Below are 244,578 nucleotides of genomic sequence, written 5' to 3'. Positions count from 1 at the left end.
CCTTCCCCCTCCTCTCCCCCCCATCCCGATCTCACTCCCCCCCTAATCTCCCTTCCCACCAGTCCTCCCTTCACCCATCCTCCCTCTTCCTCTCTTCTAAACCTCCTCTCCTCTTACTCTCTTCTACCCCCCTCCTCTCCTCCCCAACTCCTGTTCTCCCCCGTCCCCAATCCTCTCCTTCTTTCCTCCCCTCCCTATCCCCCAGATTGGACGCTCCACGAGGAATCTGATCGCATTTTGGTGACGGCACGGCCCCCAGCTCAGCAGGGGGGCCGGTGGCGAGGTGGCGGCGTTGGCGGCGGAGTAGGTGCGGCTGTCGTTGACGGGGGCTGCGCGGGTGTGGGCTGGGGGGGAGGGGGAGTGGGGCGGGGGAGGGGGGCGGTGGCGGCGGGTCTCCCGGCTACAGAGCACCATCGTACCGCTTCGTCCTGCCGCATCAGGGATACTCAGATTCAATTAAAATTGAATCTGAGTATCCCATCCCTGCCTTCCCTCCATACCCCTGATCCCTTTAGCCGCAAGGGCCACATCTAACTCCCTCTTAAATATAGCCGATGAACTGTGTGGCCTCAACTACCTTCTGTAGCAGAGAATTCCACAGATTCACCACTCTGTGTGTGAAAAAAAAACTTCTCATCTCGGTCCTAAAAGACTTCTCCCTTATCCTTAAACTGTGTGTGTGGCCCCTTGTTCTGGACTTCCCCAACATCGGGAACAATCTTTCTGCATCTAGCCTGTCCAACCCCTTAAGAATTTTTGTAAGTTTCTATAAAATCCCCCCTCAATCTTCTAAACTCCAGCGAATACAAGCCGAGTCTATCCAGTCTTTCTTCATATGAAAGTCCTGACATCCCAGGAATCAGTCTGGTGAACCTTCTCTGTACTCCCTCTATGGCAAGAATCCCAGGATGGCGGGACTGTCATATGCTGAGAGAATGGAGCGGCTGGGCTTGTACTATGCAACACTCTGGAGTTTATAAGGATGAGAGGGATTCTTATTGAAACATATAAGATTGTTAAGGGTTTGGACACACTAGAGGCAGGAAACATGTTCCCGATGTTGGGGGAATCCAGAACCAGGGGCCACACACACAGTTTAAGAATAAGTGGTCGGCCATTTAGAACGGAGACAACAAAACACTTTTTCTCACAGAGAGTTGTGAGTCTGTGGAATTCTCTGCCTCAGAGGGCGGTGGAGGCCGGTTCTCTGGATGCTTTCAAGAGAGAGCTGGATAGGGCTCTTAAAGATAGTGGAGTCAGGGGAGAAGGCAGGAACGGGGTACTGATTGGGGATGATCAGCCATGATCACATTGAATGGCGGTGCTGACTCGAAGGGCCGAATGGCCTCTACTCCTGCACCTGTTGTCTATAAGGGGAGGTGGGGAGGGGAGAGAAGAGGGATGGGAGAGAGATGGAGGAGGGGAGGGAGAGAGGGGAGGGTTGGGTTGGGTTGGGGGGGTTGTGAGCGTGTGGGACTGGTCGCTGCTCTAACCCGTCCCCGTCTGCGTGCAGGAACGTGCGGCCAAATGGCGGACCGCAGATGGGCTGATGGACGGTTTGACCACCAACGGGGTGCTGGTCATGCACCCGGCTCACGGCTTCACCCACGACTCGACCCCCGGACCCTGGCGCGAGATCTCCGTGTGCGGGAAGGTGTACGCTCTACGGGAAACTCGGTCCGCACAGCAGCGGGGAAAGCTGGTATGTCACACCGCACTCTGTGTGTGTGTAATCCTGACTGTGTGTGTGTCTGACTATGTGTGTGTCTATGTGTGTGACTGTGTGTGTGTGTCTGAATATGTGTGTGTGTGTCCGACTGTGTGTCTATGTGTGTGACTGTGTGTGTGTGTGTCTGAATATGAATATGTGTGTGTGTGTGTGTGTGTGTGTGTGTCTGAATGTGTGTGTCTGACTGTGTGTGTGAATGTGTAATCCTGACTGTGTGTGTGTGTGTCTGACTGTGTGTGTGTGTCTGTGTGTGTGTGACTGTGTGTGTGTGACTGTATGTGTAATCCTGACTGTGTGACTGTGTGTGTGACTGTGTGTGTGTGACTGTGTGTATGTGTAATCCTGACTGTGTGTGTGTGTGTGTAATCCTGACTGTGTGTGTGTGTCTGAATGTGTGTGTGTGTCTGAATGTGTGTGTGTGTGACTGTGTGACTGTGTATGTGTTTGTGAGTATGTGTCTGAATGTGTGTGTAATCCTGACTCTGACTGTGTGTGTGACTGTGTGTGTGACTGTGTGTGTGTCTGAATATGTGTGTGTGTGTGACTGTGTTTGTGTCTGACTGTGTGTGTGACTGTGTGAGTCTGCATCTGTGTGTACATCTCTCACTGTGCGTGTCGGCACAACAGAGGGGTAAACTGTTACGTGACCCCGTCTCTCTGTCCTGGCTCTCCCTGTCTCTCCGCCTCTCACACCTTCATTCTCTCTCTCCAGGTTCAGGAATAGCTACTTCCCCACAGCCATCAGGCTATTAAACCTGGCTCGGACAAAACTCTATGATTATTAATAACCCATTATCTGTTATTTGCACTATATCAGTTTATTTATTCATGTGTGTATATATTTATATTATGGTATATGGACACACTGATCTGTTCTGTAGTCAATACCTACTATGTTCTGAAGCAAAGCAAGAATTTAATTGTCCTATACAGGGACACGTTGAATTGAATTGAATTGCCTTCTGAACGAAATTTTGTGCCTGCAGTCATACATACAATAATAAACAACAATAAACACAAAATTAACATCCACCACAGTGAGTCCTCCAAGCACCTCCTCACTGTGGTGGAGGCAAAAATCTTAGGGCTGCAGTCTCGTCCCTTCTCTTCTCCCTCTGCGCTGAGGCGATTCCCCACCGGGCGATGGCACAAACAGTCCCGCGGCTCACCGAGCCCCGCGAACGGGCCGGCTCAAACACCGTGGCCCGGGGGTGGTCGAAGCTGCCGCCCTCCAGTCCAGCGGACACGGCCGATGGGCCCGCGGCTCAACCCCGGACTCGGGTCACCGCCGCCAGAACTCCGTCCCAGCCACCGGAGCACCGTTCCAGCCCCGAGCAGGATCGCCCTCACGTGATTGCCGTTCCTCCCTCGAGCTTGGCCGCTCCGACGGGAGTGCCGTACCTCCCTCGAGCTGGGCCGCCCCAACGGGAGCGCCACAGCCCCTCACGGGAGCGCCGTTCCAGCCCCGAGCCGGGTCGCCCTCACGGGAGCGAGCCCAGGGCGAGTCCTGACTGGCTCTGCCTCCGGGAGTCTCGAGGTCGCCAGCTCCGCCATTAAGCCTCAGCGCAGACGGAGGCAGAGAAGGGGGATACGACAAAAAAAGTCGCATCCCCCCGAAGGGAGAGAAAGCAAGCCCTGTTTCAACCCACCCACCCCACATAAACACAACCCAAAAACCAAAAACTTAACTAGACAAAACGAAAAAAAACAGCACAAGAAAGTAAAACCAAACGGACTGCAGGCGAGCCGCTGCTGCCAGGGCAGCGCCGCCAATTCTGGACATGACAATAAACTCACTTGAACTCCAAATCTGAGGAAGGACATTATTGCCATAGAGGGAGTGCAGAGACGGTTCACCAGACTGATTCCTGGGATGTCAGGACTGTCTTATGAAGAAAGACTGGATAGACTTGGTTTATACTCTCTAGAATTTAGAAGATTGAGAGGGGATCTTATAGAAACTTACAAAATTCTTAAGGGGTTGGACAGGCTAGACGCAGGAAGATTGTTCCCGATGTTAGGGAAGTCCAGGACAAGGGGTCACAGCTTAAGGATAAAGGGGAAATCCTTTAAAACCGAGATGAGAAGAACTTTTTTCACGCAGAGAGTGGTGAATCTCTGGAACTCTCTGCCACAGAGGGTAGTTGAGGCCACTTCATTGGCTACATTTAAGAGGGAGTTAGGTGCCTGTCCCGAGAGTGGGTGAGTGCGTGAGAGAGTGTGTGTGTGTGTACTCCCTCTTCCGGGTTTCGAGGGAGTTAGATGTGGCCCTTGTGGCTAAGGGGATCAGGGGGTATGGAGAGAAGGCAGGTACGGGATACTGAGTTGGTTGATCAGCCATGATCATATTGAATGGCGGTGCAGGCTCGAAGGGCCGATGGCCTACTCCTGCACCTAATTTCTATGTTTCTATGTTTCTATGAACACTCTCTCTCTCTGTCCCCCTCACCCTCCCTCCCTCCCTCTCTCCAGGTGGAGAATGAGTCTAACGTTCTGCAGGACGGTTCTCTGATCGACCTGTGCGGGGCGACGCTGCTTTGGAGGAGTCCGCAGGGCCTGGACCAGGCCCCTACGCTGAAGCAGCTGGAGTCGCTGCGGAGGGAGGTGAACGCAGCACGCCCGCAGTGCCCGGTGGGCCTGAGCACCCTGGCCTTCCCCAGCCTGGCCCGGCGCGAGGGAGTGGACAAGCAGCAGCCCTGGGTGTACATGAGCTGCGGCCACGTGCACGGCTACCACGACTGGGGCTGCCGCAGGGAGTGCGGAGAGAGGGGCGGCGGTGGCCCGGAGGAGAGGGAGTGCCCCCTCTGCCGGCGAGTGGGGCCGTACGTCCCGCTGTGGATGGGCAGCGAGGCGGCCTCCTATCTCGACGCGGGCCCCCCCACCCACGCCTTCTGCCCGTGCGGGCACGTCTGCTCCGCCAAGACTGTGAAGTATTGGTCGCGGGTCCCCCTGCCACACGGGACTCACGCCTTCCACGCGGCCTGCCCCTTCTGCGCCACCTGGCTGACTGGCGACAAGGGCCACGTCCGTCTCATCTACCAGGGCCCGCTCGACTGAACTCTGACCTCCAACCTCCCAGCTTGACCCCCCCCCCCCCCTCTCTCCTCCACCCCCTAGAGGACTGTAGTTATGCAAAAATCCCCTGTCGTTTTTTTTTTAAAGAAATAAAATGAAAAGAAGTAAATACATTCCAAATACAATGGGTTTTCTCTGCAGAGGGATTCACCTCTGAGAGAGCGTGAGAGAGAGTGTGTGTGTGTGTGTGTAAGAAAGACTGCAGATGCTGGTTTAAATCGAAGGTAGACAGAAATGCTGGAGTAACTCAGCGGGTGAGGCAGCATCTCGGGAGAGAAGGAATGGGCGACGTTTCGGGTCGAGACCCGAAACGTCACCCATTCCTTCTCTCCCGAGATGCTGCCTCACCCGCTGAGTTACTCCAGCATTTTCTGTACATAAACGTATGTGTACGTACACAATGAACTATTTTTTCTCGCTTAATATATCGTTTACAGTGGACTCTGCATACATATTCTGTTATGCTGCCTCACCCGCTGAGTTACTCCAGCATTTTCTGTACATAAACGTATGTGTACGTACACAATGAACTATTTTTTCTCGCTTAATATATCGTTTACAGTGGACTCTGCATACATATTCTGTTATGCTGCCTCACCCGCTGAGCTACTCGAGCATTTTCTGTACATAAACGTATGTCTACATACACAATGAACTATTTTTTCTCGCTTAATATATCGTTTACAGTGGACTCTGCATACATATTCTGTTATGATGCTACAAGTAAGAATTTCACTGTTCTATCTGGGACATATGACAATAAAACACTCTTGACTGCCCTACACACGCACATACGGGACAATTTCCACAACCGACTGATGTGCTTGTGGCCACTCACCTGCCTCCACTTCGGGGTCTCTGGGGCGTAGAACTCCAGGCCCAAGACTCCTGCCCGCACCATGGTCCCATCATTCACCAGAATGACACAAAATGCTGGAGTAACTCAGCGGGGCAGGCAGCATCTATGGAGAGAAGGAATGGGTGACGTTTTTGGGTCGAGGCCAGCTCTGACTCGGAGGGCGGTGGAGGCTGGTTCTCTGGATGCTTTCAAGAGAGAGCAAGATAAGAGCTCTTAAAGATTAGCGGAGTCAAGGGATATGGGGAGAAGGCAGGAACGGGGTGGGGGAACTGATTGGGGATGATCACATTGAATGGCGGTGCTGGCTAGAAGGGCCGAATGGCCTACTCCTGCACCTATTGTCTCAGGCTGTGGTAGGATGATTCAGTTGCCTGATAACAGCCGGGAAGAAACTGTCCTTGAATCTGGAGGTGTGCATGCGTTCGTTTTCACACTTCTGTACCTCTTGCCCGATGGGAGAAGAGAGAGTGGCCGGGGGGGGGGGGGGATAGAGGGCGAGATTGGTCCTTGACATTCCTTCCCTCCATAGATGCTGCCTGGCCCGCTGAGTTTCTTCAGCATTTTGTGTCTACCGTCGATTTTATCCAGCGTCTGCAGCTCTTTTTCAGTTTTTTTGCACCAGATTCGAGGCGAGGCGGCTACAAAAGGTTGGACAGATGCGGGACCTGGTTTCTCTTCGACGTCACATTTGGAGAGCTTGCGGACTCTGCACAGACAAGCACCCGTAGGCGGGATCAAACCCGGGCGTCTGGTGCCGTAGAGGCAGCAACTCTACCGCTGTGCCATCGTGTAGTTCGGGGTGGGCAGGTTTAAGCTGTGACTCATAAACCACTCGATAATAATCTGCCACGTGCTAATGTGCATTGAAGTAGAGATGCAGATTAGACATCCCAGTCCCTCCTCCTCCCCATACACACGCACACGCAGACACAGCACGCACAGAGACAGCGCACACACACACGCACATAGAGACAGCGCACACACACTCGCTGATCAAGAGGACACCATTTCCCATACACACCAGCAAAAACATAACCACCAGATCCACCTTAGTTTTTATTAGAGATACAGCCCGGAAAACAGGCCCTTTGGCCCACCGAGTCCGCGCCGGCCAGCGATCCCCGCACACCAACACCATCCTACACAATTACACCGATCCAATTTGCCTACAAACCCCCGCGCGGCTTTGAAGTGGGGGGGGGGGGGGGGGGGGAAACCCGGAGAATGCCCACGCGGGGAGAACGCACAAAATCCGTACTGACAGCACCCGGGGCCTCTGGCGCTGCGAGGCAGCAGTCCAACCCGCTGCGCCACCGTGAGATCTCGTTGGAGAGAGATGGCGGGCACTGGGGTCAGAGGCAGAGGGACATCCGCGGAATATCTGAAACCGGCACGTCCAGCCGGCAGCTCAGTACGAGGTCGTGTGGCACGGTGCCATTTGCCCGCCCGGAGGTTTACCAGAACGATCCCATGAATGAACGGGTTAACGTACGATGAGCGTTTGACAGCGCTGGGCCTGCACTCGCTGGAGTTTAGAAGGATGAGGGGAGGGGGGGGGGGGGACCTCATTGAAACCTAGCGAATGGTGAAAGGCCCAGATCGAGTGGATGTGGAGAGGATGTTTCCACTAGTGGGGGAGTCTACGACCAGAGGTCACGGCCTCAGAATTGAAGGATGTAGTACCTTTAGCATGGAGATGAGGAAGAATTTCTTTAGTCAGAGGGTGGTGAATCTGTAGATTTCATCAGCACAGACGGTGGTGGAGGCCAAGTCAGTGGATATTTTTTAAGGCAGAGATTGATCGATCCTTGATTGGTTTGGTTCTCAGGGGTTATGAGGAGAATGGGGTTGAGAGGGGAAGATAGAACAGCCATGATTGAATGGCAGAGGGGTATTCTGTTCGACTCGATGGGGCGAATGGCCTAATTCTGCTCCTATGACTTGTGAATGCAGTTTGAATACACACACACACACAGTTATTTTATGAAGAGATCTCTGTACCTCGTGGCCTGGGACTGGCGGTGAAAGGGTTAAGGGAGGGGTTAGCTCTGCGAATCTTGGCCACCCCGCTAATATACCTCCTGCGGCGCTGGTTTAGTTTAGAGATACAGCGTAGAAACAGGCCCTTCGGCCCACCGAGTCCGTGACGACCAGCGATCCCTGCACACACTAACATTATCCTACGAGGGACAATTTACAATTTTAACCAAAGTCAAATTTTACGTCTTTGTGGAGTGTGGGAGGAAACCGGAGCACCCGGAGAAAACCCACGCAGGTCACGGGGAGAAAACGTGCAAACTCCGTACAGACAAGCGCCCGTGGTCAGGATCGAACCCGGGCCTCTGGTGACGCGAGGCAGCAGCTCTACCCGCTGCGCCAGCGTGCCGCACTTAAACCAGACGTGGACACAACGCAAGGTCCTTCGGCCAATTGTGATCTTTGGAATTCAAAACTCTAACAGAGGGGGGGGGGGGGGAAAGAGAAATCAAACTTGCCCGAAGCGGAAAAAGGCCGAGACTGAAAGTAGAAAAAACCCCACAAGTTCTTGCAAATATAATGGAGACGGGACGGACTAGCGTGGAAGTCGGAATCATATTCCCCAGTGTTTGGAGTCGCGGCAAGACAGCTCCTGAAGACAAGTCTCCAGCTCATCGCCATCCTCGGAGAATCGCTCGACAAAGGAGCTGATCAGGCCGGCAGCCGATGCCTCGTAGCTCTGGAACTGGATGTCTCCACCTGAGTTCAGGGAGTAAAGAAAGAAAAAGAGGGGTGGGTATCCGTTTAAAAGTGCCGGGCGGGGAGTTCAACGAGGTCACCGGCGACTTCATCCTGGACCAGCCCCGGGCCGAGACCAGCGCACCCACCTTGGAAAAAGCTTCGGAAGTTCAGCAAAAAAACTCTCACCAACTTCTACAGATGCGCCGTGGAAAGCATTTATATATATATTTTTTTTTTAAACTCGGTTTGCAGCACAGCACACGGTTTGGGAACGACTCCGTCCCTTCGACTTCTCGACTACACCTTGCGCTGCCTCGGCAAGGCCAGCAGCATCAATCGAGGACCAGTCTCACACCCGCCCCCGGTTACTCCCTCTTCTCCCCTCTCCCATCGGGCAAGAGGCACAGAAGTGTGAATACGAACACACCCATCCTCCCCTCCCCCCTCCTCCTCCCCATACCCCTGCCCCCCTCCTCCCCTCACAACTCTCCTCCTTACACCCCTCCCCCCATAACCCTCCTCCCCTCCCCCCCACCTCCTCCCCTCCCACTCCCCCTGCCCCCTCACACCTCTCCTCCTCCTTCCACTCCTCCTCCCCACCCTCCCACACCCCCCCCCTCCCCCCTCCCACTGAGTTACTCCAGCATTTTGTGCCTACCCCCACCCCTAAATCGAAGGTAGACAGAAAATGCTGGAGTAACTCAGCATCTCTGGAGAGAAGGAATGGGCGACATTTAGGGCGCGTTGGCACGTGGGGGGGGGGGGGGGGGGGGGGGAGGGAGGGGGGAAACGGGTAGGGTCGGGACCCACCTTCGATGCGAGTGTTGGCCTGCACAAAACATCTTGCGGGACTCCTTGCGCAGCAGCACGGTGTGGCGCAGCGTGAGGTAGCGCTCTGGCTCGGCGTCCGTCACCCGCGAGTAGCTGGAGTACAGCGCCCGGCCCCGCCTCCACGTCTGCCGTGCTCTTGTACACCTGAGGGGGGGGGGGGGGGGGGGGGGTGAGAGAGAGGGCGGGACCAGAGGTGGTCAGTGGGAGACGGTTGGGAGAGGTGGTAGAGGTAGTCAACAGAGGGGGGCAGTAGAGAGGGGGGGAGGGTAGAATAGTCAACGGAGGGAGACAGTGGAGGGGGTACGGGTAGCCAATGGGGAATGCAGGGGGGGGGGGGGGAGGGACAGAAGTTGTCAATGGGGGGGGACGGGGGACACAGGGGGCGGGAAAGGTTTAGAGGTGGTCAATGCGGGGAGAGAACAGGGAGTGGTCCTAGAAACATAGAAATTAGGTGCAGGAGTAGAGGCCATTCGGCCCTTCGAGCCTGCACCGCCATTCAATATGATCATGGCTGATCATCCAACTCAGTATCCCGTACCTGCCTTCTCTCCATACCCCCTGATCCCCTTAGCCACAAGGGGCACATCTAACTCCCTCTTAAATATAGCCAATGAACTGTGGCCTCAACTACCCTCTGTGGCAGAGAGTTCCAGAGATTCACCACTCTCTGCGTGAAAAAAGTTCTTCTCATCTCGGTTTTAAAGGATTTCCCCCTTATCCTTAAGCTGTGACCCCTTGTCCTGGACTTCCCCAACATCGGGAACAATCTTCCTGCATCTAGCCTGTCCAACCCCCTTAAGAATTTTGTAAGTTTCTATAAGATCCCCTCTCAATCTTCTAAATTCTAGAGAGTATAAACCAAGTCTATCCAGTCTTTCTTCATAAGACAGTCCTGACATCCCAGGAATCAGTCTGGTCAATGGGGAAAGGGGGGTGGGGGGGGGGGGGGGAGGGGTGGAAGGGCAGGACAGAGGAGCTCAATGGGGTACTGTAGAGAGGTTGGCTTCCACTGATTGCCGCCGGAAGCTTCCGGGACAGACGATGACAGCGATGTCAACATATTTGAAACATGGAAGATGGGGGGGGGGGGGGGCGGGTTAGGGGGGACGGGGGGGATGTGGAACACACAGATGGAGGGACAAGGGGTCACAGCTTAAGGATAAGGGGGAAATCCTTTAAAACCACCGAGATGAGAAGAACTTTTTTCACACAGAGAGTGGTGAATCTCTGGAACTCTCTGCCACAGAAGGTAGTTGAGGCCACACAGTTCATTGGCTATATTTAAGAGGGAGTTGGATGTGGCCCTTGTGGCTAAAGGGATCAGGGGGTATGGAGAGAAGGCAGGGATGGGATACTGAGTTGGATGATCAGCCATGATCATATTGAATGGCGGTGCAGGCACGAAGGGCCGAATGGCCTCTACTCCTGCACCTAATTTCTATGTTTCTATGGAAGGGTGGGGGCGGGTTGGAGAGAGAGATGAAGGGGGACTGACGTGTAACCATCGAAAAACAGGTGCAGGAGCAGGCCATTCGGCCCTTCGAGCCAGCACCGCCATTCAATGTGATCATGGCTGATCACCCACAATCAGTACCCCGTTCCTGCCTTCTCCCCCCCCCATATCCCTCGATTCCTTTAACCCCACAGAGCTAAATGTAAGGAGTCACGCAGTTTAAGGATAAGGGGGAAATCTTTTAGGGCCGAGATGAGAAAAAGATTTTTCACACACAGAGAGTGGCGAATCTGTGGAATTCTCTGTCACAGAAGGTAGTTGAGGCCACACAGTTCATTGGCTATATTTAAGAGGGAGTTGGATGTGGCCCTTGTGGCTAAAAGGGATCAGGGGGTATGGAGAGAAGGCAGGGATGGGATACTGAGTTGGAGTCCAGTTCATTGGCTATATTTAAGAGGGAGTTAGATGTGGCCCTTGTGGCTAAGGGGATCAGGGGGTATGGAGAGAAGGCAGGTACAGGATACCGAGTTGGATGATCAGCCACGATCATATTGAATGGCGGTCGGTGCAGGCTCGAAGGGCCGAATGGCCTCTACTCCTGCACCTATTGTCCATGTTTCTATGCTGATGTTTGGCCTCTCTCCGCCCTGCAGGCTGGAGGAGCTGATGTTTCTATGTAACTCTCTCTTGAAAACGTCCAGTGAATCGGCCTCCACTGCCTTCTGTGGCGGAGAGTATGTGGGGGGCGAGTATGGGAGGGATAGTCACCGCTATTGGACATGGACACGTCGGGGGGGGAGGGGAGGGGAGAGCTGTGCAACGCCCCCTGTTGGTCCACCCCCGCACCTGCAGCTTCCTGAGGAAGGCCTCGATGGCGGCCTTGCCCACCGTGGCGATCTTCTCCCGGTCCAGGGTGATGATGGCGTCGGGTTTACCGTCGCCGCCGGTGGTCTGCCGCACGGTGACCAGACCCTCGCCCGCTTCCAGCAGCACCCGCAGGATGACGAAGCGGGCCTGCATGTGGGCCTGGGGGAGAGAGGGGGGAAGAGTCATCAAGAGTTCATTTCCATAAATTCATACATTCTAGAATTCGTCCCATCGAGCCGCCCCTTCATAAGGTCATAAGTGATGGAGTCCAGAGACGGTTCACCAGACTGATTCCTGGGATTCTACTGCAGTTGTACAGGGTCTTGGTGAGACCACACCTGTAGTATTGCGTACAGTTTCGGTCTCCAAATCTGAGGAAGGACATTATTGCCATAGAGGGAGTGCAGAGAAGGTTCACCAGACTGATTCCTGGGATGTCAGGACTGTCTTATGAAGAAAGACTGGATAGACTTGGTTTATACTCTCTAGAATTTAGGAGATTGAGGGAGGGAGTTAGATGTGACCCTTGTGGCTAAAGGAATCAGGGGGTATGGAGAGAAGGCAGGTACAGGATACAGGAGCAGAGAGGTTCTACTGCAGTTGTACAGGGTCTTGGTGAGACCACACCTGTAGTATTGCGTACAGTTTCGATCTCCAAATCTGAGGAAGGACATTATTGCCATAGAGGGAGTGCAGAGAAGGTTCACCAGACTGATTCCTGGGATGTCAGGACTGTCTTATGAAGAAAGACTGGATAGACTTGGTTTATACTCTCTAGAATTTAGGAGATTGAGAGGGGATCTTATAGAAACTTACAAAATTCTTAAGGGGGTTGGACAGGCTAGATGCAGGAAGATTGTTCCCGATGTTGGGGAAGTCCAGGACAAGGGGTCACAGCTTAAGGATAAGGGGGAAATCCTTTAAAACCGAGATGAGAAGAACTTTTTTTCACACAGAGAGTGGTGAATCTCTGGAATTCTCTGCCACAGAGGATAGTTGAGGCCACAGTTCATTGGCTATATTTAAGAGGGAGTTAGATGTGGCCCTTGTGGCTAAGGGGATCAGGGGGTATGGAGAGAAGGCAGGTACGGGATACGGAGTTGGATGATCAGCCATGATCATATTGAATGGCGGTGCAGGCTCGAAGGGCCAAATGGCCTCTACTCCTGCACCTAATTTCTATGTAAGTGATAGGAGCCATTCGGCCCATCAAGGGCTACTCCGCCATTCAATCACGGCTGATCTATCTCTCACTCCCAACCCCATTCTCCTGCCTTCGTCCTATAATACCCGCACTAATCAAGAATCTGTCTATCTCTGCCTTAAATATATCCACTGACTTGTGGCCTCCACAGCCGTCTGTGTGGCAAAGAATCCCACAGGTTCACCAAAGACACAAAGTGAGAGTGTGCGTGTGTGTGAGTGAGTGAGAGGAGAGAGTGAGAGAGAGAGAGTGAGTGTGAGAGTGAGTGTGTAAGAAAGAACTGCAGATGCTGGTTTAAATCGAATGCAGGCAGAAATGCTGGAGTAACTCAGCGGGTGAGGCAGCATCTCGGGAGAGAAGGAATGGGTGACGTTTCGGGTCGAGACCCGAAACGTCACCCATTCCTTCTCTCCCGAGATGCTGCCTCACCCGCTGAGTTACTCCAGCATTTTCTGTACATAAACGTATGTGTACATACACAATGAACTATTTTTTCTTGCTGAATATATCGTTTACAGTGGACTCTGCATACATATTCTATTCTGCTGCTACAAGGAAGAATTACACTGTTCTATCTGGGACATATGACAATAAAACACTCTCGACAGCCCTACACACGCACACATACGGGACAATTTCCACAACCGACTGTTGTGCTTGTGGCCACTCACCTGCCTCCACTTCTGGGTCTCTGGGGTGTAGAACTCCAGGCCCAAGACTCCTGCCCGCACCATGGTCAGCCAGTTCACGTAGATTACATCATCCGCGTCCGCGCCCTCGTGGCCGAAGATCCTGCAGGGGGGGGGGGGGGGGGGGGGGTAAGAGACGTGACCACTTAAGAGGCCAAATACACCCACCCCAGAAAACAGGAGGAATCCGACAAGAGAGAGCGTCTGAGGAAGGGGCTCGGACCTGATACGTCACGCATTCCAAGAAGGAGTATTGCGTACAGTTTTGGTTTCCAAATCTGAGGAAGGACATTCTTGGTGGCAAAACAGGAAAGCAGACTATTATCTAAATGGTGGCCGACTACGAAAAGGGGAGATGCAGCGAGGCCTGGGTGTCATGGTACACCAGTCATTGAAAGTAGGTATGCAGGTGCAGCAAGGCAGTGAAGAAAGCAAATGGTATGTTAGCTTTCATAGCAAAAGGATTTGAGTATAGGAGCAGGGAGGTTCTACTGCAGTTGTACAGGGTCTTGGTGAGACCACACCTGGAGTATTGCGTACAGTTTCGGTCTCCAAATCTGAGGAAGGACATTATTGCCATAGAGGGAGTGCAGAGAAGGTTCACCAGACTGATTCCTGGGATGTCAGGACTGTCTTATGAAGAAAGACTGGATAGACTTGGTTTATACTCTCTAGAATTTAGGAGATTGAGGGGGGGGGGATCTTATAGAAACTTACAAAATTCTTAAGGGGTTGGACAGGCTAGATGCAGGAAGATTGCTCCCGATGTTGGGGAAGTCCAGGACAAGGGGTCACAGCTTAAGGATAAGGGGGAAATCCTTTAAAACCGAGATGAGAAGAACTTTTTTCACACACAGAGAGTGGTGAATCTCTGGAACTCTCTGCCACAGAGGGTAGTTGAGGCCACAGTTCATTGGCTATATTTAAGAGGGAGTTAGATGTGGCCCTTGTGGCTAAGGGGATCAGAGGGTATGGAGAGAAGGCAGGTACGGGATACTGAGTTGGATGATCAGCCATGATCATATTGAATGGCGGTGCAGGCTCGAAGGGCCGAATGGCCTACTCCTGCACCTATTTTCTATGTTTCTATGTTTCTAACATCTGACACCCGTACTAATCAAGAATCTATCTCAGATTCAGATTCAATTTTAATTGTCATTGTCTGTGTACAGTACAGAGACAACGAAATGCATTTCGCATCTCCCTGGAAGAGCGACATAGCAAATGATTTGAATAAATAATACAGCCGCCTGTGGCAAAGAATTGAACAACATTGAAAAAGTCTGGTCTGCCCCAACAGCTGCTGACAACCTTCTACCGCTGCACCACAGAGAGCATCCTAACACACGGCATCTCTGTGTGTGTGGTATCTCAGCTGCACGGAGGCGGAGGGGAGAGCTCTTCAGCGCGTCGTCTACAGAGCGCAGAGGATTATTGGGACACAAGAGGGCATCTACCACACACACACACGGTGCCTCAGGAAGGCCGTCAGCATCCACAAAGAGTCCTCACGCCCTTGTAATAGTCTGTTCGAACAGACGTTGCAAGGCCTGCACCTCCAGACTCAGGACCAGCTTCATCCCCAGAGCTATCGGTGTATTCACGCACATCGACCCAGCACATACATATTTGCACTTTAGACTGTTTTACTGTTCTTTTCTTTTTCTCAGGGGTATCTAAATGTTATTAGTTGTTTTAAGTTATGACTATCGGATGGAAGCTGCATACCAAATCTCGTTGCACCTATGTGCAATGACAATAAAATATATTATTATTATTGTTTCCAGAGACGCGGCCTGCCCTGCTGAGTTACTCCAGCATTTTGTGCCGTACACCCACCACCCTTTGTGTGAGAGAGTTACCCCTCAGGATCCTATGAAATCTTTCCCTCTTAAACCAGTGGAATCCTCGATTCACCTAATCCATAACCTGCCCGCGTCCCTCCAAACCTGTTTAAGAAGGAACTGTGCTGGAAAATCGAAGGTAGACAAAAGTGCTGGAGAAACTCAGCGGGTGCAGCAGCATCTATGGAGCGAAGGAAATAGGCAACGTTTCGGGCCAAAACCCTTCTTCAGACTGATCGGGGCCTGAAACGTTGCCAGACTGAAGGGTTTCGGGCCGAAACGTTGCCTATTTCCTTCGCTCCATAGAGGAGAAACTCAGCGGGTGCAGCAGCATCTATGGAGCGAAGGAAATAGGCAACGTTTCGGGCCGAAACCCTGAAGGAAATAGACAACGTTTCGGGCCGAAACGTTGCCTATTTCCTTCGCTCTATAGATGCTGCTGCACCCGCTGAGTTTCTCCAGCACTTTTGTCTCCCTCCAAACCTGTCCTATCCACGTACCTGTCTTAACTGTTTCTTAAACATTGGGATTGTCCCAGCCTCAACTACCTCCCAAGGCAGCTCGTTCCAAACACCCAGCACCCCTCTGTGTGGAAAAGTTACCCCTCAGATTGCTATTCAATAACCATATAATAACAATTACAGCACGGAAACAGGCCATCTCGACCCTTCTAGTCCGTGCCAAACACATAATCTCCCCTAGTCCCATATACCTGCGCTCAGACCATAACCCTCCATTCCCTTCCCATCCATATAACTATCCAATTTATTTTTAAATGATAAAAACCAACCTGCCTCCACCACCTTCACTAGAAGCTCATTCCACACAGCTACCACTCTCTGGGTAAAGAAGTTCCCCCTCATGTTACCCCTAAACTTCAGTCCCTTAATTCTCAAGTCATGTCCCCTTGTTTGAATCTTCCCTACTCTCAGTGGGAAAAGCTTTTCCACGTCAACTCTGTCTATCAATCTTTCCATCTTTGCCTTAAACCCGTGTCCTCTGGCCCTCGGCTGCCCTCCTCTGGGCGAGAGGCTCTGTGCGTCTACCCGATCTATTCCCACACTCACTTCAGTATCTCGCGGCTGAGGCAGAGGTACAGGCCGACACACTCCGCGCGGCACTCCTCGTAGGTGGAGGCGATGGTGGAGAACTTGCTGTCCCAGGTCTCGCCCTGCTTGTACCAGCTCTTGACCTGAAGGGGGAAGGGAAAAGAGAGCAAGAAAGAGAATGGCAGATGAAGGTTTCAGCGCTTCGAGGACCCTCTCCCTCCAGCTGCCTCCGCCTCCGCCACCATCCCCTAACACCCCCGTCCCACTTAGGAAACCCGAACGGAAACCTCTGCCGATTTTGGCGCCCCGCCCAAGGTTTCCGTGCGGTTCCCGGAGGTTGCAGGTGGTTGCCGGAGGTTGCAGGTAGTGGAAGCAGGTAGGGAGACTGTAAAAACCTCTGGGAACCGCACGGAAACCTTGGGTGGGGCGCAAAGTCTCCAGAGGTTTCCGTTCAGGTTTCCTAAGTGGGACAGGGGCATAAACTCACAACACTCTTCACCCTTCACCCCCCCCCCCTCTCTCTCTCCCCCCCCCCCCCCCCCCCCCTCTCTCCCCCCCCCCCCCCCCCCCCCCCCCCCCCCCCCCCCCCATCTCTCTCCTCCCCCCCCCCCCCCCCCCCCCTCTGGGGTGCCCCGAAACCCGCTCCCCAGAGGAGACAGGCAAAGCAGTGGCAAATGGAATTTAAATTTCACATTGAAACTTAACCCAATAGTGGGCGGCCCGGATAGAGTGGATGTGGAGAGGATGTTTCCACTAGTGGGAGAGTCTAGGACCAGAGGGCACAGCCTCAGAATTAAAGGACGTTCCTTCAGGAAGGAGATGAGGAGGAATCCCTTTAGTCATGGGGTGGAATTCTTTGCCACAGGCGGCTGTGGAGGCCGTCATTCAAACATGGCTGATCTATCTTTCCCTCTCAACCCCATTCTCCTGCCTTCTCCCCATAACCCAACACCCGTACTAATCAAGAATCTGTCGATCGCTGCACACAATAACGTCCCCTATCAATAACCCGTGCCTGCTTTCTCCCCATATCCCTTGATTCCACTAGCCCCTAGAGCTCTATCTAACTCTCTCTTAAATCCATCCAGTGACTTGGCCTCCACTGCCCTCTGTGGCAGGGAACTCCACAAATTCACAACTCTCTGGGTGAAAAAGTTTTTTCTCACCTCAGTCTTAAATGGCCTCCCCTTTATTCAAAGACTGTGTGGCCCCTGGTTCTGGACTCGCCCAACATTGGGAACATTTTTCCTGCATCTAGCTTGTCCAGTCCTTTCATAATTTTATATGTTTCCATAAGATCCCCCCCTCATCCTTCTAAACTCCAGTGAATACGAGCCTAGTCTTTTCAATCTTTCCTCATGTGACAGTCCCGCCATCCCAGGGATCAATCTCGTGAACCTACGCTGCACTGCCTCAATCACAAGGATGTCCTTCCTCAAATTAGGAGACCAAAACTGTACACAATACTCCAGATGTGGTCTTACCAGAGCCCTGTACAACTGCAGAAGAACCTATACTGAAATCCTCTTGTTATGAAGGATGAAGCCTTCTTTAGATATGGGGCCCAAAACGGCTCACAATACTTCAAATGCTTGACCGGTACCTCATAGAGCTTTGGCAGGTTAGACAGCATCTCTGGAGGGCATGGATAGGTGACATTTCGTCAGACTCTGAAGGCCCCAGCCAGAAACGTCACCTATCCATGTTCCCCAGAGATGCTGCCTGACCCACTGAGTGTTTTCAGCTAGATTGGACAAACTGGACGTAACTGTATCTCGTACATGGGACAAGAATAAAGCGAAACTTATACAAGTACTTGAATCTTTGATGAAGGCCATGGGCCAAGTGTTGGACAAAGGGATATTGCTACAGATGTTTTTGCTCAAGATTCCAGCATACACAGTCTCTCGTGTCAACAACTAAGTCCCCTGGTTCGAGATTCCCTCATCTCAGTATTGTGACATTCATTGCCACAGACGGCTGTGGAGGCCAAGTCAGTGGATAGTTTTAAGGCAGAGATAGATAGATTCTTGATTAGTGCGGGTGTCGGGGGAGAAGGCAGGAGAATGGGGTTAGGAGGGAGAGATGGATCAGCCGTGATTGAACGGCAGAGTAGACTTGATGGGCCGAATGGCCTAATTCTACTCCTATCACTGGTGATCTATCCCAATTGGGATTCTGTGCGCCTCAATAAGGTCTTTCATGGCAAGCGTCGCAATGGAGGAGCTGGCTTCTGCATGGGCTAGCAGGGGGGCACGATGGGCCAAAGGGCCTGCTGCTGTTCCGCGTGCCGGTGACGAGCGGCGACTACTCACCTCCTCGCCCGTCTCTGGATTCACCAGGCCGGTGTCAAAGTTGAACTTGCCCTTGTCGTCCTGGAAGGAGAGAGAGAGATGAGGTGGTTATATCTGAGGTGGGGGGGGGGGGGGGGGGGGGGGGGGGGGGGGGGGGGGGGGGGGGGGGGGGGGGGGGGGGGGGGGGGGGGGGGGGGGGGGGGGTGGGGGGGGGAGCCTAGTAGATCTTGAAGACCACCTCGATCGGAAACCCAAGGTGGACCTTCCCACCTCACCTTGATGGGGATAGACTTTCTTCTCTCATAGAAACATAGAAATTAGGTGCAGGAGTAGAGGCCATTCGGCCCTTCGAGCCTGCACCGCCATTCAATATGATCATGGCTGATCATCCAACTCAGTATCCCGTACCTGCCTTCTCTCCATACCCCCTGATCCCCTTAGCCACAAGGGCCACATCTAACTCCCTCTTAAATATAGCCAATGAACTGGCCTCAACTACCCTCTGTGGCAGAGAGTTTCCAGAGATTCTCCACTCTCTGTGTGAAAAAAGTTCTTCTCATCTCGTTTTTAAAAGATTTCCCCCTTATCCATAAGCTGTGACCCCTTGTCCTGGACTTCCCTAACATCGGGAACAATCTTCCTGCATCTAGCCTGTCCAACCCCTTAAGAATTTTGTAAGTTTCTATAAGATCCCCTCTCAATCTCCTAAATTCTAGAGAGTATAAAACCAAGTCTATCCAGTCTTTCTTCATAAGACAGTCCTGACATCCCAGGAATCAGTCTGGTGAACCGTCTCTGCACTCCCTCTATGGCAATAATGTCCTTCCTCAGATTTGGAGACCAAAAAACTGTACGCAATACTCCAGGTGTGGTCTCACCAAGACCCTGTACAACTGCAGTAGAACCTCCCTGCTCCTATACTCAAATCCTTTTGCAATGAAAGCTAACATACCATTCGCTTTCTTTACTGCCTGCTGCACCTGCATGCCTACCTTCAATGACTGGTGTACCATGACACCCAGGTCTCGCTGCATCTCCCCCTTTCCCAATCGGCCACCACTCGAATGGGACACCCAGGACCCAGAGTCATCGAAGGCTGACCTTCCCTCCCACATTGCTGTGGCCACCCAAGGTGGGCATCTTCTCTCCCTCCTTGGCGGGGACAACCAGGGCGGGCTGCCTCTTGCTCACCTCGAAGGCCCACCTTGTGTGCCCCAGTCAGGAACGTGCCGTGAGCAATTAGCCTGGGTAGGCAGTCGGCTTCTTTAACAAGCCGTGCTGACTGCCCACCCCGACCAAAACCGCGCATGCGCAGATCGCTCTCTCCCGGTGAGCCGTCGGGTCGGCCTTTGAACGAAACTTGCGCAGTGCGCTGCACGGTACATGCGCGCAGCAGTCCATGGTGTAAAGGAAGAAATTCAGCTGCCTTTATGGACCGTTGCCACTGATGGCTTGAAGCAGCGTCGATGGCACGTGATTAGCACATACCTCCGCGTTTAAAACATAGAAACATAGAAATTAGGTGCAGCAGTAGGCCATTCGGCCCTTCGAGTCTGCACCGCCATTCAATATGATCATGGCTGATCATCCAACTCAGTATCCCGTACTTGCCTTCTCTCCATACCCCCTGATCCCCTTAGCCACAAGGGCCATATCTAACTCCCTCTTAAATATAGCCAATGAACTGGCCTCAACTACCCTCTGTGGCAGAGAGTTCCAGAGATTCACCACTCTCTGCGTGAAAAAAGTTCTTCTCATCTCGGTTTTAAAGGATTTCCCCTTTATCCTTAAGCTGTGACCCCTTGTCCTGGACTTCCCCAACATCGGGAACAATCTTCCTGCATCTAGCCTGTCCAACCCCTTAAGAATTTTGTAAGTTTCTATAAGATCCCCTCTCAATCTCCTAAATTCTAGAGAGTATAAACCAAGTCTATCCAGTCTTTCTTCATAAGACAGTCCTGACATCCCAGGAATCAGTCTGGTGAACCGCCTCTATGGCAATAATGTCCTTCCTCAGATTTGGAGACCAAAACTGTACGCAATACTCCAGGTGTGGTCTCACCAAGACGTACTGCGGATGAAAGGCACGGGAGAATTACGCTTCCCCGAGACATCGATCTCTTAGGGAAGCAAAATTCGCCCGTGCCGTTACTATTTATAGTTATATTATATTTAATAGTTACCATTTTATCTGGCCCCAGTCTATCTCACTTTGATGGGGTTGGACCTGCTCTCTCTCCCATCTTGAGGTAGACCTCCTCTTCCACCATTATTGGGTCAACTAGGGTGGAGATGGTCCCTCTCACACGGATGGCGGATGACGGACGGATATGAAGAAAGACTGGATAGACTTGGTTTATACTCTCTAGAATTTAGGAGATTGAGAGGGGATCTTATAGAAACTTACAGAATTCTTAAGGGTTTGGACAGGCTAGATGCAGGAAGATTGCTCCCGATGTTGGGGAAGTCCAGGACAAGGGGTCACAGCTTAAGGATAAGGGGGAAATCCTTTAAAACCGAGATGAGGAGAACTTTTTTCACACAGAGAGTGGTGAATCTCTGGAACTCTCTGCCACAGAGGGTAGTCGAGGCCACAGTTCATTGGCTATATTTAAGAGGGAGTTAGATGTGGCCCTTGTGGCTAAGGGGATCAGAGGGTATGGAGAGAAGGCAGGTACGGGATACTGAGTTGGATGATCAGCCGTGATCATATTGAATGGCGGTGCAGGCTCGAAGGGCCGAATGGCCTACTCCTGCACCTAATTTCTATGTTTCTATGTTTCTATGGCGACTGCCAGAGTTGGCTTCTCTGCAACATACCTGGGTGGATCTTCTCTCCCACCTTGAAGAGGACATCTAGAGTTGGCTTCCTTCCTTGTTCCTGGAAAGGGAGCACACTCCCCCTCCCCCCCCCCCCCCCCCCCCCCCCCTCCCATCCCGGAAGCAACTCCGCAAGGCTGCAGGGAGGACTTTCCTTGTGTTTCTGATGCCCCACTCTCCCCTCTGGTGGGATATCTGGCGCCTGAGCTGAAGGAGGGGTCGGGTGGGGAGGTAGGGAAGACTAAGACCTACCTGCACGAACAGCTTCCCGCTGCCGTGGCCCAGCAGCTCGTGAAGGCCGACCTGGACTTCGAAGGAGGGGCCTTTCCACTTGATGTACAGGTCCTGCAGGAACAAGGAGGCAGAGTCAGGCCTTGCGTCCACTCTCCATACCCGCATCGCCGGGGCAGCACGGTGACACCCTCGAGCTCTGGAGCACGTGTGTGGGGAGCAGCATTGCACACACGCGCACACACACACACTGTCAGACAGACTGACATAGACACATATATACACACGCAGACACACACACACCGTCAGACAGACTGACAGACACAGATACACACACACACACACACACACACATGCAGAGAAACAGACAAGTACAGGCAGATATACAAATAGAGGAACATAGCTCACGGGACTACACGCACACACATGCGTACAACAGGCAGACACACCGATACAAACACACAGAGGGATACAACCACAAGGTCAGAGGCAGAGGCATGCCTATGTATACACGCACACACACACACAGGCAAGATACACACACACAGACAGACACACACACACACAGACACAGGCAGAGAGACACACACACACAGGCAGAGAGACACACACACACAGGCAGAGAGACACACACACACAGGCAGAGAGACACACACACACAGGCAGAAAGACACACACACAGGCAGAGACACACACACACAGACAGACACAGGCAGGCACACGCAGGCAGGCACACTCACACACAGGCAGAGACACACACACACACACAGGCAGAGACACACACAGGCAGAGACACACACACACACACAGGCAGACACACACACACACAGGCAGAGACACAGAGAGAGATAGATAGACACACACACAGGCAGAGACACACACACACACACACACAGGCAGAGAGACACAGATGCCGACAGACACACATGCAGATACAGGCAGACAGAGGCACGTGCACACAGACGCTGACACACACACACACACACACACACACAGACACAGACACAGATGGTGCCACACATGCACAGACAGAGACACACACAGACCTTGTCGTTATCCTCCAGGAAGGTGAGTTTCTCCTTCTGCGTGTGGTAGGCCACCGCCAGTACGTTACCGAGCGAGACGTTTTTAAACCCCACCGTCTGACGGATGTCGTCGTCTGCGGGGGGGGAGGGGTGGAGAGGATGGCACGGATTAAACCTGGCTGGGACAGAGCCCCCTGTCCCCACACTGGGCGGGTTTGGAAAAGCCGCAGTTAGATGCACAACCTCCTCCTCTCCTCGCAGTCTGAAGGGTCTCGACCCGAAACGTCACCCGTTCCTTCTCCCCAGAGATGCTGCCTGTCCCCGCTGAGTTACTCCAGCTTTTATGCGTCTGTCTGCGATTTTAAACCAGCGTTTGCAGTTCTTTCCCGTACATCGGTACCCCTGTTCCGGCCTTCTCCCCCAAATCCCTCGATTCCATTAGCCCCAAGAGCTGTAAGTATCCGTCTCTCTCTGTCTCTCTCGCTAAAATATCCGCGGAGAAGAAGGAAGGTGGAGAAGCAGCGGTCACGGGGGTGAAGGTAAAAACGCGGCAACGTGCAAACTCCACACAGACAGCAGCCGGGATCGAACATGGGTCTCGGATCGGAAGGAGCAAGCAGCAGCGGGGGGGGAGAGGAGTAGAGCATAGGGAGGGAGGAACGAGGAGCCGAGCAGAAGGGATGAGGGGATGATCGGAGGGGAGGGATGCGGGCTCACAGTTGGGAATGTTGATGCCGGCCGGGATGCCGCTGCCGGCGAAGGTGAGCACGTCCAGGGAGGTGAAGTCGGGCTTGAGGAACCGGTCCTTCTCGAAGGGCTGGGGCCAGGGCAGCTGGGGCAGCAGCCGCTCGGCGGAGGCCACCAGCTGGGTGAACTTGGCACTCATGTCCTTGTTCACCACCGCCACAAACCCTGGAGAGGAGAGGAGGGAGAAAGGTCAGCGGGGTGAACTTGTATCACCGCCATCCAATAACCAGCTGCAGCCAAGAGCGTAGACCAGACTCACACACAGCCCCTCCCCTCTCCACGCCCCCCCCCCCCCCACCATCCACCCCTTCCTCACACCACCCTTCCCCCTCCCAAACGACACCACATCGCCCATCCCACACCCCCCTTCCCCCTCCCATATAACATATAACAATTACAGCACGGAAACAGGCCATCTCGGCCCTACAAGTCCGCGCCGAACAACTTTTTTTCCCCTTAGTCCCACCTGCCTGCACTCATACCATAACCCTCCATTCCCTAATCATCCATATGCCTATCCAATTTATTTTTAAATGATACCAATGATATCCCATCCCCTCCCCACGCCCCCCCATCCACCCCTTCCTCACACCCCCCTTCCCCCCTTCCTCAACAACACCACATCCCCCCCATCCATCCACCCATCCCCCCCCCAATCCCACAGTCATCCCCCCCCTCCCCCTCCCCCTCCCCACCCACTGCAGTGTGGAGCACTCATACCACCCCACCCCCCTCCCACATCATTGTGGGCTCCACCTTGCCTGGATCATCGGTGACAATAGACAATAGGCACAGGAGTAGGGCCATTCGGCCCTTCCAGCCAGCACCGCCATTCAATGTGATCATGGCTGATCATCCCCAATCAGTACCCCGTTCCTGCCTTCTCCCCACATCCCCTGACTCCGCTATCTTTAAGGGCTCTATCTAACTCTCTCTTGAAAGCATCTAGAGAATCGGCCTCCACCTCCACCTCCGGCCTCTGAGGCAGAGAATTCCACAGATTCACAACTTAACTCTCTGGGTGAAAACGTTTTTCCTCATCTCCGATCTAAATATCCGACCCCTCATGGATAGGCGACCTTTCGGGTCGGGCCCCATCTTCAACCCGCGGTCTCTCAGTCTGAAGAAGGGTCTCCACCCGAAACGTCACCCATTCCTTCTCTCCAGGGATGCTGCCTGACCCGCTGAGTGGCTCCAGCATGTTTGTGCCTTTCTCAGGTTGCAGACACACACACACACTCTGCCTGTGGTAGAAATAGCAACATGAAATCTTTGGCTGTACCTTCAAACTCCCCCCTGGAGCCGTAGGGGTCGCGGTAGCTTTCAATGAAGCCGATGTAACTATAGAATCAGAAAGATAACAAAATGTGTCAACATCTTTGTACGGAGTTAGACAGAGTCACTTGTACCTCTGTCTCAGCCGCCAGACACTGAAGTGAGTGTAGCAATAGATCGGGTAGAGTCTCGTGTGTGTGTGTGTGTGTGTGTGTGTGTGTGTGCGTGTGTGTGTGTGTGTGTGTGTGTGTGTGTGTGCGTCTGTGTGAGTGTGTGTGCGTCTGTGTGAGTGTGTGTGCGTCTGTGTGAGTGTGAGAGTGAGAGTGAGTGAGCTAGCGCGTGTGTGTCTGCGTGTGAGTGTGAGTGTATGAGTGTGCGTGTGTGTGTAGCGCGCGTGTGTGTGTGTGTGTGTGTGTGTGTGTGTATTTGTATGTGTGCGTCTGTGTGAGTGTGTGTGCGTCTGTAAGTGAGAGTCAGTGAGCGAGCGAGTGTGTGTATGTGTGTGTGCTTCTGTGTGAGTGTGTGTGCGTGTGTGTGAGTGTATGAGCGTGAGTGTGTGCGTGCGCGTGAGAGTGTGTGTGTGTGTGAGAGTGTATGTGTGCGTGCGTGTGTGTGTGTGTATACATCTGTGTGAGTGTGAGAGTGAGTGAGTGTGAGAGTGAGCGAGCGAGTGTGTGCGTGATGTGTGCGTGCGTGCGTGTGTGTGAGTGTGTGCGTGTGTGTGCGCGCGTGTATGTGTATGAGTGTGAGTGTATGAGTGTGTGTGAATGCTGCGGGTCTGTGGGCTACTTGGCGATGGGATGAGTGAGGGGCGAGTGGATACAAGCGTGTGGAGGGGAGGTCTCCCTGCCTCACCTCTCCACGATGGGCCCCTCGTCCCGGATCCAGTGCTTGGAGCCCTCCTTGTGAGCGTCGATGGAGCCGGTGGTGAAGCTACGGTTGTAGTGCAGCAGCATCTTCTCCACGTTGGGGGTGGAGGCGTGATCCTGGGGGGGAGACGACAAGAGGGAGGTTAGGTGGGGGGGGGGGGGAGGAAGACTGAGCAACAGCTGGTGACAGTGGGCCTGGCTGGTGTCAGGCAGGCAGCTCCAGCAATGCAGCTTCAACCGGAACAGTACGGGTGCATGCATGCGCGTGTGCGGCACAGCCATGAGGCACACTAGCGTGCATGTGTATGTGTGCGTATGTGTGCGTGCGCAAAGGGAGTGAGCGAGCAAGGGGATGTGCACTAGTGTGTTTGCATGTGCGAGAGGGAGTGCAAGTGTGCATATGGGTGTGCGAGGGTGCTTGCATGAGTGTGTTTGCATGCGCAAGGGGTTGTGTAAGTGTGCCTGCGCGCTGCTAGGGGGTGTGAGCTCGTGTATGGGCGGGCTTGTGTGCAAGGATGTGTGCCACGTGTATATGTGAGCTTGTGCAAGGGTGTGTGCCGCGTGTATATATGTGCGTGTGCAGGGGAGAAGCGCGCACACACACGTGGGGAAGGCGCGTGCAAGCATGTGAACGCGAGCATGAAGGGGCATGCACATGTGGGGGCACGTGCACAGCGACGCATGAGCGACGGGGCACAGGCATGCATAGTTCCCCCATCAGACACTTCCACTTCTCTCCCACATCCCCACACGCTGCTCGCTGGGTCAGTCGACCGCCGTAATTGTCCCAGTGCGTCGGCCCGTGGGAGAATCACAAACGCCGATAGGAATGTCGATGGAAACAGCCGATATTAACTCCATCCCCACACGCCGACACCATCCTACACACACGCTGGGGACAATTTACAGCACAGCACGCCAACTCACCTACAAAGCTGCACGTCTTTGGAGTGTGGGAGGAAGCCGAAGAACTCGGGAGAAAAACCCCACGCAGGTCACGGGGAGAACGTGCACACTCCGTACAGACAGCGCGGGGTGGAACCAGGGTCTGCGGCGCTGTGAGGCAGCAACTCCACTGCTGCTGATGTTTCAGTATTCCCGCCCCCTCCCCACGCCCGCTCACCTTGGCCTTCTCCAGATTCTCCACCACCTTCTTCATCAGCGGCGAGTAATCTCCCCGACACACCTTGAACGTCACGCCCTCAAACTCGTAAACGCCGCACTGGTTTCCCAATCTCCCTTCAAGGGGGCATCTGTGTGTGTGTGTGGGGGGGGGGGGGGGGGGGGGGGGAGAGAGAGGGGAGACGGTGAGGGACGGGGGGGGGGGGGGCAGGTTGAAGCAAACACGACAATGTTGAGAGGGAACTTCACCCCTATCAGAAACTTGCTTCACAACAGATATACCTCCCACTGTAACCCAGTGTAATACACACAGACCCGTCCCCACCAATACTGTACCCCAGTGTTACACACGTCGTCAAGTCAAGTCACTTTTATTTATATTGCACACTTAAAAAAACAACTCTCGTTGGCCAAAGTGCTTTAAATTGGTGGAAGTACCAACGTTATACAACAGTGGTTCATGGATTAAACACAAACATCACTACATACATATAGCCCTCGCTCAGAGGACGTCAAGAAAGGCTTGGGAGTAGAGATGAGTTTTAAGTCTCGACCTAAAGGAGTCGATGGAGGGGGCAGTTCTGATGGGAAACATAGAAACATAGAAACTAGGTGCAGTAGAGGCCATTCGGCCCGTCGAGCCCCCATTCAATATGATCATGGCTGATCATCCAACTCAGCATCCCGTACCTGCCTTCTCTCCATACCCCCTGATCCCCTTAGCCACAAGGGCCACATCTAACTCCCTCTTAAATATAGCCAATGAACTGGCCTCAACTACCCTCTGTGGCAGAGAGTTCCAGAGATTCACCACTCTCTGTGTGAAAAAATTTCTTCTCATCTCGGTTTTAAAGGATTTCCCCCTTATCCTTAAGCTGTGACCCCTTGTCCTGGACTTCCCTAACATCGGGAACAATCTTCCTGCATCTAGCCTGTCCAACCCCTTAAGAATTTTGTAAGTTTCTATAAGATCCCCTCTCAATCTCCTAAATTCTAGAGAGTATAAACCAAGTCTATCCAGTCTTTCTTCATAAGACAGTCCTGACATCCCAGGAATCAGTCTGGTGAACCGTCTTTGCACTCCCTCTATGGCAATAATGTCCTTCCTCAGATTTGGAGACCAAAACTGTACGCAATACTCCAGGTGTGGTCTCACCAAGACTCCGTTATTAAGGAAGAGGGATGCTGTTCCACACAGACCCATCCCCACCGATACTGTACCCCAGTGTTATACACACAGACCCGCTCCCTCCGACACACCTGTATAACACTGGGAGACAGCACCAGTGGGGATGGGTCTGTGTGTATAACACTAACACTAAGATGCGAGGCGTACCTATTATAAAGCACAATTTCTATTACATTGTAATCCTGGTTTGGCTATTCAACACACAGAGGGAAACACAGTACAAGGTGTAAAAACCTACCTTCCTTAATAACAGAGGCAAGCCTGACCTCGTAAATAGTTTTTCCATTGTCACCAACAGTCTTAAACAAGCGGGTGTTGTAAGCACTTATGCCCTGAAGAGAGGGGAAAGGAACATGACTATTTACTGGTGATTTAGCGTTACCTCGAATAATCTTTGATCGGACTTTACCTTGCACTAAACAATATTCCTTTATCATGTACCTGTTTAGTGTGGATGGCTCAACTGTAATCATCTATTGTCTTTCTGCTGACTAGTTAGCGTTGATCTTATAGAGGTGTGTAAAATCACGAGAGGAATAGAGTGTTTAAGAAGGAACTGCAGATGCTGGAAAATCGAAGGTACACAAAAATGCTGGAGAAACTCAGCGGGTGCAGCAGCATCTATGGAGCGAAGGAAATAGGCAACGTTTCGGGCCGAAACCCTGAAGGAAATAGACAACGTTTCGGGCCGAAACCCGGAAGGGTTTCGGGCCGAAACGTTGCCTATTTCCTTCGCTCCATAGAGGAGACACTCAGCGGGTGCAGCAGCATCTATGGAGCGAAGGAAATAGGCAATGTTTCGGGCTGAAACCCTTCTTCAGACTGATGGGGGGGGGGGGGGGGTGGGGGTGGCGGGGGGGAGCAGAAAGGAAAAGATCGGGTAGAGTCTCTTGCCCAGAGTAGGTGAATCGAGGACCAGAGGACATATGTTTAAGGGGAAAAAATTTAATAGGAATCTTGAGGGGTAACTTTGTCCACACAGAGGGTGGTGGGTGTATGGAACGAGTGCAATGGGTGGCATTTCAGACCCGAATCGTCACCCATTCCTTCTCTCCGGAGATGCGGCCACTCCGGCTGAGTTACTCCACCATTTTGTGTATGTACTGTGCCACGTTCTAAAAGGGCCCCATTTCTACGCTGTTTTAGTTCCACGAGTTGACACGCATGGCTTTTCCACGAAACTTTCCTCCCAATATTCCCCGTGCCAGGTCAGTTCCCAAGGAGAATGAGACGCTTCGGTGGGGGGGGGAAACGGCCAGGCGATGTTTTGGGTCGGGATTCTGCTTCCAACTTGCTCCTACCTTAAAATCCAGGAACTTCTGTGCCAACTCAGCATCTTTCAGATCGCAGTTCCCCGAGAAGTACGCCGTGGTTCCCTGAGGGAGAGAAGATAGTTGAACGATGACAGTCATACAGGGTGGAAACAGGCCCAACTTGCCCACACCGACCAACATGCCCCATCTACACCAGTCCCACCTGCCTGCGTCTGGCCCATATCCATCTACACCAGCCCTATCCATGTGCCTGTCTAAATGTTTCTTCAACGTTGCGATTGCCCCTGCCTCAACCACCTCCTCAGGCGGCTCGTCCCAGATGGTAAAAGGACAAGGTACAAGTCCAGACACAGACACAGACACACAGCACCCGAGGTCAGGATTGAATAACATCCCCAATCAATAACCCGTGCCTGCCTTCCCCCCCATATCCCTTGACTCCACTAGCCCCTGGAGCTCTATCTAACTCTCTCTTAAATCCATCCAGTGACTTCGCCTCCACTGCCCTCTGTGGCAGGGAATTCCACAAATTCACACAACTCTCTGGGTGAAAAAGTTTTTTCTCACCTCAGTCTTAAATGACCTCCCCTTTATTCTAAGACTGTGTGTGTGGCCCCTGGTTCTGGACTCGCCCAACATTGGGAACATTTTTCCTGCATCTAGCTTGTCCAGTCCTTTTATAAATGTATATGTTTCTATAAGATGCCCCCTCATCCTTCTAAATTCCAGTGAATACAAGCCTAGTCTTTGAGAAGAGAAGGGGAAAGAAAAGGGGCGGAGGAAGTGGGGGGGGGGTAAAAAAAGGTGTGCGCAGTTGTGGGGGGGGGGGGGGTGGGGTGGGAGGGGGGGGGGGAAAACTTTTAAATCTCTCCCTGCACGGGAGACCCGACCTTTTCTCGTCGGGTCTCCGTTATCGTTGGGGCTGCAATGAGGAGCGGCCTCCAACAGGAAGAGACCGGGGACTCTGGTGCCGACGACTCACCGTCGCCGTCGCGGGGCTGGCCGAGTCCGGAGCGGGTGGAGCGGTGGCTGGAGCGCTGCTGCTGCTGCTGCTGCGGCCCGACCGGAGAGTCGGAGGCTTCAACTGCGGGTCTGGCGGACGGCGGCACCGGGAGCCCGCGGGTCACTGGAGGGAGACCGCTTTTCAGGGCTCTCGCAACGGCGACTTCTCCCGCCCGAGTTGCGGGGTCGAAGAGCTCCTGGAGCGGGGCCTGACATCACCGCCCCGCGCGGCTTGGAATGGCCGCGGGACTCTGCGAGCGCACGCCGGGGGCTCTAACACCAAGACCCGGTGTGCGACCTTGCATCACCCGGCGTGGCTTTAATGGCCGCGGGACAATCGCCATCGCCAGCCGGGGGCTTTGACTTTGACTCTGCCATCGGGGGGGGGGAGAAGAGTGCAGTGGAGAGATAAGTTTTTTTTGGCCTTCCATCACAGCAATGTGATGGATGTTTATGTAAATTATGTTGTGTCTGGGGTCTATTTGTTGTAATGTATGGCTGCAGAAACGGCATTTCGTTTGGACCTCAAGGGGTCCAAATGACAATTAAATGTATCTTGTATCTTGTGTTTCTACCTTGGCTCCCAGGCCCAGCTGCTTTTGTCGATCCTCCAGTGAGAACATCCGGTCCCCACAGACCTGCCAGAGCCGCTCCATCTCGTCGGGGTTCTTCTCGAAGGCTTTGCTCTGCCACACCAACTCCTTCAGCTTCTCCTGTGTGACAGAGTGGGAGGAAAGTGAGGAGCAGAACACTGGAGTGAGGTCAGAAGCCCCAAAACAACAGCGGCCCAGCGGGTGGAGCCCCGGCCTCACAGCGCCAGAGACCCCATCTTTACAGAGACGCAGCGCGGAGGCTGGCCCTTCGGCCCACACCGACCAGCGACTGCCCCATAGCACGAGCACTATGCTGCACACTAGGGACAATTTACAACCTTTACCCAAGCCAATTAACCTACAACTAACCTGCTCAGTGCTGGGACCCCAGCTATTTACAATATATATTAATGATCTGGATGAGGGAATCGAAGGCAATATCTCCAAGTTTGCGGATGACACTAAGCTGGGGGGCAGTGTTAGCTGTGAGGAGGATGCTAGGAGACTGCAAAGTGACTTGGATAGGCTGGGTGAGGGGGCAAATGTTTGGCAGATGCAGTATAATGTGGATAAATGTGAGGTTATCCATTTTGGTGGCAAAAACGGGAAAGCAGACTATTATCTAAATGGTGGCCGATTGGGAAAGGGGGAGATGCAGCGAGACCTGGGTGTCATGGTACACCAGTCATTGAAGGTAGGCATGCAGGTGCAGCAGGTAGTGAAGAAAGCGAATGGTATGTTAGCTTTCATAGCAAAAGGATTTGAGTATAGGAGCAGGGAGGTTCTACTGCAGTTGTACAGGGTCTTGGTGAGACCACACCTGGAGTATTGCGTAGTTTTGGTCTCCAAATCGGAGGAAGGACATTATTGCCACAGAGGGAGTGCAGAGACTGATCACCACACTGATTCCTGGGATGTCAGGACTGTCTTATGAAGACAGCCTGGATAGACTTGGTTTATACTCTCTCTAGAATTTAGGAGATTGAGAGGGGATCTTATAGAAACTTACAAAATTCTTAAGGGGTTGGACAGGCTAGATGCAGGAAGATTGTTCCCGATGTTGGGGAAGTCCAGGACAAGGGGTCACAGCTTAAGGATAAGGGGGAAATCCTTTAAAGCTGAGATGAGAAGAACCTCTTTTCACACAGAGAGTGGTGAATCTCTGGAACTCTCTGCCACAGAGGGTAGTTGAGGCCAGTTCATTGGCTATATTTAAGAGGGAGTTAGATGTGGCCCTTGTGGCTAAGGGGATCAGGGGGTATGGAGAGAAGGCAGGTACGGGATACTGAGTTGGATGATCAGCCCATGATCATATTGAATGGCGGTGCAGGCTCGAAGGGCCGAATGGCCTACTCCTGCACCTAATTTCTATGTTTCTATCTATGTCTCTACAAACCTGTTTGTCTGTGGAGTGTGGGAGGAAACCGGAGCTCCTGGAGAAAACCCACGCTGTCATGGGGAGAAGGTACAAACCCGGGTCTCTGGCATTGCAAGGCAGCAACTCTACCGCTGCGCTACTGTGGGTATACACCAAACATGGGCAGAGGGGACTAGCTCAGATGGAGCATCCTGGTCGGTATGGACGCATTGGGCAGAAGGGCCCTTGTCCGTGCTTGTACGACTCCATCTGAGGTAAAAAACAAAGTGCTGGTGGAACTCTGCGGGTCAGGCAGCATCTGCGGAAGCAAAGGGGAGGTCAATGTTTCCAGTCGGGACCCTGCATCAAAAACAATGAACGCTGAGGGAGGGGGGGACCTCATTGAAACTTACAGAATAATGAAAGGCATAGATAGAGTGGATGTAGAGAGGATGTTTCCACTGGTGGGAGATTCCAGGACCAGAGGTCACAGCCTCAGAATTAAACCCCTGTCCCACGGTGCGAGTTCATTCCAAGAGTTCTCCCGAGTTCTCTCTTTTTTAATTTTATTTATTTTTTATTAGAAGTACGGTAAATTACAATACTACACAACACATACATCTTAATACATTTTTTGTACCGCTTCATTTTTTTGAGCTTTAAGAAAAAGATAGAAGTAAGGAAAGTAAAGAAAGTGCGCAAGAGTCGTGAAGTGCAAGAGTGTTGGGAAAAGAAAGCCCCTTGGAAAAGAAGTTAAAGGAAGTAAAGTAAGAAAGTAGACCCTAGAAAAGAAAGAAAAAGAAAGTAGGAACAATCGCTCTATTATAACATTAAACTCCGCAGAAAGGGGACTACCAACCAAGTCTGTTTTTGTTGTTATACCTCCCGTTACCAGGCCCTGATACCATTTATTTATTTATTTATTTATTTATTTAAATTACTATTGCACCTCATACTTGTAATAGGTCCAGAAACATAGACCATGTCTTTTGGAATTGGTCTGCTTTACCTGCTAAGAGGAATCTCATCTCTTCCAGAATTATTCAATTACGGGCTAATAATGGAAAAAATGCTTATACTTAAATTCTGGAAAAATGCACCCACACCAACTATTTTGAACTCATACCGTGGGACAGGGCTATTAAAGAGCGCTCTTTTAGTAAGGAGGCGAAGAGAAACCTCTTCAGTCAGAGGGTGGTGAATCTGTGGAACTCATTGCCACAGAGGGCTGTGGAGGCCAAGTCATAGAAACATAGAAATTAGGTGCAGGAGTAGGCCATTCGGCCCTTCGAGCCTGCACCGCCATTCAATATGATCATGGCTGATCATCCAATTCAGTATCCCGTACCTGCCTTCTCTCCATACCCTCTGACCCCCTTGGCCACATCTAACTCCCTCTTAAATATAGCCAATGAACTGGCCTCAACTACCCTCTGTGGCAGCGAGTTCCAGAGATTCACCACTCTCTGTGTGAAAAAAGTTCTCCTCATCTCGGTTTTAAAGGATTTCCCCCTTATCCTTAAGTCAGTGGATATTTTGAAGGCAGAGATAAACAAATTCTTGATTAGAACGGGCGTCAAGGGTTATAAGGAGAAGGCGGGAAAATGGGTTTAGCAACCAGAGATCAGTCGTGATTAAATGGCGGAGTGGAGTCGATGGGCCGAATGGCCCAATTCTTCTCCTGTAACCTGTGAACAATGAGGTGTTTTACCTGTGGCAAATTAGGCACAAACTTGGTGTCTCCGAACGACTTGTAGTTGCCCATGTTGGAATAAACCCCGGCAGCATAAACAAGGAACGCCTGCAAGAGACCAGAAAGATCACCCAGTAATTACCAGAGGCACAAATAGGGTAGACAGTCACAACCTTTTTCCCAGCTCGGAAAATTCAAATACTAGAGAGCATATAGATCAGTTTAGTTTAGAGATACAGCGCAGAAACACGCTCTTCGGCCCAGCGAGTCCACGCCGACCAGCGATCCCCGCACACTTACACCATCCGACACACGCCAGGGACAATTTACAATTTTACCAAAGCCTTTAATTAATCTACAAACCTGTACATTTTTGAAGCGTGGGAGGAAATCGGAGCACCCTTATAGACACATGTCAAATTATAAAAGGACTGGACAAGCTAGATGCAGGAAAAATGTTCCCAATGTTGGGCGAGTCCAGAACCAGGGGCCACACACAGTCTTAGAATAAAGGGGAGGCCATTTAAGACTGAGGTGAGAAAAAAAGTTTTCACCCAGAGAGTTGTGAATTGATGGAATTCCCTGCCACAGAGGGCAGTGGAGGCCAAGTCACTGGATGGATGGACACAGAGAGTGGCGAATCTCTGGAATTCTCTGCCACAGAAGGTAGTTGAGGCCAGTTCATTGGCTATATTTAAGAGGGAGTTCGATGTGGCCCTTGTGGCTAAAGGGATCAGGGGGTATGGAGAGAAGGCAGGTACAGGATACTGAGTTGGATGATCAGCCATGATCATATTGAATGGCAGTGCAGGCTCGAAGGGCCGAATGGCCTCTACTCCTGCACCTAATTTATATGTTTCTATTCAAGAGAGAGTTAGATAGAGCTCTAGGGGCTAGTGGAGTCAAGGGATATGGGGAGAAGGCAGACACGGGTTATTGATAGGGGACGATCAGACAATGAATGGCGGTGCTGGTTCGAAGGGCCGAATGGCCTCCTCCTGCACCCATTTTCTATGTTTCTAAGGGATATCGGGCTGCCTTGTTTTCCTTGGAAGAGTGTGGGTTTAGAAACAAAAGTGGAAGCAAGCACCAGAAAGCAGGGTGGGGAGAAAAACAACAGGGTAAGGAACGCAACTGGTATGAAACCAGACCGTGCACAGTTCACCCTGTTCACCTGCTGCTGGCGTCAATCTTTGTGAGCTTTGAGGCATTATTGTTTGCAATGACAGGACAAACCTGTGTGTTTTGATTGTGGCTCGATTGTAATCATGTATTGTCTTTCTGCTGACTGGATAGCACGCAGCACGCAACAAAAGCTTCCAGAACCACCAAGAGGCGCAGCGACAGATTCGCTGCCGCACAGCGCCAGGGAGCCGGGGTCCATCCCGACTACAGGTGCTGTCTGTATGGAGTTTGCACGTGCTCTCCGTAACCTGCGTGGGTTTTCTCCGCTTTCCTCACACACTCCATAAACGTACGGGTTTGTAGGTAAATTGGCTTGTATTAATGTAAAATTGTCCCTTCATTCCCCCTTCAACTTCACTTCACTTGAACTTGCACTTCAACTCCCCCTCTCACTCCGTCTCCGACCTCTCTGTCCTGGGTCTCCTCCATGGCCACAGCGAGCAGCACCGGAAATTGGAGGAACAGCACCTCATATTCCGTTTGGAGAGTCTGCATCCTGGGGGCATGAACATCGAATTCTCCCAATTTTGTTAGTCCTTGCTGTCTCCTCCCCTTCCTCAGTCCCCCTGCTGTCTCCTCCCATCCCCCAGCCTTCGGGCTCCTCCTCCTTTTCCCTTTCTTGTCCCCGCCCACCCCCCGCCCCCGATCAGTCTGAAGAAGGGTTTCGGCCCGTAACGTTGCCTATTTCCTTCGCTCCATAGATGCTGCTGCACCCGCTGAGTTTCTCCAGCTTTTTTGTGTACCTAAAATTGTCGCTAGTGTGTGTAGGATACGGCTCGTGTGCGGGGATCACTGGTCGGCACGGAATCAGTGGGCCGAAGGGCCTGTTTCCGCCCGCGCCATACCTCTATACTAAACAAGGTTTGTAGGTTAATTGGCTTCGGTAAAATCATAAATTGTCCTGTGTGCGTGTGCGTGTGCGTGTGTGTGTGCGCGCGAGATAGTCCCAGTGTACGGGGTGAGCGCTGGTCAGCACGGAATTGATGGGCCGAATGGCTTGTTTCTGCACTGTATCTCTAAACTACAAACTAAAACGAAAAGAAAAAGACTGTAAAAGTCAGCGGGTAAATGGGATACCGGGGAATGAATGAATAAGTTTATTGGCCAAGTATTCACATACAAGGAATTTGCCTTGGTGCTCCGCCCGCAAGTGACGATGACATACAGTGACAGTTAGGAACGACACGTAAAGCATTAAACATTAATAATAAAACATTATTGATGAAACATGTGAATTAAATAAAATACCAGAGCAAAAGGAGGCTACACATTTGTGGTTATTGAGTGGACTCATTAACCTTCTTAGTCTCAACCCCGTCATCCATTTTAAAGATGGCCCCCGAGCTACTTCCCCTGGCAGACAATAGCACCTCAGTGCAGCCGGTGAGAGAGTGGAATGTCCGGATTGACTCCAAACCCGATGCTGGCAGGAGGTGACGTGCTCGGCACAAGCCGCCCCCTCCCACAGTTCCAGGGCACGAAGGTTCAGCCTCTGGGGAGGGGCAGTGCCGGTGGGGGTGAAGGAGCTGGGAGACTGCCAGACAAATCTCGGCTCCAGACACGAACCAAAACCAAAACTAACCAGCCGAGGAGCAGTTTCACTTTGGAGAACAAGGCAGGGCGGAGTGGAGCAGAACTCAGCGGGGTCGTTGCAAAGGCCAGCAACGTGAAACATAAGGATTATATTTAAGATTCAAAGATTGGTAAACATTTCAGAGAGCTCTGGTTTCACCATGTGTGCCAGGATTGTACATTCTCTCTCTCAGGTGACTGGGCCCTTCCAGTATCTCCCGCACCTATAAGACCATAAGTAAAAGATGAAGTCTGAAGAAGGGTCTCGACCCTAAACGTCACCCATTCCTTCTCTCCAGAGATGCTGCCTGTCCCGTTGAGTTACTCCAGTATTTTGTGACTGCCTTCGATGTAAACCAGCATTTTCAGTTCTTTTCTACACCATCTAATACATAGTAGTAGAATTAGGCCATTCAGCCCATCGAGTCAACACTGCCATTCAATCATGGCTGATCTATCTCTCCCTCTCAACCCCATTCTCCTGCCTTCTCCCCATAACCTTGGACACCCTTCCCAATTAGCAACTGGGCGGCGTAGCAGTAGAGTCGCTGCCTCACAGTGCCCGAGACCCGGGTTCGATCCTGACTATGGGTGCTGTCTGTAGAGAGTTTGTCCGTTCTCCACGTGGCCTGCGTGGGTTTTCTCCAGGATCTCTGGTTTTCTCCCACACTTCAAAAGACATAGAGGTTCGGAGGTTGTGGCTTGGTAGCATCTCTGGAGCACATGGATAGGAGATGTTTCAGATCTGGGCCCTACTTCAGACTGTGTGTGTGTGTGTGTGTGTGTGTGTGTGTGTGTGTGTGTGTGTGTGTGTGTGTGTGTGTGTGTGTGTGTGTGTGTGTGGTGGTGGGGGGGGGGGGGGGGGGGAAAAGCTGGAAGAGAGGAGAGCCACGACAAAGTCTGGCAAGTGATAGATGGAGAAAGAAGGAACTGCAGATGCTAGCCTTTAAAAAAAAAAAAAAGACAAAGTGCTGGAGTATCGGAGCAGGTTGGACGACATCTCTGGAGGACATGGATAGACGTTTCAGGTCGGGACCCTTGCCCAAGGAAAGGTCTCCTATCCATGTTCCCAGACAGGCTGCCTGACCCACTGAGTTGCTCCAGCATTTTGTGTCCACCTCCAGCATATGCGGTTCCTTGTGTCTGCTGTAAAGCTGTTGATCTCGCAGCTGCTGCTGGGTCCCTTGGGTGTGAAACCAGTGGGGACATCCCTGGTCTCTGTCGTGGATGTGTGCAAGGTTTACACACAGACCTTCACGTCAATGAATAGTCAGATGATGTCTGCGGCAATCGTCTTTTCTTTAAGCCCCCTATTTTGGGCACGAGCATCGCACGCAAACCTGCCCGACAAAAAACACACACACACACACACGCACACACGCACACCATGCAGGGACTGGTGAATGCATCGGGAGGGAGACGGGAGAATTAATGAGCTCAAGGGATATCGGGCTGCTTTGTTTTCCTTGGAAGAGCGTGGGGTTAGAAACAAAAGTGGAAGCAAGCACCTGAAAGCAGGGTGGGGAGAAAAACAACAGGGTAAAGAACGCAACTGGCATGAAACCAGAACGGTGCACAGTTCACCCTGTTCACCTGCTGCTCACGTCAACCTTTGTGAGCTTTGAGGCTTATTGTTTGCAATGACAGGACAAACCTGTGTGTTTTGATTGTGGCTCGATTGTAATCATGTATTGTCTTTCTGGTGACTGGACAGCATGCAGCCGCAACAAACGCTTTTCACTGTGCAAGTGACAAGAAACTAAACTGTAAACTCAGTCGCACAAAGTTTTGTTTATTAGATACGGCGCGGAACCAGGCCCTTCGGCCCACCGAGTCCGTGCCGACCAGCGATCCCCACACATTAGCACTATCCTACACACACTAGGGACAATTTACAATTTTACCAAGCCAATTAGCCTACAAACCGTTGTAGAGCAGGAGTATTTGTACAGCAGGAGGAAACCAAAGCACTCGGAGAAAACCCAAGGAGCTCATGCACAAACGCCACACGGACAGTACCTGTAGTCAGGATTGCACCCGGGTCTCTGGCGCTGTAAGGCAGCAACTCTACTGCTGCGCCACTCTGCTGTCTCATAGACATAGAGTGATACAGTGTGGTCACAGACCCTTTGGCCCAACTTGCCCACACTAGCCAACGTCCCATCTACACTTGAACAACCTGCCTACTTTTGGCCCGTATCCCTGTAAACCTGTCCTATCCGCATACCTATCTAATTGCTTCTGAAGCGTCGCAATAGCACCTGCCTCAACTACCTCCGCCAGCAGCTCATTCGATACACCCACCACCCTTTGCTTGAAAAAAGTTACCCCTCAGATTCCTATGTTTAAGATGGAACTGCAGATGCTGGAAAAATCAAAAGGTGGATAAAAATGCTGGAGATACTCAGCGGGTGAGGCAGCATCTATGGAGCGAAGGAATAGGTGACGTTTCTGGTCGAGACCCTTCTTCAGACTAATCAAGATGGGTTCTTGATTAGTACGGGTGTCAGGGGTTACGGGGAGGAAGCAGGAGAATGGGGTTGAGAGGGAGATAGATCAGCCGTGATTGAATGGTGGAGTAGGCTCGATGGGCCGAATGGCCTAATTCTGCTCCAATCACATATAAATGTGGACTTGTGAACTGGAGAGCGGTCCTCCAGCATTTTTATCTACTTCAGGTTCCTATAATATCTTTCCCCCTTCACCTTAAACCCATGCCCTCTGGTTCTCGATTTAACCCTCTTTCTAAACAAAAGTAAGGGCGAGACGAAGAGAGATAGCAGACACAAAACCTGGAGTAACTCAGGACAGGCAGCATCTCTGGAGAGAAGGAATGGGTGACGTTTCGGGTCAAGGTCCTTCTCCAGACTGATGTCAGGGGAAGAAGGGTCTCAACCCGAAACATCACCTAATCCTTCACTCCGGAGATGCCGCTCGTCCCCCTGAGTTACTCCAGCTTTCTTGCGTCTATTCCCAGGACTGAGAGGTCAGTGCGGGAGTGGGCAGGGGAGTTAAAGTGTCAAGTCAAGTCAACTTTATTTGTTACATACACGTACAAGATGTGCAGTGAAATGAAAGTGGCGATGCCTGCGGATTGTGCAAAAACTACAGAACACAGAACAGAACCAGTATTCACATTGTAGATAGGAAAAAAAGACACAACACAACAGTAAATTAGTCCCTGGTGAGATAAGAGTTTACAGTCCTGACGGCCTGTGGGAAGAAACTCCATCTCATCTCCTCTGTTTTCACCGAGTGACAGCGGAGGCGCTTGCCTGACCGTAGCAGCTGGAACAGTCCGTTGCTGGGGTGGTAGGGGTCCCCCATAATGTTGCTGGCTCTGGATCTACACCTCCTGGTGTATAGTACCTGCCCAATGTGTAGTGAGTGTCCAATGGGGTTGAACGCACTACTCTCTGCAGAGCCTTCCTGTGCTGGGCAGAGCTGTTCCCAAACCATAGAAAGATAGAAAATAGGTGCAGGAGTAGGCCATTCAGCCCTTCGAGCCTGCACTGCCATTCAATATGATCATGGCTGATCACCCAACTCAGTATCCTGTACCTGCCTTCTCTCCATACCCACTGATCCCTTTAGCCACAAGGGCCACATATGATCATGGCTGATCATCCAACTCAGTATCCTGTACCTGCCTTCTCTCCATACCCCCTGATCCCTTTAGCCACAAGGGCCACATATGATCATGGCTGATCATCCAACTCAGTATCCTGTGCCTGCCTTCTCCCCATACCCCCTGATCCCTTTAGCCACAAGGGCCACATCCAACTCCCTCTTAAATATAGCCAATGAACTGGCCTCAACTGCTTTCTGTGGCAGAGAATTCCACAGATTCACCACTCTCTGTGTGAAAAATGTTTTTCTCATCTTGGTACTAAAAGATTTCCCCCTTATCCTTAAACTGTGACCCCGTGTTCTGGACTTCCCCAACATCGGGAACGATCTTCCTGCATCTCGCCTGTCCAACCCCTTAAGAATTTTGTACGTTTCTATAAGATCCCCCCTCAACCTTCTAAATTCTAGCGAGTACAAGCCGAGTTGGGATGTTGGCTGGCAAGATGCTTTCTACAGCCCCAGAGTAGAACCACTGAAGGATGACCGACAGTGGGGGATTGCGTGGTGTGCACGGACTGAGTGAAGGCGCGTTGCAGATGGGGGAGGAGGGAGAGAGCAGGAGCGGGTTACCTGGTATTCTTCGCAGGTCATGCCCACCGCTGTGGCCTTTTCCTGCAGCTGAGGGAGGGGCTGGGCCCGGAACAGCTTCTGTAACAGGACGTAGATGGCGGGGGACTCCGGGGAGGTCTGCAGCAGCACAACCAGCCCTCCGTACCACGAGGCGCGCGAGATATAATGGGCGTACAGCTTCTCCTCCTTCGACAGCAGCTGGAAGGCATCTTTGCAGTCCAGCAGCGAGATGCCAATGTCATTGGGCAAAAGGTACTGGGAGTCCACCATCTTGTCTCGTCCTACGAAGTCAAACCTGCAAGAGCAAGAGGAAACAAAATAGATACATAGAAAATAGGTGCAGGAGTTGGCCATTCGGCCCTTCGAGCCTGCACCGCCATTCAATATGATAATGGCTGATCATCCAACTCAGTATCCCGTACCTGCCTTCTCTCCATACCCCCTGATCCCTTTAGCTACAAGGGCCACATGGACTGCAGATGCTGCTTTGAACCAAGGATAGTCACAAAACGCTGGAGTAACAGGCAGCACCTCTGGAGAGAAGGAATGGGTGACGTTTCTGGTCGAGACCCTTCTTCACTCCTGCTTTTTGTGTTTACCTTTGGTTTAAACCAGCATCTGCAGTTCCTTCCTACACAGCTGGTAAAGAGGTGCCAGTAATCCCTCCAACATTATAGGAGCTAGTAAAAACTTTAATGGGACCACCATTTTAGCAGTCCCGATACCTTCCTCCAGCAATGAAGGAACTTGCATCTGCAGTTTAATGCAATTATCCACTGTTGTTAACAAGGGCCCAGATGCTAGTCTGCATCCTCACCAACATTAGAGGTGCAGGTAATCCCTCTAACAGATAGAGGGCCCTGATACCTCCCTCACACAGCACAGGGACTTCCATTAGCACTTGAATGTACTCAGCCCAACAACAACCCAGATACCAGTCTGCACCCTGCCCAACATTAAAGAGGTGACAATAGGTGCAGGAGTAGGCCATTCGGCCCTTCGAGCCAGCACCGCCATTCAAAGTGATCATGGCTGATCATCCCCAAACAGTACCCTGTTCCTGCCTTTACCCCATATTCCCTGACTCTGCTATATTTAAGAGCCCTATCTAGCTCTCTCTTGAAGGTATCCAGAGAGCCGGCCTCCACCGCCCTCTGAAGCAGACAATTCCAGACTCACAAGTGTTTCCTCATCTCCGCTCTAAATGGCTTACCCCTTATTCTTAAACTGTGGCCCCAGGTTCTGGACTCCCCCCACATCGGGAACATGTTTCCTGCCTCTAGTGTGTCCAAACCCTTAATAATCTTATATGTTTCAATAAGATACCCCATCATCCTTCTAAACTCCAGAGTATACAAGCCCAGCCACTCCATTCTCTCAGCATATGACAGTCCCGCCTACCCGGGAATTAACCTTGTAAACCTACGCTGCACTCCCTCAATAGCAAGAAGGTCCTTCCTCAAATTAGGGGACCAAAACTGCATACAATACTCCAGGTGTGGTCTCACTGGGGCCCTGCACAACTGCAGAAGGACCTATACTCAACTCCTCTTGTTATGAAGCAATGGGATATGGCCAACCCTCAACGGGACCACCATTACAGGGTTCTGATACCAATAGCACAGACTTGCTTTTGCAGCTTAATGCACTTTTCTATTGCTGTTAACAAGAGCCAAGACTCAGTCCAGTATTAACAAGATGCCCAGCCTAGCATTGACGAGATGCCAGTCTGTAACATCAAAGAGGTGCAACGAGAGACCCTCGAATACAATGGGATCTTGCCATTTCTTAAAGGGACCACCATTAACAACCTCCCTCCAAAATCACAGGCGCTTGCATTTGTAGTTGAATGCACATGTCCATGGCTGTTAACAAGAGCCCAGACTCTGCCCTACATTAACCCAGGTGCCCGGGGCCAGCATGAACCCAGAGGAGAAAGATATAGAGAGAGAGAAAGAGGGATAGAAAGAAGAAAAGAGAGAGAGAGAGATAGAAGAAGTAAAAGAGAGAGAGAGGAGATAGATAGAAAAGAGAGAGAGGAGAGATAGATTGATAGAAGAGGAGAGAGATAGAAGAAAAGAGAGAGATAGATAGAAGAAGAGGAAGAGAGGGATAGATAGAAGAAGAAAAGGAGATAGATAGAAGGAAATAAAAGAGAGGAGAGAGATAGAAGAAAAAGAGATAGAAAGAGGAGAGATAGATAGAAGGGAAAAGAGAGGAGATAGAGAAGAAAGAGAGAGAGTAGGAGAGAGGAGATAGATAGATAGAAGGACCAAGAAACCAGCATTAAACCAGAGGCCGGGGCCAGCATTAACCCGGGGCCAGCATGAATCCAGAGGCCAGCATGAATCCAGAGGCCGGGGCCAGCATGAACCCAGAGGCCGGGGCCAGCATTAACCCGGGGCCAGCATGTATCCAGAGGCCGGGGCCACCTTGAATCCAGAGGCCGGGGCCAGCATTAACCCGGGTAGCATGAATCCAGAGGCCGGGGCCACCTTGAATCCAGAGGCCGGGGCCAGCATTAACCCGGGGCCAGCATAAATCCAGAGGCCGGGGCCACCTTGAATCCAGAGGCCGGGGGGCCAGCATTAACCCGGGGCCAGCATGAATCCAGAGGCCGGGGCCAGCATAAATCCAGAGGCCGGGGCCACCTTGAACCCATAGGCCGGGGCCAGCATTAACCCAGAGGCCGGGGCCAGCATTAACCCAGAGGCCGGGGGCCACCTTGAATCCAGAGGCCGGGGCCAGCATTAACCCGGGGCCAGCATGAATCCAGAGGCCGGGGCCAGCATGAACCCAGAGGTCGGGGCCAGCATTAACCCGGGGCCAGCATTAACCCAGAGGCCGGGGCCAGCATGAATCCAGAGGCCGGGGCCAGCATTAACCCAGAGGCCGGGGCCAGCATGAATCCAGAGGCCGGGGCCAGCATTAACCCGGGGCCAGCATAAATCCAGAGGCCGGGGCCAGCATTAACCCGGGGCCCGCATGCATCCAGAGGCCAGCGGGAATGCACAGGCCGGGGCCAGCATGAATCCAGAGGCCGGGGCCAGCATTAACCCGGGTATTGCATTAACCCAGAGGCCGGGGCCAGCATTAACCCGGGGCCAGCATTAACCCAGAGGCCGGGGCCAGCATTAACCCGGGGCCAGCATTAACCCAGAGGCCGGGGCCACCTTGAATCCAGAGGCCGGGGCCAGCATTAACCCAGAGGCCGGGGCCAGCATTAACCCAGAGGCCGGGGCCAGCATTAACCCGGGTATTGCATTAACCCAGAGACCGGGGAGAAGGGGCCCGGGGCCGCGGGCTGCAGCCTGGCGAGGGAGGGGAAGGACCGGACCGGACCGCCACGCTTACCCTCCTCACCAAAGATGCTCCACTATAGGATCTTTGCTCCTCACCGTCGACTCGCCGCTTCATTCATCCGTTGGTCCCCGGGGGCGGGGGCAGCGGGGACGAAGGAAAGTCCCGCCCTCTACTGCGGGCTCAGCCAATCGGCTCCTCGCCCGTCACGCTGACAGCGGCCTCGGCCAATGGCGCGATGAGATCCCGCCTTATGTCCCGCCCTCTCCCGCGGTTTCAGCCAATCAGCTCTTCCTCCGTCTCGCTGACAGCGGCCTCGCCCAATGGGTGGTTAGATCGGGGGGGGTGATTGGTCCCGCCTACCAATCGCTATCTAAGCCAATCGGCTCCTCGCCCGTCACGCTGACAGCAGGCTTAACCAATGGGGTAACGAGGCCCCGCTTGTCCCGCCCCTTCTGGCGGACTTGGCCAATCCCGTTTACAGCTGGGATGGGGTGAGGTCCCGCCCACCGGCCAATCAGCTCCTATCAACGTCACGTTGATAGCAGCTGCAGCCAATGGGGCGGGATCCCGACACCCGACCTGACCCGCCCACCCGCCCGCTCTCAGCCAACCAGCGGCGGAATTCTGACCAGACGTCCCGCCTCCTCCCGTCTCCCATCAATCAGGCGCCGATCCCGCTGACGGACACCCGCCCTGACCAATCACAGATCGTCACCTCCAATCAGCGCGAGGAGGGCGGGACCGCCGTTCAAAAAACGTCATCAGTTAACGGCCCCACCCTCCCCCTCCCCCCCCCCCTCCCCCCCCCCCCCCCCCCCCCCAACTCCAGTGCCCTCCATAATGTTTGGGACAAAGATCCATCATTTGCCTCTGTACTACACAATTTGAGATTTGTAATAGAAAAAAAATCACATGTGGTTAAATGCACATTGTCAGATTTTAATAAAGGCCATTTTTACACATTTTGGTTTCACCGTGTAGAAATTACAGCAGTGTTTATACATAGTCCCCCCATTTCAGGGCACCATCATGTTTGGGACACAGCAATGTCATGTAAATGAAAGTAGTCACGTTTAGTATTTTGTTGCATATCCTTTGCATGCAATCACTGCTTGTTTAGTATTTTGTTGCATATCCTTCGCAAACTCAAAGTCAATGTTATTCGTCACATACACTCAAAGGTGCAGTGATATGAATTTGCCAGCAGCGGTACACTTAAAAAGAACACGCAATGCACAATAAGATTTAACACAAACATCCACCACAGATTTTGCCTCCACCACAGTGAGGAGGTGCTTGGAGGACCCACTGTGGTGGTGTTAATTTGTGTTTATTGTTGTTTATTATTGTATGATTGTATGTATGACTGCAGGCACGAAATTTCGTTCAGACCGTAAGGTCTGAATGACAATAAAGGTATTCAATTCAATTCAATTCAATTGAACACAGTATTCTTCACTGTGGTGGGAGGCACAAAGTTCAGCCAGCTCCTTTGACTGCTTGAAGTCTGCGATTCATGGACTTCACCAGTTACTGGGTGTCTTCTCTGTGATGCTCTGCCAGCCCTGTATTGCAGCCATCTTTAGCTTATGCTTGTTTTGGGGGCTAGTCCCCTTTAGTTTTCCCTTCAGCATATAAAATACATGCTCAATTGGGTTCAGACCGGGTGATTGACTTGGCCACTCAAGAACTGTACCTCGGTGACTGCCAATCACCACCCCCCCCCCCCGGACACTTATTATTATTTATTCAAATCGTTTGCTATGTCGCTCTTCAAGGGAGATGCTAAATGCATTTCGTTGTCTCTGTACTGTACACTGACAATGACAATTAAAATTGAATCTGAATCTGAATCTGAATCTGAACTGACCATTTTTTAGCTTTGAAAAACTCCTTTGTTGCTTTTATTCATTGTCTTGCTGTAGAAAGAATTGCCGGCCAATCAGTTTTGAGGCATTTGTTTGTTTTATAATATTTGTTTTACTATTTTTACTACTAATATATAAGATAATATATAAATAATTGTATTCAAGGTTTAAGATTTCATATTTTCAATATATTATATTAACAATAGATTAATAAACACATTTATATTAAAACAGTATTAATATGTTTATTAATATATTGTTAATATAATATAACACTATAATATTAATATTATATGATATATTATATATTAACAATAGATTAATAAATATTAGTATGTTTTAACATATTTTAATATATTGTTAATATAATATAACATACTATAATATTAATATTATGTGATATATTATATGTTAACAATAGATTAATAAATATTAGTATGTTTTAACATATTTTAATATATTGTTAATATAATATAACAAACTATAATATTAATATTATGTGATATATTATATGTTAATAATAGATTAATAAATATTAGTATGTTTTAACAATATATTAATAATCATATTAATACCAATGTTTTTACTATCAATGTGTTATTAATCTATTGTTAATATCATATAATATTATAAGATCTATAATATGATATAAGAAATATAATATTAAATTATGATAATGATAGATATAATATATATATAATATAAATTAGATATAAATTATAGATATAATATATGATATAAATATTATATCTTAAGATATATATTATTAATATATTATATTAACAATAATAATAATAATAATAATAAATTTTCTCAAGGATCAAGGACACCTTACAAAAATTTAGCAGGTAGAGGAAAAACATGTAAGGGGAATGAAATAAATAGTAGAGACATGACTAGTACACAAAGTAAAGACAGAATTCAATACAAAACACAATATGAGGCAATTAATGCACAGATGAAAAGGGAGGGGGGACGTGGGGCTAAGGATAGGCAGAGGTGAAGAGATGGGTCTTGAGGTGGGACTGGAAGATGGTGAGGGACAGAATTGTGGATCAGTTGCTTAAACAATAGATTAATACACATTAAGTCAAGTCAAGTCAAGTCAAGTCAAGTTTATTTGTCACATACACATACGAGATGTGCAGTGAAATGAAAGTGGCAATGCTCGCGGACTTTTGTGCAAAAAGACAAACAACAAAACAACCAAACAAATTATAAACACAATCATAACACACATGTTCTTATTCATAATAAATAATGGAAGGAAAAACGTTCTGTAGAGTTAGTCCCTGGTGAGATAGGCGTTTACAGACCGAATTGCCTCTGGGAAGAAACTCCTTCTCAACCTCTCCGTTCTCACCGCATGGCAACGGAGGCGTTTGCCTGACCGTAGCAGCTGGAACAGTCCGTTGCAGGGGTGGAAGGGGTCTCCCATGATTTTGTTTGCTCTGGAGTTGCACCTCCTGTTGTATAGTTCCTGCAGGGGGGTGAGTGAAGTCCCCATAGTGCGTTCGGTTGAACGCACTACTCTCTGCAGAGCCTTCTTGTCCTTGGCAGAGCAATTCCCAAACCAGTTGGTAATGTTCCCGGACAAGATGAACAATCCAATACAATACAGTTTATTTGTCACATTGCACATAAGTGCAAGTGAAATGAATATGTCAGCAGTGGTACAATTATAAGAACACACACAAAAACACAATAAAAATTTAATATATGTATGTATATATATTTATATTTTAGTATATTATGTTATATTATATTACATATTATAATAAAAATATCAATGTTAAAAATATGTTATTATTATTAATAATATTAAAATAAAATATAAAATGATATTTCAAATAGAATGAAATGAAGTTTGAAGTCAGGGTCGGTGATTGATGGTTCAGTTCCATGTGGTGCGGCCGGGGGAACGATGGCGCGGCGGCCGGGGGTCCAGGGGAAGGTTTAGGACGGGGCACACTCTGGGTGGCGGCGGTCCGTCGCGTCGCGTCCGCAGGGTCCGGGTCGAGGCCGAGGCCGAGGGAGGGTTGATGGCGGCTCCTGCTCCCCCTCCTCTCCCCGCCCCACGGCCGGGCGGGCGGCGGCGGCAGATGCTGCGGGAATGCTGGGGCTGCCGGGTGGTGTGCGGGGGCGGCCTGATGGCGGCGGCGGCCTGGATCTACGCCTCGGCCCGCGGGGCAACGCAGCGCCATTCCCCGCCCGGGATGGGAACCGTGGGGCAGATGGTGTTCGCCCTGGGTCAGTGGGTGTGGGTGTCTATGTGTGGGTGTGGGTTAGTGTGTGAGGGTGTGTTAGTGTGTGAGGGTGTGTTAGTGTGTGTTAATGTGTATGTGGGTGTGTGTGGGTGGGTGTGTTAGTGTGTGTGGGTGTAGGTGTGTGTGTGTGTGTGTGTGTGGGTGTGTGTGTTAGTGTGGGTGTAGTGTGTGTGTGGGTGGGTGGGTGTAGAGGGTGTGTGTGTGTGGTGTGTGTGTGTGTGGGTGTGTGTGTGTGAGTGTGGTGTGTGTTGTGTGTGTGTGTTAGTGTGTGTGTGTGTGTGCGTGGGTGTGTGTGTGTGTGTGTGTGTGTGTGTGTGTGTGTGTGTTAGTGTGTGTGGGTGTGTGTGTGTGTGGGTGTGTGTGTGTATATGTGTGTGTGTTAGTTAGTGTGTGTGTGTGTGTGTGTGTGTGTGTGTGTGTGTGTGTGTTAGTGTGTGTGTTAGTGTGTGTGTGTGTGTGTGTGTGTGTGTGTGTGTGTGTGTGTGTGTGTGTGTGTGTGTGTATATGTGTGTGTGTGTGTGTGTGTTAGTGTGTGTGTGTGTGTGTGTGTGTGTGTGGGTGTGTGTGTGTGTGTGTGTGTGTATGTGTGTGTGTGGGTGTGTGTGTGTTTGTGTGTGTGTGTGTGTGTGTGGGTGTGTGTTAGTGTGTGGGTGTGGGTGTGGGTGTGTGTGTGTGTGTGGGTGTGTGTGTGTGTGTGGGTGTGTGTATGTGTGTGTGTTAGTGTGTGTGTGGGTGTGTTAGTGTGTGTGTGTGAGGGTGTGTGTGTGTGGGTGTGTTAGTGTGTGTGAGTGTGTGTTAGTGTGTGGGTGTGTGGGGGTGTGTTTGTGTGTGTTAATGTGTGGGTGGGTGTGTGTGTGTGTAGTGTGGGTATGTGTGTTGGTGTGAGTGTGTGGGTGTATGTGTGTTGGTGTGGGTGTGAGTGTGGGTTAGTGTTAGTGTGGGTGAGTGTGGGTCATACTCATACGAGATGTGCAGTGAAATGAAAAGTGGCGATGCTCGCGAATTGTGCAAAAAGACAAATAAACAAACAACCAAACAAACTACAAACACAATCACATATTATTTTACATATTACATATTTACGTGAGTGTGAGTGTGGGTGAGTGTGAGTGTGTGGGTGTGAGTGTTAGTGTTAGTGAGGGTGTGTGTTAGTGTGAGTGAGAGTGAGTGAGTGAACTTATAGAGGTGTACAAAACCATGAGAGGAATAGATCGGGTAGACACACACACTCTTGCCCAGAGTAGGGGAATCGAGCACCAGACGACATAGGGAAAAGATTTAATAGGAATCTTAGGGGTAACCTTTTCACACAAAGGGTGGTGGGTGTATGGAACGAGCTGTCGGAGGAGGTAGTTGAGGCTGGGACTATCCAACTGTTTAAGAAACAGTTAGACAGGTACATGCATAGGACAGGTTTGGAGGGATATGGACCCAACGCAGGCAGGTGGGACTAATGTAGATGGGGACATTTTGGCCGGTGTGGGCCACTGGACAAGTTTCCACCCTGTATCAATCTAATGACATGATAATACTCTAAATATCGATGCAGTCATTTTTCCTCTCACAAATTCTCTTCCCTCTCTTGTGGCAGGGCTGCTGTCGTTTGGCCTGGTGGTATTGGTAGATCCTGTCAATAAATCACGGCCGAAGGAATGAGAACACAGCCGGAAGAGCGGTGAACCTTGATCGACCTTGCCACAGTGCAGACGGCAAACGGTGAAGACTTTGGTGAAATCCCGCTCTCTCCTGGGGCAAAACGATGAGGAAAGGACTGCTTATTTTTTCCGCCGGATTCTCGAGCTGTTCGGACAGGGCGCCCACCGTGTCAACAATAAGACTCATTGTGTGTGTTTGTGCTAATCGGGGCTCCCGATTAATATGTTCAGCGTGGCAAGCCACACCTGTAATTTGATCCAAGTAAACAATAAGTCGCAGTGACTTTCTGAAAATGAGTTGGTACGAACACCTATCGCAGAAATAACAACCTGAGCTGAGTTGTAAACCCAGCATCCTTGAGTTTAGAGGTACAGCGCAGAAACAGGGCCCTTGGGCCCATCGAGTCCGTGCCGACCAGCGATCCCCCGCACACTAACACCATCCAACACACACCAGGGACAATTTTACATTTAATCCAAGCCTATCAAACTACAATCCTGTACTTCTTTGTAGTGTGGGAGGAAACTGGAGATTTTGGGAAAAACCCTCGCAGGTCACGGGCAGAACGTACAAACTCCGTCTGAAGAAGGGTTTCGGCCCGAAACGTTGCCTATTTCCTTTGCTCCATAGATGCTGCCGCACCCGCTGAGTTTCTCCAGCATTTTTTTGTACCTTCGATTTTCCAGCATCTGAAGTCCCTTCTGAAACACGTACAAAACTCCGTAGCTGGGATGGGCCCCGGATCTCTGGCACTGTGAACGCTGCAAGGCAACAACTCTACCGCTGTGCCACCGTGCCGCCCGCTATTTCTCACAGACACGGCTTCAAGTTCTCTGCCACCTTAGGGTTGGAACACATATAGAACAGTATAGCACGAGAACAGGCCCTTCTGCCCAAAATGTCTGTGCCGGGCACGATGCCAAGGCTAACTCTTATGTTCCTGCACGTGATCCATATCCACGTGCCTATGCAAATGTCTCTAAAATGAAACCATCGTATTTGCCTCCACCCCTGGCAGCGAGTTGATTTACGCACTCGCTGACCTCTGTGCAGAACAAAACCTGCCCCGCACATCTCCTTTAAATTTTGCCTCTCATCTTAACACTATGCCCTCCAGCACGCCCTTTAAGGCAGAGAGAGATAAGATTCTTGATTTAGTACGGGCATGAGTTATGCGGAGAATGGGGTAGGAGTGAGAGATAGATCAGCCATGGCGGAGATCTCGACCTCATCGGGACTTCCGCGGCTGATCGAATTGGCCCCCCCCCGCACTGCAGCCAGTGCTCGAGAACTCCGGCCTCGCCCGGAGCCAGCAGATCCGTTCACAGAGCCGACTTTGCCATCCGGTATCTCGGCACCCTCAGCCCACTCCTGGTGGTCCGGCAAAACGGATAATCCAATACAGACTCTGGGACTGCGTTTAGTTTAGAGATACGGCGCGGGAACAGCCCCTCCACCCCCACCGACCATAGATCCCCGCACACTAACGCGATCCTAAACGCACCCGGGGACAATTTACAACTTTACTTGGCCAACGAGCCGACAAACCTGTACGTCATTGGAGTGTGGGGGGAAACCGGAGCACCCGGAGAAAACCCACGCAGTCACAGTGAAGATGGTACAAACTCCACACAGACAGCGCCTGGACTCGGGATCAAACCCAGGTCTCTGGAGCTGAGGCAGCAACTCCACCAGACGGCCACTACTTTTCAATTGGTCTCAGCACGAATCTTTATTAAACTCAGAAACTGTGCATTTCCAACCCGTTACACTTCCCCAATTGTCCAGTGTTTAAGAAAGAACTGCAGATGCTGGAAAAATCGAAGGTAGACAAAAATGCTGGAGAAACTCAGCGGGTGAGGCAGCATCAATGGAGCGAAGGAATAGGTGACGTTTCGGGTCGAGACCCTTCCTCTAAGGGGTAGCGCATTTAGGACTGAGAGGAGGAAAAACGTTTTCAGTTATGAATCTGTTGAATTCCCTGCCACAGAAGGCAGTGGAGGCCGATTCACTGGATGTTTTCAAGAGAGTTGGATAGAGCTCTTAGGGCTAGTGGAATCAAGGAATATGGGGAGAAGGCAGGAACGGGGTACTGATTGAGGATGATCAGCCATGATCACATTGAATGGCGGTGCTGGCTCGAAGGGCCGAATGGCCTACTCCTGCACCTATTGTCGATGTATCTCCAGGGAAGGGCAGAAAGGGAGGATAGTTGATGCAGTCAGTGTGTCCAAACATGAGAATGAAGAAGGGTCTCGACCCGGAACGTCACCTATTCCTTCGCTCGATAGATGGTGCCTCACCCGCTGAGTTTCTCCAGTATTTTTGTCTGCCCCCCCATTCTCCAACGGTGCCTGGATCTGAGATAAAGGGCTCACCGCCACACAGTGCCACTCACCCCCTAGCAGTAATCTCTCCCAAGGGGCGTACCACATGGAACGGGAGTTAATTCTGCTCCTATCACTGATGAACTCGGTACAGGTCCAACAACAATTTTCCAGCAACTGCTTGTCCAGCACCTCCTTCAATCCGGACAAAACTCCGAGAGTGAGCTTGAAATCCCCCCCCCCCCCGAAAAAGTAGCCCCAGGCCGGGCGAGGCAATAGACAATAGGTGCAGGAGTAGGCCATTTGGCCCTTTGAGCCAACACCGCCATTCAATGTGATCATGGCTGATCATCCAACTCAGTATCCCATCCCTGCCTTCTCTCCATACCCCCTGATCCCTTTAGCCACAAGGGCCACATCTAACTCCCTATTAAATATAGCCAATGAACTGTGGCCTCAACTACCTTCTGTGGCAGAGAATTCCACAGATTCACCACTCTCTGTGTAAAAAATGATTTTCTCATCTCGGTCCTAAAAGACTTCCCTCTTATCCTTAAACTGTGTGACCCCTTGTTCTGGACTTCCCCAACATCGGGAATAATCTTCCTGCATCTAGCCTGTCCAGCCCCTTAAGAATTTTGTAAGTTTTTATAAGATCCCCCCTCAATCTTCTAAATTCTAGCGTGTACAAGCCGAGTCTATCCAGTCTTTCTTCATATGAAAGTCCTGCCATCCCAGGAATCAGTCTGGTGAACCTTCTCTGTACTCCCTCTATGGCAAGAATGTATTTCCTCAGATTAGGAGACCAAAACTGTACACAATACTCCAGGTGTGGTCTCACCAAGACCCTGTACAACTGCAGTAGAACCTCCCTGCTCCTATACTCAAATCCTTTTGCTATGAATGCTAACATACCATTTGCTTTCTTCACTGCCTGCTGCACCTGCATGCCTACCTTCAATGACTGGTGTACCATGACACCCAGGTCTCGCTGCATCTCCCCCTTTCCCAATCGGCCACCGTTTAGATAATAATCTGCTTTCCCGTTTTTGCCACCAAAATGGATAACCTCACATTTATCCACATTATACTGCATCTGCCAAACATTTGCCCACTCACCCAGCCTATCCAAGTCACCTTGCAGTCTCCTAGCATCCTCCTCACACCTAACACTGCCCCCCAGCTTAGTGTCATCCGCAAACTTGGAGATATTGCCTTCAATTCCCTCATCCAGATCATTAATATATATTGTAAATAGCTGGGGTCCCAGTACTGAGCCTTGCGGTACCCCACTAGTCACTGCCTGCCATTGTGAAAAGGACCCGTTTACTCCTACTCTTTGCTAATGCTAACATACCATTTGCTTTCTTCACTGCCTGCTGCACCTGCATGCCTACTTTCAATGACTGGTGTACCATGACACCCAAGTCTCGTTGCATCTCCCCTTTTCCTAATCGGCCACCAGTCAGGTCTACTTTCCTGTTTTTGCCACCAAAGTGGATAACCTCATCGGGACGTCCGTGGCTGATCGGCGGGTCAAATTAGCCTCCTCCCCCCCTCCGCAGCCGGGGCTAGTCACGCATTGAATGAGACGGCTAGATTATTTAAAAAATGTTTACACTTTTTATTTCGCTTTTTATCTTGAGACAAACAAGTCTTTAGTTAAAGGCGGGCAGGCCGTGCACGGATAAAGCCCTGGAGATGGCAGGTGTGCACACACACACACACTTGTAGGCACTGTGTACGTTCAGGCAAGTGACTCTGGCTATGCTCTCCCCGTCGCTCCAAGGCATTTTTTTTTTTTTAACGGCGCCAAGTTAGTGCGGTGGTGAAGGAGGTTCCCCGCCCGCTGTGTTCACTTCTTGCAGACAATCAGGACCGCAGAAGGTACCAGACCTGGAAAAAGTCGAGCGCAGTTTAGTTTATTGTCGCGCGAGCTACCGAGGCACAGTGAAAAGCTTTTTTGTTGCGTGCTAACCAGTCAGCGGAAAGACAATGCATGCTTACTATCGAGCCGTAGACACAGAGCGTACAGATACAATCTTGGGCCCCGTATCAAAGTCAATTTTACTCATCACATGCACCCAAAGGTGCAGTGAAATGAATTTGCCAGCAGCGATACACTTAAAAATCTGAGGAAGGATGTGCTGGCTCTGGAGAGGGTCCAGAGTTGGTGAAACCAGGAATGAGTGGGTTAGCATGTGATCAGTGTTTGATGGCACTGGGCCTGTTCTCGCTGGAGTTTAGAAGGTTGGGGGGGGGGGTAAGACCTTATTGACACTTGCAGAGATAGAGTGGATGTGCCCCAACTCGAAACGTCACCCATTCCTTCTCTCCAGTGATGCTGCCGGTCCCGCTGAGTTACTCCAGCTTTTTGGGTCTATCTTTGGATGTGGAGAGGATGCTTCCACTGGTGGGCGAGTCTTGCACCAGAGGTCGCAGACGCAGAATTACGGGCACTCTTTTAAAAAGGTGAGGAGGAACCTCTTTAGTCAGAGGGCGGTGAATCTGCGGAACTCATTGCCACAGAGGGCTGTGGAGGCCAAGTTGGTGGATATTTTTAAAGCAGAGATAGACAAATTCTTGATTAGAACGGTTGTCATGTGGAGAAGGCAGGAAAATGGGATGAAGTGTCAGAGACCCTAGAACTTATGAACTTTAACGAATTGTATGCAAAAAAAAAGTAAAAAATCATTGTACATCTGTAGCTGTGTTAATAAAGGAGCAGGTAGTCAAAAGTGCTGGAGAAACTCAGCGGGTGCTCACCATCTATGGAGTGAAGGAAATAGGCAACCTTTCGGGCCGAAACCCTTCTTCAGACCTGATGGATCCATCATAGAAACATAGACAATAGGTGCCGGAATAGGCCATTCGGCCCTTCGAGCCTGCACCGCCATTCAATATGATCATGGCTGATCATCCAACTCAGTATCCCATCCCTGCCTTCTCTCCATACCCCCTGATCCCTTTAGCCACAAGGGCCACATCTAACTCCCTCTTAAATATAGCCAGTGAACTGTGTGGCCTCAACTACCTTCTGTGGCAGAGAATTCCACAGATTCACCACTCTCTGTATAAAAAATGTTTTTCTCATCTCGGTCCTAAAAGATTCCCCCCTTATCCTTAAACTCTGACCCCTTGTTCTGGACTTCCCCAACATCGGGAACAATCTTCCTGCATCTAGCCTGTCCAACCCCCTAAGAATTTTGTAAGTTTCTATAAGATCCCCCCTCAATCTTGTAAATTCTAGCGAGTACAAGCCGAGTCTATCCAGCCTTTCTTCATATGAAAGTCCTGCCATCCCAGGAATCAGTCTGGTGAACCTTCTCTGTACTCCCTCGATGGCAAGAATGTCCTTCCTCAGATTAGGAGACCAAAATTGTAAGCAATACTCCAGGTGTGGTCTCACCAAGACCCTGTACAACTGCAGTAGAACCTCCCTGCTCTGATACTCAAATCCTTTTGCTTCAGTCCATCAGTCTGAAGAAGGGTTTCGGCCCGAGTTTCTCCAGCATTTTTGTCTACCTTCGATTTTCCAGCATCTGCAGTTCCTTCTTAAACTAAACTGAAACTGACTATGCAGCCGAGGTTGTGTTTCGCCAGATTTGTACATGTGGTTCATCGCATTCTTATGCAAGGTCCCTTGGTTACAAACTGTGTGTTTGTTGAGTACATATCGCAACATAACATTCCTTACAAAACAGATTACGTCTGTAGACAATCTACAATGAATTCTCTCATTGGCAGCTAATCAACCAAGTAGGTAAATCGGGAATGTGTAGGACGGAACTGCAGATGCCGGTTTACACCGAAGAAAGACACAAAGTGCTGGAGTGACTCAACGGGACAGGCAGCATCTCTGGATAGAAGGAATGGGTGACGTTTCGGGTCGAGACACTGCTTCAGGCCTGGAAGATCTGGATTATAACATAATAAAGGGGCATGGCTGTTACCTAACTCCTGAAGGGGCTTCTCCATGTCCTCTTCAGAGAAGACTTTGCGGGGGAAGGACGTCATGAGGTTGAAGTTGTCGGTGTCTTCCTGCTGTTGGAGCTGCACGTACAGCCTGACGGAAGCCAGCTGCTCCCTGCTCTTGAAGGACTGTGTGAGTTGCGTCCCGTCTAGCAAGCGGATCTGTAGCAGGGGGAGGGGGAAGGAGAGAGGGAGGCAGGGAGAGAGGGAGGGAAAGATGGAGAGAGGGAGGGAGGGCGGTAGGATGAGAAGAAGGGAGAGAAGATCAGTCAAAAGCAGGCAGCTCGCAGCTCACACCCCACACTCCTCCCCTCCTCCCATGTGCAACCTCCCACCACCACCACCCCTAGGAACCCAAGTTGATATCTGCCCCTTGATTCGTTTGGGTGTCAGGGGTTATGGGGAGAAGGCAGGAAATGGGGTTGAGAGGGACATACACACACACACACACACGTATTTGCTTAAGGGCCTGTCCCACTGTACAAGGTAATTCAAGAGTTCTCCCGAGTTTCCCCTGATTCGAACTCGGAGAATTACGGTAATAGCCGCACGTAATTACTCGGGGCTCTCGTGGACATTTTTCGCAGTGCTGAAAAAAACGTCACGAGTTACCGCGTTTCCCCGAGTACCTGCCGTTAGCGTTACGAGCCGCTACGGGACATCCACGAACTCCGACGTACCCGCTACGTACATTCTACGTGCTTACCACGAGCTTGATTTTTCGGGAGAGCTCTTGAATTACCTCGTACAGTGGGACAGGCCCTTTAGTTTAGAGATAAAACGTGGACAGGCCCTAGGGCCCACGGAGTCTGCACCGACCAGTGATCCCCGCACATTAACACTATCCTACACACAAACGAGGGAAAATTTATATTTATACCAAGCCAATTCGCTGATGAAACTACATCTTTGGGATTGAGAGGGAAAGATAGATCAGCCATGATTGAATGGCGGAGTAGACTTAATGGGCTGAACAGCCGTATTCTGCTCTTAGATCTTATGATACTGACCTCCGGTGCTGTCTGTGTGGAGTTTGCAGGCCCTCACTGTGACCTTGTGGGAGTCCTCCCATGTTTCCAAGGATGTGCTGGTGGGTTATCTGGCCCCGAGTGCGTCAGAGACTTGGGGAGGAGCCAGCGGGCGGCACGGTGGTACAGCGGGTAGCGCTGCCTGCCTCACGGCGCCGGAGACCCGGGTTTGAACCCGACTACGGGTGCTGTGTCTACGGAGTTTGTACGTCCCCCTCCCCCCGTGACCTGCGTGGGTTTTCTCAGGGAAGCTTCGGTTTCCTCCCACGCTCCAAAGACGTGGAGGTTTGTCGGTTAATAGGCTTGTCATAAATGTAAATTGTCCCTAGTGTGTGAGTAGGCAGGTTGTTCAAGTGTAGATGGGACGTTGGCTAGTGTGGGCAAGTTGGGCCAAAGGGTCTGTTACCACACTGTATCAATCTATGTCTATGAGACAGCAGAGTGGCACAGCAGTAGAGTTGCTGCCTTACAGCGCCAGAGACCCGGGTGCGATCCCGACCACAGGTACTGTCCGTGTGGCGTTTGTACATGAACCCCGTGGGTTTTCTCCGAGTGCTTTGGTTTCCTCCTGCTGTACAAATACTCCTGCTCTACAACGGTTTGTAGGCTAAATTAGCTTGGTAAAATTGTAAATTGTCCCTAGTCTGTGTAGGATAGTGCTAATGTGCGGGGATCGCTGGTCGGCACGGACTCGGTGGGCCGAATGGCCTGTTTCCGCGCCGTATCTCTAAACTAAACTTTGTGCGACTGAGTTTACAGTTTAGTTTCTTGTCACTTGCACAGTGAAAAGCGTTTGTTGCGGCTGCGTGCTGTCCAGTCACCAGAAAGACAATACATGATTACAATCGAGCCACAATCAAAACACACAGGTTTGTCCTGTAATTGCAAACAATAAGCCTCAAAGCTCACAAAGGTTGACGTGAGCAGCAGGTGAACAGGGTGAACTGTGCACCGTTCTGGTTTCATGCCAGTTGCGTTCTTTACCCTGTTGTTTTTCTCCCCACCCTGCTTTCTGGTGCTTGCTTCCACTTTTGTTTCTAACCCCACGCTCTTCCAAGGAAAACAAAGCAGCCCAATATCCCTTGAGCTCATTAATTCTCCCGTCTCCCTCCCGATGCATTCACCAGTCCCTGCATGGTGTGTGTATGCGTGCGTGAGATGTCTCCGTGTGTGTGTGTGTGGGTGTGTGTCTGTGTGCGTCCGTGTGTGTGTCTGTGGGTGTGTGTGCGTGCGTGTGTGTGTGTAGGTACGTACGTGTGTGTGTGTAGGTGCGTGCGTGTGTGTAGGTACGTGCGTGCAGGTTCGTGCGTTTGTGTGTGTAGGTGCGTGCGTTTGTGTGTGTAGGTGCGTGCGTTTGTGTATGTAGGTGCGTGTGTGTGTGTAGGTGCGTGTGCGGGTGTGTATGGGTGTGTCTGTGTGTGTGCGTCTGTGCGTGTGCAGGTGCGTGCGTGTGTAGGTGCGTGCGTGTGTGTGTGGCTGTGTGTTTTTTGTCGGGCAGGTTTGCGTGCGATGCTCGTGCCCAAAATAGGGGGCGAAAAGAAAAGACAATTGCCGCAGCCATCTGACTATTCATTGACGTGAAGGTCTGTGTGTAAACCTTGCACACATCCACGACAGAGACCAGGGATGTCCCCACTGGTTTCACACCCAAGGGACCCAGCCGCAGCTGCGAGATCAACAGCTTTACAGCAGACACAAGGAACCGCATATGCTGGAGGTGGACACAAAATGCTGGAGCAACTCAGTGGGTCAGGCAGCCTCTCTGGAGAAGGAATGGGTGACGTTTTGAGTCGAGACCCTTCTTCAGACTGATCTACACAGATGCTGCAGTCTGGAGCAGAACACAAAGTGATGGAGTAACTCATCAGGTCAGGCAGCATCTCTGGGGAAACAGGATACGTGACAATTCTTTGAAAGTTCCCTACTTGAAACATCGCCTATCCATGTTCTCCTGACTGGCTGAGTTACTCCAGCACTTTGTCTCTTTTTGTCATCTGCGGTTCCTTTGTTTCTCCACCTATCACTTCCCAGGCTTTGTCCTGCCCCTCCTCTCTTCCAGCTTTCTTCACCCCCCCCCCCCCCCCCCCCCCCCCACTTACATTTAGTCTGAAGAAGGGCCCCCAATCTGAAACGTCACCAATGCATGTTCGTCAGAGATTCTGAGTCACTCCAGCACTTTAGAAAGGAGACGAGGAGGAATTTCTTCAGCCAGAGGGTGGTGAATTTGCAGAATTAATTACCACAAATGGTGTTGGAGGCCAAGACATTGAGTATTTTTAAGGCAGAGATCGATAGGATCTTGATTGGGAAGTGTGTGTAAGGTTACGGGGAGAAGGCTGGAGAATGGGGTTGAGAGGGGAAAATAGATCGGCGGTGATCAAATGAATAGAGTAGTCTCGATGGGCTGAATGGCCCAATTCTGCTCCTCTGCCTCATGGTCTTATGGGTGTTGGAGATACTGGAAGGGGCCAGTCACCCGAGAGGGAGAATGTACAAACAAAAATAGACAATAGGTGCAGTGGTAGGCCATTCGGCCCTTCACTGTGATCATGGCTGATCATCTACAATCAGTACCCCGTTCCTGCCTTCTCCCCATATCCATTCACTCCGCTATCTTTAAGAGCTCTAGGTCTCTTTTGAAAGCATCCAAAGAATCGGCCTCCACCGTCCTCTGAGGCAGAGATTTCCGCAGATTCACAACTCTCCGAGTGAAAAAGTGTTTCCTCGTCTCCGTTCTAGATGGCTTGCCCCTTATTCTTATACAGGTGCACAACCTTTTATCCGAAAGCCTTGGGACCAGACACTTGTCGGATTTCGGACATTTTCGGATTTCCGAATGGAAGATTTTTAGCGTAGATTAGGTAGGTAGCGCGGGCGGCTTGAAAAGTCTGGAGCAACTGCCTCCTCCCCGGAGACCGGGGAATCATTGTAAATCATTGCATAAATGTTAGTCAGTTAGTTTGGAGAGATTTTATGTGGTGGTGGTGGGGTGGGTGGGTGAAGGGGGAAAACTTTAATTCTTAGTCCCCTACCTGCACTCCCAACATCGCGGAGCTGGGGGCTCCGTCCGGCCGCGGGCGGCGCCGGTTGTAGCTCCGACCCCGGCAACTCTACCCCTGGCTGCGAGGCGCTCCAAATCCAGCGCCGCCCGCGGCCCCAGCTCCACGAATGTTGGGAGAAGGCGGCCTCCGCGCCCTGGAGCTTACCGCACAGCAACCCGGTAAGGCATTGCCCGCTCCCCACTGGTATCCCAGCACTGCGGAGCTTACTGCACGGCGAGCCGGTAAGGCATTGTTCGCTCCCTGCTGGTATCCCAGCGCTGCGACGTCGCCGACTCCCAACATTTGCGGAGCTGGGGTGGGGGGCGGGCGGCGGTGGATTTGGAGCGTCTCGCAGCCAGGGGTAGAGTTGCCGGGGTCGGAGCTACAACCGGCGCCGCCCGCAGCCCCAGCTGGGAGTTGGCGGCCACAGCTCTGCGGAGCTTACTGCACGGCGACCCGGTAAGGCATTGACCGCTCCCCGTCTCTCCGACCAGGTAGGGGACTAAGAATTAAAGTTTACCCCTTCAACCCCCCCTTCACATAAAAGCCCTCCAAACTAACTGACTAACATTTAAGCAATGATTTACAGATGTTTAAGTGTCTCCCCGGTCTCCGGGGAGGAGGCAGCCGCTACAGTAGTACAGACCTGGGTTGACCGTGGGTCGTTTCGGGTCAAGTTTGGCGCCAAACGCGAACTTTGGTGTGCCGATGACATCCTGGAAAAAATGGCCGGTTTTCGGAGGTTTTCGGTTTCCGGAACACCGGATAAAAGGTTGTGCACCTATACTGTGGCCCCTGGTTTTGGACTCTCCCAACATCGGGAACATGTTTCCTGCCTCTAGCGTGTCCAAACCCTTAATAATCTTATATGTTTCAATAAGATCCCCTCTCATCCATCTAAATTCCAGTGTGTATAAGCCCATTGTACATGAACCCCGTGGGTTTTCTCCGAGTGCTTTGGTTTCCTCCTGCTGTACAAAAACTCCTGCTCTACAACGGTTTGTAGGCTAAATTACCTTGGTAAAATTGTAAATTGTCCCTAGTGTGTGTAGGATAGTGCTAATGTGTGGGGATCGCTGGTCGGCGCGGACTCGGTGGGCCGAAGGGCCTGCTTCCGCGCCGTATCTCTAAACTAAACTTTGTGCAACTGAGTTTACAGTTTACTTTCTTGTCACTTGCACAGTGAAAAGCTTTTGTTGCGGCTGCGTGCTGTCCAGTCACCAGAAAGACAATACATGATTACAATCGAGCCACAATCAAAACACACAGGTTTGTCCTGTCATTGCAAACAATAAGCCTCAAAGCTCACGAAGGTTGACGTGAGCAACAGGTGAACAGGGTGAACTGTGCACCATTCTGGTTTCATGCCAGTTGCGTTCTTTACCCTGTTGTTTTTCTCCCCACCCTGCTTTCTGGTGCTTGCTTCCACTTTTGTTTCTAACCCCACGCTCTTCCAAGGAAAACAAAGCAGCCCGATATCTCTCGAGCTCATTAATTCTCCCGTCTCCCTCCCGATGCATTCATCAGTCCCTGCATGGCGTGTGTGTGCGTGTAGGTGCGTGCGTGTGTGTAGGTGCGTGTGCGTGTCTGTGCGTGCGTGCGTATAGGTACGTGCGTGTGTGTGTGTAGGTGCTTACCCCTTATTCTTATACTGTGGCCCCTGGTTTTGGACTCTCCCAACATCAGGAACACGTTTCCTGCCTCTAGCGTGTCCAAACCCTTAATAATCTTAAATGTTTCAATAAGATTCCCTCTCATCCATCTAAATTTCAGTGTGTATAAGCCCAGCCTCTCCATTCTATTAATAGTGGAGTCAGGGGATATGGGGAGAAGGCAGGAACGGGGTACTGATTGTGGATGATCAGCTATGATCACATTGATGGCGGTGCTGGCTCGAAGGGCCGAATGGCCTACTCCTGCACCTATTATCTATAATATATGACAGTCCCGCCATCCCGGGTATTAACCTGGTGAACCTACGCTGCACTCCCTCAATAGCAAGAATGTCCTTCCTCAAATTTGGAGACCAAAACTGCAGACAATACTCTAGGTGTGGTCTGCAGTGAAACCAGAGCTCTCCGAAATGCCTAGCAATCTTTGAATCTTAAATATAATCCTTATGTTTCACGTTGCTGGCCTTTGCAACGACCCCGCTGAGTTTTGCTCCACTCCGCCCTGCCTTGTTCTCCAAAGTGAAACTGCTCCTCGGCTGGTTAGTTTTGGTTTTGGTTCGTGTCTGGAGCCGAGATTTGTCTGGCAGTGTCCCAGCTCCTTCACCCCCACCGGCACTGCCCCTCCCCAGAGGCTGAACCTTCGTGCCCTGGAGGGTACGGCTTGTGCCGAGCACGTCACCTCCTGCCAGCATCGGGTTTGGAGTCAATTCGGACATTCCACTCTCTCCGGCTGCACTGAGGTGCTATTGTCTGCCAGGGGAAGTAGCTCGGGGGCCATCTTTAAAATGGATGACGGGGTTGAGACCAAGAGGGTTAATGAGTCCACTCAATAACCACAAATGTGTAGCCTCCTTTTGCTCTGGTATTTTATTTAATTCACATGTTTCATCAATAATGTTTTATTATTAATGTTTAATGCTTTACGTGTCGTTCCTAACTGTCACTGTATGTCATCGTCACTTGCGGGCGGAGCACCAGGGCAAATTCCTTGTATGTGAATACTTGGCCAATAAACTTATTCATTCATTCTTTGGTATCCCATTTACCTGCTGACTTTTACAGTCTATAGTTTAAGAGATACAGTGCAGATACAAGCCATTTGGCCCATCAATTCCACGCTAACCAGCGATCACCACTGACACTATCTCCCCCCCACACACACACACACACACACGCACACACTCACGAGGGACAATTTATGATTTTGTCGAAGCCAATTAACCTACAAATCTGCTTGTTTAGTGTCGAGGTACAGCGTGGAAACAGGCCCTTCACCCACACCAACCAACAAGTCCCATCTACACTGGTCCCACCTGCCATATCCCTCCAAACCTGTCCTATCCATGTACCTGTCTTAATTGTTTCTTAAATGTTACAATAGTCCCAGCCTCAACTACCTCCTCTGGCAACTCGTTCCATACACCTCTATCAGAACACCCCCTCATCCTCTTGCGCTCCAGCCTGCTCAACCTCTCCCTGTAGCTCAGACCCTCGAGCAGCAGTGGGTAAAATTGTGTGGTGGCTACAAGGAGGCACAGAAGTAAAGGGCGAAGCACGAGTGAGGTTAGCAGGCAGTTTTATCTCACATGGGGGAGTGGGGAGGAGGAGTCGTTGTATTGTTTAAAGATCTAAATGCTTTGCTATCTCTAAACTTCCTTGCAATAGAAGGCAATGTGCCATCTGCCTTAGGAACTATTGGTTCTGGTTTGTACACAAAGTACAGCCTAGTTTAGAGATACAGCATGGAAAAATGCCCTTCAGCCCATCGATCACCCGTTCACACTAGTTCTGTGATATCCCTCTTTCTCAGCCACTCCCTGCACATGAGGGGCGATTTTACAGAGCCCCAATTAACCTACAAACTTTGGGATGAGGGAGGAAACCAGAGCACTGGGAAGAAACCCATGCAGTCACAGTGAGATTGTGCGAACACCACATAGACAGCACCCGAGGTCAGGATGAAACCGGGTCTCTGGCGCTGTGAGGTAGAGCCTCTACCCGCTGTGCTCCTACTCACAGAATGGTCTTTGAGTTCATACAGCGTGGAAACAGGCCCTTCTGCCCAACTCCCACACACGGCTAACATGTACCAGCTACACTAGTCCCACCTGCCTGCATTTGGCCCACATCCCTCTAAACCTGTCCCATCCACGTACCTGTCTAACTGTTTCTTAAACGTTGCGATTGTAAATATAGCAAGATAGTCTTGCTCCTTATCCTGAGCTGGCAAGGATAGAAACATAGAAATTAGGTGCAGGAGTAGGCCATTCGGCCCTTCGAGCCTGCACCGCCATTCAATATGATCATGGCTGATCATCCAACTCAGTATCCCGTACCTGCCTTCTCTCCATACCCCCTGATCCCCTTAGCTACAAGGGCCACATCTAACTCCTTAAATATAGCCAATGAACTGGCCTCAACTACCCTCTGTGGCAGAGAGTTCCTGAGATTCACCACTCTGTGTGAAAAAAGTTCTTCTCATCTCGGTTTTAAAGGATTTCCCCCTTATCCTTAAGCTGTGACCCCTTGTCCTGGACTTGCCTAACATCGGGAACAATCTTCCTGCATCTAGCCTGTCCAACCCCTTAAGAATTTTGTAAGTTTCTATAAGATCCCCTCTCAATCTTGTAAACTCTAGAGAGTATAAACCAAGTCTATCCAGTCTTTCTTCATAAGACAGTCCTGACATCCCAGGAATCAGTCTGGTGAACCGTCTCTGCACTCCCTCAATGGCAATAATGTCCTTCCTCAGATTTGGAGACCAAAACTGTACGCAATACTCCAGGTGTGGTCTCACCAAGACCCTGTACAACTGCCGTAGAACCTCCCTGCTCCTATACTCAAATCAGGATTATCCCATGGGAGGGATGATCAAGTTTTGGACTTGAGATACAGCACAGATAGAGGCCCTTCGGTCCACCGAGTCCGTGCCGACCACGGACACCAACACTATCCTACACACTAGGGACAATTTACAATTTTATCTGAAGCCAATTAACTAACAAACCCGCACGCCTTTGGAGCGTGGGAAGAAACAGGAGAAAACCCACAATGTCACGGGGAGCACGTACAAGCGGACGCCGTACAGACAGCACCCAGGTCTCTGGCGCTGTGAGGTAACGCCTCTACCCGCTGTGCCGACTGAGCCCACGGGACAGCCGGAGGGTTAAAGGGCTCCCGGTGGTAAAGCACTCACCTGTAGCCTGCATTCATCGTACTCCCTCTTGGCCGATGTTGCTTGGCTAGACTGAGGGAGCGCTGGCGTTGGCTGCGGTGGAGAGACTGTGGCCACGGGACCTCCGCCAAACTGGGGTGGGAGGTGGGAAGAAAAGAGGACACGGTTTAGCGATACAGCACGGAAACAGGCCCTTCGGCCCATCAAATCCACAACTTAGTTTAGTTCAATTTACCGTCACCTGTACTGAGGTACAGTGAAAATATTTTTGTTGCCTGCTATCCACTCTGCAGAAAGATTATACATGATTACAATCGAACCATCGTGTGCAGGTATAGGATAATGGAAATAACATATAATGCAAGATAAACGTCAGTAAAATCTGATTAAAGATAGTCTGAGGGTCTCTAATGGGATGTCAGGAACGCTCTCTGGTTATAAGATGGTTCTGTTAAACCATATAACCATATAACAATTACAGCACGGAAACAGGCCATCTCGACCCTTCTAGTCCGTGCCGAACACATAATCTCCCCTAGTCCCATATACCTGCGCTCAGACCATAACCCTCCATTCCCTTCCCATCCATATAACTATCCAATTTATTTTTAAATTATAAAAACGAACCTGCCTCCACCACCTTCACTGGAAGCCCTGCCTTGGCTTCAAAGCCTTGCCTGGAATAACATGTGGGAAGAAACTGTCCCCGAATCTGGAGGTGTGTTTGGAACTTGACGTGTAGATCCAGTAACCAAGGAGGCAATGCCTCTCCAACCCCCCCCCCACCACACACACACCCCTGCCAAGGAAAGTACATGCATTGAAGGACCTCTACTCACCTTCAGTGCTCTCTCAGCCTTGTCTCTCTCGATCTTTTCTCGAACTCTCTGCCTGAAATAGCGGTGGAAAGATGGAGTCAATGGCGGCGGGTTCAAAAGGGGAGGCAGAGGTTTCACATCAGAGTGCATCTTCAGCCCCCCACTCAACCGAGCCCACTCAACCACAGGACAGATCGGGAGAACTCACGGAGTCTTTTAACCCAGAGGTGGGGAATCGGGAGAGACAGGCCTAAGGCGGGCTTCATAGAATCACACAGCGTGGAAACAGGCCCCACGGCCCAACTTGCCCACCCAAACCAACATGCCCCATCTATACTAGTTCCGCCTGTTCCCAATGTTCAGAACCAGGGGGCCACACAGTTTAAGAATAAGGGGTAAGCCATTTCGAGCGGAAACGAGGAAACACCTTTTTCTCACAGAGAGTGGCGAGTCTGTGGAATTTTCTGCCTCAGTGGGCGGTGGAGGCCGGTTCTCTGGATACTTTCAAGCGAGAGCTAGATAGGGCTCTTAAAGGTAACGGAGTCAGGAGATATGGGGAGAAGGCAGGAACGGGGTACTGATTGGGGATGATCTGCCATGATCACATTGAATGGCGGTGCTGGCTGCAAGGGGCGAATGGTGAGTCTGTGGAATTCTCTGCCTCAGAAGGCAGTGGAGGCTGATTCTCTGGAAGCTTTCAAGAGAGAGTTAGATGGAGCTCTTAAAAGATAGCGGAGTGAAGGGATATGGGGAGAAGGCAGGAACTGGTTACTGATTGGGGGTGATCAGACTTCTTCGAAGGGTCTCGACCAGTAACGTCACCTATTCCTTCGCTCCATAGATGCTGCCTCACCCGCTGAGTTTCTCCAGCATTTTTGTCGACTTTGATTAGTGCGGGTGTCGGGGGTTATGGGGAGAAGGCAGGGGAATGGGGTTAGGAGGGAGAGATAGATCAGCCGTGATTGAGTGGCGGAGTAGACTTGATGGGCCGAATGGGCTAATTCTGCTCCTATCGCTTATGACCCCCCCCCCCCCTCCCACTCCCACCCCCACGGGGTCTGGTTACTTGGCCCGGATGTCCTCCTGCTTCTCCTTGCGCCTGTCCTCGGCGATCTTCTTCATCTCCTCCTCCTGCAGCTTCTGGCGGATGAGCGAGAGCTCCTGGCCTTGTTTCCGCCGCTGTTTCTCCCGGTTCACCTCGTCCTGTTTCTCCCGCTCCTCCCGCTCCAGTTGCCGCTGCTTCATCAGCTCCTCCAGCCTGCGGGGCGGAGAGAGGCCACAAGAGGCCAAACATCAGCATAGAAACATAGACAATAGGTGCAGGAGTAGGCCATTCGGCCCTTCGAGCCTGCACCGCCATTCAATATGGTCATGACTGATCATCCAACTCAGTATCCTGTACCTGCCTTCTCTCCATACCCCCTGATCCCTTTAGCCACAAGGGCCACATCTAACTCCCTCTTAAATATAGCTAATGAACTGTGACCTCAACGGTGACCTGGACTGGTTGAGTGAGTGGGCAGATTGAGGGGGATCTTATAGAAACTTCAAAATTCTTAAGGGGTTGGACAGGCAAGATGCAGGAAGATTGTTCCCGATGTTGGGGAAGTCCAGAACAAGGGGTCACACAGTTTAAGGATAAGGGGGAAATCTTTTAGGACCGAGATGAGAAAAACATTTTTCACACAGAGAGTGGTGAATCTGTGGAATTCTCTGCCACAGAGGGTAGTTGAGGCCACAGTTCATTGGCTATATTTAAGAGGGAGTTAGATGTGACCCTTGTGGCTAAAGGGATCAGGGGGTATGGAGAGAAGGCAGGGACAGGATACTGAGTTGGATGATCAGCCATGATCATATTGAATGGCGTTGCAGGCTCAAAGGACCGAATGGCCTACTCCTGCACCTATTGTCTATGTCTATGTTTCTATGTTACTAAAAAGCCCCTACCTCCGTAGCTGTTCCTTCTTCTCCTCCTCCGATAGCGATGCGTTCTGTTGGATCTGGTTGGAATTCTCTGTGGGAAAGAATCAGATTAGGTGAGCAGAACACTTCACGATGCAGGTGAAGAAGCTGAAGGAAGGGGGGGGGGGGGCTGAAAAAACTGATGGTAGTTTGAAAGCATTGGGCCTGTACTCGCTGGAGTTTAGAAGGACGAGGGGAAGGGCGGCCTCATTGAAACGTACCGAATCGTGAAAGGCCCGGATAGAGTGGATGTACTGAGCTGCTGCCTTTCAGCACTTGCAGCACCAGAGACCCGGGTTCGATCCCGACTACGCGTGCTCTCTGAATGGAGTTTGCACGTTCACCCCGTGTGTCCTCTCCGGGATCTCCGGTTTCCTCCCACACTCCAAAGACGTACAATTTTGAGGGCGAATTGGCTTGGTATCAATTGTCAATTGTCCCTTGTGTGCATAGGATAGTGTGAGTGTGCGGGGACCACTGGTCAGCGCAGACTTGGTGGGCCGAAAGGCCTGTTTCCCGGAACTAAACTAAGTTCCCGAGCCCGTCTGGATTGTCCGTTTTTGCCGGACTAACGAAGGTCACGGCCTCCGAGAGTTGAACGGTGTGTGCCTGGGCAGCTGAAGAGATGGCGATGGGAATGAGCCTGTATCTCTGAAATGAACCACGGGAACGATGGGCGGAGTGTCCTCTTGCTAACTGTGGTGCTCGGGTAACCAAAACCTCGCCGACACTTTCACACTCGCCTTGGAAGGTTAACTCTGCCTCCTCGGCTTCCGATCTCTCCACGGTGCCCAGGACGTCGCCCTGTGGTGGGACGTAGGGTTCGTCCAGATTGGGGTCATCTTCGTGCTCCATTAACCTGGGAACGGGGGAGAGGAGAAGACGGGTATTAGGGTGGAAGCCAGCGGCCCATCGCCACGCCCAACTAAAGGCTCGCGTTCGGTGGGACCAGAAACCCACTCGGCGATCGGTGTAAACCGTGAGAGAGCTGGAGACGTCGGGCACGAGGGGGCAAGGGCGGGTTGAACGGTGAACGGGGGTAGTGCCTCGGTCGGCCACAGGAGGCACCCCCGGGTCACAAAGATGGCCGGGCGAGGAAAGGAGAGACGTCGTTTCACGGACTCAGGCCTTTGGCAACGGCGCCTATAATGGCGGTGCCCGCATCTGTAATACATGGTAGCGGTATTTCACTGCGTAGTTGCACATGTGACAGATAAAACAACACTGACTACAGACTCGTGAAATTCAGAAATCATCCCTCAGCCTCCTGCACTCCAAGGAATAAATTCCAAATCATTCCCTACACAAGTCAGAAATCGGAGGTGCGAAGGGACTTGGGAGCGCTGGTGCAAGATTCCCAAAAGGTTCATTTTTGACGGTCAAGTCCATAGCGAGGAAGGCAAATACAATGGCAGGCATTTATTTCGAGAGGATGAGAATTCAAAAACAGGGATGTATTGCTGAGGCTTTGGGCGGATTGCATTTGTGAGCAGTTTTGGGCCCCATATTTGGGGAAGGATGTGCTGGCGTTGGAGAGGATCCGGAGGAGGTTTACGAGAATGATCCCAGGAATGAGTGGGTTAACGTATGACGTTTATGTTTGAGAAAGAACTGCAGATGCAGGAAAAAAATCAAAGTTGGACAAAAATGCTGGAGAAACTCAGCGGGTGAGGCAGCATCTATGGAGCGAAGGAATAGGTGACGTTTCGGGTCGAGACCCTTTTTCAGACGTGAGAGATGAGTAGCTGAGAGAGAACAAACACTTCCGTACCAGTCCATGGCTTTCTCAATTCCTTGATTCCCTGACAATGCCAACGCCCTTTCCCTGGGAAAAAAACACAAAAATAACATAATTAAAACAAAGCTGAGGCTTTATAAGGCACTGGTCATAGAGTCATACAGCAAGATACAGCGTGGAAACAGGCCGCAGCCCAACTTGCCCACACTGGCCAACATGTCCCAGCTACACTAGTCCCACCTGCCTACATTTGGTCCCTATCTCTCCAAACCTGTCCTAGCCATATAACCATCTAACAATTACAGCACGGAAACAGGCCATCTCGGCCCTACAAGTCCATGCCGAACAACTTTTTTTCTCTTAGTCCCACCTGCCTGCACTCATACCATAACCCTCCATTCCCTTCTCATCCATATGCCTATCCAATTTATTTTTAAATGATACCAACGAACCTGCCTCCACCACTTCCACTGGAAGCTCATTCCACACCGCTACCACTCTGAGTTAGACCATGTATCGGTCTAACTCAGGGGTGGGGAACTTTTCCATGTCAGAATGCCGCATTAAGTTAGCTGTAATTTAATGAGGCCACATCCAAAAAACTTCAATTAGATATAGGATTATTATTTTTTTTAAATCTTCTTTTACTCTTTGGGTATTTTAAATACGTTAATTTGCAGATTAAACTAAAAATAATAAAAGACAAACAAAAACATATTAATAAAAATAAAAGGATTTGTACTACAAAATTTGGATTCATTCAAAAGGCCGCACACAATGGCCTAGAAGGCCGCATGCAGCCTTAAAGCCACAGGTTCCCCACCCCTGGTCTGTTTCTTAAACGTTAGGATGGTCCCTGCCTCAACTACCTCCTCTGGCAGCTTATTCCATATGCCCAGCACCCTTTGTGTGAAAAAGTTACCCCTCAGATTCCTATTAAATCTATTCCCCTTTATCTTAAAACTTGGTCCTCGATTCACCTCTGGGCAAAAGACCGTGCGGGTCCACCAGATCTATTCCTCTCGTGACTTTGTACACCTCTATAAGATCACCTCACCCCCCTGCGCTCCAGGGAATAGAGACCCAGCCTGCTCAACCTCTCCCTGTAGCTCACTAGTGCCCGGGGGGAGGGGGTGGTACGGGAGGGAAGGGAAGAATTGACAAGGGAGTTACGGAGGGAGCGGTCTTTGCGGGGCTATTCTTCAGATTCATTGTTATTGGGGGGAGGAGGGGGGAGGGGGAAGAAAGCTGGGAAAGAGGAGGGGTGGTGGGACAAAACCTGGCAAGTGAAGAAGGGTCCTGACCCGAAACGTCACCTGTCCACGTTCTCCAGAGATACTGCCTGACCCGCTGAGTTACCCCAGCACTTTGTGCCCTTTCACCCAGTAGGAACCGCTAGGAGGGAGGGAGGGGACTATGGGAAGAGCCAACTAACGCAACAGAACGGACAGAAACGTGGCCTCCCGTATGAAACGTGGCCTCCTGTCCGGGGTACGGCAAGATTGGGAGCGCTTACGCTCTGTTCTGGGAGAATCCCATCTCCATCATCGATTCCAACGCATTCATCTCGGTCATCTCCTGCAGTCCGGATCAAGAAGATAATCTGTGAGGGAAGTACAGAGCAAATTAAGCATCAGATCCTAAGAATTGGCCAGATGTACAGAGAGCATACTCAACATATGTGTAGGAAGGAACTGCAGATGCTGTTTACACCTGCAGAGAGTAGTGCGTTCGGCCAAACGCACTATGGGAACTTCACTCACCCCCCTGCAGGAACTAAACAGGAGGTGCAACTCCAGAGCAAATAAAATCATGGGAGACCCCTTCCATCCCCTGCAACGGACTGTTCCAGCTGCTACGGTCAGGCAAACGCCTCCGTTGCCATGCGGTGAGAACGGAGAGGTTGAGAAGGAGTTTCTTCCCAGAGGCAATTCGGACTGTAAACGCCTATCTCACCAGGGACTAACTCTACAGAACGTTTTTCCTTCCATTATTTATTATGTAAAAGAATATGTGTGTTATGATTGTGTTTATAATTTGTTTGGTTGTTTTGTTGTTTGTCTTTTGCACAAAAGTCCGCGAGCATTGCCACTTTCATTTCACTGCACATCTCGTATGTGTATGTGACAAATAAACTTGACTTGACTTTACACCGTAGACACAAAATGCTGGAGTAACTCAGCGGGACGGATCCTAGATTGTTATGGGCTTGGACACGCTAGAGGCAGGAAACACGTTCCTGATGTTGGGGGAGTCCAGAGCCAGGGGCCACAGTTTAAGAATAAGGAGTAAGCCATTTAGAACGGAGACGAGGAAACACTTTTTCTCACAGAGCGTTTGTGAGTCTGTGGAATTCTCTGCCTCAGAGGGCGGTGGAGGCAGGTTCTCTGGATGCTTTCAAGAGCGAGCTAGATAGGGCTCTTAAAAATAGCGGGTCAGGGGATATGGGTAGAAGGCAGGAACGGGGTACTGATTGGGGATGATCAGCCATGATCACATTGAATGTGATCGAAGGGCCAAACGGCCTACTCCTGCACCTATTGTCTATTGACAGGCAGCATCTCTGGAGAGCAGGAATGGGTGACGTTTCTGGTCGAGACCCTTCTTCAGACTGAGAGGCGGGGGAGAGGGAAACTAGTGATACGGAAGAACATGTAAGGTGTGAAAAGGACAGATCAAAGCAGACGACGTTCAAAGAACTGTACAAATGTTCATTGTTGACAATGGGGAAGTTGACAACGAGGCATGCAAACAGTAAAATTAATCAAGAGGACAGTGAAACCAGTCGGAGAACTCGGGTGGGGGAGGGATGGAAAGAGGGAAAGCAAGGGTTACTTGGAGTTAGAGACATCAAACTCCTACCGCTGGGTTGTAGGTACACAAAATTGCTGGAGAAACTCAGCGGGTGCAGCAGCATCTATGGAGCTGTCTACTCCGCTGGGTTGCAAGCTGCCCAAGCGAAATATGAGGTGCTGTTCCTCCAATTTGCGTTTGGCCTCATCCTGACATTGGAGGCGGCCCAGGACAGAAAGATTAGTGTGGGAATGGGAGGGGGAATTACAGCATTTGGCAACCAGGAGATCAGGTAGGTTTACGCAGACTGAGCGGAGGTTGGTTGGCGAACCGATCGCCCAGTCTCGCCGATGTACGCGAGTCCACACCTGGAATAACGGACATGGCTGATAAGGTTGGAGGAGGTGCAAGTGAATGAAGTCACTCTAGTCGTTCACTGTTATCCTGGCGAGTTCCATTGTCTGTATAACTTGTTTTCACTTAGCACACAGCTAACAATGGCCAGTTTCCATTATCATTGTTACTTTTTTTGCTTATCTTTCGTTCATTTGTTCTATATCTCGCTGCATCCCCGACTCTCAGTCTGAAAAAGGGTCTCAACACTGCCCAGTCCATCATCGGCTCTGACCTCCCTACCTTCGAGGGGATCTATCGCAGTCACTGCCTCTAAAAGGCTGCCAGCATCATCAAGGACCCACACCATCCTGGCCACACACTCATCTCCCCGCTACCATCAGGTAGTTACAGGAGCCTGAAATCTGCAACATCCAGGTTCAGGAACAGCTTCTTCCCCACAGCCATCAGATTATTAAACACAACTTCAAACAAACACTGAACTATAACAGCCTATTGCACTTTATCTGTTTATTTATGTGTGTATATATATATATATATTCCATGGTATATGGACACACTGATCTCATCTGTATTTATGCCTACAATATTCTGTTGTGCTGCAGCAAGCACAAATATCATTGTCCTATCTGGGACGCATTACAATAAACTTGCTTGACTTGACCAGAAACCTCACCGATTCCTTTTCTCCAGAGATGCTGTCTGACCGGCTGAGGCAATCCAGCTTTTTGCGTCTTATCATCAGCCTAATTTGATGATAGAAACATAGAAAATAGGTGCAGGAGGAGGCCATTCGGCCCTTCGTGCCAGCACCGCCATTCATTGTGATCATGGCTGATCGTCCCCTATCAATAACCCGTGCCTGCCTTCTCCCCATATCCCTTGACTCCACTAGCCCCTAGAGCTATTCAGATTCAGATTCAGATTCAATTTTAATTGTCTCAGTACAGTACAGAGACAACGAAATGCATTTAGCCTCCCCTTGAAGAGCGACATAGCAAACGAGGGAATAAAAAAATCTAACTCTCTAACTCTCTCTTAAATCCATCCAGTGATTTGGTCTCCACTGCCCTCTGTGGCAGGGAATTCCATAAATTCACAACTCTCTGGGTGAAAACGTTTTTTCTCACCTCAGTCTTAAATGACCTCCCCTTTATTCGAAGGCTGTGTGGCCCCTGGTTCTGGACTCGCCCAACATTGGGAACATTTTTCCTGCATCTAGCTTGTCCAGTCCTTTTATAATTTTATATGTTTCTATAAGATTTGCCCCTCATCCTTCTAAACTCCAGTGAATACGAGCCTAGTCTTTTCAATCTTTCCTCATATGACAGTCCCGCCATCCCAGGGGTCAATCTCGTGAACCTATTCAATTACAAGGATGTCCTTCCTCAAATTAGGAGACCAAAACTGTACACAATACTCCAGATGTGGTCTCACATCACAAGAGACATCTCTTGTGTCCTATGATCTCAGTCCTCAACTCCAACGTGGAAACAGGCAACTAACTAGAGGGGACTCGAGAGACTGCAGATGATGGAATCTCATGCACAAAGCAATCTGATGGAGGAACTCGGCACGTCAGGCAGCATCTGCGGAGAGGTGGTGAATCTGTGGAATTGATTGTCACAAATAAAAAAACACAACACGAGCAAAATGAGTGAAAATCTCAGTTTTTAAGATAAATTGGTCAAATATTGGTCACACATATGAAGTGCTAAACTATTATCTACCTCTTTAGTGACCCTTGGACTTTGATCAGACTGTGCTTGCCTTACCTTGCACTAAACATTATTCATTTATCATGTATCTGTACTGTAATGGCCCAATTGTAATCATGTGTTGTCTTTCTGCTGACTGGATGGCACGCAACAAAAGCTTTTCAATGCAGCTCGGTACATGTGACAATAAACTAAACTGAAACTGAATCTCTTGCCCAGAGTTGGGGAATCGAGAGCTAGAGCACATGGGTTTAAGGCGAGTGGGAAAAGATTTAATAGGAACCCGAGGGGTAACTTTTTCACACACAGAGTGGTGAATCTCTGGAATTCTCTGCCACAGAAGGTAGTTGAGGCCACAGTTCATTGGCTATATTTAAGAGGGAGTTAGATGTGGCCCTTGTGGCTAAAGGGATCAGGGGGTATGGAGAGAAGGCAGGGATGGGATACTGAGTTGGATGATCAGCCATGATCATATTGAATGGCGGTGCAGGCTCAAAGGGCCGAATGGCCTCCTCCTGCACCTATTTTCTATGTTTCTATGTTAAAGGGTGGTGGGTGTTTGGAACGAGCTGCCGGAGGAGATAGTTGAGGCTGGGGCTATCACGTTAGACAGGTACATGGATAGGACAGGTTTTGGAGGGATATGGACCAAACACGGGCAGGTGGGACTAGTGAAGATGGGACATGTGGCTATTGTGGGCCGAAGGGCCTGTTTCCACGCTATGTGACTGCATATTCTGGCTATTTAAATCACAGAATGTATTGCTTAGGGGAACTGTACAGCAACTTTTCCCCCAAAAAACTAAAAATATTTTGATCAGAAACACACAATTGTTTGCTTTCCCAATTTTAAACCATGGGATGTGGAGAAAAAAAATATATAGTTGTTGCTTCCTGGTTTCATCACCAACTTTGGCCCAGGTTTCGAGTGCTCCCTCTCCCCAACCATCACGACAAGCCTAGCGGCTCGGGCCTACTTACACCGCTGGATCCGCGGTCTTTCCTACGCGCTGCGGCCGGCTGAAGGCGCACTCTGGCCGGGGGCGAGCGTTCAAATTGCAGTCGCTGTGTCCCGAGCGAGAGGGATGGAGGAGGGGGGGGGAGCTGGCGGTCGGACGATGTCTGTGTGCCGGCTCGATCCGAGGATGGTGCTCGTTGTTTTTCGCCGCTGCCGGCTTGTTCTTCGCTTCTTCCTCCTCTAGCATCAGCGGCGGGCGCCGCAGACAACGAGGAGGCGGAGCCGTCAATCACCCGGGCCGGTGGGCGGGGGCCTCGACTGCCAGTCACGGGATGGGGGCGGGGCGGATGACGTCGGACGCGTTGGGAATGGGCGGGGCGTGTGACGTCGATAGTCGGGGCGGGGCGAATGACGTCAGACACGGTGGGGAATAGGCAATAGAGGAGAGGCCATTCGGCCCTTCGAGCCAACAATACAATATTGTAATTGTAATTGTAATTGTAAATCTTTATTGTCATTTCCTGAGTATTCGCATACTCAGAGGAAACAAAAAAACGTTTCTCAACCAGTGTCCATTCAGTTTTCGTTAAAAAATAAATAGCAATTAAAGTTAAAATACATGTCATGAACAATTTAACCCTCTAATAACATTCAATAACATTCAACAGCCGTTCCGACCGGCAGCGGGGTGTTTGTGCGCGATACTTGGCAGGGGGGAAAGTTCATTTAACAGTCTTATAGCCTGTGGGAAGAAGCTGAGGAGCATCCTGCTGGTTTTGCAGCTGATGCTCCTGTATCTCTTCCCAGATGGGAGGATGGTGAAAAAGTCATGCGATGGGTGGTAAGGGTCTTTGATGATGGAGATGGCTCTGTTGATGCATCTCTTCTTGTATATGTCCAGCAGGAAGGGGAGTGGAGCACCAATAATCCTGCTTGCGGTCTTCACTATCCTGTCCAGTTGGTGCCGTTCGTACGCCTTGCAGCTCCCGAACCAGGAAGTGATGCCGTATGTCAGTGTGCTCTCAACAGTCCCCCTGTAAATGTGATCATTCAATATACAATACAACGGTTTATTTGTCACATTGCACAAAAAGTGCAAGTGAAATGATATGTCAGCAGCGATACAATGATAAAGGGCACACACAAAAACACAATAAAATTTTAACATAAACATCCACCACAGCATTCATCACTGTGGTGGAAGGCACACAATTTGGCCAGTCCCAATGTGATCATTCAATTCAATTCAACTTTAATATCATCGCACAAATACAAGTATGAGTACAACGAAATGCAGTTTTGCGTCAGTCCGTAGTAGTTGTGCATAAAGAAATTTTAAAAAAGAATAGAAAGAGAGAAGATACAGAATTACCCCTTGGACCCACAATACCTCTACTCTGATCAAGAAGGCTCACCAGCGTCTCTTCTTCCTGAGGAGACTGAAGAAGGTCCATCTGTCTCCTCAGATCCTGGTGAACTTCTACCGCTGCACCATCGAGAGCATCCTTACCAACTGCATCACAGTATGGTATGGCAACTGCTCTGTCTCTGGCCGGAAGGCATTGCAGAGGGTGGTGAAAATTGCCCAACGCATCACCGGTTCCTCGCTCCCCTCCATTCAGTCTGTCCAAAGCAAGCGCTGTCTGCGGAGGGCGCTCAGCATCGCCAAGGACTGCTCTCACCCCAACCATGGACTGTTTACCCTCCTACCATCCGGGAGGCGCTACAGGTCTCTCCGTTGCCGAATCAGCAGGTCGAGGAACAGCTTCTTCCCGGCGGCTGTCACTCTACTCAACAACGTACCTCGGCGACTGCCAATCACCACCCCCCCCGGACACTTATTATTATTTATTCAAATCGTTTGCTATGTTGCTCTTCCAGGGAGATGCGAAATGCATTTCGTTGTCTCTGTACTGTACACTGACAATGACAATTAAAATTGAATCTGAATCTGAATCTGAGAATAATTTAAAAAAAAAAAAAAATGGCTGATCGTCCCCAATCAGTACCCCGTTCCTGCCTGGCAATCAGTCACCTGATTCTGCGGCTTTGCATTGACATTTCAATAACTCTGGCACTGGCCACTCAAATCAGCTGCCCTGGACATTTTAACATAGAAATAGGTGCAGGAGTAGGCCATTCGGCCCTTCGAGCCTGCACCGCCATTCGATATGATCATGGCTCATCATCCAACTCGGTATCCCATCCCTGCCTTCTCTCCATACCCCCTGATCCCTTTAGCCACAAGGGCCACATCTAGCTCCCTCTTAAATATAGCCAATAAACTGTGGCCTCAACTACCTTCTGTGGCAGAGAATTCCACAGATTCACCACTCTCTGTGTAAAAAATGATTTTCTCATCTCGGTCCTAAAAAGACTCTTATCCTTAAACTGTGACCCCTGTTCTGGACTTCCCCAACATCGGGAATAATCTTCCTGCATCTAGCCTGTCCAACCCCTTAAGAATTTTGTAAGTTTCTATAAGATCCCCCTCAATCTTCTGAATTCCAGCATGTACAAGCCGATTGTTTTTTACTGTATTTTAATGTTGCTGTTTTACCTGCTTTTAACTATTTATACTGTTTCATCAGGGACTGGATTGTTTATATTGTTATTATGTGTGGAATGTTTTAAGTTTCATGTGCGATGCTCCGGTATTCCCTGGGAAACATCTTCTCATTTTGCACTGTACAACTGTTGCTTTGCAAGATGACAATAAAGGTTGATTTGATTTGATTTGATTTGATTATTCCCTGACTCCGCTACCTTTAAGAGCCCTATCTAGCTCTCTCTTGAAAGTATTCAGAGAACCTGCCTCCGCCGCCCTCTTGAGGCAGAGAATTCCACAGACTCACAACTCTCTGGGTGGAAAAGTGTTTCCTCGTCTCCGTTCTAAATGGCTTACCCCTTATTCTTAAACTGTGGCCCCTGGTTCTGGACTCCCCCAACATCGGGAACATGTTTCCTGCCTCTAGCGTGTCCAAACCCTTAATAATCTGATATGTATCATAAAGATCCCCTCTCATCCTTCTAAACTCCACGTGTACAAGCCCAGCCGCTCTATTCTCTCAGCATATGACAGTCCCGCCATCCCGGGAATTAATCTGGTGAACCTACGCTGCACTCCCTCAATAGCAAGAATGTCCTTCCTCAAATTAGGGGACCAAAACTGCACACAATACTCCAGGTGTGGGCTCACCAGGGCCCTGTACAACTGCAGGACCTTTTTCCTCCTATACTTGACTCCTCTTGTTATAAAGGCCAACATGCCATTAACTTTCTTCACTGCCTGTTGGACCTGCATGCTTAATATAATGGTCAAGGCGTGTGACGTCGATCATCGGGTGTGGGCGGGGTGGATGACGTTGCTGCTGGGAATGGGCGGGTCCTGTCCGTCAATCATTGGTAGTAGGCGGGGCGTATGATGTCGGTCGTTGGGCGTGGGTGGGTCTTGGCCGTCAATCACTGGGAGTGGGCGGGGCGCATGGCGCCGTTCGCTGGGATGTCGTTCGCCGGGAGTGGGCGGGTCTTGGCCGTCAATCACTGGGAGTGGGCGGTGCCAAAGACCAGTTGAGGTGGGCGGGGCTCCTCCATCTGTCACCGCCCCCGTCCACCTCCAGGGCAACAGATGTGTCAATCAGCCAGTAAAGGAGGGGTGGGGGGGGGTCAGTGGGTACAAGGTCACAAGTGATAGGAGTAGAATTAGGCCATTCGGCCCCTCAAGTCTATTCCGCCATTCAATCACGGCTGATCTATCTATCTATCTCTCCTTCCTAACCCCATTCCAGGTGTCACCATAAGACTAAGGAGCAGAATTAGGCCATTCGGCCCCTCGAGTCCACTCCGCCATTCGATCCTGGCTGATCTAGTACATTTTCGCGAAGAGTACAACAAGGAAACATGCCCTTCAGCTCACCGAGTTCACGCCCACCAGCGATCACTAGCGTACACCTTGGGAAAGCTTGGGAAACCTTGGGAAAGGTTTAATTGGAGCCTGAGGGGTAACATTTTTCACACAGAGAGTGGTGAATCTCTGGAACTCTCTGCCAAGAGGGTAGTTGAGGCCAATTGGCTATATTTAAGAGGGAGTTAGATGTGGCCCTTGTGGCCAAGGGGATCAGAGGGTATGGAGAGAAGGCAGGTACGGGATACTGAGTTGGATGATCAGCCATGATCATATTAAATGGCGGTGCAGGCTCGAAGGGCCGAATGGCCTACTCCTGCACCTAATTTCTATGTTTCTATGTTTACACTAACAATTAAATTAAGATTGAAATTGAATAAATGTTATTAGCCAAGTATGTATACATACAAGGAATTTGCCTTGGTGCTTTGCTCGCAAGTAATAACACGATATACAATAGACAATTAAAAATAAAACATTATAATTTAACCATGTGAAGAATGAAATAAAATGCCAGAGCAAAAGGAGGCTACAGACTTTTGGCTGTTGAGTAGAGCTCATGGGGGTAAGCTTTTTTTTCTGGGTGTGGCGGCTTTGACAGTCTGGAGTCCCCTTCAAGATAACCTACATCAGTCACAGTATTGAGGTATAGAAGTTGGGAGGTCATGTTGCAGTTGTATAAGACGTTGGTGAGGCCACATTTAGAGTACTGCATTCAGTTCTGGGTACCGTGTTATTAGGAAAGATGTTATCAAGCTGGAAAGAGTACAATTTATGAAGATGTTGCCAGGACGTGAAGGTCTGAGCTATAGGGAGAGGTTGAGTGGGATGTGACTCTATTCCTTGGAGTGCAGGAGGATGTGGGGTGATCTTTTAGAGGTGTATGAAATTAAGAGATCAAGAGTCTCTTGCCTAGGTGAATAGAGGACCAGAGGACATAGGTTTAGGGTGAAGTGGGAAAGGTTTAATTGGAGTCTGATGGGTAACATTTTCACACAAAGGGTGATTGGTGTATGGAACAAGCTGCCAGAGGAGGTAGTTGAAGCTGGGCCTACCCCAACATTTAAGAAACAGTTAGACAGGTATATGGATAGGACAGGTTTGGAGGGATATGGAACTAATATGGGCAGGTGGGCCATCAAGTCTACTCCGCCATTCTTAGTCCGAAAAAGGATCCCGACCCGAAATGTCACCCATCCTTTTTCCCCAGAGATGCTGCCTGACCCGCTGAGTTACTCCAGCACTTTGTGTCTATCTTCACCACTCTGGTTCTTGTCAAGGCGAGCTGGAATATTAGTGGGTGATGTCACACAATGGTTTCCATCGACGCTCAAGGTACCCGAGAATGTTTGAATATACACAGGGCAACAAAAGCACATGCTGTTTGTAAAAAACAACACAAAATAGGGGGGGTGGGGAAGCCGCGAGCAAAGCAGACCCTCCTTGACATAAGGAGGGAGGAAGCTTTGTACCCATCGCTCTTAACAACAGACAATGGTAAAAAAAAGGCTTTCATTCCTATCCTTGTTTGCGCTGAAGGGGAAAGTAAGGGAGTGGTGGAGATTTAGTCGATGCTGCGATGTTAGGGTTAATTCACAATATTTGAAGTTCTGGTGGCAGTGAGAGAGTTATTCTTGTTTTTTTTTCTTGAATTAGTGTCTGTAACCTGAGTTAGCTGTTGCTTTGGCCAGGAGGTAAACAGTAATAAAATTAATTGGATTTGAAAAGGAGAGGTTGGAATATGCACTGCCCAACTGATGGAGTTCCGAGCCAATTCATCAGTTGTCCACACGTCAGTTTGTTTCACGTTTGTTTAATGGTAGAAATGAGTGGCTGTTTGTGAATATAATTGGCCTCGGTTTCCGAGGTTAAAGTTTAGTTTAGAGATATAGCGTGGAAACCACGTCTGCGATTTTCCGCACATTAACACTTGGGGCAATTTACATTTATACCAAGCCAATTAGCTTACAAACCTGTACGTCTTTGGAGTGTGGGAGGAAACTGATGATCTTGGAGAAAACCCACGCAGGTCACGGGAAGAACGTACAAATTCCGTACAAACAGCCTCCGTAGTCAGGATTGAGCCCGGGTCTCTGGCGCTGTAAGGCAATAGCTATACCATTATGCCACCGTGCCACTATGTGTGTGAGCTGGGGTGTTGCGATTGTTAAAAAGGCAGCGTGGAAACAGGACCTTTAGCCCACTTAGTCCATGCTGGACACCGATCACCCCTAGTGTTATCGTTATCGCGCTTTCTAATCCACACCCTACACACCAGAGAGCAATTTACAGAGGGCCAAATGTCCTGCAAACACGCACAGAAACGTGTGGGAGGGAACCGGAATGAACCTCAGGGAGAACGGAGAAACTCCACACAGACGGCACCTGAGGTCAGGGTTGAACCTGGGACCCTGGCACCGCGAAATAGGAACTCTACCAGCTGTGCCACTGCGCCACCCAAAGTTTGGTCCTTTTGTCCAGTGTGGGAGAGGACAGTATACAAACCCTTCCCTGGCTGAATTGCTCCCAAAGAGAGAGGTACCAGGCAGCTCTCTACGAGGAGACAACCCCAGCCGACAGGAGTTGGAAAACCATGCAAATAAATTGGGAAGAGGAGGGAGAGTGCGTTGATTGGCGTAAGATTACGAGTGGGTAACGTTATACGGTAAAGAGTATTTTGACTGGTTGCATCACTGGCTCGGCAACTCGAACACCCAGGAATGGGGAAGCGTATAAGAAGTGGTGAACAGTGCCCGGTCCATCATAGGTACTAACCTCCCCACCATCGAAGGGATCTATAGGAGGCACTGCCTCAAAAAAGCAGCCAGCATCATCAAGGACCCACACCACCCTGGCCACCCTCTCATTTCATTCATAACATCTATTGGGAAGAATGTTTAGGATGTGATGTCCAGGTTCAAGAACAGCTACATAAGTTCATAAGTTATAGGAGCAGAATTAGGCCATTCGGCCGATCAAGTCAACTCCGCCATTCAATCCTGGCTGATCTATCTGTCCCGCACAACCCCATTCTCCTGCCTTCGCCTCGAATTTGTCAATCTCCACCATAAAAATACCTATTGACTTGGCCTCCACACCCATCTGCGGCAATGAATTCCAGCTTCTTCCAAACAGCCATCAGGCTCTTGAATACTACATAACACTAACCTCAACTATGAACTGTTTTGGTTGCACTGAAGAGTTTCAGTTTTTAACACCAAATATTGGAGTTTTTAATCTATGGAATTAGGTCATAAAGTCATGTGATAGGAGTAGTATTAGGCCACTCGGCCCATCAAGTCTACTCAGCCTTTCAATCATGACTGATCTATCTCTCCCTCCTAACCCCATTCTCCTGCTTTCTCATAACCCCCGACACCCGTACTGATCAAGAATCTATCCATCTCTGCCTTAAAAATGTTTTTTATTGATTATGTTATCTGTGAGCATTGTGCTTACAGGTGTGTTAAGCTGCCTGAAGAAGGGTTTCGGCCCGAAACATTGCCTATTTCCTTCGCTCCATAGATGCTGCTGCACCCGCTGAGTTTCTCCAGCATTTTTGTGTACCTGCCTCAAGTAGGAATTTCATTGTTCGGTAGTTGGTGCATCCGACAATTAAATACTCAGACAATTACGATCAGTCTGAAGAAGGGTCTCGACCCAAAACGTCACCTATTCCTTCTCTCCAGAGATGCTGCCTGTCCCTCTGAGTTACTACAGCAATTTGTGTCTACCTTCGACAATTAAACAGTCCAGAAAATGCACTATACCAGTTACAAGTCAGGCACTGGGTATTCTGTGACAGACACAAACTGCTGGAGTAACTCAGCAGGTTAAGCAACATCTCTGGAGGAAAAGGATGGGTGACATTTCAGGTCGGAACCCTTCTTCAGACTGTCTGAAATTTGAAGAAAGCTTCCGACCCGTAACGCACCCATCCTTTTTCTCCAGAGACGCTGCCTAACCCGCTGAGTTACTCCAGCATTTTGTGTCTATCTTCGGTATAAACCAGCAACTGCAGTTCCTTCCTAAACACTGGGTTTAGGCTGATTACACCCAATTTGTGGCTGATTACACACTTCTCTATACCCTAAAATCTCTCCACCATCTACAAGACACAACTCGGGAATATGGAAACGAAGAACTGCAGATGCTGGTTTACATAAAATGACACAGAGTGCTGGAGTAACGCAGCAGGTTAGGGAGCATCTTGGCAGAACGTGGATGGGTAATAAACAAGGACCAGTCTCACCTCGGTCACTCTTCCCCTCTCCCACTGCAGAGGTGGTGAAAATTGCCCAACGCATCACCGGTTCCTCGCTCCCCTCCATTGAGTCTGTCCAAAGCAAGCGTTGTCTGCGAAGGGCGCTCAGCATCGTCAAGGAATGCTCTCACCCCAACCATGGACTGTTTACCCTCCTACCATCCGAGAGGCGCTACAGGTCTCTCCGTTGCCGGAACAGCAGGTCCAGGAACAGCTTCTTCCCTGCGGCTGTTACACTACTTAACACTGTACCTCAGTGACTGCCAATCACCCCCCCCCCCCCCCACCTGGACACTCCTCCCACAGGAAAAAACACTATGACTGTCTGCATGTAGATAGATTTATTTATTCATATTCTATGTTGCTCTTCCATGGAGATGCTAACTGCATTTCGTTGTCTCTGTACTGTACACTGACAATGACAATTAAAGTTGAATCTGAATCTGAATCTGAATCTGAATCAGGCAAGACGTACAGAAGTTTGAGAATGCACACCTCCAGATTCAGGGACAGTTTCTTCCCAGCTGTCATCAGGCCACTGAACAGTCCTCTCATCGACTAGAGAGCAGCCCTGACCTACCATCTACCTCATTGGAGACTCTCAGGCTCTTTAATCGGACTTTACCCTGCACTAAACGTTATTCCCTTTATCCTGTATCTGCAAACTCGATGGATTGATTGTAATCATGTATAGTCTTTTCGTTGACTGGATAGGATGCAATAACAAAGCGTATCACCGTACCTCGGTACACATGACAATGATGAACAAAATGAAACTAGGTGACGTTTCAGGTCGGGATCTTTCTTCAGAGTCTGAAGAAGGGTCCCGACTCGAAACGTCACCTGCCCACATTCTCCAGACATGCTGCCTGACCCGCTGAGTTACTCCAGCACTTTTTTATTTATAATGCTCTCCTATCTCTCGGGATCGTCGACCTCTTCTAGTAGTTAATAGCAGTCAATACGCCATCTATTTTTGGAACTGTTTGCCTGTGAGCCCTGGTCACCACAGAGTTTGATTTAGAGATTTAGAGCATGGAAACAGGCCCTTCAGCCCAAAGAGTCCACGCTGACCATCGGTCACCCGTTCACACTAGTTAGAAACATAGAAAATAGGTGCAGGAGTAGGCCATTTGGCCCTTCGAGCCAGCACCACCATTCAACATGATCATGGCTGATCATCCACAATCAGTAGCCTGTTCCTGATTTCTCCCCATATCCCTTGATTCCTTTAGCCCTAAGAGCTATATCCAACTCTCTCTTGAAAACATCCAGTGAATTGGCCTCTACTGCCTTCTGTGGCAGAGAATTGCACAGATTAACAAATCTCTGGCTGAAAAAGTTTTTCCTCATATCAGTCCTAAATGGCCTACCTACCCCTTATTCTTAAACTGTGACCCCTGGTTCTGGACTCCCCCACCATGCAGAACATTTTTCCTGCATCCAGCCTGTCCAATCCCTTAAGAATTTTTATATGTTTCCGTATTTTCCCACTTTCTCATCAGCTTCCCACACACAAGGGGTGATTTTACAGAGGGCCAATTGACCTACAAACCCGCACGTCTTTGGGACGTGGGAGGAAACCGGAGCATCCGGAGGAAACCCACGCAGTCACAGGCAGTCACGCAGTCACAGGGAAAACGTGCAAACACACAGCCAGAAAGACAGACAGAGATACACACACACGGTCAGGACATACTCAACAACGTACCTCAGTGACTGCCAATCACCGGACACTTATTATTTTTTATTCAAATCGTTTGCTATGTCGCTCTTCAAGGGAGATGCTAAATGCATTTTGTTGTCTCTGTACTGTACACTGACAATGACAATTAAAATTGAATCTGAATCTGAATTGAACCAGGGTCTCTAGCACTGAGAGGTGTTTGGACTTACGCAGGTGCGATTTTTCTTCCAGGTATTTGGGACCAAGATGATTTCCGAATCCATCGGCTCCCTAGGTGTCCATGAGGGTTTCCAGCACGCGGCGAGTGAGCCGCCAGCCAGCCTACTGTGCCCGAGCCCCGGCCTCTTCCACCACGGCCAGATGCAGGCCGGGCACGCCACCTGCCTGCTGACGGGTCAGCCCTGCGACCACCCTCTGCCCGTGACCCGGCCCCAGATGGCGGGCGACTACCCGGCGCCCGACATCATCACCATCGAGCACAACTACTGCAGCCGCCGGGCGACCAAGCGGGCGGGAGGTGGGGGGGTGAGAGGGACCGGCTCTGCCCGACGCCTGCTCAGCACCCACCGCTGGAGCTGTGGGGCGGCCGCCCTGCGCTCCACCCGCCAGAGGACCCGCGCCCGGGCCCAGGCCAGGATCGAGGTGGACGAGGCGGTGGACCTGGTGGTGGGCATCCAACAGGTCGCAGGGCAGGCGGTGGGCAAGAGAGAGACAGAGGCCGAGGGGCCCGAGCACCTTCAGTCGTCACGGCAACGCAAGGTCAGTACATCGCCCCCTCCTCACCCCGTCCCGCGGAGCCGCGTTCCCCCCTTACCCCCCCCCTCCCCCTTCTGCAGGGTGACTTGGACAGGTTGGGGGAGTGGGCAGAAGCATGGCAGATGGAGTTTAATGCGGATATATGTGAGGCTATCCACTTTGGTAGCAAAAACAGGACGGCAGATTACTATCTAAATGGCGCCAAGTTGGGAAAAGGGGAAGTACAACGGGATCTTGTACACCAGTCTATGAAAGTAAGCATACAGCTACAGCAGGCAGTGAAGAATGCGAATGGCATGTTGGCCTTTATAACAAGAGGAATCGAATATAGGAGCAAAGAGGTCCTTCTGCAGTCGTACAGAGCCCTAATGAGAACAGACCTGGAGTATTGTGTGCAGTTTTGGTCCCCTAATTTGAGGAAGGACATTCTCGCTATTGAGGGGAGAGCAGCGTAGGTTTACAAGGTTAATTCTCGGGATGGCGGGACTGTCATATGCGGAGAGAATGGAGCGGCTGGGCTTGTACACTCTGGAGTTTAGAAGGAGGAGAGGGAATCTTATTGAAACATATAAGATTATTAAGGGTTTGGACATGCTAGAGGCAGGAAACATGTTCCCGATGTTGGGGGAGTCTAGAACCAGGGGCCACAGTTTAAGAATAAGGGGTAAGCCATTTAGAATGGAGACGAGGAAACAGTTTTTCTCACAGAGAGTTGTGAGTGTGTGGAATTCTCTGCCTCAGCGGGCGGTGGAGGCAGGTTCTCTGGATGCTTGCAAGAGAGAGCTGGATAGGGATCTTAAAGAGTCAGGGGATATTGGGAAAAGGCAGGAACGGGGTACTGATTGGGGATGATCAGCCATGATCACATTGAATGACGGTGCTGGCTTGAAGGGCCGAATGGCCTCTACTCCTGCACCTATTGTCTATTTAGCATTGGAAAGAAACAATTAAAACCTCCTAGATAGACACAAAGTGCCTGACTAACTCAGCAGGACAGGCAGCATCTCTGGAGAGAAGGAGAACGGTGCCAGTTGGGGCCGAGACCCTTCCTCAGTCTGAGAGTCAGGGGAGATGGAAGATAAAGCTACACAATATGATAGAACTTTATTTATTTATCCCAGGAGAGAAATTGATCAATTGAAGGGTAAGGTGTGAACACGACTGATCAAAGCAGGAAGGGTCTCGAGCCAAAAGGTTATTCATTCTTTCTGTCTGGTGATGCTGTCTGTCCCAGTGTGTTACTCCAGAATTTGTGTCTTATCTACAAGATACAAGATACATTTATTTGTCATATGTGCCAGATGGCACAGTGAAATGTGATTACCTGCAGTGTAAACCAGCACCTGCAGTTCCTTCCTCCATATTAAAACCTCCCATTGTTTCCTACGTGAAGGAGAAGGAAATCCTGGCCTGGAATAGCTCGGGTCCTAGTAGCGAGCAGGCTGATGGACTGAGCAGGAGTAGCTCAGACACCAGGATCCCGCGGAAGTGCGAGGGCTTCGGGGAGCAGCCCCTGAAGATCCACAGGCTCACCCCGGAGGAGTACAAGATGGTGTTCAGCGCGGTGGTGGGCAAGGCCCTGACCAACACCGCCTCCCGGCCCACCCGCAAGTGCAGCCTGGAGCTGGCCAGGAAGATCAAGGAGCAGCTGTACAACGCGGTCAACCGGCCCACCTTCAAGGAGATCGTGCACACGGACGGCAGGGTCGAGTTCATCGAACGCTACAACACGTCCAGTCGCAAGAGGGTCCCGCCACACTTTGAGCTGGACACCACCGGAGAGCCCGACTCCGAGGAGAAGGCCTCGGAGTGGTCGGAGTTTCCCGGGAAGAACTTATGAGGCGGAAACTGCTGCCCTCAGTCTACCCCCTCTCACTCCAACCCCAAAATCCTCCCTTCCAAACTGGAAGCTATCTCCCACAATCTCTCCCCCTCTCCATCCCTAACCCCCTTCTCCCCCCACCCAAACTGGAAGCTGTACCCCTCAGATTTCCCCCCCCCCCTCACTTTCTGCCCCCCCCTCCACCCAAATTCAAAGGTGCCTCCCTCCATTCCCCCCCTAACCTGGAGCCACCCCCCTCAGACTCTTCCCCCCTCCATCCTCACCTCTATCTGCCCCTTCTGTACCAACCCTCCCCCTAAAATGTAGCTACATCTCTCAAACCCCATCCAACGCCACCTCCCCCCCCCCAAATTGGAAACTGCCTTCCTCAGTCTCCCCCCCCCCCCCCCCGTTCCCTCTCCCAAACCAGATTCCCACCCCCACTCCTTTCCCCCAAAACGGGAAGCTGCTGCTTCTCTCCCACACCTCCCCACAGCCTCCCCGCCCCCCCCCCCTCCCCACCAACCCCTACCCACCACCTCACCATTCCCCCCCCCCCTTCCCCACCCCCCAAACTAAGCACCAAATGCAATCATTTTTTTAAATTGTATTTGATGGTCCAGAGTTTATTAATTGATTAAAGCTAAAATTTAAAAAAGGTTTTCTGTTTTTCTTCCACGGCGCCACTTTTGATTCTGTCATGGGGAGGGGAGAAGATTGAAATGAGCCGTCGTACAGCACAGGAAGAGGCCCTTCGGCCCAGAATGTTCGTGCCAAACCCGAGGGTGGGTGAATGTGGAATTCATTACCACAGACGGCAGTGGAGGCCAAGTCATTAGGTATTTTTAAAGCGGAGACTGACGGGTTCTTGATTAGTATGGGTGTCGGGGTTTTGAGGAGAAGGGGGTTGAAAGGGAATCTGAAGAGAGATAGATCAGCCATGATCGAATGGCAGAGTTGACTTAATAGGCTGAATGGCTTAATTCTGCTCCTATGTCTTATGAACATGTGATGCCAAGTTAAACTGTTCTCATTTCGTTTTTTGGGGTCTATAGAAGGGACCCGACCCAAAACGTCACCCTTTTTCTCCAGAGATGCTGCTGACCCTCTGAGTTACTCGAGCACTCTGTGTCTATATTCGCATCTAGGTTTCGTTTTGTTTTCAATTTGGAGATACAGCACAGAAACAGGCCCCTCGGCCCACGCACGCCGACCGACCATCCCATACACTAGCACTGTGCTACATATTAGGGGCAATGCACAATTTTTACCGAAGCCATTTAACCTACCAACCTGTACGTCTTTGGAGTGTGGGAGGAAACCGGAGCACCTGGAGAAAACCCACGCCTGTCACGGGGAGAACGTACAAACTCCGTACATACAGCAGCCGTAGTCAGGATCGAACCCGGGTCTCTGGCGCAGTAAGGCTGCAACTAAGGCCGACTCGGTTTGTACACGCTAGAATTTAGAAGATTGAGGGGGGATCTTATAGAAACCTACAAAATTCTTAAGGGGTTGGACAGGCTAGATGCAGGAAGATTATTCCCAATGTTGGGGAAGTCCAGAACAAGTGGTCACACAGTTTAAGGATAAGAGGGAAGTCTTTTAGGACCGAGATGAGAAAATCGTTTTTTACACAGAGAGTGGCGAATCTGTGGAATTCTCTGCCACAGAAGGTAGTTGAGGCCAGTTCATTGGCTATATTTAAGAGGGAGTTAGATGTGGCCCTTGTGGCTAAAGGGATCAGGGGGTATGGAGAGAAGGCAGGGGTGGGATACTGAGTTGGACGATCAGCCATGATCATATTGAATGGTGGTGCAGGCTCAAAGGGCCGAATGGCCTACTCCTGCACCTATTTTCTATGTTTCTATGTTTACCCATGCGCCAAAGTGCCGCCTGTACATGATCCATCTGTCTGTACATTAACTATATCCCTTCCACGTTGCCCCATCTAATGCGTTTCAGGTCCCCATCAATCTCAGCGTTAAAAAAAACTCGCCCCGTACATCTCCATTAAACTTTCCCCCAATCACTTTATAGCTGTGCCCTAAACTAAACTCTGGCAGTCCGGTCATTAAGATCGAATCTCGACTCTGCTGGAGAATTTAAATATACAGGTACCATTAAATAAATCTCCGTGAAGATGTTAGCAACCATGGTAACAGTGACCAAGTAACTCTGGACTATCGTAGAATAACCGTCCGGTTCACTATTGTGCCCCAAAAAAAATAATGAGGCATTCACTGCCTTGGAGGTTTTACGATCCATTGGACCGAGGGCAATTGTGGATGGGCAATAAACGTTGGTGCAGCCATCTCTGTCCGGGGAACACCATAAGGGGAAAGACAAAGTGTTTAAGAAGGAACTGCAGTTGCTGGAAAATCGAAGGTAGACAAAAGTGCTGGAGAAACTCAGCGGGTGCAACAGCATCTATGGAGCAAAGGAAATTGGCAACGTTTCGGGCCGAAACGTTGCCTATTTCCTTCGCTCCATAGATGCTGCTGCACCCGCTGAGTCTCTCCAGCACTTTTGTCTACAGTAAGGGGAAATCAGTTTTCAACAGCTTCAGCAGTTTGCATTTGGATGCCAAGTTACCGAATTATCAAAGACTGCTTGGCCCCGACTCAAGAGGTTGCTCTAGGAGTGTTTTAAAAAGAAGAAAAAAGGATAGAGATGTGTAGAAAGGAAATAAATGTGCCTTGCCTGTTTGTGTGTATGAGAGTGTGGGCGGTTCAGTGTGATGTTGATCAGAACTGGTTCACCTACAAACCATAGAACACACACACACACACACCCTCACTAACACACACCCTTACACACATACATGCACACCCTCACTCACACACCCTCACTTACACACACACACACACACCCCTTACTTGCACACATGCATGCACTCTCACACTTATATCAACACACTTATACACACACACATACCCTCAACTCTCACACATACTCTCACACACACCCACACCCTCAATTGCGCTCACAAACACCCTTTAACTCACTGGCACGCACAGATACAGACACGCACAAACTCATTCGCACACACTCACTCACATAGTATGTCAACTGCTATCATTCACATTTGGTAATGCCGCAAGTGTCAAACTTCACACAGGTAGGTATAGGAGAGAGAGTGGGAGAGAAAGAAAAAGAGTGAGAGAGATTCTGGGAGGTGCAAGGATAGTGCAGGAGAAAGAGAAAGGGGGGGGGGGAGAGTGAGGTAGGGGGAGGGGGAGGGAAGGAGAGAGGGGGAAAGAGATGAAGGGAAGGAGAAAGAGGAGGGAAGGGAGAGAGGGAGGGGGGAGGAGGTAGGGGGAGAAGGGAGGTGGGAGAGACTGAGAGAGGTAGGGGGAGGCAGGGAGAGAGGATGAGAGAGATGGAGAGAGGGAGGTAGCAAGAGAGAGATAAAAGAGAGAGAAGCGGGAGCAGTACCCTACATTCTGGAACGTTCCGTGCAGCATTAATGAGGAAACACATTGCTACCATTGTGCTCTCTGTTCCACTGACAGAGCACACAATATCGCACTGTGAATTAGCTGACCCATTCAGGCAGACCTCCCAGCTGCTGCTGACGCCACTACAGGCCTCGTACTTAACCCCTTCACGCAGTTTCTGGACCGCATCCCTTCTTTTGTTGGCTTCATGCTAACTCAGCAGAGGCAGAGCACGTACATGAGCCCTGGGACAGTGAAGAGAGAGCTGCATTCTGTGTGTCCAAGCCCAGGAGCGTGTGACGTTCAGGGAAGAGAGAGCTGGAGTAATGCGTGTGTCTGACCTGTGTCCTGGGAGGCTGTGGCAGGGAGAGGATGTTTCCACTAGTGGGAGAGTCTAGGATCAGAGGCCATAGCCTTAGAATAAAAGGACATACAGTGCCCGCCATAATGTTTGGGACAAAGACCCATCATTTATTTATTTGCCTCTGTACTCCACAATTTGAGATTTGTAATACTTTAAAAAAAATCACATGTGGTTAAAATGTACATTGTCAGATTTTAATAAAGGCCATTTTTATACATTTTGGTTTCACCATGTAGAAATTACAGCAGTGTTTATACATAGTCCCCCCATTTCAGGGCACCATAATGTTTGGGACACAGCAATGTCATGTAAATGAAAGTAGTCACGTTTAGTATTTTATTGTATATCCTTTGCATGCAATGACTGCTTGAAGTCTGCGATTCATGGACATCACCAGTTGCTGGGTGTCTTCTCTGGGTGATGCTCTGCCAGGCCTGTATTGCAGTCATCTTTAGCTTATGCTTGTTTTGAAGGCCAGTTCCCTTCAGTTTTCTCTTCAGCATAAAAATGTGATTTCAGGTAAAAATTTTGAATTATCCCTAATATATAGGATAGTGCTAGTGTGCGGGAATCGCTGGTCGGTATGGACTCGGTGGGCCGAAGGGCCTGTTTCTGTGCTGTATCTCCAAAATTAAAACTAAACTAAAACTAGATGAGAAGATAGACACAAAGTGCTGGAGCAACTCAGCGGGTCAGGCAGCATCTTTGGAGAAAAAGGCCAGGTGACTTTTCTGAGCAGGACCCTTCTTTAGTGTTTAAGAAGGAACTGCAGGTGCTGGAAAATCAAAGATAGACAAAAGTGCTGGAGAAACTCATCTCTTCGTTCTATCCAGAGATGCTGCCTATATCCCGCTGTGTTACTCCAGCATTTTGTGTCCATCTTCGATTTAAATCAGCATCTACAGTTCCATTATATAAAAGATGGAGGGATATATATATAGATGACGTGGAAGCTGGATCAGTGTAACTTGGCATCTTGTTCGGGACAAATATTGTGGGCCGAAGATCCTACTCCTGTGATGTGTTCAAGAAGGAACTGCAGATGCTGGAAGATCGAAGGTACACAAAAATGCTGCAGAAACTCAGCGGGTGCAGCAGCATCTATGGAGCGAAGGAAATAGGTGACGTTTCGGGCCGAAACCCTTCTTCAGACTGACGCATCAGACTTCAGCATCAGTCTGAAGAAGGGTTTCGCCTTCGCTCCATAGATGCTGCTGCACCCGCTGAGTTTCTCCAGCATTTTTGTCTAACTACTCCTGTGATGTCCAGTTTTATATTTAAAAACACACGAAGTGGTGATAGACAAAAATGCTGGGGAAACTCAGCGGGTGAGGCAGCATCTATGGTGCGAAGGAATAGGTGACGTTTCGGGTGTCGACTTATTCAGACTGAATAAGTTTATTGGCCAACAAAAACAGTGCAGTCTGAAGAAGGGTCTCGACCCGAAACGTCACCTATTCCTTCGCTCCATAGATGCTGCCTCACCCGCTGAGTTTCTCCAGCATTTCTGTCTACCTTCGATTGTTCCAGCATCTGCAGTTCTTTCTTAAACACGAAGTGCTGGAGTAATCTCAACTGGTCAGGCAGCATTTCTGCAGAGCATGGGCAGGTCGGCACCATTCTTCAGACTGCACTGTTTTTGTTTCGAGGTTACACACAGCGTAAAGTTCCCGCGAGTTGGAGATGGGTTAAAATATTTTAATTATCTGGGCTCGTGAGTAGGAGTTGCAAGCTAGCAGAGGCGGAAAATCACAACCTTGGAGGCAAAGGATGAAGTTTTCAATGCACGAAGGAATTCCGTGATTTGGTTTTGAAAGTGTTGTTATTTATTCCGTCCTGAGCCCTGGTTTCGTGCGGAGAGGGCTTGCTTTGGACCCGTGTGCATCCGACACCGGGTGCATAAACTTCGAAGGAGAGAGTGGAGAATGCAAAAGAGGCACCGCTCGTGTTGGGGCGCCGTGGCTCTGCATCTGATGCTTGCATTTACCCTGGCGGTCTGGCTGTTGCAACTGAGTGCGAGCAAAGTGTGCTGCTCCCTCGCCCTGCTCTCTCAGTCCTTTCACACCTTCTCCACGCTGCTGGGTCTGTGCACGCTGCAGGTGTCTCGGAGGCTCAACTGGGCCGGCCGGGTCCACAATCGGGCCAAGAACACCTTCGGCTGGCTGAGGGTGGAGCCGCTGGGCGCCCTGGTGCAAGGCGTGTTCCTCACTGGCCTCTGCTTCGCCGCCCTGGGGAAAACGGTGGAGAGCTTGTTGCAACCTCGCCCAGTCCGACGCCCCGAGGTCCTAGTGGGGGTCGGGTTAACCAGTCTCCTGATCGACCTGGGCAGTTTCTACATCTTCAGAGGAGCAAACAACGCACAAGACTGGCCCTCCGCAGACACGGGTTGCAAGCGCGAAAACAAAGGTCAGATTTTACCGGGGGAAATGGTTAATCGCTGTTACTTTTAACACAATAGACAACAGGAGTAGGCCATTTGGCCCTTCGAGCCAGCACCGCCATTCAATGTGATCATGGCTGATCATCCACAATCAGTACCCCGTTCCTGCCTTCTCCCCATATCCCCAGACTCCGCTATCTTTAAGATCCCTATCTAGCTCTCTCTTGAAATCATCCAGAGAACCGGCCTCCACCTGAGGCAGAGAATTCCACAGACTCACCACTCTCTGTGTTGAGTTTGGTTGAGTTACAAGTCACACCACACGCCGCCTCGGCAAGGCTAGCAGCACAATCAAGGGCCAGTCCCACCCCGGTCACTCCCTCTTCTCCCCTCTCCCGTCAGACATGATATACAGAAGTGTGAAAACGCACACCTCCAGATTAAAAACATAGAAAACAGGTGCAGGAGGAGGCCATTCGGCCCTTCAACCCCTGATATACTAATCAAGAATTTGTCAATCTCCGCCTTTAAAAAAACCCCTTGGCCTCCACAGCCGTCTGTGGCAATGAATTCCATAGATTCCACCCTCTGACTAAAGAAATCCCCCCTCATCTCCTTCTTAAAAGTACATCCTATTATTCTGAGGCTTCTGGCCTGGATTCTCCCATTAGTGAAAACATCTGAAGAAGGGTCTCGACGCGAATCATCACCCATTCCCTCTCTCCAGAAATGCTGCCTATCCTGCTGGGTTACTCCAGAATGTTGTGTCTACCCTCTCTCCTCTCCACATCTAACCTATCTTTCACTCCAGCATTTTGTGTCTATTTTCCATGTTCATTCTGTTGGGTTGTAATCTACCCAAGTGGAATACCAGACGCAGTCCTTCCAGTTTGCTTCACTCTGGCAATGGAAGCGACCCAGGACAGAAAGGTCAGTGTGGGTAGACAAAACGCTGGAGAAACTCAGCGGGTGCAGCAGCATCTATGGAGCGAAGGAAATAGGCAACGTTTCGGGCCGAAACCCTTCTTCAGACTGATGGAGGGTGGGGGGCGGGGAGAAGAAAGGAAAAAGGAAGATGAGGAGCCCGAGGGCTGAGGGAGAGCTGAGAAGGGGAGGAGACAGCAAGGGCTACCGGAAATTGGAGAATTCACTGTTTATGCCACTAGGATGCAGACTGCCCAAGCGGAATATGAGGTGCTGTTCCAATTTCCGGCAGTGCTCACTCTGGCCATGGAGGAGGCCCAGAACAGAGAGGTTGGATTCGGAGGTCGGAGGGGGAGTTGAATTGCTGAGCCACCGGGAGGTCAGGTTGGTTAATGCGGACCGAGCGAAGGTGTTCGGTGAAACGATCGCCAAGCCTACGTTTGGTCTCACCGATGTAGATCAGCTGACATCTAGAGTAGCAGATGCAATAGATAAGGTTGGAGGAGGTGCAGGTGAACCTCTGTCGCACCTGTAACGACTGCTTGGGTCCTTGAATGGAGTCAAGGGGGGATGTATACAGCAATTCGTTCTTACAATTAAAGCATGGAATAATCTCCACCCAACTATAGTTACCCAACCAGATGCAACTAAATTTAAAGTAGCTCTTTCTTCCCAATAACCCTTTCTGGCTTAAGCCCTCCCTCCACCACCTCCAGTTTAAATTCCATTTGGAATATTTTGGAGGTGCAAGAAACCAAGAACCAAGAGGTAAAGCGACAAGTGTAGCATCTCTTGCGGTTGCAAGAGAAAGTGCCCGGGGAGGAGGTGGTGCGGGAGGGAAGGGAAGAATGGGAATGAAAATGGTTCGCAACCGGGAGACACGGTAGGCCTGACGTCCCCGCTCTGCTGTTGTTGCAGAACTTCTCAGTGAGACGCTGACCGATGTCCCGGGACGAAGCAAGAGCTGGTGGGGAGAGGATTTGGAGGAGCCCGGGGCCGTGGGCGAAGAGCTGCGCCTGGATTGTCAGAGGGCTTCACCGCGGGTGCTGGCGGATGCCCCGATCTCGGTTCTGTTGCTGTTGAACGCGTTGGCTCATTACACAGCCTGGTCCTCCTGTTCCGTGGGACAGTGCAAGGGGGAGGAGGAGAGTGCCTGGCCCTGCTGGCTGTTGCTGTACCTGGACCCGGCCCTGGGTCTCGGTGTGGTCTCCAGGGCCATGTGGGTGTCCTGGCCCCGGCTGAAGGAGTCGGCGCTGCTGCTGCTGCAAGCAGTGCCCGGGGGGCTGGATGTGCGGCGGCTGCGGGAGCTGCTGCTGAGACAGGACGGGGTGGAGGCCGTGCATGAGTTGCATGTGTGGCGGCTGGCTGGCAGGCGGCTGGTGGCCATGGCCCATGCCCGGTGCCGGGATGCGGGCACGGCCGGGAGGCTGGCCGCCTTCCTCCGGCGGGAGGGGATGGCGGCAGTCACGGTGCAGCCGGAGGTGGGCGAGGACCGGGGGCTGGGGTGTGAGCTGGCGTGCGGGCAGCGCTGCGCCCACAGGCTGTGCTGTGCGGGGGACCAGCAGCCCCACCATGACTGGGGCAGCCCGGCATCGAGGCACAACTCCCTGCTCGCAGAGTCTCCTCTCTCAGCCTACAACAGCACTGAGTGTGAGACAACCGTCTAATGCAGCACCAGGGCACTCGTGGGGATATGGAGCAAGTACACATGCAGAATTGTAGCACATACTGTCCCACTGTTTAGTTTCCTTATGATTCAACCCTCCCCCTCAAACAGTGGCAGCTTCTAGATGAACTACCGTAATATTTTTCACACAGAGTGGTGAATCTGTGGAATTCTCTGCCGCAGATAGTAGTTGAGGCCAGTTCATTGGCTATATTTAAGAAGGAGTTAGATGTGGCCCTTGTGGCTAAAGGGATCAGGGGGTATGGAGCGAAGGCAGGTGATCAGCCATGATCATATTGAATGGCGGTGCAGGTTCGAAGGGCCGAATGGTCACCTCCTGCACCTATTTTCTATGTAACCTAAAATGTTGCCGACAAATTTTTCTGAAATCAGATGCTGCCCTAATCAGCCGAGTTCCATCAGCTGTCCTCATAATCATACATGGAAACAGGCCTTTCAGCCCAACTTGTCCATGCTGACCAACATGCCTCATATTAGCCCCTTCCATTTGCTCCCATTTGGCCCACATCCCTCTAAACCTTTTCTATCCATGTACCCGTCCAAGGGTTTGCGGTTTCTTGTGCCACCAGTTTTCTCATTATTCTGATTAAAGTGGATAACCTCACATTATACTCCATCTGCTAATTTATTTTTACCAATTCATTTAAACTCTGAATGCACTTGCGCACTTTTGTAGCCTGCTTCACCAGCCACCTTTATACCACTCGATTTCAGTCGCTTCCTCTCCATCATTAACATTGATTGTACATAGTTGAAGGTACCATCACATCCATCACTGTGGCACCTCACTTGCTACAGCCCATCAACTTGGAAAATAACCAATTCATCCCAACTTTCACTTTTCTGTCGGTTATCCAGTCATCCATTCATGCTGATATATTACCCACAGCACACTCGAGTTCCTTACCTTGAATAGTCACCTAAGGTCACAGCCATACAGTATGGAAACAGACCCATCGGGTCAACTAGCCCATGCCGTCCAACATGCCCCATCGACGCTCGTCCCAACTGCCCCGCGCTTGACCCATAACCCTCTAAACCTGCCCTATCTATGTACCAGTCCAAATGTCTCTTAAGCGTACGATAATATCTGCCTCAACTACCTCTTCTGGCAGCTCAACCCATATACCCGCCACCCTTTGTGTAAAAAAAGTTACCCCACAGGTTCCTATTAAATCTCCCCCCCCAGGTTCCTATTAAATCTCACCTTCCCCCACCCCACCCCCAATTTAAGCCTATGTCCTCTTGTTCCCGATTCCCCCAACCTGGTTAAAAGACTGCATTTGCCCCATCTATTCCTGTCATGATCTTGTACATCTCTATAAGATCACCCCTCATCCTCCTGCACTCTGGTTATATAGCACCTAATGAAATTGTTTTTAGAATCCAATATACTTATTAGTCTACTGACTCCCTTTTCATATACCTTGCAACGTGTTCTAATAATGCTAATAAACTTGTCAAATATGATTTCCCTTTTCTAAAAACACATCGACTGATTGTTATTTTAATAATGGGTTGCACATTTTTGCCTTTGGCAGATATCAAGCTAACTGGCTGTGGTTTCCCAAGAGCAGGTTGGAGACCCTCACCACATTTAACACCATGTGGCTTTGTACCCAAAGAGTGTCCATCTACTGACTCCCGCAGACCAAGGAGGATTAGGCTGGACAGCAAATGTTCTCAATTACGATGGATAGCCTGCACCTATTTTCTATGGGCACAGGTTATTGATTGGGGCTGATCAGCCATGATCACAATGAATGGCGGTGCTGGCTCGAAGGGCCGAATAGCCTCCTCCTGCACCCATTTTCTATGTGGTGCACACAATAGTCTTTCAGAAAGTTTCACCCCCCCCCACACTCTGAAGGGTCCCAGCTCGAAACGTTATCTATCCATGTTCTCTAGAGATGCTGAGTCACTCTAGCATTTTTGTAATTCTTAAGTGATAGGATTTGTGTAAACCAGCATCTGCAGTTCCTCGTTGCTATAGAAACCGGCAGCCCACCGGGTCCATGCCAACCGTCTGTCAGTTCTATGTTATCCCACTTTCACATCCACTCCCCACACGCAGAGCAATTTAGAGGGCCAATTAACCTACAACCTGCACGTCTTTGGGATGTGGGAGGAAACCAGAGCACCCTGAAGAGATCCACACAGTCACAGGGAGAATGGAGAAACTCTGCAAAGGCAGCAATAGAGGCAGTAAATTGAACCTAGGTCTCTGGTGCCATGAAGCAGGCAGCTGTGTTGGTGCTGGAAATCTGAAAGACTCTATAAGAGTCCCTACTAAAAACGTGTGTTCTCCAGGGATGCTGCCTGACCTGCTGAGTTACTCCAGCATTGTGTGTCTTTTAGAGAAACCTGAATATACGCAATATAGTCCCTTAATGCATTTTGTTGTCTCTGTACTGTACACTGACAATGACAATGAAAATTGAATCTGAATCTGATAGCAGGCAGCATTTGGGGGAAAACTAATCTTGAGTTAATGTTTCAGGTCTTAATATAGACTTATTTTTATTGTTTATCAGGTAGGGCGAGCCCCAGACAGATTCTGATCTAGTTTGATGGCAGGAACAGGTCAAGTTTTGATGGGATGGGAGAGGGAACGACAAGCTCGAGCAGTGGTTGCAATCTCAGTGTCGAAGAGCTTGGGGAAAAGTGATTGAACGGGTGAAAAATAACGGACCACAACTCAGCCTTCAGATTTCACGCTTTTAATAGTAATGTGTACAAGATAGTCAGAGGAAGAAGACAGCAGTCAAAGAAGAGAGAGCAGACAGGTCATGAATACGAATGAAGAAATCTCTTCAGAAAGACATACAAACAGGTTTAGATTTTTCTTCTTTTAAAACACAAATAAAACCCTTTCTACAAACATTTTTCTTTTTCTACAGTGTAGTTGATATGAAAGATTTAAAGACTGGATTATAAAATACCCTGGACTGTGCTGTGAACTAGAGAAACTCGTGCTGCAAGTGTGGGAGGCGTTTTAATCTTTTTTTTCACTGTAGAGGGAAGGGAGCGCGGGCAGGAGGGGAGCAGCCTAAAGGCGAGATGGCAGACAGTATTCTTTAAAACAATGGTTATGCTTGCTCAGCAATCATGATGATGATGGGGGGGAGAAAGAGATTTGCAAAGCAGAGACAAAACTACACCTCTCTCTCTACTCAGTCCCTGAATGCATTCCCAAGGCAGAGATAGAGGTTAGAACACAGGTTAGAGTAATGGTTCTTGTACATTATCCTAGGGCAGAGATAGACTAAATACTATCCCCCGCACCATGATTCAGCTCTAATCTCTTGTTTCCACATTGCCTAACACCATCACTAATAAACACTGGGTTTATGCTGATAAACCCATGCCCAACTTGAACCATGATCACACAGTTTCCTCATCAGTGCAGCCCGAACAGTCAGCAGACCAAGGAGACCTCCATATTATGTGCAAGGGGCTCACATCCATTCAGGACCCTAAATGGTGGGATTATGGCTGATCTTGCCCATATCTTGCTGAGCGACCCCCCGAGAGACACTCACACACTGTGCATCTGGTGGGCGAGAGATTTTCTTTTAAAGCCAATCAACCACACAGTCAAAAGTTTACAGACAAGCTTGGATAATCCAGATTCTGAAATAATCTCATTCAACAATGAAGAACCAGGTTCTTTGCTCCCCAACCACCACAGAATTCAGACACTGGTTTCACATAGGAAACAGTAATTTTGAATGAATCGCTCCCCCACCCCCACCAGAGATTTAGTTCACAGAGAGAAAAGGGGGGGGGGGGGGGGGGGGGAGTTTAAAAATATATTGGGACGAGCCGCCCTCCAAAAAGAACTCTTCCAAACAAAAACAGAAGAGAGAGAGAGGCCAAAATGTTTTTTTTTTAAAAAGTCCATGCAATAGGTTTCATTAAAAAAAAAACCCGGCACGAATAGAAACTCAAATATTATCCCAATCCACCAGACCTATCATGGCGGTGGAACGAGCAGATGGCCATGAGATGCAGTTTAAAAAAAAAGCTTTGTCATCCCACGGCTTGGAGGTAAAATGTAAGCACCATTTGTCATTGCTTTTTTTTTTTGTCCCTTTAAATTACCGCAGTTAATATCAGCAATGGAAAAAATAGTTTTTGCTTTGCCATAGTATAAAATTTATTATAAAACTCAAGGTGGTACTTTGGGCCCACTTCACCATGGCGAGAGAGTGACAAATCTGGGCAAAATAATTTGGTGCTGGGGGTGGGGGAAGCGTTTCTGATTTTTGGGGTGTTGAGGGGAGTGAGGGAGGGAAAATGCAAGGATAGACATCCTGTTGACATCTACTTTCCCTTCCCGACTATCATCCCACTAAGGTATGATGATTGAATGCAATGTGCAGCTCTGGGGGGGGGGGGGGGGGGGGGGTCGCAGATGCTTGTTTTACACAAAAGGTAGATATAAAGTGCTCGAGTAACTCAGCGGGGCAGGCAGCATATCTCTGGAGAACGTGGAGTGGGTGACGTTTCAAGTCTGAAGTAGGGTCTTGACCCAAAACGCCACCCATTCCTGCTCTCCAGAAACGTTGCCTGTCGTGAGATCCTCCAGCATTGCTTGTCTACCTGAGGAGGAATGGCATGAGATAAGATATTCAATGCCCCCAGCTCAGAGTTGTTGATGGCCCTCCAATGCATAGGGTATGGGATGGGAAGGGGGTGAGAGGAAGGAAGGGGATGCATATACATCGAGGGCAATAGCAAGGGGGGTGGGTGAGCGGAAGGAAGGGGATGCATATACATCATGCGGAAGGAAGGGGATGCATATACATCATGGGCAATAGCAAAGGGGGGGGGGGGGTGAGGAAGGGATATTGAACCATCCAGATTGGCCCCCTGCAGTACTGACCCCGGCCAGTGGATGTCTACAGCGAGCATCCACACACGCGCCCTCACATGGCGGGACCGGGGTACTGCGCCCTGGGGGGTCACGTGAGGGCCGCTCGTCCCCGTCCCTCCCCCCCCCCCCCCCTCAACTCGCCCCACCGGCATTGACGAGCTGCACCCCGACTCACCCGCCCGGCGAGAGAGAACGACGAGGGTTACAAGCAGGAGGGGAGGAAGGCCTTAAACCCCCCAACCCTCCTCCGTCTTAACAATCCCCAGGAGGAAGTCTCCATCCGACAGACGACGACGACGGGAGCGCGTCGTCTCCTCTACCTCGGGGCCAAAATGGCGGCCGGGGCCGGCGCACGCGCGGGGAGTTGGCAGTTGGTGATGGCGGGAACGGGGCGCGCAGAAGGCCGGCCCGCGAGTGCATGGCGCATGCGCAGAAGGCGAAACCGGAGAGCCGGACGCGCGCGCGGGGAAGCTGGCAGTTGGCGATGGCGGGAACTGGGGCGCGCAGGCGCAGAAGGCCGGCCCGCGAGCGCAGGGCGCGTGCGCAGACGGCGAGATCCCCGGCGGACGTGCTGAGCGCATGCGCGGAAGGCCGGGGGGAAATGGCGGGAACTGGGTTTGGGGTGCGCGCAGGCGCAGTGGGCGGCCCAGCACGACGACCCCCCCCCCCCCTCCCTCACACTTGGGCCGAAGCACCGAGCCCTAATTCACCAGCGTGGACAGACAGAAAAAGAGAGAGAGAGAGATAAAAATAAAAATCATACAATTCCGCCCCAAACCCCAACCCCCCCATCCCCCAAGGAAGGAGTTTCCTCAGAGAGAGGGGGGAAAATATTCTAGAACAGTCGACAGAACTACTGGACGAGGGCGGGAGGAGGAAAGGCCACCCCGGCCTCCTCCCCTCCTGGGAGCCGCCTCAGGCCCGCTCGCCCCGGATGCGACGCGCCAGCTGGATGTCCTTGGGCATGATGGTGACTCGCTTGGCGTGGATGGCGCACAGGTTGGTGTCCTCAAAGAGGCCGACAAGGTAGGCCTCGCTCGCCTCCTGCAATTTGTGGGGGGGGGGGAAGAGAGAATAACACACCATGAATGAAACTCAAAACATAAACATCGCAGTGTGGCACAGTGGGTAGAGTTGAGGCCCCTAAGTGCCAGAGGCTCGGGTTTGATCCTGACTACAGGTGCTGTCTATAGGGTGATTTCACTAAAGGTCACTGGAGCGTGGTGATCCGCGACCTAAATGTTCAGTGACCAAAAAAATGATAGAAAGTCTTACAAGAGGGAACTGAAGGTAGACATGCTATACATGACAATTAGTGGATGGGAAAAATATCGCATTTTCCCACGCTGAATAAAAACATAGAAATTCAGCGCGGCAAGGTTTCCCGAGAGCTGCAATTTCACTGTGCCAGTCGGCCGCTGACCTTCAGTGAGGCACAGCTACCTAAATTTACAGGGTCAAAAAGAAAAATTTAGCAAAAAATCGGTAAATGTCAAGAGGGAACTGAAGGTGTACCAAACTGATCCACCGGAAGTCAGGAGCCGACAATTGCCGAGGTGATATTTAAGTTCTAGGTCCAAAAAGGATATCGGGGAATATATAAAACGCGTTTTCCCGCTGAATTTCATCAAAAGTAAGGCATTATATGGCTTTTTTAAATCTTTGTGTAGGATAGCATTTGTTAGATCAGAATTTTTAAAGACTAAACTGCAAGGAAAAGGCCATTCTCCTTTCGAGTAAAACACCAAAATCGGCCATGGTTTCTCAACTCAAAAATGGTTTTCTAACACTTTGCAAAATCAAGGAAGAGAGTAGTCGCCTCTGAAGCAGCATTTACCATTTAACAGCTACATGGATAGGAAAGGTTTAGAGTGATACGGGTCAAAAGCAGGCAGGCAGGTGCGACTAATTTAGATGTGGCATCTTGATGGGCACGGATAAGTTGGGCTCAACGTCCTATTTCCGGACTGTACGACACTTAATAAAGCCCCCTCCCCCCTCTCGTTCTTTGAACCACAGCTCTGCAAGGCGCACACAAATTAGACACATTTTTTTATTTGCATGGAAAAAGGTACGTGGATTTCTCAATGAATGTACATCTTGTTTAAAGCCTAATGGCAGTTAAATTCACATCCAATTAATACATAACGTTGTTTGGGTGAGTGTGCCAAAGGACATGTTTGGGTTAATTAGCCTCTGTAAATTGGATGCTTTCAAAAGAGAGCTAGGTAGCAGTCAGGGGATAAGGGGAGAAGGCAGGAACGGGGTACTAATTGTGGATGATCAGCCATGATCACATTGAATGGTAGTGCTGGCTCGAAGGGTCGAATGGCATACTCCTGCACCTATTGTCTATTGCTCTAATTGTGTCGGGAGTAGATGCGAAGGTTCAAAACGGAACTAGTGCAAACAGATGATCGATGGTCAGTGTGGGCTGACCGGCCAGTTTCCATGCTGTATCTCTAAAGTAAACATTCGTGAACAAGATTGTATTTTACAAACATCTGGTAGTTGCCGAAACTTTTCAACAGTTCCAGGCGTATATTCAAATACTTAAATTTAGAAGTTGCAGCTGCTCTGGTGGGATTTGAACTAATATTACTGGTCAGGAATGCTGGCTGTCAGCCACCACCTAGACTGCTACGCCACCCTATCCCCAACGGTGCTGCGTTTGGAGACGTTTAATTCCCAGTCAGACATCTCAGCCAAAAATTGCTTCCTCGGCTCACGCCAGAGAACCTTCATGGCTTGGCAGATCTGACATTCCACATTCCAGCTACGTTCTTTGGCAGGAAGTAGTTTCCATCCAACCCAAACAATGAGAGGACAACAGAGAAAGCCCCAGAACTTGAATAAAAAGATGCAACAGATCGGAGAGTTATTCAACAGTCTCCGAATTCATTCATTTTTCTAATTTTTAAAATCAGCGCTGGAGAAACTCAGTGGGTCAGGCAGCGTCCCCAAAGAACATGGAGAGGTGACATTTCAGGTGGGGACATTTCTGCTGCCTGTCCTGCTGGGTTATGTCATTTATCTGTGTTCTCCTGGGATGCTGCCTGTCCATGCTGGGTTATTTTGCAATTTATTTTATAAGCCAACATCTGCAGTTTCTTATTTCTTTATTTCTAGTCAACTTTGATTAAGATAAGTTCTCAGTTCTTCTACCACACATAATCCACCCCAGCCTAGACCCCATGAGAATCAAACTCTTCATTGTTTTAGTGCTGTGATGGAAACAGGCCCTTCGGCCCACCGAGTCATTCACCCATTAATACTAGTTCTGTTATCCCACATTCGCATCCACCTCTTCACACCAGGGGCATATTTTTAGTTTACAGAGACCAATCAACCTACAAGCCCAAAAGGACACAAACCACTGGAGTAATTCAGCAGGTCGGGCGGCATCTCTGGAGATAAGACTCAAAAAAGATGGTGCAACTAAGCGAGTCAGGCAGCATCTCTGGAGAAAAGGAATAGGTGATGTTTCGGATCGAGACTCTGGAGAACTTGGATAGGTGCATGTCTTTTGTATGTGTGAGAGAACCTGGAGCATTCCGAGAAGCAGGGAAAATGAGCAAACTCCACACAGACAGCACCCGATGTCAGAATCCAATGTTTCCCGGCGCCGTGAAGCAGCAGCTCTATCCCCCTCCTAGGCACTAGGGGCATGTTTTTAGTTTAGAGGCCAATTAACCTACAAACCCAAAAGGACACAAACTGCTGGAGTAACTCAGCAGGTTAGGCAGCATCTCTGGAGAACTTGTATAGGGGAGGTTTCAGGTCAAGACCCTTCTTCAGACCGACAACAACATTCCTTGTTTCTACAATCTACAAACCTGCATGTTTTTTGTATTTGGGAGAGAACCTGGAGCACTCTGAGGAGCAGGGAAAATGAGCACACTCCACACAGACAGCAACAGAGGTCAGAATCCAATCCGGTTCTCTGGTGCTGTGAAACCGGCTGCATCACTCCGCCTCCCTCCATGACCACCTCTAGACCGACAGTGGAAGGAGTGTACAGCCCACCCAGGAATGGGTCAGTCAGTCCCCACCCCAACCCCAGGGCTGAGCAATGTACCTGGAGGGCACCGATCGCTGCACTTTGGAAGCGCAGGTCCGTCTTGAAGTCCTGGGCGATTTCACGCACCAGGCGCTGGAAGGGCAACTTGCGGATCAGCAGCTCCGTCGATTTCTGGTAACGGCGGATCTCGCGCAAGGCCACAGTCCCTGGCCTGGGAAAGACAAAAGGAACGGTAGACAAGAAGATTAAAAGCAACAGGCCACCAGAGGTCCACCACTCCACCTGTGCGATAGCCCATCCACACCATCCCGTAGTCATTAGATTCCAACAGCCGCTTGGCTGAAGCATGGCATTCATCTCATTCATTCACCATCATTGAAAACATTAGCGACGCAGTGGTGCTGGTTTCCGACGGGAACGGTGACGGGCGCACCACACATCTCTGTCCTTCTGTTCCTGCGGATTTCCGTCGCTGGAAGTATCGGATTTTGGTGTATGTGCGCTTTATCATCATTCCTTACAATGCTATGTACGACAGTGATCGCAACTTCTACTGAAGTGTGGATGGCTGTTGGCTTGCTAGAAGCTCATCCGCCCTTTGACAGGTCGTGTTTTTGGTCCTGCTGGGGATCCAGTCCCCTCCTCACCTGGCAAACCAGGTGCGGGAGACTGTTTAGTGAATAGACAATAGGTGCAGGAATAGGCCATTGGGCCCTTCGAGCCAGCACGGCCATTCAATGTGATCATGGCTGATCATCCCCGTTCCTGCCTTCTCCCCATATCCCTGGACTCCGCTATCTTTAAGAGCCCTATCTAGCTCTCTTGAAAGTCGCCGTCTATCCAACCATGGAGCAGGTACCATGTAATCCCGTGCAACCTGAAGCATGGCGAGCAACAGTAAATTATCAAAACCTTTAGTAATTGTGCAGGCCAAAAATGCTAGTCTCAACTTTTAAGCAGTGAATTCCAAATTCCCGTTAGTCTCTGGATTAAATTTATTTGCTCGTCTTCCCCTCTAATCTGTCCACCCTATTGACATCCCCTAGTTAAGACTGATGAACGATAGGACCCTCTTCACCCCATCTAGCCCTCTCAATCTTATACTCCTCAATCAAATTATTTCTCAGTCTCCTGTGTCTTCCCCTCTTAAAATAAGGAAGCAGAGTTAATCTTCTTTCGTGACTGCAATTCTCCAACTTGCAACACATTAATCTCCTCTGTAGTGCTAACACCCCCTTCCTGTGGCGAAGTGACCAGACTAATACACAGTGCTACAGTCATAACTACTGTTATTTTATACTGGTCCTTCATGACCTCCTTGCATTCTGTGCCTCAACCATTAAAGACAAACACCCCTGTTTGTCCTTCCAACCACCTTGCCCACCAAACCCATTACATTGTGACCTCTCAGCAATTACTCCAAGATTCAACTATCCCTTGCACATGCTCTCCTCATTTGTCATCAGAAAACATGAAATACCAATGTTATCCTGCATTCTTGAAATATCATCCTCCAGCTAAAATTCTATTAATCATTTTTGTCACAAAAATAAATTCCTGTTGCTCCGACCATGTTAATCATGCCACGGGCCCTCTAGATTGGTCATCAGAGTGATCAAGAGTTTGCTAAGAGGTCACGAACAATAAAAAGGATTGCAATAGCTCAGTAATTACAGGGAGGAGCTATCCCTTTCTATCGCCCAGCGATGAGGGCAATGGAGGGGAATAAAATAGGAGAATTTACAGATTATTTTGCCCGGCTTGCCAGGGTACCCAGGGTAAGTAAATCAAGAACCAGATGTCATAAGTTTATGAGGGGAATGATTTAATAGGAGCCTGAGGGGCAACATTTTCAGAGGGTGGTGGGTCCGTGCAGCAAGCTGGAGGAGGCAGATGTATAACAAACAGCATTTAAAATGCATTTGGACAGGTACTTGGGTAGGAAAGGTTTTCAGGGATATGGGCTAAAGGCAGGGACTAGCGTAGACGGGGGGCCATTTTGGTCAGCATAGGCAAGTTGAGCCGAAGGGCCTGTTGCCTGGTATGACTCTATGTTGGTACAAAGTGGGCTCGATGTTTTTTTTTTGCTCTTGTAACAGATCACTGTCCGGCCCCCTAGCCCCACAAACCAAGCCAGCACCGTGCCTTACCTGTAGCGATGGGGCTTCTTGACACCCCCAGTTGACGGCGCACTTTTGCGCGCTGCTTTGGTGGCCAGTTGCTTGCGAGGGGCCTTGCCGCCGGTAGATTTACGAGCTGTCTGCTTGGTACGTGCCATGTTCCACCTTCAGTATTCCACACACCTTCCTATGTAAGCGCAAGGAGAGGGAATTAAAGAAAGAAAGCACCACTGGCACCCCTCCCCCCCCCTCATCCAAGCACCGATCCAAAAAGCAGCAAACAGCATCATGTCAGGGGAAAACAAAATCATGGATTTTTGTGCTCCTTCCAAAAATAGTTATGCTGAATTGATACAAATGCATTAATTTGCACATATTGGTATTTCAAGTCATTTGATGTCTAAACGGGTATTAGATTTCAGAGGTTTTTTTTTAATAAAGTCATTCACATGATGTTGATGTCACTACTCAAGCCTACATTTATTGTCCACCACTAATTAATTTAATCAATCTCTGTAAAGCACTTTGGTTCAAATACTGGTTTTGTTGAAAAGTGCTATATAAATATTATTATTATTATTATTATTATTATTGTCCTTGAACTCGGTGGCAAGGAACCAACCAGGGTCCGTATTCACCTTAGAGCGCTTTGAGCGGCTAGAAACCACAGATTTCCATCTTTAAAGGATCGTGCGGCAGATGACTTTTTCACAACGTAAGGTTTCATCGTTACATGTACTTAGTCAGAGAATCTTTCAGCGTGGAACTTGCCCACACTGGACAACATGTCCCATCTACACTCGTCCCACCTACCTTCGTTTGGCCCATACCCCTCCAAACCTGTCCACATGTTATTTAAAAGTTGCCTCAACCTCCTCCTCTGACAGTTTGTTACATACACCTACAACCCTTTGCATGAAAAAGTTACCCCTCAGATTATTACCCCCCCCTCCCCCTCACCTTAAACCTGCTTCTCGATTTCCCTACTCTGGGCAAGAGACTGTATGCGTCTACCAAATCTATTCCTCTCAAGATTCTAACTAGTAAATTAGCTGAATTTAAATTCCCCGAGTGCTGAATTTGTTGTTGCTGCAATATCATTGTGGCAAACTGACGAAAATACGAGATAGCCCACGGTACCAACTTTGATCCTGGTGTAGGACATTCTTCTCCAAGAAATCTAGTTTAGAGAGATGGTGTGGAAACAGACCCGCGGCCCACCGAGGCCGCATTGACCAACAATCACCCCGAACGCCAGTTCTATGCTGGACACTAGGGACAATATGCAGAAGCCAATTAACCTACAAACCTGGTAAGACACAAAATGTTGGAGTAACTCAGCGGGACAGGCAGCATCTCTGGAGAGAGGGAATGGGTGATGTTTCAGGTGGAGGGAAACTAGTGACATGGACAGGTAAGGTGTGAAAAGAACAGATCAAAGCAGACGAAGTTCAAGGAGACGTAGAATGGTTCATTGTTGCCCGAGGGGAAGGACAGGAGGACAGTGAAACTAGTCGGACAATTAGGGTGGAGGAGGGAAAGCAGGGTTACTTGTAGAGAAATCAATATTCATACCACTGGGTTGTAAGCTGTCCATGAGGTGCTGTTTCTCCAATTTACATGGGGCCTCAATCTGATGGTGGAGGAGCACCAGGACCGATAGGTCAGTGTGCGAATGGGAGGAGGAGTTAAAATGGTTAGCAACCAGGCGAGATCGCGTAGGACTGTTCAGCGTAACGATTGTCAAGTCTGCGTTGAGTCTCGCTGATATGCAGGAGCCCACACCTGGAACAGTAGATGAGGTTGGAGGAAGTGCAAGTGAACCTCTGCCTCACCTGTAAGGACTGTCGGGGTCATGGATGGAGTAGGTGCTGCATCTCCAGCGGTTGCAGGGGAAGGTTTTGTGTGGGAAGGGAAGGGATGAGTTAACCAGGGAGTTGCAGAACGAACGATCTCTGCAGAGTGGGATGGAGATGGGAAGATGTGGCTCGTGGTGGGATCCGTTGGAGGAAATGCAACCGATTGATTTTGTTTACAAATTTAAAATAAAGACAAGCATCAAGGGTTGTGCCTCACCCTAACCTGACATCCAACGTTGGTCTAGTTTTAGTTTAGAGATACAGTGCGGAAACAGGCCCTTTGGCCCATCAAGTCCACGCCGATCAGCAATCCCTGCACACTAACACCATCCTACACACACCAGGGACAATTTACAATTATACCAAGCCAATTAATCTACAAACCTGTACATCTTCAGAATGTGGAAGGGAACCAGAGCACCCAGTTAAAACCCACACAGGTCACTGGGAGAATGTTCAAACTCCATACAGCATAGCTGCAGATGGCACCATTGGCAGCGATTGGACTTCCCAAGACTGCGACAAGAGATCCAGGATAATCGCAGAGCAACACGAGCCAGTGACAGGCACTGCCAACATCTGGCAGTGATAACAGTTTAACTCCACCCCACCCCCCCCCCCATCAGCGTTAGTCAGCCAAGATCAGCACTGGTCACAACGCAGAAAAAAATACAGGCCATGCAGTTGGTTTCAGTTCCACCATTATGCAGAGGGGTGGACCTCCTGCTGTTAGATAAAGAGGGCATTTCTAGAATGCGCTATTAAAATATCACGAGTAGTGCCAAAAAAGATTGAGGAAGCAAGGCACTGTTGATGTAGTGGCGAGGAACCGACTGTGGGGCGAGGGCAGGAGATGGGGGCCAATCAACTGATACTCCAAAGGCCCCAGCTACTCTGAACTATGTTTATTACACAAGCATTAATCAGGCTGCCTTGCGAAATCGGCCCCACCCAGCCTGCAGCTAAACCTTCTGCGTAGACACCAAGGAGACTTGTGCAATTGAAACGACTGGCAGCAAACACCTCCCTCAACACCAAGAGGCAGCCCGTCTTAATGACAAGAAAAACTGTATTGCCTAGCTCCACCCTTGTGTCGTATATTCAACCCAATCACACTTGCAACAACTGCCAGTTTATTCTTTACTCGTGGGCCCCAGACTGCTTTAGTTTATTGTCACGCGTACCGAGGTACAGTGAAAAGCTTTTGTTGCGTGCTAACCAATTAACAATGACCCAAGGCACTGCAGATGTTGGTTTACAAAAGAAGTGCTGGGTGTCACGATGGCACAGCGGTAGAGTTGCTGCCTCACAGCGCTAGAGACCCAGGTTCGATCCGGACTACCGGCGCAGTCTGTACGGAGTTTGAACATTCTCTCCGTGACCTGCGTGGGTTTTCTCCAGGTGCTCCAGTTTCCTCCCGCACTCCAATGATAGTAACATAGAAAAATAGGTGCAGGAGTAGGCCATTTGGCTCTTTGAGCCAGCACCGCCATTCAATACGATTATGGCTGATCATTTAAAATCAGTACCCCGTTCCTGCTTTTCCCCATATCCCTTCATTCCTTTAGCCCCAAGAGCTGAATGTACTGGTTTGTAGGTTAATTGGTTTGGTATCATTGTAAATTGTCCCTAGTGCATGTAGGATAGTGTAAGTGTGCGGGGATCGCTTGTCGGCGTGGACTCGGTGAGCCAAAGGATCTGTTTCCACGCTGCATCTGTAAAGTAAACTTAGCAGGTCAGGCAGCATCTTTGGAAAAGCAACATTTCTGGTTGGGACCCTTCCAGAATCGTGACCCAGCTTTTATTCCCTGGAGATAATATTAATGGACATGTGTCCCATGAGCATTGCATGTTTCCCCTGGGTGCTCCAGTTTCTTCCCTTACTCCAAAGATGTACAAGTTTGTAGGTTAATTATGCTTCAGTAAAAATGATACATTGTCCATAATGTGTAGGATATTGTCAGTGTACGGGGATTACAGGTCGAAGCGGACTCAGTGGGCCGAAGGGCCTGCTTCCGTGCTGTATCATTAAACTAATCTCGGGAGTGCTGCTCAATGAATGGACAAACATTTTTGCCTATTTGAAACCCGCTACGTCTCTCAGGTGGATAGATGACCGGTTTCATGGAATTGATCTTTATCCCTCAACGAGGCCACAACCCAAGATCTCAACTTGTGGGAGTCATGTGCAAGGCAGTTGCCGTATTCCCCGACCACATTCTAACAACCATTTCACCTCGTTTCTCTGTCTCTAAAATCAGTTCCGTTAACTTTCCACGCCAGTGCTGCCGAGAAATATTTTTCCTTAACCATAGTCGACAGGGCTTTCAGCTGCGTCGCCTCTATTTCCCAGTCTTCTGCTTTCAACTGTGGCAAGGACGGGAGTCTCCATTGTGTTCACCTGCCGCCCTCCACATTCTGCAGCTTTTCCTCCGTTACCTTCAATGTTATTCCACCAGCAGACACGTTTTCCCTGCCCTTCTAGAGTCCCATAGGAACCATCGCCTCCATAACTCTCCGATATACACTTCCACATCCACCCATTGCTGCCTGTCCCATGTCACTGCAGGAGATGCAACACCTGCCTTGTTACCTCGCGTCCTTGCATCATCCAGCGAATCAAACAACCCTTTTGGGTTGAGCAACAAGTCGCTTGCCCCAATAATTTAACGTGCAGCATGCAATGCACACAATGTGCTCTCCTGCACCTTGGAGAAACCAACGGCCTAGCTCATCACATTTCCAAGTGCCGGTCACTTCACATCTCCGTCTTATTCCTAAGGCAAATCTTCTTTGGCCACCAACACTGCCCCTTATGAAGCCCAATGCAAGCTGGGCACACTTGAATCCCGAGGTTTGACACAAAATGTTGGAGTTACTCAGAGGGTCAGGCAGCATCTCTGGAGAGAAGGTACGGGCGACGTTTTGAGTCAAGACCCTTGTTACAGAATCCGATACAAGATAAATTATCCCTTACATTTTTAAATGGGTTTTTAAGAGAGTAATGGTAACTAATAATATTTTGGGAGCAGGGAAATAGGCCTTCAGCCCAACATGCCCATGCCAAGCAAGATGCCACATCTACACTAATCCTACCTGGCCACATTTGGCCTATTACCCTCCAAGTCTTCCCTGAGACGAGGATCCATGTCTTCTTAGAGTGGCAAAGCTGAGCAATTCACTACCTCAGAAGGCCATGCAGATCAAGACACCAATTGGACTTTAGGAGGTTGTTACATTTCAACAGAAGCCTTCAAGGGAGAGCAGACTGTAGTATTGAGATAAACCAATCGTTGTAGTGAATGGCAGAACAGGCTTGAAGGGCCAAATGGCCTACTCCTGACCCTCTTATGTATCTTGTTTAAGAAGGAACTGCAGATGCTGGAAAATCGAAGGTAGACAAAAGTGCTGGAGAAACTCAGCGGGTGCAGCAGCATCGATGGAGCGAAGGAAATAGGCATCGTTTCGGGCCGAAACGTTGCCCATTTCCTTCGCTCCATAGACGCTGTTGCACCCGCTGAGTTTCTCCAGCACTTTTGTCTACCTCTTATGTACCTGTTCAACGGGACAGTTTGGAGGGAGGTCTACTTTTTATCCAACTCGTGCAAACCCCGGGTGTGAATCTGGACAACTCTACTCCAATTTACAAGACCGTGCACTCGGGGAATTTAACTGCCTCATACATATCTCTACACCTGGTTTGTGTGCCTTGCGGTTTCATCCGCCACAGAGGGGTTAATCCAAAAGCGACGTTAGTTCTCACTTGACATTAGACCGGACCTAAAATTAATCCGACCACAGAGACTCTGTTCCTGCTCTCACGCAAGGAACCCGCAACATGTGTCCCGACAGACTCAACACGATAAAAAACATCTATTTTCCATCTCAGAACATTTGTACCGCGATGGAATTTCCTGAATATTTGCAAATGTCTCCCATACTTGATATTGGGAAGAATCTCCAGAACTGACCCGTATTCCTGAAAATCCCATACAACATTTTCTGGAGTATTAAAAAAATAAAATCACGAGTAAACGACAAACGCGTAAAAAGAGGTTTAAAAATCAATAATTGACTTTGTTGAGCGAAAGTTTTTAGTGGAACCGCGAATTGAAAACATCTCAGGGTTATTTTTTGCTTCCAAAACGCAAGCGCGGAAAACTCAGTCCTTGATTGTGATATTGCAGGCCTGAATTATCCCAAAATGTTGCCATATGCCTTACCTCCTTGGTCTATCCCGCCAATATTAGTACATTTTGATCGCCTTCCGTTCAATTGAAATTTACAAATCCCCGCCGTTTGCGCGCACCACGTGAGGAGGAAACGCGATCAGCCATAACAACAAACACACACACACACACAGCAAGAACTATAAAACAGGAATTTAAAAATAACCCCGAAAAGAAAATACTCCCGATAGAAAATTCACTCTGGTATCAACAGCCACGATAGCTCAAGATTCAAACTTAAAGGCTGCGCGGTAAACTCGACTTGCATTAAAGCACTCAATAATCGTTTTTCTTAAAAAAATGCTTATAAACAAAATAAAATGTAGATTCAGTGGTAAAATTAATCCAACAAGAGTCGATATAAACAGGTGATGAGCCTCTTGTCCTCCCCTTTTCTTTTCAAAAAACAGAGCGAAAATAAGGAACACAAACATGGAGACTCGATCTCTCCTCTAGAAGTCGTTTGTTTCTACTATTTCAAAACGGTTCTAAATTCTGGCGTTAAAACCGACAAGGAGAGAGCGAGAGGGGGGATAAAACTTATTTTTTTCAAGTGCATGAGACCAAATGCGTGAGGGGAAAAACATAAACACACGCACACCTCGTCTTCCAGGGCAAATTCTTTACTATTCTCTCACGTTTTATGGGCGATTGTGTGTGACAGAGACACTCTCTCTCACACATACACACAAAAGGACAAAATGGTGATCGAATCCAAACCCCTCCAGAGCTCAGGCACCAAAGCACCAAGATAGTATCACGGTTTAAACAGCCAGTCTGCCAGTCAGCTCAGGACGGAGCCACGTTTAATAAACAGGAAAGAACGGGGATAAAATGTATCAGTACAACCGGACACTAATTAGACACAGCAACATGTAACGATTTAAAAAAAATACAATTTGGCTCCACGCAGAAACAACAAGAGCATTCAATGTAACAAGTCCGTCCATACACGCAATAATAATACAAAAAAAGCCGCAGACTCAGAGTTAAAGCTGAAGAAATAACCCCTCAAACATCCACGCTGAAAGGTGGGGATGGGGGGGTATTGAATAGATTTGTTTTGGGAAGGGGAGAGTAAATAAGCTGCTCACCTCCCTCGCCGCTGGATCTCCCTCGTCAGTTTCCCCCTCAATTGCTGCATACACAATGGCAACGTTCTGCCGTCTCCCAGCGACCCACTCGCTACTCACTCGGCCCAATCAACCCGGGGGAGGAGGGGGAAGCTCGCCAGCCAATGTCGAGCGGCGGAAACCCAGCTCCATTCATAAAGCTGGCGACAAGGCGCGGGCAATTCAAATTCTCATCACTCGAAAGAGTTTTTTTGTCGTGTGTCCTGAGCGAAAGACGCTCTTCGGCCCGCCCAAAACTTGTTGTCCTCCCAGCAGAGCGAGATGCCAAGTCATATGTCCCACCTAGAACAATGACATTCTTACTTGCAGCAGCACAACAGAATATAATAATAATAATATATTTTATTGTCATTGCACATAAGCGCAACGAGATTCGGTATGCAGCTTCCATCCGATGTCATAACATAAATAGCTAATAACATTTAGATTTAGATACCCCGAGAACATGGATTGTAAAAAGGACAGTAAAATAGTAAAAACAATGTAAACAATATAATAAACGATAAAAAAGTTCAATGTGTGTATATATGCACTATTATTGTTTGATTGTTTTTTATGTGTACATATGTGTGTGTGTGTGTGCATATACATATTCACACATATGGCAGTTTACAACCCAGCGGTATGAATATTCTCTAACTTCAAGTAACCCTTGCTTCCCCTCTCTACACCCCTCCCCCATCCTAGTTCTCCAACTAGTTTGACTGTCCTCCTGATTAAATTTTAAATTAAAACTAAATGTGATCTTTCTATGCCTCGTTCTCAGCTTCCCCTAGTAAACAATGACTTATTCCACATTTCCCTTGATCCTCATCCTCTTTTATCTCTCGTCACACCTTACCCTTCCATATCTCTGTGTCACCCTCTCTCCTGACTCTCAGGTTGAAGAAGGGTCTATCTATCTATCTATCTATCTATCTATCTATCTATCTATCTATCTATCTATCTATCTATCTATCTAGTCTGAAGAAGGGTCTCGACCTGAAACATCACCCATGCCTTCTCTCCAGAAATGCTGCCTGACCCACTGAGTTACTCCAGCTTTTTGTGTCTACCTATACATTTATTCATATACACACACACACATACATACATCCAAAAACAAACCATCAATGATATTTTGAAAGCTCATTTTTCAAATGCTATCAAAGATCACACTGAGTCTCCTCAGCTGGGTAACATACAGTCGGAAGAAATGAAACACAAGGCTGTTCGTCCAGCAGTGTGGTTTCTTTTTGCTGCAAATCTACCAGACTGTCAAAAACGTATTCCAAATTCACTCAGAAGGGTCTCGACCCGAAACGTTGCCTATTTCCTTCGCTCCATAGTTGCTGCCTCACCCGCTGAGTTTCTCCAGCATTTTTGTCTACCTCCAAATTCACTCATGCAGTTTAGGGGATGGGATATCTTAGACTCTTAGAATAAAGGGGAGGTCATTTAAGACTGAGGTGAGAATTTTTTTTTCACCCAGAGAGTTGTGAATTTATGGAATTCCCTGCCACAGAGGGCAGTGGAGGCCAAGTAATTGGATGGAATTAAGCAAGAGTTAGATAGAACTCTAGGGGCTAGTGGAGTCAAGGGATATGGGGAGAAGGCAGGCACGGGTTATGGATTGGGGACGATCAGCCATGATCATAATGAATGGCGGTGCTGGCTCGAAGGGCCGAATGGCCTCCTCCTGCACCTATTTTCTATGTTTCTATGGATCAGTCTGCCCTACCTGCTCTGTTATCTGTCACTCTAGACCCACCAGTACAATTAACTCTTAACTGTCTCCTCAGTTCAGGGGCCATGAACAATAAAAGTTGGCATAGGCATTAATGTCCATGTCTTTCTCTGCCTTTGGAACATATAACAGCATGTCCAACCTCTCTTTGTAGCTAATGCCTTCTAATTCATCAGGCAGCATTCTGATGCACCTCTTATGCACATTCTTTAAAGCCCCCGCCCCCACATCCTTCCTGCAGCGGGGCGATCAGAACTGCACACACAGTGCTCCAAATGCACGCTTTCCAAAGTCCTATAAAGTTGCAACATGACTTCCTGACTCAATGGTCCCGACCACTGTGGTGACACGGTGGCGCAGCGGTAGAGCTGCTGCCTCACAGCGTCAGAGACCCGGCTTCGATCCTGACTACGAGTGCTGTCTGTACGGAGTTTGTACATCCTCCCCGTGACCTGCGCGAGTTTCCCCCGATCCTTTTGGTTTCCTCCCACAAATTCCAAAGGCGTACATGTTTGTGGGTTATTTGGCTTTGGTAAAATTAAAAATGTTCTTAGTGCGTAGGATAGTGTTAATGTGTGGGGGTTGCTGGTCGACATTTCTAAACTAAAAAAACTAAACACTGAAGGCAAACATACCATATGCTTTCTTTAATATTCTTATCAACATGTGCTGCCACTTTCAGGCAGCTGTGGCCTTAAAGCAGGGAGAATTTAAAGGCCTCGCAACAGGAATCTCAGGGATGTCACATTCCTCACTGTCTTTCTTTCCCAAAGCTTCATGCAAACCAGGGATCCCCGCACATTAAAGGGCCTGTCTAATCCGCGAGTTCTGGCGAGTTTGCCCTCGACTCATACTCGCAGCATGGTCGACACGAGGTCGTAGGAGGTCTTTGTAACTCTCCTTCATGCTCGAGAGTGGTCTCCGCATACTTGAGGCCTCAGCTAGGTCGCGGCATTTTTTCAATATGTTAAAAAATGGCCGCGAGTAAAAAAAGGTCGCCATGGAAAAAATCGCTACTTTTTATACTCGTAGGTTTAGTCGTAGTAGGTCGTAGAAGGTCGGCATGTTAGTCGTAGATAATCGAGGGTAGTCGTAGATAGTCTTCATCATAGTCGAAGGGAGGTCAAAGGGAGGTCGAAGGAGGTCGTCTTCACTCTCCACTATTTGGTGTCCAATTTTCCCATAGCTATTCGAAGCTGGTCTTCAACATAGTCGAAGAAGGTCTTCTACATAGTCGAAGAAGGTCTTCAACATGTCATTTTTTCAAACTCTTCTAAACTCGCCAATTAGGTCACCCAAGTGGGACAGCCCCTTTACAGGAGGTGAGTTCCAACCATTCTCAGGAGTAACTCAGCAGATCAGACAGTATCTCTGGAGTAAAGGAATAGGTGACATATCGGGTCGAGTCCCTTCTTCAGACTTCTCCAGACATTTGAGTCTGAAGAAGGGTCTCGCCCCAAAATATCGCCTATTCCTTTTCTCCAGAGATGCTGCCAGACCCGTTGAGTTACTCCAGCATTTTGTGTCTATCTTTGCTGTAGACCAGCATCTGCAATTCCTTCCTACACACGCTATCTGAATAGAGTTTGTACGTTCTCCCTGTGACCGCATGGGTTTCCTCCTGGTGCTCTGGTTACCTCCCACGTGCCAAAGACGTACAGGTTTTTAGGTTAATTGCCTTCGGTAACATTGTAAATTGTCCCGTGTGTGTGTAGGCCAGCGCTAGTGTACATGGTGATCGCTGGTCGGCGCGGATTCGGTGGGCCGAAGGGCCTGTTTCCGCTCTGTCTCTAACTTCTAAGTGTACATGTATTTCCTACAAATAAACAGTTCTTTGATTGAAGCAGCTTGATCTGCTGAGGTAGGGAACAGTGCTTAACCGCGGGACTAGGTTGGTAATCTCTTTCTCAATCAGTGTGGACATGGTGGGCCGAATGGCCTCCTGCTGTGTTGTAATGATTCAAAGCACTTGTGATGATATATAACTGCTACTTGAGCTTGGCCCTATTGAGGCCAAACCTTAGAAAACTCTTCAGAGGAGGCCAGGGAATATGGTTGGATGTGACTCATAGGAGTTAATCAAGAAAGTTCATGTGGGATGGCTGTTAGCAAGATTTAAAGTTACTGGCTTGAAGGCAAGTTAACGACTAAGCTGTTAGATTGGCTGACAAAATGGAGGGATAAATTGCCAGATCAGTAGCATTTGGCTCAATGTTTAGTTTAGTTTAGAGATACAGCACAGAAACAGGCCATTTGGCCCACCGAGTCTGCGCCGACCAGCGATCTCCCAACATTAACACTATCCTACACACACACACACGTGGGACAATTTACAATTTTACCCATCCAATCAGCCTACAAATCTGTATCTGTAGGGTGGGAGGAACCTGGAGCACCCGGGGAAAACCCACGCAGGTCACGGGGAGAGGGTATAAACTCCGTACGGACAAGCACACGTAGTCAGGATCAAACCGGGGTCTCTGGCGCTGTAAGGCAGCAACTCTACCGCTGCGCCATCCAGTGCAAAGCATCCAGTGAAAGCTGTAGCTCTTGACTCTTTGTGAACAAGTCCAACACAAGGAGTGGAAACGTCTCCAAGTTTCCATCGATAGAAACTCTTGCTATTGTTTTTTCACTGTTGCAGAGGGATTGGATAAGTGGCTCTAAAGTTAACTTTGTGCAGAGCCAAAGGCAAGGGGTGGGGAACCTGCGGCCTTCTGGGTCAATAAGTGTGGCCTTTTGAATTAATCCAAATTTTATAGAACAAATCATTTTATTTTTATTAATATGTTCTTGTTCGTCTTTTATTATTTTTATTTTAATCTTAAAATGAACCTATTTAAATTACCAAAGAGTAAAGGAAGATTCAACGAAATAATCCTCCCAAATTGACGGTCACAATTAAAACATTAGTATGTCATGAGAGTTATTTTACCAAAATAATGTACATTTTGAAGTATATCTACTTGAAGTTTCTTGGATGCGGCTTTATTAAATTACAGCTAACTTAATGCGTCGTTCCTCCATGCAAAAGTTTCCCGCCCCTGGCCAAAGGGAAAGGTGAGGGATTAGGAGAGTTTCTAAGGCCTCCTTCTAAGTGCTAATTAATGTAGGCTGTTTGACAAAGCGTATTGCGGGCTTGAATGATAGTTGACGTTGTAATTACTGCAGGTAGGAACATTAACTTACCGAAAGATATTAGTGTTTAGTTTAGATTTACTGGGTGAAAAAAGTCCCTTTGGCCCACCGAGTCCACGCTGACCATCGATCACCCACTCACGTCTAGTTCTACGTTATCCCACTTTCTCATCCACTTTCTCATCCACACGCCAGGGGGAATTTACAGAGCGCAATTTAACCCACAAAACCTGCACTTTGGTCTTTGAGATGTGGGAGGAAATCGGAGCACCTGGAGGAAACCCACACGGTCACAGGGAGTGTTGAAGAAGGAACTGCAGATCGAAGGTAGACAAAAATGCTGGAGAAACTCAGTGGGTGAGGCCGCATCTATGGAGCGAAGGAAATAGGCGACGTTTCGGGTCGAGACCCTTCTTCAGACTGGTAGGTCACAGGGAGAACGTACAAACTCCACATAGTTAAGGGCAGAGTTTGCAACTCTATAAGAACAGTTTCTACCAGGCAACTGAACCATCCTACCACAACCAGAGAGCAGTCATGAACTACTATTTACCTCATTGGTGGTCCTCGAACTAGCCTTGATCGGACTTTGCTAGCATTACCTTGCACTAAACGTTATTCCCTTATCATGTATCTATCTACACACTGTAAATGGCTGGATTGCAATCATGTGATGTCTTTCCGCTGACTGGTTAGGACGCAACAAAAGCTTTTCCCTGTACCTCGGTACACGTGACAATAAACTGAACTGAACAGAACCGTACAATGTCAGTGTGGACTGAAGGGCATGCTTCCAAGCTGTGTCTCTGCACTAAACTACATAGGGAAAACTAGTAGTGACAGTGGAATGCGCAGTGAGTTAGAATGAGAGTCACTGGCTGAAGTGGCCTCCTTCTACGTAGAGGTATAGATAGTCTGAACTGTGCTCTCTGAAGGGTGAATTGCTGGGGCCAAATATGTATGGATCATTGGAAAAGTCATGGAAAGAAGAAGAAATAATTATAAAGGCGAATGGAATTATAAATACATTCCTCCAGTCATATTTTCTGAGAAAACTATACTTGATTCATAAACTTTGCAAATAAATAATAAGGGATATTCATATCCTGCCGTTCCCTTCACCAGAGCATTCCATTTGCTCCAAGGTTTACATTATATCAGCATGACATCAACGTTGCTTGCTCATCTGCTCCATGAGCAATAGGAAGTGTTCCAGCTCCTCATTCACAGTGGCGTCTGATGCTGAGACTCGATCCCCAGTGAAGGGCTGGCACAGTGGCGCAGCGGTAGAGTTGCTGCCTCACAGAGCCAGAGACGCGGGTTCGATCCTGTCTATGGGTGCTGTCTGTACGGAGTCTGTACGTTCTCTAAAACCGCGTGGGTTTTCTCCAGCCTCTCCGGCCTCCTCCCACATTCCAAAGACGTGTGGGTTTGTAGGTTAATTGGCTTCGGTAAGTTGGTAAAATGGTCCCTAATGTATGTAGGTTAATGTACGGGGTGATCGCTAGTCAGCACAGACTTTGTGGGCCGAAGGGCCTGCTTCCGCACTGTCTCTCTAAAGTCTAAAAATCATACATGCTCCCTGCTCCAAGTTTCTGTGCATCCCTCAGCATGTACTCCAGCAACCTGGAATGGCATGGAAACAGGCACTTCGGCCCATCGAGTCTGCGCCGACCAGCGATCGCCCATATACTAGCTCTATCCTACACACTAGGGCCAATTTACAGAAGCCAATTAACAAATCTGCACGTCCTTGGAATGTGGGACGAAATAGTACCCAGAGAAAACCCATGCAGCTACAAACGTACAAACTCCATATAGACAGCAGCAACCATAGTCAGGATCGAACCTGGGTCTCTGGCGCTGTATGGCAGCAACTCTACTGCTTTTCCACTGTGCCGCAGTAGTTGCCAGCAATGCCTGTCGTCAGTAGTTGCCAGTCAGTCTGAAGAAGGGTCTCGACCTGAAACATCACCCATTCCTTCTCTCCAGAGATGCTGCCTGTCCCGCTGAATTACTCCAGCATTTTGTGCCTCTTCGGGTTAAACCAGCATCTGCAGTTCCTTCCTACACATTAGCCTAATTAATTCCCGTTGCTCTCTGGAGTGTCTTTTGGAGTTCTGCAACAAACCACAGGGAGGTGCCAGCAACCAACTACAGCATCACCCCAGAGAGGATGTTCTCTCACTGTGGTCCTGCTGGAGTCCTGCAAACAATCGTACGTGTAGCGTGTCTTGAACAGGTCAATGACCGCACATGTTTATCCAACATCTCCCCATAATAGCTGCATCTCACATCCCTAAAGGACAGATTATCTGGTTATTATCATTGCTGTTTATGGCAGCTTGCTTGGAATAAATTGGCTGCTGCATCTCATTTATTACACCATGGGCTATATTTCATTGGCATTAGAGGCATTTGTTGTCCTCTAATCTAATGTTCCCTCTTTTGTGTGTGTGTGTGCGTGTGTGTCCATGTATCAGTGTGTTTGTGTGTGTCTATTGTACATGTGCGTGTGTGTGAGCATGTGTCAATGTGTGTGTTTTGTGTGTGTATGTATCTGTGTTTTGTGTCTGTGCATGTGTGTGTCTTGTATGTGTGTGTATATGTGTGCGCATGTATCAATGTGTGTGCAAATGTATCTGCGTGTATATTTGTGCGTATATATGCATGTGCGCATGTATCAATGTGTGTGTATATTGTGTGTATACATATGTGTGTGCGCATGTATCAATGTGTGAGTATTGTGTGTGCATGTATCAGTGTGTTTGTGTGTGTGCATGTGTGTGTCTTGTATGTGTGTGTGTGTGCGTGTTTCAATGTGTGTGTATTGTGTGTGCGCATTTATCAATATGTGTACATGTATCAGTGTGTTTGTGTGGGTGTCTATTGTGTGTGTGTATAAGTGTGTATGCATGTATCAGTGTGTTTGTGTGTGTGTGTCTCTGTCTATTGTGTGTGGGTGTGTGTGCGCATGTATCACAGTGTGTGTTTGAGTGCAGTGTCCATGTTTGAATGCGTTCCATGTTTGTCTATGTGAGTGTGCGTGCACGTGTGCTTATCTGGATGTGTGAGCCAAGCACGGCCAAAACACACAATGAGTCAAAGTCACACGGAGAAACATCTGGCTGGAAAACTGTTTGCACTTCTCCCAACGGGGCATGAAACATCCACCAGAGAAGCTGGACAAGTGATTTGCTCTGAAGATAGACACAAAATGCTGGAGTAACTCAGCGGGACAGGCAGCAGCTCTGGAGAGAAGGAATGGGTGATGTTTTGGGTTGAGACCCTTCTTGAGACTAGTCAGTGCATTGCTTTAACTGATCTCATTTGCCTGCACATCATCCATATGCCTCAATTGTTTACACACAAGCCTATCTAAGGGCGGCACGCTAGAGTTGCTGCCTTATACCGGCAGAGATCCGGGTTCGATCCTGGCTACGGGTGCTGTCTGTACGGAATTTGTACGTTCTCCCCGTGACACATAAACTTGACTTGACTTGACTTGACTTGACCGCATGTGTTTTCTCCAAGATCTCCGGTTTCCTCCCACACTCCCACGATGTACAGGTCTTCAGGTTAATTGGCTTGGTATAAGTGGTAATACTTGGTATAAGTGATGGTGTTAATGCACGGGGATCGCTGGTCAGTGCGGACTCGGTGGGCCGAAGGGCCTGTTTCTGTGCCGCATCTCTAAACCAAACTAAACCAAAAGCCTCTGAAATGCCACTATCTGCCGATCTGCCTCCACCATCTCCCCTGGCAGTGTGTTCCAGGCCCTCAACACTCTGTGTAAAATAAACTTTCCCCCTCTCACCTTACAGCTGCGCCCTCCAGTGTTGGACAAGTCCACCCTGGGAAAAAATGTTCTGACTGGCTACCCTATCTATGCCTCTCATAATTTGATATACTTCTATCACATCTCCCCTCAACCTCCAACGTTCCAGGGAACACAATCCAAGTTTGTCCAAAGATAGATGCAACATGTTGCAGTGACGCAGTGGGCCAGGCAGCATCTCTAGGGAAAGGGAATAGGTGACGTTTTGGGTCATGACCCTTCATCTGACTGGTCTGATAGCAGTTTGATGAAGGGTCTCGATGCGAAACGTCACCGATTCATTTTCTCCAGAGATGCTGCCTGGCCCGCTGAGTGACTCCAGCTTTTTGCGTCTATCTTTGGTGTAAGCCGGCATCTGCTGTTCCTTCTGACACACCACGTTTGTCCAACCTCTCCTTGTAGCTGAAACTTTCTAAATCAGGCCACAAGGGCAGCCACGGTGGTGCAGCGGCAGAGTATGCAGTGCCGGAGATTCATCCCGTTTACCGACGCTGTCTGCACGGAGTTTGTACGTTCTCCCTGTGACCTTGTGGGTTTTCTCCGAGATCTTTGGTTTCCTCCCACATTCCAAAGACGTACAGGTTTGTAGGTTAATTGGTTTGGTAAATTTGTCCCTAGTGGGTGTAGGATGGTGTTAATGTGCGGGGATCGCTGGTCGGCGCAGACCCGGTGGGCTGAAAGGCCTGTTTCCGTGCTGTATCTCTAAATTACCTCTCCCGACCATATAGGTGACCCCTGGCGACATGTCGTGGGTGACCTCTCACGACTATAGGAGACTTCTCATGACCATACAGCCTGTACGGTCGTTAGAGGTCTCCCAAGAGTCTTAGCGTCTTTCTGGTCGCCACTGAATTTTCAACATGTTGAAAATTTCGGCGACCTATCACGGGTGCCGGCAGTCGCCTGTAAAGGTCGCGTAAGTGGGACAGGCTCTTTATTAAGCTGCGGGAGGGAGTCCCACATGTTGGATGTATCTTTCAGGCAAGAATTAAACTTGGGCCCCCTCTGTTCATCTAAACTTCATATGAACTCCCTCTGAACTACCTTGGCCATTATATCAAACAACGCCTAGAAATAATTATCATCTTGCCAGTGATATTTATCCCCGAACTAACAATAATGAAACACATTAGCTATAATAAGGTTGGTATTTATGGGATTTGGCCATTGCTTATCTCACTTCAAAACTGTTTCTCGCTTCCTGTGCCAGGTACAAAGTCAAAATGAAAAGAATTCACTGGAGAGAGATATACACAAAAATATGTTTTATTTCATTGAAACGGTACAAAAAGATCAATTAGGAATCAATATCATTTCCAGATCATACAATAATTACAAACAATAATATATATGTACTGAGAGATCATTGTAATTTAAATTAGAGGCCAATTTGGCCCATTGCATCCATTCTTGCTAACAGTGCATTGCAGATTAAACTAACTGCCTCCGCCGAGATCCGACAGGTTCCAGTTCTGTCCCTATAGAGTGATAACATGATTCTTGACACGACTGTTCTGAGAATTACATGGAGGGACTCAATAGATCTCTTTATTCCACCCCTATCACCACCTCAACTGAAGAAAGCTAATGGCAAGTTGGCCTTCATTGCGAGAGGATTTGAGTTTAGGAGCATGGAGGTCCTACTGCAGTTGGACAGGGCCCTGGTGAGACAGCACCTGCAGTATTGTGTGCAGTTTTGGTCTCCTAATTTGAGGAAGGACATTATTGCTATTGAAGGAGTGCAGCGTGATTTCACCAGGTTAATTCCCGGGTTGGCGGGACTAACATATGATGAAAGAATGGGTCGACTGGGCTTGTATTCACTGGAATTTAGAAGGATGAGAGGCAATCTTCGAGAAACATATAAAATTATAAAGGTATTGGACAGGCTAGATGCAGGAAAAATGTTCCTGATGTTGGGGGAGTCCAGAACCAGGTGTCACAGTTTAAGAATAAGGGGGAGGCCAATTTATGACTGAGATGAGGACAAACCATTTCACCCAGAGAGTTGTGAATCTGGAATTCTCTGCCACAGAAGGCAGTGGATGCCAATTCACTGAATGTTTTCAAGAGAGAGTTAGATTTAGTTCTTAGGGCTAACGGAATCAAGGGATATGGGGAAAAAGCAGGAACAGGGTACTGATTTTGGATGATCAGCCAATGGCGGTGCTGGTTCGAAGGGCCGAATGGCAAACTCCTGCACCTATTTTCTATGTTTCTATAAACTGTCCCAGTATATGTAGGACAGTGTTAATGTGCGGGGGTTGCTGGTCAGCATGGACTTGGTGGCCTGAACGGCCTGTTTCCGCGCTGTATCCCTGATCTAAACAAAACAAAGCAAAGACGGCACAGCATGGAGCGGCTGCTAGAGCTGCTGTTCACAGCGCCAGGGTCCTGGGTTCAATCTTGACCTCTGTTTCTGTCTGGTGTGGAATTTCTAAACTGTAAAAAAAGTACTGATGCAGCTCAATCCATCTTCCCTGTATATACTTGCTGACTGTTGCAAATGATCACAATTCATGTCGGCCAATGTCAATTTTCCACAACTTTGGCCGATTTTGAAATTTGGCCAACATTTTCAGCAGCAGCCTATGAGTCAGGGTGAATATGGAACACATCACACATAAACACACACGCCAGACATGCCGTCAGATGCCAGCTTCCACACTTCTAAGCCACGCTCTTGCTCACCGAGTTGTACTTTGTTTCCCTCTGCTTTGTTGATTGTCTCAGGTGCAGACAGACTGACTGATCAAATAAGAATGTGTGCAATAACCGGGCCCTAGGAGAGCAGGCATGCAGGAAGGATTCATAAGTTCATAGGTGATAGGAGCAGAATTGGCCATTCGGCCCATCAAGTCTACTCTGCCATTCAATCATGGCTGATCTACCTTTCACTCTCAACCCCATTTTCCTGCCTCCTCCCCATAACCCCTGACCCCCATACTAATCAAAAATCTATCTCTGCCTTAAAATTATCCATTGACTTGGCCTCCACAACCTTCATTACCCATCACCCATTCACTGATGAAATTCCTCTGTTTCAGGCCAGTGTCAGTCTGAAGAAGGGTCCCGACCCGAAAGTCCGAAAGTCACCCATCCATGTTCTCCAGAGATGCTGCCTGACCCACTGAGTTACTCCAGCACTTTGTGTCCTTTTTTTGAAAACCAGCACCCGCTGAGTTTCTCCAGCATTTTTGTCTACCTTCGATTTTCCAGCATCTGCAGTTCCTTCTTAAACTTTTTGTCATCTCCAATTCTTTCTTTCTACCGCAAAGGCATTGAAATTCTTATAGGACTTGACCGACTGGTTGCAGGGAAGATAGACATAAAATGCTGGAGTAACTCGGCGGGACAGGCAGCATCTCTGGAGAGAAGGAATGGGTGACGTTACGGGTCGAGTCCCTTCTTCAGACTGAAGAACGTTTCCTACAGCTAAGGGGTCACAGACTCAGAACAAGGAGTCAGAGGTTCAGGGGAAATACCTTCAGATAGAAAGTGGTGAACCTCTGGAACACTCCACGCCAGAAGACTTTTGTGCTGCTGCCAGTAAGAATTTCATTGTTTTGTTTCGGGACATGGGACAAGTAAATGTTCTTGACTCTCTTGACTTGTCGAGGCTTGGTCACTGAGAAGAGTTAAAAAAACAGTAGGTTGTTGATTATTTGAGGAGTTAAGATGGAGAGAAGGCAGGTACAGGATATTGAGTTGGTTGATCAGCCATGATCATATTGAATGGCGGTGCAGGCTCGAAGGGCCGAATGGCCGATTCCTGCACCTATTTTCTATGTTTCTATGTAAGGGCAATGAGGTAGAAGTTCTGACGTGATCTTAGTTGAGTTTAGTACCGAGTGAAAAGCTTTTGTTGCATGCTAACCAGTCAGCCGAAAGGCTAGGCATGATCACAATTGACCCAATAATGGCCTCTCCAGCATTTGATGTCTATCTTCGGTGTAAGCCGGCATCTGGAGTTCCTTCCTACATAATAACAGAAGAGGCTCGAAGGGCCTGCTCTCAGGGTCCCATCTGATCTGCAGTCTTCTAGGAGGCTTCTCCTGGCATTTGATATGAGGTTGTCCAGGATATTGTTCCATGATATGAGTTGCAGACCCCCCCCCCCCCCATCCTTCTTCTCTGTCCCAAGGAGCAATGGTGGCATTCAGCAGGGGAGGCTCACTCGGTAGGGGGGGAATGGTGGGGGGGGGTTCAAAGTCCAACTACCACCCTAGGACGGCGGCGAGCTGCTCTTGTCTTGCTCGTAGGTGGGGTTGCGAAGACCAAGAGGCATCGAGGAGGGGGAAGGAGGGGTGGGCGAGGAGGAGTCGAGACTGCGGCGCCTGGCACAGTAACACTTCAGCGAGACACAGGCGACGCTGAGAAGGACAAGCGTGCAGACACTGATGCCGAGGTAGAGGATCAGGCGGCGTACGGAGGTGGTGCTGAAGGTGACACAGTTGCCGTTGCCTTGCAGGGTGCTCGCCCCGGATGGGTTGATCGCCTGGACGCAGACCACGTAACCGGTGCCCGCAAGCAGCCCGTCCAAAGTGTGTACGCGGTAGGGGCTGGGGAGGCGGGGGCTGATGGTGGTGTTGCCTGGAGAGCCCTCCGCCCAGTACACCAGCTGGTAGCTCTTCACCATGGACAGAGGCTCACACCAGTGCACAGTCGCCTCGTGGTCCGTTATCCCAGTCACCGGCTCCACCCTCGGCTGCTCCGGCGCGATGGACTGACTAGCCATCCCGGGGCACAGGCACGGCTTTTCCTTCTGCAACTCCGCACAGGGCACCTGCATAGATTCATAGAGAGAGGCAGAGAGTGATACAGTGTGGAAACAGGCCCTTCTGCCCAACTTGCCCACAACGGCCAACATGCCCCATCTACTACACTAGTCCCACCTGCCTGCGCTTGGTCCATATCTCTCCAAACCCATCCTATCCATGTACCTGTCTAACTGTTTCCTCAAAGTTGGGATAGTCCCAGCCTCAACTACCTCCTCTGGCAGTTTGTTCCATACACCCACCACCCTTTGTGTGAAAAAGTTACCCCTCAGATTCCTATTAAATCTTTCCCCCTTCACCTTGAACCTACAGTCTGTCCTCTGGTCCTCGATTCCCCTACTCTGGGCAAGAGACTCTGTGCATCTACCCGATCTATTCCTCTCATGATTTTGTACACCTCTATAAGATCACCCCTCATTCTCCTGGGCTCCAGGGAATAGAGACCCAGCCCGCTCAACCTCTCCCTATAGAAACATAGAAACATAGAAAATAGGTGCAGGAGGAGGCCATTTGGCCCTTTGAGCCAGCACCGCCATTCATCGTGATCATGGCTGATCGTCCCCCATCAATAACCCATTCCTGTCTTCTCCCCATATCCCTTGACTCCACTAGCCCCTAGAGCTCTATCTAACTCTCTCTTAAATCCATCCAGCGACTTGGCCTCTGTGGCAAGGAATTCCACAAATTCACAACTCTCTGGGTGAAAAAGTTTTTTCTCACCTCAGTCTTAAATGACCCTTTATTCTAAGAGCTCACACAAGAGGTCAGTGGTGGGAACATCCTCATACCTGCATGTGGGTGCAGCGGTCGTAGTTGCACTGCTTCAAGGGGTGCAGAGGGTGGGGGGGCATTGTAGGCTCCTCCTCCTCCTCCTCGGAACCATCGTAGTCCGGCTCTCGCACTGCGACGCGGACTAACCATCTCCGTGGCGTCCTGGAGTTTACGGTCACCAGACCCGGCCACCCCCGGCTCTGGTTAACGCCGGGCTGCTCCGGAGAGGCTGCCGGCTGCTCGCTGGGACCCTGCCTCAGGGGAACAGATGCCGCTTCCTTCCACATGAGCAGCAGGACAAACACGGCCGTGCATCGCATCAGGTCGACACCTGGTGAGAGAGACAGCAGTCAGTCAAGTGTGGAAACATAGAAAACATAGAAATTAGGTGCAGGAGTAGGCCATTCGGCCCTTCGAGCCTGCACCGCCATTCAATATGATCATGGCTGATCATCCAACTCAGTATCCCGTACCTGCCTTCTCTCCATACCCCCTGATCCCCTTAGCCACAAGGGCCACATCTAACTCCCTCTTAAATATAGCCAATGAACTGGCCTCAACTACCCTCTGTGGCAGAGAGTTCCAGAGATTTACCACTCTCTGTGTGAAAAAAGTTCTTCTCATCTCGGTTTTAAAGGATTTCCCCTTTATCCTTAAGCTGTGACCCCTTGTCCTGGACTTCCCTAACATCGGGAACAATCTTCCTGCATCTAGCCTGTCCAACCCCTTAAGAATTTTGTAAGTTTCTATAAGATCCCCTCTCAATCTTCTAAATTCTAGAGAGTATAAACCAAGTCTATCCAGTCTTTCTTCATAAGACAGTCCTGACATCCCAGGAATCAGTCTGGTGAACCGTCTCTGCACTCCCTCTATGGCAATAATGTCCTTCCTCAGATTTGGAGACCAAAACTGTACGCAATACTCCAGGTGTGGTCTCACCAAGACCCTGTACAACTGCAGTAGAACCTCTCTGCTCCTATACTCAAATCCTTTTGCAATGAAAGCTAATGCAGTGGAGTAACTCAGCGGGACAGGCAGCATCACTGGAGAGAAGGAATTGGTGACGTTTCGGGTCGAAGAAAAAATACCCATTGACTTGGCTTCCACAACTGTCTGTGGCAATGAATTCCACAGATTCACCACCCTTTATTCCTACTGCCAAAATGCATGACTCCACAATTTGCTGCGCTGTATTCCATCTGTTACTTACCAGCCCACTCTTGTTTTTGTATGTTTAGGAAGGAACTATAGACGATGGTTAATACACAAAAGGACACAAAGTGCTGGTGTAACCCAGCAAGTCAGGCAGCATCACTGGAGAACGTGGACAGGTGATGTTTTGTGTGGAGACCCTTTTTCAGACTGGAGAAGGGTTCCGACCGGAAACGCCACCAATCCCTTATCTCCAGAGATGCTGCCTGACTTACTCCAGCATTGGGTGTAAACCAGCATCTGCAATTTCTCCCAACACAAACAGAAACGAGAAATGACAGATAGAACTCAGCGTAGCAAAGTGTGGAGTCGTGCATTTTGGCAGTAGGAATAAACTGTGGTGAATTTATGGGATTCATTAAGCTGAGGCGGACATTGACAGATTCTTGATTAGTATGGGTGTCAGGGGTTATGAGGTGAAGGCAGGAGAATGGAGTTAGGAGGGAGTGATAGATCAGCCATGATTGAATGGCAGAGAAGTCTAAATGAGCCAAATAGCCTAAAGGGCCTGTCCCACCGTACGAGGTAATTCAAGAGTTCTCCCGAGTTCCCCCCTGATTCGAGCTTGTGTAATGTACGTAGCGGGTACGTAGGCGCTCGTTGATGTCCCGTAGCGGCTCGTACAAGTAACGGTAGGTACTCGGGAAATCCGGTAAACTCGTGACATTTTTTCAACACTGTGAAAAATGTCCACGAGTAAAATAATACTTGTGATGAAATAAATTGTTACTTTTTACTCGTACGAGCCGCTACGAGACATCCACGAGCTCCTACGTACCCACTACGTACATTACACAAGCTCGATTCAGGGGAGAACTCGGGAGAACTCTTCAATTACCTCGTACAGTGGGACAGGCCCTTAATTCTACTCATAGAACTTATGAACAAGGAACTGCAGATGCTGGTTAACACAGAAAATAAGGCAAAATGCTGGAGTAACTCAACGAGTTTTTGAGGCAGCGATCTGGTAAATCCCTTCGATGGTGGGGAGGTCACCAAGAGATGCATTTATTTAATCAAAATAAAAAAATTTGAAAGACCAAAAAAAAAAGCAGTAACAACACCACTAATAATGTAAGCACTGTTCAGTACTTTGAAAGTGAGTGCCGATCTTTCTTTCCTCAGTGTTATATCACTGCTGTTTTCAGCACAGGATTGAAAGAGTTAAAAACAAATGGGCTTACCGATAGATAATCTGCTTCTCTGCAACTTTGTTAGTATCCCTTCCATTGCTTGTCTGAGCGCAGTCAAATAACACTCCTGGAGGCAAATATCAGTCGGGATGTATCGCCGTCTATTCCTCTCTCTTCTTCTCCGTCTCACACTCTCCCTGCTCCCTGCAATTCAGCTCGGTTTATATAGAACACAGGCTGCTGACGTAACCCAGAGCTCCCCCCGCCAAGGCTCAAAGAATTGCTTAATCAAGGATTGGGTGGAGGTGGGGGGTGAAGGGGGGAGGAAGGGGGTGGAATGTGAATCAGGTCAGTTAACTGGTGGGAAGAAAACACTAGATGGATTCAGCTTTGCCAATTCTTTGCTGTGTTTCTCTGCGGACACGCATTTAATAGCACAACAAAGGGGCCTGTAACCAATTTCAAAACAGGACTGATGCCGAGAAACTGTGTCTATTGGCATCAACAGCCCTCCCACAACTGCAAGGGCTGTAGATTTTAACGGGCCCATCACCGGCCTCTGACCTTCCCCACCATCGAAGGGATTTACCGGAGTTGCTGCCTCAAAAAGACAGCCAGCGTCATCAGAGACCCACACCACCCTGGCCACACACTCATTTCACCCCTGCCATCGGGAGGGAACCGGTGAGACTGAAGTCACATTCCCCCATCCCACTGACCCCAGCAACCGATCCCGTTCACCGTCCCCTCCACCATTCAGCCATGCCACTAAGACGCTCTCACCATCTTCAAAATGGATGCCAAAGGGCCACCTGGGTGTTGGCGTCCATTTTGAATGCAGGGTTTACAGGGAGCTTTGGACTTACAATCTTACAGCACACCAACGCCTCCACTTCCTGAGAAGGCTTAGGAAGTTCGGCACGTCCCCAACAACTCTCACCAACTTCTACGGATGCGCTGTGGGAAGCATTTTATATCGGGATGCATCACAACTAGGTTTGGGAACAGCTCCATCCAAGAGCGCAAGAAATTGCAGAGCATTGTGGACGCAGCCCAGATCACCACACAAACCTACCTCCCTTCCATTGACTCCATTTATACCTCACGTTGCCTCGGCCAGGCCAGCAGCATAATCAAGGACGAGCCCGCATCCGCGGTCACTCCCTCTTCCCCCCTCTCCCATCATACAAAAGATAGAGAAGTGTGAAAATGCATGCCTCCGGATTCAGGGACAGTTTCTTCCCAGCTGTTATCAGGCAACTGAACCATCCTACCACAACTAGAGAGCTGAATTACTATCTACCTCATTGGTGACCCTCAGACTATCTTTGATCGGACTTTACTGGCTTTATCGTGAACTAAATGTTATTCACATTTATCATGTATCTGTGCACTGTAAATGGCTCGATTGTAATCACGTATTGTCTTTCCACTGAATGGTTAGCACCCAACAAAAGCTTTTCCCTGTATCTCGAAACACGTGACAATAAACATAGAAACATAGAAACATAGAAAAAAGCCCCCAGAGCTCTATCTAACTCTCTCTTAAATCCCATGGTAGGTTAATTGGCTTCTGTAAATTGTCCCGAGCACGTAAGATAGAACTCGTGTACTGGGCGAATGTTGGTCGGTGCGGACTCGGTGGAATGTTGGAGGAAACCGGAGTATCCGGATAAAACCCGCGCGGTCACGGGGAGCACGGTCAAACTCTGACCAGACGGCGCAGGATTGAACCAGGGTCTCTGGCGCTATATGGCAGCAACTCTACCGCTGCGCCACTGTGCTGCTAAGGACACACCATGTACTGTGGCTTGCTCTACTGTCACCTGAGTTACTAGAATACCGACGACTTATCATATATTTATTTGTTGCGCTGAGACGTTCAATGTGCAAATAAGAATCTGTGGGGTGAATTTGTGGAACGGTCTGGAACAGGAGATAAAACTTAGCATAAACATAATTCAGTTTAACAAGATGTACAAAAACACTTTTTTTAAAGGATATTGGGATGAGGATAGAAGATTGTGAGTGGGATATTTATTATACTGATTGTATTGGGAACGGCAATTATAGGGTGATGGATTGTATATATATGACTAAGAGATACTGTAAAGAAACATAGACATAGAAAATAGGTGCAGCAGTAGGCCATTCGGCCCTTTGAGCCAGCAACGCCATTCAATATGATCATGGCTGATCATCCAGCTCAGTATCCTGTACCTGCCTTCTCTCCATACCCCCTGATCCCTTTAGCCACAAGGGCCACATCTAACTCCCTCTTATAGCCAATGAACTGGCCTCAACTACTTTCTGTGGCAGAGAATTCCACAGATTCACCACTCTGTGTGAATTTTTTTTTCTCATCTCTGTCCTAAAAGACTTCCCCCTTATCCTTAAACTGTGAACCCTTGTTCTGGACTTCCCCAACATCGGGAACAACCTTCCTGTCCAACCCCTTAAGAATTTTGTAGGTTTCTATAAGATCCCCCCTCAATCTTCTAAATTCTAGCGAGTACAAGCCGAGTCTATCCAGTCTTTCTTCATACGAAAGTCCTGCCATTCCAGGGAATCAGTCTGAATCAGAAACTAAGCTGAAACTTCTGAAGGGAAAGATGACTTGATTATTTATAAAACCCAGTGGTGTGGGAGCTAATACTTGGCAAGGATAGGAGGATTTGTTCCTTTACACATGTCCCTTGCCATGGTTACATGGTGACAAACAGCCAAAGCCAAAATGGCTCAAAAGAGAATGAAGGGGGTTGGGTGCAATAGTTTACCCGCTGGGTCCAATCATGTATTGACACATCTGTTTTCATTCCACATTTCCTCTCGCTTGGATTTTCAATGCATATTTCTGGAAAGACAAGCCGATCTTACTGAGATCTCTCTTTGCATATCACAGCTTCAGGCAGCAAAATTTATATATTCAGTCCTGCCGTGCCCTTCATTTACCCTGGAGCTTTGGCCAAAGACATGTTTGAAGTATTTTGACATGAGGTTTAGATTAGTTTAGAGATGCAGCATGGAAACAGGCCCTTCGGCCCACCGAGTCCACACAATATTACAATATTACAATATTTTATTACATGTCATTTGAACCTCAGTGAGGCTCAAACAAAACTCCGTTTCCACAGCCATATAAACAAAGACAATTCCTACAAGACATGCAAACAATTCAACTTACACAAACATCCTTCACAGTGAATCTCCTCCTCGCTGTGATGGAAGGCAAAGTCTTTTCTCTCCCCTGCACCATTTCTCTCCCGATGTCGATGGTAAGTCCCACGGCCATTTAAGGCTGCGCGGGGCGATGTATGGCCCCACTCCAGGTCCAAAAGTCACAAAGTTGGAGCCCCCGGTGGGCGCTGGAATGTCCCGCGGCCATTAAAGCCGACCAGCGATCCCCGCAGACTTACTGTCCTACACGCTAGGGACAATTTACACTTATACCAAGCCAATTAAACTACAGCCCTGTACGTCTTTGGAGTGTGGGAGGGAACCGTAGATCTCGGAGAAAACCCATGCAGGTCACGGGGAGAACGTACAAAACTCCATACAGACAGCGCCTGTGGTCAGGATCGAACCCCGGTATCTGACGCTGTAAGAATGTAGATCTAGGCCGCCGTGCATCCCCATGAGGTTAAGTTTAGTTTAGTTTAGTTCAGAGATGCAGCATGGAAACAGGCAGTATCTCTGGAGAACATTGATAGGTGACATTTCGGATCGGGATCATTCTTATGTAAACCAGCGTCTGCAGTTCCTTGTTTCTATGTTATTCATCTACTGGCGATGTACAGAGGCCAGTTAACCTGAACACCCGCACGTCTTTGGGATGTGGGAGGAAACCAGAGTGCCCAGAGGAAACCCACCCAGTCACAAGTAGAACATGCAAACTCCACACAGACAGCACCTGAGGTCAGGATAGAACCTGGGTCTCTGCCGTGTGAGGCAGTGGCTCTACCAGCTGCCCCCAAAGCACACAAATATAAAGATAGCCGTGAGGCAAATGAACCTGCTCAGACAAAATGGTGGATTGGGCTACCTCTAGTCAGCCTGCTTGTTAAAATGGCCGCCTGCTGGCAACCATGTTGTGAAGGTCATGCAACTCCATTTGTCTTTGGAAGATTATAAATCTCTCTGGTTCCCCATAGTTGCTGGGGAATTGACACCCCATCCAGATGAAACACTTAGTAAGATTGCTTTTTGAATATTGAAAAGCAAAAAATGCTGCGTTTGCTAGAAATCCAAAATGGAAACAGAAAATGTTGGAGACACTCAATGGTGTCAATTGTGCAACAATTGTGAAGAGGAAAACAGAGTTGAAGACACTTGATCGCAGCTGGAGTGAGTTTCATGTTGTAGAATGCGGGCAGACCGTAGGCAAGGGAATATTTGTAGACCACGGTTGTTAGGCGTCCCGAAGATAGACACAAAATGCTGGAGTGACTCAACACGACAGGCAAGAGGAATGGGTGACGTTTTGGGTCAAGAACCTTCTTCAGACTTATGGGGAGAAGGCAGGAGAATGGGGTCAGGAGGGAGAGATAGATCAGCCATGAGTGAATGGCGGAGTAGACTTAGATGGCCTAAATGTCCTAATTCTGCTCCTATTACTTATGACCTTATGACTTAGGTATCCCATTTGCTGTCAGTCCACTCAGGTTAACCATAGCTGGTCTTTCAGGAGACGTCAATAGATTCGTCAATAGATCATTTGAGCATGCCTGGGACGTATACTCTTAAACCAGCACTTGTTGGCATTAAACAGAATGGACTGCAGGATTTGCTATGTTTCTATGACCTGGGTGGGGCAAGTCTGATTATGTTGGCTGCTTTTCCGAGGCAGCGTGAAAACGGAACAGGAGGGAGGAGGGCGAAAATTGGGACCTCCCGTACAGATCGGCCCAGATGGTAGAAAAACCTCGAGGGGCCGAACGGCTTCCGTTAGGAGGCAGGGCGAAGAGTTAATTCATAATCCGCCTGTTGGAAGCAGTTGAGTCAGATGTATGGGAAAGGTTACACCCCACCACTTCTTGCCTCGGACGCATACTGAAGGTGTGATGGAAGCTTTATCCAGCTCGCCTTTTTTGGGCTGTGTTGTAGCAGCAGAGGCTGAGTGGGAGTGAACGAGTGCACCCTTTACAACTAGTTGCAGAGGTATGCAGCATCTGGCAGAACCAAACACAGTGGAACAACTTTTTCATTTTGATTCACCCAGTCCCAAAAAAGAGTAAACAAGAAGCTTACTTAAGCACGCGGGCGTGTTAAATAGAGCTTTAGATGCCAGTGTCAAAGTAGATCTGTGTAAGAGGGAGACAAAAATGCTGGAGAAACTCAGCGGGTGAGGCAGAGAGAAGGAATTGGCGACGTTGCCTATTTCCTTCGCTCCATAGATGCTGCCTCACCCGCTGAGTTTTTCCAGCATTTTTGTCTACCTGTCTGAATCATGTGTCATCGTTCCGCTGACTGGTTAGCAGGCAACAAAAGCTTTTCACTGTAAACATGACAATAAACTTCCAGGTCTGAAGCAGGGTATCGACCCGAAACGTCACCCATTCCTTCTATCCAGAGACGCTGCCTGTCCCGCTGAGTCACTCCAGCACGTTGTGTCTATCTTCGGTGTAAACCGGCATCTGAAGTTCCGTCCTACACATTCCCGATTTACCTACTTGGTTGCTTAGCTGCCAATGAGAGAATTCATTGTAGATTGTCTACAGACATAATCTGTTTTGTAAGGAATGTTATGTTGCGATATGTACTCAACAAACACACAGTTTGTAACCAAGGGACCTTGCATAAGAATGCGATGAACCACATGTACAAATCTGGCGAAAAACAACCTCGGCTGCATAGTCAGTTTCAGTTTAGTTTAAGAAGGAACTGCAGATGCTGGAAAATCGAAGGTAGACAAAAGTGCTGGAGAAACTCAGCGGGTGCAACAGCATCTATGGAGCGAAGGAAATAGGCAACGTTTCGGGCCGAAACCCTTCTTCAGACTGAAATAGGCAACGTTTCAGGCCGAAACCCTTCGTCAGTCTGAAGAAGGGTTTCAGCCCGAAACGTTGCCTATATCCTTCGCTCCATAGATGCTGCTGCACCCGCTGAGTTTCTCCAGCACTTTTGTCTACCTTCAGTTTCGTTTAGTTTGAGTTTAGATTATTGTCACGTGTACCGAGGTACAGTGAAAAGCTTTTGTTGTGTGCTAGCCAGTCAGTGGAAAGACAATACAAGATTACAATGGAGCCATTTACAGTGTACAGATACATGATAAAGAAATAACATTTCGTGCAAGGTAAAGCCAGTAAAGTCCGATCAAAGATGTTATGTTGCGATATGTACTCAACAAACACACAGTTTGTAACCAAGGGACCTTGCATAAGGGCCACCAATGAGATCAATAGTAGTTTAGGACCGCTCTCTGGTTGTGGTAGGATGATTCAGATGCCTGATAACACCTGGGAAGAAACTGTCCCTTGAATCTGGAGGTGTGTGCGTTCGTTTTCACACTTCTGTACCTTTTGGCCCGATGGGAGAGGGGAGAAGAGGGAGTGGCCGGGGTGAGACTGGTCCTTGATTTATGCTGCTGGCCTTGCCGAGGCAGCGTGAGGTATAAAGGGGGTCAGTGGAAGGGAGGTTGGTTTGTGCGATGGGAAAGAGATTGTGTGCAATGGGAGTACATGGAAGGGGTTTGAGTTTGGTGGAACTGGTGGACAGTGAAGGTGAATAATGTGGACATTTAGATCCATCGGGACCATGAACAGTGGGAGTGAAAGGGAAGAAGTTGGATCCATTAGGATTGGGTGAATTGGAAGGGATTTGAGTTTATTGGGATTGTGGGCAGTGGTCGTATTAAGGAAGAGATTGTATCCATTGGGAATAGACCCAAAATGCTAGAGTAACTCAGCGGGACAGGCAGCACCTCTGGAGAGAAGGAATGGGTGACGTTTCGGGTCGAGACCCTTCTTCAGACTGAGAGTCAGGGGAGAGGGAAACTAGAGGTATGAAAAGGTTTAGAACAAATCAGAGCCAGCATCGATGACCAAGGGAAGGTGGAGCCCACAATGGTCCATTGTTGGCTGTGGTAGAGGTGATAACAAAGGGAGATATGGATGCGAACAGTGAAGCTGGCAGGTTGACTAGGGTGGGGAGAGGGACGGAGAGGGAGGGAATGCAAGGGTGACTTGAAATGAGACATGGATAGAGTAGATGTAGGGGCAGAGGATGGTTCCCTGAGTGGGAGAGTCTAGCATACAGCAAGCGCGACCAAACCAGAAGCGGGAGCCGTGCGGAGATTGAGTGAGTGACACGGCGTCGAGGCGGCTGCGGGCCGGCAGGCCGTTGCTGCGCGGAATTTTTACAGATGGTCAGTTTTTCGAAGCCCCGAGCGATGTCGGGACCAGCTCCGCACAACTCCATACAACTCTGGCGATCGAAGTGGGACCGGCCCTGCGAGGCCGTACAGCTCGCGTGACAAGGCTAGGTCGCGCTTGCCGCATGCAGGTGCATGCTGGTGGGACCACCCCTTTAGGTCGTGCTTGGAGTCGGATGCTCGTGGGACAGGCCCTTAATTCTCCACCTATCACTTATGACCCTTATGGCCTCACACTGTTGGGTTGTAAGCTGCCATTGGGATTCTTCTCTCAGGTGAGAGTTGCCTGGGATTATCAAAAGCTCATGGCTCCCCAAGTAGATCTCATCCCTGTGATACGGGCAAGAAACCCCAAGAGACCTCTGCTCATCCTCCCCAGGGGTCGCTGAGGATGTAATGGAAAACCCCCTAATTATTTCCTTTGTCCTTCCGCTGATCGCTGTACGTGATAAAGTTCAGCCGAGAGAGCCTGGTGCAGTTTAATTGCCATCTGTACCGGGAGCAGAATGTTCATCTTTTATTTATGTAGTTATTTAATTCTTTATTTCAAACAGAATAAAAGAATAAAAAGCAAGTGTGAAACAGCATACAAAAAACAAAAAAAAACAAAACAAGAATATTTATAAAGTGTCATAAGCGATATTGATATAAACCGGCAGCTATATGTACACCAAATTATTTACATTTATACACTAATCAAATATTTACAAAGCCATACAAAAAAAAAGAAAAAAAAGAAAAAAGAGAAAAAGAAAAAACCCTCATATACTATATTTTTCACACAGAGAGTGGTGAATCTGTGGAATTCTCTGCCACAGGAGGTAGTTGAGGCCACAGTTCATTGGCTATATTTAAGAGGGAGTTAGATGTGGCCCTTGTGGCTAAAGAGATCAGGGGGTATGGAGAGAAGGCAGGGATGGGATACTGAGTTGGATGATCAGCCATGATCATATTGAATGGCGTTGCTGGCTCAAAGGGCCGAATGGCCTACTCCTGCACCTATTTTCTATGTCTATGTTTCTTTACAGTATCTCTTAGTCATATATATACAATCCATCACCCTATAATTGCCCTTCCCAATACAATCAGTATAACAAATATCCCACTCACAATCTTCTATCCTCATCCCAATATCCTTTTAAAAAAGTGTTTTTGTACATCTTGTTAAACTGAATTATGTTTATGCTAAGTTTTATCTCCTGTTTCAGACCGTTCCACAAATTCACCCCACAGATTCTTACTTGCACATTGAACGTCTCAGCGCGACAAATAAATATATGATAAGTCGTCGGTATTCTAGTAACTCAGGTGACAGTAGAGCAAGCCACAGTACATGGTGTGTCCTTAGCAGCACAGTGGCGCAGCGGTAGAGTTGCTGCCATACAGCGCCAGAGAACCTGGTTCAATCCTGCGCCGTCTGGTCAGAGTTTGACCGTGCTCCCCGTGACCGCGCGGGTTTTATCCGGTTGCTCCGGTTCCCTCCACCATTCCACCGAGTCCGCACCGACCAACATTCACCCAGTACACGAGTTCTACCTTACGTGCTCGGGACAATTTACAGAAGCCAATTAACCTACCATGGGATTTAAGAGAGAGTTAGATAGAGCTCTGGGGGCTAGTGGAGCCAAGGGATATGTGGAGAAGGCAGGCACGGGTTATTGATAGGGGACGATCAGCCATGATCACAATGAATGGTGGTGCTGGCTCGAAGGGCCGAATGGCCTCCTCCTGCACCTATTTTCTATGTTACCAACCCGCAACCCGAACCTGAGAGGAACCAGGAGCACCAGCAGAAACCATCTCAAAATCAAATCTAAATCTATTGTGACAAGGACCCTAGCACCGTCCTCCAGACCTTTTAATTTGCTTCATAGGTTCGTAAGTTAAGGGCCTGTCTGAGGTAATTCAAGAGTTCTCCCGAGTTCCCCCCTGATTCGAGCTTGTGTAATGTACGTAGCGGGTACGTAGGGGCTCGTATGAGTCAAAAGTAAACATTTTTTTTTTATCACAAGTATTTTTTTTACTCATGGACATTTTTCACAGTGTTGAAAAATGTCACGAGTTTACCGGATTTCCCCGAGTACCTACCGTTACTCGTACGAGCCGCTACGGGACATCCACGAGCTCTTGCGTACCTGCTACGTACATTACACGAGCTCGAATCAGGGGAGAACTCGGGAGAACTCTTGAATTACCTCGTACAGTGGGACAGGCCCTTTAGAGGAGAATTAGGCCACACGCACGTCAAGTCTACTCCGCCTTTCAGACATGGCTGATCTATCATGAGGAAAGCTGGCATAGCCTTCCTCAGATATGAGGCCCTAATAAAAAACTACGTAAAGGTTCATGCAGAGCACAGCGTAACAGACATTCTTTCACCCGCATCGAGGAGACAACTGTGCAGGAAGTAACTGCAGAAGCCGGTGACCGGAATTCGATCCCGGTCACCGTACGGTCTGTACGGAGTTTGTACGTTCTCCCCGTGACCTGCATGAATTTTCTCAGAGATCTTCGGTTTCCTCCCACACTCCAAAGGCGTACGGGTTTGCAGATTAATTGGCTTGGTGTAAGTTTAAATTGTCCCCCAGTGCGTGTAGGATATGTCTACAAAGCCCTCAATGGGCTTGCCCTGCCCCCTCCTACATTAAAAGTCTTCTCACCCACCACTCCACCTCCAGGTCCCTCAGATCGGCCGACTTGGGGCTGCTGAATATCCCGCGGTCTAGGCATAAGCTCAGGGGCGACCGCGTCTTTGCGGTTGCAGCTCCTAGACTGTGGAACAGCATCCCCCTTTCCCATCAGAACTGCCCCCTCCATCGACTCCTTTAAGTCGAGACTAAAATCTTATCTATACTCCCATGCCTTTCCTGACGTCCACTGAGCGAGGGCTATATGTATATATGTATGTAGTTTGTTTGTCTATACTATTCTTATAACAAATGTAAAGCACTTTGGCCAACGAGAGTTGTTTTTTAAATGTGCTTTATAAATAAATGTGACTTGACTTGACTTGACTTAATGTGCGGGGATCGCTGGTCGGCACGGACTGGGCGGGTCGAAGGGCCTGTTTCCGCGTTGTATCTCTAAACTAAACTAAAGTAGATGAAGTTGGCGGAGGAGCAAAAAGAGACTGTTCCTTATAAAGAAAACAATAAATTGGACTTGCGGCCCAGCAGCTGTGCCGAACCGCTCCTACAACCACATTCCTGCCCTGTGACATACAGCGGGAGGAGCTGGCAAAAATCTCAGATGTTTTCGCGAGGAGTAAACTCATCTTTCAGCAGGAGGAATGCTGCTGGTGGCTGTGATGTACTCGGCGATTTCTCCTGAAGCCCCACTGCCATAAATCTCCCCAAACCTCCCTGCACTTATGCTTCCACGTGTGGGAGAGTTCCAGGACCGGAGGCCATAGCCTCAGAATGAAAAGGACTTTCCTTCAGAAATGAGATGAGGAGGAATTTCTTTAGTCAGAGGGTGGGTGAATCTGTGCAATTCATTGCCACAGACGGCGGTGGAGGCCAAGTCAATGCATATTTTTAAGGTGGAGATTGATAGATTTTTGATTAGTACGGGAAGGCAGGAGAATGGGGTTGAGAGGGAGAGATAGATCAGCCAAGATTGAATGGAGGAGTAGACCTGATGGGAAGAATGGCCTAATTCTGCCCCTAGAACTTATGAACTTGCAGATATCAGATCGCCCCTCCCTGCCATTTTCCAGCAGTCTCAAAGAGACCCTGGAGAAACTTAGACTTTAGAAGGGTCTCGACCCGAAACGTCACCTATTTCCTTCGCTCCAAAGATGCTGCCTCACCCGCTGAGTTTCTCCAGTATTTTTGTCTACCTCCAATTTTCCAGCATCTGCAGTTCCTTCTTAAATATCTGTCAGCACTGAGCTCTTATGCAGGTTCAGCTTTCGTGGGAGTAGCGTTTACCATCAGTTTAGTTTAGTTCAGAAATACAGCATGGAAACAGGTCCTTCGGCCCACGCCACCCTTCAATCACTAGTTCTATGTTATCCCACTTTCTCATCCTCTCCCTACAAACTAGGGGCGGCACAGTGGCGCAGCAGAAGAGTTGTCGCCCTACAGCGCCAGGGATCCCGGTTCGATCCTGACCACGGGTGCTGTTCTTATGGAGTTTGTACCATCTGCCTGTGACCTGGGTGGGTCACACACCACACACCAAAGACATACAAGTTTGTAGGTGAATTGACTTCGGTAAAAATAGTAGAAATTGTCCCTGTTGTGTACGATAATGCGAGGATACGGGGAGATCGCTGGTTGGCGCAGACCCAGTGGGCCAAAGGGCCTGTTTCCATGCTGTATCTCCAAATTAAATAAACCAGAGGCGATTTACAGAGTGCCAATCAACCGTCATGTCTTTGGAATATGGGAGTAAAGTAAAGGATCAGGTAAAAACCCACGTGGTCACAGGAATAACGTGCAAACTCAGCACTGACAGCATCCGAGACCTGAGCTGGAAGAGCTGCTAACTTGCAACGCCAGAGACCCAAGTTCAAGTTCAAGATTCAAGATTCAAGAGAGTTTATTGTCATGTGTCCCAGATAGGACAATGAAATTCTTGCTTTGCTTCAGCACAACAGAATATTGCAGGCATAAATACAGAACAGAACAGTGTGTCCATATACCATTGAATATATATACACACATAAATATGCATATAAAGTGCAATAGGCTATTAAAGTTCAGAGTTTATTTCAGTTGAGTTTAATAGTCTGATGGCTGTGGGGAAGTAGCTATTCCTGAACCAGGACGTTGCAGTCTTCAGTCTCCTGTACCTTCTACCTGAAGGTAGCAGGGAGATGAGTGTGTGGCCAGGATGGTGTGGGTCCTTGATGATGCTGCCAGCCCTTTTGAGGCAGATCCCCTCGATGGTAGGGAGGTCAGAGCTGATGATGGACTGGGCAGTGTTTACAACTTTTCACACCTGACCTCGGGTGCTGCCTGTGCAGAGATTGCACGTTCTCCTTGTGACCGCGCGGTTTCCTCCCGCTTCCCAAAGACTTGCTGGTTTGTGGGTTAATTGGCCTTCTCTTCTGTAAATGGTCCCTCGTGTGCAGGGAGTGGGTGAGAAGGTGGAATAGCATCGAAGCAGTGCGAACGAGTGATCGATGGATGGATTAGCATGGATTTGATGGGCTGAAGGGCCCAGATGAAGGGTGGGGGGAGAAAAGGGAGGGAAGATTCTTTGGAGGTTGTATCAAATTGTAGAATATAACATCAATGCCTTTGGGGTGGAATATGAGGTGTTCTTCCTCTAGTTTGTGTGTGGTCTCACTCTGGCAATGGAGGAGGCCCAGGACAGAAAGGTCAGTGTGGGAATGGGAAGCGGAGTTAAAATGGGTAGCAACCGGGGGGCCTTGGCATAGCCAGCATGAACTTGGCGGGCTGAAAGGCCATTTCCTGTGTTGCACCATTTTGTGACTCTCGATGGCCAAACTGCTTGGCCTCAGAGAAGGGAACAGTGAAATTTCCATGTAACAGACTTGCTAAAGTGCGGAGCAATTTCCATTAAATCCCCCGGCTGGATTTCTTATCCTGTAAGTACCCAGGCAGCTGTGGACTCAGCTACTAATGATGTGAAAGGTCTTAGGCAAAAGTCCAAACCCGTCCTCTCCACGGTCGGAAGGAACTCAACAGGGTTGTCAGTGATTAGTTCCATTGGTGCTGTGGCAGGGCCAGGGCGAGGCTGTGAACAGCCTACGCATTAACATAGAAACATAGAAACATAGAAAATAGGTGCAGGAGTAGGCCATTCGGCCCTTCGAGCCTGCACCGCCATTCAATATGATCATGGCTGATCATCCAACTCAATATCCTGTACCTGCCTTCTCTCCATATACTCCCTGATCCCTTTAACCACAAGGGCCGCATCTAACTCCCTCTTAAATATAGCCAATTAACTGGCCTCAACTACCTTCTGTGGCAGAGAACAGCGGTGCAGGCTTGAAGGGCCGAATGGCCTACTCCTGCACCTATTTTCTATGTTTCTATAGACACAAAATGCTGGAGTAACTCAGCAGGACGGGCAGCATCTCTGGAGAAAAGCTTCGGGTCGAGACTCTTCTTCAGAATGAAGAATTTCGCTATCAGTACAACAACTCATTATCACCTAGCCCACGGCCAACAATGGACCATTGTGGGCTCTACCGTATCTTGATTATTGTTACTTTTTGCACATCTTTCATTTATTTGTTCTAAATCGGCGTCTATATCTTTTGGCGGGAGACAAAAATGCTCAGCGGGTGAGGCAGCATCTATGGAGCGAAGGAAATAGGCGACGTTTCGGGTCGAGACCCTTCTTCAGACTGATGTGTGGGGGGGGGGGCGGCGGGAACAAGAAAGGAAGAGGCGGAGACAGTGGGCTGAGGGAGAGCTGGGAAGGGGAGGAGAAAGCAGGGACTACCTGAAATTAGGGAGCGGTCTCTGCGGAAAGCAGACGGGGGAGGAGATGGGAAGATGTGGCTGGTGGTGGGATCCCGTTGGAGGTGGCGAAAATGTCGGAGGATTATTTGTTGTATGTGACGGCTGGTAGGGTGGAAGGTGAGGACTAGGGGGACTCTGCCCTTGTTACGAGTGGGTCGGGGGGGGGGGGGGGGGGTGGATGGATGAGAGTGAGAGCAGAGTTACCGGAGAGAAGAGGGGAGTTTCCCTCTCCCCTGACTCACTTCCCTCACTGACTCACAAAAACTCCCAGAGATTTCAGACCCATTCCTTCTCTCCAGAGATGCTGCCTGTCCCACTAAGTTACTCCAGCATTCTGTGTCTATCTTGAGTTTACAACCCAGCAGTATGAATAATGACTTCTCTAACTTAAAGTCGCCCTTTCATCTTTCCCCCTCCCCCCTCCCCCGGCAACGGTGGCCAAGGGGAGGTGGAGCCCACAATGCTCCATTGTTGGCGGTGGAAGAGGTGATAAACAAGGGGAGCAGTGGAACTGGCGGGATAATTAGGGTGGGGAGAGGGAGAGGGAGAGGGTATGCAAGTGTTACAGTGGTTTTGGCCCGAAAACGTCGCCTATTTCCTTCGCTCCATAGATGCTGCTGCACCCGCTGAGTTTCTCCAGCTTTTTTGTGTAACCTTCAATATTCATACTGTTGGGTTGGAAGTTGTCCAAGTAAAATAGACAACTAGAGGACAACTAGAGGGGGGGGGGGTGGGGAGAGGAAGGGGGAGAGAGGGGAGGAGGAAGGGAGGGGAAAAGATCAAGTCCCACGCGTCCTACCCCTCCTCTCCTAGCTGGAGTGGGTGGGGTGTCAATGCCGTATATTCAATGAGGTAGGTGGGACTATAGGACCTAGGATGGTTCCGTTGCCTGATAACAGCTGGGAAGAAACTGTGCCTGAATCTGGAGTAACTCACCGGGTGAGGCAGCATCCATGGAGTGAAGGAATAGGTGACGCTTTAGGTCGAGACCCTTCTTCAGACTCGTAGGTGACGTTTCGGGAACATCGGGAACAATCTTCCTGCATCTAGCCTGTCCAACCCCTTAAGAATGTTGTAAGTTTCTATAAGATCCCCCCTCAATCTTCTGAATTCCAGCATGTACAAGCCGAGTCTATCCAGTCTTTCTTCATATGAAAGTCCTGCCATCCCAGGAATCAGTCTGGTGAACCTTCTCTTAGGTATCGTTCTCTGGAATTAGATACGCAACCGCAGGCTATAGATCCCTGTCTTGAGCTCTAGAGAGAGGTTGAGTCGGCTGGGTCTCTATTCCTTGGAGCGCAGGAGGATGAGGGCTGATCGTACAGAGGTGTACAAAATCATGAGAGGAATAGATCGGGTAGATGCACAGAGTCTCTTTCCCAGAGTAGGGGAATCGTGGACCAGAGGACATAGGTTCAAGGTGAAGGGGGAAAAGATTGAATATGTGACTTTTTCACACAAAAGGTGGTGGGTGTAAAGGGCCTGTCCCACTTGGGCGTTATTCGCGCACGAAGATATTGTGAATCATAAAATCCTGGGGCGCCGTACGCGACCGCTCGTCACTGCCTACGTCACCACGCACCACGCGCGCGTAATGCACGCCATGCGCACATCATGCACATCACGACACAAATTATGTCGCGTAAATGACGCCCGAGTGGGACAGGCCCTTAAGGAACGAGCTGCCAGAGGAGGTAGTTGAGGCAGGGACTATCACAATATTTAAGAAACAGTTAAAGAGGTACATGGATAGGACAGGTTTGGGGGGATATGGGCCAAACGCAGGCAGGTGGGATTAGTGTAGATGGGACATGTTGGCCGGTGTGGGCAAGTTGGGCTGAAGGATATATTTCCATGCTTATGACTCTATGCAACACATTGCATCTTTTATTACCCTCCACGGATGCTGCCTGACTCACCGAGTTCCTCCAGCACTGTGTTTGGTTTAGTTTAGAGGTGCAGGACGGAAACAGGCCCTTCAGCCCACCGAGTCCACGCTGACCCGTACACTAGCACTATCCTACACTCCAGGGACAATTTATAATTTTACCAAATCCAATTAAACCTGCACGTCTTTGGAGTGTGGGAGGAAACCAGAGCTCCCGGTGAAAAAACCCACGCAGGTCACGGGGAGAACGTGCAAACTCCGTACTGACAGCACCTGTAGACAGGATCGAACCCCGGTCTCTGGCGCTGTGAGGCAGCAGCTCGACCGCTGCATCCCCGTGCTGCCCTAATACTTTGTGTTTTGCTCTTAAATTCTCTTAACATTTCACAGACGTACAACCCTAAAATTCAGAGAGAAAAGAATTTTATTGTTTAAATATAATCTAATTACAGGTAACCCTCTCAGGTTAGGGCTGGTGAACTCATTGCAATTCACCCTTGCAAAATTCATAAATCATAACCTAACAATTTGAGATCGTTACGGAATATATGTGTGTAAAAAAAAAAGTAACCAAACGGACATAAAATTACATTTTTAACTCACGTTGCTTAATACATGCGTTGAGACGCGGACTTGTGTTACGGTGTATATAACGTTAGCGGAGAGGGTAGATGGCCGAGGGTGTACTGGTTGGGTTTGCTCCTGGGCCTTTCTTCTTCCTTTCTTCTTCCCGCCCCCCCCCCCACCCCACCCTCACATCAGTCTGAAGAAGGGCCTCAACCCGAAACGTCACCTATTTCCTTCGCTCCATAGATGCTGCCTCACCCGCTGAGTTTCTCCAGCATTTTTGTCTACCTTCGATTTTCCAGCATCTGCAGTTCCTTCTTAAACATAATGTGGTTTAATATCTGGCTGGCTTGATAGTGAGAGGGGAAAGAGGGATGGAATTAAATCACCATTCAGTCGGTGAAATCATTCAGAGGGACTATTCCCACATTCCACTGTAGATGTTCCCGCTCGTGGACGAATTCCAGGAGTAGAGGGCACAGCCTCAGAATTAAAGGACGTTCTTTTAGGAAAGAGATGGGGAGAAATTTCTTTACAGTCCGAGGGCAGTGAATCTGTGGAATTCTTTGTCACAGAGGGCGTCAGTGGATATTTATAAGGCCGAGATGGACAGATTCTCGATTAGCACGGGTGTCAGAGGTTATGGGGAGAAGGCAGGAGAATGGGGTTTGGAGGGTGAGATAGATCGGCCACGATCGAATGGCGGAGTGGACCTGATGGGCCGAATGGCCTAATTCTACTCCTGGTCTGAACCAGGGCACCTCCCCTTACAGTGGTAACATCAGAAACACCCCCTGGTGTCCAGAAACATCAGAGCACGGCCACCTCTCTCTCTCTCTCTTTTGCCTTCAAAGCTGTGTGCTGTGCAGTTTGCTGGATTAGTGGGATTAATTTAGTTAGCATTCAAAGTTGAAAGGCAACTATTGTCCGCATTTTGTTTGTTCTGCTCAATGCTCGGTGTGACTGGCCGACTGTGTTCTTCGAGCGGGAGCACGTCAGAGAGCCTCGTGTCCCCCGGTGAGTTTGTGGAAGAGTTCCTCGTTCAGGGTCTCACTCTGGTCTTTGCCGCGGGTGGACAGGAAGATGTAGCCTCCGATGTACTCGTGGACGATCTTGCAGTCCGCCGTCAGGCAGCTGAAGGCGATGTTGATGTTCTCATCAAACTCGATGGCCACCTGAGGACACAATGACCAAGACTTAGACAGACGCAAAACGTTGGAGCAACTCAGCGGGACGGGCAATCCGCGTCACTGGAGAGAAGGAATGGGTGACGTTTCTGGGTGAAAGGAGACTGTTCCTTCCATAAACCCCTGTCCCACGGTACGAGTTCATTCCAAGACTTCTCCCAAGTTTGCCCTGATTCGAACTCGGAGATTTACGGTAATGGCCACTCGTCGGTACTCGGGGCTCTCGTGGACATTTTTCATCATGTTGAAAAATCTTCACGAGTCTTCCCGTGCTTACTTGCCATTAGCGAGTCTTCCTGAGCACCTGCCGTTAGCGTAACGAGTCGCTAAGAAACGTCCCCGAGCTCCGACGTACCCGCTACGTTCATTCCCCGTGCTTACCACGAGTTTGATTTTTTTTAAACTGGGGAGAGCTCTTGGAAGGAACTCGTACCGTGGGACAGGGCTTATACTACGAGTTAGGCTTAGACGGCTAGCACCCAACAAAAAAGCTTCTCACTGCACCTCGGTACACGCAACAATAAACTAAACTGAGTTGAGTCAAAGAGCATGGGAAATAGGTTGATGTGGTGCTGCAAGGGAGCAAGAGAAAATCTAACCGCGTTTCCAGGATAGAGTCAGAAAGTGACACAGTGTGGAAACAGGCCCTTCGGTCCAACCTGCTCACACCGACCCACATGCCCCATCTGCACTAGTCCCACCTGCCCACGTTTGGTCCATATCCCGCCAAACTGGTCCTATCCACGTACTGGCTCGATTGTAATCATGCATTGTCTTTCCGCTGACTGGTTAGCACGCAACAAAAGCTGAGAGAGTGGAGCAGCTGGGCGTGTACACTCTGGAGTTTAGAAGGATGAGAGGCAGTATCATTGAAACATAAGATTGTTAATGGTTTGGACAGGCTAGAGGCAGGAAACATGTTCCCGATGTTGGGGGAGTCCAGAACCAGGGGCCACACACAGTTTAAGAATAAGGAGTAAGCCAGTTAGAACAGAGACAAGGAAACACTTTTTCTCACAGAGAGTGGTGAGTCTGTGGAATTCTCTGCCTCAGAGGGCGGTGGAGGCCGGTTCTCTGGATGCTTTCAAGGGAGAGCTGGATAGGGCTCTTAAAGATAGCGGAGTCAGGGGATATGGGGAGAAGGCAGGAAAGGGGTACTGATTGGGGATGATCAGCCATGATCACATTGAATGACGGTGCTGGCTCGAAGGGCCAAATGGCCTACACCTGCACCTATTGTCTATTGTCTATAAAAGCTTTTGCTTTTCACTGTACCCTGTCTAAATGTTTCTTAAACGCTGTGATAGTATCTGCCTCAACAACCTCCTCCGGCCGCTCATTCCATAAGCCTACCTCCCCTTTGTTTAGAAATTTACCGTTATAAAAAAGTAAAGTCCTTCACTGGATTTTATCTTGCACTAAACATTATTCCCTTTAATGTGTTTCTGAGCACTGCAGATGGCCGATTGTAATCATGTATTGTCTTTCCCGCTGACTGGTTGGCACTGAACAAAAGCTTTTCACTGTACCTCGGTACACGCGACAGTAAACTAAACTAAAGTTTAGTTTAGTTTACAGATACAACGCGGAAACGGGCCCTTCGGCCCACCGAGCCTGCACTGACCAGCAGTCCTCGCGCACTAACACTATTCTACACACACTGGGGACAATTTTACATTTCTACCAGGCAAATTAACCTACAAACCCGCACGTCTTTGGAGCGCGGGAGGAAACCGAAGATCCCGGGGGAAATCCACGCAGGTCACGGGGAGAACATGCAAACTCCACACAGACAGCGCCCGTAGTCGGGATCGCTGTAAGGCAGCAACTCTATTGCAGCGCCACCTTGTGGCCCAGCACCGAATCGCGCTTCATTCACCGTCTATGGGTTTCAATGCTGGATCTCTGTTCCCCAGCCCCCCCCCCCCCCCCACACACACACACACACACACACACCCCCTCGCCAGTCCCCCATACCTGCCGGATGTCCCAGTTGACGTTCCACTGCCTCATGTTGTTGAACCTCCAGGTCTTCACCACGTCCCCCACACTGAGATCAATGCGGATCAGCCGGTTGGGCGCGATGCCCAGCACCTCCTCCTTCTTGCAGCCTTTGAACCTGGCCAGGCACAGAGAGAGAGAGAGAGTCAGAACCGCCGCCGAGTGCCAGAGTAACTCAGCGGCCCAGGCAACCACTCCGGAGAGAAAGAATCGGCGACGTTTCTACAATTCCTTGAGCATCGTCTGCTTTGATGTCCTTTTCACACCCTACCGTTCCACGTGTCTGTCTCCAGTCACCCTCTCCCCCTGACTCTCAGTCTGAAGAAGGGTCTCGACCCGAAACGTCACCCATTACTTCTCTCCAGAGATGCTGCCTGTCCCACTGAGTGACTCCAGCATTTTGTGCCTATCTTCGGTATTAGCCAGCATCTGCAGTTCCTTCCTAAACCATTCCACCAAATGCAGCCCCCTCAGCACGGAATTCCCCTTCGTCCCAACTCTACAATGTTCACCAGAGGAGAGGAGAGGAATTGAGTATAGGAGCAAAGAGGTCCTTCTGCAGATGTACAGGGCCCTAGTGAGACCACACCTGGAGTATTAGTTCCTCCCTAATTTGAGGAAGGACATTCTTGCTATTGAGTGAGTGCAGAGTAGGTTTACAAGGTTAATTCCCGGGATGGCGGGACTGTCATATGCTGAGAGAATGGAGCGGCTGGGCATGTACACTCTGTAGTTTAGAAGGATGAGAGGCAATCTTATTGAAACATATAAAATTATTAAGGGTTTGGACACGCTAGAGGCAGGAAACATGTTCCTGATGTTGGGGGAGTCCAGAACCAGGGGCCACACACAGTTTAAGAATAAGGAGTAAGCCATTTAGAACGGGGACGAGGAAACACTTTTCCACACAGAGAGTTGTGAGACTGTGGAATTCTCTGCCTCAGAGGGCGGTGGAGGCCGGTTCTCTGCATACATTCAAGAGAGAGCTAGATAGGGCTCTTAAAGATAGCGGAGTCAAGGGATATGGGGAGAAGGCAGGAACGGGGTACTGATTGGAGATGATCAGCCATGATCACATTGAATGGCGGTGCTGGCTCGAAGGGCCTACACCTGCACCTATTGTGTATTGTCCAAGATGGCCCATCTATGCTGGTCTAGTTTGCCCATGTTTGGCCCATACGCTTCTAAGTCTTTCCTATCCATGTACGCATTTTCTAATCCAGGCAACATTCAGTCTGAAGAAGGGTCCAGCCCTGAAACATCACCAACCTGTTTTCTCCAGAGATGCTGCCTGACCCGCTAAGTCGCTCCAGCACTTTGTGTCTATCTTGGGTGTAAACCAGCATCTATAGTTCATTGTTTCTATCATTTTTAGTTTAGAGGTCACTGAGATAGGGCGCTGAAACAGTCCCTTTGGCCCAACGAGTCCACACTGACCAGATGATCACTCTTACACTTATAGAAGGTAGTCAAAAATACTGGAGAAACTCAGCGGCGACATTTCTGGTCGAGACCCTTCTTCAGACTCAATCCGAAACGTCACCTATTCCTTCCCTCCATGGATGCTGCCCCACCCGCTGAGTTTCTCCAGCATTTTTGTCTGCCTGCGATTTTTCCAGCATCTGCTGTTCTTTCTTAAACTTTCCCCGTACACTAGTTCTATTCCACACTCCAGGGATAATTAACAGAGGCCAATTGACCTACAAACCCGAAGGTAGACAAAAGTGCTGGAGAAACTCAGCGGGTGCAGCAGCATCTATGGAGCAAAGGAAATAGGCAGACAGAGAGAGACAGAGAGACGGCAACCAACATGGCCGGCACTCACCTCACTACAAAGTAAGCCAAGCCGAACTCGGGCAGAGATTGCCAAGCCTGGATGAACTTCATCTTGGTCTCCATGAGTGACAGCTGGTCAACGTTCTGGTAGGCCTCCAGGATGCGAGGGGTTAACTGCAAGAGGTCACAGGCCAGAGGTTATCACAGAAGGACGACCCCCTCACCCACCGCTCCCCTTGTTCAATCGAGGGTCTCCCCTTAAAATCAGACCACTGGAGGGTACAGAGGCTCAAATGGCTCCGGGCCTCAGAACCTCCTGGCAAACGCGTGCCTTTATCAGAAGGACAGGGAGACCCAGGGGTGAGGGATGGTACACACACCCTCCCACCAAGAAAGTGAGAGGGGAAGCGAGAGAAAGAGAGAGGAGGGAGAGAGAGAGAGAGGGAGCGAGAGAGGGAGAAAGGGAGAGAGGGAGGGAGAGGGAGGGGGGGAGGGAGAGAGGGAGAGAGAGGGAGAGGGAGAGGAGAGGGGGAGGGAGAGAGAGAGAGGGAGAGACGGAGAGAGAGGGAAGGAGAGGGGGGGAGAGAGAGAGGGAGGGAGGGGGAGAGGGAGAGAGGGGAGGGAGAGAGAAGGGATAGAGAGGGAGAGGGAAGAGGGAGAGAGAGGGAGAGGGAGGGAGAGAGAGGGGAGGGAGGGAGGGAGGGAGAGAGAGGGAGGAGGGAGAGAGAGAGAGAGAGAGGAGGGAGGGGGGAGAGAGGGAGAGAGGGAGGGGGGAAGGGAACGAGGGAGAGGAACATCCAAAGGTATCCAAACCTGGCCCTGAATCTCATTCACATTCTCCATCCCACCACCCCCCCTCCGATCCTAGTGCAGGGCATGAGACCCTGAGAGACCCCACCCCAGAGAGGGGGATCAGTTACAGATATCCCATGGAGGGTTACCAGAGACAGACCCCACCCCAGGGAGACACAGTCAATGACCACCCCAGGGAGGGGTTTCAGCCACAGACATTAGTCCAGGGAGGGGTATCAAAGACAGAGAGACAGAGACAGTCCCCACCCCCAGAGAGCGGCACCTGTTTGATCTTGTACTTCTTCTGGTATCTGTGGGAGACGAGCGACTTGGTGTTGATGTCCTCGGCCCCCGCCTCGTTCGCAGCCTGGGGATTGGAGTTGCTCTTCTGCATGGTGAGGAAGGAGCGGATGTTCTGCACCTCACTGTGGTACGAGCTGTCCGCCATGGTCTTGCTCTTGGCCGCCAGCCTGCAGGCTGCCATCCACTTGGCGTACTGCTCCTCCTGCACCCACACAAACACCCCGTTCACACACAACATCACAAGAAACATAGAAAATAGGTGCAGGAGTAGTCCATTCGGCCCTTCAAGCCTGCACCGCCATTCAATATGATCATGGCTGATCATCCAACTCAGTATCCAAGGGGGAAATCCTTTAAAACCGAGATGAGAAGAACTTTTTTCACACAGAGAGTGGTGAATCTCTGGAACTCTCTGCCACAGAGGGTAGTTGAGGCCACAGTTCATTGGCTATATTTAAGAGGGAGTTAGATGTGGCCCTTGTGGCTAAGGGGATCAGGGGGTATGGAGAGAAGGCAGGTACGGGATACTGAGTTGGATGATCAGCCATGATCATATTGAATGGCGGTGCAGGCTCGAAGGGCCGAATGGCCTACTCCTGCACCTAATTTCTATGTTTCTATGTTTCTAGTATCCAGTATATCTCTCCATACCCCCTGATCCCTTTAGCCACAAGGGCCACATCTAACTCCCTCTTAAGTATAGCCAATGAACTGTGGCCTCAACTACTTTCTGTGGTAGAGAATTCCACAGATTCACCACTCTCTGCGTGAAAATAAAAATTCTCATCTCAGTCCTAAAAGACTTCACCCTTATCCTTAAACTGTGACCCCCTTGTTCTGGACTTCCCCAACATCGGGAACAATCTTCCTGCATCTAGCCTGTCCAACCCCTTAAGAATTTTGTAAGTTTCTTAAAGATCCCCCCTCAATCTTCTAAATTCCAGCGTGTACAAGCCGAGTACAAGAGCAATTATAAAAACCATGAGGGGGGACAGATTGCGCAGACGCACAGAATCTCTTGCCCAGAGCAGGGGAATCGAGGGCCAGAGGACATAGGTTTAAGGTGATGGGGGGGAAAGATTTAATAGGAATAAGGTCATAACTGATAGGAGCAGAATTAGACCATCAAGTCTACTTTGCCAACCAATCATGGCTGATCTATCTCTCCCTCTCAATCCCATTCTCCTGCCTTCTCCCCATAACCCCTGACTCCCGTATTAAACGTTGCCTATTTCCTTAGATGCTCCATAGATGCTGCTGCACCCGCTGAGTTTCTCCAGCATTTTTTGTCTACCTTCAATTTTCCAGCATCTGCAGTTCCTTCTTAAACATTAAATCAAGAATCTATCTATCTCTGCCAGAGAGAATGCTGCTTGCCTACTCGACTAGCTCAGTTTAAGAGACTTTTGGACAGACACATGGATGTGGATGGAGGGGATTCGACCTGAAACATTGCCCAAGTTGGGACAGTCCCAGCCTCAACTATCTACTTTGGCGGCTCGTTCCATACACCGCCACCCTTTGTGTGAATAAGTTACCCCTCAGATTCATATTCAATCTTTTCCCCTTCACCTTAAACCTATGTCCTCTGGTCCTCGATTCCCCTACTCCGGGCAAGAGACTGTACATCTATCCGATCTATTCCTCTCATGATCTTATACACCTCGAAAAGATCACCCCTCATGCTCCTATGCTACAAGGAATAGAGTCCCAGCCTACTCAACCTCTCCCTATATCTCAGACACTCTAGTCCTGGCAACATCCTCGTAAATCTCCTCCACACCCTTTCCAGCTTGACAACATCTTTCCTACAACAATGGTGCCCAGAACTGAACAAATGTGGCCTCACCGATGTCTTGTATAACTGCAATATGATCTGACAACTTCTCTACTCATATTTCTGTTTGGGACAAATAGCAATAATCCCGGTTTGCCAAACACTTTAACTCCCCCCGACCCCCCCCCCCCCCCCCCCCCCCCCCCCCCCCCCCCCCCCCCCCCCCCCACCCCACTGACCTTTCTGTCCTGAGGCCTCCTCCATTGTCAGAGTGAGGCCCAGCGCAAATTGGAGGAACAGCACCTCATATTTTGCTTGGGTAGTTTACACCCCAGCGGTATGAATATTGACTTCTCTAACTTCAAGTAACCCTTGCATCCCCCCCTCCCTCCCCCACCCAAGTCTTCAAACCTGTCTTGTTGAGACTCATTGTCTGTAATTCATTTTCACCTCCGCCACAGCTAACAATGGCCTGTTTCCTTTATCATTGTTACATGTTTTTGCATACCTTTCATCTATTTGTTACACCTCTCTCTATATCGCCGTCTACATCTCTCAATTCCCTTTCCCCTGACTCCCAGTCTGAAGAAGGGTCTCAGCCCTTATCGTCACCTATTCCTTTTCTCCAGAGATGCTGTCTGTCCTGCTGAGTTACTCCAGCTTTTTGTGTCTATCGAGGTTTGTAGATTAAAAGCTGGAGTTACTCAGCGGGACAGGCTGAAGAAGTCTCGACCCGTATCGCCACCTATTCCTTTTCTCCAGAGATGCTGTCTGTCCCGCTGAGTTACTCCAGCATCTTTGTGATAATAGCACTCTTGACTCCCACCACTCACATTCTCACAGCGGAGGATAACTTCGTTCATTCCTTCTGGAGCCGGGATCAGCAGCTTGATGCAGAACTTCTGGGCACCAATGTTCACGTCGGGAGCAACCTCACAGCCTGCGGAGAGGAAACAACGGTCGCGGTTAAAGGTGGGAGGAAAATGGCAGAGATCCCCACATCCACTCTATCCAGGCCTTTCACTCTTCAGTATCACCAAATCCACAACACCTGCCCTAGAGTCACAGTCACATAGAACAGAAACAGGCCCTTCGGCCCAACTCCTCCATGCCGACCAAGACGCCCCATCGAAGCTGGTCCCATTTGCCTCTGTTTGACCCATATCCCTTGAAACCTTTCCCATCCAAATGTACCCGTCCAAATGTCTTTTTACAGTTTTTATTGTACCCATCTCTACCACTTCCTCTGGCAGCTCGTTGCATATACTAATTGGCCCCACTTGCCCCTCAGGTTCCTATTAAATCTCGCTCCTCAAACCCCAGCCACTCCCTCTTCTCCTCTCTCCCATCAGGCAAAAGATATAGAAGTGTGAAAACGCACACCTCCAGATTCAGGCACAGTTGCTGTTATTAGGCAACTGAACCAGTTGTTAGGCAACTGAACCAGACTGCAAAGACAATACGTGATTGCAATCCAGCCATTTACAGTGTACAGATACATGGTAAGGGAATAACGTTTAATGCAAGGTAAAGTCCGATTAAGGATAGTCCCAGGGTCACCAATGAGGTAGATAGTGGTTCAGGACTGCTCCCTGGTTGTGGTAGGATGGTTCAGTTGCCTGATAACAGCTGGGAAGAAACTGTCCCTGAATCTGGAGGTGTGCTTTTTCACACTTCCACACCTTTTGCCCGAATGAAGAGGCAGTGGCCCGGGGTGCGACTCATCCTTGATTATGCTGCTGGCCTTGCCGAGGCATCGCGAGGTATAAATGCAGTCAATGGAAGGGGGGTTCGGTTTGTGTGATGGTCTGGGCTGTGTCCACAATTCGCTACAATTTCTTGCTGTGCTGTGATGCGTCCCGATAAAAATGCTTCCCGTGGTGCACCTGTAGATGTTGGTGAGAGTTGGAAGGGGACTTCCTAAGCCCCTTGGTCGTTGCTTCAAGTCAAGGACCCAAGTCAAACTCTCAAAGATCCACTGGAGGTGCTTTACCTTTGAGGTTCATCTGGTGAATTGGCTCCCCAAAGGATTCCTGATTTTTATAGCAGGATACGGACATCTCTTTAAATACACACCAATACTGCTTGTAGGCTTTCAGTGTTAGCTTCTTGGGCCTGTGGAAAGAAGGTCAGAAGGTCAAAAACGATAGGAGCAGAATTAATCCATTCAGCCCATCAAGTCTACTCCACCATTCAATCATGGCTGTTCGCTCTCTCCCTCCTAACCCCATTCTCCTGCCTTCTCCCCACAAACTCTGACACCTGTACTAATCAAGAATCTATCCGTCTCAGCCTTAAACATATCCACTGACTTGTGGCCTCCACAGCCTTGTGTGGCAAATAATTGACATTGTCAATTTGGTCAGCTTGGTCAAGATGGGCTGAAGGGCCTGTTTCTGTGTTGGACAGCTGTGATTCTCAGACCAGAAGCAGCTTCATACCAGCTTCACACCCGTTCCTCCAATCAAGAATCTATCTCTCTCTGCCTTAGAAGTATCTACTGACTTGGCCTCCACAGCCGTCTGTGGCAAAGAATTCCACAGATTCACCACCCTCTGACTAAAGAAATTCCTCCTCACCTTCCGAAAGGAATGTCCTTTAATTCTATGGTAGACAAAAATGCTGGAGAAACTCAGCGGGTGAGGCAGCATCTAGGGAGCAAAGGAAATAGGCGACGTTTCGGGCCGAAACCCTTCTTCAGACCTTCAGCTCCCATTAATGGAAACAGCCTCTCCACATCCACTCTAACCAAGCCACTCTATCCAAAGAAAGAGCATGACATCTGGCTGCTCGCTTCCTCCCTTGGGTTGACCATGCGCCCAGATACTTGGCTGATGCAGCCTCCTGGATCTCACGAGGCTATTGTGGATCATCATTCACCGTGGCCAAGCGGGCAGAGCCGACGCCTCGCAGCACCAGAGACCCCGGGTTTGATCCTGACCTCGGGTGCGTGGAGCCTGCACTCTCTCCCTGTGGCCGCGCGGGTTTCATAGAAACATAGAAACATATAAAATAGGTGCAGGAGGAGGCCATTCGGCCCTTCGAGCCAGCACCGCCATTAATTGAGATCATGGCTGATCGTCCCCTATCAATAACCCGTGCCTGCCTTCTCCCCATATCCCTCGATTCCACTAGCCCCTAGAGCTCTATCTAACTCTATCTTAAATCCTTCCAGTGACTTGGCCTCCACTGCCCTCTGTGGCAGGGAATTCCACAAATTCACAACTGAAAAAGATTTTTCTCACCTCAGTCTTAAATGACCTCCCCTTTATTCTAAGACTGTGTGGCCCCTGGTTCTGGACTCGCCCAACATTGGGAACATTTTTTCTGCATCTAGCTTGTCCAGTCCTTTTATAATTCTATATGTTTCTATAAGATTCCCCCTCATCCTTCTAAACTCCAGTGAATACAAGCATTTCCTCATATAGAAACATAGAAAAATAGGTGAAGGAGTAGGCCATTCGGCCCTTCACCACCATTCAATATGATCATGGCTGATCAAATCATATGACAGTCCCGCCATCCCAGGGATCAATCTCGTGAACCTTCGCTGCACTGCCTCATTTTCTTTCCACGTCCCAAAGACGTGAGGGGTTTGTAGATTAATTGGCTTCTGTAAATTGTCTCTAGTTGGGCCATAGGGAGGTGTGTAGGGGCCAAGTCAAGCCAAGTTTATTTGTCACATACACATACGAGGTGTGCAGTGAAATGAAAAGTGGCAATGCTCGCGAATTGTACAAAAAACAAACAAACTACAAACAGAATGGAACAGAATCACATTTTCACATATTACATATTTGTGGGAGGGTGGGAAGAAAAAGGAAAAACCCCAGCAATTTAAAAAAGACTCCACACTACAGTAGAATGGTCCCAGTAAACTTAGTCCCTGGAGAGATAGGAGTTTACAGCCCGAATGGCCTCTGGGAAGAAACTCCAGAGGAGGTTGCAGAGATGGGGAATGTTGTAGTGGCCGGAGAGGGGAGGAGCAATGGCCATGGAGATAGTCACTGGGCAGGGATTTGGGATGCAGGGGTGATGGGAGTGTCCACAATGCTCCCCGCTACACCCACATATTCTCCGTTCCAGTTGGTGCCCCAGGGCCAGAGGTCACCCTCGTCACCCACTGCCTCGAACGCTATAGTCTCGTCTCCCACACCCCCACCCCTGGCCAGCCAGCTTACCTGAAGAGTTTGAGGTTGTCTCGTAGCTCTGGAATTGAGGTGATGCTGTCCTGAAAAAATGGCAGTCAGAATTACATTGGCATTCCTGGAGAACGTTCCTCTACTTTCCCACCCACCCCCTTCCTTCCTTACACTCTAGAGATACAGCGCGGAAACAGGCCCTTCGGCCTACCGAGTCCGCCCCAACCAGCGCTCACCCCCCACGCTGGTACTGTCCCACGCACACTAGGGAAATCTACAGTGTGGGAGGAAACCGGAGCACCCGGGGGAAACCTACGCTGTCACAGGGAGAACATGCAAACTCCGTACAGACAGCGCCCGCAGTCAGGATCGAACCTGGATCTTGGGGCTGCGAGGCAGCAACTTTATCGCTGCGACAGAATAAATGACAACTAATCACGAACCTTGCCCTGTATCCACCACCCTCTGTATGAAAAACTTGCCCTTTAAGTCCATTTCAAATTTTTCCCCGATTATCTAAAACTGCCTCCCCCACCCCCACCACCACCCCCTCAATCTTTGCACATCCCCCAAACCTTTCCACTCGTCACTTTCATTTCATGTTTCATATATTTGTGTTTTGTTATGACTGATGGCAGATCAATTTCCCTCCTGGGATAAATAAAGTTCTATCGTATTATATCGTAGACATTAGGGCTGTATCTTTACCAGGACGTCCTTCGGGTTTGATCCCTCCAGCTTCACCTCGAGAGTGGAGAGAGCTGCCTCCACTTCATCCAACTCAGAGTCTTTCTGCGTGTCCTCAATCTCCCCAGACTGCGATCGTTTGTTTATGTGGTACTGCAAGGGAGCAAGAGAGAGAATTTGACCTCAACCCACCTGATCCACTTAAATATTTAAGAAAGAACTGCAGGTGCTGGAAAATCGAAGGTTAGACAAAAATGCTGGAGAAACTCAGCGGGTGAGGCAGCATCTATAGAGCGAAGGAAATAGGCAACGTTTCGGGCCGAAACCCTTCTTCAGACTGATGTGAGGGTGGGGGGGAAGAAGAAAGGAAGAGATGGAGCCAGTGGGCTGAGGGAGAGCTGGGAAGGGGAGGAGAAAGTAAGGACTACCTGAAATTAGAGAAGTCTCATATTTCGCTTGTGCAGCTTACGATATGAATATAGATTTTTCTCACTTCAGGTAGCCTCGACATTCCCACTCTCTCTCCACCCCTCCCACACCCAATTTGTTTCTCATTTCACCCAAGAAACAGCTAACAATGGCCTGTTTCCTTTATCATTGTTACTTTTTTCGCATATCATGCATGGAGTCCAAGACGGCCGGAGACCCTTTTCTACCGCAGCCTTCATCCGCCTTCCCAGCCGTTGTGACTGTGAAGGTCCACTAAGGTCAGCCATCGTCCTCCGCCAAGAGTTCATAGTCTTTCCTTTGAACGTCACAGAGGACACTATCAAGGTGTCCTATTTTAGGCCAACACTGTTGAGGTCTTGGTTGGATTAGCTCTTTGTCGGGGATTTCCCCCCCCCCCTCGACCTTACCGCCATGGGTGGCCCCTACCAGGAGCATCGCTCCAGACGGCATCGCTCTCAGGATCTCAGGACCACACGAGCTCCTCCGCCACGACAAGATGCATGGCCCAATGACGGTGTGGAGGGAGCTTCACTCAGTGTTATTTCTCCTACCTGCAGAGCTCCGAACATCATCATCTCCTCTTCTGTGCATTCGATCTCCTCGAGAAGGACTGCCCAGCGGGCCTGTTCGTAGAGCTGGTTTATCCTCACCACATCGTACTGCAGGGGGGGGGTGGGGGGGGGAAGGCAAGAGGTCGGTCAGAGGAGAACACGGGAAACCTCACGGCTGTACGACAAACGTACATAGAGGAAGTGCAGAGACGGTTCACCAGACTGATTCCTGGGATGTCAGGACTGTCTTATGAAGAAAGACTGGATAGACTTGGTTTATACTCTCTAGAATTTAGAAGATTGAGAGGGGATCTTATAGAAACTTATAAAATTCTTAAGGGGTTGGACAGGCTAGATGCAGGAAGATTGTTCCCGATGTTGGGGAAGTCCAGGACAAGGGGTCACAGCTTAAGGATAAGGGGGAAATCCTTTAGAACCGAGATGAGAAGAACTTTTTTCACGCAGAGAGTGGTGAATCTCTGGAACTCTCTGCCACAGAGGGTAGTTGAGGCCAGTTCATTGGCTATATATGAATGCATTTCGTTGTCTCTGTACTGTACACTGACAATGACAATTAAAATTGAATCTGAATCTGAATCTGTATATTTAAGAGGGAGTTAGATGTGGCCCTTGTGGCTAAGGGGATCAGGGGGTATGGAGAGAAGGCAGGTACGGGATACTGAGTTGGATGATCAGCCATGATCATATTGAATGGCGGTGCAGGCTCGAAGGGCCGAATGGCCTACTCCTGCACCTAATTTCTATGTTTCTATATTTCTAACCTTTATTGTCATCTTGCAAAGCAACAGCTGTACAGTGCAAAATGAGAAGACGATTCTGATGAAACATTTCACACATAATATCAATAAAAACAATCCAGTCCCTGATGAAACAGTATAAATAGTTAAAAGCAGGTAAAACAGCAAACATTAAAATACAGTAAAACCAATCATTAAAATGTCCAGGGCAGCTGATTTGAGTGTCCAGTGCTAGAGTTATTAAAATGTCAGTGCAAAGCCACAGAATCAGGTGACTGTGAGTACAGAGTGACTGTTTAGCAGCCTCACAGCCTGTGGCAGGAAGCTGTTTAGCAGTCTGGTAGTCCGGGCTTTGATGCTGCGGTATCTCTTGCCCGGTGGCAGGAGATCCAGGTGTGCAGTTTGGAACGGCAGGTGATACAGACACTATCGTATCTGCGCCCACCACCACTGGGTGGCACGTTGGCACAGTGGGTAGCGTTCGTTGCTAAATCCTGACTATGGGTGCTGTCAGTACGGAGTTTGTCCGTCTCTCCCCGTGACCTGCGTGGGTTTTCTCCGGGATTCCTCCCGCACTCCAAAGACGTACGTGCGGGTTTATAGGTTATGTGTAGCAAGGGACGGCAGATGCTGGTTTAAACCGAAGATAGACACAAAAAGCCGGGGCAGAGAAGGAATGGGTGACGTTTTAGACCGATGTGGGTTTGTTGGTTTAAGAAGGAACTGCAGATACTGGGAAAACCGAAGGTAGACAAAAATGCTGGAGAAACTCAGCGGGTGAGGCAGCATCTATGGGAGCGAAGGAAATAGGTGACGTTTCGGGTCCCGAAACGTCACCTATTTCCTTCGCTCCATAGATGCTGCCTCACCCGCTGAGTTTCTCCAGCATTTTTGTCTCCCTTAGGTTTGTAGATCGATTGGCTTCTCTCGCCCCGAGTATGTAGGGTGCGAAGCTGGGATAACACAGAACTAGTGTGAACAGGTGAGCTGTGGTCGACGGGGCCTCACCTTGGTGTCCAGGTCAAAGAAGCTGAAGTACTTGAAGCGGAGCAAGAGTCTGTCGTTCTCCTTGATGCCCTGTGACATGAGGGAGCGAGAGGAGTCCAGCCACCTGGGTAACGGGGGGGGGAGAGGAGAGAGGGACAGGGGAGAGAGGAGAGGGGGGACAGGGGAGAAGGGCAGGGGAGGGGGGAGAGGGGGGGAGGGGAGGTGAGGGGGATGTGAGTGGAGGTGAGGGGAGGGGTAGGGGAAGGGGAGGGGAGTTAAGAACGAGTGAGGGGAGGTGAGAGGGAGTGATGGGAGGGGGAGTGAGGGGAGGTGAGAGGGAGTGATGGGAGGGGAGGGGAGGGGAGGGGAGGGGGAGTGAGGGGAGGGGAGGGGAGTGATGGGAGGGGGAGGGAGGGGAGGGGAGGGGGAGTGAGTGGAGGGAGGGGAGGGAGGGAGGGAGGGGAGGGGAGGGGAGGGGAGGGGAGGGGAGGGGGAGGAGAGGGGAGAGGAGGGGGAGGGGAGGGAGAGGGGAGGGGAGGGGAGAGGGGGGGGGGGGGAGTGAGGGGGGGGGGGAGGAGAAATGAGTGGGGGGAGGGGGAGGGAGGGAGGGGAGGGGAGGGGGGGGGGGTGATGGGAGGGGAGAGGAGGAGAAGAGTGGAGGGGATGTAAGGGGATGTGAGGAGGGGGGGAGGGGGGGAGTGAGTGGGAGGGAGGGGGGGGGGGGAGGGAGTGATGGGAGGGGGGAGTGAGGGGAGGGGGAGGGGGGAGAGGGGGAGGAGGGGGAGTGAGGGGAGGGAGGGGGGGGAGGGGAGAGAGAGGGGGAGAGAGAGAGGGGGAGAGGGGGGGAGGGGGAGAAAGGGGAGAGAGGGGAGGAGAGGGGTGGAGAGGGGAGGGGAGGGGAGGGGAGGGGAGGGGGAGGGGAGGGGAGGGGGAGGGGGGAGGGGAGGGGAGGGGAGCGTGAGGGGAGGGAGGGGAGGGGAGAGGAGAGAAATTAGTGGAGGGGATGTAAGCGGATGTGAGGGGAGGGAGGGGGGAGGGAGGGAGGGATTGGGGAGGCAGGGGGAGACAGTAGCAATGAAATGAGATGAGAGTGAGGGGAGGGGGAGGGGGGAGGGAGGGGAGAGTGAGGGGAGGGGGAGAGGGGAGGGGGGGGAGGAAGGGAGGGGAAGAGAGAGGGGGGGAGGGGAGAGAGAGAGAGAACAGTGAGGGGTGGGGGGGGATGGGGAGCGGGGGGGGGAGGGGGGGAGAAGAGAAGAGAAGAAGTCAAGAGTATTTAATTGTCATATGTACCAAAACCAGAACAATTAAATTCTTACTATAACTGGTCTGTAAACACAGTACTCAAATAACACTAAAAAGACTGACGTCCCGTGAGCAACTAAGGCATTCATCGTTTGGTGTTTGTAGTGTTTAATAGCTTGGTGGCTGCAGGGAAGAAGCTGTTCCTGAACCTGGACGTTACAGTTTTCAGGCTCCTGTACCTTCTTCCCGACGGCAGAGGTGAGATGAGAGTGTGGCCCGGGTGCTGTGGGTCTCTGCTGACCCTGGCTGCCTTTTTGAGGCACCACTCTCTGTAATCTCAAAGACAGACACAAAAAGCTGGAGCAACTCAGCGGGACAGGCAGCATCTCTGGAGAGAAGGAATGGGCGACATTGGGGTCGAGATGAGGATTCGAAGAGGAAGGTTCTCGACCTGAAACGTCACCCATTTCTTCCCTCCCGAGATGCTGCCTGTCCCGCTGAGTTACTCCAGCTTTTTGTGTCTTATCTTCGGTTTAAACCAGCGCCTGCAGTTCCTTCCACAACACGCTCTGTAAACTCCTTCGATCCTGGGTGCCCAAGTCGCCGAACCAGGTCGTGATGTGCAACCAGGCAGGGGAGTGGAGGTTAGGGGTGGACGGGGGGATACAATGGAGAGTGGGAGAGAGAGGTGAGAAAGGGTGAGGAGAGAGGCACCAGCAACAAGAGGAGGAGGAGGGAGTGAGTGAGGGGACTGTGAGAGGCGGGGGGGGGGCGGGGGGGGGGGGGGGGGGAGGGGGGGGAGGGGGGGGAGAGAGAGTGAGGGGGGAGGGTGGGGAGTCAAGAGATTCAAGATTCAAGAGAGTTTATTGTCATGTGTCCCAGATAGGACAATGTCATTCTTGCTTTGCTTCAGCACAACAGAACATAGTAGGCATAAATACAGAACAGATCAGTGTGTCCATATACCATTATATAAATATATATACACACATGAATAAATAAACAGATAAAGTGCAAATAAACAGATAATGGGTTATTAATGTTCACAGTTTCGTTTGAGTTGTGCTTAACAGCCTGATGGCTGTGGGGGAAGCAGCTATTCCTGACCCTGGACGTTGCAGTCTTCAGGCTCCTGTACCTTCTACCTGAAGGTAGCGGGGAGATGAGTGTGTGGCTAGGATGGTGTGTGGGTCTTTGATGATGCTGCCGGCCTTTTTGAGGCAGCGACTGCGAGAGGGGAGGGAGAGAGAGTGAGAGGGGAGGGAGAGAGAGTGAGAGACAGGGGAGGGAGGAAGAGAGAGGGGAGGGAGAGAGAGATAACTAACGGGCCCGCCTCACCTGCTGTGGATCTGGGCCTTGTCGGTGACGGAGTCGGGCCGCTGCATCTTGGCCAGCACCCCGGGGGCCACATTGGGCTGGCTGACGGCCAGGATCCTGTAGCCTGCTTCCCCCTCCTCCGTCTCCCGCATGTAGTGGGCACCATTGGGGTGGTGGAACCGGTGGTCTGGGCAATGAGGGAGGGCAACGTCAGATAGCTCACCGCAGATACAACACCCCTCTACTCTCTCCCATACAACCCGCACGCCACCCGCCCCAACTCCCCATCCACCCACCCCCACCCCTCTCCCACCCACCCCACCCCACCCCACCCCTCTCCCCACCCACCCCACCCCACCCCCACAACAGCCCTCTCCACACATCATGCCCCACTCCCACCCTCTCCTCCTCCCACACATCACAACGCCGATAAGGCTGCATTGCGAGATTGTTGTGGGAAGGACCTGCAGATGCTGGTTTAAACCTTCCCTTCTCTTCCCTTCCCTCTTGGTCCACCCCCTCCCCGGGCACTTTCCCTTGCAACCGCAAGAGATGCAACACTTGTCCCTTTACCTCCCCCCTCGACTCTGTTCAAGGACCCAAGCAATCGTTCCAGGTGCGACAGAGGTTTACCTGCATCTCTTCCAACCTCATCTATTGTGTCTATATCGGTGAGACCAAGCGGAGGTTGGGCGATCGTTTCGCCGAACACCTCCGCTCGGTCCGCAATAACCAAGCTGACCTCCCGGTGGCTCAGCACTTCAACTCCCCCTCCCACTCCGTCTCCGACCTCTCTGTCCTGGGTCTCCTCCATGGCCACAGCGAGCAGCACCGGAAATTGGAGGAACAGCACCTCATATTCCGTTTGGGGAGTCTGCACCCCGGGGGCATGAACATCGAATTCTCCCAATTTTGTTAGTCCTTGCTGTCTCCTCCCCTTCCTTAGCCCCCCTGCTGTCTCCTCCCACCCGCCAGCCTTCTGGCTACTCCTCCTTTTCCCTTTCTTGTCCCCACCCACCCCCGCCCCCGATCAGTCTGAAGAAGGGTTTCGGCCCGAAACGTTGCCTATTTCCTTCGCTCCATGGATGCTGCTGCACCCGCTGAGTTTCTCCAGCTTTTTTGTGTAACCCTGGTTTAAACCATATTGTTTAAGAGAAAACTGCAGATGCTGGAAAAATCTAAAGTGACACAAATGTTTCGGGTCCAGAAACGTCACCAGAAACAAGGTAGACAAAAATTCTAGAGAAACTCAGCATTTGAAGAAGGGTTTCGACCCGAAACATCACCTATTCCTTGTTAAACCATTTGTTTAAGTAAAAACAGCAGATGCTGGAAAAATCGAAGGTGGACAAAAATGCTGGAGAAACTTAGCGGGTGAGGCAGTATCTATGGAGCGAAGGAAATAGGCAAAGTTTCGGGTCGAAACCCTTGTTCAAATGCTGAGTTTCTCTAGCATTTTTGTCTACCTTGTTAAACCATATTGTGTTCAGTTCTGTGCACCATGTAATAGGAAAGATGTTGTCAAGCTGGAAAGGGTGCAGAGAAGATTTACAAGGATGTTGCCAGGACTCGAGGGTCTAAGCTACAGGCTGGGTCTCTATTCCTTGGAGCGCAGAAGGATGAGGTGAGATCTTATAGAGGTGTATAAAATCACGAGAAGAATAGATCGGGTAGATGCACAGAGTAGGGGAAGCGAGGACCAGAGGACAAAGGTTTAAAGTGAAGGGGGAAAGATTTAATAGGAATCTGATAGGTAACTTTTTCACGCATGTATGGTGTATGGAACGAGCTGCCGGAGGAGGTAGTTGTGGCCGGGACTATCGCAACGTTTAAGAAACAGTTAGACAGGTACATGGATAGGACAGGTTTGGAGGGATATGGACCAAACGAGGGACTAGTGTAGCTGGGACATGATGGCCAGTGTGGGCCAAAGGGCCTGTTTCCACGCTGTATCACTCTATGAGCAAGTTGCCCTTGCCCTTGTTCACCCGCCTGAGAGCCTGCAGGTGGCAATGCTGAGTCCGTGAGCTCAGCGCTGCCGCCTGCTGGGCAGCGATGGCACGACACCATCCAAATATCAAATCCCATTCTGGATACTGAAGAAGGGTTTCGGGCCGAAACGTTGCCTATTTCCTTCGCTCCACAGATGCTGCTGCACCCGCTGAGTTTCTGTCTACCCTGGATATTTGAATGTGTAGGAAAGAATTTGAATTTTTTATTCAAATCGTTTGCTATGTCGCTCTTCAAGGGAGATGCTAAATGCATTTCGTTGTCTCTGTACTGTACACTGACAATGACAATTAAAATTGAATCTGAATCTGAATCTGAGAACCGCAGATGCAGTTTTACACCGAAAATGCTGGAGTAACTCAGCGGGAGAGGCAGCATCTCTGGAAAGAAGGAATATGTGTCGTTTCGGGTCGAGACCCTTCTTTAGACAGAGAGTCTGGGGAGAGGAGGGATATGGAGAGATATAGAATGAAAGATATACAAAAAAGTAACTATGATAAAGGAGTTTGTGCACATTCTCCCCGTGACCTGCGTGGGTTTTCTCCGGGATCTGCGGTTTCCTCCCACACTCGAAAGACGTACAGGTTTGTAGGCTTCAGAATTAACTGCAGATGCTGGAAAATCGAAGGTACAGAAAAAAGCTGGAGAAACTCAGCGGGTGCAGCAGCATCTATGGAGCGAAGGAAATAGGCAACGTTTCGGCACGAAACGTTGCCTATTTCCTTCGCTCCATAGATGCTGCTGCACCCGCTGAGTTTCTCCAGCTTTTTTGTGTACCTTCAGGTTTGTACGCTAACCGGCTTGGTAAAATTGTAAATTGTGTGTAGGATAGTGTTAGGGTGCGGGGATCGCTGGACTCGGTGGGCCGAAGGGCCTGTGTTTCTGCATCTCGAAACAAAACTAATCCACCATCAAATAAAATCGCGGGGGGGTTTACTTTTAGAGATCTGCGTGGTGAAGGGCTCCAGATCCACCACCTCCTCTTCCTCGTCTCCCTGCCGTTTCTTCTTCTTCTTCTGACTGGGGTCGTCAGCGGGCCGGAGGAGGGACAGTTCCTCTGGGTGCCGGATGTCTGGCAAGGAGCACAAGAGAAAACAATAAGCGAGAGGCTTGTATAAAACCATCGTGCGAGTTTAATCTCGTTTACTGTCACGTGTACCGAGGTACTCGGCTAGAATTTAAAAGATTGAGGGGGGATCTTACAGAAACTTACAAAACTCTTAAGGGGTTGGACAGGCTAGATGCAGGAAGATTGTTCCCGATGTTGAGGAAGTCCAGAACAAGGGGTCACACAGTTTAAGGATAAGGGGGAAATCCTTTAAGACCGAGATGAGAAAATAATTTTTCACACAGAGAGTGGTGAATCTGTGGAATTCTCTGCCACAGAAGGCAGTTGAGGCCACAGTTCATTGGCTATATTTAAGAGGGAGTTAGATGTGGCCCTTGTGGCTAAAGGGGATCAGGGGGTATGGAGAGAAAGCAGGTACAGGATACCGAGTTGGATGATCAGCCATGATCATATTGAATGGCGGTGCAGGTTCAAAGGGCCGAATGGCCTACTCCTGCACCTATTTTCTATGTTTCTATGTTTCTAAAACCTTTTCATTGCGTGTCAACCAGTCAGCGGAAAGACAATACATGATCACAATCGGGCCGTCCACAGTGTACAGATACATGATAAAGGGAATAACATTTAATGCAAGGTAATATGAAATTGTTAAGGGTTTGGACACCGAGAGAGCAGGTAACCTTTATAACAAGAGGAATCGAATATAGGAGCAAAGAGGTCCTTCTGCAGTTGTACAGAGCCCTAGTGAGACCACACCTGGAGTATTGTGTGCAGTTTTGGTCCCCTAATTTAAGGAAGGACATTCTTGCTATTGAGGGAGTGCAGCGTAGGTTTACAAGGTTCATTCCCGGGATGGCGGGACTGTCATATGCTGAGAGAATGGAGCAGCTGGGATTTGTACACTCTGGAGTTTAGAAGGATGAGAGGGTTCTCATTGAAACATATAAGATTGTTAAGGGCTTGGACACTCTAGAGGCAGGAAACGTGTTCCTGGTGTTGGGGCAGTCCAGAACCAGGGGCCACACACACAGTTTAAGAATAAGGAATAAGCCATTTAGAATGGAGACAAGGAAACACTTTTTCTCACAGAAAGTGGTGAGTCTGTGGAATTCTCTGCCTCAGAAGGCGGTGGAGACGGGATCTCTGGATGCTTTCAAGAGAGAGCTAGATAGGGCTCTTAAAAATAGCGGAGTCAGGGGATATGGGGAGAAGGCATGAACGGGGTACTGATTGGGGAGGGGAGGAGAGAGGAGGGTGGAGGGTGAGGAGTGGCCAGGAGGGTGAGGGGAGGGGGGGGGTGAGGATGAGGGGAGGGGAGGGGAGGGGGAGAGGAGAGAGGAGAGGAGGGGTTGGGTGAGGGTGATGGAGGGGAGGAGAGGGGGGATGGGTGAGGGGAGGAGAGGGGAGGGGAGGGGAGGGAGGGAGGGGGGGGAGGGGAGGAGAGGAGAGGGGAGGGTGGGGGAGGGGAGGAGAGGGGAGGGGAGGATATGGGAGGAGAGGAGAGGAGAGGGGAGGGGGGTGGAGGGGGGAGGAGGGGGGGGGGGAGGAGGGGAGAGGAAGGAGAGGGGAGGAGAGGAGACAAGAGGAGACGAGAGGAGAGGAGAGGGGAGGGTAGGGGAGGAGATGGGAGGAGGGGAGGAGGAGGGGAGGGGAGAGGAGGGGAGGGGAGGGGAGGGGAGGGGGGAGGAGGGGGAGGAGAGGGGAGGAGAGGGGAGGAGAGGGGAGGAGAGGGGAGGAGAGGAGAGGAGGAGAGGGGAGAAGAGGGGAAGGGAGGGGAGGGGAGGGGAGGGGAGGACACTTACCCAGTACTTCACAGATGCCGATGACGGAGCGGAAGAGTGGGCTGGAGAAACTTGCCTTGAGCCTCACACTCTTCATGTTAGGCACCTGCAGGCGGATAGACTTGCACTGACTGGTGAAGCGCAGCTTGGCATCAGCCTGGATCCCATACTTGTCCAGGGTCCAGTTAGTCTTCAGCAGCCAGCCGTTCTTCTGCTCCCACCAGAGCGCATGGTCCGACCAATTCTTCTGGATATCTGCAAAAAAAGGTGCGGAGAGAGGATTCACCAGGATGCTTAAAGGCCGGCACAAAAAGCTGGAGTCACTCAGCAGGACGGGTGAAGTTTCGGGTCAGACCGATTCGCCAGGATGCGAGGGGCCTGAGCAACAGGGAGAGATTGAGCAGGCTCCTAAATTCTGGGAGCATAATTAGGCCATTCGGCCCATCATGTGTACTCCGCCATTCAATCATGGCCATTGCAGGAGCAGATCGCCTCGACGCGGAGGCCCTGAATGCTGGGAGTTAAGATCATCCCGTCAACGGGGGCTCGAGGCCCACAACCGGGGAAGAACTAAGGTAAGGACTTGAACTTTATTTCGCCTTCCATCACAGTGAGGAATGTGTAGGAGTCACTGTGGTGGATGTTCATGTTAAAATGTGTCTTTTTTGAGCGATCTGTTGCTTTTAATTGTATGACTGACCTGGCCGATGAAATTCCTTGTATGTTACGAAACATACTTGGCGAATAAAGTGTGATTCTAATTCTGATTTATCTCTCCTTCTCAACCCCATTCTCCAGATCCTACAGCGGAGCAAGATAGACCACTCCTGCTAAATGGGCTGACGTGTAGTACGCAATGGAGCAGAACGTGCATCCATTTTAGTAACCCAACCCGACCCGACCCGCAGTGTAATCAACTTTGCGGGGGAACAGTTTGTGTTAATAAATTATAATTCTGAAAATGAGAAGATTTTTAACAAATAACGTTTATATTTACCAGGATGTTTCCGTAACCGGCTTCCGTCTCCGCACTAGTATCCTACGGGATCTTTGGTGCGGAGATGGAAGCCGGTTACGGAATTGGGGCCAAAAATGACCCATGAATCTGCCCATGACTGTACTACATCTTTTTCGTTAAGTGGACTATCTTGCTCGCTATAGGATCTTTGCTCCTGCCTTCTCCCCTTGACACCCGCTTGAGTTTGCGCAGAGAAACAGAACAAGAGCATGAGAGGAGTAGATGAAGGTGAATCTGCGATCGTGTCGTAAAGTCATGTGATAGGCGGAGAATTAGGCCATTCGGCCCATCAAGTCTACAATGCCATTCAATCATGGCCGGCCTATCTTTCCTCCTAACCCTATTCTCTTGCCTTCTTCCCATAACCTCTGACATCTGTACTAATCAAAAATATATCTATTTCTGCCTTAGAAATATCCACTGACTTGGCCTCCACAGCCTTCTTGGAATTCATAGCCACAGACAGCTGCAGAGGCCAAGATATCTTGTTGGGGATTCCTGATTAGTGCGGGTGTCAGGGGTCACGGGGAGAAGGCAGGAGAATGGGGCTGAGAGGGAGAGATAGATCAGCCTTGATTGAATGGCGGAGTAGACTCGATGGGCCGAATGGTATTATTCTGCTCCAGAAACCTATAAGGCTAGGACACTATTCCTTGGAGCGCAGAAGGGTGAGGGGCGATCTTACAGAGGTGTACAAAATCATGAGAGGAATAGATTGGATAAACGCACAGTCTTTTACCCAGAGTAGGGGTCTTAAGAACCAGTGGTTTAAGGTGAAGGGGGAAAGATTTAATGGGAACATGAGGGGTGCCTTATTTTACACAGAGGGTGGTGGGTGTATGGAATGAGCTGCCGGAGGAGGTAGTTGAGGCTGGTATTATCACAATGTTTAAGAAACATTTACAGTGCTGGAGAGAGGCAGAGGGAGACAGAGAGAGAGACGGAGAGAGAGAGACAGAGAGAGAGACGGAGAGAGAGAGAGAGACAGAGAGACAGAGAGAGAGAGAGAGAGAGAGAGAGAGAGAGAGAGAGAGAGAGAGAGAGAGAGAGAGAGAGAGAGAGAGAGAGACAGAGAGAGACAGAGATAGAGAGAGACAGAGACAGAGAGAGAGAGAGAGAGAGAGAGAGAGAGAGAGAGAGAGATACAGAGAGAGAGAGAGAGAGAGAGAGAGAGAGAGAGAGACAGAGAGAGAGAGAGAGAGAGAGAGACAGAGAGAGATAGACAGAGAGAGAGAGAGAGAGAGAGAGAGAGAGAGAGAGAGAGAGAGAGAGAGAGAGAGAGAGAGAGAGAGAGAGAGATAGAGAGAGACAGAGAGAGAGACAGAGAGAGAGAGAGAGACAGAGAGAGAGAGACAGAGAGAGAGAGAGAGAGAGACAGAGAGAGAGAGAGAGAGGAAACAGAAACGGAGAGAGAGCGACTTAGAGAGAGAGACAGAGAGTGTGTGTGTATGTGTGTGCACATGCATGTACGCAGGCAAGTGTTAGTGTGGCAAGTTGTGACACAGTCAGTGTTTCCACTGCAGCCACCACAGTACCACGTTACAGGGGTTAAACCCCGCTGCTGCTGCTGCTGCTGCTGCTGCTGCACATCGTGGGGTCAGAGTGAAGGGGAGGGAGGGTGGTCCCGGGGTTGTTGCCGCCTATTGCCCGTGAGGGTGAGGCCCACCCCAGGACCGACGCCCATACCCGTCGCTTGCAAAGACAGCGGCCAGAACTGAGCCGACAAAAGCTTCGCTGGAAGGCAGACATTCCAGTTTGGCATTCACCGCCAGGGCGTGTTCTGGCAACAACACAAGAATACTCAGAACTCTCCAGATCCTGTGGAATTCTCCTCCTCAGAGGGCGGTGGAGGCGGGTTCTCTGGATGCTTTCAAGAGAGAGCTAGATAGGGCTCTTAACGATAGTGGAGTCAGGGGATATGGGGAGAAGGCAGGAACGGGGTACTGATTGTGGATGATCAGCCACGATCACATTGAATGGCGGTGCTGGCTCGAAGGAAGGGCCGAATGGTCTCTACTCCTGCACCTATTGTCTATTGTCTATTGTAACATCACCTACCATTCCTTCCTTGCTCCCCGCACTGGGAATCTCTCCCCACACTTTGAAACGTGCCGAATAGTCAAAGTCCTGGATAGAGTGGATGTGGAGAGGATGTTTCCCACTGGTGGGAGAGTCTAGGACCAGAGAGCGCAGCCTCAGAATTAAAGGATGTTCTTGTAGGAAGGAGACGAGGAGGAATTCCTTGAGTCAGAGGGTGGTGAATCTGTGGAATTCTTTGCCACAGAAGGCTGTGGAGGCCACAAGTCAATAGACAATAGACAATAGGTGCAGGAGTAGAGGCCATTTGGCCCTACGAGCCAGCACCGCCATTCAATGTGATCATGGCTAATCATCCCCAATCAGTACCCCGTTCCTGCCTTCTCCCCATATCCCCTGACTCCGCTATTTTTAAGAACCCTATCTAACTCTCTCTTGAAAGCATCCAGAGAACCGGCCTCCACTGCCCTCTGATGCAGAGAATTCCACAGACTCACAACTCTCTGTGAGAAAGAAGTGTTCCCTCGTCTCCGTTCTAAATGGCCGACCCCTTATTCTTAAACTGTGTGGCCCCTGGTTCTGGACTCCCCCAACATCGGGAACATGTTTCCTGCCTCTAGCATGTCTAAGCCCTTAACAATCTTTTATTTTTCAATGAGATATCCTCTCATCCTTCTAAACTCCAGAGTGTACACCACTGTCACCAGAGTCAAACCACTGACATTAATCCTTAATGTGTAGGAAGGAACTGCAGATGCTGCTTTCCACTGAGGAAAGCCACAAAGTGCTGGAGTAACTCAGCGGGACAGGCAGCATCTCCGGAGTGAAGGAATAGGTGACGCTTCGGGTCGGAGTCTGAAGAAGGGTCTCGACCAGAAACGTCACCCGTTCCTTCTCTCCAGAGACGCTGCCTGTCCCGCTGAGTTACTCCAGCATTTTGTGTCTACCGACATTAATCCTTAATTCGGGATCATCATCTTTGGAAGCATTAAGTGGCCTCTAGGTTTGGATCCCGACCACATTGACTGGCCCTTACTTTGTGATGGGATAGCACAGCAGTAGTCGCTGCCTTACAGCGCCAGAAACCCGGGTTCGATCCCGAATATGGGCGCTGTCTGTACGGAGTTTGCACGTTCTCCCCGTGACCTGCGTGCGTTTTCTCCGACACCTTCGGTTTCCTCCCACACTCCAAAGCCAAACAGGTTTATCAGTGATTTGGCTTGGCATAAATGTAAAATTGTCCCTAATGTGTGTGTATAGGGTAGCGTTAATATGTGGGGATCGCTGGCCGGCACGGACTGGGTGGGCCGAAGGGCCTGTCACCGCGCTGTATCTCCAAACTAAACTAAATCAGTCTCCCCTTTCCAGCCTCACGGCAAAAATAGCCGAGGTGTCGGGGCGAGAAAAGATTTCAGTAGAGGAGTAAAGAGGTTCTTCTGCAGTTGTATATATAGGCTCTGGTGAGACCACATCCGGAGTATTGTGTACAGATTTGGTCTCCTAATTTGAGGAAGGACATCCTTGCGATTGAGGCAGTGCAGCTTAGGTTCACGAGATTGATCCCTGGGATGGCGGGACTGTCACATGAGGAAAGATTGAAAAGACTAGGCTTGTATTTACTGGAGTTTAGAAGGATGAGGGGATATCTTATAGAAACATATAAAAATTATAAAAGGACTGGAGGCAGGATGTCCCAATGTTGGGCGAGTGAAAGGGGAACACCTTAGAAACTAAAGGGTCCGGCTAAAGGTATTAGGAATTGCAAAAAAAAAAAAAAAAAAACAAACGGAGGAAAAAAAAATTTAAGTCGTTGTTCCATCAAAAGAGATTTTGTGAGGAAAAGGGAGCAGAAAGAAAATGTTCCCAATGTTGGGCGAATAATCTTATTCCAAGGGACACATCATCAGTAAATAGACTGAGGTCATTTAAGACTGAGGAGAAAAAACGTTTCCACCCCAGAGAGTTGTGAGTTTGTGCAATTCCCTGCCACAGAGGGCAGTGGAGGCCAAGTTACTGGATGGATTTAAGAGAGAGTTAGATAGAGCTCTAGGGGCTGGTGGAATCAAGGGATATGGGGAGAAGGCAGGAACGGGGTACTGATTGGGGACGATCAGCCATGATCACAATGAATGGCGGTGCTGGCTCGAAGGGCCGAATGGCCTCCTCCTGCAGCTATTGTCTATGTTTCTAAGATGGCACCCGGCAGGAATAAGGACATCTCCCCGCTTTCTCCACAGACTGGAGCGTTCATCGGTCGATGTTCCGCTGCTCAGCCATGTAGTGTAACTTCCTGCCTACATCTTACTCAGCCCAGTACCAGAGGCCCAGCTAACCACTTCCTTCTGCCTTGCTGCAAGAGGGCGTGGGGAAGTAACCGTGCAGGGCGATGTTTCGCTCGAGAGATCGAATTCAGGCTCAGGCAGTGGCTTAGAACAAGATCAAACCTTTTCATTACACAAGTCTCTTTCCATCTCCACACCAGTGACTTCATTATGCTTCCTGCAGTCAATGTTTGCACACATAGAGACATCGTCATGGAAACATGGGGCGTGGAAACAGGCCCTTCAGCCCAACTTGCCCACGCCAACCAACATGCCCCATCTATACTAGCTCCGCCTGTCTGCGTTTGGCCCATATCATTGAGTCTTACAGTGTGGAGTCAGGCCCTTCGGCCCAACTTGCCCACGTCGACTGACAAGCCCCATCTATACTAGCCCCGCCTGTCTGCGTTTGGCCCATATCATAGAGTCATGGAGTCTTACTGGGGGCGGGCAGCAACTCTACCACTGCGCCTCTGTGCCAGATGGCCTAAGTCTGCTCCTATAACTTGAGAACTTGTTTATACATCTCTGGCCTTTGTCCAACCATCGAGATGAGAAGAACTTTTTCACACACAGAGAGTGGTGAATCTCTGGAACTCTCTGCCACAGAGGGTAGTTGAGGCCAGTTCATTGGCTATATTTAAGAGGGAGTTAGATGTGGCCCTTGTGGCTAAGGGGATCAGGGGGGGTATGGAGAGAAGGCAGGTACGGGATACTGAGTTGGATGATCAGCCATGATCATATTGAATGGCGGTGCAGGCTCGAAGGGCCGAATGGCCTACTCCTGCACCTAATTTCTATGTTTCTATGTTTCTATCTCCATTTCCAACCACTCCCCCACCACCACCACCCCCTTGCCTGTGTTCACACAGGCCCTGCCACACTTTGCCCTCACCCCCAACATGAAGGGACAAAAATATGTAGTTTTGTTCTCCTAATTTGAGGAAGGACATCCTTGTGATTGAGGGCAGTGCAGCGTAGGTTCACCAGATCGATCCCTGGGATTGCGGGACTTTCATATGAGGAAAGATTGAAAAGACTAGGCTTGTATTCACTGGAGTTTTGAAGGATGGGGGGGGGGGGGGGGGGGGGGGGGGATCTTATAGAAAACATATAAAATTACAAAAGGACTGGACAAGCTAGATGCAGGAAAAATGTTCCCAATGTTGGGCGAGTCCAGAACCAGGGGCCACACACAGTCTTAGAATAAAGGGGAGGTCATTTAATACTGAGGTGAGAAAAAACGTTTCCACCCAGAGAGTTGTGTGAATTTGTGGAATTCCCTGCCACAGAGGGCAGTGGAGGCCAAGTCACTGGATGAATTTAAGAGAGAGTTAGATAGAGCTCTAGGGGCTAGTGGAGTCGAGGGATATGGGGAGAAGGCAGGCACGGGTTATTGATAGGGGACGATCAGTCATGATCACAATGAATGGCGAATGGTGCTGGCTCGAAGGGCCGAATGGAGGGGTTAAGGGGTTGGACAGGCTAGATGCAGGTAGATTGTTCCCGATGTTGGGGAAGTCCAGGACAAGGGGTCACAGCTTAAGGATAAAGGGGAAATCCTTTAAAACCGAGATGAGAAGAACTTTTTTCACACAGAGGGTGGTGAATCTCTAGAACTCTCTGCCACAGAGGGTAGTTGAGACCACACAGTTCATTGGCTATATTTAAGAGGGAGTTAGATGTGGCCCTTGTGGCTAAAGGGATCAGGGGGTATGGAGAGAAAGGCAGGTACGGGATACTGAGTTGGATGATCAGCCATGATCATATTGAATGGCGGTGCAGGCTCGAAGGGCCGAATGGCCTACTCCTGCACCTAATTTCTATGTTTCTATGTTTCTATCTCCATTTCCAACCACTCTCCCATGGATTTAAGAGAGAGTCAGATAGAGCTCTAGGGGCTAGTGGAGTCAAGGGATATGGGGAGATGGCAGGCACGGGTTATTGATAGGGGACGATCAGTCATGATCACAATGAATGGCGAATGGTGCTGGCTCGAAGGGTCGAATGGACCTGTTGTCTATGTTTCTCTGTTTCTATGACACCATGGCGTGGCCATGTCGAGCATCACGCGGTACTTACTGATCTTCTCCACCAGCTGCAGGATGGTGCCGCCGATGTGTATGTCGCCCGTCACTCTCAGGGTGATCGGGTCGGCGTCCTCGCCCAGTTCATCCACGGCGATCTTCAGCTCCCAGGATGCGGCCCCGTAGTCCCCGCTCGCAGTCTTGATGCCCCCCAGCGCCATCCTCCAACATGCCTGCCAACGGGAGTAACGACAATGCCTGCCACTGAGAAACGATAGCGGACACACGGCCAGCGTGAAGGATCTCGGCGGGAACAGGAGGGGAGAGGAGCAACGCCCGCCAACACTCGAGGTCAGATACAAGATGCTGGGGTAACTCAGTGGGACAGGCAGCATCTCCGGAGAGAAGGAATGGGTCGAGAGATGATATTTTGGATCCGACTCTAGAGAACACTGAGGTTTGACGTTCTTGACCCGAAACGTCACCCATTCCTTCTCTCCAGAGTAGCCAGTAGACAAGACACAACAAAATAAGTCATGGTCAATAGTTGGTCATGGTTACGGAGGGAGCGGTCTCTGCGGAAAGCAGACGGGGGAGGAGGTGGGAAGATGTGGCGAGTGGTGGGATCCCGTTGGAGGTGGCGAAAATGTCGGAGGATTATTTGTTGTATGTGACGGCTGGGAGGGTGGAAGGTGAGGACTAGGGGGAATCTGCCCTTGTTACGAGTGGGGGGATGGGGAGTGAGTTACGGGGTACAGACGAAACCCTGGTGAGAGCCTCATCTATAGTAGGGGAGGTGAACCCCCGCTCCCTAAAGAATAGGGACATCTCCGATGCCCTGGTGTGGAACGCCTCATCCTGGGTGCAGATGCGGTGTAGACGGAGGAATTGGGAGTAGGGGATGGAGTCCTTACAGGAAGCAGGGTGGGGAGAAGTGTAGTTTAGATAGCCATGGGAGTCAGTGGGTTTATAGTGGATGTTGGTCAGTAGTCCATCCAGCGTTGGAGATAGTGAGGTCTAGAAACGGTGGGGAGATGTCGGACATGGTCCAGGTGTATTTGAATGCCGGATGGAAGTTAGTGGTGAATTCCCAGCCAGCATCAGTTGACTGATTAAAGCCGATTTGGGAAGCTATGACCTGATTTTCATTCCCTAAGATTGTGTGCAAGACATCGGATTCTCGTTTAGTTCAGTTTAGAGATACAGCGTGGAAACAGGCCCTTCGGCCCACCTAATCCTCACCCTCCTCACTAGCACTACCCACACACACACACACACACACACACACACTGGGGACAATTTACAATTTAGCCAAGCCAATTGACCGACAGACCTGCACGTCTTTGGAGTGTGGGAGGAAACCGGAGCACCCGGAGAAAACCCACGCAGTCACAGGGAGGAACGCACAAACAAGCTCCGTAGTCAGGATCGAACCTGGGTCTCCGTGAGGCAGCGTAGACGTGTGCCCTGCCTTGCAGCCAGTTCTGTTTATCTCGACTGCAGCTTCCAGCCATCGACCTTCATTTGTCTTCCTTAAGGGTGTGTGACCCTGAATGTCAGTGAAACACAACCTGCCTTATTTATGCCCCTGTCCCACTTAGGAAACCTGAACGGAAACCTCTGGAGACTTTGAAGCCCCACCTAAGGTTTCCGTGCGGTTCCCGGAGGTTTTTGTCAGCCTCCCCACCTGCTTCCACTACCTGCAACCTCCGACAACCACCTGCAACCTCCGGCAACCACCTGCAACCTCCGGCAACCGCACGGAAACCTTGGGTGGAGCGCAAAGTCTCCAGAGATTTCCGTTCAGGTTTCCTAAGTGGGACAGGGGCATTTTTATAGTACGACACACACCAACGCTCACTTCCCCAATCTTCCAAACCCCGTCAGCATGCACAGTTATTAGAACCTTTGCCTCACAGCGCCAGAGACCAGGGTTCGATCCTGACCACGGGTGCTGCCTGCGCGCAGTTTGAACATTCTACCTGGGACTGCGTGGGTTTTCTCCGGGTGCTCCGGTTTCCTCCCACAGTCTAAAGGCGTACAGGTTTGGAGGTTAATTGACTTGGCCTAATTGCAAATTGCCCCTAGTGCGTGTAGGGCAGTGCTAGTGTGCTAGCGATCACTGGTCAGCACGGATTAGATGGGCCGAAGGGCTTGTTTCCACGTATATCTCTAAACTAAACTACAATCCAATGTCCTTAGGGAATGAAAATCGTGTGTGTGCGTGTGTATAGTAGTGTGAGTGTGCAGGTTTGTACTTGCTTGAATTTAGAAGATTGAGGGGGGATCTTATAGAAACTTACAGCATTCTTAAGGGGTTGGACAGGCTAGATGCAGGAAGATTGTTCCTGATGTTGGGGAAGTCCAGAACAAGGGGTCACAGTTTAAGGATAAGGGGGAAATCTTTTAGGACCGAGATGAGAAAAACATTTTTTACAGAGAGTGGTGAATCTGTGGAATTCTCTGCCACAGAAGGTAGTTGAAGCCAGTTCATTGGCTATATTTTAGAGGGAGTTAGATGTGGCCCTTGTGGCTAAAGGGATCAGGGGGTATTGAGAGAAGGCAGGTACAGGATACTGAGTTGGATGATCAGCCTTGATCATATTGAATGGCGGTGCAGACTCGAAGGGCTGAATGGCCTACTCCTGCACCAATTTGCTATGTTTCTACGTTAATTGGCTTCTGCTAATTGTCCACAGTGTCTGGGATAGCACTAGTGTTGGTTGGCATGGACTAAGTGGGCTGAAGGGCCCGCTTCCTTGCTGTATCTCTCAACTAAACTAAACTTCTTGGAGAAGAACGCCCTAGTCCGATCAAAGTTGGTACCGAAAAAAGACTGGGCAACCTCGCTGTGTCTCTCAACTCTCATAACAGGAGCGTTGATCTTGATAGAACGGCCGTTTTAGTCCAGTTACAGTCACTTAAAATGAGAATTACAACTGACACAAGCGAAAGAGGCTGTTGCAAATGGATTGGGCAAGACAAATAGTTACCGAAACTCAACTATCTGGAGTTGTCTCCAGTGTTCAGTGGCTGCCCTGCTGCTATCGCTGTTGTATACGCGCTGTGACAGGATGCGGTGGCCTGTCAGCCTGACAAGCTGACATCTATACTGGGACTTCTCAGTCGCCTCTTCCTTGAATTGTACAGGAAGGAACTGCAGATGCTGGCTTACACCGAAGATAGACACACACACACACACACACACACCGGAGAAACTCAGCCTCGACTACCCTCTGTGGCAGAGAGTTCCAGAGATTCACCACTCTCTGTGTGAAAAAAGTTATTCTCATCTCGGTTTTAAAGGATTTCCCCCTTATCCTTAAGCTGTGACCCCTTGTCCTGGACTTCCCCAACATCGGGAACAATATTCCTGCATCTAGCCTGTCCAAACCCTTAAGAATTTTGTAAGTTTCTATAAGATCCCCTCTCAATCTCCTAAATTCTAGAGAGTATAAACCAAGTCTATCCAGTCTTTCTTCATAAGACATCCTGACATCCCAGGAATCAGTCTGGTGAACCTTCTCTGCACTCCCTCTATGGCAATAATGTTTCGGGTCATAGAAACATAGAAAATAGGTGCAGGAGTAGGCTATTCGAGCCTGCACCGCCATTCAATATGTTCATGGCTGATCATCCAACTCAGTATCCCATACCTGCCTTCTCTCCATACCCCCTGATCCCTTTAGCCACAAGGGCCACATCTAACTCCCTCTTAAATATAGCCAATGAACTGTGTGGCCTCAACTACCTTCTGTAGCAGAGAGTTCCACAGATTCACCACTCTCTGTGTGAAAAATGTTTTTCTCATCTTGGTCCTAAAAGACTTCCCTCTTATCTTTAAACTGTGACCCCTAGTTCTGGACTTCCCCAACATCGGGAATAATCTTCCTGCATCTAGCCTGTCCAACCCCTTAAGAATTTTGTACGTTTCTATAAGATCCCCCCTCAATCTTCTAAATTCTGGCGTGTACAAGCCAAAGTGTGCAGTCGAGACCCTTCTTCAGACTGAGAGTCAGGGGAGTGGGAAACAAGGAAGGGCAAGGTGTGAAAATGGAACAAGGTGATGGTGATCAGGGAAATGTAGAATGATGCATTGTTAGCTGAGGTGACAATGAGGCTTTCAATCAGTAATATTTAATCAGGAGGTCAACAAACTAGAATGGGGAGAGGTGGAGAGAAAGGGAAAGCAAGGGTTACTTGACTTCTCTAAGTCAATATTCATACTGCTGGGTGGAAAGCTGCCCAATTCTTGCTAGTGAGGGAGTGCAGCGTAGGTTCACCAGGTTAATTCCCGGGATGGAGGGACTGTCCTATGCTGAGAGAATGGAGCGGCTGGGCTTGTACACTCTGGAGTTTAGAAGCATGAGAGGGGATCTCATTGAAACATATAAGATTATTAAGGGTTTGGACACGCTAGAGGCAGGAAACACGTTCCCGATGTTGGGGGAGTCCAGAACCAGGGGCCACACACACAGTTTAAGAATATGGGGTCGGCCATTTAGAACGGAGACGAGGAAACACTCTTTCTCACAGAGAGTTGTGAGTCTGTGGAATTCTCTGCCTCAGAGGCCGGTTCTCTGGATGCTTTCAAGAGAGAGCTAGATAGGGCTCTTAAAGATAGCGGAGTCAGGGGATATGGGGAGAAGGCAGGAACGGGGTACTGATTGGGGATGATCAGCCATGATCACATTGAATGGCGGTGCTGGCTCGAAGGGCCGAATGGCCTCTACTCCTGCACCTGTTGTCTATTGTCTATTGAAATATGAGGTGTTGTTTATCTCCTTTCCCACCGCGCTCTTTTCCTTTCACCCCCATCACAGTCACAGAGTGAGGACCTGAAGAAGGGTCTCGACCCGAAACGTCGCCTATTTCCTTGGCTCCACAGATGCTGCCTCACCCGCTGAGTTTCTCCAGCATTTTTGTCTACCTTCGATTTTCCAGCATCTGCAGTTCCTTCTTAAACATGCACACCTGATGTTTTGGGTTGGGATATCATGTAACCTTACGCCTCTATCCGTTAAGTTAGCTCCTCCTTGTCTTATCCAGGATTCCATGTTAAAACCGCACTCTCAGATCATTGCAAAGTGTCCAATTTTAATACCAGGATTGTTCTATGCAGGGTAAACACTGGAGCTAAATATATATTTTATCTGCTCTTTGTGTGAGCTTATTGTGTGTATATCGGGTGGGGCAATTTTTAAGTTGCTAAAACAACAGGATGGAGGTAACATAGAAACATAGAAAGCAGGTTCAGGGGGAGGCCATTTGGCCCTTCGAGCCAGCACCGCCATTCATTGTGATCATGGCTGATCGTCCCAAATTAATAACCCGTGCCTGCCTTCTCCTCATATCCCTGGACTCCACTAGGCCTATCTAACTCTCTCTTAAATCCATCCAGTGACTTGGCCTCCACTGCCCTCTGTGGCAGGGAATTCCACAAACTCACAACTCTCTGGGTGAAAGAGTCTTTTCTCATCTCACCTCAGTCTTAAATGACCTCCCCTTTATTCTAAGACTGTGTGTGGCCCCTGGTTCTGGACTCGCCCACCAACATTGGGAACATTTTTCCTGCGGTATAAAAGAGACTGCAGGTGCAGGAATCTGGAGCAAAAGGCAAAGTGCCGGAGGAACTTTAGCGTTGGTTTTGTTTAGAGTTACAGCGGGGGAAACAAATTCTTCGGCCCACCAAGTCCACGACCGACTAGCGATCACCCCGATTTAGCTCTTAGGGGGTAACGAAATCAAGGGATATGGGGAGAAGGCAGGAACAGGGCACCGATTCTGGATGATCAGCCATGTTCGTATTGAATGGCGACGCAGGGCCGAATGGCCTACACTGGCATCTATTTTTCTATGTTTCTAAACCCACTAATTCCTGGGATCATTCTTCTCTAGACCATCTCCAGCACCAGCACAACCCTCCTCCGATACGGGGCCCAGAAAAACACTCTCAATCCAATGCAAGGTAGACAAAATGCTGGAGGAACTCAGCAGGTGAGGCAGCATCTATGGAGTGAAGGAATGTGTGACGTTTCAGGTCGAGACCCTTATTCGAAAAACTCAGCGGGTGGGGCAGCATCTATGGAGTGAAGGAATGGGTGACGTTTCGGGTCGAGACCCTTCTTCGAAAAACTCAGAGGGTGGGGCAGCATCTATGGAGCGAAGGAATGGGTGACGTTTCGGGTCGAGACCCTTCGAAGAAGGGTCTCGACCCGAAACGCCACCCATTCCTTCGCTCCATAGATGCTGCCTCACCCGCTGAGTTTCTCCAGCATTTTTGTCTACCTAGGATTTACGGGCATCTGCAGTTCCTTCTTAGACAATACAACACATGTTGCGATCCAAAGTCCCTTTTTACCTTGATGTCTGGGTTTGTCCGTAATGATTAACTAGTGATTAGCTCCTGACTCACACAATAGACGTCTCAGATAAGGCCTCTTGTGAGGAAGTAGCTGATCATAAACCTGGCAGCTGCCCAAGCAAATCCATCCCACAAGTTTCAGAAATGAAGATATAAAACGATCTTTAAAAACCAACCAGCGAAAGGGCGAATGTAGGGCTGACGATCGGGGAACATCGATGGAAGTTAACCGTCCGAGTTTGTATCGTAAGCGTAATGTTTCTGACAATCAACACTGCCGGTCACTAACTTTTCGAAAGTTGCTGATTAAAGTTTGGGGGCAAACATGGTGGCGCAGCGGTAGAGTTGCCGCCTCAAGGCGCCAGAGACCCGGGTTCAATCCTGACCACGGCGTTTGCACGTTCTCCCCGTGACCTGCCTGAGTGCTCCGGGTTTCCTCCTACACTCCAAAGAGGTGCGTCGGTTTGTAGGGTTAATTGGCTTGGCATAAATGAGCATCCCACGAGTCTCGGGGAAGATGGGGCTCGTCAGCCTGGGAAGGCAGTCCATCTAGGAGAGGGAAAACTCTGATTTTAAACCACCACTGCCTTGTGGCCGTGTCCAGTCATGGAAAAGGCTCCTGGAGTAAACCTCGAGAAAATCCGGAGTTGGAGCCCCTAAGGCAGTTTGTCTATGTCTACAACCTCGCTCTGGCAGCTCCTGCGATGGCACTGGTGCCAAACTGTAACGGCCCTGCTGTTCCTTTGATCGATTAGCGACATGGGGAGGTGGGACGTGACGGGTGACAGCCTGTCCTCCATATGACATAGATCGCCCAGGCTTGCATCCGACCAGGATGCATCACCCATGGCCAGTCATGACCGAGAGGGGGGCCTACAAAATGTAAATTGCCCCTGGTGTGTGCAGGATGGTGTTAGTGTGTGGGGATCGCCGGCCGGCATGGACTCGGTGGGCCGAAGGGCCTGTTTCTGCGATGTATTTCTAGACTAAAACTAAATAGTTGAAAGATGAGCCAACAATGGGCCAAATGTTCGCTCCTTCATCTGGACAGAGTTGACGTGGAGAGGATGTTTCCACTAGTGGGAGAGTCTAGGACCAGAGGGCGCAGCCTCAGAATTAAAGGATGTTCCTTCAGGACGGAGATGAGGAGGAATTTCTTTAATCAGAGGGTGGTGAATCTGTGGAATTCTTTGCCACAGATGGCTGTGGAGGCCACAAGTCAGTGGATATATTTAAGGCAGAGATATATAAAAGGAAGAAGGGTTTCAGCCCGAAACGTCGCCTATTTCCTTCGCTCCATAGATGCTGCTGCACCCGCTGAGTTTCTCCAGCATTTTTGTCTACCTTCGATAAATTCTTGATTAGTACGGGTGTCGGGGGTGATGGGGAGAATGGGATTGCTAGGGAGAGGTAGATCAGCCATGATTGAATGGTAGACTTGATGGGCCGAATGGCTTAGTTCTTCTATCACTTCTGATTCAAATTCAAAATGTGGTTTCAAGTGTATTTTCCTCCCACACACCAGAGTTATGCTGGTTATCGCTCTGACGGTTACTCACTGTTTGATTGCTTCCGTCTGCTGCCTTCCCCTCACTGAAAGGTTATTGCATCTCAAACTGAGCAAACTAATCTAGCAATGACTCAAAACTGTCGTCTCCAGGAGGTTGGTGAGTCCCACGCTGCAGTGAGATTCAGGTCCTGCATAGACCATATCATGTCCTAGCGGGGCCCAATGTAGTGGAAATATCAACAACCCCCACAGATTCAGCGAGTGATACAGCATGGAAACAGGCCCTTCGGCCCAACTTGCCCACACCGGCCAACATGCCCCTGCTACACTAGTCCTACCTGCCCATTTCTATCCAAAACCTGTCCTACCCATGTACCTGTCTAACTGTTTCTTAAACGGTGGGATAGTCCCAGCATTGAATTACATTGAATGGTAGACTTGGTGTATCTGTGGAATTCACTGCCACAGAAGGTAGTTGCGGCCGGTTCATTGGCTATATTTAAGAGGGAGTTAGATGTGGCCCTTGTGGCTAAAGGGATCAGGGGGTATGGAGAGAAGGCAGGGATGCGATACTGAGTTGGATGATCAGCCATGATCATATTGAATGGCGGTGCAGGCTCGAAGGGCCGAATGGCCTACTCCTGCACCTATTTTCTATGTTTCTATGAATGGCGGTGCTGGCTCGAAGGGCCGAATGGCCTACTCCTGCGCCTATTTTCTATGTTTCTATGAATGGCGGTGCTGGCTCGAAGGGCCGAATGGCCTACTCCTGCACCTATTTTCTATGTTTCTATGAATGGCGGTGCAGGCTCGAAGGGACGAATGGCCTACTCCTGCACCGACTTTCTATGCTTCTATAGACACAAAAAAGCAGGTGTAACTCAGCGGGACAGGCAGCATCTCTGGAGAGAAGGAATGGGTGACGTTTCGGGGTCGAGACCCTTCTTCAGACTGAGAGTCAGGGGAGAGGGAGTCTAGATATGAAAAGGTGCTCAGAGGAGGAGGAGGAACAAAAACGTACAAACTTAAACTAGAACTTTAAATAAAAAATAAATTAAACAGTTGTTTTAAAGAAAGGCACACAGAGGCCCTTCGGCCCAGCTTGCCCACACCGGCCAACATGTCCCAGCTGCACTAGTCCCACCTGCCCGCGTTTGGTCCATATCCCTCCAAACCCTGTCCTATCCATCAGTCTGAAGAAGGGTCTCAACCTGAAACGTCACCCATTGTTTGTCTCCAGAGATGCTGCCTGATCCGCCGAGTTACTCCAGCATTTTGTGTCTATCTTTGGTTTAAACCAGCATCTGCAGTTCCTTCCTACACTATCCATGTACCTGTCGAACAGTTTCTTAAACGTTGGGATAGTCCCAGCCTCAACTACCTCCTCTGGCAGCTCGTTCCATACACCCACCGCCCTTTGTGTGAAAAAGTTACCTCTCAGATTCCTATTAAATCATTTCCCCCTTCACCTTAAACCTATGTCCTCTGGTCCTCGATTCACCAAACTCTGGGCAAGAGGCTACCTGATCTACTTCACTCATGACTTAATACACAATGGGTCGATTGGGAAATTATTTGAGAAATGTGTAAATGGAGAATCCTTCTAAAGAGTTAGTACAGGTTTTAAAGTAGGCATATCAGCTGGATATGAGGAAAGGGTCTGAAGAAGGGTCTCGACCAGAAACGTTGCCTATTTCCTTCGCTCCATAGATGCTGCCTCACCCGCTGAGTTTCTCCAGCGTTTTTGTCTACCACAGGTTTTAAAGGGTTACTTCGAAAGAGTTAGTACAGGTTTTGTGTACAGTTTTGGTCTCCTAATTTGAGGAAGGACATCCTTGTGATTGAGGCAGTGCAGCGTAGATTCACGAGATTGATCCCCGGGATGGCAGGACTGTCATACGAGGAAAGATTGAAAAGACTAGGCTCGTATTCACTGGGGTTTAGAAGGATGAGGGGGGAGTTCTTATAGAAACATATAAAATGATAAAAGGACTGGACAAGCTAGATGCAGGAAATATGTTCCCAATGTTGGGCGAGTCCAGAACCAGGGGCCACACAGTCTTAGAATAAAGGGGAGGCCATTTAAGACTGAGGTGAGAAAAAACTTTTTTCACCCAGAGAGTTGTGTGAATTTGTGGAATTCCCTGCCACAGAGGGCAGTGGAGGCCAAGTCACTGGATGGATTTGGACAGAGAGTTAGATAGAGGTCTAGGGGCTAGTGGAATCAGGGGATATGGGGAGAAGGCAGGCACGGGTTATTGATAGGGGATCACAATGAATCTGGCTCGAAGGGCTGAATGGCCTCCTCCTGCACCTGTTGCCTATGTTTCTGTTTAATGGGCCCCCACTCTCCCTAAACCTCTTTTTTAAAACATTACTGTGATACATTCTCAGCCACAACGACACGGGAAACTCTGTTAGAGATCACATTTGTACACAGTGTAACGTTTGCTCTCACCAACTAGCGCAAAGTCCTTGTCCCACTTGTCACAGCAGCAGATTTCTGTCCGTCTCAGACCCGTCTCTTGTGTCTCTTGGCTTGGCTGCTCTTCAGGGCGTCACCGAGTTGCAACTGCGAGAGTGTTTCCGTTGAGTAAGAAGATCGAGTCACACTTCTGCTGTGAAACAGAAACACACACACACACACACACACCTACTCAGCCTCTGGCAACTCCTACAATGTGACTGCCCTCTGCATTCACCACCAACCCATTCACAACGTGGCCAGCCCCAGCCGGCTCCACCTTCCCGAGAAAATACCTGTGGATGCACACACAGTCCGGGAAGAAATGCATTCACTTGGATCTGTCTACTGTGCAATGTTGCAGAGAGATGTCCCCTGCAGGCAATGAGCTGAAGCAGCAATGCTCTCACTTAACTAGGCTGTAGTTCCTCTCTCTCTCTCTCTCTCTTTTACACTCCCTCTCTCTCTCTCTCTCTCTCCCTCTCTCTCCTCTCTCTCTCTCTCCCCCCTCTCTCTCCCTCCCCCCCCTCTCTCCCCCCTCTCCCTCTCTCCCCCCTCTCCTCTCCCTCTCTCTCCCTCTCCTCTCTCTCTCTCCCCCTCCTCTCCCTCTCTCCCTCCCTCTCCTCTCTCTCCCTCCTCCTCTCTCTCAACTCCCTCCTCTCTCTCCCCCTCTCTCTCTCTCTCTCTCTCTCTCTCTCCCCCTTCTCTCTCTCTCTCCCCCTCCCTCTCTCTCTCCCCCCTCTCTCTCTCCCCCTCTCTCTCTCTCTCTCTCTCTCTCTCTTCCCCTCTCTCTCTCTCTTCTCTCTCTTTCTCTCCCTCTCCCCCCCCCCCTCTCTCTCTCTCTCTCTCTCTCTCTCTCTCCCTCTCTCTCTCTCTCCCTCTCTCTCTCTCTTTCTCCCTCTTTCTCTCCCCCTCCTCTCTCTCCCCCCTCCTCTCTCTCAACCCCCCCTCTCTCCCCCTCTCTCTCTCTCTACACTCCCCTCTCTCCCCTTCCTCTCCCCCTCTCCCAACCCCCCTCCTCTCCCTACCCCTTCCTCACCCCTCTCACTTCTCTTCACGTTTTGCCCGTGACCACTGAAATATTCCCCTAATTTGGTCGCCCATTTAAAACTACAAGCCCGCAAAGCAAATTTGTTTGGGGAGCAGCATTACGGAGGAATGCAGTGTAGGTTGGGACTTGTAAAACGGGTCGCCTCGTCCGGGCTTGCACTGAGGGCTTGTGAAGAATTCTGGTTACCCTAATGTTAGCGGCTGTGTGGCGTGTAAGCTCAGGTCTAAGGCCTAACCCCCACTGGCAGCTTGTGTGGACTGTGCGTGTTGTAATGTGCCTACTGAGGGAGGAAGGGCAATGGAAGTCGAAACGAGGAACTGCAGATGCTGGCTAATACATAGGACACAAATAGCTGGGGTTGACTGTGGATCAGGCAGCATCTCTGGAGAAGTTGTTGCAAAAAACTGCAGATGCTGGTTTAAATCGAAGATAGACACAAAGTGCTGGAGTAACTCAATGGAGAGAAGGAATGGGTGATGTTTCAAGTCTGAAGAAGGGTCTCGACCAGAAACGCCACCCATTTCTTTTCTCCAGAGATGTGCCTGTCCCAGCGTTTTGTGTCCAGCATGTCAGGAGAACTGATCAGTCTGCAGGAGGGTCCCGACCCAAGACGTCACCTCAGTCCCAGAGTCATGCAGGGTGCAAACAGGCCCACAATGGCCAACATGTCCCATCCACACCAGTCCCACCTGCCTGCATCTGGCCCTATCACTCTCCTATCCATACACCTGTCTAACTGCTTCTTAAACATTGCAACAGTCCCAGCCTCAACTACCTCCTCCGGCAACTTGTTCCATACACCCACCACCCGATGTGTAGAAAAAGTTACCCCTCAGATTCCTATAAATCTTTCCCCCTTTACCTTAAACCTATGTCCCAGGGCAGGAGAATCTGCATCTACCGAATCTATTGATCTGATGATTTAATACATCATGTTCTCCACAGATGCTGCCAGACCGGCTGAGTTACTCCAATGGAGTTATAATATCTCCAATTCTGGTAGTGCAGAGACTTGTGGACGCAGCCCAGACCATCGCACAAACCAACCTCCCTTCCATTGACTCCATCTACACCTCACGCTGCCTCGGCAAGGCCAGCAGCACAATCAAGTCTCACCCCCCAGTCACTCCCTCTTCTCCCCTCCCCCATCAGGCAAGAGGCACAGAAGTGTGAAAACGCACACACACACACCTCCAGATTCAAGGGACAGTTTCCCCCAGCTTTTATTAAGCAACTGATATCCAATCAACTTGTCCTATCACCAACTACAGAGCAGTCCTAGAAACCTAGAAACATAGAAAATAGGAGCAGGAGTAGAGGCCCCCCATCATTCGGCCCTTCGAGCCTGCACCGCCATTCAATATGATCATGGCTGATCATCCAACTCAGTATCCCATCCCTGCCTTCTCTCCATACCCCCTGATCCCTTTAGCCACAAGGGCCACATCTAACTCCCTCTTAAATATAGCCAATGAAAATGTGTGGCCTCAACTACCTTCTGTGGCAGAGAATTCCACAGATTCACCACTCTCTGTGTGAAAAATGTTTTCCTCACCTCGGTCCTAAAAGATTTCCCCCTTATCCTTAAACTGTGACCCCTTGTTCTGCAGTAATCATTTGCTCGCCTGGTTAGCATGCTTTTCACTGTACCTTGGTGCACGTGACAATAAACTGAGCTAAAACTATTTACAAGGTCGTTAAGATGGCTTCAAAAGCAGGCGAGTTGTTCATAGAATCACACAGGTAATATCAAGACATCAGACGAGGCTATGACACCATACACTGCACATCATGCACTGATTGAGAGTATTTCCTGATCCTCTGTGATGCTGATCTCTCAAAATAAAACTCGAGGGGGTGACTGTTCACTTCCTCTTGCGGATTGCAATATTTTTAGTGGCTGAATAAGGTCATAAGAACATGACATTTGAAATGGACACAGCAAAGAATGTAGATGATGGAATCCGGAGCAAAGGAAAAACAAAAGTGCTGGAGTAACTCAGCAGGTCAGGCAGCATCTGTGGAGGGAAAGGGACAGTCGACGTTTCGGATCGGGACTGTTGGGAGAGTGTGTATGAAAAAGACACAAAGTGCTGGAGTAACTCAGCGGGTCAGTCAGTATCCTTGGAGAACACGGATAGGTGACGTTTCGGGTCGAGACCTTTGCTGCCTGACCCGCTGACTTTATGTTCATTTGTATATGACCCGACATTCGCAGTTCTTTGTTTCTACACTTGGGAAAAATGAGCTCTTGCCAAACCCTTTCCCCACACCTAATTTTACCGGCTATCTCTGCTATACTCAGGATGGCGCAGCGGTAATTCTGCCTTGCAGCGCCAGAGACCTGGGTTCAACTGCGGGTGCTGTCTGTATGGAGTTTGTACATTCTCCCTGTGACCTGGTGGGTTTTCTCTGGGTACTCCGGTTTCCTCCCACAATTGAAAGACACACAGGTTTGTAGGTTAATTCTCCCTAGCTTGTAGGATAGGCATCTGATAAATTTAATAATGAACTTTTATTTTCATGTGTCTGAGCAGTAACGTTTTCCTCTCTATATTAATATTCATCCCTATATTAAAAAAAACTTGAATAAATAATTTTCCCAACTCATTTTCTAAACCCCTATCTTCTTTCCACCCAGCTCAAGGTCAAACCATTCACAAGTCGAGCATATTTGACAATAGACAATAGGTGCAGGAGTAGAGGCCATTCAGCCCTTCGAGCCAGCACCGCCATTCAATGTGATCGTGGCTGATCATCCCCAATCAGTACCCCGTTCCTGCCTTTTCCCCATAATCCCCTGACTCCGCTATCTTTAAGATTTGCGCCTGCATTGCTTGACTCTTACAGTAAATGTTACACCCACCAGCCTGTGGTTTTCAACTTCTGCTCCTGCTGCAATGTTTTATCCATCGTCAATGATATTTGTGAGGCCTCATTTCTCAACAGCTGGCCCGAGGAAAAAGTCTCTCCACTGCTGCTCCCCGCAATTTATTCTGCAATTCGTGTGTGAGTGGGAGGGCCAAGGACAGTGTTGCAGTGGCTGCAGTTACTACCCTATATAGAGACAGCACCACAGCAGTAGAGTTGCTGCCTCACAGCGCCAGAGACCCGGGTTCCATGCAATCCGTATGGAGCTTTTACATTCTCCCTACGACCTGCAAGGGTTTTCTCCGGGCGCTCCGGTTTCCTCCCACACTCCTAAGATGTAGTTTTGTAGGTTAATAGGCTTTGGTGAAAATTGTCCCTAAAGTGGAGGATAGCATTAGTGTTAAGCAGGGGTCTTCCAAATTACGGCCCGCAGGCCACATCCGGCCCGGCACTAGATTTTATCCTGCTCGCAGCAAGCTCCGTGCTTTTGAGACAAGTGGGCAAAGAGGGGCGGCATCAGTGTGCGGCCCTCAAAATATGCCAAATATATAATGTGGCCCTCATGCTGAAACGTTTGGAGACTCCTGGCGTAAAGGGGATAACTGGTCGGGGCAGGCTCCGCGCGTGGCAATCCACTAAATGACATAGAAGATCAGAAATTAGGGCAGGAGTCAGGCCAGCGGCCCTTCGAAAGCATGCCAAATATATGATCATGGCCCTCATCCTGAAACTCAGTATCCCGTACCTGCCTTCTCTCCATACCCCCTGATCCCCTGGTCACAAGGCTCCACGCTGTATCAATCCACTAAAAGACAATCAGCAGTTGGTGGGGAAAGTTCAAGGAACAAGCCTGTGCAGCCTATGGGAGATATTCTTCACGTGAAACATAAGGCTGTGTTTACTGCCTCAAGCTGATGGAAGAGCAAGGGAATTTCCTTCTTTATCACGTAATGAGCATCCAAAATTGTAGCCGAGTGGATCTTTCACAGGCTAGCAGGGGATTTTTTTTGTCTATTCACATACAGGAACAGACAGCCAGAAGTACCGGAATGAGAAATGGCTATCTAGTTGCACCAACTCTAGTGAGTAGTTTCCCAACTAAGTACTTATTCCCGACTCTAGCGAGTACATCTTGTCCCGTCTCTCAATCCCTCCCCCACTCAAGTCACACTAGCTTCTCATTTTCACCCTACAAACAGCTAACAATGGCCAGGTTCCTTTATCATTGTTATTTTATTTTGCCTATCTTTCATTCAATGTTCTTTATCTCTCCACATCACCGTCTATCTCGCTAGTTTCTCTTATCCCTAACCAGTCTAAAACATAGAAACATAGAAATTAGGTGCAGGAGTAGGCCATTCAGCCCTTCGAGCCTGCACCGCCATTCAATATGATCATGGCTGATCATCCAACTCAGTATCCCCGTACCTGCCTTCTCTCCATACCCCCCTGATCCCCTTGGCCACAAGGGCCACATCTAACTCCCTCTTAAATATAGCCAATGAATGGCTGGCCTCAACTACCCTCTGTGGCAGAGAGTTCCAGAGATTTCACCACTCTCTGCGTGAAAAAAGTTCTTCTCATCTCGGTTTTAAAGGATTTCCCCTTTATCCTTAAGCTGTGACCCCTTGTCCTGGACTTCCCTAACATCGGGAACAATCTTCCTGCATCTAGCCTGTCCAACCCCTTAAGAATTTGTAAGTTTCTATAAAGAAGGGTCTCGACCCAAAACGTCACCCATTCCTTCTCTCCACAGATGCTGCCTGTCCCACTGAGTTACTCTGGCTGCACTTAAGCAACTGTTCAAGAAGGAACTGCAGATGCTGGAAAGTACACAAAATGCTGGAGAAACTCAGCGGGTGCAGCAGCATCTATGGAGCGAAGGAAATAGGTAACGTTTCGGCACGAAACGTTACCTATTTCCTTCGCTACATAGATGCTGCTGCACCCGCTGAGTTTCTCCAGCATTTTTGTGCACTTAAGTAACTGGTGTTTTATGTTTTATGATCAATAGTGACCTCCAATGGAAGATGGTAGTAGTGTTCCAAAGGTTTTAGTGGCTCTCAGTCCGAAGGGTCTCTAGACCCTATTCCTTTTCCCCAGAGATGCTGCCTGACCTGCCAAGTTACTCCAGTTTTTTATGTCTTTGTTTCTCCTGTGGAATTTGTACTTTGTCCGGTCATTAAGGTATCTGCCATATCTCAAAATTACTTTTACTGTGTTATCCAAGAGCAGTATTCCTAACGAGATGCAAGTTCTATCTGACAGATTTGGGTGATTTTATGTTCTTAAAAAATAGCAGTCTATTGCTGTACATATAATTCTTCCAAATGCTTTTGAAAACAAGGATTGCAATATTCAGACAAAACACATATGAACTTTTCTTAACTTTTTAGGGGAAATAAAATAGTTTGAGGTTTATCATTGAAAATACTTATTCCCAATTGGAACAGGTCGGACAAATTCAATCAATTTAACATTCTAATGGCCTTGTTTTGAGAAACTGTAAACAGGCCCCTCAGTCCTCGCTGAGTCCGAACCGAACAGCGATTATCTTGTACACTAAAATTTTCTTACAAACCAGGGACAATTTATAATTGTTTTTATAGAAGCCAATTGACCTACAAACCTGAATGTCTTTGGAGTGTGGGAGGCCAGAGCACCTGGAGGAACCCACACGGTCACAGGGAGAATGTATAAATTCCATACGGACAGCACCCATGGTCAGGATCGAACCAGAGTCTCTGATGCTGTAAGACAGGAACTCTACCACTGCACCACCCCTTGATTTTTTCAGGCTTACGATGGTCCCATGTCCCAGCCAAACCTGGTACTAGAGTCAAATACCAAGTAATTTGAGGAAAATCAGTAAACAGTTTCAAACTTTCAGATGACCAGAGTATCTTTTGAGACAAGTGGGCATGCAAATTTAATAGCATCATATTCAGCATGGACATTGTGGGCCCAAGAGCTTGTTCCTGTGCTGTAGTGTATCAATGTTCTATGTTCAAATAATGAATAATCATAGAAATATTAGTTAGCACAGAAACAGGCCCTTCAGCCCACCTCCACATCAGCCATCAAGTCCCTATCTACACTCATCCAGTATTTGATCAATAATCTAGTTTTGGCGATTCAAGTATGTAACCGTGACACTCACATGCCTGTTTTGAAAGTGATCTGGTCTGCCCATCAGACACCCAAGTATAATTTGAGTCTTGACGTCCAGGGAGGAGACAATGAGATGTCGGGTTTATTTAACCTGCTGATTTTGTTTGGAGATGGTGGAACTACTCAAGTTGTGTGCTAGAATGTGGATTCCTAAAGTGATTAGAGACAGTTAGAGATTACCACTGCTCATTAGAGGATGAATTTTGTGCTCGGTTTAAGACTTAACCTACAAACACTTCTTCTCTCTCAGATGGTCAAATGCCGTCCTGGCATCACCAGATCTGTCTTCCACAAGAAACGGCTTCAAGAAATTTCGTCAAAAAAAGTTCAATGGACTGAAAATACTCCTCCGCCATTGTTTAAGGCAGATTGTGGTCTGAACTGCCAGTTTAGCAGCTGCAGAAATGAATAAAGAAAGACTGGAAATATGGTCAGATACAATGCTTTATTGCAACTCTCTGCATGCGAGAAACTGCAAAACCTCTGAAAACCAACATCTCTGCAAGTTGACAGCAGAGATGCGCATTTCAGTCACCTTACAAATGAAAAGGAATTAAAATTACAAGTGCACAAGCCATTTTTTTAATATCAAGATAACACTAAATATCAGATCTCATTAAATAATTTGATGTTACAAGATGAGACGTAGTTTGTTTTGGCTGTTTAGTTTTTTTTTTAATATCATGGTCTTCCCCTACCCACCCCACCATCAACTCCAAAATCCCTGGAGGCCACGTTCCTGAAGAACCGTCTTGGCAAAATCTAGATAGTCATCACCGGATTGCAATGAGACCGACATCAATGAGTTTTTGAATCTTCTGGGCTATAACAGGATTCTTCAAATGGCTGGGGAAAATAGAAGGGAGAACATTAGTAGTGGGTACAATAGGAGAGCAATAAGCAGACTTGAGGCACAAGGAACTGCAGATGCTGGTTTACAAAAAAAAGTGCGGGAGTAACTCAGGTCAGGCAGCATCTCTGACGACATGGGTAGGCGATATTTCAGATTGAGACGCGATCTGAAACCATGCATGTCTCCCGAGATGCTGCCTGACCAGCTGAGATACTCCAACACTTTGTATTCAATATCTTTCTTTCCACATTAAAGATTACAACACCATTATAAAATCGATCGAAATGAAATAATTCAGCACTTTAGAATAATAGTCAGTAATTAAACGAAGCATAATAAAAAGAGGCCCCAAACCCATCCAGGAAATTGAAAAGATGACATGCAGTGAATGGAGGAATTATGGATCATGTATTATGATATGCAGATGAGACCAGTTTATTTCAGCACCATGATCAGCATGGATATTGTGGGCTGAAGGGCCTGATCCTGCATTGTATTGTTCTATGTACAGTGCCCTCCATAATGTTTGGGACAAAAACCCATCATTTATTTATTTGCCTCTGTACTCCACAATTTGAGATTTGTAATAGAAAACAATCACATGTGGTTAAAGTGTACATTGTCAGATTTTAAATAAAGGCTTTATACATTTTGGTTTCACCATGTAGAAATTACAGCAATGTTTATACATATTCCCCCGATTTCAGGGCACCATAATGTTTGGGACACAGCAATGTCACGTAAATGAAAGTAGTCATGTTCAGTATTTTGTTGCACATCCCTTGCATGCAATGACCAGTGCTCTCTTTCTTCTTAATGATGTTCCAAACAGTTGCTTTTGGTAAGCCTAAGGTTTGGCTGCTGTCTCTAACAGCTTTATTCTTGTTTCTCAGTCTCATAATGGCTTCTTTGATTTCATTGGCACAACTTTGGTCCTCATGTTGATAAACAGCAATAAAGGTTTCCAAAGGTGATGGAAAGACTGGAGGAAAGACAAGGTGCTGAGAGCTCTCTTATACCTGCATGAAGGAGGCAATTAAACCCACCTGAGCAATTACAAACACCTGTGAAACCATGTGTCCCAATCATTATGGTGCCCTGAAATGGGGGGACTATGTATAAACACCGCTGTAATTTCCACATGGTGAAACCAAAATGTATTTAAAAAAAAGGCCTTTATTAAAATCTGACAGTGAACTTTAACAACATGTGATTTTTTTCTATTACAAATCTCAAATTGTGGAGTACAGAGGGAAACAAATAAATGATGGGTCTATATCCCACACATTATGGAGGGCACTGTACATTAATTCACAACTTACTCGCTTAATGCCTGTGGGTCTTTCTGCATTTGCTCCAAGATCAGTCTCATTGCAGGGTCACTCATGATCTGCTGCACCTCTGGGTCACCCATAGCACGCCGTTTTACTTCCTCTGGAGTATCATTTCGGTTGTACTGTATCATAAGGCAACGCTGGTAACCTTCGGAAGCTTCCTGTGGAAGTGGCAAACAAGATATTCTGTTAGGTCATCTTATCAACAGTAACCTCTGCCCGTCACATTCTCTGGGAAATTCAGTACAGCACCAGCACTGATTATTCATCCCCCTTTGTTTCAGAACCGTGCCAGATTATCAGGTCATACAGTGCTCTCCATAATGTTTGGGACAAAGACCCATCATTTATTTATTTACCTCTGCACCCCACAATTTGAGATTTAAGTACTTAAATGAGCAACCACAGTTCTGGAAAAAGGACTTGTGGACAGATGTGACAAAGAATAACATATCAGAGTGATGGCAAGAGCAAAGTATGGAGGCGAGAAGGACTGCCCAAGATCCAAAGCATACCATCTCATCTGTGAAACACAGTTATGGCCTGGGCATGTATAGCTGCTAAAGGTACTGGCTCACTTATCTTCATTGATGATACAACTGCTGATGGTAGTAGCATAATGAATTCTGAAGTGCAGACACATTCTATCTACTCAAGTTCAAACAAATGCCTCAAAACTAATTGGCCGGCGGTTCATTCTACAGCAATGATCCCAAACATACTGCTGAAGCAACAAAGGAGTTTTTCAATGCTAAGAAATGGTCAATTCTTGAGTGGCCAAGTCAATCACATGATCTGAACCTAATTGAGCATGCTGTTTATATGCTGAAGAGAACTAGCCCCAAAAACAAGCATAAGGTAAAGATGGCTGCAATACAGGCCTGGCAGAGCATCACCAGAGAAGACACCCAGCAACTGGTGATGTCCATGAACCGCAGACTTCAAGCAGTCATTGCATGCAAAGGATATGCAACAAAATACTAAACGCGACTACTTTCATTCACATGACATTGCTGTGTCCCAAACATTATGGTGCCCTGAAATGGGGAGGGGGGGGGAAAGGAACTATATATAAACACTGCTGTAATTTTTACATGGTGAAACCAACATGTGTAAAAATGGCCTTTATTAAAATCTGACAATGCGCACTTTAACCACATGTGATTTTTTTCTGTTACAAATCTCAAATTGTAGAGTGCAGAGGCAAATAAATAAATGATAGGTCTTTCTCTCAAACATTTAGGAGGAGCAGATTTAGGCCATACGGCCCATCAAGTCTCCCCATAACCCCCAACACCCACACCAATCGAGAATCTATCTCGGTCTTAAAAATATCCATTGACTTGGCCTCCACAGCCGTCCGTGGCAAAGAATTCCACAGATTCACCACATTCGGACTAAATAAATTCCTCATCTCCTTCTTAAAGGAATGTCCTTTAATTCTGAGGCCATGAACTCTAGTCCTAGACTCTCCCACTGGTGGAAACATCCTTTCTACATCCACTCTATCCAAGTCTTTCGCTATCCGGTAGGTTTCAATGAGGTCTTCCCCTCGTCCTTCCAAACCCCAGCGAGTACAGTCCCAGTGCCATCAAAAGCTCATCATATGTATCCGTTTGGCTGGACCAACAGGGGTCACGGCTTCAAAGAGTAGTTGAACAGCACTAGGCTGCTGGGGGAGCATAGATAGCAGCAGCAAAGTCAGCCTGTGAACAGACCCATCGTCTCCAGCCGGAAGTCCAGAAGGACAAATTCGTTCTGCCGCAGAAGCTCTGATGAGGAAGAGATCAGCCAAATCACCCGGCCTAGGCACCACATTTTCCATGTAAAGTATGCACTCTATATTGGCAATTTCAAACTCCACTCATATCTTGAAAATTAATTTTGAAAGTTTCAAATGCTCACAATATTACACCTGCCCATACATTGCAGCACCTCCCGCCTGTCAAAATGTAGATTTTAACTAGTCCACTCACTTCGCAATCAGGTTTCCTCTTATTTTGAGAAATCCAGTTAACTTCTCACATACATTCTCCCCTCTTCCCTCCCCAGAATAGTCAAAGCTATCTAGGTACCCAAAGCTGGGGAGGTTTCTCACTTCAGGAACACAGCCAGAGAAGAGGAAATATGGATATTTTAACCGTACCTTGGAGTTAGAATCCAGTTCAAGTGCTTTCTGGTAAACATCCACGGCTTTGGAGAAATCCTTCAAGGCCTCCAGGGCTGCACCTTTCCTTGTGTAGCCCTTGACTACAAAAAACAAGCGTGATCAAAAATAAATACTCATTGCCATTAAAAGCAGTCGTCTTTTCCAATCAGAACACATAATTTTTTTAAATCCTTTCATTCATTGAACACGAATTAAAAGCACGTGGAAACCCCATTCTTGCACCAGAATTCTGACCAACTCTCTGCTTGCTCAGCGTAGCTTACCTTAAATATTATGTAGGTCTTATATATCTTGTTTCAAAGACAGCCCACTCACTCAAGTAGGCTATGCTCATCACTCAATACCAAATATATTACATATCCCCCACAGCAAAGAGGAAAGATCTTAGATGCCAAGTATATAAATGTGTCTAGATAAACTGTACTTGCAAGGATCATGGATGCCCACGTGGCACTTCCACACCAACTAGATGGTTTATAATTCTATACTGTAGTGGAAACATGGAAGAGCGTTCAATATAGTCCAAACCATTCTGCTGAGGTGATTATTACATTGAGGGCAGAAGATTTAAAATATTTCAGCTACTGAGGAGTGCCAAGTACATACATACATGTCAAGGTAGTTGGGGCCACAGTTTATGAACAAAGGTTGGAGGTACCCTCAGGCAGAAGGTACTGGAGCATCAGCTCCCGTACCACCAGACACTCAAACAGCTTTTCCCCCCAGGCAATCAGGTTGCTGAACCAACCAGCCCTGAAACTCACCTGAACTGGACTGTCTATAATTTAATGTTTAAGAAGGAACGGCAGATGCTGGAAAATCAAAGGTAGACAAAAATGATGGAGAAACTCAGCAGGCGAGGCAGGGTTTCGGCCCGAAACGTCGCCCATTTCCTTCGCTCCATAGATGCTGCAGTACCCGCTGAGTTTCTCCAGCATCTTTGTGTACCTTCGATTTAACAGCATCTGCAGTTCCTTCTTAAACAAAGTGTGTCGGGTAATAGGCGGACACAGGTGAAGGTTGGAACAAAGGCTTGCGATAACCAGCATCACCATTCCCTTGCATGGAAACAGGACAATGATCCCAGAACAAAACTGCTACTCACTGAACGTGGGTTCGAGGCGGATGCAGTCCTCACAATCCTGGCGAAACAGAAAGTGAAATGATTTGATATTGTGATTTGCACATGAGCACAGGTGGAATTAAATTCCAAGAAAATGTAATTTATTCATTTCCATTGATACAGCAATACGAATTACTTAAAATTCCACAAGTGCATTTCTTTTAAACATTCAAACAAAAAGGAAGCTTTGTTTGTGATTACAATGATATACGGAAAGAGGATTTCTGCACTATTCCCAGTGGTTGTGTTTGGTTATAACTTGTCTCACAAGATCAGCCACAGCCACACAAATTTAGCTGTGGCTGAGGAATTGTTCCCATGGCTAAATGGTATTTATTGATCAAAAGTTGCAACATTGGAAGTGCCTACATGACATTTTCAGTCCAATTGCAGACACCCACCAATATCCATTCTTCATTGGGGTTCAATAAGGCAGAAAGCAGCAGCTTGTGAGGCAGTTCCATTAAAACAGAAAATCCATCATACTGTCAAAGTCGATTACAACTTTATAGCAAGCAACCGTAAGCCAGTGGGGGGTGAAATCCCTCAAGTGTAGGGTGCTGTTTTCTTCCAATAAAGGATCAACTTTAAAAACAGCTGTTTCTTTTCCTCTATTCCTCTGTGACCTTGATATCAGTTTCCTGAAGCTCACTCTCCAACTACAAGAGTAAAACATTTAAGTGTTTGGTCTTTTAAAACTGATACAACTGAGAAATAATTAAATGCATCAGCTTTCCAGCACTACATATTTATCATCTTAATCTATGGAGTCCAGACCAAAGCCATTATTCCTAATTCACATGCACACCTGTTCTTCAAAACTTAAATGGACAATTAAAAACTATGAATCCCACATCCCCATCTCAGATCTAACAGTAATCAGACTGCTTTTTCTCTTCTACAATTCGCACCGACTCACTATGTGGAATCTACTGTAGAGAAACAAAATAAATCCCTAGACCTATTTTTATGGAGCAAATGTTGCCTCATATTCCGATCACCTTTCCCATCCTGTTCCAGGTACTTATGTTTTTCTTCATTATGCATTCAGAATGGTACTGGAAAGGCTTAAAAATTATAAAATCAGCCATCATTGCAATGAAATTGCACTCCTGTGCAAAAAATATTTTCATAATTGCCTGCGATTAGGTATTTTATGAAGGCCTCCTACATTCAAAACAGTTTCCTTGTGCCCAATTTATAAATCCCTTTCACAACTAAAGATAAACCAAGTATTAAACCATAACCCGTCTAACCTGCATTATTCTGATGCACAGCTAGTATTACTCTGAAGCATATTAGCAATCTACTAGTGGACAACTGCGGATAACCAAGGAGAAGCATTCCTTTAAAAAAATATTACCTTTAGAGCTAGCTGGAATTCTAAGAGCTTGGTATAACAGGCAGCTCGGTTACTATAGAGTTTAGCATCATCAGGATTGCGTTTAATAGCTTCTGAGTAATGCTTCATAGCCTGTGGGTAATCACCTGTGAGAGAATCATTCATGTTAGACGCCATATACACAGAAGCAAATGCACAAAATTCATTAGATCTTAAGAAAAAATCTCAGGCTTAATATTGCTTAGGCATCATCCACTTCCATGCTGAAAAAAAGGTTTCTGCATTTACAGGTAGCAGCTAATAAATACCAAATAAAGAATGCAGAAACAAAAAATTGCAGATGCTGATTTATACCAAAGATAGACAAAGAGTGCTGGAGTAACTCAGCGTTTCAGGCAGCATCTCTGGAGAAAAGGGTTGGGTAATGTTTCGGGTTGGGACCCTTCTTCACCCACATTTCAGGTTGGGGCTCTTCTTCAGATTATTTTACCATTGCTGGCAAAAAGTTGTATCTGCTTTTCATCCCTTGAAAACTTAAGAGTTTCAAGTGATTGGAGTGGAGATCTCATAGCCCTGGGGATCACTGAACGAACATTGCACGGAGTACCTCCTCATCTTCAATCTTGGCAAGTTGCAGCCCAAGGGTCTTAATACCGAATTCAGCCGTTTCAGATAGACAATGTTTCTAGTTTGTGTCTAAAATGACCAGTTTTGATACAAGGCAAGTCAATATTGTTAAAGAAGGAACTGCAGATGCTGGAAAATCGAACGTAGACAAAAATGCTGGAGAAACTCAGCGGGTGAGACAGCATCTATGAAGCGAAGGAAATTGGCGACGTTTCGGGTCTCTGACCTGCTGAGTATTTCATGCAAACTGCTTTTGTTCCAGATTTCCAGCAACTACCTTTTTTTGCTTTTAGATCTGCTGTGCCTATTTCCCTTTCTTCACTCAAAATAAAACACTTAAAGAAAACCAAGAATCTATTAAATTGTAAACTAAGATTTTTTCATAATAACAAAGGGAGACTGCTTCCACTTGCAAAACATGTTGACTACGCAGGGCAAGCCCAAATTGGCAAGAAAGTGCCATGTTGGAAACTTTAAAAATCCCAGGGCATGCGATGACTTGGAAACTCTCTGAAAAAGGGTGGCAGAGCAATTGACAACATTTATGATATCTGTATACTTTGTATAAACTCGTAAGTCATAGGAACAGAATTAGACCACTTAGCCGATTGAATCTACTCCGGCATTCAATCATGGATATAACTTGACACACAATTGAAAATATACGGTTTAACTCCACAGATAAAGATCAAACGTGAATTAAATTAATTGGATGGTTCCATCAAATAGCTCCAGGTGATATCTGGTATGTTAGGCCAAATAGTCCTCCCTTAAGCCAATATTACAAAACTGTGTTAATATCACTACATCCCCACCAACACAATGTCTATCTTCGGTGTAAACCATCATCTGCAGTTCCTTCCTACACAATGTACATAGACTTGACCCTGGATTCCAGTCCCAATTTAAACTGCTTCAACTAAAAAACAATTTTACTTTATTCTCAAGATGCAAAAAGAATGACCTGTTCAACTAACGATATTTGGAGCAACATGTTCTTCAGCAGCTCCCTCTAGCGTTAAAGAATCCCTACTACATGATTACTGCAACAAAACTTCAATATGTTTTGCAGCAGAAATGAGGTAACTATTAAACAGTGGAATTGATTGCACTTTTTCATCTGTATTGTAATACCATCAGAACCCAAATTTTAATTTGACATTACCATTCTGGAAGAATTCATTGCCTTTGCTTTTCTCTTCCAGAGCAAGTTCTGGATTAATGTACGCTGCCCTCTCCTCATCCTTCAGGATCTTCTCAGCCTGAAAAACAGCAGGTTATTTTGTAAGTTAGATCCCTGAGCTAAAGGTAAGCAGGTACAGGTCAATAAAGGAATCTTGTAACTGAGGAGCAGGCATACCAAGTGCAACAGTGCACTGGAAGTGAGACTCTCCCTGACAGCACAGTGGCACAGCTGAAGCTGCTGCCTTAGTGCCAGAGACCCCGCATTCAATCCTGGCCTTGGGTGTTAGTACGGAGTTTGTGCATTTACTTTAGTACGTTAGTTATTTTAGAGATCACATGTGGAAACAGGCCCTTCGGCCCATACTGACCAGTGATCCCCCCCCCCCCCGTACACTAGCACAATCCTACACAATAGTTTATAATTTACATGCTTGTAGGTTTTTGGTGTGTGGGAGGAAATCACAGAAAACCAATGAGATCATGGGGAGAATGTGCAAATTCCGAAAAACAGCACCCATAGTCAGGATCGAACCTGGGTCTCTGGCGCTGTAAGGCAGTAACTCTACCGCCAGGTTTTGTGTGTGAATTGATCTCTAAATTGCTCCTGGTGTGTAGGGAGCGGATGGAAAAGTGGGAATTACATAGAACTAGTGTGAGTGGGTTGGTGTGGACTCTGCCTGCTGAAGGACCTGCTTCCACCCTGTATCTTTAAACTAAATCGATTTGAAACACCCTCTTTCCCATTAAAAAAGCCGACAGATGTAGCAGTGGAAAGAAAATAAAACTCCTAAACCAAATCATGTAGCACAAAAAACAACTGCTGTAGTATTGATTCCCACATTATCTTTTTAAAGCTGCCCAACTTCAACACAACAGTGAAGATAAGAACAAAACGCTTACTTGTTGACATTTCTTTATGACCTCAGGAGTTCTTTGTTCTGCGAGGGATTTGTTGTAGTATTGAACAGCTTCTTTACATTTCCCTTGCTTAAAATACGAGTTGCCAATTCGTGCATATGCTCTAAAAAAATGCAGGAGAATAAAATATTTTAATGGTTCACATTAACATTTAAAAAATACTTGCATATTTGTTTGCATTCCCCACTATCACCCCCTGTCAATAAAAAAACATCCAACCAATGTCAGTGTTCTCCCCCATGTCAAGATCTCTAGAATTAAGGCCCTTGTTACATTTAATCAGTGACATTGGGCAGGCCATATTGTTTGTACAGTGGACAATGAACTGTCAAAACCAACTCTTACTCTGTCATGGGAAAAGATTTGTTAGGAGGGCAGAGGTGCTCAGTGCTTCTCTGAATAAAGATAACAGATTTCAAGTGAGTTAGATTTAGCTCTAAGGGCTAAAGGAATAAGGGCTAAAGGAATATATGGAGAAAAAGCACGAACAGGGTACTGATTTTAGATGATCAGCCATGATCACATTGAATAGCAGCGCTGGCTCGAAGGGCTGAATGGCTTACTCCTGCACCTATTTTTCTCTTTCTATGTAACATCTCCCTGGCTCCAAGGACTCTTTAATCCACGATTGCTAAGAAAAAGAACATTTAGAAAGGAACTTAAAGCCATGCACTTGGAGGGTTCAGAGGTCTTAATCAACAGAGTGGTCCACTTAACAAACAACTCCCAACACGCAGTGTGTTTGCAGTTCCTGTAATGACCTTCATTAGCTTCCTCCAGTGGATGCAAGTCATCCCCAATTCAAAAACAAATGCCCAAGACAACACTTCCCTACAAAGTGCACCAATACCCAGTATCTAAAAATTGACAATCAGTGCAAGAAATACAGTGCCCTCCATAATGTTTGGGACAAAGACCGTCATTTATTTATTTGCCTCTGTACTCCACAATTTGAGATTTGTAATAGAAAAAAAAAAATCACATGTGGTTAAATGTACATTGTCAGATTTTAATTAAGGCCATTTTTACACATTTTGGTTTCACCGTGTAGAAATTACAGCAGTGTTTATACATAGTCCCCCCATTTAGGGCACCATAATGTTTGGGACACAGCAATGTCATGTAAATGAAACTATTTTGTTGTATATCCTCGACATGCAATGACTGCTTGAAGTCTGTGATTCATGGACATCATCAGTTGCTGGGTGTCTTCTCTGGTGATGTTCTGCCAGGCCTGTATTACAGCCATCTTTAGCTTATGCTTGTTTTGGGGGGCTAGTCCACTTCAGTTTTCTCACAATTGGGTTCAGATCGGGTGATTGACTTGGCCACTCAAGAATTGACCATTTTTTAGCTTTGGAAAAACTCCTTTGTTGCTTTAGCAATATGTTTGGGATCATTGTCTTGCTGTAGAATGAACCGCTGGCCAATGAGTATTGAGGCATGTTTGAACTTGAGCAGATAGGATGTGTCTATAGACTTAAGAAATCATTATGCTACTACCATCAGCAGTTGTATCATCAATGAAGGTAAGTGAGCCAGTACTTTCAGCCCCCATACATGCCCAGGCTACGACACCCCCACCACCGTGTTTCACAGATGAGGTGGTATGCTTTGGATCTTGGGCAGTTCCTTCTCTCCTCCATACTTTGCTCTTGCCATCATTCTGATATAAGTTCATCTTTGTTGCATCTGTCCACAAGTCCTTTTTCCAGAACTGTGGCTGTTCTTTTAAGTACTTCTTGGCAAACTGTAGCCTGGCCATCCTATTTTTGCAGCTAACCAGTGGTTTGCATCTTGCAGTGTAGCCTCTGTATTTCTCTTCATGAAGTCTTCTGCGGACAGTGGTCATTGACAAATCCACACCTGACCCCTGAAGAGTGTTTCTGATCTATCGGACAGGTGTTTGGGGATTTTTCTTTATTATAGAAATTATTTTTCTGTCACCAGCTGTGGAGGTCTTCCTTGGCCTGCCAGTCCCTTTGCAATTAGTAAGCTCACCAGTGCTCTCTTTCTTCTTAATGTTCCAAACAGTTTATTTTAATAAGCCCAAGGTTTGGCTGATATCTCTTAACAGTTTTATTCTTGTTTCTCAGTCTCATAATGGCTTCTTTGACTTTAATTGGCACAACTTTGGTCCTCATATTGATAAACAGCAACAAAAGTTTCCAAAGGTAATGGAAAGACTGGAGGAAAGAGTAGGTGCTGAGAGCTCTCTTATACCTGCATGAAGGAGGCAATTAAACACACCTGAGCAATTACAAACACCTGTGAAGCCATGTGCCCAAATATTATGGTGCCCTGAAATGGGGGAACTATGTATAAACACTGCTGTAATTTCTACATGGTGAAACCAAAATGTATAAAAATACCCTTTAATAAAATCTGACAATGTGCACTTTAACCACATGTGATTTTAATCTATTACAAATCTCAAATTGTAGAGTACAGGGGCAAATAAATAAATGATGGGTCTTTGTCCCAAACATTATGGAGGACACTGTGTACAATGTATGTTTAGATTATTATTATCATCAATTTTATAGATAACATTTCGACTGCATCAATGGTCACTTACTTTGCAATTTGTCTGTAATCTTCACGGTTTTCTCTTCCCACTTCAATAGCTTTTTCACAGGTTTCACGGCATTTGTCAAATTCATCCTGCTCAAAGTACACAGCTGTGTAAAAAGAGCATGCATGCAGCTGATTCTCATGGAAGATTTTTTTTTAATTAAAATAAGATGGATATAATTTTGTCCCCAAGTCTTGGAATTTTAGACATGACACAGTCTAATCAAGTACACCAAGTAACTTGTTCCCGAGTTTCTAAGATTGCTACTTTAAAACTGGTAAATGAACAAGTAAAATAAAATCCATCCCGCTTCAAGGAGCAAGTATCCAGTCACTTCCTCATTACGGAAGTTGAGAAAGGGTTGTATGCTCAAGAAATTTGCAGTAATTTCCCCATTCTTCTCTCAGAGAGTAACAAGTCTCTGGAATTCTCTGTCTGAGGTTGGAGGGGGATATAGATAAATATGTGAAAGATCAAAGAGCCTTATGGGGAAGTTGAGGCCAGCTGAGGTCAGCCACAATTAGACTGAATGTTTGAGGGAGCTGGTAACCCACATGCCTTTTTAGAAAAGTGCAAGTGCAGATTATGTAACATCCACCTAAAATGGATTCCTTCGTTACTTTTATACATCCACCTCTTTCAAAGGTGCTGGAATACAGCAAGATTCCTTACGAAAGCAGAGATGTCCTGGCCTTTGATGGAATACAAGTTGACCAGAGCAGAAATAAGATGCAAAAAGTCACTGCTACAAATTTCATTTGCACAAAATTCATTTTGTTCAACAAAACCCTTAAAAAAAATGCAATGCTTTTCTCACCTGATTTGTTGCTTAAATAGGTCATACTTGTAGGATCATGTTCTGCTGCCTGATCATAATGTTTTATTGCTGCTGCAAAGTCCTTCTTTTTATAGGCTTCATTGCCCAATTCTTTCTCTTTAAATGCCTAGAAATTAATTAAAAATACTTGTTTCATAATGGCTGAGAAAAGTTGATTTTGAATTCCAAGATTGGCAGAGAGCAATTTTATTTGGTGTTGTACCTTTTTCTTATTTTCAGGAAGATCCTCTTCCATAGGCTCTGGTTTAGTTGCTTTTTTGGGCTGACGAGGTGGTGGAGCAGCAGTAGGTTCGTCTTCATCGTCCTCTGTAGATTGCAAATCAATTCCAAGCAAAACACTTAGAGTCGTCATAACTCTGGGATCTTGTAGTTTCCTGAGAAAACACAAACAGCTGCTTTCAATGCATGTTTAACACCTATAGTCTGCCTATATTTTTAGGGATTTCGATCTTCTACTCCACCCAAATTCTTTGCCTCGAGTACTTGTGCAATGGATGTGCACTACAAGCCTGTCATTTAGATTATGGATCTACTACTGCAAAACGCCATTAAAAACATGTTTTATTTTCAAGTCTAAAGCTGAGTTGAGCATGACACTTGAGATAGAAAATTAACAAGTAAACAAAGTGCTGGAGTAACTCAATGAGTCAGGCAGCATCACTGGAGAACAAGGATAAATGGTCCCAACACAAATTGTCACCTATCCATGTTCTCCAGAAATGATGCCTGCTCTGCTGAGTTACTCCAGCCATGTACTCATCATCCTCAGTGCCGTGTTTCTAGAAAACTAATAACATAAGTTAGCTGAGTTGGTCATCTAACCGAAAGGTGAAAAATCCTAAGAGTAGATGTCAAGATTTTTTCACGTGGGAGAATCTTGAATGCCAACGTAGTTTCACGATGAGGGGCTGGTCATTTTTTAAACCAAAGTATGGAGAAATTTCCTCTCAGAGGATAGTGAATCTCTAGAATTCTGACTCAGTTGTGGGGTTTGACCAAGTGGAACAAATAATTAAAATTAATGAAGTGTTGGCTTTTATGTGCAGATAGTTGAGTGTTTAAATACTGCTCGAGCTATATTAAGCCATAGTTAGACCACACCGGGGTACTTGAGCACATTTGGAAGGCTATATATTGCCCTAGATGAGAAGCAGTGGAAGCAGGATCATTTATTGAAAGGTCAGGATATTCAAGGGCTATAGGAATCTGGCACAGCACAACAGGCAGTCCTAAATGCAAGGTCCAAGTTCTTTCACTATATCCATGTGAGACACAGAATTGTGTCATCTCATACACTATTGTTACGTGAATTACATCAGGTGCACAAGGGCAAATCATATTGGAATGTTTTTGGCTAAATTTCCAGAAAGATAAAAAGCCCCAAAGAAAGTTATTTTAACGTCCCAGTCAATGTAATGCCAGTCTTCAAAGGGCATACAAGCAGTTAAAAAATGTGCATTTATAGGCCTCCTTGGAAGCAGGGATTGACATTTCCTGAACGTTTCAGATGGGTAACAAGTGAAATTCCAGAAGGAAAGGAAGATCCAGTCCAATTCATAATTGGTTATCTTATTTTTGGCAAGGGCAAATGGCTCCACGATTAGGAAAGAAAAAAATGAACTCTTCATCTCAATGAGTGATCCCTTAAGGAAGTGTAGACAGACAATTCCCACTCCCCCATGGACAAGTTAATGGCTTGCCGAAAGTTTAATGTTTAAGCACAAGAACTATGAGCTGAAAATTACACTTTGAATCATCCTTCTGAAATTCAGCACTTTCCACAGAGGAGGCAAGATAGGTAAAGAGATCAAAATTTCTTTACAAGGGCTTACAATTATTTCAAATTAGTTTATTGCCTTCAATATCAACCAGATGGTATTTGTGTCACCAGATTTAATTGTTTCTTCCATGACCATGTATTTAGAACTAGATTTAAATATTCATTTGATATGAATTGCAAGTTAGAAAAACATTTACAAGTCATCCCAAATGTAAACTTATTTCAAGTGAAAACCTCCCGCATAATAATGTAACACCTTGAATGCAAGACAACACATACGTGGCTAAGTCAGCTGGTTTACTTTTCAACTGTTCAATCAATTCTTTGTAACTTGGGTCATTGAGTAATGCCCTTGTCCTGGGATCACTCTCCAGTTTCTGGTACAGGTTTGGAGAAGCAAATGGGTTCATGAATTTATTTTCTGAAAAGAAAACAAGCTGGATTACTACAGGACCCAGTAGAATCATTTTTCTGCAAGTATTTTGACTATAACAATGAATCATTCAGCTAAGTTAATTAAGCAAAGCATCACAAGAGGATCTTCAGATTTCAAATAAACTATGATAATTAATCCTAATAAGGAGACAGGAATAGATCATAAATAGCAATTCATGTGTGCAGATTTTCACCTCTTCTCCCTCATCAGTAAGGCATGACTAGCGCAATTTTAATTCCACCAATTGAGATGCGATGACAATCAGTTGATTATTAATTCTTGCTACTCAAGCATTGAAGACAGACATCTACACATTGCATCAAAACAGCATAAAATCATGTTGCATAATGACCTGCTTTAGTATCTTGACCTCCAACTGGTTTCAAATCTAATGCAATGTAAGATTTAATGATCCGTTTCAAGGCACTTGGGAAAAGCACAATTAAACTTGAGGATTTTTTTTGCAATGAAGCTTGATTGTCACCACTTCCTTTCTGAAGTCAGGTCAACTTCAAGAATGAAACCAAAACTGAAGAATGATCTATTCCATACCCAACATTAGAATTTCACAATAAATCCATTTTTGTGACAATCTTGCAACTTTTTTTTGAAAGCTGGAAGGAATTAAATAAAATAAAACATTGAGGTCGTAAAATTCCACTTGACTTCTTACCCGCTAGCCTGGCATCCACATTTTGCATGCCATCTTTTAGCTGTTGGTTTCCTGGTTCATGCTTTAGTCCCTCCTCATAGGTTTTCTTTGCTTCTTCAAAACGATTGAGGAATTCCAAGGCTGCAGCCTTTCTAGAGTAACCCTAAATGGCACAATTATAAAACAAGTTTTAAGGATCTAAAAACAAGCGACTGCTAAAGTTTGAAGGAACAACATAACTTTGTGCATGTTCATCCATCAACTACTCTACACCATTTGGTTTTAACCTGAGGCTAGTTAAGTTAGGGTCCCTGCAGCAGTATTCAATGTAATATTTATACAATGTGAATATTTATGCAAGCTTTTGAAAATAAGATTGACTGTTATGGTTGAGTGAACAAAATTTACACATTGATTTTGAGATGGTTTCCTATTCATCCAAAAAATTAAGCAGTGTTTATTTGCGGGTGATATTGGCCTAGACAAGGGATAATTCATTGCTCTGAAGTATCAGAATTCTGTCAACAGAACAGGCAGATGGACAATGCACACCAATAGCAGCAGTCATCATTTAAGAAATTTACACTAATACTCAATGGGGTAAATACTTAATATTAGAGTGATGGTGTCTTGTCTATTGATGATCAGTTAGTAGCACTCTCACAAGTCGTAGGAATATAATTCAAGTCCCATGTCTAGAATAATGTACCCCCATAGTTTTAGGAATAAGTCAATAGAAACAGACTTTACAGCTTATCTAGATTGTTCCATCATTCAAGAGCTTGAATGGTCTGCGGTCCGACTTCTCATAGCCAACTTTATCCTATACTCTTAGTATCTTTGCTTCACAGAAACTTTTCAAGTTAGTCTCAATCCGCCAGTTAACTTTAAGTTTCAATCTTTCACTGTTATCAGACCACAGAATGGTCCACCATAAGCTAGGATGTAGTCCTGATCTTCCAATCTACCACGTTGCAGACCTTGTAGTTTTCCTTTTATCCACATTTTCTCTGTAACTGAAACACTAGAATGCTGTAAGACAATATTTTGCACATTGTTATGTATATTTGCACCACGTGTTGTACTCATAAAAGGCTTGATTATACTAATGTACAGTATAATTAATGATAGCACGCAAAGCTAGACACCCCACAGACATCATAGAAATGTATTTTTCTCACTCTCCCCTTGCGATAGCTTACCTTGCCCCATTCTGGTTTTATTTCTACTGTTTTGCAGCCATCGTCGTAGGCCTTTTGGTAATTCCCTTTTTTGGCATAAGCAGCTGATCTGTTGCTGTAAAGTACATGGTTCTTGGGGTCTAGCTTGATGGCTTCACTATAGCATATGATGGCGTCGTCTATCTTCCCAGCACTGAGGGCTTGATTACCCTTCTCCTTAAGTTCATTCACCTAAGAGGAAAGAAAAATAGTATTGTTTTAGGATAAAGTTTTGTGCTTTTATTTTAAATTTACCAGCTTGGCATCTGCTACTTTTCAACCATATTGATCAATTCTTTAGCTTTAAACTGAAATTTATACAACTGGTATTTTAATCTTACCCTCCGTTAAGGTTCAATGCCTATTGTAACAGTACCTAAATATTCTACAGGCATGGGTATTTATTGTGCGTTTTTTTTTGCAGGAAGATGATTTTGGCTACTGGTCAACACAGCAACCTGAAATACAACGAAAATGCACCTGGGTTTTGACAAAGCCGCTTGCAGTTGTAATACTGGGGTCCTTTGGGATCACTGAGAGATTTTATTGCAACAAAGCTTCCAGTGAACAGGTGATTTAAACCACAAACAAAATTGTTTCTGTGCTCAAGAACCATGACAAACATAAGGTGTAGCTGTGTAAAGACGTTAATTATTTAAATTCAAAGACCCGATTCCAGTCTTGCTGTTTATTCATACAACTTATCCTTCGAGGCCATTTATGTTTCTGGAACAATATTACGTACATTCATAAACACCATTGCTTACGAACATTCCTGGATATTTATCTTCAAATGTATCCAGGTCAATGGGTGAAAGTTAGAAAGCTTTTGTACCTTTCCTAATAAAATATTATGTCCTGCTGATTCTGACACATCTAGCCCCACTCTATTTGATCCAGCACAATGCTCTCAGCTAACAATTAAAACATTGACATTTGTTAACATACAAAACTTGTATCTATTTTAATGGCAATTGTATCATTAAGCTTCCTCTTACATTTGACTGAACTTGAAGCAAAACTGTATCTTTGGTTTGTACATTCATATCTATTTCTTTATAATCAGATGGAGAGAGGTTTGAGCAATATAAACACCGTCATTCTTAATGTCACTTTATGAACCAAACACGTCCAATGTGAAAGTTACAGTGGGGCAGGGCTACAAATGTAAAAAAACTTGTGCAATTCAGACTGTACCAGTGCCTATTCCATAATTGCAAAAAAACAAAACCATGTGCATTAGGTGTTTTATATTAAACCTAAACATGGAAGGAAACAGATGGTTGATTTGACGGAGGGCAACTCAAGAACATGATTTAAACCCATAATCGCACTTGGCAGGAAATTCAATCTCTGACTGCAAACTATCAAACTAAATCCTAAACCATTTTTAACAGCTGTGTCACTTTAATACGAATAAACACTGTAATAAAATAAAATTAATAGGCTTAGACATAAACAACTGTAAATGCTGTTTAAGGTGCATTACTATATTAAGCCAAATCATATAAGTTTTTAAGATTTAAATGATATTCTTCTACCACGTGCGATATAATAAATAATTCTTAATCTGTCTACTAGGTTTGAGAAGGGTGTCGTTCACGTTTTGTGGGTTTAGAGACGACCAATATAGGAATTTGAGCACTTTTACAGATGGGACCGGACGGAGGTGTAAAATGAGGGCAGGTGGATGGGCAGTTAATTTGCAAGGTGCAGTATTCCTCCTGCAATTAACGCAGGGCTTCTGATGTTTGACTCTCTATACAATCCCAAGTGCCTCTTCCTCATTTAGAAATGTCACGGGGCAGCGATCTCCAGGAGTCAGTGGGAGTACTGCATTTTTCCCCCAATGAGGTTTCAATCCGCAAGTTAAAGGCCTAAATTGGGGCAAGACAAATTTAGACAGGAACTAGCAACGGGTCATTGGGAACAGCTTTTTGCAGGTAAAGGGACATTTGGCAAGTCGGAGACTTTTAAAAAGGTGAGAGGGTCAGAATGTTCCTGTTAGAATGAAGGGCAAAGTTGGCAGAATTAGAAACTTAGCTCATGAAGTGAGATGGCAGGTTACAACTGATGTTGGTAAGATCACATTGTGTGCAGTTATGATCACCAAATAATAGGAAGGATGTTATTATTAAGCTAAAGGTGCAGAAAAGATTCACGGGGATGTTACTGGGACTGGAAGGCTTGAGTTATAATGAGAAATGAGAAATGCAAAACTGCTGTGCCTGAAGTGAAGAAAGCAAAGGCGTGACCAAAGGTCATATCGCAAGCAAGATAGCCCACTTGATTAAAAAGACGTAGTACGGTCATGGGTAGATTCATGGGTAATTTTCGGCCCCATTTCCGTAACCTGCTTCGTCTCTGCACCAAAGATCCCATAGGATACGAGTGCGGAGACGGAAGCCGGTTACGGAAAAGTCCTCGTAAAAAAAACTCTTCTCCTCATTTTCAGAATTATAATTTATTAACACAAACTGTTCCCCCGCAACGTTGATTACACTGCGAGTCGGGTTGGGTTACTGAAATGGATGAAAAAAAGGCCCATGTTGTGTACTACACGTCAGCCCATTGCATTTAGCCGGAGTGGTCTATCGTGCTCTGCTATAGGATCTTTGGGCGTGACCTTTGCCTGAGGGGGTTGTGGCCTGAGAGGGTTAAAAAAAATCACGAGTGGCATAAATAAGGTGAATGACCAGTTTTTCTCCCAAGATAGATGCAGCTGGTACACGCACAAGTTCGATTCTGTTTTCTGGTACTGTGTCTGACCACATTGCCTTCCCATGCACTCTTGTTTATACCCACAGCCGTGCTTATGGCTAGGTTAATTGGCTACTGTAAATTGCCCCTCGAGTGAGTGGTAGAATCTGGGTGAATTGATGAAAAAGTTGGGGAAATAAAAATATGGTATTAAAGCTAGATTAGTGTGGACGAATGGTTGATGGTTGACTGAAACAGGAAGGCCAAAAAGCCTGTTTTTCACGTTATATCCCCCTCTGACACCAATACTGTGTAGCATCTGAATTAAGTGCGTTGGGATTAAGCCAGGCTGCATATCTGTGCATATATCAAGAAACACGAGTTGAAATAAAGCTTTAAAAACAAAATCAGCAAACTTTTGTAGTAATTCAAATAACCAGCAATAAATGTTTTCAGTTCCGTGTAGAGCACGGCGATGGGATAATTGGAAGTTTCTCGTTAAATTGATATTTCACAAGTGAAATAAACAGAAAATGCTGGATACATTCAGCATGCTGGCATCTGTAAAGAAAGTCAACATTTAGGCCAATGCCACTTCCAAATAATCTAAGAGTAGAAGTACAAGCTTCAAGTTGTTCTGAATGGGGGATGAATAGATAAGGCAACAGGAATATCTCACATATCCTCTACATCATTAAGTTTGGATCATGAAACTCTGACCGTAAAGCATGAGGTGGAAGTGGCTAATTTTAACAACACATTAGTCCACCTTTTAAAAAAACTGAAACGATAACATCAGCAATAATAAGGGAATATGATCACACTTTTACAATTTTCTACTATTATTTAATATCTAACTACTATTTAAGATCATCCCAAACCACACCGAGCTGATGAAATATGAAACTCCTCGTATTTTTCCAAAAAAAAGTGTAGCAGCAATCATTCACAATTATGATTTTTTCTCTTCTGACAGTAGGAAGACAATGAACACCAATTTTATGCTGTGCATTTACAACAATGAAAATGTCAAAGCTGCTGAGGAAAGGGATGCAGGATTTATATCAGGAAAAGCCGCCAATCAAATGAATCAAGGGCCAAGAGTCTACACCGGTGGTTCTTAACCTGGGGGTCGGGACCCCCATGAGGGATCATTTGGGGCTTTACCGAGAGACATGAATGGGTAATAAATGAATACCATATCCATTTGTTGAACCAATTTTTAGGAACCTAACAAAGGTACATACCACATACAGTAGTTTGTTCGCAAATGCACATACGTTGCCAAAAAGGTTAAGAATCACTGGCCTACACAGTTAAGGTTAAAACTTTCAATAAAATGAAAACATTGTGCTCAAAACACATAATTAACCTGGAATTTATGAAAATGAAGTCATATGGCACACTTTGAATTATGGATAATTTTTTATATCAGCTTTTTAGAAGCGACAGCATTCAAACTCAGTTAGATAACATGAGTGATATTTCTGCCAAGGGAAATCTAGAATGTATAGGTCTCTCCAAGGATTTCCTGAAAACATTAGCAATGAAACATCTCAATCTAGTGTGCTGCTATTGTTGGTCAAAAGCTAGATTAGAGAGCATTATCTACAAGGAGAGGTCGGACAAACCTGGATTAGTCACTCCAATGTCAAAGGCTGAGGGGAAACCTGCTAGAAATATAAAGATCAGAGGCATAGATGGTCAGAACCTTTCTCCTAGTGTGGAAGTTTCAAGGAATAGAGGGCATAGCTTTAAGGTGAAAGGGGCAAGGTTTAAAGGAGATGTGTGGTGCAGGTTTTTTTTTAAAAACAGAGTGGTGGGTGGCTGGAAAAAAAAACACTGCCAGGAGCAAATGTGAAGGCAGATATAGTGGGGTTTTTTTGATAAACCCAAGGAAATGCAGGGAATGGTGATATGGATTACATGCAGGCAGAGATTAGTAAACATGGCATCATGTTCACGGCAGATAGTGGGCCGAAAGGCTTGTTACTGTGCTGTGGTACTGTTCTGGATTCGAAAGACCGACGAGCATATATTTGTGGAATTGTACAGCAGGGAATGTTGGGTTGAGGTTGGAGACAAGTAAAGTACAAATACTCACCATGGACTATCCTCCCCCTCCCTGCGTGCCAACAGTAGAGAGACCCAACTATAAATAGTTTAGAAATTGTTGGGGCTGACAATGTTATTCCCTTTGCCTTATTCACAGTCAAAACAAGGTACAGCAAAGAAAAAAGCTCATCCCACCTCTGGATCAATGGTAGTTTTAACTCTCCTTAACTGTGCACATTCATTATTATCTTTTTACAGCAAACTTGATTCAACCTCCCCACCCCAGTTCTGAGTCATTTACAACTTTTACTCCAAACAAAAAGGAATGAAGATGAACATCTAAATCTTTATCAAATTTCAATTTAAATCCATAATGCTAAAACCAATCAGAACACCAACAAACTTGAGGCCCCAATCACCTCAAAGAAGGGAATCAAGCATGCCTATAAACCAAAAAAAAATTAAAACAAAGGTGTTAAAAACCTGTAAAGAAAGGAACAAGTTACAAGTATGGGGACTTTATGAACCACATTTCCAAGTAGTTTAAAAAAATACAAATAAATTAAAACAAACTCCTGCCCACCCAATTAAAAGCATGACATTAACCCAGGGTGCTCGCCATAAGTTAACTATTGGGCCATGGGCGTTAATTTGAATGATTTTATATGAATTCAGTTGATCATTTAATTCCTGAACGTGGCTTTTCCTCCACACGCCCCATTTTAACCGTGTAATGCTATAAATCGCGGCTAATCGTTTCCAGTGGATCTGCCGCCCAACACAACTCAACTCCGTGCAGTTTATAGTTGTTGGGGGGTTATTTTTGTGACCAATTGCCTGATTTATTCAGCTCACCTTCGCTAGATCCATCTCCAACAGCGAGCCTCACCGACTGACCATGCACCTTCTCGAACTTACTAGAACTCGCCTCGAAAATCCCGCCTCCTCTGCCCGCTCATTGGGCCCGGCTTCTGACGGGCCCGCCTCTGGTTGGTCCGCCCACCCGTCAATCGGGGTCGACGCGACGCGTCAGAGGGCGGGTTCCGATGAGCTCCCGCCTCCCCCGGTGCACCCATTGGTTGATGTACGCGCCCGCCGCCGCCGATCATGAGCCGGCGTCCAATGAGAATAGAAGGCCATGCAGGTGCCGTCTCCATTCGGATGAATTAACCAATCAGTGGCCTCTGCTCTCTTCCTGATGGCAATCCTACCTGGCCAATTGTGTTGGACTTAGTGCCATTGACATCCTTGCTGAGATGTACCCAGGTAGTGCATGGAATTGCAGATGTTGGTTTCCAAAAAAAAATGCAGATGCTGGATTGTGGATGATCAGCCATGATCACATTGTTTAAGTAAGAACTGCAGATGCTGGAAAAATCGAAGGACGACAAAAATGGTGGAGAGACTCAGCGGAATAGGTGATGTTTTGGATCGAGACGTTTTGGGTCCAGTCTCAAAAAGGGTCTCGACCTGAAACGTCACCTATTCCTTCGCTCCATAGATGCTGCCTCACCCGCTGAGTTTCTCCAGCATTTTTGTCTCGCCATGGTCACATTGACTGGCTCGAAGGGCTGAATGGCCTACTCCTGCACCTATTGTCTAGTACAAAAAATAAGGAATTAATACGTTTATTGGCCAAGTATTCACGCAAATTCCTCGTATGTGAATACTTGGCCAATAAGCTTATTAATTCATTCATTCATTCAAAAGACAAAAAGACTGCGGTGGAGGCCAAGTCATTGGGTATTTTTAACGCTGAGATTCGTAGATTCTTGTGAAGGAAGGAACTGTAGATGCTGATTTACACCACAGATCAATACAAAACGCTGGGGTAACTCAGTGGGACAGGTAGCATCTCTGGAGAGAAGGAAAGGGTGAATGGCCTAAGCTGCACCTATGACATGAATTTATGAAGTATGCACTGGAGTAACTTAATAAATCAGGCAGCATCTCTGGAGAACATTGAAAGGTGACTTTGGAATTTTGGAAGGGTGGGGAGAAATAGGTTACATTTTCGACGGATGCAATCAACCTGGCGTGCACAATCAAATAAGATCAAATAGAACAAGATGTCCTACAACTTTAGGTTGTGCGTGCCATACGCAAGAAGAAGGAGAAGATTAAAGGTAGACAAAAATGCTGGAGAAACTCAGCGAGTTCGGCAGCATCTATGGAGCGACGGAAATGGGCAACGTTTCGTGCCGAAACCCTTCTTCAGAACGTTGCCTTTTTCCTTCGCTCCATAGATGCTGCTGCACCTGCTGAGTTTCTCCAGCATTTTTGTCTACCTTCGATTTTCCACCATCTGCAGTTCCTTCTTGAAGAAGATTAAAATTGAACATACACAAAAAAGCTGGAGAAATTCAGCGGGTGCAGCAGCATCTATGGAGCGAAGGAAAAAGGCAACGTTTCGGGCCGAAACCCTTCTTCAGAACGTTGCCTTTTTCCTTCGCTCCATAGATGCTGCTGCACCCGCTGAGTTTCTCCAGCATTTTTGTCTACCTTCGATTTTCCAGCATCTGCAGTTCCTTCTTGAAGAAGATTACAATTGAACATACACAAAAAAGCTGGAGAAACTCAGCGGGTGCAGCAGCATCTATGGAGCGAAGGAAATGGGCAACGTTTCGGGCCGAAACCCTTCTTCAGAACGTTGCCTATTTCCTTCGTTCCATAGATGCTGCTGCACCTGCTGAGTTTCTCCAGCATTTTTGTCTACCTTCGATTTTCCACCATCTGCAGTTCCTTCCTGAAGATTTATTTTACTTTTCTTTTTCATAGAAACGTAGAAATTAGGTGCAGGAGTAGGCCATTCGGCCCTTCGAGCCTGCACCGCCATTCAATATGATCATGGCTGATCATCCAACTCAGTATCCCGTACCTGCCTTCTCTCCATACCCCCTGATCCCCTTAGCCACAAGGGCCACATCTAACTCCCTCTTAAATATAGCCAATGAACTGGCCTCAACTACCCTCTGTGGCAGAGAGTTCCACAGATTCACCACTCTCTGTGTGAAAAAAGTTCTTCTCATCTCGGTTTTAAAAGATTTCCCCCTTATCCTTAAGCTGTGACCCCTTGTCCTGGATGGAGGTGCATACTAAATCTCGTTGCACTGACGTGCAATGACAATAAAATATATTATATTATTATTATATTATATATATATTATATTAAAATTGAACATAATCCGAGACTACAACTCCCAGGGGACCCTGCGCTGGGGACCCGCTTTCCTCGCTTCCAATTGGACGTCCGGGCGAACAGGTGACAGGAAGTAAACCCCAGTCGTGAATACTCTTTAAAAGCAAATTAACAATAATAATAATTCAAGCAGTCGTGCGAGTAAGGCGTCGTCTCCATGCTGATCGGGAGACAGTTCGCTTGTCTTCTGGCCCGCATTAGGGGCTGGAAATGGCGCGCGGGGCCGATGCCCGCCAACGCCGCCGGTTCGAACGGCTCGCGAGGCCAACGGCCGCCCGCGCGCGCGCTGCCGCCGCCGCTGTTGTTGTTGTCCGGCGGCTCCCGCCTCTCCACCGACATGTCCTCGACGGACTTTAACCCGACTTACCCCACCACTGACTGGAAAGTGGCCAAAAGTAAGTTTCGCCCTCCTCCCCCCACCCCCCAAATGGGAAACCACACACACGCAAAAGAAAAAAAAACACAGATGTTATTTTCTGTCCCACAACAAACGTCAAACTTGCTCTTCAGTGAAACATAGACAATAGGTGCAGGAGTAGGCCAAACGTTCAAGTTCAAGTGAGTTTATTGTCATGTGTCCCTGTACACAGTACAATGAAATTCTTGCTTTGCATAAGTCAAGTCAAGTCAAGTCAAGTTTATTTGTCACATACACATACGAGATGTGCAGTGAAATGAAAGTGGCAATGCTCGCGGAACAACAAAACAACCAAACAAATTATAAACACAATCATAACACACATATTATTTTACATAATAAATAATAGAAGGAAAAACGTTCTGTACAGTTAGTCCCTGGTGAGAAAGGCGTTTACAGTCCGAATTGCCTCTGGGAAGAAACTCCTTCTCAACCTCTCCGTTCTCACTGCATGGCAACGGAGGCGTTTGCCTGACCGTAGCGGCTGGAACAGTCTGTTGCAGGGGTGGAAGAGGTCTCTCATGATTTTGTTTGCTCTGGAGTTGCACCTCCTGTTGTATAGTTCCTGCAGGGGGGTGAGTGAAGTTGTCCATAGTGCGTTTGGCCTCGACCGCACTACTCTCTGCAGAGCCTTCTTGTCCTTGGCAGAGCAATTCCCGAACCAGATGGTAATGTTCCCGGACAAGATGCTTTCCACCGCCTCTGCGTAGAAGCACTGGAGGATCCTCGGAGACACTCTGAATTTCCTCAATTGCCTGAGGTGGTAAAGGCGCTGCCTTGCCTTACTCACCAGTGCTGAGGCGTGTGATGACCATGTCATATCCTCAGAGATGTGGACTCCCAGATATTTAAAACAGTTCACCCTATCCACAGGATCCCCATTTATACTCAATGGAGTGTACGTCCTCGGATGATGTGCCCTCCTAAAGTCCATGATCAGCTCCTTCGTTTTTTTGATGTTCAAGAGGAGGCTGTTCTCCTGGCACCAGAGTGCTAGATCAGCCACCTCCTCCCGGTAGGCCCTCTCATCATTGTCTGAGATCAGGCCCACCACCACAGTGTCATCAGCAAACTTAATTATTGAATTGGAGCTGAACCTAGCCACGCAGTCATGTGTGTACAGGGAGTACAATAGGGGGCTGAGGACACAGAAAATAATAGGCATTTACTACAAAACAGATAAATGTGTCCATATACCATGATATAAATATATACACACACATGAATAAATAAACTGGTAAAGTGCAAATAACAGAAAGTGGTTATTAATAATCAGAGTTTTGTCCAGGTTTAATAGCCTGATGGCTGTGGGGAAGTAGCTATTCCTGAACCTGGTTGTTGCAGTCTTCAGGCTCCTGTACCTTCTACCTGGTGTTCAAGTCTGAAGAAGGGTTTCGGCCCGCAACGTCGCCTATTTCCTTCGCTCCATAGATGCTGCTGCACCCGCTGAGTTTCTCCAGCATTTTTGTGTACCTGGAGGAGTAGGCCATTCGGCCCTTTGAGCCTGCACCGCCATTCAATATGATCATGGCTGATCATCCAACTCAGTACCCCATCCCTGCCTTCGCTCCATACCCCCTGATCCCTTTAGCCACAAGGGCCACATCTAACTCCCTCTTAAATATAGCCAATGAACTGTGGCCTCAACTACCTTCTGTGGCAGAGAGTTCCACAGTCAAGTCAAGTTTATTTGTCACATACACATACGAGATGTGCAGTGAAATGAAAGTGGCAATGCTCGCGGACTTTTGTGCAAAAGACAAACAACAAAACAACCAAACAAATTATAAACACAATCATAACACACATATTCTTTATGTGGCAGATTCACCACTCTATGTTTGAAAAATATTTTCTTCATCGGTCCTAAAAGATTTCCCCCTTATCTTTAAACTGTGACCCCTTCTTCTGGACTTCCCCAACATCGGGAACAATCTTCCTGCATCTAGCCTGTCCAACCCCTTAAGAAATGAACGCACAAACACGGCGATAAATCATGTTCCGGATCCGAGGGAAGATTATTTTTAGTTTATTTTTTTTGCTTTGCAGCACAACAGAATATTGTAGGCATAATACGTACAATACACAGAGAGTGGTGAATCTGTGGAATTCTCTGCCACAGAAGGTAGTTGAAACATTCTCTCCACATCCACTCTATCCATGAGAGAGTTTAATGCTTACTGTTTCCAATTAACGCTGCAACTGGTATACCAAAACCCGCACGGTAGGTTAGCCCTGATAAAAAGATTCTAGCTTTCTATTCTAAGGTGACTTTTTGAATAGGTTGTCAGTTTTCTAAAGTACAGCCAATAACATTTGTTTTGCCTTGATAATTATGCATCTTGGCTTACAAATATTTTGAGAGCTTTCCTTACTATAAAGTGCACTGGCAGATTTAAATAATACACCTGGTATTGCAATATAGTGAGGGCTGTCAATGTAAAAGGCACCAAATAAAAGTGTTTTTGTGTAATTAACGCATTCAGCATTGGGCATCTTCATTTCAAATTGATTTGCATAAGATTGCAGAGGCAGGCATTGATACACAAGAGATTGCAATGCTTGGGCAAAAAAATAAAGTACTGGAGGAACTCCAGTCATCAGTCCGAAATGCTAAGTACTTTCCCTGCACAGATGCTACCTTAATTATCCTCATCTAACTCTAAAAGCATAATTATCTATTATTGTAGAAACACGGAACTGCTGATGTTGGTTTACAAAAAAAGACACAAAGTGCTGGAGTAACTCAGCAGGTCACGCAGTATCCCTGGAGAACATGAATAGGTGACGTTTCAGGTCTTTCCGACCGTAAAGGTCCATGTTCTCCAGTGATGCTGTCTGACCCACTGAGTTATTCTAGTACTTGGTGTATTTTTTTTCTCTTTCTTTCTCCCACAAATGCATTTCTAGCTTCCCCTTCAATGCAGGTAATACAATTTTTTTTCAAGCATTCCCAATAGCAGTGAGTTGCAAATTCTGAGTTCCCATGTTCTCAGCACACTTAGGGGAAAGTAGTTTGTTCTTAACCAAGTAGGCAAAGTGGCCCGTATGTTCCACATTCTCTAATAAAGTTTCTGATGATAGTCTTACTGGTAGCTTTTGGTTTCCTTCATCCTTACACGTAGAAACATGTAAAAACAGCAGGAATTGAGCACTCCACCCTTTGAGCTTGCCCAGACATTTAATAAATTTATGGGTGATCTGATTATAACTTCAGTTCTACATTTTCTTTTACTTGTGGTAAGCTTTTGCTCCTTGCTTATTGAGAATCTATCTAAATGATATTCTCTCGAGATGATGCCTGACCCGCTGAGCACTCTGTGTCTTCCATTTTAATAGCTCTTGGCAGACATTAAATCCTGTCAAGCTTTTGAGAGTCACAGAAACCTTTAAGTGAACATATTTGATGAAAACCTAAAATTAGATATTTTAATTGCACTATACAATCACATTTAAATTTATTTGATCCTTAGTTCTCATTGATTTAACTGTAAAAGCAGTTGGGCAAAACCAGTAGTTATAACTCTGCAATGCCCTGGGTTGATTTTCAACTGTCCCTTATCTAGTAAACGACTCTGTTACAGCATTATCTTCTTAGGGCAACTAGGATGTATAATTATGTGTTGATCTTTCCATCAGTGCTTTCATCCTAAAAAATATATATTTTAAAAGGCATGAATGAGCCATTTGAGAGCATCTGCCATTCATTGATCTGTAGTCCTAACAAGGGATCAGATGGTGGGAACAATTGCATGTGTAAATGACTCTGAAAATCTGATCCCTTGTTAGGACTACAGTGTGGAAACAGGCCCTTCGGCCCAACTTGCCCACAGCGGCCAACAATGTCCCAGCTACATTAGTCCCACCTGCCTGTGCTTGGTCCTTACCCCTCCAAACCTATCCTATCCATGTACCTGTCTAACTGTTCCTTAAACGATGGGATAGTTCCAGCCTCAACTATCTCCTCTGGCAGCTTGTTCCATACACCCAACACCCTTTGTGTGAAAAAGTGACCCCCTCGGATTCCTATTAAATCTTTTCCCCTTCATCTTGAACCCATGTCCTCTGGTCCTCGATTCCCCCACTCTGGGCAAGAGACTCTATGCATCTACCCGATCTACTCCTCTCATGATTTGTTCACCTCTGTAAGATCACTCCTCAGTCTCCTGTGCTCCAGGGAATAGAGACCCAGCCGACGCAACCTCTCCCTAAGCTCACAGCCTCTAGTCCTGGCTACATCCTCGTAAATCTTTTCTGAACCCTTTCAAGCTTGACAATTTCCTATAACATGGTGCCCAGAACTGAACACAATATTTTAAATGCGACACAATATTCTAAATGAAAATAGTTACGTTGGAGAGAGGATGCAGATAATTTAACAGAAATATAACTGAACAATTCTGTTTCTTAAAATTTAGGCAATGTAAGTTGTAATTAGCAAACATTTCATTTAAACTTACTTTGTTAAAATCTAGTGTTTGTTTTTGGAATTGCTTCCATCCATGTACAAATTATTCACAGTTGTAATGTCAAGCCCAGAAGAATATATTGATCCTTGAAATACAATGTGAATTTATCTTTGAGCATCTAACTGCAACTAAAGTGCTATCAAAAATTAATAAACAAATAGTTGACTGCCTGATAATTGTTGGGAGCCTGACAAGTGGAAGAAACTAAACTGGAATAATGAAACTCCCAAAAAAGGCCAGAAATTAGTAAAATGCCTTTTTCTTCTTTTCCTTTATAAGAACACTTGGAGGAAAGTGATCACACAGAGAGACGGAGTTACTACAAAGCAGCGAGATTTGTTACCCTTGATGAAATTCAAACATGGAAAGACTTTGCTGCAGGTAAGTAACAGACTAAGATATTAAAAGGCAAATAAACTTGATGGTAATTAAAACAAATAGGACTAGTGATTCCATATGTTTTCTTTCATCCTCAAAATCTGAATTTAAAAAAATCGTATTTTAACCTTGATTGGATTTTGTAGTCACTAAATCTGTGTTGCCGTACTGAGGCATGAAGAAAATAGGGAGAGATGGGTCAACAATTTTGTCTCAGTGTCTTTTAATCAGGAAGTAATTTAGAGAACAAAATAGAAAATGATGGAAATCCTCAGCAGGGAAAGATCAAGGTAGAAAGAGAAGAATACTGTTAATATTTATGCCAGTGATCTTTCATCAAATCTGGAAGAACTCTAACCAGTTTGTAACTAGTTCCTAAGCATAAATAAAAGGAAGCAATGGTGGGAACAATTGCATGTGTAAATGACTCTGAAAATGAACTCATCTTAGCTTAATCAAACATAAGGTTTAGCACTCCACGCTACCAATCCCAGCTGTGGAGGCATTGGTATAGTTGTTTTGTTGTAGGACGCTGATCTTTTTTAAATTCTTGATTGTATGCAAGTTATTTTGCTTTTGTAATGTACTGTGCTTTTGTGTGTAATTTATTGTGCTTTTGTAAGCAATTTATACTATGTAATGTCTTGTTTTTTTGCTGGACCTTGAGTCTGTAATAAATAGTAAGTAAGTAAGTTTGGAGAGCACAAAATTGGATTTGCTTTCGACAACACGATTGTTATTATCAGAGATAAAGAGTGGAAATTACTCAGAAGAACCCAAACCATTCAGTATGTAGTCTACGCTCTCTCCAGAAGATGCACAACATAAAGACAAGTAGAATAAAACCAATTTCATCAACATTACATTTCCAAGTTGACCTCTGCAAAATAAATGTTCACTATATTTTCCTATGAGCTGGCTTGTGATTAAGTAACTTCAGAATAACCTTGTCTAATTCTGGTAACTGAATAGGGAATCAAGTCTAGTTCTCTCAAGTCCATGTTATGGACACTGATACGTCAGTTTCATTATTATTTATACTCCAGCATGTATTAGATAATATTTTTGTCGGCTGGATAACCGAACCCATAAAATTACTGTAATCTTCCCATTGCAATATTGAATTCTCCATCTTTGGGTAACTGTCTGTAACATAACTAGCCAGTTCTGCTTTTATCTGTATTAGAACGCCTTTTCTGCACAAAATATATTGCACTGTAAATGCAATACCAGTGTCTCTACACCAACGCCTTTACTTCCTCAGACGGCTTAGTAAATTTGGTATGTCCCCAACAATGCTCGTTTGGTATGCCTGTTCGCTGGAGCTCGGATTCGGCCGCTGGATTTACCATCACCTGGTGGGGGGCCCAACATCGAAAGCTGGATCGCCTCAACGCAGAGGGAGAACAAGGAGGCAAGAGACAAGGACTTTAAGACTTTTGCCTTCCATCACAGTGAGGCGGTGTCTGGTAAACTAGCTATGGTGGATGCATTTTATAGGGATGCATCACAGCATGGTTAGGGAACAGCTCTATCCAAGACAGTAATAAATTGCAGAGAGTTATAGAAGTAGCTCAGACCATCATGCAAACCAACCTCTCATCTATACTTCATACTGCCTCAAGAGATTCACCACAGAGAGTGGTGAATCTCTGGAACTCTCTGCCACAGAGGGTAGTTGAGGCCAGTTCATTGGCTATATTTAAGAGGGAGTTAGATGTGGCCCTTGTCAAGGGGATCAGGGGGTATGGAGAGAAGGCAGGTACGGGATACTGAGTTGGATGATCACCATGATCATATTGAATGGCGGTGCAGGCTCGAAGGGCCGAATGGCCTACTCCTGCACCTAATTTCTATGTTTCTAAGGATGAGTCTCACCCCGTCGCTCCCTCTTCTCGCCTCACCCATCACGCAAAAGGTACAGAAGTGTGAATACGCATACCTCTAATTTCAGGGACAGTTTCTTCGTTGTTGTCAGGCAACTGAACCATCCTACCACCAACTAGAGAGCGGTCCTGGCTTACCATCTACCTTATTGGAGACTCTCTCACTACCTTTAATTGGACACAAAAAGCTGGAGTAACTCAGTGGGACAGGCAGCATCTCTGGAGAGAAGGAATGGGTGACATTTTGGGTCGAGACCCTTCTTCAGACTGGTTACACTAAAGTGTTATGCCCTTTATCCTGTATCTGTACACTATGGACAGCAATATTATAATCATTTACACTGTACAATACATTATTTTCACTTACTGGATAGCATGCAACAAAAATGTTTTTCAAGCTCAGTACATGTGACAATAATAAACTGAACTAAATAATAAACTTAACTAATTGTGTGCCCATTTGCACTAAGAAGCTGCACATTATTTTGGCTATACACCAGCAAGAGGATAATGTCATTTGACATGAAGTGAAATAAAAATATTTTCAACCCCACCAAACATTTGTTGATATCAATTCAGTTTTTTCTGCTTGTTCCTCAGAATTGCACAGATGAAGAAGTCTCCAATTGGTCTTTGTGGCAAAACTGTACTATTAGTCCCACTGAATATGTATTGTTGCATCATAGATTTTGCTTTCCAAAGTTCTCCTTGACATATCAATCAATCAATCAAACACTTTATTGTCATTCAGAAATACACCAATAAATGCAAGTCTGAACGAAATTTCGTTGCATCTGGCTCACCGTGCAACATAAAATAACAAAAGGATAAAATAGATAAAAAGATAAAATGGATAAAAAGATAAAATAGATAATAGTGGCGGCACATTACATGGAATTCAAGAGTCTGATGGCTCGGGGGAAGAAGCTGTTGCAAAACCTGGCCGTTCTGCTCCTTATACTATGATACCTTTTGCCCGAGGGCAGCAGATTGAACAGTCCATGATGGAGATGTGTGGAGTCCTTTATAATACTGTTGGCCTTAGACAAACAACGTTTGCACGCAATGTCCCCGATTGAAGGAAGAGGTCCCGATGATTTTTTCAGCCGTCCTCATCACTCTCTGCACGGACTTCCAGTCGGAGGCTTTACAGTCCCCAAACCAGACAGAGATGCAGCTGGTCAAAATGCTCTCTATGGTGCCCCTGTAGGAAGTGGTGAGGACGGGATGGGGGAGGTGAGCTCTTCTCATCCGGTGCAGAAAGTGCAACGGCTGCTGCGCTCTCTTAACTAATGATGTGATGTTTTGTAACCAGGTCAGACTGTTCGTGATCTGCAACCCCAGGAACTTAGTGCTACTGACCAACTCCACATCGATGTCATTAATTGTAGTGGTGTGTTGACTATACACTTCCTACAGGGGCACCATAGAGATAGGTTTTTTTTGGCCTTCCATCACAGCAATGTGATGGATGTTTATGTAAAATGTAAATTATGTTGTGTCTTGGGTCTATTTGTTTGTAATGTATGGCTGCAGAAACGGAATTTCGTTTGGACCTCAAGGGGTCCAAATGACAATTAAATTGAATCTTGAATCTTGATTGCTTCAATTGAATGAAACATTGCTGCATTAATAACTTGTGTGTAGTTTACAGGAAAAATCTGCAATTACTGGTTTATTTTATATTATTAAAAGTAGTGACTTGGAAATTAAAAAGACTTCAATTTCTTTTTGCAATCTTTTTATTTCTGCTCCAATTTAAAAACAAACCAGATAATTTACAAGCTGCAAAATCGTGTAAAAAAGTAAACTTCGAAAATTCTTCTCACAACACTATACAGTCGTTTCAAAGTTCTGAAATTCTGTTAGACAATTCTTTTCTATAAGTGCTCATCAAATCTTTCGAACATCCGAGTCCAAGTGGTTTAAGGATGTTTTCTATGTCTAAGAGAAAATAGCTTTTTAATCATAGTTTGTTCACTGCCACTACTCGGACCAGAGTTATTTATTTCTTCGATTTGAGATTCTTTTGTTCCGATTAATCCGTTCTTATAGCACTCAAGTTCTTCTTGTGCAACATGCAGCTGTGCCTTCAGTTTAATCCGTTCATGCAATACATCTCGCAGTTCCTGCAGCGTGAAGCGTGGGCGATCTGGGTCATCGATGTCTACCACAAGTTTGTCCGACCCAACATTTTGTTTTGAATTGCTTGCTGTCTGTTGAAGTTCTCTGTTAAGTCTTTCCGTCTCGGTTCTTAGATTGTCTCTTTCAATTTTCAATGTTTCCACCGTTAAATTGTGCTTGTTCACCAGACACTCCAGCATTTCTAGGACTCTGATTATCTTATATTGCAACTCGGAAACCCTGTCACAATCTTCTGAGCTGCCGAGCTTCATTAAATCGCGGCCAATAATGTAAGAAATATCGTAGACATGTTCAGCTGTGAGCTCGAATGGATCTTTGTCAAATGCTGCTGCGGGATTCGATTCCTCCATCGACCTGTGGTGCCAATCCCCGTTGACTGAAAATGGAAATAAAACCAACTGACCATCTAAAGATGAAGAATTACTATTTCTCAAATGATAGGCTGAAGTAAAGTTTCACCCTTTGAGTTTAATTAATAACCTGCAAAATAAAAAGTCTCGCATTTTCGTTACACTCCTTACCAGAATCGGCTTCAATTTTCACCACTTCCCTTCAGGGCAAGTATTTTTCACGTGACAGGAAATAGCCGGATTATTTGATTGACATTTTTCTGAAGCAATGCAATAATTTGTTTGGCAAATTCTAGTTGCTGAGCAGCTAAATATTTGTGCTTGCTTTTACGTCTCATTGTTCAGCAATCAATAATTTATGCAGTCCTTTATTTTGTTCATATTAATTTACATTCTTGCTACTGCAAGTAAGAATGTCATTGTTCCGTTTCGGAGCATATCACAATTAAGCACTTGACTCGTTTGACACTTGACATTCCACACATTTTCACCCTTCCTGTTGATAGAGCCACATATGTCTTTCAAGAACAGCATCCGTATGTCTATGTATAAGAAGGAACTGCAGATGTTGGTTTAAATCGAAGGTCGATCTCGACCCCGAAACATCATTCCTTTACTCCAGAATGCATGTTCCGCTGAGTTACTCCAGCTTTTTGTGTCTATATTTCTATGTAATTTTATGTAATTTTAACAATAGCCCTACTCTTGCTTTATTCAAGTGTGCAGTATATTTATACTAGCGGACATTAAATATACATTGGAAGCAGGAGTCCGGTGTCATTCAATGTACATGCAGTTCATAGAGGACAGATGAAACGTCCTGTGTGATCTGTGAGAACATCAATGAGAAATAAAGAGGGAATATGGGACTCTTAAGCTCTTTGATTATATGATACTAGATATTGCATTTATCCATATTTTATTGAGAGTAAAGAGGTTGTTTCTTAGCTTCTCACTTTAACATTCTTTATTATCTATCTTTAAACAAAGATTTTATATTCTATATTAAAGGATTTATAAGACCCTTTAATTCTAAAAAAATATTATTACCAGTTTTCAAATCATATTTCCCAGATCATATTTTTTGGGGAGAATCAATCCAATTTCAACCATTAATGTCAGAACACTGTGCCATCTGGCAATCCTCCCTATGCCATTCTTTCACTTTGATATGTAACTGCTGGTTACATATGTAACTTTGATATGCAACTGCGGAGGGCACGGGGAGGCCCTGACCATGGGGAACAATGGAGGAAGAGACTGACTTTGGTGCCTTCCCACACAGTGGGAAACTTTGATTCTGCTGTGTGGGGATGTTTTATGTCAAACCCTATAGTGTGTCGTGTCCCTTTTTTTATTGTATGGCTGTATGGGAATTTCATTTCACTGTGCCATCTGGCACATGTGATGATTAAATCTATCTTGTATCTTGTATCTTGTATTCTATTCTTCAGTTTTGTATTCTTCCCCTGCCCACTAATTTAGTAGCCTCGCTATTACCAAAGGCATATGACAATTTCTTTCTGTAGAAGCTTGCAGTCTGCCATGTCATTAATTAACAATAGTCTTTGATTTTCTAGCAAACCCAATAAGCTTTCTAAACCATCCATTTACTTTAGATTGAATTTACTTACAATTATGTGTCACTTGGTGATTGTTTTACAATCACATGTTACTTGATAAAGTTAGTTGAATCCACTGAATCTTCACTTTTCCACCATCATATTTCACACTTGGCTGAACTACCAAGTAACATAATGCTGATTTGTGCAGACATGGGAACACAGAATACTGGACTGGGGTATCTTCAAATTATTTGGGGGGATTTAGTTGTCACGGCAGTTGGAAGAAGGAACAAATGCTTATAATCATATGATGGAAGGCAGGTTATTTATAAAATATATGAAAATTATTTGCTCCCTTGAAAACTAGTCCAAACTCTTGCAGTGATGTTGTAGGACTGGGATATTTGACATCCAACAACCACAATCAGCTTTCTTTATGCGAGATATGGCTCCCAACACATTAGGTACTTTCTTCTTGAGCCCCATTGATTTCAATTTTACCAGAACTCCACGATGCTACATTTATTTAAATGCGACCTTCCCATCAATGGTAAACTCTTTCACCTCAGCTCAGGAACTCAATTCGTTGTTTCATATTTGGACCAAAGCTGTGCTGAGGTCTCAAACTGGTCATCTGTGAGCTTATTGTTGTTGAGTAAGTGCCATTTGATAGCATTGTCAATGACATATTCCATTATTTTAATGGTGATTGGGATTAGACAGAGGACCAAATGTTTGGTTAGGTCTAGCTTTTTATGGATAGGGCATATGTGGACAATTTTCCACATGGTTGGCTGATGCCATTGTAGTAATTATAGTGAAACAGCTTGACTGACTGGTGTTGTATCTAATTCTGATCTTCAGTACTACAGCCAAAATGTTGTCTGTTCCCCCTACCTCTGCTGTTTCCATTGTCCTTGTCTTTTTTCCAGTTATCACATTGAGTTAAATTAATTTCTGAAAACTGTCTTCTGTCATGGTGGGATTCTCAGGAGGAAACAGATTCACTTCTGCCTGAAGGTGGTGGTAAATGCTTCAGCCTTCTACAATTTAGTTTAGTGATATGGCATGAAACAGGCCCTTTGGCTCAACGAGTCCATGCTGACCATCGATCTCCCATTCACACTACTTCTCTGTTATCACACTTTCTCATCCACTCCCCACACAAATAAAGGAGGAGATATATCGCAAGAGTAAAATGGCAAAAAATACAGGATCAGACAGTCAGAGCCACCAGAAGTATAAACAAGTGTAATAAAACATTAGGAAATGATATGATGGAAAGAATAATGGAACTTAAAGAAATGGCTTTTCTGCAATAGGAGAACATCAGTGAAAATAAAGGGATAAGCAAAACTATAATTGAAGAAGCACAATATAACATAATGGGATTAAAGGCTGACAAGTTCCATGGACCCATTGACCCGCATCGTAGTGTATTAAAACAGAAATAACTGCACAATAAAGAATGTATTGATTATGATCTTCCAAAGCTCTGAAGATTCTCAAAAGATTGGAAAAAGCGTGGGTATAATGGTTTTGTTCAAGAAAGAAGGTATACAGAAATCAAGAAACTAGGCTAGTTTGGCTACGTGGTTAAGAAAAGGATGCAATTAAGGAAGTAATGGTAGGACAGTAAGAAAATCATACTGTAGTGAAACAGGACTATTCTTTGCTGTCTTTACCTTGCACTAAATGTTATTCCTTTATCAGGTATCTACAACTGTAAATGGATTGATTGTAATCATGTATTGTCTTTCTGCTGACTGGTTAGCACACAACAAAAAGCTTTTCACTGTACCTCGGTACATGTGACAATAAACAAAACTGAAACTGAAAGCAGCAAAGATTATAATCGTGTGAATGGGATATTTTCTTCTGGAATTCTTTTGTGGGTGGTTAAAGAGGAATCAGTACATGTAAAGTATTTGGGTTTCTAAAAGGCATTTAACAAGACACCACATGAAAAGTTACTGCGTAAGGAAAAAACTTATGGCATTGGGGATAAATTACATTTGTATGGCTCGAGGATTGAATAATAAGCTGTGACTAATGAGCTGTCACAAGGATCAGTCCCTGAATATCATCCATTAACAATCTACATTAATTACTTACATACAGGCTTGGGAGTCATTTCTTATTTCTTATATTCTTATACACTGCTGAATTGCCCCAGGTACTACTTGAAACTTATAATGGAATCTTTGTTACTATGTATCTTACGTAGCCTTTCTGCCCCCATTCTGTATGTGGTGTTTTTATCCTAAACAGTTATTAATCAGGCACAGAATTCAACTACTGACCATCTTATTTTCCCTCATCTGGATGTTCATAAGTTGCTGTCAGCAGCGGGCAGTAGTATATTGGCAAAATCTTTTGAAAATCTGTTTAATTGAATCTCCAGGACTAATAAGAACTATAAAAAATGTCAAATAAAATTATACTGTCAAATACTTAACTCAATTTCCTCCATTTAAAAAAGGAACAATGATGACTTATTTTGCAGTAATCTGAGCACAATCTAAACTGTGAATGCCTTCTGCATTTGTATCTTTAGTGAGTGAAAATATCAGTATTGGATAATTATGAATGGGTAAAATAAAACATGTATCACTTGAATTGTGTCAGAAATGATTTGGTTGTCAGTCTAGTCTATCACAAACAAGGTGTGTACTCTGATATTGTATGGCACTGGATTTATATTGGTCAGAGCAAGGTGGCAATTGCTATTTCTTCTTCCTGTAGACATAGGCAGAATGTTGATAAAAATACAACACCTTTTGTGATCATAATTGTTTTCCTGGTGTCAGCCTGTGGGCCAGATTATTTGAATTGAAATTAGGGTCTTTACATTTCATTGTATTACTGTCTGGTAAATGAAACACCTTCAGAAATAATGTTGCTCCCCCATCCCCCTTCAGAAGGGGAAGTTCATCCAAACAAAGAATACCAGTTTAGATTGTATTGTCATGTTTTACATTTGTGCTCAACTAGTTATTAGGTGATCATCTTAGGGATTACAACAATTTATTTGATTGCTTTTGTTGAACCCCGACGTTCACTGCAAATATAATTATTATGTGATTTAAAAGCAATCTTAATATTGTTAAGGTGAAAAAATATTCTTGGTGTAGTGTCAATACAACAAATATTGTTTACATTAATTTTGATTCTATATTTCTTATCTTCAATTTTTCAAGCTATCTTTTTATCTCCCCCTTTATATTTATTCTGGAAATTGTGTATGTAAAATTATGCCTTCATATTGAGCATATCTTCACTGAACTCCCTTGTAACACTTTTGTCCAAGTACAGTAGAAAGTATTGAAAGTAGATTAACATGAAATTAGCATGATTTAGGATACAGTCTAATTAATTCAACATCAAGGAATCTCAATTTCATTTTTAAAATACCTCAGGAATAAATCCTAGAATAGGCACCCATTCTAATATTTGTATAACTGTTCAAATGAACTTTTATTGCACTCGCACTAAAGAAAAGGAATTTTACATAAATGTCATAAGCCATTAGAATTTTATTAAACTATTTAATGAAATGCAAAATGAACACTGGTTTTACTGCTTACAGATTCATTTGTATCACTTGGTAATGATCAATAGGTTTCCAGAGTTTGGTAAGCGTTACATAAATGCTTGTAAAGACATTATTAATTTGATCAAATTGCTTATGGAAGGTTTAACAGAAACCACGAAGAGAATCATTCAGATGTGGTTGAAATTACTGTCTTAATTAGGAGACTTCACAGTCCTTGAAATTAAAAAAAAACTTCTCCTTCAGAAATTGTTCATAAAGAGCAGAGATTTTATATGGACTACTTAATAGGTTGATATTGGAGAGCACTATGTTCCATGTGGTAGATTCCATGCAGTACATTTTTGAGGAAATAAATCACGTAATTGTGTTTATTGCCTAGGTAAAATTAATTTTAAATTAAGATTAAGGCTCAATGTGTGTATACTGTCTGTTACAGTAGTGTTTGGCCAACTTCTTTGCATGTGAGTTATTTAGTCGCCCAACTTTAAAGCTGCTGTTTTTAAATATAGTTACAGGTTCTTGGCACTCCAAAGATACCATTTGATGGAGTACAGTAGATGAAACAATGATTATAGGTTTTCAGTTTTAAAGTGGTTCTTTTTTAAAGAATAGCTTCTTTATTAGTTTGCCTAGTAAATCTATAGATATTTAGAGAATGTGCTCTGGTAATAGTGAATTCTGCACTCTTTGCAAATTCGGTATTAGAGAAAACAAGCATAGAAGCAGACCTTTTACCAGTCCAATTTAATTTACCAGCAGTTGATTCCTGCATTATCATTGCTACAGCCAGGATTTTGCCATAATTGCCATGTGCCTTTTCATGCCTTTTTTGACGATTTCACCAAGATAACGCCTTTTTCATGATCGAGTGCCCAAATCAGCCTTTTTTGGCCGTTTTGCTAAAAGGTCGTGCTATGTTCTCTAATTGTACAATGGTGTTTTCTATGTTAACACGTTAATATTAATGTTATTATTAACATGTTAACAGTATAACTTACAAGAAAATTTCCATCACCGGGGCAAAATCGGGGGCGCCACCGTCAGTCGTTCATTCGTTCGTGCCACTGCCCACTGGTTCAGCCTTCTCCAAGATCTATTTAAAAAAGAACTGCAGATGCTGGAAAAATCGAAGGTAGACAAAAAGCATCTATGGAGAGAAGGAATAGGCGACGTTTCGGGTCAATACCCTTCTTTAGGCTGATGTGGGGGGGGGGGACGGGAAAAAGAAAGGAAGAGGCAGAGACAGTAGGACTAGAAGGAGAGCTGGAAAAGGTGAGGGGGAGGAGGGAGAAGACAAGGGTTATCTAAAAGTAGAGAAGTCAATGTTGATACCGATGGGGTGTAGACTACCCAAGCCAAATAGCCAAGCTTGTCTCCTCACTACATTTACTGCTGGCTCCAGACGCAAACCTGAGTTTGAATGATCTGTGCAAGGCCGTGGGGAGGGGTTTGTTTTCGTGCACTTTTCTGGGCAAGTCCATTCATTCTGCTAACCACCGTTGTGGTAGTAGCACTGTATTTAGCTGTCTCAAGATTACTGTTGTTTTCACTACTTTTGCAATAAAGCTCTTTTGGAAATCAACCTACTGTCTCGACTCGCTAAACTGGTGACCCCCGACGCGCCCAATTGATGTTGGACGCCGATATGCAGGTCGCCGTTGTTCCCGACACCCATCAGAGTGCCGTCAGCCTCAAGCACTTTTAAAATGGAAGGCAAACTAAACTATTTGTATACAGCAGGGACCAGAAACACGTAAACCAAAAGAACATGAGTGTATAACAACTTTTGCCCAAGTCTTCAGTAAGTGCCTAAAATCATGAGCGGTGTGTATACATTTTTCCCAAGTAGAAAATGAGCCACACCATGTGCTTTGGCTCCTTCATAGGCAATGATTAGAGCCAGGATGTTTAGGTGCTAAAAAACTCTGAAATAGGCAGGCAAAATAGGCATAATAAAATGGCAAAAAAGGGGCACGAAAAAGGCATTTATTGACTAAAAAGGCGTATATTTCCACCACCAAAATATGGTTAAAAATGATAATATAATGGCATTCTACATTAAATGACCAAAGTTACCTGGTTGCACGTAATTACTAGCGTTTTTATCAAATTATCTGGTGTTAAACTATGCCCTCTGTCAGACAGAATATGCTTCGGTTGTGAGAAACTTCTTTCTACCTCAGCTGAGGTCACTGGTGCATACCAGAAACAAGCTACCGACTCTATATTCATGTCGATATCTTGTGCATTATAAGTACCTTTGAGAACTTTAGCTATGTTTTGTATTTCTTCAAGATCTTTATTAGCTAAATTCACTCTCTCACATTTTCCTTGCATGTCTTTACCTACATAGCCAGGAATTTTAGGGATATCGTCAGTTACTTTGTTGAAAACCTGCAAGTTTGTTTCACCACGTTTCTCAATGGAAGTGATAGCTTGTGGGAAGTTTGCAAAATTGGAAGCAATAAACACAAGATCCCGGTGGAGGACATATTCACCATGATTTCACTGATGATCCTGACTGCAGCAGATTCTTCTTCTTCAAAACAGTTGACGATTTATTTTATCTTTTCATAATTTGCTGCATAGTAGACTACAGCAGGGAGCCGTGTACATCACCTAATGCCTTAAGACTACGCTACCAAGCTCTCCATCTCCTTTCTGAGCTGTGTCATCATTGTTTGAGATCTGTCCCCAATACGGTGTGATATCGTAGTTGGTGCCGACATGGTGCGCCAAAGTGTTGCACTGTTTATCGCATGTTCTATGGAGATTGAGGCCAGCGATCATTTTCTTGGTGTTTCTGTCAGAAAGGCTTTCATTCAGAATATAATTGAAAATCCAGATTTATACACAGTTATGATTTTACATTTTTCCAATTTTTTTAATGTTTTGGTTTGCAGGCGAAAATCTGAAACAGCCAAGAACACATTACAAGAAGAGTGATGTTCTGAATGAAAAGGTTTCACTCTTGCAAGAGGATATCACAAAGCTGGAAATTGATGCAATCGTCAATGCAGGTTAGTTCATTGTCAGGCATACAGTATTATGAGAGTATTAGAGCGAGCACCGAGTAAATGACCAAAACGGTATGGTTTGTAGGTTAACTGGCCATTTTATATTACCCCATGTGTGTGGGTGGATAGACCAAGTGGGACTTGATGTGAATGCGGTGAGCGTAAAATAGAATTAGTGTACGTGGGTGGTGATGGTTGGAGTGGCCTCAGTGGGCAGGTTATTGCCGTATGTTTCTATTACTCCCTCATTGTGATATTATCTGGGACAGGACCAACATATTTTTGGAGAGGAACTGATATTGTTTCCTTTGGAACAAAATGGTTGGTTTAATTGAAGTATACAAAATGAAGAGTCGACCAATATAGGTTGAACATGTAACCAACCATTTTGTTCCTGGAAGTCCATTCAGGCATTCACAAATGGCTTTTAAAGGAATTTAGCAACTTCATAATTGCTAAGTATGCACTTTATTTCAGAGGATGATGACTGATATCTGGCCTCGTTGCTGGTACCATATCAAATCTGTCTATCATTGGCCTTAAATCCATTCATGTTAAGAATATACACATCCAATTGCAATGTAACAAAAACACTGACAACATTTTAACTTAGTAATGCCAATATGGGTTTGGTTGTCATTTTGCAGGCAGTCTGATTGTTGTTAAACCCATCTGAAAACATTCCCTATCTGTTTCATTACTATTCAGATGTTGATTTCCAATAATTGTTCTCAACATATTAATTCCAGATTTAATTAATTAATTGTAAGTTAGTAATGGTGAATGAGAAAATAGTCAAGGGGATCAAGGGTATGCAAACAATAAGTTAAAATATTAATCTGATATATACTATATGCTGGCGTAACTCAGCGGGACCAGGAGAGAAGGAATGGGTGTTGTTTCGGGTCGAGACCCTTCTTCATCTGATATGTTCATTATTAAATATTAAATGCAATTCAGTGCAAAAATGTAAATTATTTTAAATATATAAAATTAATTTTTAATATTGTGAGAATGATTCATTTTAACAATTAAGTATCAGGTAATTCCGATTTATATTCAGGAGGTTGGCACTGAATGTAAATGAAAGGTTGTGATCTTACAAAGCTGACCAAGCCTTTGCCACCTGGTACTTTGCAATGCTAAGCCTGAAGAAGGGTCTCGACCAGAAACGTCACCCATTCCTTCTCTCCAGAGATACCGTCTGTCCCGCTGAGTTACTCCAGCTTATTGTGTCTACCTTCGGTTTAAACCAGCATCTGCTGTTCCTTCTTACACACTATACCAAACTTAGTGGTTTAGTTTAGTTTAGAGATACAGCAAGGAAATAGGCCCTTCAGCCCATGCCGACGAGTGATTCCCGCACATTAACTCTATCCTACACACACTAGGGATAATTTTACAATTTTACCATGCCAATTAACTTAAAAACCTGTATGCCTTTGGAGAAACCTGGAGCAAACCCACGCAGGACATGGGGTAAACGTACAAACTCCCTCCAGATAGTACCTGTAGTCAGGATCGAACCAGGGTGTCTGGTGCTGTAAGGCAGCAACTCTACCGCTGCGTTACTCATTTATATATTTAATAAATTCAGTGTCATCTTTTGTTCATCAGGGTTTAATTACATTTTTAACAATTACTTAATGAAAAAGGAAGTTCAGAGAATATGTTGCTTTCCATTATCAAAAAGTTATGCGAACTGATAAATATATTCACCCTTCCGTCTCTTTACTTCATTCCATTTTCAATCTTCCTCTTGAAGTCGCCGATTCTTATTGTGTTGCCTCAAATATATCAGCTCTCTGGTACTTTCCTTAATTAGGCATTTTTTGTAAACAAAAATTAAGCACTGAGACTATCTGACAGGAGCAGAATGTTCATTTTCATGCATTTGTATTTCTGAGAAGTGTGTCACCGTGCAGCAAACATAAATGAATTTCTTTGATTTTTTTCCCTCTTGCTCAGGGTAATAAGTTTGCATATCTGTTTTGCAAGGTTAGCCAACTCAACAGCAAATAGACAAAAAATTCTTGCACTGCTGATTTACTGGCTATCATTGATCTGAGTGTCTAGTAAGGAAAATTCAAACCTTGTTTCTACTTTTGAATCTTCATAGTGATATTCTTTTCAAAAAAGAAACATTGAGATAGAGCAAAGACCAGGAACTGAACTTCTTGAAAGATTTGTAGCCCCATCTAGCGAGACACCTCAGTACAGTCTGCCATTTTTGAGTAGCTGCCTCCTGGTCTGGTTATTGGCATTTAGTTACATGATTTTCAGCTTTAGTAATAATCTCTCATGAGAGATTATATCAAATATCTTCAGACACTTCATAGCAATAACATCATTAGATATATGCCTGTCCACTGCTAAAAACATTGATCAGATTTGTAGAACATGAACTCCCCTTTGCAAGCCATGTTAGCTGCCATGATCAGCTGAAAACTTTCCAGGTGTTCAGATATTGTCTGCATAATTATAGACACTAATCATATATTTCTACAATGGGTATTTGCTTATTGGTATATAATTTTCCTCCTCTCAGATAGCAGAGTGAAATCTGATTAATGAGAAAGGGCACAAGAGTAAAGGGAAATTGATGAAAGACCGTGGGCAGGTTTGTATAAATTTGGATAGGACACCAAAACTGCAAATGCTGCATAACTGCATAAATGGAAAACATTGCAATCTATCTAAAACTGGTTCCACATGAAACAATTACTTCTCTGTATTTTAGATGTGGAATCAATCTTTTCAATATTTTCACTTGGGTAGATTAAAACTGATAAATAGTATTAAAGTATTTCTGTGAGACTCGCCACCTTGAACAAAAATAATACATTAAATATGATTGGTACTCATACATAAATGGGAAATTATGAACAGTGATGATTTATGGATGAACCTTGCAGTCATTTGTAACATTCAACACACAACGCAAATCCTTTGCTAAATCTTTTGTTATATTCGAAACAAGGAACTGCAGATGCTGGTTTACAAAAGAAGATAGAGTGCTGGAGTAGCTCAGCATGTCAGGTATCAACTCATGAGAAAATGGGTAGGTGACATTTCAGGTCGGGACTCTTCTTCAGATTGATTGTACCGGGAGGGGACAGAAAGCAGGAAGAGAGGAGGGGCAGGGATAGGCTGACACAGGTGATAGGCAGATGATTGGACAAGGGCTAGAGATGAAAACATAGAAGGTATAAGACAAAAGGATTGAGGATTTTTATTGCAACAAACCCTCTTTAACTTATTTTCACTCTTTCTGACAAAGGGTCTTCAACCGAAAACAATAACCTTGTTTCTCTTTCCACAGATGCTGCTTGTGTTTTCTAGCTTATTCAGTTTTCAATTTAGGTTTCCTGCATGAGTAGTTTAAAAAACATCTTTCACTAAAAATCTATTATTATTTTCACTCCTCCTTTCTCTTTTATTGCTTTCAGTTGTTATTAGGCTCATTGCCTTGATTCTGTTGGAATATAATTATTTTATTGTACCTATTCATTCCAGAAATCATGGCAATACTGCTAAATTCCAGCAGCTGGCACTGTTGATCTGAAAAATATGCTCTCTACAGATTCAAACAAATGTAAAATTATCAAAATGTATGATTGCATAGCCTTTACAGCATTACATTTATGGAAACAAATGGTCGAACTGATAGTTGGTAACTGATAATTCAATGATTGTTGGTTTTTATACATCACAACATTCCTAACTTTTAGTTAAACATCAAGCAGTGGGTGCAAATGTTAAAATATGAAGACACTGTTAAAATCTAAACTTGAAGGGTTAGAATCATTATATCTTGCTGCACACAACAAGGTTTGTAGTACATATGACAGCTCTTTGATTGAGCTCAACAAACAGTCCCACAATCTTACCCCATGGGCCTGCAGATTTTTTCATGACAGGATTTGTACTTGGTTTGAGTTTCCACCATCATTTCATTGCATTGCAGATCAGAACAAATCAGGTAAAAATCCACATGTCTTCTGTAATCAAATTTTGAAAGATAAGTCGATGTCTGAGAACCTCTGATCTCCATCCACAATTTACAGATTTTGTTTATTTGAACACAAATGTATGTAATTGAAAATAACAATTTAAAAGTGATTATTTTAATCTAGATTCTCACTCATTATCCCTCAACTGCTGTAAATTCCCTTTTCCCACCACACTGATTAATATTTAAAAATCTGCTCATAGCTCTGGGACTATATTCAAATACCTTTTGTTATATATTTTTCCATTTGATTTAAGTGTTTTTGCTCAACCACTGAGACTATTAGTCAATTTTCCTTTCTGCAATTTGTCTGCAAAAATGGATTGGAATTAATATTAAGCTTACAGTGTCCAGGATGCATTTGTCAAGCATCCCTGAATGATTAAGGTAATGAGTAGTTGTTCTATTCAGAAAAGGAATGATTGGCACAATACACAATGTTCTTGACTGATCTCAAGTTCATTGGCAGCAATGGCATTACAATTGGCTTCTCATTACTATTTCAGTATAAGGAAGCATTGCAACCTCCTTATTTCTGGTGTATTGAGCTGTGTTGTGCTTTAGTCAACAGTTGTATAGGGAACTAATATTTTGACTTATTTCCGAAGCCTGCATGGTGAAAGGTATAAAGCACCACCCCATTCATTTGAATGAACTTTCTGAGACTGAGTGAAAAGATCAGTACAAATTATTGGGGGAAGGGGGAAGAGAGAATGGGGACATCCCAACTACTAAATTCTGCAGCAAGTTACACAGCTGGTTTTAGGTTGGCGAAGTGTGGGTCTGGTTGCCACACTATACGAAGTGTGGGATTGCATTGGGGAGAGTACAGAGACGATGAACCAGGATGTTGTCAGGATTGGAGCATTTCATTTATATGGAGAGACTGGATAGGCTGAATTCATTATCCCTTACCTTTAGTCAGAGGATAGTTAATCTGTGGAATTCATTGCCACAGAGGGCTGTGGAGGCCAAGTCAGAGGATATTCTTAAGGTAGAGATAAACACATTTTTGATTAGAACGGGTGTCAAGGGTTATGGGGAGAAGGCAGAAAATGGGATTAGGAGGCAGAGATCAGCCAGGATTGAATGGCAGAGTAGACTTGATGGGCCGAATGGCCTAATTCTTTCCTATAACTTGTGAACTTGGAGAGAAGAAGGCTAAGTGGTGAGCTGATGAAAGTACATAAAATTATACAAGTAGATAAGGTAGATAATAAATACCCCTTTCCTATTGTGAGGGGTCTAAGGCAAGAGGGAATACATTTAAGGTGAAAGATAGGAAGTTTAGATGTAACATGAGGGGGAATATTTTTTGCATAGAAGGTGGTTGGGATCTAGAGCACACTGCCTGAAAAGGTGGTGGAAGCTAATATTCTCTCAACATTTAAAAGCATCTAGACAAGTACTTGTATTGCCAAGACATGTAAGGCTGCAAGCCTAATGTGGCCAAATAGTATGATGGATGGCATGAACATTGAGGGCCAAAAGGTCTGTTTCTGGACGTGTATGACTACATGCCCATCTTAACTTAGAAGTGAGTCGTCATTCCTTCATCAGTGTTGGGTCTAGATGCTGTGCTCAATGGCACTAAGCGGGACTATTTGCCAGATTCAAGAAGACATCTTGCCACAACCTTGCCAGGGATCCGAGGGGCAGCCTTTCCTCACAGAGGATGGTGCATATATGGAATTAACTGCCAGGGATGGGTACAATTAAGACATTTAATATATACTTGGATATACCTGGATAGGAAAGATTTGGATGGATGCAGGCTGGGCGCAGGCAAGCTCAGTTAGGCAACTTGCCAGGCCTGTTTCTGGCTTTTCTTGTCTATGATTCCGTGCCTTTATCTTGCAAAGGTAATGTAGAGTTGGCCAATAAATTATAACCTTATCATTAATGCCCACGCCCCAAGGTGAAAACATTGAATTGTTTCTTAAACAATTTCGGTACCTTAAGATCTTCCTAATTGAATAAATTGCACTGATCCAAAGAATAATTTTCAAGTGTAGTTATCTTGGCAACCAACCATGACCTTTCAACAAATGCAATGGGAGGTACAGAAAATGATACAGAATTAGAACTATTTGCTATTCAAAATGTTTCTGAGGAAATGTTTCTGCTTAGATGGAAAGTGCAAAAAAAATGAATGTGGATTAATGGATGAAAGTCACTCTTAGCATCCTTATATTTTTCACAATCTAAGAGAAAGTATCTGATTTTTCGAATGGTATAATTGAAATTGAGAATTGGTCCATTAGGGACCGTAACTACCAGTTAGCCAACATCAATGCATACATTTTATATTTATTTCACACAAAGAATTACATTCAGTCATGGAGAACACAGATTTTCC

At 47.5% G+C, this 244,578-nt stretch overlaps 12 protein-coding genes across 13 annotated transcripts in view; 5 read left to right on the top strand and 7 right to left on the bottom strand.

The window, feature by feature from the left end:
* Positions 1-1,481: 1,481 nt before the first annotated feature.
* LOC129714980 (E3 ubiquitin-protein ligase pellino homolog 3-like) lies at positions 1,482-4,934 on the top strand. Its single transcript, XM_055664784.1, has 2 exons — positions 1,482-1,702; positions 4,202-4,934. Exons 1-2 carry the CDS (start codon positions 1,550-1,552, stop codon positions 4,784-4,786), a joined length of 738 nt encoding a protein of 245 aa, XP_055520759.1. The 5' UTR covers positions 1,482-1,549; the 3' UTR covers positions 4,787-4,934.
* A 1,772-nt stretch (positions 4,935-6,706) lies between these two features.
* dpp3 (dipeptidyl-peptidase 3) lies at positions 6,707-41,059 on the bottom strand. The gene is given in 19 exon segments (XM_055664785.1): positions 6,707-8,399; positions 9,192-9,219; positions 9,221-9,325; positions 9,327-9,356; positions 11,512-11,691; positions 13,408-13,528; positions 16,337-16,461; positions 18,634-18,693; positions 21,685-21,777; positions 22,710-22,822; positions 23,406-23,600; positions 24,718-24,776; positions 25,566-25,696; positions 26,703-26,832; positions 28,125-28,222; positions 29,192-29,266; positions 30,742-30,879; positions 33,828-33,917; positions 40,767-41,059. Coding segments are annotated over 19 exon segments (2,187 nt in total). The 5' UTR covers positions 41,037-41,059; the 3' UTR covers positions 6,707-8,253.
* Positions 41,060-47,915: 6,856 nt separating this feature from the next.
* Positions 47,916-50,143, top strand: dmac1 (distal membrane arm assembly component 1). The gene is made up of 2 exons (XM_055664776.1): positions 47,916-48,187; positions 49,796-50,143. Exons 1-2 carry the CDS (start codon positions 47,980-47,982, stop codon positions 49,858-49,860), a joined length of 273 nt encoding a protein of 90 aa, XP_055520751.1. The 5' UTR covers positions 47,916-47,979; the 3' UTR covers positions 49,861-50,143.
* A 3,782-nt stretch (positions 50,144-53,925) lies between these two features.
* ubxn1 (UBX domain protein 1) lies at positions 53,926-75,691 on the bottom strand. Its single transcript, XM_055664792.1, has 10 exons — positions 75,441-75,691; positions 71,111-71,197; positions 69,628-69,681; positions 68,600-68,715; positions 67,842-67,908; positions 66,961-67,152; positions 65,916-65,967; positions 65,098-65,208; positions 56,141-56,321; positions 53,926-54,083 (listed from the first exon to the last, which is right to left on the bottom strand). The coding sequence occupies exons 2-10, from the start codon at positions 71,167-71,169 to the stop codon at positions 54,043-54,045; spliced, it is 873 nt and encodes a 290-aa protein (XP_055520767.1). The 5' UTR covers positions 71,170-71,197; positions 75,441-75,691; the 3' UTR covers positions 53,926-54,042.
* A 4,493-nt stretch (positions 75,692-80,184) lies between these two features.
* On the top strand, positions 80,185-88,315 carry LOC129714984 (uncharacterized). The gene is made up of 3 exons (XM_055664789.1): positions 80,185-80,818; positions 85,504-86,031; positions 87,422-88,315. The coding sequence occupies exons 1-3, from the start codon at positions 80,816-80,818 to the stop codon at positions 87,866-87,868; spliced, it is 978 nt and encodes a 325-aa protein (XP_055520764.1). The 5' UTR covers positions 80,185-80,815; the 3' UTR covers positions 87,869-88,315.
* Positions 88,316-93,126: 4,811 nt separating this feature from the next.
* On the top strand, positions 93,127-98,465 carry LOC129714983 (proton-coupled zinc antiporter SLC30A1-like). The gene is made up of 2 exons (XM_055664788.1): positions 93,127-94,060; positions 95,877-98,465. The coding sequence occupies exons 1-2, from the start codon at positions 93,580-93,582 to the stop codon at positions 96,623-96,625; spliced, it is 1,230 nt and encodes a 409-aa protein (XP_055520763.1). The 5' UTR covers positions 93,127-93,579; the 3' UTR covers positions 96,626-98,465.
* A 3,836-nt stretch (positions 98,466-102,301) lies between these two features.
* On the bottom strand, positions 102,302-114,980 carry LOC129714985 (histone H3.3A). Its single transcript, XM_055664790.1, has 4 exons — positions 114,848-114,980; positions 107,696-107,852; positions 105,603-105,756; positions 102,302-102,568 (listed from the first exon to the last, which is right to left on the bottom strand). The coding sequence occupies exons 2-4, from the start codon at positions 107,821-107,823 to the stop codon at positions 102,440-102,442; spliced, it is 411 nt and encodes a 136-aa protein (XP_055520765.1). The 5' UTR covers positions 107,824-107,852; positions 114,848-114,980; the 3' UTR covers positions 102,302-102,439.
* Positions 114,981-124,838: 9,858 nt separating this feature from the next.
* Positions 124,839-131,711, bottom strand: LOC129714964 (leucine-rich repeat neuronal protein 4-like). The gene is made up of 3 exons (XM_055664753.1): positions 131,534-131,711; positions 129,155-129,468; positions 124,839-128,374 (listed from the first exon to the last, which is right to left on the bottom strand). The coding sequence occupies exons 1-3, from the start codon at positions 131,577-131,579 to the stop codon at positions 127,814-127,816; spliced, it is 921 nt and encodes a 306-aa protein (XP_055520728.1). The 5' UTR covers positions 131,580-131,711; the 3' UTR covers positions 124,839-127,813.
* A 15,880-nt stretch (positions 131,712-147,591) lies between these two features.
* LOC129714989 (fermitin family homolog 3-like) lies at positions 147,592-188,727 on the bottom strand. The gene is made up of 15 exons (XM_055664794.1): positions 188,318-188,727; positions 178,041-178,218; positions 170,604-170,837; positions 168,670-168,804; positions 165,744-165,909; positions 163,185-163,287; positions 161,419-161,526; positions 160,439-160,570; positions 159,770-159,819; positions 157,582-157,703; positions 156,422-156,528; positions 153,792-154,013; positions 152,766-152,890; positions 150,917-151,058; positions 147,592-148,927 (listed from the first exon to the last, which is right to left on the bottom strand). Exons 2-15 carry the CDS (start codon positions 178,204-178,206, stop codon positions 148,748-148,750), a joined length of 1,992 nt encoding a protein of 663 aa, XP_055520769.1. The 5' UTR covers positions 178,207-178,218; positions 188,318-188,727; the 3' UTR covers positions 147,592-148,747.
* A 7,115-nt stretch (positions 188,728-195,842) lies between these two features.
* On the bottom strand, positions 195,843-218,211 carry stip1 (stress-induced phosphoprotein 1). Its single transcript, XM_055664791.1, has 14 exons — positions 218,080-218,211; positions 212,452-212,661; positions 211,271-211,412; positions 210,441-210,582; positions 208,584-208,755; positions 208,361-208,487; positions 207,547-207,649; positions 204,951-205,071; positions 204,031-204,127; positions 202,260-202,384; positions 200,879-200,915; positions 199,750-199,853; positions 197,592-197,764; positions 195,843-196,262 (listed from the first exon to the last, which is right to left on the bottom strand). Exons 1-14 carry the CDS (start codon positions 218,092-218,094, stop codon positions 196,190-196,192), a joined length of 1,641 nt encoding a protein of 546 aa, XP_055520766.1. The 5' UTR covers positions 218,095-218,211; the 3' UTR covers positions 195,843-196,189.
* A 2,284-nt stretch (positions 218,212-220,495) lies between these two features.
* The window catches only part of LOC129714967 (ADP-ribose glycohydrolase MACROD1-like), a 614,100-nt gene continuing 590,017 nt past the window's right edge, over positions 220,496-244,578 (top strand). For both annotated transcript variants that reach the window (XM_055664759.1, XM_055664758.1), the window contains exons 1-3: positions 220,496-220,818; positions 225,590-225,691; positions 238,094-238,210. In XM_055664759.1, coding sequence (XP_055520734.1) covers positions 220,581-220,818; positions 225,590-225,691; positions 238,094-238,210 — 457 coding nt within the window. In that variant the 5' untranslated portion in view covers positions 220,496-220,580. The remainder of the gene's footprint in view (positions 220,819-225,589; positions 225,692-238,093; positions 238,211-244,578) is intronic.
* LOC129714968 (RILP-like protein 2) lies at positions 229,299-230,363 on the bottom strand. The gene is made up of 2 exons (XM_055664760.1): positions 230,241-230,363; positions 229,299-230,095 (listed from the first exon to the last, which is right to left on the bottom strand). The coding sequence occupies exon 2, from the start codon at positions 230,067-230,069 to the stop codon at positions 229,500-229,502; it is 570 nt and encodes a 189-aa protein (XP_055520735.1). The 5' UTR covers positions 230,070-230,095; positions 230,241-230,363; the 3' UTR covers positions 229,299-229,499.

Source organism: Leucoraja erinacea, chromosome 44 (genome assembly GCF_028641065.1).
Source record: "Leucoraja erinacea ecotype New England chromosome 44, Leri_hhj_1, whole genome shotgun sequence".
Lineage (NCBI taxonomy): Eukaryota > Metazoa > Chordata > Chondrichthyes > Rajiformes > Rajidae > Leucoraja > Leucoraja erinaceus.
Note: the sequence above shows the minus strand (reverse complement) of the source record. Positions and strands in the feature narration are given on the sequence as shown.

Coding starts and splice junctions, on each gene's coding strand:
- LOC129714985 (XM_055664790.1), bottom strand. CDS start 107,823: ATGGCACGTACCAAGCAGACAGCTCGTAAATCTACCGGCGGCAAGGCC. Junction 105,757..107,695: donor AAGAAGCCCCATCGCTACAG/GTAAGGCACGGT, acceptor TGTCTTTCCCAG/GCCAGGGACTGTGGCCTTGC. Junction 102,569..105,602: donor CAGCGATCGGTGCCCTCCAG/GTACATTGCTCA, acceptor CACAAATTGCAG/GAGGCGAGCGAGGCCTACCT.
- LOC129714989 (XM_055664794.1), bottom strand. CDS start 178,206: ATGGCGCTGGGGGGCATCAAGACTGCGAGCGGGGACTACGGGGCCGCA. Junction 168,805..170,603: donor CGGCATCTGTGAAGTACTGG/GTAAGTGTCCTC, acceptor GCTCCTTGCCAG/ACATCCGGCACCCAGAGGAA. Junction 154,014..156,421: donor TTATCCTCCGCTGTGAGAAT/GTGAGTGGTGGG, acceptor GTGTGGGTGCAG/GAGGAGCAGTACGCCAAGTG.
- LOC129714964 (XM_055664753.1), bottom strand. CDS start 131,579: ATGGAAGGGATACTAACAAAGTTGCAGAGAAGCAGATTATCTATCG. Junction 129,469..131,533: donor GAGAAGCAGATTATCTATCG/GTAAGCCCATTT, acceptor CTCTCTCACCAG/GTGTCGACCTGATGCGATGC. Junction 128,375..129,154: donor ACCGCTGCACCCACATGCAG/GTATGAGGATGT, acceptor GAATCTATGCAG/GTGCCCTGTGCGGAGTTGCA.
- LOC129714968 (XM_055664760.1), bottom strand. CDS start 230,069: ATGGAGGAATCGAATCCCGCAGCAGCATTTGACAAAGATCCATTCGAG.
- ubxn1 (XM_055664792.1), bottom strand. CDS start 71,169: ATGACCGAGATGAATGCGTTGGAATCGATGATGGAGATGGGATTCTCC. Junction 69,682..71,110: donor GGATTCTCCCAGAACAGAGC/GTAAGCGCTCCC, acceptor TTTTTTTCCCAG/GGAAAGGGCGTTGGCATTGT. Junction 56,322..65,097: donor ACGATGAATGCAGGCTACAG/GTGAGTGCTTTA, acceptor CCCCTGCTACAG/ATCCGCTTGCTAGACGGGAC.
- LOC129714980 (XM_055664784.1), top strand. CDS start 1,550: ATGGACGGTTTGACCACCAACGGGGTGCTGGTCATGCACCCGGCTCAC. Junction 1,703..4,201: donor CACAGCAGCGGGGAAAGCTG/GTATGTCACACC, acceptor CCCTCTCTCCAG/GTGGAGAATGAGTCTAACGT.
- LOC129714983 (XM_055664788.1), top strand. CDS start 93,580: ATGCAAAAGAGGCACCGCTCGTGTTGGGGCGCCGTGGCTCTGCATCTG. Junction 94,061..95,876: donor TTGCAAGCGCGAAAACAAAG/GTCAGATTTTAC, acceptor CTGTTGTTGCAG/AACTTCTCAGTGAGACGCTG.
- LOC129714984 (XM_055664789.1), top strand. Junction 86,032..87,421: donor AGTCGTCACGGCAACGCAAG/GTCAGTACATCG, acceptor TCCTACGTGAAG/GAGAAGGAAATCCTGGCCTG.
- dmac1 (XM_055664776.1), top strand. CDS start 47,980: ATGGCGGCTCCTGCTCCCCCTCCTCTCCCCGCCCCACGGCCGGGCGGG. Junction 48,188..49,795: donor GCAGATGGTGTTCGCCCTGG/GTCAGTGGGTGT, acceptor CTCTTGTGGCAG/GGCTGCTGTCGTTTGGCCTG.
- stip1 (XM_055664791.1), bottom strand. Junction 208,488..208,583: donor TTCCTGAAAATAAGAAAAAG/GTACAACACCAA, acceptor ATTAATTTCTAG/GCATTTAAAGAGAAAGAATT. Junction 197,765..199,749: donor AACTGGATTCTAACTCCAAG/GTACGGTTAAAA, acceptor CCACTTCCACAG/GAAGCTTCCGAAGGTTACCA.